The 227,848-nt window shown below is 40.8% G+C and overlaps 1 protein-coding gene across 2 annotated transcripts; it reads left to right on the top strand.

Annotated features, from left to right (window-relative positions):
- The first annotated feature begins 38,428 nt into the window (after positions 1 to 38,428).
- Positions 38,429 to 224,805, top strand: niban2a (niban apoptosis regulator 2a). 2 transcript variants are annotated; one of them, XM_048559120.2, is made up of 14 exons: positions 38,429 to 38,658; positions 114,046 to 114,176; positions 135,198 to 135,326; positions 143,325 to 143,430; positions 154,539 to 154,706; positions 181,215 to 181,330; positions 195,511 to 195,615; positions 205,767 to 205,929; positions 210,448 to 210,635; positions 213,813 to 213,974; positions 215,951 to 216,067; positions 218,507 to 218,614; positions 219,528 to 219,639; positions 221,770 to 224,805. In XM_048559120.2, the coding sequence occupies exons 1-14, from the start codon at positions 38,604 to 38,606 to the stop codon at positions 222,516 to 222,518; spliced, it is 2,409 nt and encodes an 802-aa protein (XP_048415077.2). In that variant the 5' UTR covers positions 38,429 to 38,603; the 3' UTR covers positions 222,519 to 224,805. The 2 variants fall into 2 exon arrangements, with proteins under 2 accessions (XP_048415077.2, XP_059494127.1); XM_059638144.1 differs by lacking the exons at positions 38,429 to 38,658; positions 114,046 to 114,176 and adding an exon at positions 133,594 to 133,671.
- Positions 224,806 to 227,848: the final 3,043 nt, after the last annotated feature.

The raw sequence follows: 227,848 nt of genomic DNA, 5'->3' as shown, positions 1-227,848 counted from the left end.
CATGGGGATTAGTTGGTGTTTGAAATAATGTTCTACTAATGTTACATAAGTATCCTTGACTAAGTAAACAAGCAAGGAGGTTGTATTAAAACAACAAAATGTTTAAATTAAAGAAATAAATATATTTAAACTCAGCATCAAAGCAGCCTTTACTATTAGGTTTAGAGACACTAAAGTGTACATTTATACCAAACACCGCTTTTCTGTTCTGATGCTGAAATTAAATATTTTGTTGTTTTATAACATCCCCCTCACTTGTTTACTTAATCAATGATACTTATGTAACATTGGAAGAACATTACTTTCAAACACCAACTACTCCCCATGGTCCTATAAAATAATAGATGTGGATCTACCGTTCACTTCACCACATGCAGCAAGAGATGTCCATGCTTGGGGATGCTAAGTGGCAAGCAACGTTCATCTTCCACAAGAGAATGTAACTGGCCCCTCTCCACCAATAATATTCAAAGGTATTACAATTGCAAAACTTCCATTATCACCCTAAAGGTCGCCATTGTTCAGGATGAGACATCAGAAGTAGCTAAGAAGCTGGATATTTTGCAGTGAGTGGCTCAAATCCTCATTTCCTAAAGCTAACCCACTCCCATCAGCAATAATAGCACTACTTGGCTGGATGGGTAAAACCACAGTAATATTGATTGAACTTGATCACGTCTCGGCAAAGCGTTCAGTTAGCTGCCCACCCAGCCTACCTACCTAACCAGTGCACCATAGGTGACATGTTTACTAGCAGAAGGAGTGCACTATAGCAATCTACCAAGAGCTCTTCAGCAGGATTTTCCAAATTCACAACATCCACCATTTGGAAATAATAAGGGGAGGTGATGGCCTAGTTGTATTATCACTGGACTGTTCATCCAGAGACTTAGGTAAAGTCCTGGGGCCTCGGGTGTGACTCTGCCGTGGCAGATGGTGAAATTTGAATTCAATAAATATCTCAAATTAAGAGTCTAATGATGACAATGAATCAACTGTCGATTGTTGGAAAACCCCACCTGGTTCACTAATGTCGCTTAGGGAATGAAATTGCCATCCTTACCTGGTCTGGCCTATATGTGATTCCAGATCCACAGCAATATAATTGATTCTTAACTGCCTTTTGGGCAAATAGGATTGGGTGTTAAATGCTGGCCTAGCCAGTGATGCCCTCATCCATGAATACATAATAAAAAATTAGCAGATGCTTGGAAACAAGGATACCCATAAGTTCTGCTTCAAGTCATACAATACACTTTGCTGCTGGCTGAGAGTAGACTGATGAGGTGTTAAGAATTGCGCTCCTCCATTTTATGGGTAGGGCATACCCAAACAATTTCTCCCATTGACTGTTAGATATCGATGTTATCACTCTACTGGAACAGCTTGGCACAGACACTGTTGGAGTGAGCTCAAGTCTTCAGCACTATAACCAAGCTGTAATTGGTGTCTTCTGCCATTTCTTGATATCATAGGGGATAAATTCAATTTCTTGAGTTATATATGTGACAATTGGGACCTCTATGGACCATTCTAGCAGTAGCATGCTGGAGCTGGTTCATCCTTATACTAATGTACTTGTCTTTGCCAACACAAAGATGAGGAATTTTGTTGAGTTTCCTTTTCCCGTTTGCTGTTTTTTTTTAAAAATGCCATTGAGAGGGCACTGATATGAGAATATCACTTAAACAATCTTTAAAAATGAAAAATAATAATACTCTATGGCAGCTTCAAGATGGAGTTCTCTGGTGCAAACTGTAGTAAATGTACAATCAATTCTTTTGAAATAGAAATAATTGCTTGAAAATGAACAATTTTGAAATGTGCGGGAGTGTGTTGGAGACTAAGAGATTAACCATGTGGCTCATGTGGGATAAAGAAACCAGTGCAGCTGAGTATCCTGTGTTGAGATAGTAACATTCCATGATTCTATTTAAGAAGGCATCTGGGGACTGATAGTATCTGAGGAAATTGTGCCGCACCATGGACCATTTTCATAGAGGGGTAAAGGCAGTAAGAAAATCCCAGTACATTGACATATTTAATTCAAATTAAACATTAAACAATATGAAAGGAAAAGGATTCCATTAATCATGCTTCATGTAAATACAATAATAGCGAATAGATAAGTTCTAAATGCAATAAAATTGATTAATATATTCAGTTCAAGCTTGCGTCATTTATTAAGCAAAGCATCTTTTTTCTCATAATATACCATGAAAGTAAAGAAGTGTTGGTATATTATGATAATAATACAATAAAACATATTAAATATTTATCATTGCAGCGTAATTCAATCCCTACTATACAAATATTAAAATCTTTACCATGAAATGTATTCTGTACAACCCATAAAACGTAAAATCAAGTGAGACTCCCAGTAACTGAGGTCTAGCAAAGATAGAATTTTGTAAGAAATCTTTTGAACCATGATCAAGTTGAATATTTTCCAAGATTTGCAAAAGTTGATAAGCTTTCCATGTTTGTCCTGTGCACAAATAAGCTTAGAAATTTAAAGCATTCAAGATATAACTATTAGGGTGGATTGACTCATTTTTAATTGTTTGTGTCAATATGCTAACTTTGTTGGCTAGAGGCAATACGAGAATGTATGCCAGTCATTGTTGTTAACACAATTGTTTCGCAGAAAGATGCTTTCATATTTAAATATTAGACTGTTAAATAATCTACTGCATTTATTTTTAAAGTTCTACCAAGTACAAACTGTTAGACTATGGCCAAAGCATTGTTTAGGACTTGTACCAAAGATGTCATTAAGTGAGTGAGTCTTATCAATGATTCTAAATTGATGTTTTCAAAGACAGGTAAGTCCATGTAAATGGTATTCAGCCCCTGGAAACTGACATCTAGGGTTGGAGTAGGGTTGGCAAATCTGGTTGGGTGTAATCCTAGAAATTTCATAGCATTACCTCCCATCACAAACCTCACCACCCCATGCTTCTGGCAGTTGTCCTACAAAACAGAATATAGAACAGTACAGCACGGAAAGAGGCCTATAGGCCCACCATGTCTGTACCGACTATGATGCCTTTCTAAACTAATCCTATTTGCCTATCATTGGTCTGTATCCCTCTGCTCCTTGCATGTTTAAGTGTCTGTCTAAACATCTATTAAACATTGTTATTATATCTGCTTCTAACACCTCCCTTGGCAGTGTGTTCCAGGCACCCTACCCCGCTCTGTGTAAAATCCTTGCCTCACACATCTCCTTTTAAACTTTCTGTTTCTCAACTTAAACCTAAACCCCCTAGTGTTTGGCATTTCCATTGTGGAAAAAAAGACTTGACTATCTTCCCTATCTATGCCATAATTTTATGTATTTTTAACAAGTCAATAATCAGCCTCTGACACTCTTGTGAAAACAATCCAAATTCATCATTATAGCTTATACATTCCAATCCAGGCAATATCCTCTTTTTTGCACCATCTCTAAACCTCCACATTCTTAGGATAGTATGGCAACTGGAACTGCACAGAGTACTTCAAATATGGCCTAATGGAAGGTTTATACAGCTGCAATATGATTTCTTAACTTTCATACTTAATGCTTTGATTGACGTAGGCAAGTTCATGTTGTATGCCTTCTTTACCATCTTATTTACTTGCCCATGCAGACAACATCCGCTGCCTTACCCTCATTAGTCATCGTCATCACTTCCTCCAAAAACTCAATCAAATTTGTGAGGCAACACCTTCCCTGCACAAAACCATGCTGACTATCCCTAATTAGTTCACTCTTTTCCAAAAGTGAGTAAATCCTGTCCCAAAGCATCTTCACTAATAATTTCCCGACAATTGCTGTGAGGCTCACTGGTCTATAATTTCTGATATTATCCTTTTTGACCTTTTTAAAGGAACAATATTGGCTATTCTCCAGTTTTCTGGGATCTTGCCTGAGGCTAAAGAGGATGCAAGAGCCTCTGTCAAGTCCCCAGCAATCTCCTTCCTTGCCTCCCTCAGTATCCCAGGATAGATCCCATCAGGCCCTGATGACTTACCAATTTAATACTTTTCCAGATAACCAACACGTCTCCTTCTTAATAATGACATGCCCTAGCATGTTAACGTACTCCTTAATCTTATCATCATCCATATCCTTCTCCTTGTTAAATACTGATGCAGAATACTCATTAAGGGCCTCACTACTCTCTTCTGGCTCCATGCATAAATTCCCACTTTTGTTTTTGAGAGGACCTCTTCTTTGCCCAGCTGTCCTCTTGCCCTTTAGATACGTTTAAAATTCTTTGGGATTCTTCTTAATCCTACTTGCCAAGGACATTTCATGGTTCCCTTTTTCCCTCCAAATCCCTTGTTTAAGTTCTTTTCCACTCCTTTTATATTTCTCAAGAGTCTTGTTAGATTTCAGGTTCTTAAAACCCACATACGCTTCCTTTTTCTTTCTGACGAAACGTTCAATATCTCTTGTCATCCAGGGTTTCCAAATCTTGCCATTGTTACCTTTCATCCTCACAGGGACATGTTGGTACTGAATGGTGACCTTGAAAGGATGTCCGCATGTCAGATGTGGATTTACCCTCAAACAGCCACCCTAAATATAATTTTTCCAGCTGCTAAAACTTACAGAATTATGATCACTGTTTTCAAAATGCTTCTCCACTGAAACTTTAATCACCTGCTAGGCTCATTCCTCAATACAAGGTCTAGTATGGCCCTTTCCCTAGTTGGGCTATTTACATATTGTTTCAAGTAACCCTCCTGGATGCACTTGCCAAAGTGTTCCCCATCTAAGTCCCTGGCACAAAGGGAACCCCAGTCAATATTGAGGAATTTAAAATCATCCACTACAACAATTCTGTTGTTTTTACATTTTTTCCATGATCTACTTACATAACCGTTCCTCTGTCTCCTGTTGGATATTGGAAGATCTATAGTATCAGCCCATCATATTGTTTGCCCTCTTCCTAGTCCTGGGCTTTATCCATGTCGCCTTGCTGGATGAGCCCTTCAAAGTGTCCTCTCTTAATGCAGCTGTGGCATTCTTCTAATTCAGTAATGCAACTGCCCCACCCTTTATTTCCCTGTCGATTGCATCTGAAGCATCTAGACTTTGGAATAATGCACTGCCAGTCCTGCCTTTCTCCCAACCAATTTTCTATAATGGCCACAATTTGTATTTCCACATACTAATCCAGGCTCTAAGATCATCTGGCTCAACTGTTATACTTCTAGCATTAAAATAGGATGTGGAGATTCTGATGTTGGACTTGGGTGAACAAAGTCAGAAGTCACATAACACCAGGTTACAGCCCAACAGGTTCATTTGAAATCACATCGTAACCCCTATGTCAGGATGGGTTTCGGTAGGTGGGGAGTTGACCAAATTCCGTCAAGGACTATGTTGCGTGTTCAATTAAATGTTGAAATTTTTCAGAATGCCTCAGATTTTATCACTATTTTAACTTTTAACGAGTACAGCATATCTGACACCCATATGGTGACAAAGGTATAATCCCTTCCCAACACCGCTGCTAGTGTTCGAAGAGACGCAGAAATATTTTTTCTGAGCATTCCCATCCACTTGTCCAACCAAATTCCCAGCTTCCCACCTACATTCGGATCTTAATTCCATGATTATTCACCTTTCACAAAAATTAGAAAATGGCCCTATTCTCAACTCTCTGTTTCTTATTTGTCAGACAATTCTCTATCCATGCCTTTATTGTGTGGCATCTTATCAAATGCCTTCTAAAAATCCAAACTACTGCTTCTCTTTTGTCCATCCTGCTTGCTACCTCCTCAAAGAACTCTAACAAATTTGTCAGTAATGATTTCCCCTTTGTGAAGCAATGCTGACTCCGCTTAATCATGTTTGTATAGCTAAAGACTCGACTATTACACCCTTTATAGTAGACTGCAATATTTTCCCAATACCAGACTTTAAGCTAACTGGCCCAGAGTTATCTGTTTTCTTTGGCTCTTTCCCTTTCAAAATAAAGGTGTTCCATTGCCAGTTTTCAAAAATAAAGGACTTTTCCAGAACCTAAGAATTCTTGAAAGATTACCAACAATGCATCCATTTTCTTTGTAGATACTTCTGTTAATATCCTCAGATGCATCCTTCAGGGCTTATCAGACTTTTGTTCCATTACTTTTCTGAGCAGTTTTTTTCTAGCAGTGATCACTGTTTTTACTTCCTCTCTTGGATTGCAATAGTCCTGGCATCGCTATTATGTTTGATTTCATTTATAAATTAATTAACTGATCTTTGCATTTTGTAAAATAAAAACAAACTCACCAGTATCAATCCCAAGCAGCTAATTTAAAAAAAGAGAAAAGAATAAAACCTGGAAAAATCAGCACAAAGTCAAGATCTTACTTTTTACATTAGAGGCTAAAATATTCTCCAACTCGACTCACCAATCAGCTTCTCCCATTGCACTTGAGTTATGATGTGATTTGTGAGGTCTTTGTGCCGCTGGTCTTACTGCATGTTAGCCTCTCGATCTACACCATTTCTCCTCTCTCACACGTTGCACTCTGGAAAGTTTACTTCTTGCGGTAAACCTTATTTTATGTCCCTTTGCACTGAATTCCACTTTGAACCAAATTCCCAACTCGACTTCCATCTGACTCAGCTGAAGTCTAGTATGCATTGACCGTGCCCCTTACTGTCCCTGTATTGTAGCGATACCGGTACATTACTTTTCACAAATACATTCTAATTTTATACAATATGTCCTTGGATGATAATCCATCCTTGATATTTATTGCTAGCATTTTGTAAAGTTATCATCAATCCTACATTCAACTATTATTGGATGTGTACAAGATGATGAGAGGCATAGATAGAGTGGATAGTCAGAGACCTTTTCCCAGGGTGGAAATGACTATTATGAGGAGACATAATTTTACGGTGATTGGAGGAAGGTGTAGGGGAGATGTCACAGGTAGGTTCTTCACACAAAGAGTGATGGGTGCGTGGAATGTGCTGCTGGCAGTGGTAGTGGAGTCAGATACTTTAGAGATTTTTAAGCAACTCTTGGATAGGCACATGGAGGATAATAAAACGTAGGGTATGCAGGGTAAATTGATCTTAGTAGGATAATAGATTGGCACAACATTGTGAGCCAAAGGGCCTGTACTGTGTTGTACTGTTCTATGTTCTATTATTTAACCCAAGTACAAATAAATCACAAAAAAGGTACATTTTGAGTAATCCTAACCCTAACCCTAACCTTGACCCTGACCCATCACAAGCTGAAAGCAGTTTTGTCTGATAATGAAAGAAAATGCAATGTAAGAGTCAGAGATCAAACAGGTAGCCAGGCAAAGCACTTTGAACAAAAGAAACGGAAATATTTTTTGTAATTTATAAATTGGCCCTCTCAGCAGTATCCTGGCCAAATGGGACTGCACAACCTTTTAAAATGACCCCACAGTGTCCTCATATATCTGCCAAAGAGGATAATATGAAGGACAAAATGACCAAAAGCTCTAGGGAGTCTAAAAAGGCCTCAGTTGTGTAAATGTATATTGCTCTGGCAAAGACACTCGTGTCAACATTTCCCAATGCCCTGTTCCATCAGCAGATGTGCAAAAGGTATGCTTTCCCAGCAGACTTCCCTTGGTTTGACTGGAAATGTTAAATGCCTATGGCAACATAAGCAGAGGACAAAGAGGGGAAAGACATTAACAAGACTTTCCAAAAACTGCTAAGTAAAGCTTGTTCTCAATGATATCTGACATTGTCACATTCTAGCTGCATTTAAGCCAATAATTCAATCAGTGAAGGCTGTAACAAAATATTGGTATGAAAGTGTTTACATTTTCTTAGTGATAAAGGCATATACCACATTAGATAATTGAAAGCAGCGACAGTGGGGTCAGTTAAAATGATGAAGTTGCACTTGATACCCTCCCATTAAGAAGAGTGAGGGGAGATCTTGTAGAAACATATAAGATTATGAAAGAAATAGATAAGGTGGAGGCACGGAGGTTGTTCCCGCTAGCAGGTAAAACTACAACCAGAGGGCATTGCCTCAAAATAAAGGGACGCAGATGTAGGACTGAGGTCAGGAGAAACTTCTTCACCCAAAGTGTTGTGAATCTGTGGAATTCCCTGCCCAGTGAAGTGGTTGAAGCTACCTCACTGAATGTTTTTAAGGCAAGTCTAGATAAGTTTTTGAACAGTAAAGGAATTAAGGGTTATGGTGAGTGGGCGGGTAAGTGGAGCTGAGTCTCAAAAAGATCAGCCAGGCTCGAGGGGCCGGGTGGCCTACTCCTGCTCCTAGGTCTTATGTTTTTATGTTCTTATTTTGTGTTAGTATCAGAGCACGCTCTGAGAACAAATCAAAGTGCAATGTCACAGGAGTGCAGAAAGACAATTCGTGGGTATTTCTCTCTTGACATCTGTAACTGGACATTGAAATGTCTGCACTGGGCCATCTCAGACTCAGAAAGGGGACTCCCTCTGAAGGGAGGAAGAAGCCCTCCCATTGAACACGGATGCCTAGGCACAGGTTACATATGAGGTCAGCACCAGTAAGACCCAGTGCAGGAAGCATCCTGCAAGGCTAAGTTCCAGTATCTTCTCAATACTGTCACACACACGTAGTCAAATTCTGCCTCTGTGTGGCCATGAAACACCATCACCTATATGATGTGTGCTGAAGGGCTCACCCCCACCATATACTAACAATACTCCTCGCAGAGTCTGCACTTCCCACGCATTGGGGATGGATGATTAACTGGCATAGCTGGAATAGCTTGTTTTCACCAGGAGGTAACTGCATAACCCTGATTGTGAGAACCATTTTCTTATATAGTTTACATTAAGCCACCTGGAAATGTTTTCAGGATAATAAAATGTGAGGCTGGATGAACACAGCAGGCCAAGCAGCATCTCAGGAGCACAAAAGCTGACGTTTCGGGCCTGGACCCTTCATCAGAGAGGGGGATGGGGTGAGGGTTCTGGAATAAATAGGGAGAGAGGGGGAGGCGGACTGAAGATGGAGAGAAAAGAAGATAGGTGGAGAGAGTATAGGTGGGGAGGTAGGGAGGGGATAGGTCAGTCCAGGGAAGGCGGACAGGTCAAGGAGGTGGGATGAGGCTAGTAGGTAGCTGGGGGTGCGGCTTGGGGTGGGAGGAAGGGATGGGTGAGAGGAAGAACAGGTTAGGGAGGCAGAGACAGGTTGGACTGGTTTTGGGATGCAGTGGGTGGAGGGGAAGAGCTGGGCTGGTTGTGTGATGCAGTAGGGGGAGGGGACGAACTGGGCTGGTTTAGGGATGCGGTGGGGGAAGGGGAGATTTTGAAACTGGTGAAGTCCACATTGATACCATTAGGCTGCAGAGTTCCCAGGCGGAATATGAGTTGCTGTTCCTGCAACCTTCGGGTGGCATCATTGTGGCACTGCAGGAGGCCCATGATGGACATGTCATCTAAAGAATGGGAGGGGGAGTGGAAATGGTTTGCGACTGGGAGGTGCAGTTGTTTGTTGCGAACTGAGCGGAGGTGTTCTGCAAAGCGGTCCCCAAGCCTTTGCTTGGTTTCCCCAATGTAGAGGGAGCCACACCGGGTACAGTGGATGCAGTATACCACATTGGCAGATGTGCAGGTGAACCTCTGCTTAATATGGAAAGTCATCTTGGGGCCTGGGATAGGGGTGTGGGAGGAGGTGTGGGGGCAAGTGTAGCATTTCCTGCGGTTGCAGGGGAAGGTGCCGGGTGTGGTGGGGTTGGAGGGCAGTGTGGAGCGAACAAGGGAGACCACTCTTTCCGTGACTCCCTTGTTCACTCCACACTGCCCTCCAACCCCACCACACCCGGCACCTTCCCCTGCAACTGCAGGAAATGCTACACTTGCCCCCACACCTCCTCCCACACCCCTATCCCAGGCCCCAAGATGACTTTCCATATTAAGCAGAGGTTCACCTGCACATCTGCCAATGTGGTATACTGTATCCATTGTATCCGGTGTGGCTTCGTCTACACTGGGGAAACCAAGCAGAGGCTTGGGGACCGCTTTGCAGAACACCTCCGCTCAGCTCGCAACAAACAACTGCACCTCCCAGTCGCAGACCATTTCCACTCCCCCTCCCATTCTCTAGATGACATGTCCATCATGGGCCTCCTGCAGTGCCACAATGATGCCACCCGAAGGTTGCAGGAACAGCAACTCATATTCCACCTGGGAACCCTGCAGCCTAATGGTATCAATGTGGACTTCACCAGTTTCAAAATCTCCCCTTCCCCCACCGCATCCCTAAACCAGCCCAGTTCGTCCCCTCCCCCCACTGCACCACACAACCAGCCCAGCTCTTCCCCTCCACCCACTGCATCCCAAAACCAGTCCAACCTGTCTCTGCCTCCCTAACCTGTTCTTCCTCTCACCCATCCCTTCCTCCCACCCCAAGCCACACCCCCATCTACCTACTAACCTCATCCCACCTCCTTGACCTGTCCGTCTTCCCTGGACTGACCTATCCCCTCCCTACCTCCCCACCTATACTCTCTCCACCTGTCTTCTTTTCTCTCCATCTTCGGTCCGCCTCCCCCCTCTCCCTATTTATTCCAGAACCCTCACCCCATCCCCCTCTCTGATGAAGGGTCCAGGCCCGAAACGTCAGCTTTTGTGCTCCTGAGATGCTGCTGGGCCTGCTGTGTTCATCCAGCCTCACATTTTATTATCTTGGATTCTCCAGCATCTGCAGTTCCCATTATCTCTGGAAATGTTTTCAGGTTGTTTTCTGCACAACTGAATGCCTAGAAGTTACTATGAAATGTTGATACGGCACATTACCAGAACAGTATTAACATCAGGGACTTGGTCCCCCACATTGGATTTCCCCATCAGACTGAGGTTCATGAGACTGGAGCTATGGAAACTGAGAGAGATCTCCAAGACCTCCATCTATCGGTTGTCCAATGACCCCAGCACGAAGACAAGGCAGTGAGACTTGTTAGCTTGCATAAGTACCAAGTTATTTTAGCTCATAAATTCCTTCATTTGTTTGGGTATATATATAAAGCAAGTTAAGAATCACAGAGTCATAGAGATGTACAGCATGGAAACAAATCCTTCAGTTCAACTCATCTATGCCAACCAGATGTCCTAAATAAATGTAGCCCAATTATCCAGCATTTGACCCATATCTCTCTAAACTCTTCCTATTCATAAATTCATCCAGATGCCTTTTAAACGTTGTAATTGTACCCACCTCCACCACTTCCTCTGGCAGCTCATTCCATACAGGCACCACCCTCTGCATGAAAAAGTTGCTCCTTAGGTCCCTTTCAAATCTTTACCCTAATAAACTAATAAACTCACCTTAACTGATAAATTATATATTGAAGCGCATGTCTTCTTGTGATCATTTTGATAAGACTTTAAAGAAACCATTGGTACTTTCAGCCTACTGTGCAGGGATTCACATTGTCTCCCATCAGCTCATCAACAGGAATTTGGAGCCACGGCCAGCCACACAACAGGCCCCACAAAGGCAAGTCATGCTGCCAGGTGTCCAGCATCCATGGCCGTGTGGGAAGCAAAGGTCTCCTCCAAGTCTGGTGTGTCCATAGCCAGGCTAGACACTGTCAGTGTATGAGCTAAGCTAAATACACCTTAGAGGTGACTGTCTCTGTTCCAAGCTGGGGACATATTGGGAAAATCTTTACCCCTAATTTTTTCAGTAAGGATTGAAGGACAGGGATCAGAAGCCACGGTTTGAAGGGATAGCCCTATTGTTGAGCAACCATGCCTGAATGCACCATGTGTCTTGAAAGATGCAGGCACCTTCAAGTGTTCCAGAATCTCGGCATTGTGACAGCTCCCAGGATAACACATGGATACTAGGTTTATTTGATTGGAGATGATCTACACATTCATTGAGTAGAAGTCTTTGCTGCTCATGAAGGCTGCTGTTGCTGCTAGACTGTTCTGATGGTTACATGAGTACAATCAATTGCATCATTTATAAACGGAAGTCCTGCTGTGGCAGCATTCAAGGGTAAATTAATAGATAAATGAACCTAAGCAAATAGAACATCTCTATTAAGTGAAATTAAAAGTCTTTCTCTCTCAGCTACAAATGTTTCCCTTAAGTCTAAAATAATAATTTCCAGGACTCTCCAACAAACCTCAAGACCCCATTGATGACCATGCATACAATTTAAAATAAACAAAAGTCCATTAGCACTGCATAATACTCATTTAAGCCAAAACTAGGACTCAAACTGTTCTGAAAATAAATCACCACGGCTACAGAAGTACTGACAAGTTTATTATCTTCAGAAACACAAAAATCCCAGTAGTTCTTAATTCCAACACCATAAACCCAAACACAAATCAAATAATATTAAAAGTTATACATATATGCCCCATAGTTTAAATCACGGTTGTCAGAGGCACAAAGATCTAGGCAGTTATTTTTCCGATATTATAATGGCATTTTTATTTCAGAAGTTACATCGTTAGCATCTTTCAAGACACATGGTGCATTCAATGGCTAAAAATGTTTGGAGATGGTTGATGAAAGGCATTGTTTATATGCAATAAAAAGGGAAGGTGATGGAGAAACTCAGCAGGTCTAGCAATATCTTTGGAGACAGAAAAGGATTTATGTTTTGAGTGTGATATGCCTATTCTTCAGAACTGAAACCACTTAATTCTGAAAAAGTCAAATCAGACGCAAATATGAACTCTGTTTCTCCATAGTTACTGACAGACTGCTGAGCTTCTCCAGCACTTTCTCACTTTATTTCAAATTTCCAGCATCCACATGACTTTGTTAGTTTTAAGTACATGAAATAAATTTCCATGTAGGATAGTCTGAGCAAACACCTTACAGCTATTTCAGGACAGAAGAGCACTATAGGTGTTTTTCCCTGAATTAGTGGAAGGCCTTCTTTCTTCATTTGTGGTCATGGAAATCATCTTGGTAAATCTGTTGTCACAAATTACTTAAGGTAATTACCATAAAAGTATGATCCAAACTTATGTAATTGTTTCTTGTTTATCTTGATGAGAACTGCATAACATTTACATTCAGTGAATTACATCTGCACTTGCATTTTGTTGGATCAGCTCGTCACAATTTAACACAGTGTTTTAGAAGTGCGGCACATTCAGTTGCTTTTGAATATGTGCTGTCAGCCTGGATAATGAATTAAGTTAGTTAGTTCCATAAGCTGGATTCCCAATTTGTGTTGTACCAACCAAGAGTCATTATTTCTGAGTAACCCTTTTAAATTATAGCATAATGACAGTGATAATCTGGTATAAAAATGGGAAGCAGGTGAGCTCTCCTGTTCCTCTGATGCTGCTTGGCCTGCTGTGTTCATCCAGCTCTACACCTTGTTATCTCAGATTCTCCAGCATCTGCAGTTCCGACTACCTCTGTAAAAATGGGAAGCATCAGAACCAGTCAACAGGTCTGGCAACATCTGTGGAGAACAAAACAAAGTTACTATTTGAGTTGAATAAGACGCACGCAGGATGTTTTAAAAGAATTTTTAAGCTTTTTCTCCCCAAATATGTACATTTGTCATAGAAATTGATAAAAATACATTTTTAAACATTACCTTAAATATTATAAAATTTGCAATCAAATTCAACTGGTTTCCACACAACATGTTTCAATCATAAATATCTCAATTCAATTGTAATAGTCTTAATATTTACAACACACATTTCATGTCAGACAAACAGCCCAAAGGCAAATATTTCAGGTTGGAAATTACAGAATTTTTGAATTAGAATTAGAATTAGATTTGTTGTCTCAAATAAGTGCAGGGAATAGTTTCTAAGTCATTGTGCAATAGAAATGAACTTTTCTCTGTACACCATGATCAACTCTGATGTACTTCACTGTCAATAGTTTTGATATTCACATATACGTCCCTTGTCATACAATTTAAATGACTCTGCAGAACTTGATTTTTACAGGTTCACACTGAGATGAGGTATCCATAAAATTGTATCCCATTATAGTCAATGGAGAAAATGATGTAAATGTTCAAAGTTGCTGCTCCAGCTTTGTTATGATTAGTAGTCATATAAAAATAAATTATTCTAATTAGATAGCAGGTTGTTTGAGGCATTGTGTACCTCATGCATAATCAGTGATTAAATTAGTTGCATTCCACCGGCTGTTAGACAGCTACACTTCAAAGTGCATTGCACTACACTGTCTAGGAATAAGTGACAGTCTCTCTAGTTGCTGAATTACAGGATGCAGGATATACTCCAGTGTGCAGATCATGGAGATCCATCCAAGCTGTAAGTGATTCTTCCTCAATTTATTTTGCCCCAAGCAGAATGACTACAGTCGAATCTCTCCTTACATTGCATGAATGGTGTGCAATAGGAATTTGAGGTAAAAAACAACAAAATCTTAATGATACCCATGACAGTACATTACAACACCCATAAAACTCTAGTGTAATATTATTCAATACTAATTAATAACAACAAGTAATGAGGGAACAAAGCCTGAAAATGTACAAGCTAGCCAACAGGTCAGGCAGCGTCTGCAGTGAGATGAGAAACAAAGTTTTACGTCTGCGCTGATTTATTAGAAATGCTAACAAAGAAATATAGTCTGCATTTTAGTATTGTTCTTCAATCTCTAAGGAATTAATTGCAATGTATGTTGGTCACAAAGTAAACAAATTGAAGATATTCTTTCAATGTTCCCATTCCAGCCTCACGCAATGACTCATTAAATGTTCCAATGATAACATGTCCTTTGCCCAATAATATTTCTTCAAGTTATATCACTATACAGAAAAACAACTAACAAATTCCATTAACTGTGGCAGTTGCCAAAGCAGAGGCAGTGGGTCATTTTTTGCGACTACACATGGCCTTCTGCCCAGAGCTTCTGATAGTACCGTATTCATTGGAGGTGCCAGGGACTCTTGATGCTATCTGAAATCTTAGCAAAGTAATACACACAGTTTTCACTGTGCCTAACTATCACTGAATTTTTATCTCATGCTAGTCCAATGAGGCAATTAATTACTTTAAGTGACTCCTGCTGCATGAAGCCATTTCTAATTTTAAGCCACTGCATTGTCAGTTTGAAACATAGCAGCTGGATTCCAATACTGATGTAGTAGTGCAGAATTCCAACTGACACTGTCAAATAAAGTACATATTTAACTAGATGTTTCATTCAAATATCCGCAGCACTAGGCCAATTACGCCCAAATGTGTTTGCCAAGTTTTGTATGCTCAGATGCTGTGCTGGGTTTTGAATGCATCATGTAGCTGATTTCAAGGGTATATTGCCAGCTTAGAACCAAACTGGCACTCAAGTCATGCTCTTTAATGTAATGGAAATAAATTCTTCCTCTGTGGGTCAGAGTTGGGTGGAATCAAGAGTCATATCAAAGTAAAAAGGGCTTGAGGGTAACCGTAGGCTCGATGCAAGAATTCTGCATTCCTGCGCAAATCAAGATTCCAACAGCATCAGTAAAGGATGAGATAACAAACACATTTGGGATTTCTATGTTTGTGTAACTGGGGCACAGGAAATTCACCAAGTCCACAGGCTTAAATTCCTCTAAGTGGAATCCAGTTTTTTTTTTAAAGTTTATAGGTTACATAGCAGTAATTCTGGGTACAGAACTTGGGTGCAGAAACTAAAATAGTTTTGTCCAATCACCAGAAATTTCATGGCTTATGATCTGTCTCTAAAATAGTAAGAGACTAAAACTTTGATTTTGCATTGTGCTTGCATGCATGTCATTGAAATACAACTGAAATACAAATTCATTCCTGGAACATGAATGTCATTGTTTGGACCAACACTTAAGCAATTCTGATTGTTGTGGGTCTGAAATCACATGTAGGCCAGAGCAGGTTAGAATGGCAGAGTTCCTTCTCCGAAGAACATTAGTGAACCAGGTGGACTTTAAGGCAATTGATGGTGGTTACATGGTTAACATTAGACCATTTTATTCCAGAACCAAATTTCACCAACAGATGTGGTGAGATTTACAAACACTGGGTAATAGGCTGGTAAAATGCTAATTTATGCTTACTGAGTGACTCATTTTTAGAAGTACATTTTCAATTTTTCCAGCTTGTGGAAAAGAAACTTGGTCCACTATAGGGCAAACAGTTTAAATATTTGTAAGACTTACAGCCCATAAACAAACCATATTCGTAATTTATGTCATATTTAAGTCAAAATCACTTGTGGTGATAGTCAAAATAAGGAAATTGGTTTAAGGGAAGAAAATCATATTTACCTCATATTTTCTCTGCAGCCCAATATTATCAGATCACAGAACACTCAGAGACAGACTGTTCCTGCAGTATGAAAGTATTACATAGTTGCCCAAACATGATTTTTAATTTGCATAACAATGTGCACTATTATAATCTGAATTCCCTGTAATTCCATTATTTAGATAATATTATCATGGTGAATGGGAAACACAATGCCTCTGATATTTCTCCAAACATCTCCAAACCTTCCTCGGTGTCCAAATCTTGAGTCTCTACCTCTGACAACGCTTTATACCAACACCTGCTTCCAGTAAAAATTGACAGTTCCAAGACCATAACTTGTTTTCTCTTTGGAAAGGACGTAACCTACACTAACATAGCCACTTAAATTCTCCCATCGATCATTAGGTTCAGCTTCATAGATCATGGGTAGACAATTACTTTACACTTGGTTTCTGTAAAGATACTAAATTACAAACTTTTGTCTGAAAAGGTCTCGTATAACTGAATCTTACCAGAAATTGGCTTGATGTCAATTTTGATGAGTTTCATGAAAGGTTTGTCTCTGTGAGGCCGAGTGAGATTTCTTGTGATGTTCTCCATAACTCATTTCCCTAGCTATGCACTAAGTTTCCTTGCAAACCTACTAACTTCCTTTTAACCAGAGGCAGAAGTACTTGCTACTATTGGGACCTCCTGGGGTTCCAGGCACCAGCGCCATTTTTAATGCCCAGCCATGCTCCAGCTCAAGCACTGGTAGGAAGTGCGGTCTCACCACGGCTAAGTACTTAAGAAAGACTGCAATGGTTGAACTTCTAGCTTTATTTCTTTATTTTTAGACTTGGTACTAAGAAGGACTGTAATGTCTAACTTTTAACTTTATTACATACTTCTGTCTGCCTTGTTCTTAAGTTTTTGTGCCTAGGTACTTGAACCTAAGATAGCACCATATGTGGTAACATTGAAAACTCCTCACTATACGCCTATATTTTTATACTTGATTACACATGAAAATAAAGTCTTAATCTAAATGTTTGAAGGATGTGTTGCTTCGCATACAACCTTGTCCTCAGTCAGGGGAGTTTGCATAACAGAGCCATCAGCCATGGTTGCAGGGGGTTGCCTTTGCCTCTCAATAGCTATGTATGTAAGGTATCCAGTCCTTGAAATGAAGCAGGTATATGAACATTCTCCAGGATATCTGCATCATGGCAGTTTCCAGCGTATCTGGTGCATTTTTTCCCAATGTGGTATTGATGATCACAGATGACTTGCACATTGACAGAATGGAACCCTTTTCTACTAATGAAGTTGGCTGTATCATGATAAGGGTCTGTCAATGTAATGTGTGTACAGTCTATAGTGACCTCCAGGTGGAGCAAGTCAATTATATTCCCAAAGCCTACTGCCCAGACTGCAGCACTCATCTTGTCACAGGGAAATCAGACAAGGTGATGTGATCTGGCACAAACTACAGTCTTAATGTATTTGTGGGGTTGAGGGTTATGGCATCTCACACAGATCCCCAGTGGATTCTCTGAAGCAGTCTTTCACATAAAAGTTGAGCGCAGTGGATTGGTTTCCAGTTAACTGAACAGCTTGACACTGGGATCAAAATGCAGAGAAGTGATCAGATCTCCACCAGCTCAGGAGCTGTTTTTCAGTTCAATGCAGTCAAAGTCCACTTTAACCTCAAAGAAAACCAGTATAGCTTTTCTTCAGCAGTTGCTGTAAGCTGTGACTTTTAATTGCAAAGAGAATCAGCCACCCTGTGCCTTTTGCCAGCCGGTTGGAGCATTCAGGAAAGAAAACCTTTTAATCAGCAAGAACCAATTTAACAGGTCATGTGAACAAAGAAAACTGAGTCGCTTTCCCAGTTTCACTCCATCTGTGCTTTTCTCCTGCATACATCTATTGTCTATCTACATGTAATAAATAGCAAGTTTTGTTAAGTACAGTAATATACTCAAAGCTTTCTATCAACCTGGGACTGAAACGTAGGTAAAGTATGAAATTTTGTGTGCTTTTTAAAATCTTTGACTTTTGTGACAATGACAGGAATTGATATACAGCACATTATCCCTGTGAGTCATGAAACTATAGACGGAAGTGATAGCCAAGTGGTATTATCACTGAACTGTTAAGCCAGAGACCCAGATAATGTTCTGGGGACCTGGGTTTGAATCCTGCCTCGGCAGATGGTGGAATTTGAATTCAATAAATATCTGGAATTAAAGAGTTTAATGATGACTATGAATCCATTGTTGATTATTGGGGAAAACCTAACTGGTTCACTAATGTCCTTTAGGGAAAGAAACTGCCATGATTACCTGGTCTGGCCTATATATGACTCCAGACCCACAGCAACGTGGTTGACTCTTAACTGTCCTCTGGGCAATTACAGTTGGGCAATAAATACTGCCTAGCCAGCGATGCCCTCATCCTGTAAATGAAATTTAAAAAGAACCATGTCATTGAAGGGCATGGAAGATTCTGCCCATAGTTTCCAATCTTCACCTTTACACAACCTTTATTTGCTGCTAATGTCATTCTAGATTCAAGCCAGTCAGTGGGACAGATACATGACACCTCCCATTGTGAACAGTTTACTGACTACTCAGTCTAACAGCTCCTTGCAGCCCAATGCTGCAGGTGTGTGCTCAGACAATTAATAGCCATCATGTATTTATTCGTAAATTTTAACAGTCATTACAAAACTAAACAATATGATTAACCAGACATTAACTCTGAAAACATAGCCATTACTGGTGGTAGTTAATAGATGAAAAAACTTCAGTTGTGCACAAGAGCACATTTGGATATAACAAGAAAAGAAAACACAGCCATGATCCAATTGAATGGCAAAGCAGGAGAAAATGTGGAACAGCCTACTCCTGTTCTTATTTCTTCCGCTCTTATGGTCTAACTGATTCAAAGATCACTTAAATATAGAATGGTAGCTTATGTTATAGTTCCACATGAAAGCTCCTACATCAGATGGATTTTTCAATTCATAGTCAATCAGTGACACTCACAAACATACAGATTAGGAGCAGCAGTACCCTCTGAGCATGCTCTACCATTCAAAAACAGAACTGATTGTAGAGTCAAATCTGCATTCCTACTTGCCCTTGAAAATCTTCCATCCCTTGTTTATTAAGAATCTGATTACCTCAACTTAAAAACATTCAAGAACTTGCACCTTTTTTCTGGAAAAAGAGTTCAAAAGACTGATGATACTCTTGAGAGAAGAAGTTTCACCCAATGTCTGCTTTAAATGGATGTCCCCTAATTCTAGAATTTAAATCTTGCCATAAGAGGAAACATTCACTCCATGTCTACCTGTCAAGACCCCTTGGGATCCTTTTGGCGTCAATTTAGTCAATTAAGAAGCATCTGGATGAGTACTTAAAATGCCAAGGCATAGAAGGCTATGGACCAAGTGCAGATATAAGGGATTAGTGTAGTTTGATGTTTGTTAGTTTATGTAGATATGGTGGGCCAAACAGTCTGTTTCTATGCTGTATGATTCTACAACTATGACTAAGATTATGCCAATAGTCTTCCAAATAAAACCTTGAAGTGTTTGTATCATTGCTTTAATGAGAGGAAGTACAGCAAATTCAAACTAATGAAGTGCCACCAGGCCATGAATGTTGCAGGGATAGGTCTTATGGCCATTACTGGGATCCTGTGTTAAATATTAATTTGATATGTAATTACCATCATAGAATCTCTAGAGTGTGGAAAAGGCCATTAGGCCCACTGGGTCCACACCAACTCTCCAAACAGCACCCAATCCATTCAACCTTGCATTTCCCATAGCTAATCCACCGAGTCTGCACACCCCTGGACAATTTAGCATGGCCAATCTGCTTAACTTACATATCTACAGTTCATGTGACGAAACCAAAACACCTGGAGGAAACCCATGCTGACATAGAGAGAACATGCCAACTCCACACAGACAACTGCCCGAGGGTGGAATTGAACTTGGGTCCCTACAGCTGTGAGGCAGCTGTGCTAACCACTGAACCACCATACCACACCAAAGTCATGGGGAGGGGCATGAAATACAACATTTGTGATTAATTTAGTGAGTTTAACAAAGGCTTTATATTAAGTCAATTTCACTGAAGGAAGCAAGGCAGAAATTGACCATGAGTGCTTTAAAATCATTTAACCCCACCTTACATTCAAATAGGTCATCTTTGCAGTGATCGAACTTGGTAAGTTTGGCATCATCTCAGGTAGTATTTGTTAATTTTGTCTGATAAATGTAACATTTATGTTAGAAAGTTAATTGAAGGATAATATTATTCCAAAATGTGGCAATAGTATCAAATAGAACCAAAACATAACTTTGATGTAAACTAGCAACAATGCCTTTAGAAAAGCCATTAGGAAAACTCAAAACTTGGATGCTGACAAACATTTGGACCATTCTGTCATTCAATCTACAAAAGTAAAATCATTTGGGAGCTTTGAAATTCTACAATAGGAACTTTGGCCTTCTGTTTCACTCCTCCCCTTTCAAACAGGAGTCCATCCCAGCTCTCGATGGCATACCTCCTGGTTCATTGCAAATATCATAATCACAACTTGGTAACTGACCTGACTGGTGAATTCCGAGGCTTCAAACTTCCATGGAAAATCAGGACCAACCTCAACCATTTTGGGGGATGGACCAGAGAAGATGTGGCCATTTACTTTCATGAGTGAAGCATGAGGAACAGCTGAAATTGTGACTGTGGCTATCGAAATCAGACCATCATCCTTGGAGCTCCCACTCTGAGAAATCCCAACCATTCACACAGCAACAGCTGACGCTTCAACCACAAGATGGAAACAAAGCTCTTCTCTCACTCTTTACCTGAAGTTTTTTCTTAATTCAGAGATGAATTCATCAGACAACACCTTACGACAATACAGCAGGCCAAGCAGCATCTCAGGAGCACAAAAGTTGATGTTTCGGGCCTAGACCCTTCATCAGAAGGGCCTCTCTGATGAAGGGTCTAGGCCCGAAACGTCAGCTTTTGTGCTCCTAAGATGCTACTTGGCCTGCTGTGTTCATCCAGCTCCATGCTTTGTTGTCTTGGATTTTCCAGCATCTGCAGTTCCCATCATCTCTGATCACCTTACGACAATAAATGGGATAGCAATCATACCAATCCAGTCACATCCCCCTTCGTGGGCGGCATGGTGATTCTGTGGTGCCAGGGACCTAAGTCCAAAACCAGCCTTGGTTAACTGTCCATGTGGTATTCGCCCATTCTCCACGTCTCTGTGTGGGGTTTCTTCTGTGTGCTCTGGTTTCGTCCAGCAGTCACAAAGATGTACAGGTTAGATGCATTGACCAGGGGAAATACAGGGATGGGGTGGGTCTGGCAAAGATGCTCTTTAGAGTGTTGGTATAGACTTAATGGGCCAAATGGCCTGCTTATACACTGTCAGGATTCTATGTCATGTACCATTCTGACTTAGAATTTAATAACTGGGTCAAAATCCCTGAACTCCCTTTGTAATAGCACTGTGGATGGACCCAAACCCTGTGGACTCTTGTGGTTCAAGAAAACAGTTCACCACCAAGTATCTTCAGGAGAACAAGGGATATTTTCAATCAACCAGCTCTGACACAGGAGTGGGACTTGATGCTGCCCTAGCCAGCTATGTCCAAGTCCCATGAGTGAATAGAAAAACATGCTGACTGCAGCTGCTGGGGCTGAAGGCTGTAAAACCTAAAGCAGCCACAAGATGTCAGAAATGATTACAGATTCACCCAGTGAGGAGCAATATTTCTGGAGAAGATGAACAGCGAACAAAGATTGCTTTGTCGTATTTCACAAAAACAAAGTTGAAAGCAATTTATTTGCAAATGGAGTACCTCTCCCCAATGTTACTCTGGATATACTGAGTGACTATTTTCTGAACATTAGGGTCCCACAGAGCGAGGGCTGGTACATGGAACATTGTCACTGTTTCTTGATCTCGCTTCCATTTGACTGACCAGGTAATCGGAGTTTAAAATCTGGTAGAAGGTCTGCGTACTTTCTAATTTGTGCACTGGAATTTTAGTCTCCCTCTAATGATCAAATTTTGGGTTCAGGTATTGAAATCATAACCTTCATATAGAAGCAGCGCAATGCTAGCACTAAATATGAAATTAGCATCCAGTATTTCTTTAAATTCCTCAAGGGTGTACTGACTGTTAACTAGGTAGATACAGACAAGGAGCAAGAACAGAAGGTCAGCAGGTCCGGCAGCATCTGTGAAGAAAATATCACGTTTCAGATCCGGTGACCCTTCCTCAGAACAGAAACAGACCCCTTTCGACTTGACCAAGTTTAAACCACGAAAAGCTTACAGCTCCTGGCTCTACAAGTGTAAAATCTGACTCAATTTTAAATGATCAAGGTTTTATGATCTGACTTAACAAGGTGTAGAGCTGGATGAAAACAGCAGGCAAGGCAGCATCTTAGGAGCACAAAAGCTGACATTTTGGACCTGGACCCTTCATCAGAAAAGGGGGATGGGGAGAGAGTTCTGAAATAGAGATAGAGGGGGAGGCGAACCGAAGGTGAATAGAGCAGAAGATAGGTGGAGAGGAGAGTACGGGTGGGGAGGTAGGGAGGGGATAAGTCAGTCTGGGGAGGACAGACAGTTCATGGGGGCGGGGTGAGGCTAGCAGGTAGGAAATGGAGGTGGGGCTTGAGGTGGGAGGAGGGGAGAAGGGAGAAGAAGAGCCGGTTAGGGAGGCGGGGACGAGCTGGGCTGGTTTTAGGATGCGGTGGGGGGAGGGGGAGATTTTTGAAGCTTGTGAAATCCACATTGATGCCATTGGGCTGCAGGGTTCCCAAGCGAAATATGAGGTGCTGTTCCTGCAACCTTCGGGTGGCATCTTTGTGGCACTCAGGAGGCCCAGGATGGACACGTTGTCTGAGGAACGAGAGGGGAGTTGAAATGGCTCGCGACTGGGAGGTGCAGTTGTCGAGTGCAAACCAAGCATAGGCATTCCGCAAAGCAGTCCCCAAGCCTCCACTTCATTTCCCCGATGTAGAGGAGGCCACAACGGGTACAGCGGATGCAGTATACCACATTGGCAGATATGCAGGTGAACATCTGCTTGATCTGGAAAGCCTTCTTGGGGCCTGGGATAGGGGTGAGGGAGGAGGTGTGGGGGCAGGTGTAGCACTTCCTGCAGTTGCAGGGGAAGGTGCCGGGTGTGGTGGGGTTGGAGGGGAGTGTGGAGCAGACAAGGGAGTCACAGAGAGTGTGGTCCCTCCGGAAAACAGATAAGGGTGGGGAAGGGAAAATGTCGTTGGGAGTGGGGTCAGATTGCAGATGGCGGAAGTGTCGGAGGATGATGCGTTAGATCCAGAGGTTGGTGGGGTGGTATGTGAAGACGATGAGGATTCTGTTTTGGTTGTTATTGTGGGGATTGGGTGTGAGCGATGAGTTGAGGAAACATGTGAGACATGGTTGAGGGCATTATCAACCACTCGGGGGGGCAGTGGGAGTTGCGGTCCTTGAAAAATGAGGACATCTGAGATGTACAGGAATGGAATGCCTCATCCTGGGAGCAGATGCAGCGGAGGCGAAGGAATTGGGAATAGGAGATGGCATTTTTGCAGGAAGGTGGGCGGGAGGAGGTGAATTTTCAGTTGCTGTGGGAGTCAGTGGGCTTAAAATTTATATCGGTTTCTAGGTGGTTGCCGGAGATGGAGACAGAGCGGTCCAGGAAGGAGAGAGAGGTGTTAGAGATGGTCCAGGTGAACTTGAGGTTGGGGTGGAAGGTGTTGGTGAAGTGAATGAACTATTCAAGCTCCTCGTGGGAACACAAGGCAGCGTTGATACAGTCATCAATGTAACGGAGGAAGTGGTGGGTTTTGGGGCCTGTGTAGGTGTGGAAGAGGGACTGTTCCACATAACCTACAAAGAAGCAGGCATAGCTTGGGCCCATGCAAGTACCCATGGCCACCCCCTTTGTCTGTAGGAAGTGGGAGGAATTGAAAGAGAAGTTGTTGAGGGTGAGGACGAGTCAATTACCTAGAAACTGATATCCATTTCAAGCCCACCAACTTCCACAGCTACCTAGAATACACCTCCTCCCCCCATCTTTCTGCAAAAATGCCATCCCCGATTCCCAATTCCTTTGCCTCCGCAGCATCTGCTCCCAGGATGAGGCATTCGACATCCGTACATCTCAGATGTCCTCATTTTTCAAGGACAGCAACTTCCCCCTTCATTGGTCGAGAACGCCCTCGACCATGTCTCCCACATTTCCCACAACTCATCCCTCACACCCCCTCCCCGCAATAACAACCAAACCAGAATCCTCCTCCCTCTGGACAAACCTCAGGGGATCTCTCTCCAACTGCAACTCTCTTGTAATCTCTTCGGCCTTGAAACAGCTTTTGTCCTCCTGAGATGCTGCTTGGCCTGCTGTGTTCATCCAGCTCCACACTTTGTTATCTCAGATTCTCCAGCATCTGCAGTTCACATTATCTCTCTCTCAAATCAGAAGAATCCCCCTGGTCTTCACAAACCACTCCACCAACCTCTGGATCCAACACATCATCCTCTGACACTTCCGCCATCTGCAATCCAACCCCACCACCAACGACATTTTACCCTCCCCACCCTTATTTGTTTTCCAGAGGGACCACTCTCTCAAGACTGCCTTGTCTGCTCAACATTTCTCTCCAGCCCCACCACACCTGGCACATTTCCCTGCAACCACAGAAAGTGCTACACCTGCCCCCACACCATCTCCCTCAGCCCCATCCCAGGCCCCAAGAAGACTTTCCACATCAAGCAGATGTTCACCATCACATCTGCCAATGTGGTATACTGTATCCACTGTACCCAGTGTGGCCTCCTCTACATCGGGGAAACCAAGCGGAGGTTGGGAACTGCTTTGTGGAACACCTCAGCTCGGTTTGCACTAAACAGCTGCACCTCCCAGTCGTAAACCATTTCAACTCCCCCTCCCATTCCTCAGACAACACGTCCATCCTGGGCCTCCTGCAGTGTCACAACGATGCCACCCGAAGGTTGCAGGAACAGCAACTCATATTCCGCTTGGGAACCCTGCAGCCCAATGGTATCAATGTGGATTTCACAAGCTTCAAAATCTCCCCTCCCCCTACTGCATCCCAAAACCAGCCCAGCTTATCCCCGCATCACTAACCTGTCCTTCCTCTCACCGATCCCCTCCTCCCACCTCAAGCCACACCCCCATCTCCTACCTACTAACCTCACTCCGCCCCCTTGACCTGTCCGTCCTCCCCGGACTGACCTGTGTGCTCCCTACTTCCCCACCTACACTCACCTTTACTGGCTCCATCCCCGCCTCTTTGACCTGTCAGTCTCCTCTCCACTTATCTTCTCCTCTATCCATCTTCTATCCACCTCCCCCTCTCTCTCAATTAATTTCAAAACCCCATTCCCCTCCCCTGTTTCTGAAGGAGAGTCTAGGCCCAAAACGTCAGCCTTCCTGCTTGGCCTGCTGTGTTCATCCAGCTCTATACCTTTTTATCTCAGATTCTCCAGCATCTGTAGTTCCTGTTATCTTTTTGTTCTGACTATCCTTCTCTGTTACTGCATCTGTTACTGATTGTGTGCAGAAATTCATTCTGACATCCACCCTGCATTTTCTTCGAGTGCAGTCATTTTGATATTGTGGCTCAAACTGTCACATAGCCTCTATGATAACAAGGTGTGGAGCTAGATGAACACAGCAGGCCAAGCAGCATCTTAGGAGCACAAAAGCTGGCATTTTGGGCCTCGACCCTTATGCCCAAAACATCAGGTTTTCTGCTCCTAAGATGCTGCTTGGCCTGCTGTGTTCATCCAGCTCCACACTTTGTTATCTCAGATTCTCAAGCATCTGCAGTTCCCATTATCTCTGGTACATAGCCTCCATGAATGGCCTTATAATCGAGTGAAATGTGCATTTACATAGGACACAGGAGTGGAGTCCTAAATTGCTTTTCAGTGTTTCTCACAAACCCAATCAGAAAGAAGTGAAGGTTTTATGTATTTATGGGCTCTGAGCTGAAAATGCTGTCTGATGCACTGTAGAAGTGAACAAAAATTTCTGTCATTTAGAATACTAGACCAAAACCTCTAGATTTTTAACACAACTCTCAAAGCCAAAAAAACGACAGCGGGGCTATGTTCTGGAATACACAGTCACGGGATAGTTGTCTGGAACCAAGGTTCAGTTAGAAATCCTATTCATGTCTCCACTCAAAAGGAACGATGTACCAGATCTATGACAACAACTTCAGACACCTTGGACTCTTCAGAGGTACCAAGGCATTCAATTTCAATTCATATTAATTCACAGAAATACTGGACATTCCACTTAATCAAAACACATTTGCACCTACTCTAAACGATGAGGAAGCCAATTCACCACAAAGGGGGCACATGAAACACGATGGACAACACAGATTTGTGTTATGACAATGGAGCACACAGTCTGTATAACCTGTGGCCCTGATCTGGGGGTGAGAGAGAGAGAGCCTTGCCGCTGTGAACAGAAGACGGATCCCAGTCTTGTATCTGCACAGCTATCTCCCTGACACCGACCCACACAGGACTGTCCCATACCAGGGGAACCAACAGCAACCAGCCAGATCTGACGACTGATCTCCAAAAACCACCAACACAACTCACAACGCCTCAGGAACATCCTCTGGTAAAAACCAGCTCATAAAACCTCCACAAAGTAAGAAAACCCAAGTTCTCAAACCAGACTGAAGGCCTACACAGTCAGAAGTCTTCAGTGAAGCACCGGCTACAGCAAGTGGGAATGACCAGCTGTGTTTCAAACTCATGTTTATCCCCAGTGGTGAGCCTATTTCCTCAAGACCCAAAGTATCCAAGCTAGCTAGAATGGAGTGGAAGGTGGGTTGGTGACAGTGGCAGAAACCCAAGGTCAAAAAGTCTGATTAAAATGTCTGTGTTTGAAACTACTGTTTAATTTCTCATCATAATTAGTCTGTGTTAAGTTAGGAACTGATAGTGTCAGTTTCACTGTTTTGCATTTGCCTTTTTACCTCTGGTATTTTATTCACCTTCGAATTATTTTCCTGTTCATTACTTTTGCCTTTTTATTTCTTGTGATATACTAACCTTTGAATTTAGTAAATGCAAAGATTCTTTGCCCTGAAACACCTGTCTACTGCCTTCTTCACTTCACATTTCTAAATTAAGTCCCGTGTCAGAATCAGGGAACTGGCTGTGATACGAACCACCTAAAAATCAGTAGATTACTGATCATAAACCAGACACCCTACAGCACTGATCTTCATGTCCAAGATCCCTAAAAGCAGTCTCAGCAGCAGCAATAGAGGGTTGGAGTTTAATGCCCCTGGAAGGCATAAAAACATGTGCCATGAAAGCAGCACCATGCCCATCACCTACTCACTGCAGAACTAACAAAACCAAAGCATCTCATTGTGCAGAGTTTGTGTCTCTACCTCTGGACCAAATCATCCCAGCTCAGGGTGTGGTTGTGACAGAGGTGTAACCTATAACACTCAGACAGCTTTTAGTTAAAAAGGAGAACAAGTAATCCAAACTGAGGCAAAAGGGATTCAACCACCACTGGGACTATCTAAGAATTTGGATTCAGCTCTCAAACATCCATAAGGAAAATAATAGTCACCACCAGTAAGAGTGACCATGGTAGGTCGGTAGTTGGATTGCTGTTAAAAACCCAGATGGTTCGTTGATGTTTTTCCTGGATGTGGAGGTGCTGGTGTTGGACTGGTTGGACAAGGTCAGAAATCATATGACACCAGGTTATAGTCCAACAGGTTTAGTTGAAAACACAAGCTTTTGGAGTGAGGCTCCAAAAGCTTGTGTTTTCAGATAAACCTGTTAGACTATAACCTGGTGTTGTGTGCTTTCTGGAAGAAAACATTTCTTCCCCTATGTGACCACACCAATATCCTTGACTCTAAACAGCTCTTTGAAGGAGCTCATGAGCCTTTCATTTTGTCCAAATAACATGGACAATTAGTGATAGACGATCAATATTAGCCTTGCGAGAAACAGCCATATCCCAAAGTTCAATATAATAGCAGATGTCTTGAAGAGAGATATCTGTGTCCAGTGCCACACGTAATGCTCCAGCTATGAAGAAAGTACTTTATGGTGAACTTCTCCCGTCTTCCAGCTTGACATCAGCCACAGTAAAACCATCATATGTGATTCACAACAGAAACATTACACACAGGATTTTGCTTCCAGCCCATTTCCAGTTACTCACTGAAGGTTGAAAAGATACATAACCATGATCTATGAACTTCCAAATCATTACCTATTTCTCACTAAGAATATTTACATCCACCTCTAGAATACTACCCATTGATGGCCAAATTTTTAATCACTCCAAGTTCTTCACCTCTGGATGGTGATCTTTTACAAAGTCCCTCTCATTCAAAACACCGAGACCCATACTCATCTATGAATTCTGTCATTGCTGTCTTCACTAGTTCTCCTTAGCAGTTCTCCATCACTGTACCACCCACCGCTCCCCCCCCTCTACATCACCACTCCCCCCACCACCCATTTCCTATGCTGCCACCATTACCAATCTAATCATTTTGGAATCACCGTTCATATTTACAAATACATTCCTGGCTTCACCTCATCTTCCCTGCGCAATCTCTTTTATAACTCATCTCCCGCTTTTACTCTTCCTAAACTGACTATGCATCCATTTCCCCCTTTTCAACAATCGGTGGCAAGATATTAAATCATCATGTTTCTACGTTCTGAAATTCACTTGCCAAACTTCATGACATTGGCGCATCTATCCTCATTGCACGTCAACTAGTATCAAAAGGATTGCAGCAGTTCAAGAGGTTCCTCACCATCACCTTCTCAAAGGAAACTAGAGATGGGTAATAAATGCAGTCACAGCCAGTGATGTCCATAGCCTGTGGGTGAATACAAAGAAAATCTCAAAAGCTACAGAAAATTTTTTCGCAGATATGTGTGTTTTGTTGATACCAAACTTGAATATGTAGAGAAACATTTAGGATGATAACGAACAACTACAACACAATATAGATAGGTCACCACAATAGGCAGACAAGTGGCAGTTGAAACGAAAATCAGAAAAATGTGAAGTAATGCATTTGGCTTAATCATGGAGTCCCTACAGTGTGGAAGCAGGCCATTTGGCCCAAACAGTCAACACTGCCCTCCAAAGAACATCTCACCACAACCCACATCCCCATACCCCATAATCCTATATTTCCCATGGCTAATCTACATAGCCTGCACACTCTTGGACACTGGGAGGAAACCAGATCACCCAAAGGGTCCCATGCAGACACAGGGAGAATGTGTAAACTCCACACAGACACACATCAGAGGGTGGAGTCAAACCCAGGCCCCTGGCATTATGAAACAGCGATGCTAATCACTGATCAATCATGCTGCCCAGAAGGGATAGGAAGAGTATGTATAAATTTAATGGCAAAGTTTCAAAGAGGGTGCAGAATCACAGGGATCCAGGTGATCATATACATCAATCTTTGAAGGTGGCAAGACATATTGAGTTGGCAAAGCTCATGGGATCCTAAACTTTACAAATAGAAGTAATGAGTATATAAGTAGCTATGTTATGCTGGATCTTTAAAAAGTTCTGGATAGATCATAGCTGGCATACTGTATCCAGTCCTAGCCATCACATTTTATGTAGGATATAAAGATCCTTTGAGAATGTGGAGAGAAGATTTACAGCACTGGTTCAGGTATGAGGGGTTTTAGTTACAAGATTAAATTGGTGATTTCAGTGAAGCAAAAGTGATAAAAAGTTTTTTTTTTGGTAGCAGTGCATAATGGTTGCATATAGTTCAACTGAGATGATCAGGGGACCCAGACTTAAGGTCCAAGGACACATTACGGGGGAAAGTGAAGACAGATACTGTTACGCATTGAGTGTTAATGACCTACAATTTGCTGCCCACACAACTAATGGAAATGAAAATGGAAATGGTCAATGATTTGTAAAGGAAGTTGGATGAACTTTTTAAGTAAATAAATAATGTAACAAATTAATTGGGCAATGGGGATACAGCAGGGAAAACGGGAATTACTGTATTGCTGTATAGGGCGTGGCATGGATGCAAAAAATGGGCTGAATGGCTTTCATTTGTGTTTCAATACTTTCTATGACTTAAAACCCTTCAAGAAAATCGTCATAAATAACAAGATGTGGAGCTGGATGAACACAGCAGGCCAAGCAGCATCAGAGGAGCAGGAAAGCTAATGTTTTGGGCCTAGACCCTTCTTCAGAAAATTCTCCAGCATCTGCAGTTCCTACTATCCAAGGAAATCATCAGTTGTGTCTCCTTACTTTAGCTCAATTATTTTGCCAGGGAATAAAAGTGAAATCAAGACTGAACATTTCTGCTCATACAGATTGCGGTTACAGTCTGGAGTGTAAATTATCAGAGCCAGTCATTGAATTATAATATCTTTGTCAAGGCTTTGAAGCATTTTCATACTTGCATTGTCACTGCATCCCTGTTTCGGGAATGTAATATGCTGCTCTCCCATTTTTCCACATGACCTTTTGGGAGCTTTTAACTCTATATGAATGTTTTGTGTTTTATATGGTGACCTACATAGGGAGAGCACATAATGCGAGCTTCCCAATGTTCCACCAACGAAACCAACCCTTTTAGTCTCTACTCAGAATTGTAGATTTCTATTGTGAGGGATCAAGGATGCAGTCAGTTCCTGCAGCCAAGGTGCAACTGGCAGAGACAACTCTGGATATCTTCAGCTAAATGCACTTCTCCAGGGTCAAACGTATTTAACATCCCATTGATCATATTCCTGCACGCCCTTCAGCTCAGAAATGCTAACAAAATGCCGGTTAGAATTAGCATTGAGTTCTAGGATTTGCATTACTTTTAGCAACAATATCAAAATCGTACCAATCCCTCCCATGCAATATGTAGCTGAGACATAGAAGTCAATCAAGGCTAAGATTCATTCGACCTTCAATTAGTGTGACATTATTCAATCTTAGGTCAGGTAAATTGGGAGTACGTTTGATATTTTCACTCTGGGACCCTGATTAAAACATTGAAGGATAATTTCAGACAGTTGAAACTTGGGACAGTGAAGAGGGGCCTGCAGTTTTGTGCGATGAATGAAGTAACATAATCATTGTTCTTGTTCATCTGTGTGTATAAGATTAACTCTATTATTCTCTTGTGATCTAACAGCATTTGTAATTTTATATGAACTTGCTAAAGTCTTGTAAATTCCCTGTTATGCCACACAGAGGCAGTAGCATCCCAGAAGTACTCATTGTGATTTTAGCCAATTTACCTTGAAAAGTTGCCAAAAAATCTGCTTTTAAAAGCCAATATTCTGAAAATGTAGTAAAAATTTTCTGTTTTGATCTAAACAAGAAATAAAGCCAAGGATAAACAAAACAAAACTGCAAAGTCGTTTCCTCTTACAATGTAAATCTGAATCAGTTACAGTTTAAAAAACTTGAATGATTTTAGAATTTGAACCTCAAGACTTTAATACCTTCTTCCAGTGAAGCAGTGATGTAGCAATAATGTCACTGGACTAGTATTTCAGAACATCAAGTTCATGTTTAGAGAACTCTGGTTTGAATGCAGATGGCAAAATTTGAATTCAATACAACTCTGGAATAAAAAGTTAGCTCAATAATGGGCACTGATGATTGTTGTAAAGAAAGGCACCTAAACTCCCCTTAGGGAAGAAGACCTGCCATCCTTATCCAGTCTGGCCTACATGTGATTCCAAAACCAACAGCAACGTTGACTCTTAACTGCCCTCAGGGCAATCAGAGATGGTCAGGAAATGCTGGCCTAGCCAATGATGTCTACATCCTCTCAACAATTTTTATTTTAAAATTAATGCTCAATAGAACCATGCTGTGGGTTTACAGTGGAGTGCACTAATTAACTTCACTGGCCATTTATAGGCTCAAAATCGTTCACTTGAGAAGTAACTTCTGTTTCTCCAGTCGTCATCATAAGAAGACAGCCCTAGCCACCAGCTGTTTGATGGGCAGCCAAGGAACAAAAATAAGACAAGGCATTACTTTCAGGAGAATACTTGCCTGAATGAGTGACAGCTCCAACAACACCCCGGAAGCTCACTGCCGTCCAGGGTAAAGCAGCCCAATTGGTCATCACCATCAGCAACATTCACTCTCTTCACCACCATTGTGTAGTGGCAACAGTATGAACCATGTACTAAGTGTATCTTCAAGTGTGGACTTGTTGAGCTGAACAGCCTGTTTCCATGCTGTAGAGATTCTATCAAAATGCACCATCATCCATCATCTTGTAGGACAGGGACGGCAGATGCATGAGAAGGTGACCATTTACAAGTCAGATTTCACCCTGATTTGGACTTGGAAAGCCATTCCTTCACTGTCCCCAGGACAATGTCCTGGAATTCCCTTCCACCAGTACAGTGCCGTACCTAAACCATTTATCCCCTGAAGACTGCTCTGCCATTTGTTAAGTTCATGCTAATCTGATTGTGGCTTCACTTCAATTTGAGACACCATTCAACAATTCTGAGGTTAATCACTCCCAGCAGGGCTCAGCACTGGCTCCTGCTGCACTCTGCCTCCACTTAAAAAGTGTGAGTTAGCTTTCAGTCATAACTTTTTCAAATATGATCTCTTCCCCCACCAACTACCCCCCAACCCCGACCTCACTCAAGTGCCCAGTTAATCAACAATGTTGTATGTACTGGCTCGATGCTGAAACCATTTAAAGCAGCAAGCAGCATGAAGTTGGCAGTTAGTGGGCACGGATTAATTGAACTTTATGATCTCCATGCTCATCTCGGAGGTTTTATCAAAGTTAACTCTCAGCACGTTTTGCAATGTGAATCTGAACAGGACTATGTCTACCCTGCTGTGAAATATTTGTGAAGCAACGTGGAGAGGAAAGGCAAGGTCAAGTAACCTGTTAGCAGAGATGGTGCTACCACACGAGTTCTAACAAAAAGAAGGGAGTATAAATAGATAAAGAACAACTTACATAATATTTTCATGGTTTAGACTCAATTAGCAGGACAATTAGTGAAGGACAATTTCATTGATTCAGAGAAAGTAGGAACTGCAGATGTTGGAGAATCTGAGATGACAAGGTGTAGAGCTGGATGAACACAACAGGCCAAGCAGCAACAGAGGAGCAGGAAGGCTGATGTTTTGGGCCTAGAAAAATTTTCTGAAGATGGGTCTAGGCCCGAAGCGCCCGATGCTTTATTCTTAGAACTACCTGAGTCAGACTGATCTACTCGTTAATGCCAATTCAGTTCAAGTTAGAATCCCTGGATTTGGGACCTGTAATTGGTTTCAGAACAGTGAGGAAATACTTCACTGCAGTATGCTCAAATAATCATAATGAGATAATTACAGGATATCAACCAGGGAATAGACTAGATAAAAGTAGCTTTCTCACATACATGGTGAAAACAGCTTGGACTTGACTGCACAAATTCTCTACTGCCGCCAGGAATTCTCTGCTGACATATTGACAACCCTAAGGAACTTAATGCTGCCCGAGTTGTTATTTCAGATGTTATACCGGCCACAGAGCAGCCCATTGAAATTCAGTTTGTGTTTTGTGTGAGGTTTGACATTCACATCCATAAAAGTTTTGCAGTGGGCACAGTAATGTGATCACTTTGCCAAATACATTCTTGTGCACATCCCTATTTACACATGTGTTGGAATGCCTAGAGGATCATAATCAAGATGTGAGGTTTCCTGGTCATTAAACAAAGGTCCTCAACATATAATCGTACAGCCAGAGCTTTAAACTGCTTTTCTTTCTTGTCTTTTCTTTCTTTCTTTCTTTCTTTCTTTCTTGTGACTGGGTCAGAATCCTTGAGGATTCCATAGGATCATGAGAGAATCACTATTGCTAGAAAGAATGTCAGAGTATACTATCCATTCAGAACAAATAAAGATAGGCAGTAAATGAAACTTTATTGGCATCAACCAGGCCTTGAAAACAAATGCAAAAGAAATCAGGAACCACTGAAATCCCACTGGTTATATCTATGCAATGCAAATGTCTCAATTAATATTTTTGCATAAGTTGTTGTTATGTTCCAAATCTGCCATAAGACCATAAAGACAGAAGAAATAGGAACAGTAACAGGTCTGTCAGTTCCTCAAGCCTGCTGTTCATTGGATCATTGCTGATCTAATATTCCTCATATCACTTTGCTGCCCTTTTTCCATAACCTTTGATTCTCCTGCTGATCATGAATCAATCTATCCCAGCCTTAAATTTATATAATGGCTCAGCCCCCACCGCTCTCTGTGGCAAGGAGTTCCAAAGACTTCTTTTCTACTAATCCCATTTTCAGCCTTTCTAATCAGCTTCCCATTAGTAGTTATCCTGCACCTAATGTAACTTCACTGTATCCAAACCACAGCTGCTCTAAATTTATCCTGTACAAACTCTGCTTGCTTATTGCCGCTCTACTTGCTGACTTAAATTGGATTACAGTCTCTCAATGGCTCAAGTTTAAAATTCTTATTGTTATGATCCCAGCTGATGGTAACAGTAGACAGGTCAGATCTCATTTGTAAGCCTGGCTTGATAGATCATAAGTTTGCAGTTTTGTTTCCATGATGGTCAGTCATTGAACATACTGAACATAAGATTGCCAATGTTCTTTTAACAAAATAACACAACTTTATTACACAAAAACATTGAGAAAAATCTTCACATGTGTCAAATTGAAAGATTCAAACTTATTCCCTGCAACACCCTTTGCAGTCACTCAATCCCAGTATTATTCCTATCTTAACTTTGTGATTTCTTAAGGCTCTTTCCAAGTCTTCTCCTTGGACTGCTGCAGCTGTTCAAGAGTTTCTTTAAGGATTAATAGCTTAAATACTTCTTTTCAACTCGAACAACTTGGATACTTATTTCTAAATCTGATGACCTAAAGATTCTACCAACTCCCAAAGCCTGCAGACTTGGACTCATAGAATTATAGGGTTATACAACACAGAAACAGACACTTCATTCCAACTCATCCATGCTGACCAGATATCTTGAACTGATCTAGTCCTATTTGCTAGCATTTGGTGCATGTCCCTCCAAACCGTTCCTATTCATGTACCCATCCAGATGGCTTTCAAATGTTGTAATTGCACCAGCCTCCACCACCTCCTCTGGCAGCTCGATTGATATACGTATAACCTTCTGCAACTCTACCAACTAAAAGTTCTGCTCTGCTGCTTGGATAACTTCTTTTTTTACGAACTCACCTGCGTAATGGCCCAAGACCAGCTGTTTATCTTCATAAAACTCAACTTTGTAAATATTCTTCAATTCACTACCTAAGTAGCTAATTGAGTTCTGTAGCTTAGGTTGCATGCATTCTTGGTAAAACCTATTTTTAGTTCATGGCTCAAAATTACTTTCAGGCCTTTGTCTATTAAAAAATGCTCTCATGGAATTAAAAACTAAAATTTATTTTCTTCCACTTGTCAATTCAAATTCCCAAATAATAACCATATACTGCATACTTACATCACATAGCTTCCACAAAGGTAGCAGGGCAGATAGATAAGGTGATTTTTAAAAAAAGGGAGGCTTGACTTTATTCGCTAAACCACAGAATAAAAGAGCTGGGAGCTTATGCCGGATTTGCGAAAGCCACTGGTTAGGTGCTTACCAGACTACCACGTGCAGTTCTAGTCATTAATTTATAGGAAGGGTGTGACTGCACTAAAACTAATGCAAAGGAAATTAACCAGGATTCTACCCAGTCTAAAGGGTCTGAGCCATGAGGTGGGGTGGATAGAGTGTATAGAAATGAATGTTTCCATTAGTAGAGTGGACAATAACCAGGGGCATAGATTTAAGGTTGAAGGTAGAAAACTAAGAGGAAAGGTGAAGAGAATTTATTTCACCCACAGGGTAGTGAGAGTGAGGAACTCACTACCTGAAGGATAGTTGAGTCACTTGCATTGCCATAACCTCCAGGACTGTGGGCAAAGAGCTGGAAAATGAGGTTAGTGTGGCTAGGTCTTTGTTGACCGGTCCAGGCATGATGGGCTGAATGGACTCCTTCTGTGCTGTAAGTGTCTATAATCAGTCAGCTTTAATTGCTTCATGTCATTAAATTCCCTATTAGTATATTGTTATCGAGTGCTATAAAGCTCCACACTTTTCTACGGTCTTTAAGCTTCTCTTTAAAACTTCTTTGGTTTTCCATTAATTTTTGTCTGAATATTGCTTAGCATGAGATATTGTATCAAAGTGTTATTAAATAATAGTGATAACATTAATAATAACTATCTGCAGATTAGTTGATATTGCAATTCTGATTTCAAATGTATGTGCAGAAGCAATGACCTTCATGTTAATGAGAGGTTTTGCCCTACTGTACTGAATTACAGGATTGAGACTCATTGCTTCTTGTCTGTTGTTCTAGATATAAAAATTATGGTAATTCAGTATTCACACCACACCCATCCCAGATTTCACTGTGATTACATTGATGTCATGGTAATGAAATTGTGCTGAAAAGTGAAACAGTTGACACGGCTTCTAATTTTACCTAATGCTATCAATTTAAATACAGACTGTGACAAGCACATGGTAGGAATGTCATCTTCCCATTCAGCCATTGGGTTAATTTCCTTCTGTGATCTCTGTGTTCAATTACAATGACGGCTCACCTAATAGAGGAGCAGATGTTGTTGAGCAAACGGGAGAACAGGTTAGGTATCCTTGTGCTTCACATAAAAACAAGAACAGATTGTGCTATGAATAATAGTTATACATGTCACATTTTGTCAATAGCATTCAGAGCATATATTGTCTCACTTTCAAGAGATATGAGTGTCACTGGTAAAGATTAGCAATTATTGTCCATCCCTTAAACTGACTAGCTTGTTAGGTCATCTTGATAAATTCACTCACAGAATGTGGATGTTGCTTACTGGGCCAGAATTTCTTGTCCATCCTTAGTTGCCTTTGAGAAGGTGGTGGCAAGTTGTCTTCTTGAACTGCTGTGATCCATTTGTTTTAGGGACACCCATACTGTAGTTAGGGAGGGAGTTCCAGGATTTTGACCCAGTGACAGTGAAGGAATGATGATATATTCCCAAGTCAGGAGGGTGAGTGGCTTGGAACAAACTTGCAGGTATGGATGTTCCCATGTAATTGCTCCCTTTGTTCTTCAAGGTGGCTATGGGTTTGGAAGATGCTGTCTAAGGAGCCTTAATGAATCTCTGCAGTATACTGCTGTTGCTGAACATCGGTGGTGTCGGCAGTGGGAGGTTGTGGATGTGCTGGATGGTGACAAGCCTTTGGCTGTTGCTAGAGCTGCATTCATCCAGGCATGTGAAGAGTATTCCATTCATCACATTCCTAACAGTGGACAGGCTTTACAGAGTCAGTGATTTGCTTGAGGCAGGATTCTTAGCCTATGACCTGCTCCTGGAGCCACAGAATTTGTATGGCTAGGCCAGTTTCTGGTCCATGTCAGCCCCCAGGATGATGATAGTGAGAGATTCAGTGATGGTAACGCCACCATGTCAAGGGGAGATGGATCTCTCTTATTGGAGATGACTATTGCCCAGCATGAATGTCACTTGTCTCTCGTTGGCTCAAGCCTGGATATTGTCTATATCTTGCTGCATTTGGACATGGAGTGTTTTCAGAGAGGGATTAAGAGTCAACCGGATTGTTGTGTGTCTAAGCTCAGATAACAGATCCCTTCTGGGGAAGGAATTAGGCTATTCTATCCATCGCATCCGATACTGCATGCTTCAACTAGTATCTACCCCAAACCATTTTTCCGTAATATTGCCACATCCCTTGCTATCCGATCTGGAAATCTATCAATTTCAGTCTAGAATATCCTAAATACTGAGGTTCCCCGGCCCTCTGGGGGAGAGAATTGCAAAGGATAAAAAATAGACTGGACTTCCTACCATTGAGTCTAATCCTTGTTTTTCTAAAGCTGTTTATTCGTTTTGCTTTCTTTTAAAAGCGACTGAAGGGCGTACGTCGTGCGACCGACATTGCAATTCAGTTCAAAAATAGGGTAATGAGCTGTAGTTTTAGCAAGTTTAAGGTAATAGCGCATGTGCCATTTTTAAACCCCACCCCTAGCAGAGGGGAGGGCTGTGGGGAGACCCAGATGAAAACTTGTTGAACCGGGAATAGGGAGGGGTGTGTCCACCGGGGAGTGAAGTGTTTGGAGAAGCTTTTCCCTGCGACTGAGCACAGACCTCTCAACCCACGCCTCTCTGGGAAACCTTTGTACCTGTGTTGGGTGGAGGGATTCAGTGTTGTGCGGAGAGTGGGGCGCAATGGGAGATGTGATTTCAACTCACCTTGATGAGAACCGGCGACAGTTTATCACAGGTACGGGGGAAACAAAGCGGCCCTTTCTGGCGTAGGGTCAGAGATTTGTCTGCCTCGCATTGGGCTTTTCCTTCCAGATTTGTCAAACTTCACGTAAAGATTTGCATCGAGTCGATCGCCTTGTCGCTGCGAAACTTTTGTGCGGAGAGAATTTTGTTCTTAAATGCTCTGTCAGTTTCTTGATGGTAACTGACTTGGAACAGGCAGCATTCTGAAGGGCTCAGTGCTGTTCTCTGGGGAAGCTCTGCTATAGGCTGCTGGCCCGAGAAGCTGAGCTGTGGTCTCTCTCCCTTCCCCTGATCCACAAGGTCTCTTCATGTTTCTACATGGACCACACAGGCGAGAAAGACCAGTAGCCGCAACCCGAGGCTGGGTTTCTGTTCTATCTTATCAGGGATGTTTTGTTATGGGCAGGGAGAGAGGTCCCTTTGTAACTTTTTTTTTTAACGTGTACAATGAAAGGGTGGGATGTGCTTTGTATACAGGGAATACATTTTGACGTTGCTTTATAGAGCCTGTGAGTTCGTATCTTTATAACTTCTATATTAGCAACTCCAGCCTATTACAGCTAGTGAACTACACGTGGGAGGAATCCGATAGCAACCGTTTCTAATTAAACAACAAATACATTCTGCAATAACAAGATGTAGAGTTGGGTGAACACAAGCTGGAAAGCTGACGTTTCGGGTCTGGACCCTTCAGAAAAAAAAATATACGTTCTGCATCTCCTTCTCTGCCTCCTGAGGCAGCTAGTTAGACTGGGTTCCACCCAAACGTTAACTTGTTTATTTGGGACTTCAGGATATCCTGAGACAGCAATGCAGACTGGTGAATTGAGTCAAAGGTGGTGTAGGCTTTACAGAAGTTTAGAAATGTTTCATCTCCAGCATGAGAAGAGGTTTCCAAGCACCCAGGTAATGTAGTTGAAGGTTTGTACTGTTGCTGGTAGACTGTTGGTGGGGGGGTGGGGTTTGGTTGTGGGTGAAGGTATTATGGAAACCAGCAGTAGCTCTTCCATGGACACAGACCTCAGGAGGTTGTAGTGTTAGCCTTTTGTGCGCAAGGCACTGGTAAAACCTCTCTGTATAGAGGAAATGGGAGTCCATGAGAATGATGAGCAGGAGTAGTCAAGAAATAAAATTTTTCAGCCGCACCCATGTCTTGCCCAAAGTTCTGTGTGTTAAGTTTTTTTTCATGCAGGGTGGAGTACGGGAGCACTGTTGGAGACTGAAGTTTAGAAAAACAAAAGCTTGAATGAGGGCATCGTGGTTTTAATGTTACTGTTAGTATTTCAGTAAAGTGAGCACCTGTTTGTGTTTTAAGCCTGAATGAAAGCTCCTTGATTACAGCAGACAGAAGTCCAGTCTGTCTTTCTGCTCATGAGTTTTCTTTTCATGAGAAATTGATGAGAAATGGTGGAGTGGCTGAGTGCTGACTTTCCATTCATTGTGACTTTCCTAGCTTGAGTCACTGGTATTTGAGTGACTAACTTGGCAGAAAGCCTTGGTTTAAATTAAAACAGTCCTCGTCTGTATCACTTAGGGCTAATGTTTCCCCACAACTTATAGTGGATTCTGTTTTGTGGCTCTCCAGTCTGAATTCAACCTATTCAACCAGCAGCATTGAACTTGGGCAAAAACAATATTGGCCTGTGTGGATGGGTGAGAGCTGGACTTGGCCGCTGACAAAACAAATGACAGCCTGTCTGTTTGCTGTTGACTGTTTTCTCTTCACTCATGCAGAAAGATGCTGCCAGCTTGTCAATGTTGCAGTGTGGCTTAGAGCATAAGAACTGCAACTGAGCTGCAGTAAGCATTGAGCTATCACTCGTCTGTGCATTTTCTCAGAAGTGGCAGTAACTGTTTTGGTTTAGGGAAGATTCATCTCTGATATGTTTGGCATCAGGAATATGTCAAAACATTACTTCAGGTGCAAAGACGGGGTTAGGAAATGATTAAATATCATCAATTGAAGAAGTAGTAGTGGTACTGAAGATCTCACATGAGTAATCTAAGATTTAGGCTTCAGAACCCACCCCTGCTTAAAATAGGCAGCTGACCATTTGTATGTAACTTAAGGAGTATAAGGTTTAGTAGGTTAGGTATGATGCATTACCTAAATAAGAGGGGGGGGAAAAAAAGTGCCACGACAGTTAAGGTTGGTTCACTTAGTCGGGGGAGCCACACCAGCGTTGTCATTGTGTGAATTGATCTCGGTTGTGAAGACATCCTGCTGCTTTTTAGCCAGTCTGTTAAGAAATTCTTCTGTGTTGCCTTCACATCGAAGATGGACAATTGTTAACAAGCACCACCACCTGAAGAAGCTCCTACCTCATACCATCAATTTGTTAATTTACTTGAATTCTAAAGGCTGGTAGTTTCTGTTGTGTTAATCATTTGTATGAATCTTTCTAACCGATGAGCACAAGACAGATCCCAAACAGTTGCCACAGTCACTTTCTCTGATCATCTCCCTTTTGGAGCAACTTTTGATTTTTTTTGGTTTCTCCAAATACTTCTATGGCAAAGAGGTTCTAGACAATTCCTTGACTTCCATTGGGGAATGTAGTACCTCTTGATACTGAATGTAATCTTTGTTAGCATTACCTCCAGCTTACATTGCAGAGAGGGGGGTGGGGAAAAAAATCAATGCAGTATGAGCTATATTTATGAAACAGTCACACTGGACAGAATATACTAGTTTGAGAGCTGTAATTTCTTACAATGCTATGCTTTCAGTTGGGTACTTGTTAATGCTAATGATATGAAGTAATAGATTGCTTTCAGCATAAATGGTGGCTGAGTAAAGATTGGGCATCTTAGTTAGTAACAGCCTTTTTATAATTTGACATCAGTGCCCCTGTACAGATTGCAATGATTCAAGGTGGCACCTCATCATGATGTCCACATCAGGTAACTAAGGCTTGATAATAAATAACTTTACCAGATATGCTGTGATAGTCCATGAATTAAGAATGAATGAATAACTGGGAAAAATCACATCTTCTGCACTACTGAAGCTTGATTCATAACTGATTTGAAAAAAGTTCTTAGTGCCTATATTAATAGCATGGGGAAACTGAGATAATGATAGCATCCACACAATTGTAGTGGCGGCCTTGACTGGATATTTTAAGTTGATACTTGACCTTGATATCGTGAATAATTACATTGGTTGAAAAGAACTCATTTAGATAAATGAACCTGGCTTGAAGTGCAATAATGTTTCTGTGAATTTGCTACATATCCTAATCTCTGGAACTTTTGGTTGTTCTTTAATGACAAGATTTTGCAGGTACAATGCATAATATTTGCAATGTATTCAATGAAAAGTGCATTTTGGGGTACAGTAGTTTGAAACAGGAACTGGGTTCTATTGCTTTAGTCTCTTTTTTAATTTAACTGCATAATTGTTAAAATAGTATTTAGCTTTATTTCACAGAATATATAGCCAATCTGCATAATTCACAATGGTACCTTTTTTCACCTAATGCATTAGGCTGTATTTGCAGTCTGTTATAGATTTTTTTAAAAGGTGAAAAGCACTTGTCTCTTATTGTTGTTATTTCCTGCTCTTGTGATGATCTCTTAGACAGTTTGGCTTAAGACCATAAGCCTATGAGGAACTCTTGTCGATGAAAGAAGAATGAGTGACCAACACCCTGTGCTCCACAGCCAGAGATACTTACTGAATGAAGTATTGTCTGGACTTGTACATTCCATCATGGATTTTTTGACGTTGAAATTCCATTGTGTTGTAACAAGAAATGGGTTCAATTTAAACAAGTTAGACCATGTATGCATCACACATTGCAATCATGTCACCTCTTGACCTCTTCAGGAAGCACAGCCACTGTACTTCAGTGGCTCTGGCTTTGATTTCTGTATGGGGTTTTATCCCAGCTACCATGCTGCTGGACTGACTGACTGCTGCTCTAAGTAACATGTTGTGCATTGCAAGTTATACAAAAAAAGCCTGTTGAATAGTTGGTACTTGAGCTGCCATCAAGAAAGAATGATTTACTTTTAGAACAGAAATGTTCTCAGGCTGGTAATACTCCTGTGCGCAGAATCTGTGTTTCTAAAAAAAATAGCATTCCACAGCTCTGACTGTGGTTTGTTTTCTTTGGACCCTTTCTTTGTGGTTTAATGAATTCTTGAACAGAAATTCAGGCCCATCTGGCATTGCAACGAGTCATCAGTTTAAATGTCTGATTCAAGACTAGGTCTTGTGTGTACCAACCAAGTTCTTTCAGTAAGATGTTATATGGCGATAAACGTGTGCCTTTTAGTCGGGTGACTAGGACTTTCAAAGGACTGCAGTCTGTTTCAAGCTGCTTCACGTTTTGAGTACAGAGACACAACATGAGACTGTTTTAAATGGTCAAACTGCAGATAAGCTGTTGAATAATTTCTGATTCTAAAAGATATTAACTGCAAACTGTGCTATTGAACCTTGATTTAAGTATTATGTTAGTCAGTACAAATGTGGGTGATGTATCCCTGAAACTGAATCAGGCTATGAACTGGTAGTTTTTCCTCTTTTTTTTTGAAGCAGTGAAACTATCCACCCAGTAATCTGTTGTGGTTTCTCAAAACATCTTGACTAGAAGCTGCATGATATGGCCTATGGTTAAAAATATTTCCATAGACTGGTCCTTTTAAAGATCAAATGAAAAGCTGGAATTCATGAAGATTTACATGCTGGATGATTTTTGAGGATTTAGAATCTGTGTGGGGAATAGGGCAGAGTAAACCTATATGATTTTAGCTGTGACTTGCACTGAATCTCCACCCTAGATTCTGTTATGATCCTATTACAGTAAGTGTGTCCAATTTTAAGTTCTATTTCGTAAGCTGTTTTTGTGACAGAACACACTTCTAGAGAATCCTTTATGCCTAATGAAAATTACTTCTGTGAAAATACCTAAAATTCTCAGGCAGGAGAGATTGGTAACTGACACTAATCTGAGTTTTATGTAGGGGCGTGGGAGAAGACAGGCACAATGGTTTGCTTTGGGAAAGTAAGCGATGAATAAAAATGTGCACATTTCTAAAACACATGTAAATCAATATTGGTGTTACATTAGTCAACCTTCCATAGTATTTAACATGTAGTTGATACTAAATGTGGTCTTCGGACAAAATGGAGGAAAATTGGACCAGGTGTGTTTGCAAAATGTAATGTTAAAGGGAAATTATGGTATTTAGACCTCTTTGTTAACAAAATCTATAATGTTAAAAATGTTGTTTCAAATGGAGCACTGCAGTTTTGCTAATGTAAGTTAAGAAACTAGGAGGTACTAAAGTTGAAATGCAAAGTGGCCACAATTGATGAGAGGATGGATTGACTGAATATTTGCATTCTCTAATTGTGAATTATTTTAGTGGTAACAATAATATATACAAAACGTGATCATAGATAACTCACTAAACTTGGGCACTTCCAGCATGTGACTTCTATTCTCCGAGATCATAGTGAAAATTCAGATGTGCTGCTCTCAGTAACATGTTGTGCATTGTGGCTTATACAAAAAAAAGCCCTTTGAAACAGTTGGTACTTGAACTGCCTTGATATTTTTTGCACTGTTCATAAGATTGAGCACTGCATAAATTTCTGACAGGAATGATCATCTGTAGTGAGCAGTTCTCACTATTTGAAGCATTGTTACAAGGCTGATTCTGAAAATGCCATTCTTAAAAAAAAAAAAAAATCTGCAGTTAATTTGTGGCTTTGCTGATAGTAAAGGGATCGATGTTCATTCACCATAAAGCATTATACCATGTAATGCATGATGTAATATGCATGACTTAAACCAAATCTGTTTTTAAGTTGGCCTCTGTCTTTGCCACTTGGTTGTTACCATTCCAAAAAAAAGTAACTTGGCAGATTGGAATGTGCTTGTTAGTTCATGTTGTAACTCAAACACCCAGCACCTAAGATTGATTTTTGTACCTGTAATACACTATGATGTTTGTGTGCATTGCTTATGTGTACTCTATAGAGGTACCTGTGGCTCAGTTGGTAGCCCTCCATCTGAGTAAGAAATGTGTGTGTTGAAGTCCTACTGAAAGTCTTTGGTATGAATCTAGGCTGGCTGTCCAGTGCAGCATTGAGGGGAAACAACATCCTGATAACCCTTTTCTGAACCCCCTCCAATTTAATAATATCCCTGCTATGACAGGGTGACTAGAACTGTGCGCAGTACTCCAGTAGTGGCCTCACCAAGGCCCTGTACAATTAAAATGTGATGACCCAGCTCCTACACTTGGTGGTCTGAGCATTTGAAGGCAAGTGTGCCAAATGCTGCCTTTACTGCCTTGTTTACCTGTGGTAGACATGTGTACCTGAACCTATAGGCCTCTCTGTTTGACATTGCCCAGAGTCCTACCACAAACTGTGTAAGTCCAGTGCTTGTTCATTTTATCAAAGTGCAACACCTGTAATTTATCCAAATACAACTCCATCTGCCACTCCTCAGCCCATTGCCCAGTTGATCAAGATCCCTTTCTAATCTTGGAGAACCTTCTTTAGAGACTGCCTTTTAGAAGAATGGGAATTGTTCACTCTTTGATTTAACGTGACATTGCAGTGCTCCCTGCCTATTGGTACTGTGTAGAGATGCTTTAAAATTTCAATGGAAGGAGACTGCAATGGCTAGTGCGTTGATCTTTTGAGCCATTTTGAACAGTAACCATGTCTGTTCGGACTTTCTTAGGTTGGCCAGACTATTAGCCTCCTGCAGTTGTGTTTTTACTCTAATTGCTTTTAATGTATGCCTCACTACTCAGTTGGATGTATGGATGTCTTGCCAGCTGTGACAGACTTGACTGTCCTTGAAATGTTTTGTCAGCAGACAGCTAGCTGAAGTCCCTTATCTCACTGACTTCACCATACTTGACCTGCCAAGGCTCTGTTAAATTAACTGTCTAAGCTTGCATTAGTGCTTGTTGTGAATCCCAAATCTGTCTTGGTGTAAAAATTAAGAGGCTATTTGTAATTGTCACGGTGCTCCATTTAACACTAGCCTATTTGCTTATTAGCTGGATTGTTATTACAAACAGTAAAAATAATATGCCTACAATGAGGAAAACTTTAAAGATTTAATGTCTAATGTTGAAAGCAAGGAAAAATGTATACCTATTTAATTTTTTCATTTGCTTGCAGTGAAATCTGTCATCTAACTGCCTTGGTCTGAGGGCTTACGCTTTTTGCTTAAACGTTTCGGCTCTCCGAAATCTAAATAAAAGAATATTTTAAGTACTTAAGCCTTTGCTAAAATAGCAGGGGGATTTCAACCAAATACACAAATGTAATGAATATACTCTCTTTTATCAAGTGCATCATTGTAATACATGGTATAAATGGAAAGTTGTGGAGGTGGTGATACATTCGACAACTGGCCTAGTAATGCACAACTGTAGGCTAATGTTAAAGTGACACTTGAGCAGTGGTAGCATCCCTACCTCTGGACCAGGAAGCCTAGATTCAAGTCGCACTGATTTCAGGTGTCATTAAATATCTGAACTGATTGATTAGAAATATCTATAAGGAAGTGTTTTGAGGAAAGAATCTTGCATGAAATTTAGGCCTTTTTTGTTTGCAGCAGTTCTTCTAGATGTTAGGCTTTCTAATGTTATGGTAACTAGATTTGAATCTTTTCCACTATATGCCTTTCTTTTCTAAAGCATAATGTATTTCATCATGCTTATATTGAAGTAATTGCTCTAGCTGAATTACTCCAGCTTTTAAAATTTTGAGCATGGTAGCCTGCTTTATCTTTTTAGGACCAACTTTTAACAATGTGCATTTTTAAATATTTTGTAATCAAACCAGTTAGCAAAGTTCCGTATACAATGGAAACCAGCATCTTAATTCAGTGCAGTTTTGATTTTTTTTCTAAAAATTTTTGTGTAGCTGTTCATTTGAGATATTGGTTGCAGGCAACAGTTCATACGTGAAAGATGTGGTATATCAGAGAGTGGAGAAAAGGCAAGAGGAAAATAGTAACGTGGAAATGAGGGTCTGAGAATACCAGGTGGAGACCAAGATCTAGGAATACAGCTACAATCAGGACTAGATGTTACATTTTGCTTTGTCTTTGTTATTTCTGTATCAGCGTGTAGCATTCGTAACAAAGTAAATCAATAAACAGGAGAACATTGATGTAAATAACAACCATCTACTGGCTATTAGTGTGATTTGTGTTCTGAATTGAGGACTACTTATCATTCACAACAAAACAGGAAGACAAGTAAAGGTGGAGGGATAGCAGTGTTAATAAAGGATATAATTTTTTTTGTAATTATTAGAAATAAACTTGATTCAGATGATGAGTATATAGAATGGGTTTGGGTGGAGATAAGGGAAGAATAGTTGGGGGGGGGGGGAGCGGTGGAGAAAGAGAAGATGGTCCATATCCTTATATTAGGGCAGCAGCAGCAGATTTTCTTTTTGGAACTGAGCCAGGTTATATTACAGTTGATATTGTGTGATGGGAATAATATAAGGACACGTCTTGTTAGACAATAATTTGACCTCTGATTTATGAGGGAAAAGATTGGTTCTAAGATTAATATTTTAAACTGAAATATGGGCAACTATGTGGGCATAAAAGCTGAGCTTGCTGAAGTGAAGTGGCATACCAGGCAAATGTATAGATCAGCAGAGATGCAGCAGCAACCATTTAAGGAAATAGTTCAGAATATTCAGATTCGAATTTTTCTTCAAATTTGAAATATATTAAAGGAGGGAGTTGCTGGGCATGTTTAATTAAAGAAGTTAGAAAAAGCATCAAAACTGTAGTAAAAACATTCTACTATAGAACGATGAGTGCCGGGTCAAATGTAAAGAATGGCAGAGAATGATTGGGGGAGGTGGTCAGTGGAAAGGAAGAAAGTTATAGTATGGGAGGTATCCAGCATGGCGTTTCAAGACAGAATTTCTACAAGTGTGCAAGAACAGTGAAAGAACAAGGAATGGGAAGTTATTAGTGGATAAAGAGTAAATGATGGATGAAAGCGATAATTATTTTGCTTCTATCTTCACCACACAGACATAAAAGAAGTTATAGTAATGTCTGTAAATTAGGAGGTGGAAAATAGAGAGAAAAATCTTGTGAAAGTGATCATGAGAGAAGCCACACAATGCACATGGATTGCACTGAGTGGACTCTGCTCTCAGTTCCTAAGAAGTGGCTAATGATGTTGGAGGCTGCAGACAAACATAGATAGGTTAAGTGACTAGGCAAAAATCTGACCGATGGAACACAAAGTGGAAAATGTGAGCTAATCCACTTTGGCAGGAAGGAAGATTAAAAACAGCATTTCTTAGAAATTGGAATCGTGAGCCTCAGGCATTCTAATGCATGGGATGCACAAAATTGGCATGGAGGTAGAACAAGTCAGCTGAAATTGTATCCTGGACAAAGTCTGGACTTGGGCTGATAAGTGGCAAGTAATTTTGTGCCACAAATGCCAGACAATCACCATCTCCAACAGCGGAATCTAACCATCACTCCTTGACTTTGATTGGTAATGCCATCACTGACGCACTCACACTCAATATCCTGTGGTTACCATTGACCAAAAATTGAACTGGACTTGCTGTTTAAAGGCACTGGCTACACGTGCAGGTCATAAACGAAGAATCCGGCAGCAAGTAAGTTAATTCTGTCTTCCCAAAACTTGTTCTGTGTATACAAAGCACGAGTCAGGTGCCTGGAAGAGTGTTGCTCCAACAACTCTCAAGAAGCTTGATACCACCTAGTACAATGCAGCTACTTGATTGTAGATATGATGCCGTTCAGTCCCTCCATTACTGTTGCTCAATAGCATCAATGTGTACTGTCTCCAAGATGCACTGCAGAATTTCATTCAAGCTCTTTTTTAGAAGGTGCCTTGCAAAACCATGACCACTACTCGCTTGAAGGAGAAGGGTGGCAATATGTGGAAACAGCGCCATTAAGTTCCGTTCCCCCACCCCACCCTCCAAGTTGCACAAAATCCTGACTTGGCATTTTTTTTGATTCATTGACATGATGAGGGGCATCACAGGCTAGCCAGCATTTATCGCCCATTACTAATACCCTAGAGGGCAGTTCAGAGTCAGCCCATTGCTGTGGGTCTGGAGTCACATATAAGCCACACAAGGTAAGGATGGCAGTTTCCTTCCCCAAAGGACACTAGTAAACCAAATGGATATTTCCAAGAATTGACAATGGATTCACGGCCATCGTTTAGATTTTTAATTCCAGATAAGTTATTGAATTCACATTCCACCATCTGCTGTGGCAGGATTCAAACCTTAGAACATCGAACATAGACAAGTACAGCACAGTCCAGGCCCTTCGGCCCACGATGTTGTGCCGTGGAATAATCCTAATCCTAAAATAAAATAACCTAACCTACATTCCCCTCAATTCACTGCTGTCCATGTGCATGCCCAGCAGTCGCTTAAATGTCACTAATGACTCTGCTTCCACGACTACCACTGGTAAACTATTCCATGCGCTCACAACTCTCTGGGTGAAGAACCTCCCTCTGACGTCTCCTCCATACCTTACTCCTAACACCTTAAAACTATGACCCCTCCTGGCAGTCAATCCTGCCCTGGGGAAAAGTCTCTGGCTATCGACTCTATCCATGCCTCTCATTACCTCGTACACCTCGATCAGGTCACCTCTCTTCCTCCGTCTCTCCAGAGAGAAAAGTTCAAGCTCAGCCAATCTCTCCTCGTGAGACAAGCCCTCCAGTCCAGGCAGCATCCTGGTAAACCTCCATTGCACCCTCTCCAAAGCCTCCACATCTTTCCTATAATAAGGCGACCAGAACTGGACACAATATTAGTGTGGTCTCACCAGGGTTTTGTAGAGCTGCAGCATAACCTCATGGCTCTTAAACTCGATCCCCCTGTTAATGAAAGCCAAAACACCATATGCTTTCTTAACAACCTTATCCACCTGGCAATAAGTACTGGACAAGCCAGTAATGCTCGCATCCTATGAATAGCAAGTGATCTACAATGTTAATTGGATGCTATCTTTTTACTGAAATGAAAATAAGGAAGCTATGCTTCAGTTACGTAAGACACCGGTGAGCCCCCATCTTGAATACATTGCATGGTTTTGGCCTCTAAGGGATGATGTAAACGCATTGAAGGAAATTCAGAGGATGTTAGACAGAATATGAACAAAAATCTTGGACCCATTTCTAAACTATGACAGAATTTTTTTTACTGAGAGCACAAGTTGACTTGGTTTAAACGGCAAGAACAAAATTACTTTATCTCCCTAATACCAGGAGCTGTTTGTTGTCTTTCAGTAAACTGACTCTAAAACAGTTTGTTTCTAATATGTTTGTCTTTTCCTCTTATTTCAAAGTTAAATATGCATTATAGAAAAAAGTCACTGACAAATGTGAACAGATTGTGAATAAACACAACCCTAAGAAAGCAAAATTTTGCTTTTAAAAAAGGGTTTGTTCGAATGGCCATGTGACAACTTGCCAGTGTTTGTGCTTTTTATGTCAAACACCTCAAATCGTTTTAATATAGATGTTGTCATTCAAGTTCTTGGTAGATTATAGCAGGGTTAATACAGGCGGTTTACCTTGTGATACAAAAACCACATCAACATAGGTTTTGCAAAGCATTTTCTCATCTGAAAGACATGTTTCAACAAGTATTTCTCCTAGCCCTTTCCATTGGACAGGCCACCTCCTCCATTTGGTGTGTGGGACGGACTCTGAGGCACACTCGGATAATTGCATATTTCAGGTGAAGCATGTTGACTTTTAATGATGGGTTACTGATGATTTCACTGACAGGATTCTTTTTAACACTGCATTCAAACACCAGCCCCCTCCAGTGTTGGAATTGAATCAGTTTGTGTTTTTTTTGGTGAGAGGCTGTTGCTTAACACTGTTTGCTTTTAGACCTTTTTGCGAAGCAAGTAAGGAATCTGACTGGGCAGAAAGTTGAAAAATGAGCTGTCCTGTGGCTATTATTCCATTGCAAAAGATGAACACTTGCAATTGAATGTAACCTCTCTCCTTTTTTTTAAAGGCACTTCAACAATAACTGTTTACTTTTCTCAGCTTGTACATGGTAGTGAAGTTCAGCCTTGCAATACTTGAACAGCAGGCTTCTGAATTGAAGTGACATGAGGTACAAGCAAACAATCAATAAGCAATTGAAACAGTACCACACTCTAAGGATGATGGACTCTCTTTAATTTGATTCTGATCAAAGGATTCCTATTCTCTTAATTTAGGCTGTTTTAATTTTACATAGAAGTTGACCCTTGAGCGCCATGTCAAGCTTGAGTATTACTATATGGGAGGTAAATGCAACTCGAGTGCTAGTGAGACTAAATCAATGGAAAATTATTCTGCACTTGAAGAAAAATACCAATTGTACTTTTTTTAAAAAAGAAGTTTTCCAAAGCAGTAAACTTTCAACTTAGGCCAGAAAACAGCACACATTTAGGTAGGAGAAAATCTTGGGAATAATTTAGAAAATATATGGGGGACGAATCAATGTTCAGAGTTAACTTGCAAAACCCAGGAGAAGTGAGCAAGATCTTTTCCTTGTACAATCTGATTCAAGTCATCTGACTGACAATGGCTTCAACATAATGACTATTTAGGCTGAGGGTTGGTCTCCTCGAGATTTTCATAATTACGGAAAGTATTAACATTCTGGCTGTAACCATGAGTTTTCTCCTTTTGGGGTGTTCCAGTGGCCAAAATATAGATCCAGTCAGAAATTTGGGGAGAAGTGTCTTCAGGCAGTAATTGCACCGAGGAGCATTTCATAAGAGAAATAATTGAAGTGATTATAGACCTAATGAGAAGATAGATAAACACGTGAGGAATGACAACAGTGAACCAAGACTGTGTGCAATTTTACACCATTGGTAATCCTCCTCGAGCTGCTGGGTCAAAACTCTCAAATGCTTCCCTTTTAAAATTACTGTTGATTGTATCTTCACACAGACTGCAGCGTGCAAGAAGGCAGTTCACCAAGCAAAGTAATAAATGCTGGTACTAAGTCATGTCCCATGAATGATTAAAAAGCCTTGTGTACCAAGCAAAATGCCTCCAACAGCAGCAAGTTGGATTACCAGTTGATGAATTTCAGATGATGTTGATGGAAGGTTTTGGCTTATCTTAGCCTATTTTAAATAGGATCTGCATACATCACTTCAAAAGGCAGATGTAATACCCCCTTCATACTGACAGAGTACTGGTCTGCTTTAAACACTCAATACTCAGAGTGGCAGTTCATTCATACCTTTCTGACACCCAAGGTGAGATTTTCATCAGTTGAACCATGCTGTGTATTTATGTTCAATTGTTCCTTATATCAAAGCAGCAGTTTGAATTTTATGCATTTACCATGTGGAACTAACTGTTGTATTTTCTACCTAAAACGCATTTGTTTTCCTCAGGGTGCAAGTTGGTAATGAAACTGTTTGTAAACAGACCATGTTCTTTTTGAGAGGAACTGTAGAATGCATGCAAGATTTAAGTGGGATACTGATGACAGTTCCAAGTTCAATTTCCTGTCTCTACTGAAACTCATCTGAAGGATTTAAATGTTTAAAAAATTAAACTTCCAATTAACTGTATTATGTTAAAATATCAATGATCTTTTGCATAAACAAAGCCATTACTATAAGCCATTATTGTATATTAGGAAAATTTGAGATTTAATTAACTCTGAGCATAGAGTCAAATGCTACCATTCAGCCAAAGTGGTAGAATCCAAACTGGAAATCTGATACATGATTAAGGTTGATGCTTCAGTGGATTACTGTGGAGTTGTTGTACTGTTAGAGGTGCTGTCTCTTAGGTAAAACAGTAGGCACCATATGTGCACTTGGGTGGGAATAACATTCTGGTTGTGCCTGTTGAAGAACATATCGGCATCCTACTGGTGTCTTGCACAGCATTTTATCCCTCAGCCACTACCCTCCAAACAAGCATAAACATGGACATTTTAATTTCATTTATGAGGCCTTAATGTATTAATTTGTTGCCAAGCTTCCAACATTGCAGAAGCACTTCATGATTTGTGAAGTGTTTTTTTTGTTTGAGAGGCCAAAAAAGTCTGATGTATCCTCAGATTTTATTGATTGTATTATCACAAAGGTTTCCTGTACTATTTCCAAAAGTCTGCCTAATGTGGCATGGCGTGTACCTCTATAACCTAGTGACTTCCATCTGCTTTATCTTTGGTATAACAAAGGTAGGTGCTCCCCCAGGAGTGGGTGGACTAGTACCACGGGACAGAGTCTCAGAATAAGGTGGTATGTCATTTTTCACTGAAATGAAGAATTTCTTCTTGGAGAGGATGATGAATCTTTGAAATTCTCTGTCCCAAGGTCTCTAGGTGTTCAGTCATTGAGACTGAGATCTTTAGATGGAAATGACATTCCAAGATGAGGGTTGTGTGGGAAAATGACATTGAGATAGACTATAGCCGTGGCTTAAGATTGGCAGAACTGACTCAATGGCCTGAATGGTTTACTCCTGTTCATATATTTTGTTTTCAAGCTGCTAAAAAATCACTGAATTGATCTCTCTCTCTCTCTCTCTCTTTCTGTGCTCCATTCAGTATACTATTATCAACAATGCATAATTTTTATAAGCATTGTATAAATCCTGAATATATCTGAATTTTAGATCTTTCTGCAGAGTCTCTCAAAATTGCGACATAAACAGACATCCTTTTTTCTTAGCGCCTGGAGGAAATCTGGTTTCAAATCTCACTTCCCATTATAGTTCCTTCTGATGCTAACTGAGGATAAACATCCTGACTAAAACAGTTGAAATAATTTGAACATAAAGCTTCATTGGTTTTATCAATCTTTTGTCTGTCTTTTTGGAGGAGAGAGTTACTATGGAACACTGTTGTAAATTGAAACATTGTACAGTAAGTAACTTTTCAAATTTTACTTTCTGAACCTGTTCGGAGCGTTAAAACAATATCTAAAACTTTAAAGGGTTTTTCTGCACCAAAACAAATGATTCCCACAAAGTCGATGCTATTATTCTTTACTTTCTCTATAAATGAGCTACCTGAAGACATGGAGTACAGTCTAATCTGTTTCTTGCTCACGTCATATACTTGATAAAGGGCAATGCAAAATTGAGAGGTAACGAGGTGTACAGCAGGCCAAGCAGCATCACTGGAGCAGGAAAGCTGATGTTTCGGGCCGAGACCCGAAATGTCAGCTTTCCTGCTGCTCTGCTACTGCTTGGCCTGCTGTGTTCATCCAGCTCTACACCTTGTTATCTCAGATTTCTCTGGCATCGGTAGTTTCTACTATCTCATGCTAAATGCAGATAGCTTTTAACTTCATTTGAAAATAAATAACTGGACCTTTTTTATTTCAACATTCTCTTGTGTAAGAAGAATTCCACATTAAGATTCTAGTACATGAAAAATTTTTCTTTGGAACAATCTTCATTTGTTATGATAAATTGGTGAGTTGTTTCCTTTATGAAAATTGCAAGAGAGCACTGTTCACCTAGATAACATTTTTTAAAAAAAGCTCTGATTAAACTTTTCACCTCATTGATTCCAGAATGAAAGCTTCCAAGGTCTCTCTTCATAACTAGAATTGTCATCCCTTGACAGTTAACTCTTGTCTTAAAAATAAGATATCGTGTAAACAAATGATTAGGCAGTAGACAACAATGGTTTAAAACACCTGAAGTGATGTTGAGCAGTAATTTCCTGACTTGATTTTCCACCCCCCAGCATGCTGATTTTTGCTGATCTTGGCCAAACTGGAATTCCTGAAACAATTACGTTTGCTGTTTGTAAACCGTTCAAGAAGCAAACAACAGCCTGACTTCCCTGTCCAGTTTTCTGATGAGAGCAACGAACTAATACTACTTTGGGGATATTTTGAGAGAAAGGCGGAAGAATTCTCCAACTTTGCCAGAATATCCAATGCAAACATGTCATGTGTGAGTGAATTTATGTAGAAACAAAAATTACATTTTGTTTGATGCCTGTAGGCTATAATTAAAGGAATACTTTCTAGTGGGTTGTAATCCAATTTGAACTCAACATAGAAATGGCCATTGTGTAAGTGGCCATCTGCAAGGAAAATATGACTCCTTCTATAACCCCATGCTCGTTGCCCATGTAGCTTGATTTAATTTCCCAGCAACATCAGATTGCTGGATAAGAGACTTGTCAATCTTGCCATACCTTGATTATTATATTCAACAGCAGTTCAGAAACAGTTGCCAGCTGCTAGCCTTGGGATGTTAGTAGAAATAATATTTAGTTTTCATGCCCACAGTTAACCATATTGGACCGGTTTTACCATAATCAATTTCAATATGCTTGCCACCTCAGTTTTAACTTGACGTTCCTCGATGATTGATTAGGTTTTGATTTTCTTCTGTTTCAAAGTACCTTGCATGGTTTCCCCTCCTCCACGTAATCCTGCCAAATCATTTTAGAGAAGACATAAAACGTTCTGAGCTGTCTCCTGGAAAAGCGGTTATAGATGAAGCTTTGTTATTCTTAATGGTTGAACAAGCCCTCAGTGGTGACTGGAATTTAAGAATGTTTCTGCAAACATTCCAGTGCTGCAGGATCAGATTTCCTGTCAGTGGAACTTTGTACAAATGGTCTGTTTGTGTTAGTGCTTGTAAAAGGACAATATACCATGATTTAACTCATGACTGCACTTTCACAATGTAACATGAATTTTCATGGTTTACCTGTAAATCTAATGGCGTGGAAATTCTTATACATTTGGAACTAAGATTACAGCTTTTGGTTTACAAGAACTAGCTCCAAATATATGCATTATATTTACAAGGGTCTCAAAACTAATCTTGGGTTCAAGTTGTACCCAGTGTGGGTGTCAGGATGAGCCCGATTTAATTGCAGACTAGTTAATTTAACTTCAGTATTTGAGGAACATATGCAAACAGTAATTCAAGGCAAAATGAATAGTTGTATGGATAAATGCAGGTTAATTAAGGAAAGCCAACATGGGTTTCTGAAGGCAAAGTTGTTATCTCCCATTAGTTAAACAAAGATTTGAAGAGTTTGTGGCACATACTGTCTTCCAGAAGGTACCTTCTCATCATAGAATCCAGTGGAAACAGGCCCTTCAGCCCAACAAATCTACACCGATCCACACGGCATCCCACCCCAACCCAGTCTCCTGCAACCCACCTAATCATCCCTGTACACTATATGGGCAATTTAGTATGGCTAATCCACGTAACTTGCACATCTTTGGACGGTGGGAGGAAACCAGAGGAAACCCATGCAGTCATGGGGAGAATGTGCAAACTCCACAGTCAGTCACCCGAGGGTGGAATCGAATCTGGGTCCCTGGGTCTGTGAGGCAGCACTGAGCTACTGTGCTGCATTTGATATGCTGAAGAATGGAACTGTGGGCAAAGCTATATTTTATTGCTGTTTGGGGCTGGGGGGAGCTGTGAGAGGACAGCAGCAATACGGATACAAAATTGACTGAGTAATGAAAAGAAAACTGTGGTTAGTAGATGTTTTTGGGCTGCAGGAAGGTTGGTAGTGCAGTTACCAAAGTTCAATCTTAGGATTCTTGTTTCTCCTCATGTATATTAATGAACTTGACCTCAGTTCACCAATGCATGATAAACGTTAGAAGCACTCTGAGCTATGAGGAGAATCTTGTAGAGCTTCTTCAATCAATAGAGCATTGTGGTGAAATGGACAGACAAGTGACATATAAAATGAAGCATGGAGTAATGTTTTTATATTGCGTCTCTACTTTCTTCCTAACCAAAAAGGTCCAACTCTAAAGTGGTTGCAGGAACAGAGGGAGCTGCATATGTTGTTGAAGGTGACAGGGCAGTTTGAGATTGTGGATAATATAGCAACTTCAGATATTAATAAAGGCTTGGAATACAGGAGCAAGGAGGTTATGTTGCTCAGCTTCAGATGGAGTACTTTGTTCCATTCTGGGCTTGACACTTTTAGGAAGGATGTAAATCCATTTGAAGAGTGTGCAGAAGATGTTTACAGGTTTGATTCCACAGGTGAGAAAATTCATTTTATGAAGAAAAATTTTAGTGCTGCTTTCATGTCAGATGCTGTAATTTTAGTGCTGTTGGAGAATTTTTAGTGCTGTTTTCCTTTTGGAGGAAAGGAACCTGAAATGAGATTTGATGACAGTTACTTGCAACCATGAGCAGTCTGGGCTGTGTAGATGGGGACAAACAGTTGCTCCTCATGATAGGGCCAAGAACAATGGCATGGGTTTAAATGGCTTTGCTTATTTTTTTGCAAACTAATGACGGAGCAAATCACACCACAATAAATCATGGCCTGAAATGCATTGCCTGTGTGAGGTGTAGGTAGTTCAATTGCAACATTTAATTAGTGCTGTCTGAATAGGAAGGATGGGCAGGGAATAGCACTAATTGAATTGTTCAGTCAGAGAGCCAGTTGTTGATATAATTTGTAAACTTAGTGCATGGTATTGCATCCCATATAAAATAGCTGATACAGATTTCCTTTGATTCACAATGACAAAATATTACATAATGAGCCCAGCAGAAGTTCATACAAAACAAGTCAGACCCCAGGCTGAAATCTGACAGATTTATTTTATTTCACAAGATGGTCTTTCACTAAGACAACTGACAGTTTTGCAGATTTGATTTTAATTAGAAAATTTTAGTATGAAAAAAAATAAACTGAAGTATGCACATATTAACTTGATTTGAATTCACAACACAACAAAATCCCATCTATCCCTTTACAGTACCTAAATACCTGAGAGCATTAGCTTCTCTATCATGTGTAGGTTGGACATGTGTTTCTTTTATTTCCCGGTCTTGAGTTTGCCTTTTTCTTGATTAGTCACACAATTGAGATTAGACGTTCTTAGTTTCAAATAACTCCAACAGGCTTATAAGTAAGAACTCTGGTCTAGAGTCAACTAAAACTCTCTCACTGAGGTAATCTATTTATTTCAGCATTTCTGAACCAACTCCTTTCCTAGGGTTGGGAAAGGGGGGTGGGGGGGAGTGCGGTGGTGTTTGTTGGGGAGAGAAACTGCATTCTTGCATCCAAATTCAGCTAGAACTTGTGTACTAACCCAGAAAGCTTTTGAAGGTATGGGTTTTGCCCCAGAACACAGGAAATCAATTCCTGAATATTCCACAAAAAGCAAGTTAACATCAGTTCAACATCCAAACTCTTAAAATAAATGGTATTTTCAGTGATGCAAGCTGTAGCAACACCCAGTTTTTACATTCATTTGGCAGTTTTGGGGCTCTTTATAAATTAGAATAATGTATATCCTTAGCATTAGTATGATAAAGGAAGATCATCCTTGTCTAATTCACTTTTTTTTGCATTTGAACTTGCTAGCCCTTATAGTTGGAAGGGGCAAGGTTTTCTTCGTCAAAGTGAAATTGCACAGGTGCTTAAGAATAAAAAGTATTTAGCTCCACCTATTATACAGAGCAGAATTTCCTGCAGTCTGGTATGAACCACTTGACAGCTGGCTTGATGCCTAGATTTGTGGTTGTGTATTGTATTTAAAAGCTGTGAAATACTTATGGGGCTCAGATGATGGAAAGCTGAAACAAAAGAACAGAATTGATTCACAGTGTAAATATTTGTGAATCCTAAAACTGTTGTGGGATCGAACATGTTCCTAAACACGAACTGTTTCATTCCTTCTCCATTTTTATATGTATCTTCCATTGCACACAGTTCTTACCCAGGTCATGTACGTGACTTCATTAAGAGGTAGCTTGCAATGTATTGTATTGAAATGGGTTTATTGAATCCTACAGGCCCAAGCTGATGCATGACCTCTGCGTAAGCCTCTTCTCAACATTTGTTTATCAAGTCCGTCAATATATCACTGTACAGTATTCCTTTCTGACTGGTGCTTATCTAGATTGGTGTAGATGCCTCTAATAGCAGTCTCCTTAATTATTTGAGTTTGCAAGTTTCACATTCTGAGTTTCTTCTTCTTCTGGAATATTTGTTAGCACCAATTCTGGTGTTGGTCACAATTTGGAATGAGTTTTCAGCTACTTTACTGAACTCTTTTAATAAAGACTTCAGTCATTAGATTGGGCCTTGAGAACATGAGAGCGAGCTACTGCCTTAGTGTGGGTTTGGTCTCCAGCAGGGTATTCATGCCTGATGCAGAAATGCTTATGTTATCACCTATAATAACAAAGGCAGACATGGGTAACATGATACCCAAGGAATTTCACAGGCATTTTTATTACAGCATCTGACATGTACGTATTACGGTCACAAGCATTTCAGTGTCTGGGCCTAATACTAAGCTATTGAGTTACAAATAGTAGCATGCTTTCATTAGTGCCATCTTCAGGAGGCGCGAATTAAGATGGAGTCCGAGGCCTGTGATCTCATGCTGCGCCAGTGACTCTGTCATGAGTGTGTATCTGAAAGGCATCCTGCTTATGAAAAGCGAAACTGGACATAGTGATCCGAATTGCTCACTCCTCCTAGATCTCACCCTAGACACTCAGTATAACTGAGAGGGTACCTCAATAATTATGTGCTGTGTGGGCCCTTGGCAAAGTAGCCTGGATCTGCAGCAAATCATGCCATCGTATAGTCTAGATTTTAATTTGTTTCATTGATTCCCTTTAGTTTTCCCTACATCACTATTGATAGCAGAAATTCTATATCTGATGTAAACAAAGAATTGAATGGCATGGTGAAAGGATGAGTTTGCTTTCCCTTGTGTTATTTTCTGTTAATGGTGCTACTGGGTACACTACAGGTTAGAGACTAAGCAAACATATTACTTCAAGTCATGGGATGAGAGGATGGGATGGAAAGCTTGTTTACCCAAGCCCAAGGCGCTGGCTCATCACCAACTTATCATCACTCATCCTGTCTCTGATCTCTATTGCTTTTTTTTGGAAGTCGGTTGTTCCCTGGGACTATTTCTTTCTGTAAAACAACTCTTTTACGCAGCATTATTTCCTTGAAGATCCCTCATGGATGGTAGATGATGTTCAAATGAGATTATTTAACACCGCCTTCAAAAAGAGTTTCCTTTTAATAGGGCCGGTTGTAATGAAGATGCAGGTTTCAGGAATGCAGTGCCATCCCTCCATTTATAGTGTGTTGTTTTTATTTGACTGTGGGTTCTCGTTGGTCAAGTTGATGACCTTTTCCCATTGTGGAAACTGTATGCATATTGCTCTTTTTGTGTCTGCTGTGTTCTTGTTCAAACAGCCATATTGAGTGACTGAAAATGAGTAAATCCTTTATGGGGATGAGGAGGGAAATAATGTCATCAACTAATTCTTTACGAATCAGTCTCAAAATGCAATAGAAATCATCCTGAATACCTTTTTGAGAATTCAGCTGAGGCTTAGCACCCATTTTTTCCCCCCTCTTTGATAAATGGTTATCTCTTCAAATCCTTTATCTTTCTGATTTTTGAAAACTTAACATGGCAAATTTTTATTTAAATCACTAAATCCACTTTTTTCTTGTAACCTCATCAGACAAGTTGTACCTTTTTGAGCATTCAGGGTAATTTACAAGTTGCTTTGAAATCTTCTTTTTGCTCGTGCTATGAAACTCCTGTTTATTTGGTGCCAGAATCATGGTCTCAAAAGTGGAAACTACAATTCTGCTACAAGAGCAAGGATGCGAGATTTAGGACTACATGCACACAAGGACACTTGAATTGAAAATAACACAATGATTGCTTTATTGTCTTCCTTCAGCCAGAAATACTGAACCTAGTTTGTGGCTGTTTCTCCACCCAAGCCAGACGATAATTGATTAAGGAATTCCCCAGGTCTTTGTTTCTGAAGCTTTATGGTGAGAGTCAAGTTAGTCATCAGGGTAACTAACTAATGTATTTGTGGATGCATAATACTTGTGTATCAGACCACTTTAGAATGTACTCATTCCCAAAATAAAATATTTTTTGTTTTGTTAAACATGTATTTCAAGCTGCTGGCCAGTTATCCACAGGATGTTTTTAGCCTGTCTGAACAGGAAAAGGTTGGAGGGCAGATAAAACAAACTCCCTTTTTGAAAGGCCTCTCAGTTTGGCACTTTGTCTGTGTGAAACTTGTTTGTGACATACAGTCAGGAAAAAAATTATATCAACTGTTGCAAAGCATAATTAGTTTTAAAACAGTAAGCTGAAACCTAAATGCAAATTTTGCATCTGTGGCTAATGTAATTACTTTGTATCAGAATTGTCACTTACAGATTGTGTTTTACATTATATTTCAATCATTTAGGATCACCTGAGAAGGTATGCAAGTACCTGCTTTTGTATTACATTGACAATCCACTCAGTTCTTAAAATCCTAGAATATTACGGTACCGAAGGTGGCCATTCAACCCCTCATGTCTGTACTGATCCACAAAAGAGCTACCCAAGTAGTCTCATTTTCCAGCCAAACTCTACAGCCCTCTCAGCTCATCACTTTCAAATACATATCTTGCTCTCATTTGAAATCTCTTGTGGAATTCACCTCCACCCCTCTCTCAGGTAGTGCATTCCAAATGTTATCAACTGAATAATGAAGTTTCTGCGCATCCCACTCCAAGCTGTCTTGCTGACAGTTTTGAAATTATGACCCCTAATTACTGACATGTCAACAATTGGAAACATAATATCCTTCGTTACCCTGTCAAAGTTGTTCATGATTTAAAATACCTCAATAAGGTGACCTCCTTAATTTTCTCTGTTCCGAGGAAAAATAAGCCTAATTTCTCTAATCTTTCCTTGTATCTAAATCCCTCATTCCTGGTATCATTCTAGTAAATATTCTTTGAACCTTCTCTAGGGCTTTAACGTTCTTGCATAAGGTGCCTAGAATTGAACACACTACTCCAATTATGATCTGACCAGTGATTTGCAGAGATGTAACACCACTTCCTTGCTCTTATACTCTGTCTGTCTATAAACCCAAGGATCCTGTAAGCCTTAACTTGCCTAGCTACCTTCAGAGAATCATCTATATCAACCCTGAGGTCCCTCTGCTCCTGGACTTCCCTTGTATCTGTACCATTGAACCTATATTGTCCCTGTGTTTCTTCTACCAAAAATGCACTGCCTCACATTTCTCTGCATTGAAATACATTCTTGTATACTATAATTGAGATGCAATTTTCTGTAGGTGTACTTTGATATATCAGAAAAAAAACGTTATAACTATTCGAAACGTTGGGTGCATTTTGCATGATTCTTCTGACTGAAGAGACATGGAGTTCAGGTATGTTCTCTCTGTGACCCCCTCCCTCCCACCTCCACTGTTGCCCATTTTAAAAGACCAAGCAGACAAGTCTAACTAATGCCCATATACTTATGCGTTGTGGTCTAATGTGCACTGTATTCACCCTGTTTATAACATGACCTTCACTCTGAAAGTTTTGACCTTCATTTGCAGTCTGCTCAGACTAAGAACTTTTATAGCCTTTTTTTAATTATTAATTGCAGTCCTTCACCAAGTGACATGTTTAAGCAATATAAACTTCATTTTAAAATGAAAATGTCTGCACTATTTCCACACTTGAATGAAACAATGTAGATTGGTATTGTTTGGACACAGAAAGCTCATTAGTCATCTCCATTTTAGAAGTGGGATACTATGGACCTGGTGGGATTTCCTTTTTATTTACTATAACTGATGACTGAGGGTATTCAGTGAAACGTCAACCATGAAGCTTTATTATAGCACAGTAGACTTATTCGAAACGGTATTAATACAGGTAAATATTTAATGGTGACCACTTCCAATGCTCTGAAAGGAAAATAATGATCACTTATTTGGGGTTAAGAATCATATCATAGAATCCCTACAGTGTGGAAACAAGCTGTTCAGCCCAATAGGTCCACACTGCTTCTCTGAAGAGCATCCCACCCAGACCCATTTCCCCCAACCCTGCAGTTCCCATGTCTAACCCACCTAACATAAACATCCCTGGGCCCTACAGGCAATTTAGCATGGCCAATCCACCTACCCTGCATACCTTTTGGACTGGGCAAGGAAACTGGAGCACCTGGAGAGTGCAGTCTCCACATGGTCACCCAAGGGGGAATTGAACCTGGCACCCTGGCACTGAGGTAGCAGTGCTAACCATTGAGCCACTGTGCCACTTTAGGGTTCAGGTTCAGACAGCTGAACAATACCCTCATTGCACACTGTTTTTCTTTTTGGTCAAGTATCCTCTGTTGAGGAGAACTTTCACAGCTGATATCGAATGGAGAATTCTTCCCATATGGAATAAATCCTCAAGAATCTTGTGTTCTATTCGCACAGATGTTGACTATGCGCTATGTCTTCCCTTGTGAAACTGTGCTATAATGTTTTTAAAGTCAATGTGATGTGCCGTTTCTATTTCTGAAATACAGGTTTAGTTTATAGATGTGGAAATTCCACTTGAGCAAGATACTAATTGTTGTACCATACTTGGCACTGTTTGCTTCTACAGCGCTCTGAGGCAGTTGGTACTTTTGGTCAGAGTTGGACCAATGCTTGAGCCTCAGAAAATTAGCTTTTTAACAAGTTTGCCAAGGGGGCTTCCAGTTTCTCCTCTTGCTTGACCCGGTACATCTAACATTCGCCCGTGGAATGAGATTGAATAGAAGTTTAAGACAATTTAATGTCGAGAAAATGAAATGATTTGGACCCATCAGGGAACTGCCAGTCAATTGAGTGAATTAAAGTTCACTTTTTTAAACTTACTGTTTAATTGAATTCAAGGGTTTTATGTTTGAAATGGATAGGCAGTAAAATGCTAACAGCTTTCTCCAAATGATTAGCTGATACCCCTCCCTGCCGAACAAGGTTTTTAACCATGCTCATTTACTGCTTCCCCAGATTGTGTAGTGGGTTTATTCAGTGAGTAATGTGCTAACTGGAAGAAAGAGAACATAGTTCAAGGATATGGTAGATTTCGGAAGTAAGGCAAGATGTAACAAATGAATCGTTCTGTTGGCACTGTGGCACGTAGTGGCATGGTGGAGCAGAAGTGGACACGGAATAAGTTATCTAGTAGAATAGGAGTAGGACGTGTGCAAGGTTCAGTGGCTGACATGTCCCAGATAGTTTGTGGTGAGACAGTGATGGGGTTAGGAGAGCAAAATGAGTTTGAGGTAACCTCATCTGAGGCAGGAGGAGTTAGAATGCTCGTTGTGGACACTAGTATTTTCAGAATTGGTCCTGCTTTTGACCAGGCTGTTCCTCATTCCTCATCTTTCGTAATGGCATTTTAATCACTTTTTAAAAAAAATTCAATGCTTTATCATTTTGTTATAGCATACTTTAATTTTGTTATCACCACCCACTCTGTACGTGGCTAAATATTGCTGTACAATCCAGAAAACTCTTCGAGTTTAAACCTTTAATTCACTGATGGCTGGCTCCTGCTTGTCGTTACAACTGGAAGAACAGTTGTTAAAAGCAGTAATTTTGCTTGTGGTTCTGGGGATTAACAGGAGACCTGAAGTAGGGTAGATACAGACTATTTGTTTGATTGGAAACTTCTGTGTAATGTCTATCACCGCACAAAATTGTAACTGGTGTTGTGACAAATTGTCAAAATGACAGTTATAATTGAACTAAATTAAAAATGAAATTTACAGCATCTTTAACATGTAGGAAGAGAAAATGTCAGAATGTTGCATCTCAAAGCTGTGTATTTTCAATTATTTCTGCCCTAAGTGCTCATTCACACTCTGAACTCCTTCTTCCTGCCCTTCATAGCACTTTTTAAGTCGCACCTCAAACCTGTCTTTGACTGAGATTCTGGTCTCTTTCTGTGTGACTCAATGTCCAATTTTTTTTTTCAATTCATCTACTTCAATGACTTTTCTATATTACAGGTGCAGTTATAGGAGTCATTTGCAATCTCTGGCATGGAAAGCTACTTTAAGTAGCTCTTGACCTTAAAATAATTTGTGGAATACCTTTTTAGCATTTTTGAGTCTTGTGCTTTTTGTGCAGTCGCTTTAATTTTAGGTTTTGTAAAGCTGTACATTTGTGTTGAATTAATGTAATCAATGTGCACACAAACTGTGGGACTTTGGATTGCTGAACAGCTAAATCAACTGTTGCTTGTCTTAAATTTTAGATTAAAAAGGTTTTGGATTTTCACTGAACCCAAATATTAGACAATGAGCCTTGCTTTTTCCTTAAATGTTGGGGTCGCCTGAGTATGAAGTGAATGAGATGAACTTGTTTTTTCTCCACACAGGTAATATGTAACAAAGCCCTGACAAGAAAAATCACTCTTGATTGTTGTTCAGAACCTAGGGTTAAAGGGCATATTTCAACAATGCAATAACAAATTTGAATCTTGCAAATGTGACTAGTTAAAGTTGATAAAGTGCATAAAAACAATGTCACTTGGCTTTATAAAGAGGCATTGAATGAAGAAGTAAAATGATCATGCTGAACTTTTTAAATCAATGATTATGCCTCAATCGGACTATTGTGGGAACTTCAGCAAAGAAGATTGACGTTTAGAAAAGTTCAGAGGAGGTTTGCCAGGAATAAGAGACTTCAATTCTGAGAGGTTGGAAAGGTTGGTTAGGACTGGTTCTCCTTGGTACTGAGGGTCTAAGTTCTCTGAAAGAGGTTTTCATGATGGGTTTAAAAAGCAGGAAAAGTTGCCTCCTCAGCTGAGCAAGTCAGTTACCCAAAATGATAGGTTCAAAATTGTTGACTAAAGTTTTAGGAGATGGGAAATATTTTTTGTCATTGGAAGACACTTGACCTGACTCCAACTTCCCTTTTTTATTGGAAAAAAAAACTCTTTATGGACAATTTGAGAGGACAGACAAAATGAGAGGATATGATACTAAATTGAAACACAAGATCCTGAAGGGGTCTTGACAAGGGAGATGAGGAAAGAATGTTTTCTCTTATGGGAGAAGTTATTTGCTAATCAGGGGTCACATCTTTAAAAAGAGAAAACTGGCAATTTTATATTTGAAGTTGAGTCTTTGGAAGCTCACTTTATGACAAAGTGGTGGAAGCAGAGTTTTTGAATATTTTGGAGGCAGAGGCAGATTCCAGAGAAGCAAAGGCATGAAAAGTGATTGGGTAGGTGGGAACATAGATTTGAGCTTACAATTGAGCCGTCTATGATCTTATTGAATGGCTAAGCAGACCAGAGGGGCTGAATGGCCCTTTTTCACATATGCACAAGAGAGATTGTATCTGTCAGTGTGGACACAATGGGCTGAATGTCTACTTTCAATGCTGTGGTAGGCTACGGCTCTGCAGTGTTATCTTGTAGGCCTTTCAAAACTTTTTAAATTACTGCACAATAGATGGTGCTGAAAACTAGCTCATAACAGCCTCTGGCTTTAATTCTCTTCTTACTTGTAGGGTATTGTAAATTCAGATTAACTAGTGAATAGCTTCTACATTGCTCACTGGAAAGGGCTGCCCCATGAGTGAGGTGTGCGTGAGAGGTAATTCTTGACTAAAGCAGCAGATTGAGTGTTCAGGAAATTGGCCCATTTTGGAGTCTTGTTCTTAAAGCTTTGCTTTGAAAATGTGAAGTCTGCAGCTCTTCTTATAAAGACACCTACCACCCAAAAGAGCAGTTGGGAAGAACATTTGTTTTGTTGCATAACTGCTGAGGAGTTTGTTTGCTGAAGAATACTCATTTGGAACAATATTCAAATATGCTAATTAACTGCAGTGAGTTTGTGCCCTTGCTGAGCAAAGTTGAAATTTTTTATTGTTTGTTGGATTATCCTTGGCCACAAAACAAAAGGGAAAAAAAGTGACACAAAAGTACTGCTTGAAATCACCAACATGGTTAACAGCAAATCCTGACAATAGAACTAATCTAACCCCACTGGTGAAGACTGTGTGCACATGAGAGAGGAAGGACCTAATGAAGTGAAATCTGTGACCCCGAAGCCTCTGCTTGTCATGTGTGGGGTAACATCAGTGCAAATCTTCAGTTGAAAGTTTGCTTTAAGTTGTTGAATAGATTTGTTGTCAAAGTTTAATGCAGCAATTCTGAAACATCGAGAGCTTTGAGTTTGGGGCCTTTTTGTTATGGGCGTTTAAAACAGATTAAATTCATTTCTCAATTAGATGTTTAATTTCAAAGTGGTGTTTTTACATCGGAAGTCTTGCAAATCAGACCTCGGGGCAAATTTTGCTTTCATGTTTCTTCTTACAATTACTGCATTCCCCTCCCACCTCTGCACCTGAGATCTGAAGGCAAAGTTTAGGAGCAGTATCAAATGTGCGCATTTCCAGAAGTTGTGTACGATGAGACCACATGCACAGTCACAAAGTGCACGGATACTGGGGTGTTCTGTCTTGCAAGTTAGACAGGGTGTATCCATAGGTTCAGAAAAAATAAAAGTAGCAGGAAGGCTTCCTGATCATCACTGTTTCTTATAGGATTTTCCACAAACAAAATTAAGTCCTTTCACTTTCAAGCTCAAAACCTTTTAATCTCTTGAATATCCATTTGAATTTGTAGTTGACTTTTGACAATGTTTTAAGAACACTAGGAAATTCTGTCAACAACAATGTAGCTTCTTGAATTCCAGCAATATCACATGTGGGGGCCTCTGTTTAATCTGCTCTTGACGTGAGGCATTCGGTATCGCCTTGTGTAAGGTCTGTAATGATTGCTGAATTGCCTAGAAATCTATTACTGATCATCATTAGAAAACCTATCAGGAGTAATGAACTGAGAGTAACTGTGCTGTTTTCTTGAATGGTACACCACATTTTTCTAACTACCTGTGCTAGGACACTGTGAGTGAGGATGACCCAGATCTCTCTCAGCTGAGAGCTGGGATAGCAGTCAAAGTGAGATAATGTTTCAAAAAGGGGCAGGTACTCCCCTCGGTGTATCCTCGCCAGCAACTTGATGGCAGGAAAGTATCAAATCATGTCCCACCACTGCCCTGCTCAGCTGTGTTGGAATTAAAGGCCTGGATTTGAGTTCAGAAACCTTTCACGTGTGTGGTTGTGTTGAGGGGACACTGTTATTTGTTTCTGAATCCCAGAATAATTGTCAGGCATGCCTTCTTGGGTAGTACTGCCTCCTCTTAGTCACAAGGTTCTAGGTACAAGTTCTGCTCCATGGTATACCATAGTGCTGCTCTGTCAGAGGCCCAGTCTTTCAGTTGAAACATTAAATTAAGGACCCTCCTTCATGTGGCTACTTGAGAAGAAGGATGTTCATTCTTGCTCTGCAGGCCAATATTTACTCGATCGAAAGAAGATTATCACTTTTTTGTTTTTTGATCATGCTGTGAGTGAACTAGTTACCATGTTATAACTGTAACTACACTTCAAAACTACTTGATTGGCTGTAAGAATTTTGGAGGAACTTGGCACTTGTGATAACGGCTACATAAATGCAACTCTTTCCTTTCAACCCTGAGGGGTTTTTGGCCACAGGCAATGTGTTGGACACCAGCATCAAGAGGGCTTGTCCTGTGACCTCGTGGAGAAGGGAATGGGGCTGGATGATTGAGTGGGGTCATGATTGGTGTGGGTTCAGCTGGTGATGTGGGTGGGGTAGCTGAGGGTGAAGAGCTTTTAATCAGTGGCTTGTGGGGCCTGGAGAAAATGCAGCTGCGTGAGCACTGTGGTAAGGCTGCTCACCTGGGTTTAACCATCTTCTTTCACCACCTTTTGACTCCAACTAAAATTTAGCATGAAAACAAGGGCAGACAGCCTCAAAGACACTAAGATTAACATGCATCCTGACAGCCAATCTTTCCCCTTTTGTTAGTCTCATTGCCCGTATGTCAGTGACAAATGACATGCTCATGATATCACTGCTCTATCGTAGCATGTGACTTGAAGCCAGAAAGATCTCTCACTCCACCTTCCTTGGGACATATGAAACATGACATTCTAGTAAAAAGCATATTGCTCTATTGTATTCTAATAGTTTAAAGTTAACCTGTAACAACAGTGTTTTTACATGATAGTTATAATAAATGGCTGTTGGATTCTTCAGTGCCATGATAGCTATGTCCAGTTTTTTTTTGTTACGGGAGTAAACACTAGCATTGCTGCATCAAGAAAAGCACTCTGTAATGTGAGCTTGTCACCTACCCCTCACCTTGCCTCCCTTATTACAGAGGAACAATTGGTTCAAGGTGAGCTGAGCTCCTGTTCCATTTTATTTTTGTATTATGCTCTGAATCAACTTCTAAATCAGTTGGAATAAATTTTAACCAAAACGGAAAGTTGTTGCACCTTGCACAAAGTTCTAGAGATGTACAACACAGAAATAGACCCCTCGGTTCAACTCTTCCATGCCAACAAGATATCCTAGATAAATCTAGTCTCATATACCAGCATTTCGTCCCAATTCCCCTCAACCCTTCCTATTCATGTATCCATCCAGAAGCCTTTTAAAGGCTTCTGGAGCAGCATACCAGAACTTCAAGAGTCGGGGGAAGAGAGAGCATAGTTACCATCTCTAAGGACATGGTGTACCAGTCTCTTCCACTTCCTCTCCTTGTCATTCTGCACACAGACCACCCTTTGTATGGAAATAGTTGTCCCTTAGGTCCCTCTCAAATAATTTCCATCTCACTGTAAACCTGTGCCCTCTAGTTTAGGCTAACTGGCTGACAGTTGCCTTCTACTGCTTCCCTCCCTAATTTCCATGATTCCTGAAAGATCACCACCATTACGTCTACAATCTCTTCAGCTATCTCGTTCAGAAATCTGGGGTGTATCCATCTGGTCTGTGTGATTTTTATCCGGCTTCAGACCTTTCTGCTTCCCCAACGCCTTCTCCTTAGCAAAAACCAAAAGAATTGCCGATACTCTAAATTAAAACAAAAACAGAAATTGCTAGAAAAGCTCAGCAGGTTTGGCAGCACCTGTGGAGAGAAACTAGAGCCACACCTCTGGTTGAGTGACTCCACCTCCAGAACTGACTCGGACAGGAACGATCGCCTAACTTGAAACGTCAACCGAGATCTCTTCCCCACAGCTGCCGCCAGACCTGAGCCTTTCCAGCAACTTCTGTCTTCATACCATGTCCTTAGAGATGGTAACTATGCTCTCTCTTCCCCCGACTCTTGAAGTTCTGGTATGCTGCTGTTGTCTTCCACCATGAAAACTGATGCAAAGTACCCATTCAGGTCCTCTGCCATTTCTGTTCCCCATTGCTACTTTGCCAACCTCACTTTTGTTCAGTCCAATGCCCACTGTATTTCTTCTGTTAGCTTTTGGATATTTGTAAAAATTCTTGCACTCTTCTTTTATATTACTAGCTAGCTTACTGTCATACTTCATGTTTTCTCCCGCTCTATTGCTTTTTTTTCCACTTGTCCTTTGGTGTTTAAAAGGGATTCCTCTGGTTTCCCACTAACTGCCACATTGTATGCTTTTCCTTTGGTTTTTATGCCATCCCTGACTTTCCTTTTGAGCCATGGTGGATTAATTCTCCCCTTACTGTGTTTTTCTTCCTTGAGATAAATTTCTTCTGTGCCTCCTGAGTTATCCCTGGAAACTCTTGTCATTGCTCAATCATCTTCGCTGCTTAACTCTCCTTCCAATCAACTCTGGCCAGCTCCCCTCTCATGTCTTTGCAGTTATCTTTACTCAATTGTAATACCATTACATCTGATGCCAGCTTCACCCTCTCAAGCTACAGGGTGAATTCTATTACGTTATGGTCGCTGTCCTTCAGATTTCATTCACCTTGAGCTCCTTGCATATCACTAAATTCAGAATTCCCCCTCGTGGACTCTACCACAAGCTGCTCCCAAAAAAAAATTGTAGACATTCCACAATTTTTTTTGTTTTCTTGATCTGCTACTAACCTGATTACCCCAGTCTACCTGCATATTGAAGTCCCCCATGAGTTATGCAGATGCATCCTGACTACTGCCAGGATGCATCTGCATAACTCCTGTCAGGGTCTTTTCTTTCCTTGTGGTTCCTCAACTCTTCACATTCTTTCTCTCTCACTATGCCCTTCCACCAACGTGGATATTCTTAGTAAATTCAAAATAATTGGAAAAAGAAGCAATGGGGACTTCTTCATGCAACAAGTGATTAGAATCTGGAAGCTGCTGCTTGTGTGTGTGGTGGAGGCAGGTGCTATCTAAATATTCAAGACCAGGTTGGATCCTTAACTCAAACGGAAGAATTTTAATGGAGAGTAGGAAGAGAAACAGCAGACGGTACAATGTTCCTTTGGACAGCCAACGCAGACATAATGGGCCAAATAGTCTCCTTTGGTGCTGTACCTGCTCTGTGGCTCCATGCATTTTCACTGTAAATTTCCTTCCCAGAAAGTCATCAAGCAGCACTCATCAATATTCTTCAGCTTCTAGGATCTGTAGAAATATCAGTGCTCAATAAACAATGACTCATTGTGTAACCAGTATCTCTAGTTAGATCATGTATTGTCTTTGTTCCAGGAGTGCAGAAGGGACCTATCTGCTCTCAACTTCAGCAGAATTAAGGTTTGCTTATGTAACAACAGTGAGTGTCCCACAAGAGATTCTTCCATTTTCTTTTCTTGTCTATGAGAAGCTTGTGTTATTGTCAAAACCAGTAAGGTGCTGGAGTGACTGTGTCCAAATTCAATTCCTACCAGACTTGAGGGTATGGGTGTAGAGTGGAGTGAGTTTTCATGCCTTCGTTGCAGCTGAGTTCCAAGTTCATGTCGTAAACAACGATGCATTGCTGTTCAAACCCCATAATTGATCTGTTTGGAAAAGCATGTCCATCCACAGTAAGTATATTGCTTAGTTAGTATCAAACATCTGGTATATGGAGAAATGTCTTGGATTGATATAGAACCAAGTTGAAGATTTTTTTCTTGTTTTTATTTCTTCATGCAGAGTATGAACTAGAGCAGTTCTTGCCTTCAAAAGTCAAATAATGGTAGCTTTTTTTAAAACAGTGTTAGGGATTGATTAAAAGTGCCTGTGTGTGTGTGTTGCTTTTGTTTTACAGCCGTCAGATGATTTGTAACTTTCAATTCATCAAATAGTAGGGTTTGCTCAACAGGCTGAGTGAACTATTCTGTGAGGCTGGATGAACACAGCAGGCCAAGCAGCATCTCAGGAGCACAAAAGCTGACGTTTCGGGCCTAGACCCTTCTGATGAAGGGTCTAGGCCCGAAACATCAGCTTTTGTGCTCCTGAGATGCTGCTTGGCCTTCTGTGTTCATCCAACCTCACATTTTATTATCTTGGAATTCTCCAGCATCTGCAGTTCCCATTATCTCCGAGTGAACTATTCTGCTGTTTATTTATAAATGTTCATACATGCCTTTACATTCAACCATGAGAAGTTGTGTAGTCACATTTGGTAACATTAGGGGTGCATGGAGGCAATTTATTCAAATGATTCAGTTTAGAGGGGATGTAAGAACTGAGATCTGGGCTTGTCTGTACACAAGCCTTTGAAGGTGGTAGAGCAAGTTGAGAAAGCTGTTATGGTAAATCGGATACTTGGTGTTTCAAATAAAGGACGAGTACAAAAAGCAAGGAAGTTATATAAAACCTCCTTTTAGAGACAATGGTTGAACACCAGCTGGAGTATTGTATGGCCAATTCTTGGCACTTTAGCAACAACATCAAGGCTTCGGACAGGGTGCAAAGTTAACTTAGCAAGCTGGTACTGAGCTTCTAAAGGATGAGTGACATCAATGGTAATAAGAGATTAGGAAAGCATGTGACACTCTGCTTGGACTGTGGGAGGTCACTGGAGGTGTTTAAGGTCCTGAAGTGTTTCGATAAATTAAACGGGGACAAACTTACTTCCTGTGTCAGAATGTTCTGTAACTAGAAGATCTGGAGAATGTATTTGATCTAAAAATGATTTGAAGCATGTGGGGGCAGAAACCAGTTCACTCCCAGACTTATTACTTGGAGTGCACTGACTGAAATAAAGTAGCTTCAAGGGTAACTCCCAAAAGAGGTATGACCAATGTTTAAATGAAATTTATTTGGGATAGAGGAACGAACATGAGGAATATAGGTAACTGTTTCTTTCAAAAAGCTGGTTTAGTTGCTATGGGCAAATAGCTTCCTTTTTAAGGCTGCACCACTAAACCAATCCAGAACAATCTCAATATGGTAAGGCATTTGGAGATTAAACCCAACAGTTTTATTTGGTTTTGATGGAATTCTACAGATGCATTAACACCGGTGATTACATTAGAAACATAGTTGCGAGGTCAAAGGTATAATTTGGCACACCCCACTCCTTTCTTTCACTTGCTCATTACAAGTGCCATCTTGACACAATTGCTGAGTCTGCACCCAAACTGCAGTCCAATTTAATCACCATCTGAGCTGTGCCTTCTCTACAGCATGGGAAACCTCAGCATCTCTGACAATGCAGTCCCTCAAATTAGGTTTCAATTCATGTACTGTTTGCTTGTCTGTCTCAGCGCAAATATAAGTGCTAACGGCATTATTTGAGTCCTGGTGGTTTTATCGCTTGACTGTTAATACAGAAATCCAGGTCATGTCCTCCAAACCCAGGTTCAAATCCTGCCATGGCAGATAGAATTTAAATTCTATGAAAATCTAGAATTAAGAGTGTAATGACCATGAAGCCATTGTTGATTCGTTGGAAAAACCCATCTCGTTGTTAATGCGCTATAAACAAGAAACTGCCACGATTACCTGGTCTGGCCTACATGTGACTCCAGGCCCACAGCAATGTGTTTGACTCTTAACTGCCCTCTGGGCCATGATTAATGGACAGTAAATGCTCGCCTAGTCAGTATTACCCACATCCCTGAGGTCAGTTAAAAACAAAACCACTTGTTTATTGGTTCAACCAATATTTGGCTTCAAACTGACAATCAAAACCAGATAATTTAGGTATTTGTTTACAATGCTACACAGATTTAGTGCTGTATCTAATAGGGTGTGGTTAGTATTATTGGTATGTAAGAGATGATTTCTTTCACTGAGTGACCCAATTTAAATAATTCCTGATATTTCTGAAATGGAAGGTACTGCAATTATCAAATAGCATATGACAAAGTGAATGAGAGTAGGAACTGCCGATGCTGGAGAATCTGCAATAACAAGGTGTGAAGCTGGATGAACACAGCAGGCCAAGCAGCATCAGAAGAGCAGGAAAGCTGATGTTTTGGGTCTGGACCCTTCTTTAGAAGTGAATGATTTTCTGGAAGTGTTGAATTTACAAACAGTTGGTTCTCTGAACTCTAGAGCAAGATCAAAAGCATTCATCGTATCCTGGAGCAGGGTAAATGTGTGATGTTTTCTGTGGGTGCTGTGTGAAAGTTTTCAGTAGTGTTTGCCAACTTCAGAAGTGATTATTTGATTTAAGTTTTGGAATTACCGAACGTCATGATGAGGCATTTGATTTAAACTTAATTAGATCTGACACTTTTCATTCTTTAATACTTAAATGATTTGATACGTTGTGATTTGAAGCCATTAGTAAATACATTTTTTCCTGCATTACTACGTCACAAGTGAAAATGGCAAGATGATTGCTTAAAATGGCTTTGTGAATGATCAGAGAATGTCTTAACTTTCCCGGGGAGGAAGTTTTAGGTGCAATTTTATTACTGTGTGTTGCTGAGTGGAAAGATACAACATGACTGGATCATTGAACATACGTAACGGTCTTCTGTTCTGATGTGTTGCGCTCTCGGCAAACCAGAACCTGTTTTAGCAGGAGTACCCTTTTGAGAATGTTTGGGTGAGCAAAGTCCGAAAGTAGAATTGATTCCTTTTTATATAGTGTAAATAGTATGTAAAATATCTCAACAATGAAAGAGGTTTCTTTCAGAGTGGCATGGTGGATCAGTGGCTAGCACTGCTGCCTCACAGGGCTAGGGACCTGGGTTCGATTCCAGCCTCTGGTTATTGTCTGTCTGTGCAGAGTCGGTATATTCTTGCTGCGCCTGTGTGCGTTACCTCTGGGTGTTCCATCCGCAGTCCATAGATGTGCAGGTTAGGTGGATTGGCCACGCTAAATTGCCCTCTGATAGCCATGGGAAATGCAGGGTTACCAGGGATAGGATAAGGGGGTGGGTTTGCTCTTTGGAGGGTTGTGTGGACTCAATGGGCCAAATGGCTTGCTTCTAGCTTCCACACCTGGAATTCTACAACTTGCAGAGTTGAAAGTCTGATATCAGAGCATCATGTAACATGGTGTATTTAAACATGAAATAAATTTTATTATGTCATGTTTTGACTTTTTTTTTGTATTAATATCTTAACATGGAACCAGGCTTTAACTCATTAGGAGAGCTCCATGACACAAGAGCTATTCATAATTTGGTATGACTATAAATAGTTTGATTTGTTGCAACTTTGTGGATAGTACAACACATTCCTTTCACGAAGAATGTGACATTATAATGCAGTAAATTTGATGGTCTGTAATCTGACAGATGGTAATGATATTAATAATGTTTCGTCTTTAAAAAAGGTTGGTTTCTTTTCATTCTAAGTGCTTCTAAAATGAATGTATTTCCCATTATGACCACAAAGTGCAGCAATCTGGTGCTTGCGTTCTAATTTATTGCAGATTTTTAAGTATAGGCTCTGGACAAGTGATCACCACAAATTCAAGGCAATTAGTACAGTTGGAGCAATAGGCTTTAGGTTTATTCACATTGGCATCTGCTTACTCTTGATTTATTTTCCTAAACTGTCTGTTTATATTGTGTGAAAAATAAAGGGCATCCTGTAACATGATATTGTTAAGCCAACAGTGCCAATGACTAAACGTCAATAAGGATGAGGACTGCTGACGAATGTGAATTGTTCAGACAATAGTAAACATGAGACTGGTTGCCCTAGGATGAGGATGTAGTGTTGGTTGACTAGGGTTAGCTTATGAAGATGGCTGTATAGATGGGGCTTGTATTCTCTTCAGAGTTGAAGATTATGGAGTGGTCAAATGGAAGTGTTTAAAATGACTAAACTCTTTCAGTATAGTAATTGCATTGAGGCTTTTCCAAGTTCCTGTTAGGAAGGAATGTTGCATGGAAAGAGTAGTGAGTCTAGAACACACCACCCTGTCAAATCTGAGTGTGCAAGGGTCAGTGCAGAAGGTTGAATTTCAGCCTGATATTAAGGGTTATGTAATAAATGCAGATTGTAGAATCCCTACAGTGTGAAAGCAGGCCATTCAGCCCATCAAATCCACACCAATCCTCTGAAGAGCATCCCACTCGGACTCCGACCCATTCCCTTAACCTATCCCTGGAATTCTGCATTTGCAAGGGCTAATCCACCTAGCCTGCACATCCCTGAACACTATGGACAATCCTCCTAAACTAATGGATGGACAGAGTCAAGGCACAGATTAGCCATAATCCATTCGAAGAGCCAGTATAAGAGTTTGAGTGACCTTTTCTAGAAATGAACTTTTTTTTTGAGAAGACGCTGGTGCCAAGTGTAATATTGCACTTTTATTTCTCAGGATCCTGAATCATTGCAAGCTTTTAGAATGCGGGCAATCCAAGAAAACAGCTAAAGTTCATGAGTTGGGTTGAAGGGTGGGACGAGCAGAGTCTAAGCACAAAAGATAAAGGTTTATACCCATTCTTTCAAGAAGTTTGTTAAACATTTACAGCTTGTGTATTGCTTTGAACACTTGAAACAATTTCAGTTAACTTTACTAATACTTGTTTTTTAGACCTGAAAATATTGTTCACAGCTGATTTGATTTTGTTATTGCAACTTGGTGAAAAATAGTTCAGTTAGTCTGGTTTCAGAGATAGTAGGAACTGCAGATGCTCAAGAATCTGAGATAAGAAGGTGTAGAACTGGATGAACACAGGCCAAGCAGCAGCATAGGAGCAGGAAGGCTGACGTTTTGGGCCTAGACCCTTCCAGGCCTGCAATGTCAGCTTGCCTGCTGTGTTCATCCAGCTCTACACCTTGTTAGTTTAGTTAATCTGTCAAGTTCAATAAGTGCAGCATTTGCGATTCGGTTGATAGTCATTCAGTGTGTATTGGATTGGAACATTTGACTGTTTCCCACTTACTGACAATTATAAAAGCACTTACTTCCATGTTAAAAAATAAACTATCTGAAATCCATACAGTCCTTTAGTGGACTGTGTACACTCATTAATACATTCTGTATGTGAAGAGATTTTTCTTGTGCTTAAAGTGTTTGAAGCATTATCCTTAGGCACATCTCTCATTTCTCCACTGAGTAACTGTTTTATTACCTGCCTGCTTGATTTCTGCGGTAATTATTGTGCTCAAAGTCCTTGCTGGGAGTCGGGGAGGGACACTGTTTAAGTAGCAGCACTCATTAATTGGGTTGCTGCTTAATAGCTAAACACGAGCGATTGAGAGAAAGGAAAAGGATTTTTAGGACTTGTTTTAAACTGGCTGATGAAGGCACTGCTTAGTGTAACTAAGCAGTATACACCCAAGTTTCCACATCCAATTACCTTTTTAAAGAAAAACGTGCAGTTGTCTAGCACCTTTTCAAGACTTCTGGACAGCCCAAAGCACTTTGCAGCGGTGATTTACGTCATGCTTGTATGAGCAACACAGCAGTTAGAGTACAGCAAGGGTCTGTAACAGTTACAAATGATCTGTTATTTAGTTCCCCCCCCTCTTTGAGTGCCAAGGAGTATTTTCTGTGCACAGATAAATGGGACTTGTTTGAAGTTTCTTGCCATGCTTCCCACAGGAACGATCTTGTTTTTAGCTTCTCAGATGGACACAACTGCTAAAATGGCTGTCAAGAGTGTGGTGACTCATTCAATCTCAAGCTTCTGGAATGTTCTAACTGAGTTGCACCATCTGGGGTCCTCCCCCTTGAATGGACATACCAGCGTGATTGTTAGCAGGTGGAAATTCCACAGATATATTTTCCAAGTCCACCTCAAAAATAGAATAATGTGGAGCTCTATGGTTTGTAATCTCAAAATCAATGTTTCACAAAAGACAGTGAAATACACCAGTTATGCGCAGACTATCACCAGCTCCTATTTAATGGTGTCATTGAACTCCCAAGCCATTCTAACTTGGCAGGCAGACAGACAGAGAGGCCATTATTGGTCATGTGACTGTGTAACCAGCTGGCAATGGCTAGTGTCAATCTAAAGACCAGGAAATGGCAGAACAGACATTCTGCTGCTGATGCTAAGTGGTATCATCATAGCCTTTACAGTATTTCAACTCGTAAAGCCTTAAAAATCCCCCAATCTGACTGCAAAGCTGAAATCCATCTGTAAAGCAATTTGACCTCCTCATGAATGTCTAACCATGACATCCTGAGCATGAGGAAGGCCGTCTGCAACAATCTGGATATTTGACTGACAGTACAGCCAGCTCTACATCCAGCTGTATACCTTGTTATCTCAGATTCTGCAGCATCTGCAGTTCCTACTATATCTGACTGACAGTGGCTATTTTGGATAAGTTATAACTAAGCTCAAAAGTGGTGGCATGGGTCAAGTGATCTCTGATAGCATGCTGAACATGGAAAACTTTAACTATATTCTTTTAGTTTTATCACTTGTGGAATTGCAATACTTTTTCAAAATTGTAACCTCCTTTGAACGTTGTGGATGTGATGTCTAAAATAAGACAATGTTGAGATCCTTGAAATTAAAAAAAAATCTCAATTTGTAAACCCAAGTGTCTCTGGCAGTTAAGAGATAACAAAGTGCAGAGCTGGATGAGCACAGCAGGTCAAGCAGCATCAGAGGAGCAGGAAGGCTGATGTTTCGGGCCTAGACTCTTTTTCGGAAAAAATTTTCCTGAAGCATTTTTCATTTTTCAGAAGAAGGGGTCTTGGCCTGAAACTTCAGCCTTCCTGCTGCTTGGCCTGCTGTATTCATCTAGCTCTGCACCTTGTTATCTCAGATTCTCCAGCATCTGCAGTTCCTGCTATCTCTGCCTCTGGTAGTTTTTCTTTTAATTGACTACATGCTAAGGAGAACTTGGAAATGCATATTCTAAAACAACGCCACTGACTGCAGACAGGAAGGGAAGAAAATTAGGAGTTTGTTTACGTCACCCTTTCCTTTCTGTCCCTGACACCACCACCCCCCCCCCCCCCCCACCACCCAAGCCATTTCTCACAATTAGAAATTTATAACATTCCTGTGGAAAATGGTAACTTTTGAATAGTGAGTGGTGCTGGAGTATCGTCTGTGCATAACCAAGTGTAGAGCTGGATGAACAGCAGGAGCAGGGAAGTTGATATTTTGGATCTGGACCCTTCATGGCTGTTACATTCAAGTCTTGAGTGAAGTCTGAAGATCGTTTGTGTTCACATTGTAAGCCGTGTGGTCTATCATGATCCATGGCTGAGTGTTTCCACTGTGCTAGCATCATATCAGCCAACACATGGGCAGAGCAGCACTGTCCCTCCTTAGAGTGAGCCACTTTTTGGGGTGCACTCAGGGTCCTCTGTGAGAAGGTAATATATCCAAATAAGGTGAGAATGGGGCACTTAACTAATGCTTGGGTTATAATTGAGCTGCTAGTTCAGAATACTGGAGGGACTGTGCGGCTGAGCAAGAGTTTGTATACCTTTGGGAGCAAAAAATTTTGGTTGGCATTTAGAATTGGAATTTAGGTTTATGGTCACATACTTACTCAAGTTACAAAAGAACAGGAGTACAGTGACAAATGTACAATGTCACCAACAGACGGTGCCATCTTGGATACAAAGTACCTAGGTACATTCTGAGATTCAAAAACTAACGAAAATAAACAAGCTCCACGACATTACAGATACACATAGTATAAGTTAGGAAAATAAATAAAGCTAAAAAGGTAGACATTTCTACAAAGGCTTCCATGTGGTCTCACTGGGCTCCACTGGTTCCCAACCATCAGTCATCTTTACTTTGGTAGCTTACTGACTCTATCCTGTTCAGAATGTCACATTCCTGACTTGCCCTGTTATAAAGGCTGATAATTTAGCCTCCCTTTGGAGTGTTTAGGGAGGAAATGATTCAATGACTTGAAACTGCATGAATTACTTGCTGTATCTTTTGGTTTTGTAGACTCTTCACAATTTTGCATGTGGTTCTCAGAAAACACAGCAAGAAAATTTATCTTTTGAGTAGCTTTGGAAGCTCATTACTAGGGAATTCATGGTCTTAGGTGTTCAGTGTCCCATCCCATTAACTACGTATAATATGTCCATTGTTGACTTTCAGCTTTTCAAACAAGAGAAATTTTCAATGGGCTCCTTCTCCTATGCACTTGAAACTTGATTTAAGGTGTGTGGCTCTGGATTCAAAGTTCTTAAAAACGGGGGCTTTTATTTTGGTTCTTGAATATAATTTTGCTCTACTTGAACTGACATCTGTGTTTATTGATGCCTGCTACAGTGTGAAGACAGTGATGCCCCTCTTTAATAGTACCAACCAATAGCCATAACCCGATCACAGGGTGTTTAGATTATACTGTGCATATTTTTGGAATCACAATTAGTAGAACTCCATCCAGTTTTACATTTTGTATGCACACCTGCAGGTAAATCGTTATGCTAAAGGAGTATTCATTGATGTGACTGTGCTAGTATTCAAAAAATATTGCTTGATTAAAGCTGTGGATTATGTGGAATGAATTTTCAAAAGAGGAGTTTTAATTGTCTTTTCTAATGGGCTTTTAGCAAATTTTCATTTGTTTCATCTGTAGAAAAACTAGTCCTTTGAAATGGAAGATTACACAAAGCTGATCTTTTGCACATCTCTTGCTTCAAGTGTCACAATTGCACACAGTCAACCCATTCATTATGTTTGTCTGCCCTATATGCTTGTTTGTAAATGTAGGTTAGCCCAGCACCATATTAAGTCATTATTGTCTGACATTGTGGCAGCGTGCTTGGACTTGTATCCAAGGGAAAGGCCTGAAAGTAAGGGGAGTGTATTGTTGAGGTGTGGGTGTGGCCAACAATATTGTGGCCTAGATTGAGGACAAACATGTCATTGTTGGCAGAAGCTGAAGTAAAACTTTTTTTTGTTCTTGCTCAGCTTTCGAGAGAATGTGCTGTGTTTTGGTTGTAAAGCAAATGTAATCTTTTTTAATTTTGTATTCACTAAAGGCCTGGCAGCTTTCAAATATAAATTTCCTCCTTTGCTGCAAGGTTTTGGATCATTCAAAACAATGCAGACCAGTGGGCTTGGTGACAACTATATTAGATTAATCTGACCATAAAACATTTTTATTTTATTCCAGGGCCAAAAGAGCTCTTGCACCAATAATATCAACAATAAGCATCAATCTAATGCATTGTTTTCTTGTAGGACTAAGATAATTTGAGATTGTGAAAGGCATAGATATTAATGAAATTTTTTTCAGCTTGACAGAAATGCTACCAGAATCAGCAACAGTGCTTGAGCAACAGTATAAGAAGTTCTCTATGAAAAAGAAGAGGCAGTATTTATAAAGAAAAGAAACAGTTAATGTTTCACATCTTCAGTGTCCTGCATGCCCACGGATGTTGCCTGACATGCTGAATTTGTCTAGCATTGTTTTCACTTCAGATTTCCAGCATCAGCAGTATTTTGTTTTTGTAATAACTTGACATTCCTACAGTGTCCCTCCTTCCCTGTGCTTCAAAGGAATATTAGTAAGCTGAACCTGAAATTACAGCTCAAATATCAGGACAGGCAGCTACAGGTTTGTTCAGAGGTGGTTTGAGACTATCTTGGCAGTAGAAGCATAGTGAAGTTTAGGCATGGTATTCTGAAGCTTAAGGTGTATGTAATTTGGGACATGGTTACTAATGGAAATAGGATGCGATAGAGACGAGAATCTGAGGGTAGGACATCGCTGGGTTGAGATTAAAGCTACAAAAGATGCAAAGACATGTAAAGCTAACTGTTTGCAGTTTGACACTTGGTTTGGGTCTGCCATCTTTACTTTAATTCATATAGTTAACAACGTTGTTAACTATCCCTGTGATAGCCCTTCCTTGACATGGTCTAACTGTAAATCCTCCTACTGAAACTACAGGTACAGGAACAGTGACTTTTTTTGCATTGTTAAAATCCTCCCATTGTGGAAACTCATTCAACAAAAGGAACTGCCATCTTAACAGACTTCAAAGTTGGATGGTGACCTGCTATCGCTGGCCCCATTATGCTAAGTTGATTAAGTCTGTTTTGACTCCTGTTTTAAGCCTGGCCGACAAAATAACATGGTCTGTGTGCGCAGAACTATGTATAGTTGATGGTTGTTTTTGTTGAGCTTGTGCGACAATTGTTACTGCATACAGAAACAACTCTTCCTTCCATAATGACAGGTGTTTTTGTTTAGCCACCCAGACTTAGAGGATTTGTGTGTTCATTGCAAATACAAACAACTGTTTTGTTGACCAATCTTAATCAGTAGTTTGAGTTTTTGTTGAAGGGTAACAGATTTACTTTTATGCAAGGTCTTACAGGATCTCAACACCTCCCAAAGTTTTTATAGTTCATGGAGTATTTTGGAACTGGAGACTCCATGGAGGATTGCAAACAGCAACCCCAGACTGATTCCAGGATTTCTAACAATACCTTTTTGGTTTTTCAGTTTTCAGGGTTACCTTAAGGATGTGAACTAGTTTTGGTCATATCCATTGTTAGTGCTTCTAAGCTCATTGTGAGGATGGGCACCTCCCTCTCATTGAACACTTTTTGTGGTGTTTTAGCAGCTTTTTCAAGAGTTGTGATTTGTGCCATACATCATAATCTGCATGAGGGAATCCTTTTGAATGCCAAGTTTGTCTGAGCTTACCCCACCCCACCCAATCCCATATTGGCTAGCTCAACTGCAGCCTGCACTTACTCCATGCAATTAACAATCCCACTTTCGCAGGAGGGTGAAGCCAGAACTTGTCCTGATGAGTCCTTCTACCTGCCTTCAGAATGGAAATTCAGCACAGAGCAGTGGCTCATGTGGCAAATATGGCAGTCTGTTTATACACAGAGCTCCCTCCGATTTGTTAGTGCTAGTCCAAGGGTAAAATTGGCCAGGACACTGGGGAGAATTCTTCTGTGTAAAATAAGGGATCGCTTCATTGACCTTTTGGAACGTGGGGCAACATTCAAAGCTTTCCTTCAGTGTCTTGTCTGAAAGTTTGTGCCTCTGACAAAGCAGCAATCCCTCAGTATTGTGTTATAGTGTCAGCATTGATTTTTGTGCTTGTGCTTCTGAACTGAAATTTGGTCGCACAATCTCTGACTCTCATATATTGCATTTAGCTGCAGATAGCACCTTTTACACTTGCAAAAAAAACCCTGCACAATCCAGCATGTTGAATCGACCCTACAAATTTGGATCACCATCTGATAATTGGCCACTTCATAATAGTTGAGCAAGCTAATGACTGTTTGTTAAATTTGGAATCGTTGGCCTCCATTGATGTAATTGTTTTCCAGGAAATGCAGTCCTGAACTCTTGAAGTACAAGAGCAACAGCATCCGTTGCACCACTTTATTCCTACTCGACCCACGTTGCCACGCTTTAGATACTTTCTAATCAACCTGTTCAAAGATGTTATCGCGCACCTCTGGAGCAGGTATGGACATGGACTTGAACCTGTACCTCCTGGCTCAGAAGTAAGGACACAACCACTACACGGGGTGGCACGGTGGCAGAGTGGTTGGCACTGATGCCTCACAGCACCCGTGACCTGGGTTTGATTCCAGCCTTGGGTGACTGTCTGTGTGGAGTTTGCACGTTCTCCCTGTGTCTGTGTGGGTTTCCTCCGGGTGCTCGGGTTTCCTCCCACAGTCCAGAGATGTGCTGGTTAGGCGGATTGGCCGTGCTAAATTGCCCATAGTGTTCAGGGATGTTTAGATTAGGTGGGTTATAGGGGGATGGGTCTGGGTGGGATGCTCTGAGGTTTGGTGTGGACTTGTTGGGCCAATGGGCCTGTTTCCACACTGTAGCATTCTATGACCTCAGTAGCCTTGTTTTACCACTAACTTGGTTGAATTTACAGGACACCATTTTAGCTGATGCAATCTTTGGGATTCTTGACATGCAGTTGGCAGTCAACGTATAATATCAGTTTACTTCAAGACTCCCTTCATATAAACTATGTTCCAATTCATTTTTGCTTTTGTCCCAAGTGTTCTTTTTTTATTGTTGAAAACCTTTCCCCTTTTCTCCCAAAAATCTTAAACAATGCTCCATTCTCCCCTTTCAATGCGTTAACTAGCAAAACCTGTTATTCTGCAGTGTCTCATACACTGAAATTAAAGGTGAAAATGAGATGTAACTCCATTGAGTTTCATCTGTATTACCAGCTTTCCACTTTACTGTCTCCATTAGCATTCTGCATAAGGAAGCTCCCATAATGTTTATCGCTTTATATGGAGTTTTATAACAAATTTTCATGATTTCTTCCTCACTGCCTCTGCCTCTGGCTTGCAAGCAATATCTTTCCACTAATCAGATACTCAGCCTTTCAACTTCCTGGTCCGACTGCCCAATGCTACCTAACATGGTACTTTTAGTCAGAGTTAGCCTGAAGGTTTTAAGTACCTTTTTCATTTTGAATGGTTGTCCTGAATTATTGTCACCTCTACCTCAGTGATGAAATTTGTTCTCAGATGTCTGAGAATAACCTAATTTTGTAGAACACCAGTTCGAGTCGTTGGGTAACAACATTCAGTTTGGCCTCTGGTAGTGGAGCTTCTTGCAAGTTTTCAACAAGATGTGAGGTGTATGATTAATTATTTGGTAGACTTACTTTAGTATTCAGATTTTGAACCAGTCACATCTATCCATTTGCTTGAGAAGGGAGCTCTCTCTGATGTTTATGTACTGTGAAGTGAAGCTATTGGTATAGGTAAAGCTGTGAAATTCAGAATCATTCAAATTGTTATATATAAATAGCATGATTTATTGTGGTGTATCTTAATTTTTTTTGCATAATAAAACCAAGTATACAGCATTGTGTGCTTGCATTTTCAGTGAAAGACCACTTTGTTAAGTTTCAAAAAATCTACCAAACTAGATTTCAGTCACTCCCCCCTCCAAGTCTACATTTTAGTTTGGAGGTGTGATCTGCCTGTTGCTCCCCTGAATGTTTCTTCAAGATCCTGCCATGAAAACTGCACTGCCTGAATAGCCAGTACTATAACAATCTGTGCCCTCTCTCCCAAATTCCCAACCTTGGGCACAACTGGACATCTGGAAATTTGGCTCCATTAGGGCCATCCCATTGTTATACTTTGAATGTAATGATGTGGGCTGCTGATGTGCAGAGGCATTTTTGCTTAAGGTTGCACTTCACCAGTGAGACAACATTCTCATGTTGTCACCATGCCCACTTACAGATGTGCAGCTGGCTTTTTTGATGGCCATTTTTATGACATCCTTATGGTTGCTTCAATTACTGCAGACTGAAATAGGCAGCCTCCTTGTTTGGCCTGCTGGTTTTATTTTTAATTTGTTGTATAAGCAAGTGTTGAGAAATTTGCTGGGCTTTTGTATTTGGAGCTAACATCCTGAGAAATAGGAAAGTGTGAGGATCACTAGCTCACTGTGAGGGGCTTGGAGAAGACCTTGTGAGCATTAATACTCCAGTGCAGGTGAGGGTGGGGAGGTGTAATGTTTGCTTCATACAACTGCATCAAGATTGGACCTCGGAAGGGACATACCTAGTTTTGTGAAATTACCGGTCTGAAAAATGCTGAACTTGGGTTGGTGAGTTCGTGTTGGAGTGTATTTTTGGAGTTAAGGGCAATGTGAACAGATGACTGGAAAGTGATCAATCAGAATAGGAGCAGTCCTTTTGGAGGTCAGTGATTGAATTGTCTCTTGGAAAGGAGCTTCAGGACCAGAGCAGCAAAAGTGGAAATCTTGTAATCATGCGTGAAGGTCAATGAGACTAGATGACTTGCTGCATTGTTAATGTCTGGCAGAGTTGCTGAGAAATCTGAAATCTGTCTTGATAACATTTTGCTATTTGTCTGTTATGGGATATGTATTACTTACACTTATGGCTTGTTAATTCTGGGTGCTAGTAAAATGTTATATACTTGATTTGTAGGTTGTATTACTGTTCTAACATATTATTGGTTCAAAACTGGAATCTTGCAGCTTCATTCTGTTGGTAAGTCACATGGAACTTGCCCTTTTGTCAACTTAACGATAAATATTGCTTGACCCTACCCAGATTGGGCACAGTGTGGTGAAATCCGGAGTCAGTGATCAACAGTCTGGACTGGGATCATAACTTTCATCATAGAATCAGAAAAATAAAAAGAATAGTCTCAACTATTTCAGTTAACTTTGTAAATGTAAATATAAGCAATCACAGTGAAGAATTCACACCTTTGGTGCTCCTTTTAGTCCAGTCCTGTTCTGTTACATAGGTGTAGAGCGGGATGAACACAGCAGGAAAGCTGACGTTTCGGACCTAGACCCTTCTGATGCTGCTTGGCCTGCTGTGTTCATCCAGCTCTACACCTTGTTATTCTCAGATTCCCCAGCATCTGCAGTTCCTTCTATCTGTTCTGTTACATACTGGGATGCAAATTAATTGTTAATGTATCAGGTCACTTTGACTCTGGGATACAAATCTGTTTCTTAAAATCTAGCCAAGCTACTGATTTTCTTCTTTCATCATTATACAACCATATCAGCGTAATGTTCTTGAATTATAACCAAGTCTGCCTTTTCACATTTTTGCAGTGAAATGTATATCATCTGTGGTTGTCGGTACAACAGACTGCTAATGGAATTACTTGGGCTATTGTCAGGGGCTGCTACTTTATCTTTGATTGAAAAATAGTGTAAAAATAAGTGGTCAGTTGAGGAAATTGTGTACATTCTATCAAAATGTGTTGTTTATAACAGATTGATATGTCTTTTTATTTCATTTTTGAAAAATTATAAAAACCTGAGTATGTGTTGATCAATTACCTTTCATAAAATACTGTGGCCCAGGAAGGAATTTGTCCTTTTTATACAGCAGCTGGTAAGGTTGCTTGGCTACTCCTCCCCTACTCTCCATTTATTTTAGTGATACATAATAATTTGCATCAGAGCTGAACCTCCTATTATAAACTCGTTGCACACATTCTGTTGTGCAAATACCTCTAGTATGGAGAAAGTTTGTAACAAATCTGGTCAACTGCAAAACTAACTTTTTTTTGTCTAAGTCTCAAACATTTTCTACAATGTTATTTTCTGACCTTAAAACTGGATAGATGTTTTGTAATTCAGTCCTGAAAATGTCAGAAAATATAGTACTTGAGTCATTGTGGTATTAAACTCTATCCTTAGAGCACACATGGTAACGTTTTTATAGATGAGTCACCCTGTGAGAAACCACTTCGCTGTGTGGAACATGAAATGGGATAATGCTGCTGATCTAAATTCTGAACATTGTGCAAGAGAACAGGAGTTGAGTGTGGGAGAGGTTTGGGATAAGATTAATATTACTGCCTCATGTAGGTCAATGATTACAATCTGAAGGATGGGTACATGTTGCAGTCTGGAAACTATCTGCTTGCTAGTTTTTGGGTTCAGGTCATTGAATCCAGTACATTCTGTACTTTTTTAATATTAGCTCAATTTATTCCTCTGCAAGTGTCCTGAGTGGCACAGTTCCTAAAGGGATGATGAACATGTTGAAAATCTACTAACTGGTTTGATAATGCATCATTCTGCAGCCAAAAGAATTAGTAAAATTTAGTTCTTTCAGGGTGGTTTGAGTGTTGTTTCTAAAGGTTGTCAATCTTTCCCACTGGTGTCTGAATTCTTCGCTCTTTTTGTCACACTTCTGTGCCCCATCCAACAAACTTTTGGGCAGGTATGATTAATATTTCCTGGAGACGCTGTAAATGTTACTACTAGCAGTCTCTCGGCAAATCATTGCATTTGCCTGTCCTGTTCCAGCTTTCGGTTCCCTATTTTTGCCTACAGTCAATCTGGGTGACGAGGTAAAACCCATCTTTCCCAGCAGATCCCAAGATTGAAACAGAGGGCATTATGTAACCAATGCAATCTGATTAAATTTGTTCAGGAGTGACTACAAGTTTGGATTTGTGTGATACTGAAGCATTTGGGGCCATCAAGGCAGAGATTCTAACACCAGCTGCAGTTTTCAAAAACAAATCAGTTATGGGATTGCTTGAGACTGATGGTTTGAAAAATTTTTTTGTTCCTATGCTAGACTTCTTCCTCGTTTAGCCAGCTTAATAACAAGAAGTAATACTTTCTACTATTGTCCAAACCAGCTGTGACAGATCTTAAAAAAAAATCTGCTTCCTAGGGAGCACCTTCTCATTTGCTGAGTTTTGAATCAGCCCTCTGCCAAAATGGCTAATCGAATGATTAGGTTTGTACTAAACAGTGAAAATAATGTTTTAGACCTGTCTTCCCTACTTTACCCACTCTTAAAACCGGATGTGAAACTTATTCGCTTCTTCCTCTGCGAGGTAGTGAACACGGGTGACTCCCATCTCAACCCTTTCTCTCAGGTTTCTAAGCTGAATGTTGCCAACACACCTACAGTTCCTCTTAAAGGTATTGAAAATATTCCCTCCCACATCTATCTCTCCTGCAGCACCGATTTTTTGTTTTAACCCATCCAAGTGAGTTTTCACCATGAGCTCTGTAATGGCCCAGCAAAATAATGGGCAGATTGATTCAATTATATACAACGCCTTGTCCGTGACTCATCCTTGATTCTGTAATCACTTGGCATGATTTGTCATGCTGTTACATTAAACTAGGAAATAGGAGCAGGGTATAAGCCCCTCCAACTTTCCCCAGTGTTCTCTCAGGTCATGGCCCAGGCCTCTCTCCCCCCCCCCTTGTTTTTTGTGCCGGTTCCTAGTTATCCTTACTCTATATTTTTTTTAAAAATCGGTTTACTTCCTGTTTAAACACTTCGTGATCTATCCTCCACAACTGTCTTGGATGGAGAATTCCAAACATTCACCCTTCTCTAGCAGGAAAAATGCCTTCGCATCTCTAGTTTTAAATGCTTGTCTGCTAGTTCAAGATGGATAAATACATGAATAAGAAAGGTCTGGAGGAACATGGACAAGAAGCAGGTAGGTGGGACTAGTTTTAGTTTGGTATTATGGTCAGTATGGGCTGATTTGGACCAAGGGTCTGTTTCCATGCTTTAGAACTCTATACAGCCACTAATGTAAACATCATCTCAACATCTCCTGTGTCAAGTCCCTTCAGAATCTTTTATGATATAACAAGATCATCCCTCTATCCTTTTAAAGTCTAATGAATTAAAGACCTACCCAGTTCTTGATAAGTTAACTGCTTTGTCCCAAGAATCAATCCTATGAGGCTCTTTTTGAACTGTCTCCAATGCCGATATGTCACATCTTAAATGCCGGGACCAAAACCGTGTGCAGTGCTACCAGGTGTGGCCTTACTAACACCCTGTACAGTTGAAACAGACTTGCGTACTTTTAAATTCTAACCTGTAGCTATAAAGGACTGAAGTTCTATTTTCCAGCTTAATTACTTGCTGTACCTGAATAATGACTTTGTATTTCATGCACAGGAACGTTGAAATCCCTTTGTGTTGCATTGTTATGGAGTCTCTTTCCATTTAACTAATGGTGTGCCATTTTTGCTCTTCCTACCAAAATGCATAATTCTAAACTTTCCTGCATTAAACTTCATCTGCCAAGTTTTTGCCTCCTTGCTCAATCTGTCTATTTCCCTTGTGACTTCTTTATGTCCACATAAACAGGTGATAGGGTATAATTTAGCAATTTTGGATACATTACTCTTAGCAACCTGCCCACCCCCCCCCCCCCACAAGTAATTTGATATCAACATTAAAGTATTGAAGTCTTACGAGTGATCCTTGCAGTACACCACTAGTTACGTCTTTCCAATCTTAAATCTGTTAATCTGGACTCTGGCTAACATGCAGACAATCATTAATGCATACTTATCCATGATCCTCAACAGCATGAGCTCCTTCCTTGAGCAGTAACCTTATGATGTGGCATCTTGTCAAATGCCTTCTGAAAATTGAAATGCACTGCATCTTCCAGTCCCCCTTTATCAATTCTGTTATATCCTCAAAATACTTTAGCAAATTTAATAAACATGATTTCAGGTTCTCCACTGCTGCTTTTTGATGATCTTTTAAGGATGCCTTCCCTTGTTTCATTTTGTTTTTGCCCAATAATATCCAGAGCATCTGTAGCAATGGCATAATTTCAATCTCTGTCCCCTTGCTTCCAAGTGTCTGTTAGGTTCTAGACCTAATTGCCTACCCCTGTCAATGCCATGGTATCTTTTGGGTGTTTTGTCTTTATGTTCACTCATGAATGTGTTAGCATTTCCAACAGTTAAATTTTTTTTTTTATGTATTGATGTTGGTTGAACCATGGACCATAGACTGACTTCATATTCTCTACTGGCCTAAGTGAGGCTGACCCTGGTTGTTTAACTCTGTCCATTTAAATCCCAAAATGTGCTTCTGAATGGAAGATGTAAGGTCAGCTAAACACATCTGCTTTCCCCATCTGAAAGGTTGCCTTCCTCCATGCGGCATTAGCAGCTTTGCTTCTACCTCATTTGTATCTGTTGCTGGATCAGTATTTTTTGTCTTTGTCTCTCTACGCTGTCTTTGAATCATGAACTTCTGTTAAGATTCAACTTATTGAAAACTCTGCTTGTATTCTCCATGTAACATGCCCTGTTCATCCGTCATAACTGCCTGTCTTTACATGGTTTGCATTGGCAAAATTAAAAGCCAAATTAGTACTCAATCAAGTTTCCTAAAATGAAAAAAATGAGGTGAATAATGAATGACTGGTTTGTTTTGGTTGTGGTGTTAGTTGAAGCAACATTATTCCGCTCAGCTCATTGGCTAAAATAGCTCCATGTCATAGTATCTTTTATGTAGGTGGAAGATTCCATTGCCTTGGGAAAGGGTCAAAATAGTTGGATTGTAAAGATAAATTGGGGAAGAAATTAATCATAAATAATGAGGAAAATGTAGCTGGAAATATACAAGGTAGCTTTTTTTAATGTGATGACATGTCTTGCCACTTGGCATATAATCAAACAATCTATTAATCCAGAGAGCTCAGCAATTCCCTATTGGAACCATGCTTGCTCACCATGGCCACTGGTGAAATTGGAATGGTATTAGTTATAAGTCCTGAAATTGAAAAGCTGTAATGACACCATGAAGTCATCATAGATTGCTATTTTAGAAACCCATCCAGTTCACTAATGCCTTTTGAGGAAAGGGATCTTGACATCTTTACCTTGTCTGCCCTATATGTGACTCCAAACCCACAGCAGTGAGGTTGACTCTTGATTACCTTTCTGAGATGGCTGAGTAAGCCACCTAGTACCAAGCCATGACCAGGAAGTGCTGTGGGAGTGGCCTTGACTAACCCATTGCAGGGCAGTTGAGAATGGCAGCAAATGTTGACTTTGCTGGTCAAACTAACATCATATGAAAGATTTGAAAAAAAGTGGTACCAAGCCACATGAAAGATTAGCACAGGATGAAGAGTATTTGTGACTGAGAAGTGCTTCTTGTTAAGGTGGTGGAGTCAGATTTATTTGTAGTTTTTAAAAAAAAAACTTTCTTATGGAGAAGAGAGCAGGTCCAGTTGGATCCCTTGCTGAAAGACTGAGCACAAATTGATGAGTTGAATAGCTGTTTCCCATGCTTTACGAATGGATGATTTGGTAAAGTTACCAAAAGACTTATCAAGCCTTGTCAAGCTCCTAGCAGCTGAAACCATGACTACCTGTGGGAGGGCAAAGGAGATTAATGGGCACGAGGTTACTGTTGGAGGCATGATGTGGTATTGTCATGTTTAAGGATGTTTGACAGAAAAGTGAAGCCAGGGAGGGATTTCAAATCAGGATGAGAATTTTAATGAATACTTTTTTTGTCTTGAAACTGCTGTAGGTCTGAGTAGAATTCAGGCCCAAACAACAGTTTGGATGAGCTAAAGTAGATGGGGACACTGAAGCATTGGGGTATGTCAGGAGTAAAGTGTGTGCAGTGGGCTGGCCCATTCTTTTTAGAAAAGAGAAATATGATGGAAGTGTTGGGACTACTTCAGTAGCATTTGTAAATTTTAAAATAGAGTGGGAATGCCAGAACTAGGGGAATATTTTTAAAAATGTGGATTAAATTGCACCCAAATGTTTTTGAAGATCAAAGCAACTAACAATGTCTGAACTTTCACCCCAGTGCCCTGAAGGAATTGGTTTCATTGGCCAACGCTGTTTAACTCGGGGACATACACAAATAAGATTTGACTGAGGGACGTTTGATATTAGTTGAGTATGAAAAGACAGTGTGCTTGAGAAAGGCCTTGTGAGCAGTAGATGCTGCTAAATAAAATGTTATTCAGGATAGTATATGCAGACTGAGCAAAGTGAGTAATTCAATAAACCCTGCCTGTTTTCCTAAACCACTCAACTGGAGAAATGTGAAACCGTTAACATCTCTGTGAACAATTGAATTAACGAAACTAGTTTGTTCAGCGCTCAGGTTACTGGGAATACACCCTGTTAACTGGAAGAGAGACACTATGGCCATTCTGGTGATTTGTCTTAAAGTTAAATTTGTCACAATCTGTTGCTGTTGTCTTACTTGTGTAAATGCCATTTTCTGGCAAGATTAGCCAGATGTTCCACAAGGAGAAAATTTCACATGGGCACCTTGCATGCAAGACTTGGTAGCATTGAAAGGTTATTAATCTATTACTTTTAGTACTGCAATGCTGACTGCATGAAGTAGCAAAGTTAATAAACAACTTTTTCCAATTGCACATGGTTCCAGCAGCATGTGCCAGTCTTACCAATGTCGCACATGTGCAATCAATTTGATGAATTTCAATCTGTTATACAAAGTAAACGTATATGAGAGGATCACCTTGGTTTCATCAGACTTGAAGTCCCCGGTTGCTGTGATCCACATCCTGTTGGTTTGGATGTGAAACAGTCTTGAGTATTTTAATCTAATTTCAAGAAGCATTTGGACTCCACCACTGTGATTATTTTAAAACAGTACTTAAGAGGGTTTGAAATGCTGAATTAGGAATGGTATCAACATTTTGGAATTTGTATTAATCAGTGCAATGTTAAACTAAAACTAGTATCATACTACATCCTACTATTTGTTTTGTAAACATGACCAGTGTATACTATGCTGCTATTTGTATTTTATAATGTTACGTTTATGCTGAGCATGCTAGGCTTGCGCTGTAGCAAGATTACAGTTGGTGTAAATGTATTCTTTAAAAGTTTATCTATTTGCTTCTTTCCTCTCCCATCACTCTTAGACAATTTGAAATATTATTCAACCTGACATCATCTATTCAATCTCATTACAAAGCGAAATAGAAGAAAAACATTGCTTGTTTTGTTCTTTCTAGCCCTTTATGTACCTCTTTGTAAAGACATGTCACAACATCTCTTACGCATTGAGAATCTAATTTACCCTAATAACTGCAACTTTGCAATGAAGTTTACTTGAAAGAAAATATTTTAATCCCACAAGTAGCAGAGCTATCTGCCAGTAATTCTGGCACAATAGTTGATGTGATTAGAACCAAGTCTGACACTGTGAATGGACAGAGTCTCATGCCATTTGGCCAAGGTGTTTTTTGCCTCATCAGCCTGCTTCTTTGGGATATGAAGCCCACTGGTCACAGGAGTTACAGATTATGTTGACATGTTGCCAGATAATCCAGAATTCCAAGTAAGGTGTAATGGCCCAAGGTGGACAAAGAATTTTGAAAATAATCACTAGCAATCTGTTTAATTTGTTTCATTAAACTCCAAGTCCTATTTTGCTCAGGTCAATCTGCTTTTATTTTTTTGTGGGTTTTGTTTGTACAGCCTGCATGTCATAAGATGGTTGGGAAGCTGGTTAGAGAAAGAAAAGGTGAACAAAAAGTGTTACAGATTCCTCATTTTATTAGTTTGGGGCTTGTTAAGTTTAGAGCTGTTTCTATGGATATCCTACATCTGGACAAAAGCAAATAAGGGGGAGGCCCCCAAAACTACTTTATTCCTTTTGTTTTTATTAAGTTATTGAAATTATCAGTGAGTCAATTGTACTTGTAAAGCTTTATTTCCACAAAAATATTATTGCCAAGAGAAGATGAGTGTTTATATTACAAAAGTTTTAGGACCCTTTTTTTTTGTCTTTTTGAAGACTTATCACTGTTGTACCGAAGGTACGATAGTCCAGTAGACAGCAAGATTCCGTAAATTACCTTGCAGAGACAGCTAATCTTGTTTAATGATCTTGATTGCACCAGTTTTTATCAACAAGAAAACCTGCCTGTCTTACTTTTTGAAAATGACCAGGGAGTGTTTTTAGATCCACTTTACAGGGTAGACTGTGCCCTTTCTCAACGTCTTGACACAGTCTCCTTCTGTCACTGCGGCACTCACTCAGCATAGTACAACACTGTTGTTTCGGCTAGGGTTTTTTTTAAATGTGTGAAAATCCCTGGAATGGGATTCAAGCCCTGAACTTTTTAACTGGAATAAGAAATCTCCTGCCTTAGTCATAAGTGACAAATAATGTTGGAGATTTGCAATCCTTCATACCAGTCTTGGGATTAGACCTCTGTGGCAGAATGAATTTCCTTTGGCTGATGGTTAAGTCAATTTCCTTGAAGGGTGCCAAGAATCAAACTTATTGCTGGAAATTTAAAGTAAGGCTTTTGAAATATTGAAGGGAGTGGCTTTCAAAGGGAAGGGAGTACTTGCTTGATTTTCACCGCATGGAAGAAAGTTTCTTATGCACAACTAGTTTGAAGTTGATCAGGTCAATGCAGTTTTGTTTTGAAAAAAATAAGTTCTGTCCTCATTTATCTGCTTCAAGTAATTTAACTGAATCCATGTACAAGCCCAAAAGACATTTTAAAGTACAAGTTGCCTGTGTGTTATTTTAAATTCTAAATGCTAATTGCTACTGAGTTTATAAAAATCAATGTGGTAGTATTTTGTAATAACCAGATATAACTGTAGAATATCAGTTCCACTTTGTCCTTTTCTGGAAAGCCCATTTTATGAAGGGTAGTACTGGAGCCAACTCCATACTCCATATTACATTTATTCACAGAGGATTAATGCCAACACGCACACTGCTGGAGGTTAAATTCATGTCAAAATAAACTGACCCTGAAAGTCAGAAACAAATGAAAATAGCTGAAACAACTCAATAGGTCTGTCACATCTTTGGAGAGAAATCAGAGTTCATGTTTTGGACCTTTCTTCAGAGAATGCCTTGGGTTTTTTTTTGTAACCGCGGAGAGTGCCATGTGAACTTTTGTTTTCCACATGCAAGGCTATATACAGAACTGCTTCGGTAACTGTGCATACATGAGATTTTTTCTATGAACAAAATATATTTTTGCAATTAAAGTAGTCCCCTTAATGGTTCCTGCTCTGAACTGTTGATGACCATCTTGGCTTGGCCTGGGGGCAGGCTAATTGGGGAAACTCTGTGTCTGTGCCCTGTTGCTCCCAGGTTGCTAAAGGTCAGTATGTTTGGTGTACGTCTGTGTCTGAGTCCATAATCCACCTTGTGCCCTATTGCAGGGTATTGCTATGGGCAGTATCACGCTAAATGTACCACCAATGTACCATAACTCCACTGTATCCTTTGTATACATGTTCAAATGACACCTGTAATAACATCCTCCACCTGCACGTAATTAGATTGATAAAAATGAACTTTTGGACGTTTTAATACTGGTGTGGTTGCAGGGCCTGTGAGAGCACATTGAATTCAGTGCTTGGTTATTTATGACCTTAACTGGTAAATGAGCTTCCAGCACATTGTGCAATTTCTGCAACATGCAATCCTTGCATATGCCAAATTCTTAACCTTGGTCAAGCTGTAGGGGTATTTTTGCGCGCTCAGGGAGGGTGAATTGGTTGCTAAGGCATCCTGTGATGTTTTCCAGCAGCTTGCTGGATGTCCACTTGTGTTTTTCTTTCCAGTTCGTTACTGGACTTTAGCCAGCATTTATTGCCATTCTCAATTGTCCTTGAGGTGCTGGTAAGCTGTCGCATTGAATCACTGTAGCCTTTGGAATATAAATGTTCAGGAGGGAGTTCTGGGATTTTGGCTCAAACATTGAAGAGAAAGCAAAATAGATCCAATTCAGGATGGTGCGTGATTTGGAGGATGATTGCAGCTGATGGTGTGCCATTATCCTTTGCCTTCGGCCTCATAGGTGATCGAGGTCACAGGTTTGAAAGCTGCTGTCCCGGCATATTAATGACCATCTTGTACAGGTTCAAGTCACTCCACGTGAAGTAAGGCTGAAGTCACTGGGCCCTGACAACGTTCAGGAATCTTAGTTAAAACTTGTGCTCCAGAACTAGCCAACCTCTAGTTAACATTGCAGCAGACACTTTTATTTGTTTCCTTGCATTCTTAGATCATTGCAGCGTTTTAGCTTTATGTTGATGTAACAGGTCACCATTTTTATTTATAATACTTGAAAGTATATCAGTCATTTCATGAACTTTACAGATTAACAGTGGACACGATTTTAATTGCATTATGGTTTGATCTTTCTAGTTAAGAGTCAGGCAAGAGATGAAGGGAATCTTAAAGTTAGCTGGAATTTTGATCATTTATTAAGGAAGCTGATTTATTTCTGGTGCTAGAATTCCTCAATTTATTTTAATTGAGCGAAATAGGAAGTTTTTATTCATTGACCATAGTAAGATTGTGAATTATCAATTGAAGTGTGTGGTTTTTTAATGAAACAGACCAAACCCCCTCAGCTCAGGTTCAGGAACAGGTTCTTTCTGGTTGTTATCAGACTATTGAACGTACACTAGCCTTAAATAATGTAACCTGTATGCCTCTAAGTCTTTTTGATCTGTACGCCCTGTGTTTGCTGTGATCTTCCTGCACTGCTTGTGAACAAAGCTTTTCACTGTACCCTGATACATGTGACAATAAAATCAGTCAGTCAATCAATCACAGGAGTTCTTCAGGCTGAGTGTCCCGCGCTCAACCAACTTTTGGCTGCTTTGGTAACTTTCCATCCATCTGTTCATGGTCAGAAGTGGCAGCATGGTGGCTCAGTGGTTAGCACTGCTGTCTTAAAGCACCAGGGACCAGGGTTCAATTCCACCCTTTGGCAACTGCCAGTGTAGAGTGTGTGTGTTCTCCGTGTCTGCATGGCTTTCCTCTGGGTCCTCCAGTCCAAAGATGTGCAGGTTAGGTGGATTAACCTTGGGAAATGCAGGGTTACAAGGATAAGGTAGGGAGCTTGGGTCTGGGTGGGATGCTGTCTGGATGGTCAATGTGGCATCAATGGGTCAAATGGCCTACTGCCACACTGTGGGGTTTCTATGAATTGGGAATTTTTGCTGATGACTGCACAATATTCAGCATAATTTATGACTCTCCCCCCACCCCAAGATGCTGAAGCAGTCCATGATCAAATGTAGTAAGAGCTGGACAGTATCCACGCTTGGGCTGGCACGTGACAAGTGATATTCAAGCCACACAAATGCCAGCCTATTTAACCACTGTCCTTTGATATTCAATGGTGTTGAAACACCCACAACCAACATCCTGGAGGTTAACATTGACCAGAAACTAAACTGGACTTGCCACATGAATAGTGGCTATAAGAGCAGGTCAGAGACAGGGAGTACTATGGAAAGTAGCTCACCTCTTGACTGCCCAAAGTCTATCCACGTCTACAAGACACAAGTTAGGGATGTAATGGAATACTCCCCACTTGCCTCGATGGGTGCAGCACCAACAACATTCCAAAAAGCTTTATACTATTCAGGACAAAGCAGCCCACCTGATTTGGCACCACAGCCACAAGCATACAGTCACTCCACCATTGGTGCTCAGTAGCCCCAGTGTGTAATATCTATAAAATGCATTAACAGAGATTCACCAAAGATCTTTAGATAGCACCTTCCAAACCTATGACCGCTTCATCTAGAAGGACAAGCGAAGTAAGTACATGGAAGTACTAGCACCTACAAATTCCCCTCCAAGCCACTCACCATCCTGAGTTGGAATTATACCATTGTTCCTTCACTGTTGCCAGGTCAAAATTATAGAATTTCTTCTCCAAGGGCACTGTGGGTCTGTTTACAGCACATGGACTGCAGCAGTTCAAGAAGACAGCTCACCGCCATCTACTCAAGGGCAACTAGGGATGGATAAGGCTGGCCCAGCCAGTGATGCCAACATCCTACAACCAAGTTTTGAAAAAAAAATTCTTGACTTCACATCTCAATCTGTGGATTAGGTGTTTTTTTAAAATCCATCAACTGCCTGCATCCCAAAACCAGCCCAGCTCATCCCCCTCACCACCCTCCCACCACCCTGTCCGTCCTTTCTCCCACCTATCCTCTTCTCCCACCTCAACCCCCACCCCCACCTCCTGCCTAGCAGCTGCATTCCCCCCCCCCCCCCCCACCCCCCACTTGACCTGACCAACCCTCACCCTAACTCCCCACCTACACTCCCCTTTACTGGCTCCATCCCTGCCTCCTTGATCTTTCCATCTCCTCTCCACCTATCTGCTCCTTTATCCATCTTCCATCCACCTCCCCCTCTCCCTATTTATTTCAGAATTCCCCTTTACCCATGTCTGAAGACTGGTCCAGAACATCAGCTTTCTTGCTCCTCTCCTTGGCTAACTGTGTTCATCCAGCTCTATACCTTGTTATCTTTGCAATCGATGTGTTCTGTTTTGGTTGTGTGCATCTTAGTTGTAATGAAATCTTGAGGTCTCGTTCATTGAATAGAAGGAGAAATAAATAAGAATTTTCGAACACGAGGAGGAAAAGTAGTTGGAAGCAAATTTGACAGCTTTCAAGAGACATTTGAATTCTAGGAATGACGTGTAGATGTGGCCAGAGAGTAGGAATGTAATGATTGGGTAATTCAATGAAGATTGAGGAGTACGTTGAATAGAAGAGCATCTTGGTGCAGGAATAATTGGGTGAAGGAAGATTTAAATGAGAGGGCGAGAGTATGACTCACGGGTACCACTTGGAACAGTGCAGTGTGGTGATTGTACACACGTGGAGGAGATGTGGATCTAAGTTCAAAGATTTTGAAAAACAGTAAACACAAGGGAGGGGAGGGAGGACAGCATTTTGAGACATCCATCTTTTCGATGTTACAAACTGTGTGGTTTAGTCTCTGGCTTCTAGGGATGGAAAGAAATGGGCATTTGCAAAGCTAAACAGAAGTGTCTCAGTGGAATGGTAAAACAAGATACACATTTCTCTGACAGGTTTTTCTTGCATGATCAATAGCCATGGAAGTTCCTCCTTGAATGCCTCGATTTTAAACTTCCCTCCAGCACTTCCAATAAAGGTAGAGTTACTGTATTCCCAGAGGTCCACCGCACTACACGCACTCTCCGATTGGAGAGCTGACTGGTTGCGGTTTAACCTGAGGGCCACCATGCCTCAGATGGAGAGCAAGTGTGAGGAGGTGAGGCCTGGAAGGTGACCTTGTGACAGGAGAATTGAACCTGTGCTGTTAATATCACTTAGCATTGCAAACCAGCCAACTGAGCTACCCATCTTCCAACATAACAGCAAGAAAGTTTGTACACTGCTGTTTTGAAAGATCTCATGATGGGATGACGAGAAAATCTTTTGTGATGCTAATTTAGGGACAAATTTTGACCTCGACAGTATGGATAATTTCCTTGCTGTGGTGTTCTTTTGAAATAGCGTCATTGGATCTCTGTTTACCTGGGCAAACAGATGATGTCTCGGTTTAATATTTCTTTCAGATGACACTACCAACAGCACAAAACTTCTTTTGGTGCTACACTGTAGGGCAAACTGCAGGTTTTGTTCTCAAAGCAAGAATGGGATGTTTTTACCCTGATTTTTCAGAGGCCAGTGCGCTACCAACAGAGCAACAACTACTTGACAATACGGAAGATGATTTCAGCCTTCTGCTTCTCCAGATTTAGCATGAGATTACAGTTCAAAGGGTTCACAAGTACAACCAGAAATCGAAGAGCATGGACTGTAGTTCTTGAAGTGAAATGTCCTTCATCTTGAGTTCAGCCAAATGAAGGCTGGTGCAGAGGAGGTGGAGATATAAAGCTGTATAATTGTGGCAAGTGAACGCTGTTCTTTCTGGACGTTATTCAAGTTCACCAAACACAAATGCACCATCCATTTCATTCCCATTAATGGAACAGACTGCTTCTGTTCATAACAGTCAGCAGGAGACTTTTGCAAATCCATTGTGTCTGCTGTGTAAATGAGCCCAAAAGTGAATATTGATGCACTTCTGCAGCTGGAGTCTTTCTGAATTGAGATGTTTACATCTTTCAACGTTTGTCCCCAAAAATATTCTTGTCAACATTGAAACAGGCAATCCTGAGAGAAATCATTATCTCATTGGGGGTTTACTGTACGTACTAGACTTCCACTTTGTCTGAAAAATCGGCAACTACATTTTTATTCTCAAAAGTACAATTAATTGAAATGAAATGCATATTCCCTGTGGATGAGGTGATGCATGAAATGTGTTCTTCCAGAACCAGCCAGGGAAGAAGAGATGGTTCTGCCACCACTGGGCCCATTGCATTGTCAGCTTTTCAACAAATGAAATGTTTTAAGTTCACTTTTAATTGGAGCATGTTTTGCCATTGGCACATGCTACCTGATTCGTAGGTGCTCCCTGTGTATGTGCTTGGCAAAGACTGAGTAGAGTCAGGTTCAGCTGGAGCAGGAAACCAAGCATACACATTTCGGTGAGTGAAGAACTGAAACTGGCCCATAAAAATTTATGGTAATTGGTTCAAGTAGTGGGCTTTGAAGCAATCAAGACTCGTAAGTTGATGCTAATGATTTTTTTATTCTGGTGCTTAAAGCAATCACGTTTTATTCATTCGTTGCTGTTAGCAGCACCTGTTGTTTGAGAGGAAGTAAATTGCTGATTCTATCCCTTTGCATTTTTTAATTCTGTTACAAAGGGAATATCAATTTTAAATTGGAGTCATAATTAGCTCTTTTAATAATACGAAAAATTCCACGTTGACTTCACAGTTGTTTTTTTTTCAAAATCAAGTGTTTTCTAAGGTCCAGCTATCGCAGGGGCTTTACTGTTAGTGAAAGCAGATGACTGTAATCAATTCCAGTTAATGGTATCCTGGGACCCCTTGTAAATGTTTGTTTCGAGAAATGTGAGCTTGTAATTACTTATTTTAACATGAACTGCGTGCAGAGGTGCACATGAAGAGGCTTTGTTGTTTCAAGAAGAGCTACTTATAAAATCCAATCCTGGAACTTTTTTAGAAGAGTTAATTTTCTTTTGAAAATTGTAGGTTACAAAAATCAGGCATCATCACTTTTTAAGTATTAATTCCAAATATTATTTGAATATTTGGAACCCCAAGCTTTAATAGTTTGTAAATCCATGCCTACCTGAGGATTAGCTGAGTTGTTGCTTCCTTCGTTGAAGTTTATTCTTAGGGTCTATATATTGTGAGAGCTACAAAATGATGTGTAAATCAATCTTGTGCAAGTTTGTGTGTCACTGTTGTAAAAACAAAATCTTGAAAAGAAATCCATTTTTAATCCACTGTGAATCTTCTCCCTGCTGACAGTTAGGGCCTGTTAGTTTATTAGAGCTGTCTGCAGATTAGTTAAATTGCAACTGATCTGTGCAGCATTACAACAATTAAAACTTGAGAGAGAGATTGCACCAAATGCAACAGAATGTTTGTATATTCTTGCACTTAGCCTCCGATTTTTCTCTAAGGAACCCATTGCCTTTTTATACCTACAACAATTTTATCTTGTTAAATGCAGTGAGCTTTCCAAAACAGAACCAGAAAATGCTACAATGACCCATAAATCTGCCCTCCTTTTGTGTATGTTCAATGTGCCCAAAGGTCAAAGTGCCTGAGTTGAAAAATTGATTTCATGCTGCAGTTCAGAATTGAAGTACTTAATCGTGCTTGACTGTTAACTGCAGTGCTGAGGAAGTGCTATATTGCCTGTGCCACCTTTCAGCTATGAAATCAACCTGGAGACCATCTGCTTTCTATGTAGACTAACAATTATACATTTCCTTTTGAAAGCTGGTATCCTATCACCACATCACCCTTTTATTTACGTGCGCTTAGTACATGACATTGATCCAGCTAGCTCACAGCCAGCTCTTAGAGTGAGCAGCACTCCTGACACTCCTGTTTATATCTGTCAGCCAAGACTCCCTGATAGGACCAGGTTTATAGCCCCAGTCAGGAAACACTTAATCTATTAGATCCACCTGCTGACCTTGTTCTAATCTTTTCAATTTACTTTGCTAGTCAGTTTGTGGACCTTGATGTATAGAATTGGTTGCTCTGGAAAAGGGTCAGCATTCATTTTAATTGTTCAGTGTTCTGAGTGGCGGATGGGGGTCTGGATATATGATTTGCTGCATAATCAATTAACTGAAGCCTAATTCAAGTTGTTCCAAGTTTGAAATTTTCAGGCACCTCTACATTCCAGTTTTTCTATTTGAGAAGCAGCCACCTCAAGATAAAAGAAGGTACTGTTTTAAACAAACACAGCCAGCTTGGGTTTTAAGGAAAAAGTATTAAGTTGTGGAATGCTTTTGACATTGGGTTGCAGCTGCTATTACTGCAAATAGTCCAGTGAATAAACCTGATATACGCTGACATGCTTTGGTTCATAAACATTGTCAATATTTTCTGAATGCTCTCCAATGCTGGCCATGATAAAATTTGCCTTCAGAACTGAGATAATCAGTCAAATTACATTGTAGCTTTGAAGTAGTTCAGAGGCTAAGTACTCTTTTTCAATGGCTTTCTTTGCAAACCTTTCAAGTTATAATTCTTTGAATTAATAGGCTGTAACCAGTAGGATTCTGTCTAACTCCAGAATTAGAGTTGGCTGCAAGTATATAGTAGCTGGGACTGAAAAAGTAACCAGTTTGCTTCCAGTCCTCGAATTTCCAATGTTACAATTCTACTTGCACAGCCCGGCCTTTGAGAAACCAAGACATTAAATTGAACAGTCAGCTTCTTCATGTGAACAAAGACAAGTTAGCTGGCTCTCAGTGCAATTCAGCTGAAATCTACCAGTCTTGAGAGAAGAGATTTTATTAATTACAATTGCTTTTATTTGATCGCTGGATGTGATGGCAAGATCAGCATTCATTATGTATCACTTTTTAGCATTCAGAATCCGGCTGCCACCTTGAGCCACTGCAGTCCGTGTGCTGTCAAGGAGGATATTCCACCATTTTATAACCAGTAATGTGGAAGGAGCGGAAATACTTCTAAGTCAGAATGCTGATGTGATTTGGATGGGAGCTTTCATTTAATGTTGACTGGGCCTGCTCCCCTTGTCCTTCATGGAGATAAAATTCTTTGGTGTAGTCAGAAGCACTTTTCAAACATTAATGTGTTTAAAAAGCATTCTATCTGTGTGTATGATGACTTGGTACAGCGACTGCTGTGCCCAGGACTGTAAGAAACTTCAAAGTTGTGAACACAGCTCAGAAGATCATCAAGCCAACATCCCATGGACTCCATCTGCACTTGTCATTTGCTGCAGAAAGGCAGCCGAAGTCAGACACTTGCCACCTGATTATATTTTCCAACCTTTTCCATCAGGCAGAAGATAGAAGCTTAAACACACATGCCAAGAGATTCGAGAACAGCTTCCCCTGTGTTGTTAGGCTGCTGAATGGAGCTCTCTGATGTCAAATCTAATGTTGCTCTTGTTTTGTGCACCTCCTGTGCAACTATAACCTTATACCTTGCTGTGTGTAAGCAGCCTATGTATGCCCTTGTTTGCTATGATCTGCTTAAACTGCACACAAAACAGAACTTCCCCTGTGCTTAAGTGCATACGACAGCAATAAATCAAATCAGATAACTGGAGGAACTAGAGTTAGTGGCGGTGTCCCTGCCTCTGAGCCAGGAATCTGTGGTTCAAGTCCCACCTGCTCCAGAGGTAGTAATAACATATCTGAAAAGGTTTATTATAGAAAATCGCCACAATCCTGGTTTATGATCAGTAGCTTGACTGACTGCTTGGAGCTATGCTGCTGCCTATGACAGGAAAACAGCCAGTTTTATTTCCTGCAGTGGTCAAAGTTATTTTTCAGGCTGGTAACTTCCTTTAAAGGAAGTTGGTAGCAGACACATAACATGCTGCAAAAAGTGGGACTCTGAAGATGAACAAAAATGCTAAAATATACGCTGATTTTAAATGCACTTCTTGACTCCTTTGACTGCTGCGAAACCTGTCAGTGTAGAATGACTGATTCGAGATGCTACTGCAATAGAGGGCAACAGAGATCCAGGATAAATCCTCGTTTCATCTGCCTAAGCATTTTATTTTGCTAGCATTTGTCAAAATGTTTACAAAAAACCTGTTAGTATTCAAAGGTATGATTTTCTTTCAGCTTCCTTCCTAGGCTGTGTAGCCCAGTTACCAATAGTACTGATATTTTTGATCTTTGTCCTAGAGAGAACTTACTTTGTTTTGACTCTTGATTAAAATGCAATGTGGCTAAATGCTTTCTGTCCAGTTAAATGGGCATGGCACAGTTTCTTCTGGCAGAGCTGAGGTCTAACATGATTTCTAATGAGGATATTTGGTCTCTCTTTCTTCAAAGAGCACTTACTTTCAAGTTAATGACTCCACCCACCATGTTAACATACAACATTCCAATGCTAGCTCTTGCAACATCTGTTTGAGTACAGGAAAGGGATGCTTGGTCCCTAATCTGGTTTCTCTGAAATCATGGGGGCATATTAAATCATCACTCACAAGTTAACTACACATGCTAAAATGACGAATTGAGGAAGACTAACTTAGTCACTGTTCACAGATGAGATCACTAATATATTTTTAGCAATGAACAATTCTTGGGATGTGCTTCACTCATACAGATGTCGCTGCTCAAGAATAAATGAGTTAAAATCTAGCTTGCAGCACTGGCAGAAAATTTGAGAAACTTTTGATCTGGCTGTGTAAACAACCAAAGGTAATTTTGAGGATTATGGTCCATTAAGTAAAAGCTATTATTGTACAGTGTTATACCATCATTAGTAAAGGCTTTCACATCATGTTACCTAATTTAAAAAAAATTCATTGTCTGTTTAAGTACACAATGGAGGACCATGAATAGGCCACTTGGCTAATCGAGCCTCTTCTGCCATTTAAATAGGATCCTGACTGATCTGATTTGCTATCTTGCTTGTCCCCCATAAACTTGTGCTCCTTTTGTCAATTAATAATCTGTACAGTTCTACCTTTAATACATTCAGTGATTTCAGCCCAAATTTCAGTGCTGAAGAGAATTCTGAAAGCTAAAGATCCTCCCAAAGGAAGAACTTTCTCATTTCCAAAGTAAACGGGAGACTCATTATTTGTAAATTCTGGCCCCTAGTTTTAAAATATCTATAAGGGTAAGCACTTACTTTGTGAAACCCTCTCAAGCTTGTATTTCAATAAGGTTGCCTCTCATTCTACATCTTTCCTAATCCCAATTGTCAATGAATGAAACAGTGTAAGCTAAGCGCTACGATCCTTGAAATGTGAAGTGAAATGCAGAACGTAGCAAAAAAGCACAGCAATTCATGCAGGTTATGTAGTGTTAATGCTTCAGTTCCATTACCTTTAAAGACCTGTTGCTGGCAAAACACTTTGACTCTTAGTTCTCCAAAGTTGCTTAGTAGTGGACTGCGGGATTTCTGATGGCCTCCTCTGGTCGGAGTGAGCACGAGTCTCACTGGCCTTCAATGTAGCCTGCACTCCCAGTGCAGTGGCTTTTGTTAACCTATGCTAAGGGAGGCATGCCTAATTTAGATTAATGGTGGAGTAAGGGATGGAGGTGCTTTCTTACATAATCAGTTAAAATATGCGGAAACAGTTTGAGATTATCTGATCAGCCTAAAATTAGCTGTGCACTAGATTGCAAACAACTTGATTTGGTTTTCAGTTAACTGAAGTAGGTGAAAACCAGATGACTGATCAAGCCTGCCTAGATCATCTTGGCTACAATTGGCTTAATGCTGCTTTTATTCCCTTTTTCCTCCACCATAACCAAGTTCCTGATTGGGGAAATTACAGAATCTTGACATTTGGAAGATTCCCCTTCTATCTACTGAAGTGCTCAAAGATTTTTTTTTACATTTTATTTAAAATATTGTTTAAAATCTGACTGTTTACCTGCTTGACTCATACTGCTGCAGAGCAGGAATTTGACTTTGGATAAAGTTTTCTTATATTTGAAAAGCGCATGATTTTTTTTTCCTTGCAGCCGTAAGATGCAAACAGTAAAAGCATTGATTCCAGTTAATGAGCTTGCTTTCAGAAAAATCAAGCAGGCAGACTGAGAAATGTTTGTTTGTAAATGTCCTTCTGTGTTTAAAATTCCATATATCAGAAAAGGATAAATAATTGTACAAAACGCAACACAAAATGTGAATTGTGACTGTGTTCTTCGACATAACGTACCTTGTGAAGAAGCTAGGAAGGAGGATTTTTTTTCCATCCTCAAGAAACGCCAATGTTTGTTTTGTTCTTATTCAGGTCAAGTTTGATGGCTTAGTACGTTTGGAAAATATCAAGTCATTGCTTCTCATTTTGAAGCTGATGCTGATTTTTGATTTTGATTGTACTGATTCAGAAATTTTAATAAATGGCTCAACAAAACCTTTTGGCAAGATTTCTCAAGCTCAATTTAAGTTCAATGAGAAGGAATAGACAATTTGTGGATCATTTGAACTTGGATGCCTAGCTGTCAGACACGAGCCGCTATAATGTAAGGCTTTGCACGTGCAAAGCAGTGTTATTGGCCTCAGCCTTGGAGCTGTGTTTGTGTACATTTGTATGACCAAGCTCGACAAAGAAAAGAGCTGAAGTAAGTTGCCATCTGTCTGTGTATTTATGTCACTATGAAGACAAGTGCCACGGTGATTGTTTCGTATTCTGTACTGTTGGTCAAGTTGAATCTACACTTCTCTCTTTTTGGCTAACTGAGTGGGAGATCTACATCATGTATGTCTTCTCTTGTTTAAAAATTATTATCCTAGAGGGAAACAAGATTGAACTTGGCTTGAGTTTGTTTTCGTGGTATGTACCGTCCTTCAATATTTCAACGTGACAGTTACTGAGGCTGGAGTGATCCCATCACCAAGCATCAAGATCTCACCAGCTTTGGTGAAACAATGGAAAGCTATACTTTAAACATGTGACATGTTATTGCACATGCAGCACACAAAAAAAACCTTATCCTCACCAAACATGTTCTGCTCACAGTGGCAGATCAAACAGATATATTGAATGAATGTGTGGCATTCGCATCTGAATCCCATTCTCCACCTCACTGTAAGATCTCTGGAAGGGCTCTGTTGTGGCACAGTGGTAATGTCCCTATCTATGGACAAGGAGGGTTAGTGTCAGGTCCCACCTTTAGCAGAGATGTCATAATATCTCTGAACGGTTTGATTTAGTAAAATAGGTTAATTTTTAAAAAAATTTAACTTTGCTTTCCTCTGGAGTGAGATGCTGTCAAGTCTTCAATTGTTACCCACTGTCGGTTGCCATGAAGAATTGGTGATGGTCTAAAATCTTTGCTGCGATGGTGCTCCCGTGGCAAATATAAAGGAAAACATTGTGTCCCTTTTTACTGTTCCCCTTGGTTTAACACTTCCATGCTTTCTTGACTAGCTTCCCATGTAATATATTCCATGAATATTGGGTCATCCAAAAATCTGCCATGTCACATCAAGTCCCAATCCTTATCTATGATCCTTGATTAAGCAAAGCATCTGTTTTTAAAAGAAAAGCTTGTCCTCATTTTCAGATTCCTCCATGATTTTCCCCTCCCTATTTCTTGAACGTTCTCTGGTACTAAACTCTGTCTCATCTGCAATCCTCCAATTATTTTCCCTTCAGCACCCTTTTTTTAAAATTTGCTCTGGTTCAATTGCATGCCTTTCAGCTGTCAAGTCCCCAGTATCTAGGATTCTCTCCCAAGTCATAACTACCTGTCTATCAAGTTTTGTTTCCACCTCCTAAAGCTCTTCTGAAAACCTACCTCTAGTTTATTCCTTCTATTTTCTGCCCATTTTAATTCTCAATCTGTGCTATATGCTGTCCCGCACTGGTGTTCCCCTTACCCATCCTGCTTTTTCCCATGCTCAAAAGAAACTTTTCAAGATTGTCAAGCGTCACTTCCCTTTCGTAGATCCATACTGACACTGTCAAATTTTACCACTTTGTATCTGTTTTCAGCTAACACCTCCTTCATAATAGTAGGGAAATGCTCGACACTGATGCCAGGCTGAGGGGTTTACAGTTACCCACTTTCTTTCTTGCTGCTTTCTTAGATAGTATGATGTTTGCTACCTTTTGTTCTGTGGAAGCCATTCCAGAACTTGTACACTTTTTGGAGTTGGGATTCATTGTCTCTATAGTTACTGCTTCCAGGATGTAAGTCATCAGGCTCAAATGATTTCTCAACATTCAGTCCCATTTAATTTCTTCAATATTATCTTTTCAATAATTACTCTTTCTTATTTTTGAGTTCCTTAGTTCTGTGGTATTCCTAGGCAATTTTTTTATTATCTCTGCTATTAAGACAAAATGTTTTAGTTTCTCTTCATTCTCTTATTCCTTATTACAAATGCAGACATAAGAATATATAATGGACCTACCTTTGTTAATCTCTATTTTTTCATAAGCTTTCACAGCTTGTTTTATGCTTTCTGCAGTTTACTTACATATTTGATTTCCTCCTTGTCAAATTGTTAGTCCTTTGAATTCAAAGATGCTCCCACTTGTCAAAATGCTATTACTTTGGGGCAACTTTACCTTAACAGTATTGGGCAGCAATAGTTGGACTGTTATTCCTGTTGAATGTTTATGGCTCAAAGCAATGTAAATTTATTTTGAACAGTGTATTAATTCTTTTAAATGCTAGGCATTATCTGTCTACTGTTGTTATTTTTAACATATTTGCCAATCTAGGACAGCCAATTTATCTCACCTTTTATAGTTTCTTTTGATTAGCTTTAAGACTGTGTAGTTTCGGATTGAGCTAGATCACTGTAGCTGAGCCATAAAGGAAGTCCAAGGTTGAGCCCTGGTCTGTGCTGACTTGTCTGATTTGTGACAGCAGAGGCTGCAAAACCCTAGAGTTGAGGAAGTTTCGATCAAGCAAGCAATTCCTAATGATTGTACAGTAATTTCTATTGGAAGTACATGTGTAACTTGAATATTGTAACTAAGCCCTGTTTTACCAATGTGCTAATGTTTGGGTAAATAGTAGCAGATTGGATTTACGAAGGCAGAACACTGAACAACTTGTATCAGAGTTGGGTGTTTTGTTCTCATTCATATACCTACTGTTGCTTGAGGAATCACGATAACTGGCAACATTTGCCGAATCATAGAAACCTCCTGGTTAGCCCCCTTTTTAAAAAAGGTCCTTGAGTCCATTCTAGTGCCATTATCTGCCTGTTTTCTGGAAGAATGTGAACATGTAGAGAATTCAGTCTTGGGAAGTATCCTTGTTTCCTGCCAAAATGCCCAGTCTTAGTTGCCGGTGTAGTTTTTTCCTGCACTTTGCAGTTGCTCCGGGGTTTGACCTCTGCATTTGTCGCAGCAGCGGACGGCTGGCCAGACGGATAGTTCGGTAGTCATCAAATCTGCAATTTGTTTCAAGCGGAGTGTTAGAATTCTCTAGGCTAATATTTTCTTAAACGAAGTGGGTAAGTACTTGGAATACAAAGGTATTCTAGACTTTACTCCTCTTGAGATTTGGCAGAGACTGTGAGAATTACTGCCTCGCTAACTAGGATCAGAAATCCTTTGCAGCTCCAATGTTTTTGGCAGTGCTTTCTAGGAAGAAAAAGCTTAATGAGCAAATAAATTATCAGACTGAATTAAATAAACAATCATCCTGGTTCAGATTTTTGGAATTCAAGGCCAGTCACTGCTATATTGGGGAAAAAGACAGTCTTTCCCCTCCATTTGTTTTTAAATCAGCCAATGATTTGGAAACAGTAATGCCAAATACAGTAATATGATTATATGCTAGTATTTGCAATTCTTTTTGTGTACGTAGAATTAAAAACACAATTTTTTTTTAGACTCCCACTTGTTCACAAGTACAAAAATGCAGACTTTTTGGTTCAGGACATCACAGAACTTTGAGGACGTTTTTGTATTTTTCACTTCAATTTGAAATGTGGAATGCCTAACGAAGCCAATGAAACATTCATTGTCATTTCTTCTGTGACTGCTGACATCCATATTAGTGACTGCTGAGGCAAAATTAGACTTGAAAATAAAGTCGGAAAAACTTACAAGACTGTATATTGATGGCTTGTTTTGAAAATGGGTGGTGACAGTCAAGGCTCAAATTCGTATGTTTATTTTTAAGTATAAACACACATTTGTAAACTATTCCACAGATTGCCTTGGATCGGTGCACTGAAATCAGCCCAGCATATCCGGCTGCGAATTTCTCCGGCAGTTTCTGTTTTTGTTTTAAGCATATCCTTTTGCATTGAGCACCCTCTGTCTTATAACTTGCTGTTGAAGAACACTGATACATGTCACTAATAATAGATTGTTAATTCTGCATTTAGTGTGGTCATGCATTAATAAGTTTTTTGAGCTTTGGTATATACATTGTAAGCTCTTAACTAAAGTTTGTTTTTTGTTTGCGCCAAGACTGAGGTGCGGATTGAAAACTGGCTGAACAGGAATGCCAGGTTCTAAAAATTAGGCGGCTAGCCAGAGAGGGCAGTTTCTTCTTTAGTTTAATGCATGCCATTGTCGAAAATATGCCACACAAAGGATGCAGTAAGGTCAGTGCACATCAGCTGGTTGATCTGCCAGACTGCTCAGTATACAGCACAAAAATGCTTATTGTGAGCAGTTTGAAAGAATAAAATGAACCGACTGGCTGGTGAAATTGTCAGAGCAGTGAATTGCAGCAGCATTGTTCTCTTCACATCATCTGTCTGTGGCAGTTGGGTATCTTCCTTTTCACTCTCTGGTCAAGTTTAACTTGTTCATTTCCCAGTATCAGCTCCCAAATATGTTTGTGCAACTGGAGGTGTATTTCAGGATTGCTTTCTCATGTATTGTCAATTTCATAATGCAGCTTGTGTATATTAAATTTGAATAAAAAATCTGGATGCTTGCAGTCATGTAATTTCATGGTTTTACTTTTAAAAGTAAGTTTGCAAGAATTTTAACAGACATTTAGCTATCTACATTTATGTTTCATTCCCCTTCAATCACTACCTTCTGATTTGTTTCAGTCAACAAGTTTGAAACAGGCTGCTGCATTGTCTCTGTCACAATTGGTCTGAGGTGACGTCAATTTCCACTGTAGTTTCTCAGCTAGTGTATCACCATAGGGAAAGGATAAGATGTTAAAATTGCCTCTCTGTAGCTGACCAACTAGGCCCTCAGTTAATGAGCTTTCTTTTTGGTGGAACTGAAAACCTAAGTTTTTTTTTAAAAAAAACATCTATAGCCACTCCTGTAATGTCATTTTTAAATGATTACAGTCTACATTACTTCCTCTTTCGTGAGTAAAGACTCGCCTCAAATTTTCAACACAATTCATTTGTCTTGTTGCCATGAAACTGACTATGCAAATTCAGAATTCATTAAAAGTTGGCAATGGATAAGTTTCAGTCTATACTAATATTCCTAACTTTTAGCCACAACCTGCCAAATGTGTTACAGGAAACTGCAGTGAAGAGCTCCAGGAGAAGAGTCAACAGATGACATTATAACAGTATTGCTTTATTAGTAACATTCCTAAGGGAATTGTAAATATTTGGAAATTAATGAATTGCAGGGTTATAGGAATCTTTGGATAGTTCTTTGTAATAGCCAGTGTTGTAAAATGAACTGAATGATCTCCTTTTGAGTTGTCAAATTGTACAAAAATTTCTAATGATCCACGTGACGGCATTAATCTCGACCATATTGCACTCCAGGGTAGCTACATTTTCTGTCCAGTTTTTTTTATATTATTTCACTCACCACCACCTGTTGTTCTGCTATACCTCACCATTTGGAAAAATCAAATTCCTTCTGAAAATTGAGCTATACAAGGTTGCAATCAGAACAAAGAAAATCTGGCTGTGATTTATTGCAGTAACTGAATTACTTGTTCATTTTTTTGGTTTGAATTTCTCACTTCTCAAGATCTGAATTAAAAGATAGGCTTGTAACTTAATCACCCAATATCCTATTATGCATATTGAATGGTAATCTTCAGATTTTGTTACAATATTTGACACTGGTTTGTTATTCAACCTCTTCCTTTCCTGGAGATAGCGACCTTTTAAGAGGATGGGAACTAGGAAGGTGTTCAAATTGCATTGGTACAGCATGACTGAACTTGTCAGATTGGTGTAACTAAACAGCATAATGCATATGACCAAGAAATAACAACAAAGGCTGCATTTGTGCTCCGTTACAGTTCTAAAACACTCCCATACAGATCCTAGGTAAGGAACACTGTGTATTCTGCCAACTTCAGTAAACGGCCAACACTTGGAAACAGCTAGTAGCGTGTAGAAGACTGCATCTAGAATTCTACTTGCACTTAACGTTTATATTGTTCTTGTGTTGATGAAACAAATTGAAGGATAAAGCTGAGGGAGTGCATTAGAAAAATGCTAATCGTTCATTCACCAACTTGATTACTCATCTCGTGGCATTGAAATTTGCTGGTTAGACTAAGTGGAAGTGCTATTCTGCATTAAAAATACACTGAGGAGGACTGGCTTGAAGATTGTGTCTTTTAAAAATAAAATTGGCCGTCTCGCTGACTGAGCTATTAAAAGGCTACAAATCATGTCCAGCTTGTTTTCTTTGAAAATAGTTCTTTTTAAACATTAGATTTGACTGGTATGAAGCCAAATCCAAACTTTCTTTCCAACTGTTTTAAAGTTTTTTTTTGTGTGGATCAAAAATGATGACCCAACAGTTCATCAGTGTCATTTCTCCAGTTTTCTGGTTGTGAGGAAAGTGGCATGGGATGTGCATGGTTGATCATATTCAGGCTTTCACTGGTGTGCAATATCTAATTAGACAGTGAAGTTGCTATAGGGCTGCTGCTCGTGTGTGTGTGTGAGAGAGAGAGAGAGAGAGAGAGAGAGAGAGAGAGAGAGACCGAGAGACTAGTCATTTAATCTGAGGCAAGGGGAGAGGCTGAGAAGCAGAGTCCTTCATGATAACCTGGTGATGGGAATTGAACCCATGCTGTTAGCATTGTACTGCTTCACAAACCAACTGCTCAGCCAACTGAGCTAAACTGATGTCCCAATAGAAGACAGTAGTCCTAAGGAACAGGCAATTTTCTTTGAGCATTGTCACACTGTAAAGGAACTAAGAACAATTCACTATCGAGCAAGAGTTTGGAGAAACTATTGCAATTCCACTTAGTTTGCAATTTGTTTGCAGTTTCACAACTCTATAGTTCCAAAATCATATCAGGGCAATTTTTATTCTGGCACCTGAACTCCAAGTAACTGTCAGCACCCTATGAAAGGTTTGGGCCCATTCTCACGTGCACCCTGCATGCTTCCAAGTCTGAATTTAGATCCGAATTAAAATAAAACAACAAATTGCAGAAGCTGGAAATGGAGTAAACTCTGCATTCTCTCCACTGATTTCTGTCCAACCTGCTGAATTTCTCCAGCAATGTTTTATTTTTGTTTTAGATTGGAATCCTTTGGTCTGTATATTTTCACTAATTATTAATTGCGCTCTGCATCATGCTGCAGACAGTTTTTCCTAGCTGTTTCTTAAAATCCACCCTCAATTGTATGATGCATTGGGCCTGAATGTTTGTTGTCCATATCAATAATATTCCTGAAATCTACAAGTTTTTTTTATTTTTGCTGAACTTGACTGGATTGCCATTCATTGTAATAATCACTGCAGAACACAATGATGGGCCATAATAATCCGGGTGATGACAAAGGGAAACAAAGAAATTCAGTTCTAACAATAGCCGTGTGCAACATCTGTGAGTTCCACTCATTTTTCTCTTCAAAAGAAAGTGAACTACTTTTTGTGTAAGAGAGATAATGGGAACTGCAGATGCTGGAGATTCCAAGATAATAAAATGTGAGGCTGGACGAACACAGCAAGCCAAGCAGCATCTCAGGAGCTCTCTGATGAGGGGTCTAGGCCCGAAACGTCAGCTTTTGTGCTCCTGAGATGCTGCTTGGCCTGCTGTGTTCGTCCAGCCTCACATTTTATTATACTTTTTGTGTAATTTTGTTTTAAAGAATAAGTTCCAAACATTTGAAGTTTTAGTTTGAACAATTTATTTGCATGTGTGGGTGAATTACATTGTTTCCAACTGGACTCAGTTTTGTATCACTTTTCCTTTTTAGAAAGAACTGGGAAGATTCTGGATGAGTTTTTCCAATTCTATGAGGAGCAATATCCATTAGCTCTCTTCAATAAGATCCGGTATGAGGTTGAAGAAAATGGTGGGCCGCAACCTCAACTTCTTCAAAGAAAGGCAAGTAAAATGAATCTTTTTCTTTGACCCCCTTCCTTAAGACTGAAATTTATAGGTGCCCAAGCGATAGGCAGGGGACAATGAGCTACATGCACTGATGTAGAGAAGATCTGGTCAGGGGTGAAGAACTAAAAGTGGACTTGGGGTTTCTAGATAATACAATTTTTGTAGCTGGGAGGACATGTTACGTTGTATTTATTCTGATCTTTGAAAGAGAAGGAACACCATAGTTACGTCCAGAACAATATTGAGAGTGGTGAAGGTTTAATGTCTCATGTTACACCTAATTGGCTGAAATGTGCAATTTGAATAATACAACGTTAATGCTGTAACACGATCACTGACCTTTTAAACATCCTATCGTCTGACAGAAGTCCAGTGGTACAGAATCCAAATCACTGCTCACACACAATCCAGTCAGATATCTGTGAGGAGACAGTAAACAAATAAGCAGGGAACAATATCCGTGAAACCTTATTTATTGTCACATGTTACCTCTCATCCTTTAATCCACAACTGCACATTTAGGTCTTTTGGTGCTAATGGCCTATTTCATGTACTGAGGAGGCTATTTTGAGTTTGTATACATGTGTAGAGTGTTGGGATGTAGTCATGTCCTGTAGTTATCCAGTTAATCAAAGGTGGTGATAAATATACAAAATAGGCCATAAACACGTTGAGCTTGCTTTACAATTCAATATCAGAGCATCCCATACACCTACCCATTGTTCCATGTTATAGTCCCACTTCATGTCTGAAAATCCAGGCACCAATGTTACTGGTGGATGGGTCGATATAACTTTTTTTTCAGGGAACTAATTCTCATTTATCCTTGGAAATTTAACTTTTCATATTGCTTCTTTCATAATTCTTCAGTTGCCGCGGTTACTTTGTGCTAGGAGATATTGAATTTTTAAATATTAAAAACTGATTAGTTGTTTGTTTTTAAAAGAATCTGGGATGTTAAATGGAACTCCCTGTATTCTAAGTACTGCAGAATTGACATGCTTGTTTGGTTACAGTGATCTGAATTGTTTTGAGACACAACAGAAGTGATTGTAATTGGGTTAACTTTGAAGTAAAATTCATCAGAATGGTAACATTGTGAGACTCGGCCACTGGGAAAGAAGGATCCTTTTATGTTTCGATGTCAACCTTCAGTCAGTTTAGTGTAAGTCAGAAGGTTGTGGTTTTGAGGCCCACTGTATGATTCTGACCTCTCAATCAGGAAGAGGTGTTGAATTCAGAGGCCCCTGTGCTTTTGATGAGTCAACATTGAAGTTGTTGTCTCCCCTTCCTTTTCAATCCAAGGATTTGAACATCTCACGGTACTGTGTTTAAAAAAAGTGTTTCTTTTGACTTTTATCTGGTACTTAACTTCGAACATCACCAACATGACTGCAACAGATAAATACTGTGGCTCTACCCCTACCCCTCAGACACCCGCACGGATATCAGCACGCATGATATAATCAGTAGAAGACAGAAACTCCTGCTTCTCGATAGCTTACAGATGTACAGCACCATCCAAGACTGCCTATTTGTGGCTTTGGGTGTAAGACAAAATGTTTGTCCAACTAACTGCCTTGCCACCAGAATGGCATCCATTTGGTAGCTGACGGAGTGTTTTCAAGAAGCACAGGACTGATGCTCTGTGTACTGCCTGAAAGAGCAGATTGTGTAGCAGTGATTTTTCATCAGAAATTTAGGTGACTAGCAAAGAACAACTTCCCTGGACTGACCTATCCCCTCCCTACCTCCCCACCTACACTCTCTCCACCTATCTTCTTTACTCTCCATCTTCGGTCCGCCTCCCCCCCTCTCCCTATTTATTCCAGTTCCCTCCCCCCATCCCCCTCTCTGATGAAGGCTCTAGGCCCGAAACGTCAGCTTTTGTGCTCCTGAGATGCTGCTTGGCCTGCTGTGTTCATCCAGCCTCACATTTTATTATCTTGGAATCTCCAGCATCTGCAGTTCCCATTATCTCTAACAGCTTGTAATAATCACACAACTGAAGTAAACCTTTGTCTGTATAATACTTTGCACTGAATACAGAATGAGTACTCCTCACCTTCCTGTCGTGAATATTCAGTTGTTTCACACTGTGTTGAACTGTCATTCAACCTGACTGTGTGGTTGCAGAAAGACTTTACTGGTTCCAGGCCACATCATTAGCAGGAGACGCTGGTGAAACATGATAGTGAGCTGGATTACAGGTGACATTTTTGCTCTATTATTGCAATCGGGGGACAGTTGGATTTGATGCAGTTTTGATTATAGAGGTTGTGAATCGGTCTTCTTTAAAAGCATTGTGCTTTTGTCAAATTTCAAAAAGCAAGACTTACATTTATATAGTGCCTTTCATGACCATGGGTCAACGTGGTGTATGTGAAGGTACTGAATGGAAGATTTGGTATTTCAAACAATTTCTTGGGGAGGTTTGCCGCAGTTGCTCAATGTGCACACATGAAAACTTGGAACAAAAATTTGCTCACGTAAACAAGCCCCTGCAAAATCATATTTCTTTAAAAAGTCCAGGCTTTTTTATTTTAAAAAACTGTGGAATGTTTTGCTTGTCAATATTTGACATCTGGAAATTGAATTAAGCTGCTGTTAATGTAATGTCAACAATATCTGGCACTTAAAAAGTTAAGTCCTTGAAGGAGTCACTGACTCCGCAGCATGCACTGGACTCCTGTGAGCAGCAGCAGGAAAGAGGTCACATGAGAGAGCACATCTTGACCCTGCTCATACCCAGTTAATTGAAAGTAACGGTTTCTTGCCTCTAACACTGTTCGTTTTTTTAGTCAACAATGTTGTGAACAGTTACAGCACTTTACACAAGCACGTCAGTAGATCTCTGACCTGGGTACCCCTATTAATCCCCTACTTGCTCACCATCCCAAACACTTGCTCCACAGACGAAACACTGCCCAATTAATGTGAAAAGGAGGTCAAGGTTCTTCTAATGTTATTTCAGTTAAATTTTTTTTTGGAAGCTCTAGTTCTCTGGGTATTTATGGAGACTCCCTGGGAATAGGCATTTGCCTATTGTTCAAACAAATTTTGGCTGAATTGGCCTATTAGGCTCCTCAAAGATGGAAGGCTAACCCCATTTTCAAACAAGTGAAAAGGAACTAAACTTCAGTTTCACATAACTGTTAGGATGCAGAAGGAGGCCCTTCAGCCCCACAAGCCTTTGCTAGTTCTATTATCTCATGCCAAAATCCTCCCTTTCTCTGTATCCCTGCACACTATTACTTCCATAAAACCATCCAATCTCCTCTTGAATGCTTCAATTAAACCTGCCTCCCCTACCAGGGCATCACATTCAATACCCTACCTATTGGCTGAGTGAGAGAGAGAGAGAGTTTTTTTTCCTGATCGCCTTTGCTTCATCACAAAGGATTCACCCTTTTTAACATTTTAAATCCATGTCCTCTTGCTGTTTAATTCTTCTCTATCTGCCTTGTCTAGCCCCTACGCTGTAGTTAGAAAACTACAGTCTGATCTTTCCTCAGCTGCTTTCTCTCCAGGGAAAACAGTCTCAATTCTTCAGAGAATCCTCATAACTGAAGTTTCCCCTTCCTGGAACCATTCTAATTATTTATCTTATGTACACTCTCTCTAATGTGTTCACGTTATTTCTGTTAATGTGGCACCTATAACCTGCCTTGCCATCTTCAGTTTGTTTGATCAATTTGCAGAGAGCCATTTGAAGGAATGGTGTGGCCACAAGGCTTTTATTTGTACTCCATCCTATTGTATTGGGCCATGTTTTTGAAGGGAGAAGACTGGTTTAATTCCTTGCTTCTCCTGGTTTCTGCTTCTTGTTTGTCCCCATCTATTGTTGCTGTCCATGGGTTGGTAAAGTGTAGGGTTGCCCTGTGTGGGGTTCTGCCGGAACTTTGCCAACAAACTGTAGGTTGGGATTTTTTCGCCCACATCAGTCAAGTCAACTTTCACACTCTTCAAGTTTTTTAATGGAGCAGAGTTTTTGGCATAGATTAATTTTTCTGATACAATTGCACAAATCGTAAAGATGCTGTGCTACATATTTGGCAATTCTCCTCGACTGGTCGTTATTTGTGCTTTTTTTTTGTTAAACTGTTCTTCTGTCTTCCGGCTCTATCTCCATCTATCGTTTACCTGCTCTCCTCATCTTATCTTCTGAATAAAAACAAAACACTGTTTTCCTAGCTTCAGTTCTGAAGAAGGGTCACTGCATCCAAAACGTTAACTCTGATTTTTCTCCTCAAATGCTGCCAGACCTGAGTTGTTCTAGTAAGTTCTGCTTTTGTTTCTGATTTCCAGCATTTGCAGGTCCTTTTGGTTTTTTTTTATTGAAATTTGATTTCTAGACTAAGTGGACACCTTAAAACAAGAACTGTGGATGTTGGAAATCAGAAACAAAACAGTGATGGGAAAACTGAGCAGGTATGGCAGCATCTGTGGAGAGAAAGCGGAGTTAACATTGAGTGAACCCCAGTTCTGAAGAAGGGTCATTTGACCTGAAACATCAACTCTGATTTCTCTCCACAGTTGCTGCCAAACCTGCTGAGCTTTTCTAGCAATTCCCCACCTTGTCAGAGATTAGACCTATTGCAAACTGCCACCTTGGCTATTTTGAATAAACATATGGTTCTGATCCAGTTGGATGATACTGTAGCCCTGAGTATTGTTCTCTCTGAACTGCAATAATATTTTTTCAAAAAGATTCAATGGTGTTGGAATGCAAGGCAGTTCTGGAATTTTTCATTGTTTGATTCATGTGACAAGATCTGATGGTTATGTCATTCGACAGCATTTGGCGGATTGATAAAATCTGGTAGGTTTTGTTTTGTTGTCATGCCATTTAAGAGTTTTGTTCACAAATATACAGTTATGTTGAAACCGTGTATAAACTATGCTGTGTTATTTAACTTGACTCAGTTTTTAAAATATTAAGTATTTTCTTTCTTACCATGTGGGTATTGCAAGCTAAGCTAGCAGATGCTATTACCTTTAATTGTCCTTGAAGCAACTGCCTTTTCAGTGCACAGGTCAGAATCTCACTGTTCGCGGCTCTGGGCTCTTGTTGGCCAGGCCAAGTAAGGATTCCCATTCCTAATGGACATCAACACCAAGATTAAGATGTCCTCAGTCAACCAAATGGGATTTTACAACAACAGGTGATGGTTGCCAATATTGAGATGCTGAAATATGCTTTACATTCCAGGATTAGTAACTAAATTTCATCAGCTGCCTTGCTTGGACCTGAGCACATCTGCCAGAACATTAGTTTGGTCCACTTACATTACCCCCATACCATTGTTTCCCACAAGAAAAGTCATGTCCAGAATACTTGCTTTTAAAAAACGGTCTTGCCTGATGTCAATTTTCTTTATAAATACAGAAGGTGTTTTTGGTTGTCCTTGTTGGAATTTCATTGCACTAGCAATCACTAAACATCAATCTCCTGATTTTTGAGATTTAAATTTGCGCACAATCATTTACTTGTTGGAATAAATTCAGGATCAGGGCCCCAAACACACGAATTATGTTCTGAACAAGAAAGTTGTTGAAATCTTTACCTCTCCATTCCCCTTCCTTTTAAACATTGTGCCACAATTTGTCCCAGCAAGGTTTAGCAATGCCTTTACTGTGTTTGGCTCGGAAGAAACTCAAATCATCTTGGATTTATCCACTTTCAGGATGTCATTTTGAGGACTTGGGAGCCAATTGCTGCTACACTTCCTTTTGACTGACTGAGTTGACCAGCTGATGACTCTCTTCCCTTGTAATTCCACACTTGTAACAGATGGTAAAAGGTTTACACTTCAGAAGCGATTTGCTTCAAGATTGCTGTGAGGCGGTACAACTTGCATTTAAACAGTGTACCTTTTTTATTGCATCTCAATGTTCATTTACTGATGCAGTTTATTACTGTCAATTGCAGTGAATGTGACCAAAAATGGCAGCTGTTTATGTATAGTAAGACCCTGCTCCTGACAAGGTGAATGATCAGTCACTGTCCTTGCTAAGTTGGATGTTGTATTTTTCCAGCTTTGATTAGATTAGATTCCCTACAGTGTGGAAACAGGCCCTTTGGCCCAACAAGTCCACATTGCCCCTTGAAGCATCCCACCCAGACCCATTCCCCTATAACCCACATACCCCGAACACTATCGGCAATTTAGCATGGCCAATCCACCTAGCCTGCACATCTTTGGACTGTGGGAGGAAACCCACGCAGACACTGAGAATGTGCAAGCTCCCCACACGCAGTTTCCCAAGGCCGGAATCGAACCCAGGTCCCTGGTGCTGAGAGGCTGCAGTGCCACTGTGCCGCCCCTAAAATTGAAATTCTGCAGTTTGTTTAACAGCTACTGTGCTGGCTTAATGTTTCTCTTCAGGTCAAGCCTCCTTTGATTTTTTTGTTGTGGGGTGGTATAGTGGCTCTGGTTAACACTGCTGCCTCACAGTGCCAAAGATCTGGGTTCAATTCCACCCTCAGGCGACTGTCTGTCTGTGTGAAGTTTGCACAGTCTCTGTCTGTGTGCATTTCCTACCACAGTCCAAAGCGTGAGCAGGTTAGTTGGATTCGCCAGGATAAATTGCCCAACCTGTCCAGGGATGTCCAGGTGAGGTGAATTAACAGTGGGAAATGCAGAGTTGCAGGCATAAGATACCAGGGTGGGATGCTCCTTGGTGGGTCAGTGTGGACTTGATGGGCCAAATGGCCTTTCTCACCTGGAGAATTTCAGGAAGCAGATTAGATTTAAGGCTTGTGTCAATTTTGTGGTGTTTGGTCAGGTGAAGGAGATAACAACATTTCTGTGAAACAAGTTTTTTTTGAAGTTATGTAGAATTGGCAGCTACTACAGCAGAGATTGTTGCAGATTCATTGTTTGTACCAAGCAGTTCTAGGAACTCTGAGCCCATCTGGGATCAGATGTCACTGTCTCCTTTTTTTATGAACAGATTATTATTTGCCTTTAAAACCTAATTCATCTGATGTTAGTGAGTAAGCAAACAGTATTAACAGTCACAGAGCCTGAAACCAGCAACCAGAATTTTTAACTCTTTGTTAACTCCACTTTATCTTGTGAACCTGTTGCTTTTGTTCCCCATTGTGAGACTAAGTGGATTCTTGATCTTTATGCTTAGAGTAAGAAAATGTCAAAGCAAGATATAGATGCAATTTCTGAACCTTCACATCACAGTTCTGACACTCAAACCAAAAGGTTAGATAATTGAACAAAATGTCTCTTTGACTCTTGTAGGAGGTATATATAACTGGCTTATGTTTTTGTATTTATTTGAAACAATTTGTGGGAAGACCCTAAATCTTGTTTGACTGGCATTCCACAGTTTGTTGGTTTCTTTGGTCGTGTGATGCATGGTTAACACTGCTGCCTCACAGTGCCAGAGATCTGGGTTCAATTCCACTTGAACAAAATGCTGCAATAGGGTTTTGTACTGTATAGCAAGCTACCTCTAATATATTGCTGACCCTCCACCCTCTTCGTACCCCTTCCCCCCACCCCAAAAAAAACCTCACCTTCGGTTTGGTGATGGTAATCTGCTGGAGATGGCTCAATGTTCCTTTTTGATTACAGAGATTGATGGGACAGGGAGTGAGGATAAGGAAAACCCTATTGTTCCAGGAGTGAGGGGGAAAAGGTGAAAGTTAAAATGTGGGAGATGGTTCAGACGGGCCTCCACGTGACCTGCCACTTTAACAACCCTGTCAGACAGTCTGCCTTATGGGTGAGATTTTTAACAAAGTTCAGTGTCTTGACATAAAAGTTCCCATGCATTATTTTTAGGAGCGCATGGGAATTCTTCAGTTCTGATCAATATTATTTCCTGACCAACAGTTGGAAACAAATGATAGTCATTATTTTCTTGGGATGTGTGATAACCTGCGGTAGGCAGACTGGCTGCTGTCTTTCCAACACACATGTTGGAGCCTCTGAGGCCAAAGATAGGAGCCTTTCAGCTCCTGATCTCCCTCCTTATTGGATGATCTGTTATTTCTCTACCCTTCGCAACCCGTTAGTTACTCTAGACTGAGATTGAGATTGTGTTGAACATTTCAGTCTTGAAATTAAACAAATATATGATCTTTCCTGTTCAATTTGTCTAAGATCACTAGCCTGTTGTCTTACTTTTAATAGAAGTCTTTATGCAATGCTGTGTCTTCAGCAGTAGCTTTATGAAATGGAACACATTTGCATCTCAAGTGTCAGAAACCAATCTGCCCAATTTAATCTGATTTGATACTGTAGTATCAGTCAGGCAAATGGAGCTCCCAGCTTGCATTTCATTCTCTTCCAATCCACATCTCTTCTCCTGACCCTTCATGTGGATTCATTTGTTACAGTGATCAAATATGAAGAATAATACTGGATTAACTTGAGTTTAAATACTGCTTGTCACTAATATTTAACTTGCATGCTGGTATTAACTTGTAATTGAGCTTGCATTTGACTACTACTTGGAATCTTATATCAGGTGTCAAATTTATCACAAGGTCATATTTATGAATCTTCTGAATACAGAAAGAAACATGGTTTGAATTGTCGAACTGAATTAAGTGATATATTTCCCTTCTAGTTCCAAATTGGCAGCTTCCACTTCCCTGCCTCTTGGTTCCTGTCATCTGAGAGAATTCTATAAGGATAATGGATATATGTGACAATCTAATAATCAGTGATATTACAATCTTGAGAGTCAGTTTCTATCAGCTGCAGTGTATGAAATATAGGCTTGTTTTCCAGAAGTTTCAGTACATTTGACTTTTCAAATTGACTGTCTTGTGGTGACTCTTGATTTCTCCTGCTCTGTAATTTTTGTTCAACCCAATGAATGTTTTACAGCAAAGCACATGATTTTATGACCAAACATGCTCTTGTCAATAGTTTTTCCAATGTCTCGATATAGAGTTTGTGGGAGGCCTTGGGATATCTCACTTAAGATGCTTAAGTATAGATACTCCTTATTATGGCTTCTTGGTGTTTGTGATTTATCTGATGAAACAGCAAATTCTTGGTGAGATGAATTTCAGTTATTAGACTAAAATGTTATCTGAAATCAAGTTAGTTGCAGTATAGTCAGTTCAAGGTTCCTATCATTTTAGTTTCATGTTTTAGTAATTCGCACTATATTTAAAACTGCGCAAGACTGGTTTTCCCAAGGGAAATTGATAGAAATGTACAGAAACATCATTCTGTTAAGTTAGGGGATTGACCAAGAGTTTGGTATCACATGATCTAAGTTCCTTGCGTAAATGTCCTCTTAGCATCCCTGACATGATTCACTACTGTATTTGATTTGACTTCTGAAGGACAAACTGAAGAGAGAGTCACCTGTCAGGCCTCAAGGTTAATTAAACTGAAACTGTAAATCTGAGATTTAGTTGGATATTTGCCAGGCAGAAAACTATTTGCCTTGCTTGGCTCCAGCCTGGCTGAAAGTTAAAACCTCCCTCTTTTTTTGTGCAGATCTGGATGTACATGTATGCAGAAATGAATTCCAAAAGCTGCGAATATAAATGTTGAGAGAAGGAACCAGAGAATCCCTACACTCAGAGAATCCTAGAATCCCTACAGTGTCGCAACACGCCATTCAGCCCAACAAATCCATCCCGGCCCTCAGAAGAACATCCCACCCAGACCCATTTCCGCAAGTCTTACCCACCTCACCTAAATATCCCTGAAAACTAGGCAATTTAGCACGGCCAATCCACATAGCCTGCACATCTTTGGACTGTGGGAGGAAACCAGAGCACCCAGAGGAAACCCGTGCAGACACAAGGAGAACGTGCAAACTCCACACAGACAGTTGCCCAAGCCTTGAATTGAACCTGGGTCCGTGGCACTGAGAGGCAGCAGTGCTAACCACTGAGCCACTGTGCGCCTTCACACTCTGGACGGATTTAACTGGAAAAAGGTCCTCCACTGGCTAAGGGTTCCAGCACGTCCTTTGGCAACCACGTAGAGCAGTTAGACTCTGGACTGGATCTTGTGCTGCAGATAGCCAGTTTTGTCCCTTGTGACATGTTCTGCTGTACTTCATGTCAGACACCCTATTATTCAATGTAAAATCCATTTTAAGATGTATGCATTCCCTGTCTTATTTGGAAGATAGCTTTTAAAAAGTCTTGTACAACCATCAACTTTGTTCAGCTTCAACTTGTGGGAATTTCTGCTTAGAGCAGCTTAAGTCTTGATAATGGTTTATATGGTGTGTATTTCATACATCTGCCTTTCACTGCTTTTGTTTTTAAAATCTGGGTTGTTTGCAAAGGCCCTTCAGAAAAGATGAAGGATTAAATGAACAGGTGTGAAACTTCAAAAAAAAACAGGTATTTGGGAATGAGATTTTGATTAAATTATTTTCACACTGATTTTCCATGAAAAGCAATAGTTTCCTCACGTTTGGATTCCCAGCAAAATCTTCTAAGTGCTGTTGCTAGGGTTGCAAACTCTCAGCTGGGTGTATTCCGGGAGATGTCATGACATAATACTTCATCTAATTGCCCTGCCCCTAAACATCTGTCATTGGCCATACAGTATCCCAATTATAGTGCCCTGCCTTACCACAGCCAATTGGATAGCAGATTTTTCTCCATTTGGATAGTTAATTAACTATTGATCAAAGTTTGATTTTGTTTCAAATACCCAGTATCCATTTAGCTAAACAAGCCAGAGCGTTGAAGGATTTTGTTAAGCAAAACATACCTCTCATATTTGTGTTCCTGGTAGCAATGACCTGGGACTCCAGGGTAGTCCTACAGGTTTACCAACTATAGTGTCTCAGGGCGTGAGTTTGTTTCTGAAAGTTGTCATTTCAGCCCTGTGTGTGTGCAAATAAAAATACTAGGATGTCGTAATTGGTTAGATTGAGGTTTGGTAAGTGATGGAGTATAGTATAGGTCCTTCAAGCCTGTTCTTGTATTAAGCAAGATGATGGCTGATTTTTCTACCAAATTTCCACATAATCTTATCTTCCTAACTACTACTACAATCTATTAACCATTTCCTTGGCTACATTCAATGACTGAGCAAATGATAACAGATGAACCAATATAATCCCCTTTTTCTGACAATTGAACCTCCAATGTGGTGAAATCTTAAATAGTGCTGTGTGCATTAACTCTTAACCTGGTAATACACGTTCCAGGATTTTGACACAACAACAATGAAGGAATTGCAGTATCGGTCCAAGTCCGAATGGCGTGTGGATTGGGGGTGGGGGGGAACATTGTGTTCCGTAGTAGGGTTTGCAGGTTCAAGAAGTGGCCTTAGCAAGCCGTTGGAATGTATCTTTCGGATGGTACGCTCTGCTACTGCATTAATGGAAAATGAAATGGATGAGATACTGATCATAAGTTGCTTTGATTTAAAACAGAACGTTTTGGAGAAATGCATTAGGTCTGTCAGCATATGTGGGGAGAGGAACTGCTAACATTGAGTCCTGTATGAATCCTATTCAGAAGTGAAGGGGCTAGAAAATGGTGGTCTTAATGCTGTAGACAGGGAGAGGGGAGGAACAGGAGTAAGTGGAGTGGATGGTACATGCTCTCAAGGCAAAAGCAGTGCTGACAGTGATAAGAGTGAAAGAGATGACAAATAGGTGTAAATTTTACAAAAAAAAGTTGCTGGAAAAGCACAGCGCATCTGACTGCATCTGTGAAGAAAAAATAAGTTGACGTTCTGGGTCTGGTGACCCTTCCTCAGAAAAGCTTTTCCAGCAACTTCTGTTTTTGTTCCCGATTTGCAGCATCCGCAGTTCTTTTGGTTTTTATTTAGGTGTGAATGTTAGTTGTGAAAGGGAGAAAGTGGGTTCGCTCTGCTGAGGGCAAAGCCGACCAGGTGCAAAGAAGATGCAGCTGGGAGAACAGGGTTGGGGGTGTAAGAGAAGTGGGCAATAGATCACATGCTGAAGTTGTGGAACTCGGTATTGAGTATTTGAGGTTTATCTCACACCATTGTTTGCAATGTTGTGTTCAGAAGTTGTGGAAATTTCTTTATCACATTCAACATTGGAACAACCCCCTTTCATTTCTGGGAAATAATCTGTTGGCGATCAACTTCAGTCTGATCTCCTTTGAAGCGAACCCAGAAGCTTTCAAACTAAACTTTTTTTGCTTAAAAAAAACTTGCTCTTACTAGATTTACATGCTTAACGATTTTTGTCCGTCCAGCCATAAGCCCCCACAATATAAACAAATTTCCCATAAGTGGTCCCTAACCCACTATCTGATGCAACCTGATTTTGCATCATGGTTCTGGAAAGACTGACCTAGTTAATTATAAAATTGTTTCAGAAAATTTGCCAATGCCCATATGCTGGTTTCTAATTTCAACTCACTTTTCAAAAAAGTAAAGTCAATCTTTCACACCTTTTATTCAAACACCTTTCACCCGTCAGTCCAAGCTGCATGGAGGTCTTGCTGTATATGAATACTGACTGCTTCAGCATCTGAGTTGCAAATGATGATAAGCATCACCACTTCTGACTTCCATGAGCAAGGGAAGATCATTTGAAGATGGTTCAATCTAGCAGTCTGCCTTGAGGAACTCCTACAATTGTCTTCCCATTGCAGATTCTATATTAGCAGAAACTTGTGAAACATGTTGCAGCAAAAATATTCATCTAACAGTGTGCTGTGGTGCACATGGAAGCAGAATAAATTTGAGTATACTAATCTTAGTCTACAGAGAAACCAGTAGATGAGGTAAGCATTTTAGAGATTGAAGACTGAACAATCATTGTCCCATTATGTAAATTGAGCCTGCTGTTTGAGACTAAGCTGTTGATCCATTATCTTGTCTATTACTTTGTTGCACAATGACCTTTCATTCATTGTAAATGATCTGAAAATGGGAAGCATTCATAATTTTGAAATTCTTTTTGAAACTGAACAAGAAAGGAATCCTAATCTTGAACCATCCGTTGTATTCTAGTTTAATTTTCTCCAGCAGACCTCTGCAACTCAGTAAATCTCTAATGCACTACAGTCCGTACAGTGGAAAATATTAAATAGGAACTGGCCAAATGTTGTACAGCTTCCAAATATGGTGCTGTTTGAAACCTTGGCTTGTCTTGGATGTCAAGATGCTGGGCCAAGGTCTGGATTTGGATCAGTAATTTGAGTGGCAAATCTTTTACTCGAATGCCAATCTGCCTAAAATAGGCAACCAGCTTTGCTCACCCCTACCATGACCACTGCTTTACTTTCAATAAAATGATTGTGAACACACAGAACTAATTCCATGTACTTTGTAAGATTAAACCTGTTTTCACCCGCCTTTTTCCCCTTGTTAAACTTTGAATGATATTAGAGCGGCCGTTCGGATTCTGTTTTCCAAATGCTGTACTGGGGTTTCTTGCCCCTCTCCCATGCCCACCAATCAGTAGTATGACAAGACATTGATTTAACGTTCAGAATTAGCTGGAAACAACAGCATTATAGTATCAGCCCCTGTGAAGTGATTAAAAGCAAGACTTTTGCTGGATTGGATCAGAACCAGGTTGTTGAAACGAACGTTCCTGCCTTGAGGGGATTTTACCCAGTTGTTTTTATGGATAGGAATTGGGAGGCATGGCTGCTGTTTAACTGTTTTCCTGAAGCTGAAGAATGATTTTAGATCTGTGGTAAACCAGATAGGAGCTAGGAGAGAAATACATATGTGTTCCCACTGTTCTTTCTTCAGTTGCAACTTAGAGGGATCTGTGGAAAAGCATCATTCAGATAGTTGGTTTGCACATGGAGAAGGAAAATCTTTTGATCTAATTGGTTATGAATGTACAGTTGTCGTGCCAGTACAAAACAACATTCGCTCCGAATGTGTCATTTTCAGTAGGGAGACCCAGTCAATGTCAGGAGTAAAAAACATGGCCATTTCCTTTATTCTTGCTCACTAAGGTCAATGCAAACTTCATTTTCTCCCCAACTGTTAGTTTGCGATTGTGTGCAGACCTGAATATCCACCTACAGTTCTCTACTTTGTATCTCTCAGCATTGCTTGCTGTGTTATACTTTAAAGTTGTCAAAATTTCTTTATCCAGCATGTTAGATTAATATGTTCAGTGAGATTCAGATAGCCCCTAATCCTTAAATAAAAATCAGAAATCACGTGACACCAGGTTATCGGACAAGTTTACTTGAAATCTCAAGCTTTCTGAGCGCTGCTTCTTTGGCAGGTGAAATCAGAAGGAGCAGCGCTCCGAAAGCTTGTGATTGCAAATAAACCTATTGTACTATAACCTGGCATCATGTGATTTCTGACCTTGTCCAGCCCACTCCAACACTGGCATCTCCGCATCATGGCTACCTTAAATGAAATGTAGAACTGCCAAAGCTGGAGGTTTGAAGCAACAAAGAAAGAAATTGGCATCATCTGTGGAGAAAGCGGAGTTAGGACTGAGAGTCCAATGACCCTTTTTGTTGTTTGGAACATCTCCCAATCCTTCCCTACCCTTTTCCATAATGTTTGAATGAAGACTGTTGCAAGTTGTTAAAGGAATGGCCATCAATAGCTGTTCAGAACCTTGGAGTGAGTGCTTGCTATTGACAGCTGTATTAAAGAACAGTACCTTTCCTTATGAACCTGCGTTAGCTGAACTAATGATGCTGCTAGCATGTGGCCTTGGGTGCAAAGTTTATTCAGTCATATTTTTGTACCTGAAACTCCCTGACTGTGAATTCCTGCACACTCAACAAGCACTTCAACTGTTGGAGTGCGTGACTGAGTCTTGGCTCACAGAGCTTCATTTTGGGGATGTTGCTGTCATCTGTCAAATGATGGAGATTTTGTCTTGAATTTTTCCACACTGGGGGGGAAAATGAAGCTTTGCCAAGGCACTGCTATGTTAGGGTCATGGACTGAGTTCTCAGAGACCTTGCCCCAGGAACCTGTATTAATCTGTAAAGTTCTGCAGTGAATGCAGCCAGGCTGTTTTATGAACAAGTGACATTGAAGTGTGCCCCTAACTGCAGACAAACCCAGGGACTGATGTACCTCTGGAACTTCTGCCTGCCCTTCCCTCCCCTTCTTCCCCTCCAACTCCATATCACCACCTGTTCCCCATCTTGTATATATCCTCCTTATTTGCTATACCCTTTAAATTTAGCCCCTCTGCTTTTCTCTTAACTTGTTTCAGTTTCTCTGTCAGTAAAGGTGTAGCTATGGGTATCTGCATTGGTCCCACTATTGCCTGTCTCTTTGTGGCGTGTATGGAACATTCCTTGTTCCTATCCTACCTGAGGCTTGCACCTACAATGTTTTCGCTAATACATGAATGATGTAATTGTTGCATCTTCCTGCTGCTTGGACTTGGAAATACTAATCCTATTTTCTTCCAATTTCAATCCTGCTCTCAGCTTCACCTGGTCCATCTGTGACTCTCTTCTCGATTTCCTTCACTTCACTATTGCCATTTCTGGGGCTAGGCTGTGAATCAATATTCTCTATAAAGCCATTGCTCATTGACTACCCATTCAGTTCCTGCTTCCTCCAAAGATTTCATTCCATTCTCCCAGTTTGTCTCCATTGCCTCTGTTATAATGCCACCCTACACCGAGCTGCTTTTGATATGATCTTTTTCATCAACAGAATACTCCAACCTGGCAGGAATTTCAAGTCTTCTCTCCCGGTACGCTTTGCTAGACACGCAACCATATCTAACCCATCCTCCACACTTCTACCTTACCCCTTCCCCCCCCTCCCTGTACAATGTTATGGTTCCCCTTTCTCTCATTCAAATAGTCATCCTCTGCCATTTCTGCAACCTCCAGTAGGATACTGCAACCAAACTCACATTCCCCTGCACTCTTCTGTCAGGATTCCACAAGGACCATTTACCCCAAGACCATGTGGTCCACTCATCCATCACTCCAAACTCCCCCAAACCCTAGAAGGTATAACATATGTTAATTCCCCTCCTTGCTGCTCACTGTCCAAGGCTGCAAACTCACCTTCCATGTGAAACAGCATTTTGCATGGTCTTCTGGTAGGAATGACCCTGCCTTCCAGTTCCCCTGTCACTTTTCTCCCACACTCATGTTTCCGTTCGGAGCCAGCTGCAGTATTCCAACTAAGCTCTAAGCACTAACTCAAGGAACACCATTCCGTTTTCTGTTAAGGCACTTAACAGCCTCTCACACTCAATATTTATTCCATAACTTCCGAGCATGACGTTTGTGCTCTGTTTGACTTGTACAACCTCCAGCCCCCATGGACATGAATAATTCATAATTTACTTGTCTTGTTGGATTTTCTCTCTGGCGAGTGGACCCATTTTTTTCTCTGTCCATTTTTATCCCCCATTTATGTCAATTGTACATTTGCCATTGTACATTTACTTTGCCTTTTGCAATCTGTTCTGCTCACTCACCCTCCCCTGTTCCCAGTGACGCTGTTGCTGTTGCCACTGTCACTACAACATAAAGCTCACAATTTACCAACCACTTTAGAATTGAAAAGAGCAGTCGTACCAAAACATTTTAACAGTTTTTCTCCTCCAGATAGCCAGGCCTGATGCGTTTCTCCAGCACTTTCTGGTTTCAGATTTCCAGTAGCACCTCATCTTCCAGTTTGAACAGATGCTCCCTCCCTCCACCCCAACATAGCATGGCAGCAGTCTGTACCACCTACTCGGTGCCCTGCAGCAATTCACCAAGTTATAACATGAGAGCATGAGTTCAGCAAACTCAACACAGACCAAGGAACTGGTACCTGATGATTGTTAGGCCAATTAGTGTAGCATTTACGAGCACACTTTTTTATTGTGAACCTTAAGATGGAATTCTGAAAAGCAACAGTCCAATCTGCTAAAATTAAATGATGTCCAAATGTCTTAATATTATAGACTGGTTAATAATAAAATAAGTGTAAATGGACTGAGTGAGTGAGATTTTTTTGAAGCTTGAGCCTGTGCTGCTATTTGTAGACAGCATTATAGTCGTCATCATAATCTTACTGGACTATTGGCCTGCTCCCTTATTAAAGATGGCTAATGATGGTTTAACCTGAGGGTCACTATGCCTTTGGTAGGGAGAGCCAGAGTTATACAGCATGCATGGAGAATCTTTGACTAGTGCAGGAGTTGAACCTGCGCTGTTGGCATCAATCCACATTGCAAATCAGCTGTCCAGCCAGCTGAGCTGACCACAGTAGCATTGAAACCTTATGAGCTTCTGAATTCCTCTGATCTATGATACATTCTCAAAAGACTGGATTTCTGTGTGGGTGATGAGATACTTTGTTTTAATTTGAAATCTGACTGAAGTGTTAACATTTTGAATTGTCACTAACGTGCCATAGGAACCTAATGTACAAAAGGAATGTGACTGTAATAATGGCTTGGCCAAGTTTGCAGCTTTGTGCAGATGCTAACACCTGGCCGCAATTTCGGGAAATGCAGAGCCCTCTGAACAGTTAACTTTGGAAAGCAAGAGGATGACTTGCAGACATGAGCTGTGAAGTAGATTGGCACACGGCAAGAAGGAGGTATTTGTTTTAGCATGAGTGTTTGCCTGCCTTCCTGTTAAGATGAGCTAATTTAATTGCTTGAGTTTTGGGTGGGGTTATTTAATAGAAGACAGTTCTTTTTATTCTTTGTGGGCGGGTAGATGGAAGAAGAGGAACTCGAGGATTAGTTTATTTGATAATTTCTTAAAAAATGTACAGTCAGATGTGAAATGATTTTAAAACAGGGTTGCAGGGAAGATTGTGGCCCAAACCAATCCCATTGGAAAGTTTGTGCTGTTGAGAAAAAGAATTCTGAGCAAAATAGTGTAGGGAGGTTGGGAGAAAGGGTTGAGAACGCGGAGGTAATAGTTGGTGGAAGTTTTAATGAGCATTTTATAAAAAGATCTTTATCACGTTTATGCCAACTCTAAATGTTATCCAAAGAGAAGTAAAACTAATTAAACTTACAACTCTTAAATAGGCTTGAACATAGGTCCATCACGTTATGGTAGATCAGTTGAGTTTTTTATGCTATCTGACTGTAGGAGGTTTTTGTGATGATATCTCATCTCATGATTCCAAGCCTTTATTTTCCTTTTTCTGAAAAAAAATCTCCGAGGCTTTGTCTTATGACTTGCAAAACAGTAGTTGTAGACAGAACAGCAACACTAAACTGTAAATTCAGCTACGGGCATGCCCAGAATATCCTCCATTTCATCTTGAAAGGGACAACGGCAATGACTTATCGTTATATTCTAAAAATGCACCATGAATAGAAGTTCCAAGGTGCTTCACAAGAGCACCATAAGTAGCTTCACTGAGCCGTCTAGGGACATCTTTGGTCAGGTGACTAAAGTCTTGGCCGAAGAGATTAAGCTATGCCTTAAAGGAGGGAAGTGAGATAGTCAAGTCCAAAAAAACTATAGCTTTTAAACTTTTATGCAAGAACGGGCCCAGAAATTTGTGAAAATTGGATGAATTTTCAAAGTTTATTTCCAGCAGCAGTGCGTTAGCTGTGCCTTGTGATGTTTTGCTTTTTGACATGTTGCATTTTCCTGCATTTTGAGGTTACTGTAATCCTGCCTTCTGAAGCTTATTCTAAAAGGGATTTATTTCTTTGAACTCTGAAAATAAGAGTGCATATGCCACATCAAATTTGTTTGAACTTTTCCATAGCCAGAAGATCCCACACTGCTTGTAGAACACAACAAGCAAACCTATAATTGTAACCAACAGCGAGAAGGAACTTTTTATCAGATTTATCATAGAATCCCTACAGTGTGGAACAGGCCGCACTGACCCTTGGAGCATCCCACCTAGACCCATCCCTGAGCACCTATGGGCAATTTAGCATGGCCAGTCCACCTAGCCCCCACGTCTTTGGACTGTGGGAGGGAACCCACGCAGATGCAGGGAGCATGTGAAAACTCCACACAATCACCCAAGGCTGGAATTGAACCTGAGGCTGTGAGGCAGCAGTGCTAGCTACTGACCTACCGTGCTTGAAATGGGATGAAGTTGTACTGTGAACAAATTTGAGTTGACAATTTGTCACTTCCTGTGAGAATCCAATAATCTTAAATTGCTATTCTGCCTAGTCACCTTTCACTGCCAAGAAGATTTTAGTAGTTTAGTGCTACTTTAACGAAGCTTATTTTTCCAATGATATTTTCAGAGTATTTACTTTTAACAGCTTGCAGCAATTGGCTATTTTGAGGCAAAATCCTGCCATGCACCTTTAAATAATATTTTCCCTCCTGTGTGAAATGCTACATCTCCTTAACTGTCTGCCACCAAATAGCGCTGAGCATGCGATCCGCGCCTACCCAACCACCTGGTGGTTTGTAACTTTACTGGGCTATTTAATGCACCACTGAAATTTGTTTTATTAGCAGGATGTGTGCATGTGTTTTACTGCAAGTCGTTGACATGTACACAGCTCTGAAATCCACGAGCACAATAAAATTCAGTGTTCGTTTGAGGTGTCTTTTAGTACAACTGCCCAGTCTGATTTTGGAAGCTAACTGCTGGTTTGTATGAATGTTGTTGATCTTTAACTTAGGATCTCATGGCAATTACAACTAACGTTTTAATTTTGCTTCTGCAAAGATTGATTTATGCAACCTGCATTCTAAACGTACTTACGTAGTTAGTATCTTGCTTTCCACCAGCACCATTGCAGAACTGGAAGCAAAGTTTGTTCAGATTTTACTGTAAGTAATCCAGAATACAACATTTCAGATGGTGACTCTGGTTTTCAGAAATGATATTCAAAAAGTCCAATTCTAAAATGCTCAATTTTCAATCTGGAATGTTTGCTTTTTACCATAAATTTCTATTTGAATTGAGCATATACAATCTTGTCATGAATATAGTCAATATCATGTAAGATAATGAAAACTATTACTGTAATATATGTAATTTGTAGAATTAGAGATTTCCACCATAACTGATCTTGGTACAGTCCATAAACTTATTCATCATTTCAATTCAGAGCCAATTCATTGTGTGGTTAAGCACAGCCTCCGATTTAAAGGGAAGACCCTTTCGAACAGAGATAAGGAGAAAACTCTTGAGCCAGGGTGTGGTGAATCTATGAAATTCACTGCCACAGAAGGCAATGGATGCCAAGTCATTGAGTATAATTAAGACAGATATAGGTTTTTGATTGTCAAGGGGATCAAGGTGTCCATGTACACAGTACACAGATCCTGGAAAGTTGCCAGCCAGGTTGACAGGGCTGTTAAGAAGGCATACAGTGTTTTAGCTTTTATTAATAGAGGGATGGAGTTCCGGAACCAAGACATTATGGTGAAGCTGTACAAAACTCTGGTGCGGCCGCACTTGGAGTATTGTGTGCGGTTCTGGTCACTGCATTATAAGAAGGATGTGGAAGCTTTGGAAAGGGTGCAGAGGGGATTTAGTAGGATGTTGCCTGGTATGGAGGGAAGGTCTTGGGAGGAAAGGCTGAGGGATTTGAGGCTGTTTTTCATTAGAGAGAAGAAGGTTGAGAGGTGACTTAATTGAAACATATAAAATAATCAGAGGGTTAGATAGGGTGGATAGGGAGGGCCTTTTTCCTATGATGGTGACGGCGAGCACAAGGGAGTGTAGCTTTAAATTGAGGGGTGAAAGATATAGGACAGATGTCAGAGGTAGTTTCTTTACTCAGTAGTAAGGGAATGGAATGCTTTGCCTGCAACGGTAGTAGACTTGCCAACTTTAGGTACATTTAAGTCGTCATTGGACAAGCATATGGACGTACATGGAATAGTATAGGTTAGATGGGCTTGAGATCAGTATGACAGGTCGGCACGACATCGAGGGCCGAAGGACCTGTACTGTGCTGTTATGTTCTATGTTCTAAGGGCTATGATGAGAAAGTGGGAGAATGGGGTTGAGAGAATGATCAGCCATGATTGAATGGTGGAGCCAACCCAATGGATCCTGTCTCCTAGTTTCTGCTCCTATGTCTTAGGGTCTTATTATGAAGAAGAATGTAGTTTACAGATGAATAATGAAGACTAATTTATCTGTCTTATTTAATTTCCTTTAGGCCCCATTAAAGGATCGAGTTATCTTCTCTGGCAACCTTTACCAGTATATGGAAGTAAACCGGAAGTGGAAAAATAGATACTTTGTTGTACGTGATGACTACGATGTGGCATTTTACGACGGCAAAATGGTATGTTTTTACGTTTATAAGGACCTGAGCCATCTCTACTTCAAGTAATGAAAAGAGGAAGATTGTATAATGTAATTTTCTACTTTTCAAAAAGCATTGCTTGGGATGGTGGAGGTCCAAAGAGATTTAGATTCCATGTAATTTGATCCTTTGAGTGTAATAGTAGAGTACAAAAACAGTCCATAAATGCTATTTGTGTGGTAGCACTATACTGAGCGAGCTAGGATATAAAAGGGAAGAAGGCTTGTTAAAGTTATGCAAAACCTTGGGTTGGCCACTTCTGGAGGACCATGTGGTTCTACACTTTGCACCTTGTTACAAATGGTTCACAGTTGTAGTCCCATCAGTCCACTGATCATAACAAATGTCAGATTTAACCAGATTTGTGCAACGGCCAGAGATATAGATCGCAGTCTCTCAGATAAAAACAAGTTGACCAGGGTTCTTTCGTCAACAGCATAAATTTGGATATATGCATAAGCCACTTGACTGACTAAGGATACAGTTTATCTTTGTGGGTTTAGTTGTACATTGGTACTAATGAGTCAGAAGTGCTCTGTTCAGGCCTGATCTAATCAGAGTTGTCAGGTTGATCAAAAATACTTCTAAATCACTTCATGAGTTGATTTCCCTAGTAGTAAAAACTGAACCCCATGTTCAGAGTTTGGTCACTCTAATTGTTTCTTATTATCAATTTCTCAACTGGTTGTGCTCTCTTGCCTCATTTTACACAGCAGACATGGCACAGGGCCATTGGTGAATTAGTGCCATAGAGCTGCACAGCACAGAAACAGACCTTTTGGTCCAACTCATCCATGCCGACTAGATATCCTAAATTAATCTAGTCCCGCTTGCCAGCGTTTGGCCCATAGCCCTCTTAAACCCTTCCTATTCGTGTAGCTATCCAGATGCCTTTTAAATGTTGTAATACAAACAAAGAACAAAGAAAATTTCAGCACAAAAACAGGCCCTTTGGCCTGCCAAGCCTGTGCCAATCCAAATCCTCTATGGCAACCTGTCACCTATTTTCCAAGGATCTGTATCCCTCTGCTCCCTGCCCATTGATGTATCTATCTAGATACATTATAAATGACACTATCGTGCCTGCCTCTACCATCTCTGGCCATATGTGCCAGGCACCCATGACCCTCTGTGTAAAGAACTTACCACGCATATCTCCCTTAAAGTTTTCCCCTCTCACCTTGAAATCGTGACCCCTAGTAACTGAGCCCCATTCTGGGGTAGAAAACTTCTTGCTATCCACCCTGTATGCCTCTCATGATTTTGTAGACCTCAATCAGGTCCCCCCCCCACCCCCCTCAACCTCCATCTTTCTAACGTAAATAATCCTAATCTACTCAACCTCTCTTCATAGCTAGTGCCCTCCATACCAGGCAACATCCTGGAGAACCTCCTCTGCACCCTCTCCAAAGCATCCACATCCTTTTGGTAATGTGGCAACCAGAACTGTACACAGTACTCCAATTGTAGTTGAACCAAAGTCCTATATAACTGCAACATGACCTGCCAACTCTTGTACTCAACCCTGACTGATGATTGAAAACATGCCGTATGCCTTCTTGACCACTCTATTGACCTGTGTTGCCACCTTCAGGGTACAATGGACCTGAACACCCACATCTCTCTGCATCAATTTTCCCTAGGACTTTTCCATTTACCGTGTAGTTCGCTCTTGAATTGGATCTTCCAAAATGCATCACTTTGCATTTGCCTGGATTGAACTCCATCTGTCATTTCTCTGCCCAGCTCTCCAATCTGTCTATATTCTGCTGCATTCTCTGACAGCCCCCTTCACTATCTGCTACTCCACCAACCTTAGTGTCATCTGCAAACTTGCTCATCAGACCATCTGTACCTTCCTCCAGATCGTTTATGTATATCACAAATGACAGTGGTCCCAACACAGCTCCCTGTGGAACACTATTGGTCACAGTTTTTCATTTTGAGAAACTCCCTTCCGCTATAACTCTGTCTCCTGTTGCCCAGCCAGTTCTCTATGCATCTAGCTAGTACACCGTGGACCCCATGCGACTTCACGTTCACCATCAGCCTACCATGGGGAGCCTTATCAAATGCCTGACTGAAGTCAATGTACGTGACATCTACCACCTTTCCCTCATCTATCAACTTTGTCACTTGCTCAAAGAATTTTAGCAAGTTGATACGACATGATCTTCCCTGAACAAAACCGTGCTTCCAAATGTAAATAGATCCTATCCCTCAGCATCTTGTCCAGCAGCTTCCTCACCACTGATGTCAGGCTCACCGGTCCATAATTACCTGGATCATCCTTACTACTCTCCTTAAACAAAGGGACAGTATTAGCAATTCTTCAGTCCTCTGAGACCTCACCCTTGCTCAAGGATGCTGCGAAGATATCTGTCAAGGTCCCACCTATTTGCTCTTTCGCTTTCCTCAGCAACCTGGGATAGATCCCATCTGCACCTGGGGACTTGTCCACCCTCGTGCTTTTTAGAATACTCAGCACTTGCCCCATCTTATGCTGACTTGACCTAGAGTAATCAAACATCTATCCCTAATCTCAACATCTGTCATGTCCCTCTCCACGGTGAATTCCGATGCAAAGTACTCATTAAGAATCGCACTCATTTTTTCTGACTCCTCACAGAACTTCTCTCCTTTTCACTTTGAGTGGGCCAACCCTTTCTCTAGTTAACCTGTTGCTCCTTATGTACAAATAAAAGGCTTTGGGATTTTCCTTGACCCTGTTGGCTAAAGATATTTCATGACACCTTTTAGTCCTCTTAATTCCTTGTTTCAGTTTGGTCCTACTTTCCCGCTATTCTTCCAAAGCTTTGACTCTTTTCAGTCACCTAGAACTTGGGTATGCTTCCTTTTTCCTCTTTGCTAGTCTCAATTTAACCTGTCATCTACAGTTCCCTAATCTTGCCCTTTCAATCCGTCACTTTCACAGCGACGTGTCTGTCTGTCCTGCACTCTAATCAACCCCTCTTTAAAACCTTCCCACACACCCAATGTGGATTTACCCCCAAACAGCTGCACCCAATCCACATTCCCCAGCTCCTGCTGAATTTTGTTATCGTTGTCCTTCCCCCAGTTTAGCACGCTCCCTTTAGGACCACTAGTCTTTGCCCATGAGAATTGTAAAACTTACGGAATTGTGATCACTATTCCCAAAGTAATCCCTGACTGAAACTTCAACCACCTGGCTGGGCTCATTCCCCAACGCCAGGTCCAGTATGGCCCCTTCCCGAGTTGGACTATTTACATACTGCTGTAGAAAATCCTCCTGAATGCTGCTCATAAGGGCTGAGATGGAGCAAAATTTAACACTAAGTGAATCCGAGCCAATGTCGGGAAAAATTAAAATCTCCCATCACACCACCCTGTTCCTCCTTCATCCTCCATAATCTGTCTACATATTTGTACCTCTATCTCATGCTTGCTGTTGGGAGGCCTGTAGTACAGCCCTGAAATTGTTACCGTACCCTTCCTATTTCTGACCTCTGCCCATTTTGCCTCACTGCTCAAGTTTTCCTTTGTGCCCTTCTTCAGCACAGCTGTGATATCCTCTTTGGCCAGTAATGCAACTCCCCCTCAACCCTGAGAAAAAGATCTTGGCTATTTACCCTATCCATGTCCTTCATTATCTCTTAAACCTTTAAGGTCACACCTCAGCCTCCGATACTGTAGGGAAATAACCCCAGCCTATTCAGCCTCTCCCTATGGCTCGAACCGTCCAACCCTGGCAACGTTCTTAAATCTTTGCACCCTTTCATGTTTCACAACATCCTTCCTACAGCAGGGAGACCAGAATAGAATACAATATTCCAAAAGTTGCCTAACCAATATCTTGTACTGCCGTGACGTGACCTCCCAACTCCTATACTCAATGCACTGACCAATAAAGATAGGCATATCAAATGCTGTCTTCACCTTCCTGTCTGCCTGAGTTTCCACTTTCAAGGAGCTATGAAACCTGCGCTGTAAGGTCTCCTTGTTCAGCAACACTCCCCAGGACCTTACCATTGAATGTATAAGTCCAGGCTTGATTTCCCTTTCCTAAATGCAACACCTCACGTTTATCTTCTGTGGAGTTGCAATGTACCTATAACACAAATGAAGAGGTGAGGGACCGCATCTTTTTGTCAAAAGACGATGCCAACAAACTATGGAAATAAAGCATCATGTTTAACAGGCTCTGTTGCCATCCTGTTTGATAATTGGGCTTTGCTGTTTGCCAATTTCTGGTTCTATATATTTTCCACCCAGCCTGTTCGAGGATATTATGACATACCTTTGGATCAGGTGGAACTTGAACTCCAGTTTTCCTTGCTCAGAGATAGGGTCACTATCACTACACCACAATAGTCCTTCCAAAGGTCTGCCTCCATCATTCAACTTCTCATTTGTTCTCGTTGTTGAAATGTGGCGACACTTTGGGGCATTTTGTAGATCCTTGAAGAGAGCACTTAAAAACCTCGATGTTGTAGCAAGCACACAAGTCAAATTAGCCTAAGCAGGTAATTACTTCACTAAAAATGGACAAACGTTACTGCCTATTCTTTGACTTTGCAGTTGTTTGCCTTAATTATTGGAGCACATTCTTCTTGACTTAACTATGTTTCACTCTGAGAAATAAGGCACAAAAGTACTTCATGTAATTTTTTGGGAGTGTCTATACTTGTGAAAAGTACATAGTAAATCCAATAATTTCAGATGACTAAATAGCTTGGATAAGTAGTTAAACTCCACCCTTGGCAAACCAGTTTTTTGTAAGCTTCATGTACTGAAAAATACCCATCATACGAGAAATTCTGAACCAAAGTTTGAAAGGCTCCCAAAGTATGGACCAAACAGGTGGCCTGAGAAATAATTGATTTGAAAGATGACCAGTGTCAAGTCTTACTAATACACAGAATGTGCAGCTGGCCAATAGACCTTCAGCTCACTGAACTGATGTGCAGTTGAACGTTGACAACAGTAAAAGTTGCAGAAAGTCAATGTTCCTTCCTACTTAGCAAAGTTGACTTGAGGAACTGAATGGTTTACACTAGTTCCTGACACTGCGTTGCTGAGTATTACAACTACTTTTTATATTTTGTGAACACTGACAGATGAGACATATAGGACTGCCTTAACGCTTACTCATTGGAAGCTGCAACAATGTGTAGGTATTGGTTTCACAGGTATTTAGTGGAGACACCTGGTGCCCAATCTCCAGTGACAGTCCTCTGCACGAGCGATTTTTACACGTGTGAAACATTGACTGTTTTCAATGCAGAACATTTGTCATCTTGAAATACTCAAAAGCAATATCACCCCAGCCACCTCTGCCCAGGTTGCCTTTTGCCAATCAGAATGGCCTCTTGTGGCTATCCATGGGGGGAAAAGAAATTCACTTCTTTCTGGGACAGCCTACATGAAGCATTGTTGGCACAACTTTGTTGTTTTTATGGTTTCCTACATCTCCAGAAGTGAGTGGGATGATAAGCTGAGGTTGAGTGATGCTCCTGGATTGTATGATGTGAAGTACTGTACAAATGCCTTTGTAAATATGGTACCCAGATGCTGGAAACCTGAAGGGTCTAGAGAGCTGCAGAACTTTCCGCTTGTACGTAATATTTGGCATTCTACACAGGCTCACATGTGTGCTGAACTGCAGAGAATATAATTGCACAGGAAAACACAACCCACTACCTAAAACTTCCTGCTTTTACACCCACCACCACACTCTATCTCTGAAGCAAAATTCCACCCACTTTGTTCCAGCTCCTGAAACTTTCTTTAGCTGTGTTTACTTAGCTGGCTCTTTTTTAATGTCTTCCCTTATCAATTTAGACTTTCTGCACCTCAGTTGCCTTTCCCTAAAAATATCCATCCAGATAGTTCCTGGTTCGTTTTGTTGTGCAGTATGCTGAGACTGTTACCACCACCTCTGTTATAGTGTTGTTTGTTTCTCCCCTTCCCTCCCATCCTCTCTGTCACTGTACAAGAGGACTTTTATTTTTTCTTTTACTTCTGTGGAAAGAACTTGTAGGAAAAGTTTTGTATCGTATTCATGCAGTGAATGAGCTTGTGTGTTTCCAAGATTATTTGCTGTTACATGGGATTCTTAATGCATGATTTTTTTTAAAGTCCGTACGTAATTCAGCTTGTTTAGGAGTCTCCAAGCTAGGCAATGTACCCTACACACTAATATTTGAAGATCATCCAAGTGCATGTAGATTTTATATTTTCAGTACCTTTTAACCATTCTTGTCATCCTTTCTCTTGCTGTTACTGGATGTTTATTAATGACACAAAATTCAAACTTTTGACTACCAAGGAAATGACAGCTAAACACACAACTCCTATCTGCAGGTGGGTAATTCTCCCCTACAAAAAATAGGACTGTCATAAGTCTTTCAGTCTTACAATATCCACTTGGTTGATGAATCTGGTTAGCATTGCAGCCTCACAGTGCCAAGGACCTGGGTTCGTCCAGCTTTGGGTGTGGAGTTTGCACGTTCTCCCTGTGCCTGTGTGGGTTTCCTTCGGGTGCTCCGGTTTCCTCCCACAGTCCAAAGATGTGCAGGCTAGGTGGATTGGCCATGCTAAATTGCCCGTCGTGTTGAGGGATGTGTGGGTTATAGGGGAATGGGTCTGGGAGGGATGCTGCAAGGAGCGGTGTGGACTTGTTGGGCCAAAGAGTCTGTTTCCACACTGTAGTGAATCAAATCTAATCTAATCTAATCTATTTGCATAAAGGCAAAGTGCAATTTTGATCATTTCATTAAATAACATGAAATTAAAGACTATTTGACACTGTCACAGTTTCTCAATTCATAGCCTTTGATATTTTTAGCAGGGTCAACTTTTTAACAGGAAAAATATTATTTTACATAGTGGTTTTCTTGCAAAATGGAATATGAACATAGCTATAATTCTTTTCATTGTTGAAGTATAATGGTATAGAACTGATCCATCTGAAAAGTAAGTAAAGCATTATATGCAACATAATCTATTTTGTTTATGAGCATTCCTCCCTCTGTTTTCAATGAGGTATTAAATTAGAAACATTGATGTTTTGGATATCCTTGCTTTCCTCCTGTGTACAATATGCGTTAATGGACAATCAATTTTTTTTTGAGATGCGTTCCAAACACACAGTTTGTGCCTCAAGGTTAGTATGTCAGTGTATCATTGATGTGCTCATGATATTGTTGCCTCATGGCATGTGACCAGAGTTACTGTGGTCTCAGCTCATTTTGCCTGAATCACTGAAAGCATGACGTGCTGTGACGAACACTGCTCAGTTGTAACCCAATGCTTTAATGCTAGCTCAGACCTGATGTAACCATACTGTTATCGAACAAGTGTTTGTTCTGTAGATGCACTGTTATGATGTATCCTGTACCACTAGATTGGTCAGAGACAAAGGATGAATAGTAGCAGTGAACTACTTTAACCTTTACTCAGTTGCACACACGAGTAGAGGTGGCAAATATCCCAAGTTACCAGGAATGGCCATCTGGGAAAACACCACACATCACCCACAGGTGTTTCTGCTATAACGCATGTTTTGTTAATGCAAATTGCCTGTAACACGATTGAATAATGGACGCTGAGATAACAAGTTGTAGACTTGGATGAACACAGTGGGCCGAGGAGCAGGAAGGCTGATGTTTTGGGCCCAATCCTGCTCTTCTGATGCTATTTGGCCTGCTGTGCTCATCCAGCTCTACAACTTGTTGTCGCAGATTCTCCAGCACCTGCAGGTCCTACTGTCTCTGAATGGTGGACACTGTTAGGGGAATGTGAACTTTCTTCTGTACAGTATAGCAATTTTCCTCTGATTTTCTGCAGTGTGAGGTAACGCAAGAATGCAACCAATCCCTGATAGGAATACCAGATTGAGTTTTTAATTGTTAGTTTTAAAGAATTAAAACTGCTCTGTATTTAGGTTTAAATGACACAGTCGTCATTAACATTTTGAATATCCTCTCTATGCAGGCCTATGACAGAGGAGCAAGCCCAAAGGGTGTAATTAATTGTGCAGGCTACAAGGTGCTGAAGTCGATGGATCAGTATCTGGAATTGATTAACAACAGTATGCCAGGTAAACACTGCTTTGGTGTAAATATTGGGCAGGGAAAGAGGAGCACGTAAGTGAAGGTAAAAAAGGAAATCGGCCTAGCATTATCAATTAGCTGCATGTCCTACGGTAGATGTTGGCCAAAGTGTTTTTCCGTTTGACAGTGTGTCCAACTCGTCTTTTCCTCACAATCCGTTTTGGAGAAGTGACTACCATGTTGTTTCAATGAAAATTGGCTATCAATGATATGTTTGTCAACATATTTTGACTTCAGAATTAAAGACCTGCATCTTTCAGATGTATAGAAGTGTGAAATAAATAACAACATTATCAAAATATGGCATTGTAATTGGACATGACTTTTTGCACATTGTTGTGGTTACTACCCATTAGAAACTGATAACTATTATGAAGAGTGATTGCTTTCAAAGGAATAGCATGACATAATTTAAATGTTTCAAAACTTTAACTGTAACAAATGAACTAAAATCAACACTGACTAAATGTCATTGGCAGACAACTTTCAAAACTAAAGGAAAGGAATTCCCCAGTTGACTTTTTAATACAACCAAAAACGTCCCATTACAGGCCATTCATCACCCACTGTCCAGAGAATTGTGGTTTTTACTGGAATCAAAGCAACACTTCCACTACTTGATAACAAAGTGTGGAGCTGGATGAACACAGCAGGCCAAGCAGCATCTCAGGAGCACAAAAGCTGACGTTTCGGGACTAGACCCTTCATCAGAGAGGGGGATGGGGAGAGGGTTCTGGAATAAATAGGGAGAGAGGGGGAGGCGGACCGAAGGTGGGGAGGGGATAGGTCAGTCCAGGGAAGACGGACAGGTCAAGGAGGTGGGATGAGGTTTTTCGGTAGGAAATGGAGGTACGGCTTGAGGTGGGAGGAAGGGATGGGTGAGAGGAACAACAGGTTAGGGAGGCAGAGACAGCCTGGACTGGCTTTGGGATGCTGTGGGGGGAGGGGACAAACTGGGTTGGTTTTGGGATGCAGTTGGGGAAGGGGAGATTTCGAAGCTTGTGAAGTCCACATTGATACCTTTGGGCCGCAGGGTTCCCAAGCGGAATATGAGTTGCTGTTCCTGCAACCTTCGGATGGCATCGTTGGGGCACTGCAGGAGGCCCATGATGGACATGTCGTCTGAAGAATGGGAGGGGGAGCTAAAATGGTTGGCGACTGGGAGGTGCAGTTGTTTATTGTGAACCGAGCAGAGGTGTTCTGCAAAGCAGTCCCCAAGCCTCCGCTTGGTTTTCCCAATGTAGAGGAAGCCACACCGGGTACAATGGATACAGTATGCCACATTGGCAGATGGGCAGGCGAACATCTTAATTTGGAAAGTCATCTTGGGGCCTGGGATAGGGGTGAGGGAGGAGGTGTGGGGGCAAGTGTAGCACTTCCTGCGGTTGCAGGGGAAGGTGCCAGGTGTGGGGTTGGAGGGCAGTGTGGAGCGAACAAGGGAGTCATGGAGAGAGTGGTCTCTCCGGAAGGCAGACAGGGGTGGGGATGGAAAAATGTCTTGGGTGGTGGGGTCGGATTGTAAATGGCAGAAGTGTCGGAAGATGATGCGTTGTATCCCCAGGTTGGTGGGGTGGTGTATGAGAATGAGGGGGATCCTCTTGGGGCGGTTGTGGCGGGGGCAGGGTGTGAGGGATGTGTTGCGGGAATTGTGGGAGACGCGGTCAAGAGCGTTCTTGACCACTGAGGTGGGGGGGGGGGGGGTGGGGGGGGGGGGGGAGTTGCGGTCCTTGAAGAACTTGGACATCTGGGATGTGCGGGAGTGGAATGCCTCATCCTGGGAGCAGATGCAGCGAGGCAGAGGAATTGGGAATAGGGGATGGAATTTTTGCAGGAGAGTGGGTGGGAGGAGGTGTATTCTCGGTAGCTGTGGGAGTTGGTGGGCTTGAAATGGACATCAGTTTCTAGCTGGCTACCTGAGATGGTGACTGAGAGGTCCAGGAAGGTGAGGGATGTGTTGGAGATGGCCCAGGTGAACTTGAGTTTGGGGTGGAAGGTGTTGGTAAAGTGGATGAACTGTGAGAGCCCCTCTGGGGAGCAAGAAGCGGCGTCAATACAGTCATCAATGTAACAGAGGAAGAGGTGGGGTTTGGGACCTGTGTAAGTGTGGAAGAGGGACTGTTGAACGTAACCTACAAAGAGGCAGGTATAGCTTGGGCCCATGCGGCTACCCATGGCCACCCTCTTTGTCTGGAGGAAGTGGGAGGAATTGAAAGAGAAGTTGTTGAGGGTGAGGATGAGTTCGGCTGGGCGTATGAGGATGTCGGTGGAGGGGGACTGGTCGGGCCTATGGGACAAGAAGAAGTGGAGGGCCTTGAGGCCATTTGCATGAGGAATACAGGTGTATAGGGACTGGACGTCCATGGTGAAAATGAGGTGTTGGGGGCCAGGGAATTGGAAGTTCTGGAGGAGGTGGAGGGCGTGGGTGGTATCACGGACGTAGGTAGGGAGTTCCTCGACCAAAGGGGAGAAAATGGAGTCCGGATAGTTGGAGATGAGTTCAGTGGGGCAGGAACAAGCTGAGACAATGGGTCGACCAGGGCAGGCAGGTTTGATTTCGGGAAGGAGATAGAAACTGGCTGTGCGGGGTTGGGGAACAATAAGGTTGGAGGCTGTAGGTGGGAGGTCCCCTGAGGTGATGAGGTTATGGATGGTATTGGAGATGATGGTTTGGTGCTCGGGGGGTGGGATCATGATCAAGGGGGTGGTAGGAGGTGGTGTCGGAGAGTTGGCGTTTGGTCTCGGCGATGTAGAGGTCGGTGCGCCATACTACCACTGCGCCTCCCTTGTCTGTGAGTTTGATGGTGAGGTTGGGGTGGGAGCGGAGGGCTGCCCATTCTGCAGGGGAGAGGTTGGAGTGGGTGAGAGAGGTGGAGAGGTTGAGGCGGTTAATGTCTCGACGGCAGTAGGAGATGAAGAGGTTGAGGGAGGGGAGGAGGCCTGGGGGTGGTGTCCAGGAAGAGGACTTGTGTTGGAGGCGGGTGAAGGGGTCAGTGGATGAGGGTTAGGCTCCCGGTTAAAGAAGTAGGCGTGGAGGCGAAGGTGGCGGAAAAACTGCTCAATGTCCAAACGTGACTGGTATTCGTTGGTGTGGGTGGAGCGGGACAAATGTGAGCCCCTTGCTTAGTACTGACCGTTCGTCCTCAGTCAGTGGGAGGTCTGGAGGGATGGTGAAGATGTGGCAGGGCTCACTGTGGCTATCTTCTCTGGGTTTGCTGGCTGTGGAGGTTGTGGGCGGAGCGATGAGGTCGTCGGCTGTGGGAGGGGTTCCGTCGGCGTCAGCTGTGGGCGGGGTTCCCCTCTTCCACACCTACACAGGCCCCAAACCCCACCTCCTCCTCCGTTACATTGATGACTGTATCAGCGCCGCGTCTTGCTCCCCACAGGAGCTCGAACAGTTCATCCACTTCAACACCTACCATCCCAACATCAAGTTCACCTGGGCTATCTCCAACACATCCCTCACCTTCCTGGGCCTCTCAGTCTCCATCTCAGGTAACCAGCTGGAAACGGATGTTCATTTCAAGCCCACCAACTCCCACAGCTACCTAGAATACACCTCCTCACTCCCACCCACCCTCCTGCAAAAATTCTATCCCCTATTCCCAATGCCTCCGCCACATCTGCTCCCAGGATGAGGCATTACACTCCCGCACATCCCAGATGTCCAAGATCTTCAAGGACCGCAACTTTCCCCCACAGTGGTTGACAACGCCCTTGACAGCATTTCCCGCAACACATCCCTCATACCCCGCCCCCGCCACAACCGCCCCAAGAGGATCCCCCTCGTTCTCTCACACCACCCTACCAACCTCCGGATACAACGCATCATCCTCCGACACTTCCGCCATCTACAATCCGACCCCAGCACCCAAGATATTTTTCCATCCCCACCCATGTCTGCCTTCCGGAGAGACCGCTCTCTCCGTGACTCCCTTGTTCACTCCACACTCCCCTCCAACCCCACCACACCCAGCACCTTCCACTGCAACCGCAGGAAATGCTACACTTGCACCCACACCACCTCTCTCACCCCTATCCCAGGCCCCAAGATGACTTTCGATATTAAGCAGATGTTCACCTGCACATCTGCCAATGTGGTATACTGTATCCATTGTACCTGGTGTGGCTACCTCTACATGGGGGGGAAACTAAGCGGAGGCTTGAGGACCGCTTTGCAGAACACCTCTGCTCGGTTCACAATAAACAACTGCACCTCCCAGTCGCCAACCATTTTAACTCCCCCCTCCCATTCCTCAGATGACATGTCCATCATGGGCCTCCTGCAGTGCCACAATGATGCCACCTGAAGGTTGCAGGAACATCAACTCATATTCCGCTTGGGAACCCTGCAGCCCAATGGTGTCTATGTGGACTTGACAAGCTTCAAAACTCCCCTTCCCCCACTGCATCCCAAAACCTGCCCAGTTTGTCCCCTCACCCCCACTGCATCACAAAACCAGCCCAGCTCTTCCCCTCCTGCCACTGCATCCCAAAACCAGTCCAGCCTGTCTCCGCCTCCCTAACCTGTTCTTCCTCTCACCCATCCCTTCCTCCCACTTCAAGCTGCACCTCCATCTCCTACCTACTAACCTCATCCCACCTCCTTGACCTGTCCGTCTTCCCTGGACTGACCCTATCCCCTCCCTACCTCCACCTATACTCTCCTCTCTACCTATCTTCTTTTCTCTCCATCTTCGGTCCGCCTCACCCTCTCTCCCTATTTATTCCAGAACCCTCTCCCCATCCCCCTCTCTGAAGGTTCTGTGCCCGAAACGTCAGCTTTTGTGCTCCTGAGATGCTGCTTGGCCTGCTGTGTTCATCCAGCCTCACATTTTATTATCTCGGATTCTCCAGCATCTGCAGTTCCCATTATCACTTTCACTACTTGCATTGTTACAGCTCTCCTCGATTTGCCACATTGCAGTACCAATGACTGTTGCTTTTACAAAAGACACAACTTGGTTTGCAGAGAAGCCCAAAACCGACTCAAGCCAATAAGGTTTAAGCAGATCATTAATTGACCTCCCCTCACCTCCACTTTATTCATGTCCCTGCCTGTCCTCCTCTCTCACAGTGGAAGGAATTGAACAGGCAATGACTTGATGTGCCAAAGAATGAATCTTCAGTATTGTGGTCTCATTTTCAGGCGTTTTCCTTTTATATTGACTTCTCTTCCTTCATCCCCATCTCAACTGCTTCTGTCCTTCCTCCCTACCACGTGAACGCTGTTTTTTGTTCAGGTTCATCCAGATATATCTACAGGTATTATTTGAAATATGTTCAGATTCTGTCCTTTTGTTTAAAAACCAGACACCATTTTTGCTTTCGGCATAAGCAGTCTTTGTATATAATTACTCACTGTTCTTCAATATTTGTTACCTCTGAAATTAACAATAGTTATCTTCATACTTCAGTGCAATTAGATTTGACCCAAATTATAAGCAATAACCTGTTCTCGAAGCAGATGCAAGAAAGTGTAATATTGTATGCTCCACATTGATGCTTCTGATTGCAGTGCCAAACTTTATAAATTATTTATAAAGAATTTTTGGTAACACATTTGACCTGGTGCTGACCCGAAAGATTGCCAATCTAATTGCTTCTTAATGTTCATTATGTTGACATCATACAGTCTGTGTTTTGTTGCAGGATTAATTTTGCACAGCAGCTACTTTTTAAGAAATTGCAATACTGGTAATAAAGTTGTTTCAAACATTGAAAAGGATTAAAGGAGATGCACTGTGATTCATGTCTAAATAACATGTTGCTCGTTCTCCTGTTTGAAAACTGAAGACCGATAATGAACAATGTTTTCTGCTTTTGGTTGTAGTCTGGTTCCTGATTAGGAGATTTATTCATTAATACCACTGTTTCTAAAAAACACAACTTTGTTTGCAGAGGGGCGCCAAACCGACCGACTAAAGGCAATAAGATTTAATCAGATCATTAATTGACCTCCCCTCACTTCCATTTTATTGATGTCCCTGCCTGGGCTCCTCATACACAGAGGAGGGAATTGAGCAGGCGCAGACTTGATGTGCCCAAGAATGAATCCTCAGCATTCTGTTCTCACTTCGGGCGTTTTCCTTTGTATTAACTTCTCTTTAGCTGCAGATCTGTGGCTTCGCGATCTTTTGGTACCACAGTAACTGCTTTGTCTTGGAGGATGTCATGTCTGTCACAGGATTAAAAAGTACCGGGGAATTTAGTGGGGCTGAAGACCAATCCATCCCCTGGATTTGACAGGACGTGGAAAAACCTAGCTACTGAGAGAGATGCTCTGGTGAAATTCTTCCAAGTATCCTTCGATTCGAGAAGAGTCTTAGAATTGGAAAACTGCCAATCTTGCTCTTTTTTTTAAAGTTTTTAAACAAAAGGGGAAGGTGAACGAAAAGAGCTAACTATAGCCAGTTAGCCTGATGTCTGTGATTAGAAAACTGTTAGTGTTGTTTATAAAGGATGTACCAACAGATCATTCAGAAATACATGCAGTAATATGATCGAGCAGAGTCTGCCTGGCTTCACGAAGGGGAAATCATGCTTGACAAATTTATTAGAATTTTTTGAGGAGATGCCAAGCAGGATAGGTAAAAGGGAAGCAGTGAATGTAATATGTTTGGATTTTCAGAAAACATTTGATAAGATGACACTTTGACTAAGTAAGATAACAGTGCATGTTGTTGGAGTAGAATGTTAGCATGAATAGGGAATTGGCTAAATAATCAGACAGAATTTAGATATTTTCAGGATGGAAGCCTGTGGGGCTGCAATTATATATTTATTACATATATTAATGACATGGATGAAGAAAGTGAATGTGGTTTCGCCAAGTTTGCAGATAACACAAAAATAAGCGGAAAGTCAAATGGTGAGGATAAGATAATCAGAAATAGAATTAGGATGAAGCCATTTGGCCCCTCAAACCTGCTTTGCTATTCAATAGGATCCACTCTCCTGTCCTTCACTCATACCTCACGATTTGCCTACTGCTCAAGAATCTCTCTACCTTAGACTTAAACATACACAAGGATCCTGTCCCAACAGCTCTCTGTGGCAAGGAATGCCAAAGACACTCAACCCTCTGAAGAACTTCGTCCTTATCTCAGTCTTAAATTGACATCGTTTTATTCTGAGACTATGCCCTCTCAAATTGGGGAAACATTCAGCATTTAAGGCTCTTGAGTAGATTTGTAGCTTGAGTTGTGGATGGTTTGTTCATTGAGCTGGTTCATTATTTCGCAGACATTTCATTACCCTGCTGGGTAACACCAGTGCAGCTTCCAATGAAACATTGTGTTTTCCTGCCTGGTATTTCAACTCTGGGGTCAGTTGGAGTTGATTACTTCATTTCTGTCTCTTTTTCATTGGTGTGCATATATAGGGTCTAGTTCTATGTGTTTATGGATGGACGACTTGGTGGAGAACCAAACCTCTAGAAACGACCATGCTTGTCTCTGTTTGGCCTGTCCTGGGATCCTAATGTTGTCCCAATCAAACTGGTGGCTCTCCTTATCCATGTGAATGGAGATGAGTGAATATTGGTCGTGACTTTTCGTTATGATACGACCAATACTCACTTGTCTCCATGCATAGGGCTAAGGAGAACCACCTATTCTATTCGGACAACGTCAGGAAACCCAGGACAGGCCAAACAGAGGCAAACCCGGGAATTTCTAGAGGCCTGATTCTCCACTAAGAAGGCCATCAACAAACATGTAGAACTAGACCCTATATATACACCACTGCGAAGAGAACTGAAATGAGGTAACCAATTCCAATGGACTCAACAGCATTTCATCAGAGGCTACGCTGATGTTACCCAGCGAGCAAACCAACCACAACATTCAGCATTTACCTTGTCAAACCCCTTAGGAATCCTACATGGTTCAATGAGATCACCCCTCAATCTTCTAAACTCCAGTGATTAAGGTCCCAACCTGTTTTAATCTTTGCTCATTAGACAATCCCTCCATGTCAGGGATTATCCTAGTGAACCTTCTCTGAACTTTCTCCAATGAAATTATCTTTCCCTTAAAAAAAACTGCTTACAGTATGCCAGATGTCATTGTACGGATGCAGCCAGACTTCCCGACCCTTGTGCTCTAAACTCCTTGAAATAAGAGCCAACACTCCATTAGCCTTCCTAATTATTTGCTGCACCTGTGTGCTAGCTGTGTTTTGTTCACAAGTACCTCCAAATCTGTGTGTATTGCAAATTGCTGCAGTTTTTTCTATTGAAATAATGCTCTTCTTTTGTCCCTTTTTGCCAACTTAATTAACCCCTCAGTATCTCTGTCTTACCTATATGGTATCCTTCTTGTGGTCTGCCTTTCCACCTTTGTTCGTTTTTTTTTGTTTCTGCCTGCAAATCCAGCTACCGTACTTTGGCTTCTTTTCCTCCAAGTCATTACAAAGGGTGATAGACTCTTCAGAGTGATACAGGTTTTTGACCACTTGTTAAATTTATCTATCAGAATATAATGTGAGATTATGCACGTGTGCAGGCACAATGGAGGAGGGGAATATGTTTAAATGGAAAAGACTTCAGGAGCTTATAGCACAGACATTTGCGAGTCCTCATATATAAATCTCAGAAAGCTAGAGCCTGTGTTCAGCAAATATTAGGGAAAGCAAATGAAGTTTTGGCCTTTCTTTCAAAGAGGATGGGATTCAAATATAAGGAAGTCTTGCTAAAATTGTACAATTCACCAGCGAGGCCATTGCTGAAAATGCTGTGTGAACAGTTTTGGTCTTGTCATCCAGGAAAAGATACATTGATGTTGGAGGCAGTCCAGAAAAAGTTGACTAAGCTGATCCTGGGTCAGGAACGAGAGCCTTCTGAGGAGAGATTGAGCGTGCTGGGCCTGTGCTCATTGGAATATAGAAGAATGAGAGGCAGCCCTATTTTAAACAGACAAGCTTCTTAGGGAGTTTGAGGGGGTTGTTTTCTGTTTGGAGAAGAGTCTACAACCAAAATGCATAATCTCAGAATAAGAGCTCACTACTTCAAGATGCCGATCAAGAATGTCTTCTTTCAGATGTGCATCTCTGGAATTCTTTACCGTAGAGGGCTGTTTGAGGCTCTGTTGCTAAGTAGATTCCAGGCCAAGATACCAGTTTTGAATTGGCAAGGAAATCAAGGTGTTTCTGCTGAAAAGAGCAGAAAGAGGCCAATGTCTTCAGCTCATCAAGGTTTATGATGGAACTTGAGAGCTTGATGCCATGCAACCATTATTGGCATTTTGGTCAAGCAGAGGACCTAGCTGGTGGCTTCCAACAACATTATGCTTCAAGGGAGAAGGCCGTGTTGTCTGAAGAGCAAGGGCTTTATTGCATGACTCTAACCATGATGTCTTCTGATCACTTTTTTTGATGAGAGGTGGAGTAGGCCATTCAACCCCTTCTGTAGATATAAAGACCAGCATTCCATTCGCTTTCTTGATTATTTTTTGCACTTGTTTGAACACATACTCTATTTAACTTCTTATCATCTAGAAAGCAGCCTGATCTATCCTTTTGTTTGTTTTGGCATATTTTTCAAAGAAACTGTTTTTCCAATTTTTAACAAAGCAAAAGTCTGTGATGTAGAACATCAAAGCTGAAACAAGTAGAAGTTGTTTTCACGACTTGGAAATTGTCAAAAGAAGGAGACTGAAGAAACAAACACAAATTGTTGGGAAAACTCTGCAGGTCTGGCAGCATCTGTGAAGAAAAAGTTGGTGTTTCAAGTCCGATCAGAGAACTTTTTCAGAACTCCTGAATTTACAGTATTTTGCTCTTATCAAGGTTGAAGGAAGTTGGGAGGCTCTTTGCTTATTCTTCTCCAAGTTCTCAATACTGTGTTTATTTCTTCCACATGTTAGAGGAGGATAAAAAATGAGCAATCACTTCTATGATTTTTGAAGGAAAAATGCAGCCAGTAAGTAAATGGGATGACGAGTGAAGTTACCTTCGAGAGGAAATAGAGAAATTCTGTTCTAAGACTCTATCAAATCTTCAAAGCCACCTCAGTGTAATGAATTTGTGTGTAAAGGATGTTTGAACATTGGATTATTTACCACTAAGTGACTGCATCTGTTTTTTCAGAATGTAACTCATCCTCCTAAATAAACTTCTTCCTTCCTACCTCTCTTCTGAAACCTGAAATACTTGATCTGTTTGTCAGTGGGGTTATTGTCTTATTGCGTACACTTACTCACGCTGACGCCTTTGTCAATGAACCAAGGTGAACTGCTAGCAATGTCACTTGCTTTACAAAGTCATTTGTGAGGATGGAAAGCAATAAAGGTGCAGGGGCCTGCAGTTAAAATTGGCAGGTCAACATTTTCCTCTTTTGATACTGAGATTTCAGGATTATTGCAGTTTTAATTGTCAATTGTAAAACTGAGGTTGACCGGCAATCATGTTTGGGCCTGTCAAATATAATTTTTAACCTCAGACAATTGATACTTGTTGCTCATTGAGGCTGATACTTTTAAGCAGATATGCTCTTCTCTGATCACTTGCAATAGCACTTAAACAAGGCAAATATTCTTGGGTGGTGTCTAATATAGGAATGAAATTGGAAAAGATATTTCGACTAACGCGCTCTGGTTTTGCTGAACACTTTTCTATCTTGCAGCTGAATATCACTGTCTCCCTACATGAGGAACAATGTCGCTTAACTGCTCTTAGAGTGATGCAGTTCAGACAAATGATTGACTTTCATGGTGAAGTTTTAGACCAGAAATAGAACCGCAACATGCACTGTGTTGTAGTAAAAGCTGAATAATGTTTGTATTAAGCTTTCATACAGGTGCAAAATTGGATGAAACTCAGCTTTGAATTTTCCAATAATACTGGAGGCTATGCAATTGCACTCATCATCCTTGTACATGTAATTTTCAACTCTGTTCCTGCCACTGGGAAGTTTAGTAGAAGCAAGGATTACAATAAGTTAATTCCCCAGTGTTCCTCTGCACCCTATGGCCATTTCAAAGCTAGGTTGCTTAACTATCTTTACATTATTGTGTTGAATATGGTGTGATAGCTAAAGAGGGGCATAAGAGAAGGAATCTCATGCCAGATAAACAGTGCCATGTTTCCTTTTCTTTAGGAATCAAAGGAAAAGCCAGCAACTCTCCATTTCTGAAGTGGCCAACTGAGTATCGCACCATCTTATGGCACCCATATGAGCAGCATTACTACTTCTGTGTTGTATCAGAGAAAGAACAGCAGAAGTGGCATGCTGTGTTTCAGGACTGTGTTCGCCACCTTAACAATGGTAAGTTGTCTCTCCACTTCATTTTTGTTTGCAATCACCACTTTATCTAGACTCTTAACAGAAGAGCACTGATTTACATGTAACTCTTAATTTAGTGTACCTCTTGCAGTTAATATTTGAACAGTACAAATATCAAGCTTTTAAGTAAAGCTCATTCAATAATGACTATTAATGGAAACCTGGTCTGGTTATTTCCAGTCGAAGATCAACTATATTGACCTGGCACATTATCTGGAGTAGTTGCCCATGCAAACATCTAGTCGCAGTCGTAAAGAATATAACGAAATAGGAGCAGGAGTAGGCCTTCTGGCCCCTCGAGCCTGCTCCACCATTCGATAAGATCATGGCTGATCTTTTCATGGACTTGGACTTGGCTTAATTTACCTGCCTGCTCACAATAACTCTTAATTCCTTGACTGTTCAAATATCTATTACTTTTTGAGATTCATGGACAAGGACACCCAGGTCCCTCTGCACAGCAGCATGTGGCAATTTTTCCCCATTTAAATAATAGTCCATTTAGCTGTTGTTCCTACCAAAATGGATGACCTCACATTTACCAACACTGTAGTCCATCTGCCAGACCCATGCCCAACTCCTTTGGACTTTAATAATATTTTTAGTTTGATACTGTGCCATGCCATGTGTTGATGATCTGTGTAATCAGGAGTTGCAAATTATTTTGCCTACAACGTTTAACCCTTATTTGTGTCTTAAATGTTTTGCCTGTTCGTAGTTTAGTCATAACATTTAGAAATTTGTATGAACCAGATATTTCTGCTGCCCATGCAGAGAATTGACAGCAATTACTAAATGCAACCTTGACTTCAGGCTGTTACTTTGCATATGAAGTGGCCAGTATCAACTTGTTTGGTTTTTATTTGTCACTTGGGGTTATTGTTGAAACTGGTTTATGCACTTTTCTGCAGTGATCGCAACACATGTGGATAAGTTGATAAAGAAGGTGTGTGGCATGCTTGCCATCTTTGGTCAGGGCATTGACTATAAAAATTGCAAGTCATGTTGCAGCTGTATAAAACTTTTTAGTTAAACCACATTTGGAGTATTACAGGCAGCTCTGGTCACCACACTATAGGAAGGATGTGGAGACTTTGGAGAGAGTGCAAAAGAGTTTTAGCGAGATGTTGTCTGGATTGGACTGTATTAGCTATAAGGAGAGGCTAGACAAAGTTGGATTGTTTTCAATACAGCATCAGTGGCTGAGGGGTGACCTGAAAGAAGTACATAAAATTGAGAGGCATGGAGTGGGTGGATAGTCAAATGTTAGGGGACATAGATTTAAGGTGAGGGGGAGAAAGTTTAAAAGATGTGCAAGGCAAGCTTTTGTTTTATACAGAGGGTCATAAGTGCCCGGAACACATGACCGGGGAGGTGGTAAAGCAGATACAGTAGCAAAGTTTCAGAGGCATTTAGACAGACATATGAACAGGCAGCGAATAGAGGGATGTGAGCCATGTGCAGGCAGGTAGGTCAGCACCAATATTGTGGGCAAAAAGATTTGTTCCTATGCTGTACTACTCTGTTTATGTTCTATCTGTTTGAACCTGTTGCATCTGTTTGAATTTGTACGATGAAATTTTACTTGAGCTTTAAATTGTAGCTGAATTGTTACTGTCTTTCAAAATATCAGCTGATCTCTTTAATATTGAACCGAATCAACATGGATAGATAAGACACTTTTTTAAAACAATGTTTATTGAAATTTTTGGCTGATGCTTCTATTTTTCAACACTAGTGTCCTCTGTCAAAATAGTATTCAGTAAAACAACAATAATAGTTATACTCTGGTAATAAATATTCAAATTGGAACATATTCTGTACAGCATGCAGTATTTTACTTATAGTCAATATTTATATTGGGACTAAAGGAAATTTTTTTTCTGAATAAGGGTCTAGGCCCGAAACATCAGCCTTCCTGCTCCTATGATGCTGCTTGGCCTGCCGTGTTCATCCAGCTCTACACCTTGTTATCTCAGGAAATTGTTATCTGCTTTTAGCAGGTGCAGGCCATTAATACAAAAGAAAACCCATATCAAAAATGCATGAAAATATTGAACTGCTGCAATGCTTATATTGTTGCATATGAAGGTTAGTAGTCAAGTGGTGATGGAGGAACGGTTGCCTTCACCTTGGCATTCAGTGAGGGCATTTTGTATCTTAATCAATCATTTAGTACTGGTTGTTAAAAATATCTTTTGATTAAATGAAATGAAATTAGGAATCATCAGTACACTCCATTTTGTTCATCAATGTTCATAACTATCCATCTGTTTCTAATCTTATGAGCTGCACAATGGCTGAGCCTGTCTCTCCGTGCCAGGGACCTGGGTTTGATTCTACCCTCAGGCAACTGTTTGTCTGGAGTTTGCATATTCTCCCCATGTCTGCATGGGTTTGCTCTGGGTGTTCCGGTTTCTTCCCCTTTTCAGGATAGATGGGTTAGCCGTGGTTTTAAAAAAAACTGCGGGGCTGTGGTCTGGGTGGGATTTTCATTGCAGGTTCAGTGCAGAGTTGGCCCGAATAGCCTGTTTATGCACTTTCGAGTTTCTATAGTTCTCTGATCTTAGCTCCAGTAGAAAGGATACTAGTTGAGGGGACTGGGACAATTTTGAATCTTTGACTTCTGGTGTCACCATCAAGCAAATGGCATATACACATTAAAATCCCTGCAGCAAACCAATCTGAACTCCTCTTTTGTCCTTCATACACCTACTGAAACAAGCATTGCACCATTATGCTTTAAATACAATAAAGCGTGCATCATGTTCAACCTCTTGTGCGACTGTGTCAAATTACTGTTGATCATGACTTCTTAAAATTTATTTGCTGTGGCTCTGGTAAAATTGCTCCACCTAATTTTAAAAGTCATTATGATGACGCAAGCTTGGCTCCCATGAATTTAGAATGCATTTAAACCAGAGAACACAGTATAATTGCTAGCTTGCTGCATCTATGCAATATTTCAGTGATCAGTAGCAAAATGATAGCACTGAATTTGAAGAAACCTAGCAAGATCATCTCCTTAGCTCCTGAACACGGATTTCACCTTTCTGGATCTTTTTGTTCTGGCTCCAGCAGCAGTGATCCCACTAAACAGGCCGAGGAACCAATCATATTGTTGCTAATTAGTTTTGAGAATTTTTCAAAAGGATTGTATTCACTTTTTATAGCTTTAACTGAAGATTGGGATCTACTCGTGAGATGAAGATCTTCAGGAAAAGTATTTCCAAATTCTTTGGTGTTTCTTCATGAAATAGTGAAATTTGTTTTTCAGGTGGGAGATACTTCAGCTGGAAATGTAAGTTGGATATGTGTCAAAGTTGTAAAATGCCATTTAATCAAAAAGCCATAAATTTATTAGGGTTTTTCACTTCCATAGAACCCCTAAAGCGTGGAAACAGGCCCTTCAGCCCAACAAGTCTCCACCAACCCTCGAGGATCCACCCAGACCTGTTCCCCAAACCCATCTAATCTACACATCCCTGAATACTATGGGCAATTTAGCATAGCCAATCCACCTAGCCCGCACATCTTTAGACTGCGGGAGGAAACCAGAGTACCTGGTGGAAACTCATGCAGACACCAGGAGAATGTGCAAACCCCACACAGTTTCCCAAGGGTGGAATTGAACCCGGGTCCCCTGGTACTGAGAGGCAGCAGTGCTAACTGCTGAGCCACTGTGCCCCCTGTTTCTCATGCATATGAAGTGGTCAGTATCAACTTGTTCGGTTTTTATTTAGCAGTTGGGGCAAACCAGATTCCACTGGCCAGCTTACTTAGAAACATGATAACTATATACCGTGTGGAGAAAACAGCGAGTTGAACATATCTTCAGTTTGTGCTTCCTGTTGAAATTGACCGGTTGCTCCATGATATGCTTCCTCAATCAGAAGCAAGATCACTTGTGGACAGACTAAACAGAATGTCTCCAGTGTATGAGTTTTATGTTGTTGATGTATAAACAAACTAAAATCCATGAAAGTCTTTAGTTTTATTTCAAGTTTGATTTTAAGTTAGCGGAGTTTTAAAAGGCAGAGTATTAGGAACTAATTTTGCCCATAGATATGGGCATTTAGAGTGCACCTACATTTTTTCTTTTTCTTCTGAGTCTGTGAAGGAAATTTTACTGATCGTTGGATCTGCATTGCATATTCCAAAGCAGTAATGGAAATCTGTAATAAAAAGCATCCAGTTCAAGAAAAATACACCCAGCCCATCTGGAAGGTTTGCTCTGTGCAGCACCCTTTTTTTTCTAATGGAGTGGGTTTGTTGTGTAGTATTCCCTCAACACTCCCATCCATGGGACTGAGTTCCTTCACCAGGTCCCCCTTTTTTTTGGCATTGTTCTCATCACTAAACACATTTCCCGAAGTTGTTTTTTGTTTGTTTGTTTTTTCACTCAAAATTCCTTACAGCAATCCAGCATGACCCAGACAATTTTGGCTCAAATGTCTATTATTAAGAATTATAGTGCTAATTGTGGGCGACTTGCCTTGTTGGAAGCTAGTAGCTCTGTTGCATCCATGGAAATTTTCCTACAGGAGTAAGGTATAATACTGGTAAGAATGTACTGTCTACATCTTAATTTAGGAACATGAGAGTAAATCATTTACCTCCTGAAGTCAGTTCTGTCATTCAGTGACTGACTTCAACTGAACTCCCTGTATATTTGCTTGTGACCTATGTTTCATAATACCTTAAGGTTATCAAGAAGCAATTAATCTCCGAGTCATAGAGATGTACAGGTCCCATTTGCCAGTGTTTGGCCCAAATCTCTCTCAAATCCTTCCTATTCATGTATCTAACCAGATGCCTTTTTAAATGTTGTAATTGTACCAGCCACCACCTCGTCCTCTGGCAGCTCATTCCATGCATGCACCACGCTTTGCACGAAAAATCTGCCACTTAAGTCCCTTTTACATCTTTCCCTTCTCCCCCTAAACCTATGCGCTCTTATTTTGAACCCCCTCTACCAGGTGGAAAAGACCTTGGTTTTTCACTGTATCCATGCCACTCATATATTATAAACCTCTCTAAGGTCATAACTCAACCTCCTACACTCCAGGGAAAATAGCCCCAGCCTATTCAGGCTCTCCCTATAGCGCCAACCCTCCAACCCTGGCAACATCCTTGTAAATCTTTTCTGATCTCTTTCAAGTTTCACCATATCCTGCAGCACTATGCATGCAGAATTCCAAAAGTGGCCTAGCCAGTACCCTGTACAGCTGCAACATGACCTCCCAGCTCCTATACTCCATGCACTGACCAATAAGGGCAAGCATATCAAACGCCACCCCCTCTATCTTGGATGTAAAATAAACAATTGCCCCAGCATCTATTGCTGTTTGTGGAACACATTCTGAATTTTTACCTGACTTTTTATGGACAATTTTCTGATTTTTTTTTCCCCTAAAAGGTTTGATTCTGATTGTTACGTTATGCTCCTCTAGTCTCAGAAACCTCAGACAAAAGCATTCCACTATACTTGTGTTGTCTGTTCGATTGTGACATCTTAAACCTGGATCAGTTGACGCTATATTATTCTATGTTGCAAGGTATACTAGCCTGGTTTGTCTAATCCCTCGTTTTAAGTCAAGGTATCATTCTATAAAGTGTGCTGTACTCCCTCCAAATTTTTCCCCAAAGGTGTGGCATCCAGAACTGAAAACAGTATTGCAGCTGTGATCTGACTGGGCTTTCTGTCACTGTAACATAATTTCCACTACTTTGTTCTCTTTCTCTCAATTTAAACTGTGCTGTTCTTTATAATGTTCGATTTTTTTTTTTGTCTATTGACCACCTAAATCTCTCCTGGACCTCAAATGTTTCTAGCTGTTTATCATAAAAAATCTCTGGCCCGTTCTGTGTCAGCTAAAAGTGCATGATCTCTTGATGACATTGAAATCCATTTATAGAGTCATAGAGATGTACAGGTGGAAACAGACCCTTCAGTCCAACTCGTCCATGCTGGCCAGGTGTCCTAATTTAATCCAGTCCCATTTGCCAACTTTTGGCCAATATCACTTTAAACCCTTCCTATTCATGTGCCTGACCAGGTGCCTTTTTAAATGTTGTAATTTGTACCAGCCTCCTCCACTTCCTCTGGCAGCTCGTTCCATAAATGCACCACGCTTTGCATGAAAAATCTACCATTTAGGGCCCTTTTTGAATCTTTCCCCTCTCATCTTAAACCTATTCCCTTTTGTTTTGGACTCTCCTACCCAGTGGAAAAGATCTTGGCTGTTCCCTCTATCCATGCTCCTCACTGTTTTATAAACTTCTTTAAGGTTTAAGGTCACTCAGCCTCTGATTCACCAGGGGAAAAAGCCCCAGCCCATTCAGCCTCTCTCTATAGCTCAAACCCTCCAACCCTTGTAAATCTTTTCTGAACCCTTTCAAGTTTCACAACATCCTTGCTATAGCAGGGAGACCAGAACTGGACGCAGTATTCTAAAAGTGGCCTAACCAATATCCTGTACAGTTGCACATGACCTCCCAAATCCGATACTTAATGCACTGACCAGTAAATGCGAGCATATCAAATGCTGCCTTCACTATCCTGACTGCCTGTAACTCCAATATCAAGGAGCTATGAACCTGCACTCCAGGGTCTCCTTGTTCAACAACACTCATCAGGACCTTATTAAGTATACAAGTCTCGCCCTGATTTTCCCTACCAATATGCAGCATCTCCCATTTATCTAAATTAAGCTCCCATCTGCTGCAACTCAGTCCATTGGCCCATCTGATCAAGATCTTATTGTACTCTGAGGTTTCACCCACCTTCACTCTGAACTACACCTCCAGTTTTAGTGTCATTTGAAAACTCACTAGCCACACCTATGTTCACATGCAAATCATTTATGTAAATGACAGAAAGCAGTGGACCCAGCACCGATCCTCGTGGCATGCTGTTGGTCACAGGCCTCCGGCCTGGAAGGCAACCCTCTACCATAACCCTGTGTTTCCTACCTTTGAGCCAGTGCCGTATCCAAATACCTCGTTCTGCCTGTATTCCATATGATCTAAGATCTAACATCTAACGTTGTTAACCAGTCTACCGTGCAGAACCTTGTCGAATGCCTTACTGAAGTCCATGTAGATCATGTCCATACATCTGCCCCCCTCAATCCTGTTCATCACTAGTTCAAAAAAACTCAAGTTAGTGAGACCAATTTCCCATGCACAAAGACATGTTGATTATCACTAATTTCCAAATACATTGTAAATCCTGTCCCTCAGGATTCCTTCCAACAACTTGCCCACTGCTGATGTCAAGTTTCAGTCTATAGTTCCCTGCCTTTTCATTACCACCTTTTGTTATTGTTTTGGCCATGTACTTAATATCTCTAATTTTAAGTCGTTATTTACATTTCTTATGTCATCTGTCTTTGCCTCTCAGCCAACTTGACAAAGTGGCTTTCTATCCTATTCTAAGCTATCAACAAATGTGGTCAAGAGTTGATTCCCTTAGGGTGCCTTAGGACTCCTCTTTCATCTGTTAATATGGTGTACTTCCATGTCACCATACCTTGTAAAATATATTTTTAGTGCATTTGGCTGCAAGTCCTGTGTTTCCATCAGCCGTTTGAAGCCAATGTTAAAAGATGCATAATCCTACAGCTGGCTGGCCTTGTACTTGAATGTCATCTCTTAGCTGTTAAAGTTTCCTAATGATTTCCTGCATTCCAATAGTTCATTGTGTGTCTGCCAAAGAAAGCAAAGGAAAAGGTCTAGTATAGCCAGTCTTAGCCATGTAGGAGTGGTTTAATTAAGTTGGTAATGGGAACATTGCTAAGGTGAACCTTCAGCTTTTTGGTAAATTATGTACAGTTAATCGAAACTAATTAGTTCCAGAGGAAATGTTCCCAATACAGTAGTGGCAGTACTTCAAAGGATTATGACACATGCTGTGCTTATGTAGCAAGGCAAGCACAGTGGCTTAAAAACATGACCAGCGAAGCGATGTCTTTGTCGTAGTTTAGACATCCAAATGGGACAGTTGGGTTTTTAATGTTTATCCCATCTATCACTTGTAGTTCAAGTATGAAAACTCTGGGGAACAAAGTTGTACTGAAGGAACTCTGGGCAGGCTCATGGCAATCGGGCACAGTCTATTGTAGCAGCTTCAGTAGTCAAATATAAAAGTTGTATTGGAAAGCTAGGGGGAACCAAGTCTACAGAGGACGATGTAACTAACTTTGTTTTTAAATTTAAAAACTACTTCCGGGCATCACCCACCATACTTGTTGTTTTGCTTACAAGTGGTTTTTCTTTTTTGCCATGTGGAAGCAATACCTTTGATGGAACCAATGACTTTGTACTGTCTTTCCAATTTATTTTAATTGTGAGATGAGGAGAGTCAGGCTTCCAATATGCAAATGTGACAGGAAGCACCAGTCGTATAGAGCTACGGTTCCCAAGGTTTAACATTGGAGATTGCATTAAGCTCCACCCAGTCTGATGATGCCATGCAGATTTGGGTGAGGGAAAAGGCAGGACATTTTTTAGGATCGTGCAGGGCGAAGACTTCCATCCATAGATCTCCCAATTGTCTTCCAGGTTTCCCAAATGCTGGCAAATGCGACTGGATTGATTTTAGGATATCTGGATGAGTTGGACTGAAATGTCTGTTTCCATGCTGTACAGTTCTATGACTCTGTTGTCTTAGTAAGAAGGCTAACTTACTAATAGAACTTATCAATTGTGCAACAAACTTGTTTTGAACAAGAGCTTCTTTCATTTAGACTCGGTCTTGGTTTTCCTCTGCCATTGTAAACAGAGTTGGCCCTTTGACCCAGGTGGCAGCAAACCTCAACAATGAGCTGATAATGGTTGGCATCACAACACATAGAACAATATTTGTTACTTCTCAATAAAATCCGAAAGAACTGCGGATGCTGTAAATCTGAGTTCTGAGTTAGGGTCACTGGACCCGAAACGCTAACTGATTTATTCTTCACAGATGCTGCCAGACCAGCTGAGCTTTTCCAGCAACTTGAGCATTTGTTACTTGTCAGTTGGTTTTCCTGACCAAGTTACCACTTGGGAGGTGATGCAATCTAAATAGCTTGAAATGTTAAACTGCTATCCCACTAAAGTTGTTGTTGCCTGAGGTAATTGAAGTTTCTTCCATGTTCCAGGTTTGGAATTCTGTTCCACAGCTAATCTTCTGCTTTTGACTGGGTTCTCTTTATTTTCAATACTGCATTTCACATTCAACTCTTCTCTAATTTTGCTAATGGGCACTTTTTTTGGCAAATATTGTGGAGTCTGCAGAAGAAGAGAGACCCAATCATCTGTCCATTGCAATGGAATGTGCTGTAAGGGGCACCCTGCAGAGTGAAGGTCTTGTAAACTTGGAGAAGCCATGTCTAATGTTGGTGTTCTGGCAGAGCTCTAGCACTGAAATTGGAACCAGCTACAGCATAAAACCACACTGCTGGGCAGCAGGACAGATGGAACAGGACAGATGTTAAAAGACCCTGCAGTTTGGTTGAGATTGCGGATCAATCCATAGAACAGAATGAGTAGCACAACATGAAGTCCAGGGCAGCACAATTTATGATCACAGCACAATTTATGATCACTGTTCTTTGATCTTGGCATTAATTGTCTACAATTAGCTAACAATACAAGGCTGTGAGATGCATGTCTTCTGCCAGAGTCAATAAAAGAAAACTATGGTTTATATACCGCAACCATTTATATGCTGCGGTGAGACTAAATTAAAGGAGAGGGCTGGGTACCGGATGACAATTAAATTGTATTTCAAAACAAGGGTTTTGCATAGTCAGTTTTGGGCCAAAACGCATTTAGTAACTAATTCAGGCACAAAACGTTTCAGACAAGAGCTCTTATCAACGTTCCACTGCTTTCCCACTGTAGTGATTGTAACAAGGGCAGCCAGCTGAACCTCATAGAATGAGTTCCCTAATTAGGCCTGTTAATCTGGTCCAATCAGGGAGTTGCTGGACCTAAAAACGGGAGTGTCACTTTGGTTGATTGAAGAAGCATATTAAAGTCAAGGACTGTTGATGTGCAAACAGGCAGTGATTTGTTGAGAGGATACCAGTCTCGAGTTATTTCATGTACTTCATACAATTAAGGAATGCGTAAGATGCATTTCCAATTTGCCAAAACCAGGGCTGTTTGAGAAACAATTGACCATCTTAAGGGCAAAGATACAATGAAGCTTACAAGGAGACTTTAGCTTGAAGGAAGTATTCTATCAACAAAGCGTGAGCAAAAGAACTGTGGACACTGTAAATCAGGAACAAAAACAAAGTTGCTGGAAAAGCTCAGCAGGTCTGGCAGCATCTGTGGAGGAGAAAACAGAGTTAATGTTTCGGGTCCAGTGACCGACCCTTAGAACAGTGTGAGCAATGTCTTTATAAACACATTTCTATAGCTTCCTTTGTGGAAGACAGTAAGAGTTTCGGAAGGCTATTCCAGTGCTTCAGGTCTAGGCAGCTGAAGTCTCTGTCTCCAATGAATCAATGAAACTCAGGATGCTCGAGAGGCCAGAAATTGAGGATTGCAGATGCGAGAACAGGACTGTTCACAGTCAGCCAAAGTAACACTCCCGTTTTTAGCTACAGCAACTCCCTGATTTGAGATTTGAAAACAAAGAATTTCAAAATCAAAGTGTTGTTCAACCAAGCATTAGTGCAGATCAGCAAACACAGGTGTGGTGGGTGAAGGCACTCAGTACAAGTTGGGACGTGGGCAGCAGAGTTTTGAATGATCTGACCTTGAGGGTGAACATGGGAGACCATCAGGAATGTGCTGGAGGAATAATCCAAATGCGGTAAAGGCATGTTGTTTGATGGTTTCAGCAGCTGCTAACCTGAGGCAGAGTCAGATGATACGGAGGTGAAAATTATTGGTGCAGTTGCATAGTTGGAAGTTCTTCTCAAATGTTTTCACGGGGCTCTTTTTGTTTTTAAAAAGAAGTGTGCAGGTGAGCATTCTCCTTGAATGAGCAATTCTTCTGAAACTGGAGCTGCAGTCTGTTCTTGAGGGGTGTTCATCCTCTATCACTTGTCCTGGATGGTGTTAACTTTGTTTTGGTGGGAGTTGCATTCATCCAGGTTTGTGGGGAGTATTCCCTCCCACTATGGGTCAGTCTTTGTCAATGGTGGGAAGGCTTGGGGAATCGAAGAGAGTGTTTGGGAGGTGTAGGATGTCTGTAATTCTTCTTAGGAACCCTAGCCTATGACCTTTTCCTTGCTGCAGCGTTTGGATGGACAGTCCAGTTCAGTTTCTGCTCGATGGTAGCCCCCACATTGTTAGTGCAGACTTTAGTGATCGTAATGCCATTCAATGTCAAGTAGGGGTGGTTAGATTACTGTGTTGGGCATGGTTATTAGCCAGCACCCCGGCATGAATGTGCTTGCCAATTATTAGCTGATGTGTATTGTATGGGTCTTGAGTATGTACATCTCCATAACACTTAGAACATTCTGAGCAATTTTTGTCTCCATTTTATAAAAGGAGTTATTAAAGGTGGGGGGGAAATTTAGTGGAATGTATCCGTCGGGGAAGATTAGAGGCCTGATTCAAAAGTTGTAGAGAGAAGACTGAGCAAATGCTGATTTAAAGGCCTTTAAGATTATACATGTCTTTGATTGGAAAAGATGAGGAAATTGGACTGGGGGCTGGTCAGAAGATACACACCCTTGCCCAGAGACCCAGGCCACCAGCTGCATTCCACCCTGGGGCCATGCCTCTGGAAATGTGAGAGGAGAAACCTGGAGCTGCAGAGCCTCGTGCCTGTAAATAAACAGCAGCCGTTAATCAAATGGTTAATTGCCAAGGTGACAGGGATTTTTCCTATCAGCCTCCAGGTCACCATAGATGGTCGGGGAGGTAGGGGGAGAAATGTGGATAGTGTTATTAGTTGCCTATCGGTAGATCTCTAGCAGCAGGCAGAAACAATTAGCGTGCAAAATGGGCTTAGAAATGGCGTATGGCTTCAGCAGCATCTGCATATTTCCCATTTTGAAGGGTAGCCCCACTGTAATAGTGGATCCACTGCAAAGGCCTTTGTGAATTACAGGTTTCCAAAATGTTGAGAGAGGATGATCTCAATCTTGGGGCGGCATCCTCTTCGCTCGTCCAGGAGAACATCCTGCTGCCATGTTTTGAGCTGGAAAGTCTCTTGTTATGGCCCCCTCCACCCTTGCCCCCCCTTACAGTTTTTAAAATGTACGGATCAAACATAATTAGGATGCCAAGCACTTAAGGATCACTATCAAAAATCCATTTCACATGGAAACTACAGATGTACCTGTTGGACATCTAGGTTCATTCATCTATCCACTGTCACTAATTGACCAGTTTGAGGGTAGTCACCAGTGAGTAATTGCTTTCCCCCTCCATGGTGCGGGTTTGAGTCTCCTTTTGATCGATTTAGAATTAGAGGGGGTAAATTTAAAACTGAAATGAGGAGACATTTCTTCAGCCAGACAATGGTGGGCTTGTGGAATTCATTGCCACGGAGTGCAGTGGAGGCCGGGACGTTGGATGCCTTCAAGGCAGAGATCGACAAATTCTTGATCTCAGAAGGAATCAAGGGCTGCAGGGAAGTGGAGTTGAAATGCCCATCAGCATGATTTAAATGGCAGAGTGGACTCGATGGGCCGAATGGCCTTACTTCCACTCCTATGTCTTATGGTCTGTGAAAACTCTGCTCATCATTTCCACTTAGAACTGGAGCCAGAGCTATGGCTTACATATTCATGATGGCCATTAATAAATATAGTGAGGGATTCAGAAGATATGCCTGTCCCCAAACGGTGCTTGGAGTTTGAAAGTACCTATCGCTGACAAAAATAGATGCTAACGTTATACACCCTTCCAAAAGAAGCTATTCAAAGCTGAGAGAGAGTAGAATAGGATATGTTCATGTGGTTAGATGGTGAAGGCATGTCTTCAACATTATGCCAGGCATGATCTGTGAGCTGAGCGGCATGTTTTTGAAGAAACTCTATAGTATATAACTAAAGAGAATGGGTGTCTCAGTGGACGTGTAATTGTGGAATTGGAGCAGAAGATCCTCCAACAATGTTAAGTCATCACAATGGAAGACATCAGCCTCTTGTTTTTATTGGTGGCACTTGATGTTTAAGCAGCTTTTTACTTCAAAGCACTGACAATAAGCTGCATAGAAAGTTTCAGTGCAAGCTTCAGTTGATTTGGTTAATGTAGGAATGAAACAGTCTGGCATAACTTCTGCAAGTGATTCAGGAAATTGACTGCCATATTGTTGATCTGAAAACATTCTGAACAGTAAAATGGAGAGGAGCACAGCTCACATTAAATGATTGAGATTGAAATACTTATCAAATAGTGTGGAATGTTGAAAATACTTTTGCCAATGTCAAAATAGGTTTAGTTGTTATCTAGGATAATAAAATGTGAGGCTGGATGAACACAGCAGGCCAAGCAGCATCTGATGAAGGGTCTAGGCCCGAAACGTCAGCTTTTGTGTTCCTGAGATGCTGCTTGGCCTGCTGTGTTCATCCAGCCTCACATTTTATTATCTTGGAATCTCCAGCATCTGCAGTTCCCATTATCTCTTTAGTTGTTATCTATCTGTGTCAGACATACCTTGAGGCTCCCTCACTGAGTGGGAGTTCATAGAGAAAGTAGGCTGCTTCAATTTTAAAACTGAATTTGAGGTGTTGAAACACAGATTTAAGGTACAGAGGGCAGCCATACAGCCTGCTGTCTCTGTATGGGGTGAAAGACGTTTCTGGCTTATTTGAACTTTCTAGTAATTGGTTCCTGGCCGTCTAGATTATGAGACATATCCAAAAGAGTAGTGGGATTATATTAAATTAGATTCCCTACTGTGTGGAAGCAGGTCCTTTGGCCCAACAAGTCCACACCGCCCCTCTGCCTTTTAGGCAGATTGTTCCAGACCCCTACCACCACCCAGTTAAAAATGAAATGTTATCCTCAAACCCCCTCTAATCTTTCTGCCAGTTAGTTTAAATGCCTGTCCCTGATTACTGACATCTTTGTTAATTGCAGTAAGGTCCTGCATATTCACACTATCTGGGCTTGTCATTTTCAGACTTCAATTACAATCTCCATTTGGCTGCCCCTGAACAAAATTCATTAACACTGCCTCCACATAGCTAAAATTCTCTTCTACTGGAAATATCCCAACAAACCTCTTCTATACTTCTGAAGAAGGCTCATTGAACCCACAAGATTAACTGTGTTTTTTGCTTCACCAGATGTTGCCAGACCTGCTGAGATTTTCCAGCACTTTGTTTTTGTTCTCTTCTCTGCTCACTCTGTGTTGTGCACTTCCTGCAATACTCAGATGTATGGGGACTTGATTTTCTTTAAACATAAATATTTTCTTTCCAGAAAGTAATCCTGCTGTAGATTAAAGTTCTGATCGGCTGTGTTTGCATATCTTGTACTTCATCCAACTCTAATATATTTAGTACTACTGCCTAAATTTAACAGACTTATGTCCCTAGACTGGGATAATTTCATTCAACCCAAAAGGTATCTGAAAGCCTCATGAGGTAAGGCTTGATCCAAGAGCTGGCCTATGATTGGAATAATTGTTAATCTGACTGGCCCACATATTTTTCAGGGACTGAAGTAAGTTTTACTTTGTTCAGAATGAGGTCAGTAGTGTCAGCTCATGGAATAGTGCCAAAGAGCCCAGACCTGGGCCCAGACTATAGAGAGCCTACAATAGCCTCCATTCTGTGGAAGGATCACTGAACCCGAAACATGAACTGATTTTTTTCCCCCTTCTCAAATGGTGCCAGACCTGCTGAGCTTTCCCAATAACTTGTGTTTTTGAATAGCCTCCATGGGTTCAAGGTCCAGTAGAGGAAGGGGCTAGATTCCTGCTGGGACTCTTGGAATGCTGGCTAACATAGCCTCGAAGACTGAGCAGCACTTCTAACAAATCAAAAATTTTTGAGGGATGGGGGAAGGAAAGGGCGATGTTTAGATTTTTCTTTTACCAATAATATAAATTTATAAACAACTGTATGTCTTCTCACAAGCAAGTAATGATTTGGAAATGACTTTCAGGTCCCTGGGGATCAGCTTACTAATTACTTTTGTGTGTAATTTGGTTCCAGTGCATGTTTTTGCTTTGATGTGGCCAAGCACCACGAGAAAAAATGTGAAATGGCTGACTTCAACAACTGCCCTTTCTCAGCCCTGTTTTCTGGCTGAGATTCATTTTTGGGAATTTTGCTAAGAAATGTCAAGTGATTATAATTCTAGGATTCTTTACTTTTTCAACTGTTTGGCCATGTCACCGAATTTGATAGCACGCGATGCAAAGTTTGTGGTGTCAGGCATTTAGTAAGCTATTAACCTTTCTGAAAAAAGCTTTCCCTTTTTGATTTAAGTAATTTTTCATGCAAATATTCTTTCATGCAGATTTAATTTAGAAGGGAAGCCTTTCATAAGGTCACTGCTCTGAAAGGAGCTGGCATGTATAATACACATGGTAATGGAATTTTAAATTGGTCTTTCTGTGTATTACAAACTACTGAAATGGGTCTTTTTTTAATTCATGGGAACAGAATGTAGAGCAATGTGAGGGGCAGGAGGTTGGTGCTAATCAGCCGATTTGTGTCTTGGCACTAGTTCCTCAACCTGTGTTGATTCTGATCTTTAATTTCTTGTTTTTATTTCCATCATACTGATTGTATTTCTTTTTTAGTATTTCACCAATTCCCTTTTTTCATTTATATTATTGTTTTCATGTAATTCCAAGTTCCAAAGCAAATTGTCATGAAATTTTGTTTTGTTCAGTGTAAGAGACATTATCCTCCAACTATCTTATTCCCTGATAGGAAAAGTTACAGGTTTGGAAGTAGAGATAACAAAGTGTGTCGCTGGATGAACACAGCAGGCCAAGCAGAGCATATCTAGCCATAGAACGCAAGATTCTTGGCCTCAAGAACATTGACACACAGTTCCACACAATGGGTTATCTTTTACATGTCTTCCAGCACAGACATGCTGTGCTAAATGCTCTTTCTCTGTTGTTTCATTTTGAAACTTCACTTTGACTGGTTTCCCACATTCTGCACTGCATCAACTTGAAGTCATCCAAAATGCTGCCCTGACTTAACTTAAGTTAAGTTTCCCTCTCAGCTCTGTACTTGTTGTTTTACATTGACTTGCACTAAGATATGTCTTGACTTGAAAATTTTCTTTACTTACACATCTCTCCAGGTCCTAATGCCTGCTTGTATCTGCACTTTCAGTTCCCCAATCCTGCAAGATATCCGTGCTCCACTGAATCGGGTTCCTTTTGCGTTCCCAGTTACAGTCACTCCATGATTGGTGCTATGTCTTCAGTTGTCCCAAGGTCTGGAATTCCGTCCCTATTTGCATCTACCTTGCTTTCTTCCTTTTTAAGGAATATTTTAAAAACTTACCACATTGACTATGCTTTTAGTCAACTGACCTAATGTCGTCCTTGGTTTAGTGTCATCATCTATTTTATAAAGTCATCTGAAGTGCTTTATCAGGATACTTCGTGATGTTAAAGTTGCGAAATAACTGCAGGTTGTTTAACTGTTGGGAATTATTGATGTATACCTTCAGATGCCTTTCAGACTAAAGTGTATTTGTGTGTGCACAATATATAGCATACAATGATCTGATCTGCCATCAAGTCAAAATGATGATCAATTTAACTCCCAAATCAGTCCTGTAATATTTCTGTGCTAGTGTGATATTGGGTAGATAAGTTGGATACCCCAAAGACAGATTGGGGGTGGGCGTGACCTTACAGAGGTTTATAAAGTTGTGAGAAGTGTGGATAGGGCGAATAGCCAAGATCTTTTTCTGAGGGTTGGGCAGCCCAAAACTAGAGGGCATAGCTTGAAGGCAAGAGGGGAAAATTTTAAAGGGACCTGAGGGACAACTGTTTCACGCAGAGGTTTGTGTGTGTATGGAATGAGTTGAATTAGGTGGTGGAGGCTTTTACAATTACAACCTTAAAAGGCATTTGGATGGGAACATGAATAGGAAGGGTTTAGAGAGATATCAGTCAAATGCTGACAATGGGACTAGATCAATTTAGAATATCTGGTCTGTGCAGATGAATTGGATGGAAAGGTCTTTCTGTATTGTATAACTCTGACTCTGAATTGTATCAAATGGCACAGCACTTGTGTTAACTCATAACAAGTTGAATTTGTTTGGCTTCATCACAAGCGAGGCACTGACTGCACCTAATGACTACATGCTTATGACACTCTAAATGGTGTATGATTTTGTGTGCTGGACAACATTTGCTAAACAATCATGTATGTTAGTGTTATGCTGACACCCAATTTAAGATTCAGTCTGGCCTGCAGTGTGGTATATTTGTGCTTAATGGAAGCCAATTATATGAATACGTAGGGCCCTGTTCTGTGCAGGCAGACAGAATGCATACACCATACTGCTCCTGTTTCAACTGATCAAAATAGGTGACAGCCATTCCGTGGTCAAGATATTACCCTAAAGAATGAACCAATCAGGCAGCGTGCTTGATTGAAATTTAACTGAAGCTACGTAGTGAACTGTCAATCTAGGTTTAGCAACTGGTGCATTCTCCATGGCCATTCCTCTACCAGAGACGACTTGTCAATCAGTCAACATGCAGTAAAAGAAGTCGTTCTGCGCTTCACTGTATTCTTGTGAATGATGAGTACAAGGTAAAAAGATTCAACAACTTTTTTCCCAAAAATGATCAAATGTCAAGTAACAGCAGTAATGCATGTTTATTGATTCATTTACAAAAGCCAGAGTGTTTATTACTTTTGTGCCTTCTCAAATTTCAAAGTTGCATTGAACATGGAAACCCAAAGGAGAGAGGATACTCTAAGGCACTGCCTACATTTGCATAGCAGTAAAGTTGCAATAGTATCTCCTTGGCATCTGCTGTCCTCTAGAAAAGCCTGACCATACAGGACATGAGTCATACTAGATGCTGTCTATCTGACTTCCCATGCAAGTATTTCCTAAGAATGACCGTGCATGGAGTTGTAGTTTGATCTGCACTTGCGTTGACACATAACTACTTCCATGTGTTTCATTTTCCTATGATTTATTGCTTGTGGGTAATGGTTTATATCTCCTGACTTAATTAAATTGCCCTATTTCCCTTCGTAATCCTCCTACTCAATTTATTCTTTCCAACTTGTATGCTGCCCTTTTTCTCGTCACATGAATAAAAGGCTTTCTCTCAGCTATTCATTGGTGGGGTGGGGCTCCAGCACACTCCTTTGAGAGTAGCTTGTTGACTTTCGGAGTGAGTTGGAAGGAGAGTGAGATGATGTGGGGAAGAGCCTGGCCTCTGTTGTACACCCCCCTCATGCCACTGTAGCTACCAACTGTAACATAGCTCACTTTCCTCATTTTCAGGTCCACAACAGGAGATGACCATGAGATTAGTTGTCTGTTGGTTCATCCTTCCTGTACCTTGAGCTGAAAATTCAGACAATCATTGAGTCATACAGCATAGAAACAGGCCCTTCAGCCTACTGTGTCTGTGCCAACCAACGAACACCAAACTACACTAATCCCATTTATCTGCACTTAGTCTGTAGCCTACTATTCCCTGGCACAGGTAGATGCTACTTAAATGTTGCTAAAGTACCTACCTCCACTACCCTTTTCAGGCACCACATTCTTTATTTCTTCTACTGTCTAAGTGAAGTAAATATTTTCCAATTTACTTTAAAACACTTTTACTCCTCACCTTTTAAACTTGTGCTCTCTGGCTTCTGGCACATCTGCCCTGTCAATGTCTCAGAATTTTGATTACCTCAGTCAGTTCACCACCTCCTCTCTCTTCTTCCCCCTCCCCCCCCCGCCCCTCCTCTGTTCCAAGGAAAACAAACTTACCTATCCAGTCCTCGTACGAAATTTTAAAAATTCCAGTATACTAGATGTGAAGATGTATGTGTAATCTCCACTTAGTGATAAAAAAATGTGTGGAATCTTGTACGTGACAGATAAGAACAGACATGTTGGGCGTGATTTAGACCTAATATTTCAGTAATGAATGCGCTATAACAAAAGCAATTTAATTCTAAAAATTAGGGAGTACTAGAAGGATGTACCTGGTATGGATTGTTATTTTTTCCTCTAGCAGAAGAGACCAAATGGAGTCACGCTATCAATTTGGAGATTGTAAACTAAATTTCTTTCATACAGTCCCCTCTGTCGGAAACTACACCAGCTTTCAAAGACAGGGGGAATTTCACAAAGTTGTGCTACTTAGCCAACAAGCAATGCAGAAAATGTATGTGCACAGTCTTAATTGCTCACAATTAAATTTTACGGCCTTGAAAATTTCATGTTATAAATGAAGAACCTCATTCATTTAAAATGTTGTGAAACTTGGTTAATTTTAACCTTTTAGCCTCATCTTTCCCCATGAATCCCATCTTTCTTTACTTCTGTTTTCCATTCTGGACATTGTTTTACCTTGAATGAAATGTTCAGACTCGTATGTTGTGGATTAGACTCTGCATCTTAATAACAGTACCTCAATCTGTCAGACACCCTGAAGCTTGCCGATTTTCACATAACAGATTTCCTCTAGGGAGCACCATGCTGATAAGATTCTCTTATAACCCAAAGTTGCTGCTCAAAAGCCCAGTCAAGTCAGCAGACAGCTGTTTCGTGCAATATTGTGTATCTTCACCGTTTAGGAGAAAATCCAAGCCATGAACTCCTCAGTTCCTCCTCCCTGCAATGCTGAAAACATAAAGTCATCACAGTTTTCACAGACCATAGGGCTGCGCTCTCATTAGAGGCAGATTGGCTCTTCCAAAGAGGGTCATTAATTTTTTTTTAGCTACCCACTGTCACCCCCTGCTGGTGGTTACATTACATAGGCCTGTATTGATGCAGGGTCATATATTTCACTGAAGGTTGAATTTGTATATTTTAGATATAACTCAATTCACCAACTGATTTTTCAGGTCCCCATGTAATCCCTAGGCAGGTTGCTGTATGGCTTGGTTGCTAATCAGATGAAGAAGTAAGTGGATAATATTGATGAACAGGAGTTATTGATGAGCATGTGCAGCAATGAAAATTGTTACTTCAAATTGAGACCCTCCCAATTTCAGAGGAGTTCTGCCTTGTGATAAGCTCATTCCGTTTTACTTGTTCCGAGTTGAATAGAGTAGGGCTGCAGTAGATTCTTTTAAAATTCAAGATCTAATTCACCAAAAAGTTGAGGGATGTATATTTTTTGATGGAGACAATTTGAGTATTGTATTCTGCAGCTCAATTTGGAGCTAACCTTTACAGATTTGGCTGAAAATAGTATGTATATTGCTGAGTTTGCAATTGGTACTCAACCTAATGAGACCATATGACTAAAACAGTCAATTATTTGATCATCTTGAATGTTTTGTCTTTCTGTGAGTAGAGTTCATATCTCAATTCTAGAAAAACGTAAACTCGTTCATGGGTGTACGCAGTACTGAGCAACAGATTAAAAATCAAGAGATAACGAGGTGTAGAGCTGGATGAACACAGCAGGCCAAGCAGCAGCGTAGGATCAGGAAAGCTGATGTTTTGGGCCTAGACCCTTCAGAAATTCATCTTTCCTGCTCCTATGATGCTGCTTGGCCTGCTGTGTTCATCCAGCTCTACACCTTGTTATCTCAGATTCTCCAGCATCTGCAGTTCCTACTATCCCAGACTAAAAATCAAGTTCTGTTTCAATTTGTAGTGTTAAGTAAAGAAATTTGGAGGATTTTACTTTTTGGAGTGATCTTTAGTTGTCTATGTACCTAATTACAGTGAAAAGCTTTTGTTTTTGCAAGCAGTACAGGCAGACTGTAGTAAAAAGGACGTACAGATAATGGGGTGCTTAAACAGGTCGAGGCATACAAGGTTACAGCAACATAGCAGGTGCTCAAAGCAGAATCAACATTAGTAAGATCAAATTATTTCAAATTAGACGTCCATTGAGCAGTCTAACAATAGCAGGGAAGAAGCTGTTCTTGAACCTGTTGGCACATGTTTTCAAGCTTCTGTATCTTCTGCCTGGTGGAAAAGGTTGGCAGAGAGCATTATGGCGTCAGATGGTCTTTGTTGGCAGCCTTTCTGTACCAACAAGATGTGTAGCTGGAGTCCATGGATGGGAGGTTGGCTTCCATGATGGCCTGGCCTACGCACATAACGTTCTGTAGTTTCTTACAGACCTGGGAAGAGCAGTTGTGTACCAGGCTGTTATGTATCTGAAAGAATGTTTTCTGTGGTTCACTGCATTTTCCTATATTAAGGACAAATTCAAAGAATTTTTTTGGGAAGTGAATCTCTGTTTCTTGAGCAGGAACTTCTCCTGTACCACTTCCTATTGAATCTGTTAATTAAGCAAAATATTTTTGCACTAATTTGTTGGTATGAGCTGGTAAGACTCAAATGAATGTGGATAATATCACTTTACTGGCTCCATTATGATGTGACACCTGGAGAAATGTGACAAAGTGCTATTGAAATAGAAGTGATTTCAATTGCACCATGATGTTGGTTCAGTATCTCCTCTCCTCTACCTGGATGGCCGGCTCGTGATGCAATGTGACACTAACAGCATGGGTTCATTTCTTGCACTGACTGAGGTTACTATGAAGGACCCTCCTCCTCAACTTCTCCCCTTCCCTAGGGCATGGTGAACTTCAGGATAAACAATCGCCAGAGTTCCCCCTCTGTGTCTATTCTCCTTTCTCATCTCCCACCTCCCACCTCCCCAACCCCTCCCAATCTGTCTCTGTCCTCTTCTCTCATCTCCCCACCCCCCCCCCACCAATCTGCCTCTAATGAGAGAGCAGCCCTATGGTCTGTGAAGACTGATGACTTTACGTTTTCAGCATTGTACATAAAACTTTGGAGCTTATTTTAAAACATGTTGCAATCACGTTCCTTTACTTGAATCGAACTGCAGGTTCCACGGATGGACTTGCAGCTCAGATGTGAAACTGAGGCTTGTATATGGCATTAAAAGGAGCTAACGTTGACCCTTTATATAGGGTTGCTTGGGATGTTCACCATACATTCCTGTTCCAGCTGGCCATTGAGTGAATCTACAAGCAACTTCATTCAGACTAATGCCAAAGTGCCAGTATTTTAATTGCAATTAAGATTGCAGAAATGTAAAAGGAATACACTTGCGCTACATTTTGGCTGTATTTTGGGGTGGGGTGTGTGAGGGAGAATAAAGGCAGCCTAAACGCATCAATAATCAGAGCTTTTATTTTGCAATTCGGTGAGCAATCCTTCTGGAGAATCCTGACTTTCGGAAACTTTACAATGCTGCACTTTTAAAATGGATGCTATTGACTTCCACAAAGATTTCTGACATCATTGTGATTATAACAAGAACCAAAGTATTAAAAACATGCTGTATATTTCTTCTGTTACCAAAGCATGCAGTTGTTGATCAAGTTTTAAAGTCATGATAGAACAAGTTCAGTAACTTCATTACAGTAAAAAATAACGGTTTCTATTCGGAATCAATTTGATATTAAATTTCACTCGTGGTTTATACTTGTGGATGGATTGGAATTTGGAAGTTATCATTAGGAGTATAAGTTTATTGCCTTTTTTCATGAGCAGCATTCAAAATTCCTCCCCCTCTTTGCAAATGCAAATTTAATATGTAGTCCCAAGCTAGCATCATTGGCACAGGATAATTACTGACCCACCAACCATCCCCCCACACCCACCTTGTCAGTACAAGAAAGGCAGAGTTACATTTATGTGGTGCCTTTTCATGACCTATGGCTGTAATGTTCTTTGAGTTTGCATGAGGTCTTTTATGTAAAAGTGTGTGAAATGGCAGTCAAATTGTGTGCAATGTGGTGACACTTAATTGTTTGATACTTGATTGAGGACCTAATGTTGGCCAGAACACAGAGGAGAATGTCCCTGCTGCTCTTTTTCTAAAAGAAAAGTACCATGGGATCTTTTATGCCCTTCTGAGGGGGCCAATGGAACTTTAGTTCAATGATTCACCCGAAAGATGTGACCTTGGTCTGTATTGTGTGCCAGTAATCTGTGGGTGTGTTTATGAAGATTGTGCCCAAGTCTCTGGAACAAAACCTCTCTGATGAAGGGTCTAGGCCCGAAACGTCAGCTTTTGTGCTCCTGAGATGCTGCTTGGCCTGCTGTGTTCATCCAGCCTCACATTTTATTATCTCTGGAACAAAACTTTGATTTAGCACTTTTGACCCAGCCAGAAGGTTCTGTCATGAAGCTGAGGTTTGTATGTTGCAGAGTTAATTTTGCTTTGACTAAACTAAATTGATTGTCCATATTCAGAAACTGTTTCAGCATCTCTCAAAGACAGGAAATATAGAAAAACAAATCTCTTTGCCATCCTTGGTTGTTTTTGTTGTTTCCTGAGTAACTTTGTTGCCTTAATTCTGCGTTGAATGAAAATTGCTTGATGGGCTATACATAGCAGTTGAACAGTGAGAGTTCAGACACTGGTTTTCTAAAATATGTTCAACCTCACCAGCTGATCTGTCTTTGCATTTTTTTGTGCCTTGGAGAAAAAGCTGTTTTTGTTTTTTTTAAAAATGGATATTATTGACAGTGTGACACAAATGCGCAATAAGTAGTGGCTCTCTACAATAGGCTTGAGAATGTCGGTAAAGAGTACTGAAATTCTTGTTTGATATCCATGGCCTTAAGCATAATATCATGAGTATCAATTGCTTTCAGGCAAAACTTTTCAAAGCTGAATGAACATCATAAATCTTTGTTTTTAATTGATTGGATTTGGTCACAAAATTCTAAATGATAACTGATTTTTAACAAATGTACCAGCTGTTATGCTTCTGTGAAATCCTGTTTGTATAAAGTTTTTGAGAGTCCACAAACTTAAAACGTTTGTCAACATGGTAAATACAGTAAGCCCTTATTACAATCTAAGCCCCTTTGCTAGCATTGGTTAATCTTTTTATAACTCCCTCCATGGTTATAAACATTGTGTTTAATGTGGTTTACACTGATCGCATGACTTTGAAAGACCTTGTGATTTTGTTTTCTTTGAGGGGGTGAGACAGCGTCGGGTGTCATTCCTTGGGGTGAAGGATGTTGTTTGAAAATTAAATATTTTGCTAAGTTGCCAACCAATGCTGTATTAAGCTGTACCTTTTCAAGGTGATTTTGAAGGTGCATTTCTACTCTGCACCAACAATGTGCTTTAAGCCAAAACTCTGAAGAGCAACATCTGCACTTCTTAGCTTGTGTTTCCTTTATCAGCTTCCCTATGATGGTAGGTTGTTTGGAATTATTTGAACTACTGTATTGTAAACCTACACCGCTACAACCCAGGTCAGGATAGCTTTTAAATCCTGCAACCAGCAGAAGGAACAAACTTTTATCTCTATTGACTGCTGTGTTCTAGTCTCAAAAGGTTGTCTTAACTACTTCCAGTACATTTACAACACTGGCATTTACCTACCAAATTGGAAAATTGCCCAAGGTTGTCCTGTACACACAAAGCAAAACAAATCCAAATCAGCCAATTACCACCCCATCAGTCTGCTCCTTATCAACAGGGCTATCAAGCAGCCTGATATAACCTGCTCAGTGATTCTCAGTTTGGGTTCCATTAGGGCCATTGAACTTCTGACCTCATTACAGCCTTGGGTCAAACATGGACAAAAGAGCTGAATGCCAGAGATGGATGAGAGTGACAAGGCTGCATTTGACTGAGTGTGGTGTTAAGGAGCCCGAGCAAAACTGGAATCAATGAGTGTCGATTCCTCAGGCTACTGACCTAGGCCCAAACATCTTCAGCTGCTTCGTCAATGACCTTCCCTCCGTCATAAGGCTAGAAGTGGGGATGTTCGCTGATTGCGCAATGTTCACCATTCGCAACTCCTCAGATACTGAAGCAGTCCATGTTCAAATGCAACAAGACCCGGACAATATCCAGGCTTGGTCTGACAAATGGCAAGTAACATTCACACCACATAAATGCTAGGCAATGACCATCACCAGTAAGAGACAATCTAACTACTGCCCCATGACATTCAATAGCATTACCATCACTGAATCCTCTACTATCAACATCCTTGGGGTTGCCAATGACCAGAAGGTCAACTGGACTCACCACATAAACATTTTCAGCAAGAGCAGGTCAGAGGCTAGGAATACTGCAGCCAGTAACTCTCCACCTGAACCTAAAAAAGAAGCCTGCCCACCTACAAGGCATAAGTCGGGATGATTCAAGGAGCTCGACACCATTCAGGACAAAGCATCCTGCTTGATTAGCACGTTATCCACTAAAATCCATTCCCTCCACCACTGGCGCTCAGCAGCAGTGTGTACTGTTTACCAAATGCACAACAGAAATTCACCAAAAATCCTCAGACAGCACTTTCTAAATCCATGACCACTTCCATCGATTAGGACAAGGGCAGCAAATACCTGGAACGCCCCCACCCACAAGTTTCCCTCCAAGTCTCACACCATCCTGAGCTGGAGAGGTGTTGCCATGCTTAACTGTTAATGGATCAAAATCCTGGAATTTCCTGCCTAAGGTGATTGTGGATCTACAGGCAGCATATGGACTACAGCTTAAAGAGAAAGTTCACCACTGCCACCTTAAGGGCAACCAGGGACAGGCAGTGAATTCTGTCTCAGCCAGTGATGCTCATGTCCCATGAGTAAACTGGGGGTGGGGGTCGGGAGGGGGGGAGGGTGTGGAATAGAAAACTTTAACTCTTAACCAAATTTCCTTTTCCTCTGAGCCCTCAAACTCTAGGCAAATGAAATCTCAGCACAAAATCTTCTGGTGGAGAAGGAGAAGGCTGAACAAGCAGTGAGGAAGACTGGAATGTTCTTTGGAAAGACACTATTAGAATGATCAGTTTTTTTTGTTCGCATTAAAATTATATTTGAAATGTTTTGGGAGGATAAACTAGGTTTAGGATCAGATGTTTGGCTGAAAAATACTGATGAACAGGGTCACCTAAATGCTCAAAGTATAAATTCTTGCAGAAGTGCAGCAACATTTTGAATTTAATGGAAAAGGCCTTTTTTCTGAGTCAATGAAGATATTTTGCTGAAAATTGTCTGAGAGTCAGGATTGTGCACAATCTAATTCGCAATCATTGGTGGATGTGATGCTAATAATTACTGAGTGAGAGGGACACAGGCATCTCATTGTTTAAGGGAAAATTGAGTAAACACTTGAAGCTGAGAAAGGTATGGAGAATGTGACGAGGGCAAACCAGCGGGGGGAGTTTTGGCAAGGAAAAGTAAAAGCTAAGCAGTACATGACAGCCTCTTATTGTAAACAGTTACTTTCCCGCATTGATGAGTCAATCAATTAGTCAGCAATGTATCAATCATGTGCGCTCTATTACTTGGGGCAATGTAAACCGTTTTAATGTTGTGTAGAGCATGAGTTGTTCAATGTAATATTTTATGTGTAAGCATTTTGTTGTATTGCAGGATTACCTGAAGATTGCAAAGTAGAGACTCCAGCCTTCACAGATGCTGTCCGATTGTACCGTCAGTCAAAAGATCAATATGGCACGTGGGACATGCTGTGTGGCAATCAAGCACAGGTAAGCTATCTCACTTAGAACACCATTGAAAGTCCTAGTTGTACTTGCATAGTCCAATGCATTAAACAGCGGCCCTCCTCTGCTAGCTAGTTTACTCGGGCTTTAACTTCTTTTCTAAGTTGTCACTGTGAATGTAAAGTACCAGCCACATCAATGTGGAAAAGATATTCCACTTACTCTCTTCCAAACTTCATTCCCACTGATTGATTGATTCATTCAGAAGGCTATGAAGAGGCTTATTTAATTTGACATTTGTGTTGCATGTTAATGTGGCAGCTAATTCAGAGCAATCCCAATAATAATAATCACAAAATTCAGTTATCTCAGTTTCTAGCCTGGAAACTACTTCTAAGTGTGACCCCAAACGAATACTGCCCCCTCCATTCCCTTTGTGGGTATAAAGTGCAGGCCTGTTGTTGATGCCAGATCTATGGTGTCTGTCAGTTACATCAATGCCTGCAGTATGTTTATGATAGAAATATTAAAACCCACACAATTTAAGGACTTGGTCTGTTTGACAAATGCATGTGAGATGGGCAGTCTGTGTCAGCAGAGTTAATGAGATAATGACTGAAAGATTTCCTTTTTTTATGGTGACCTGACAATAGGAAGTGTTTCCCAGGGGTTCACATGTCATGCAAATCTTCCAAAGCAGACCCCCTCCTCTGTTTCTAACATTTTAATGGATGCAAGAATTTAGGAACTGAAGGATGTGGCAACATGTTCTTTGGAATGGCATTTTGTGGTCACAGATGAAGGCACTTGTGTTGTGCTATATTGTAGATAATGGGAACTACAGATGCTGGAGAATTCCAAGATAATAAAATGTGAGGCTGGATGAACACAGCAGGCCAAGCAGCATCTCGGGAGCACAAAAGCTGATGTTTTGGGCCTAGACCCTTCTTCAGAGAGGGGGATGAGGTGAGGGTTCTGGAATAAATAGGGAGAGAAGGGGAGGCGGACCGAAGATGGAGAGTAAAGAAGATAGGTGGGGAGGTAGGGAGGGGATAGGTCAGTCCAGGGAAGACGGACAGGTCAAGGAGGTGGGATGAGGTTAGTAGGTAGATACCTCTCAGTCTCCATCTCAGACAACCAGCTTGTAACTGATGTCCATTTCAAGCCCACCGACTCCGACAGCTACCTAGAATACACCTCCTCCCACCCACCCTCCTGCAAAAATTCCATCCCCTATTCCCAATTCCTCTGCCTCTGCCGCATCTGCTCCCACGATAAGACATTCCACTCCTGCACATCCCAGATGTCCAAGTTCTTTAAGGACCGCAACTTCCCCCCACGGTGATCGAGAACGCCCTTGACCGCGTCTCCCGTATTTCCCGCAACACATCCCTCACACCCTGCCCCCGCCACAACCGCCCTAAGAGGATCCCCCTCGTTCTCACACACCACCCTACCAACCTCCGGATACAACGCATCATCCTCCGACACTTTCGCCATTTACAATCCGACCCCACCACCCAAGACATTTTTCCATCCCCACCCCTGTCTGCTTTCCGGAGAGACCACTCTCTCCGTGACTCCCTTGTTCGCTCCACACTGCCCTCCAACCCCACCACAGCCGGCACCTTTCCCTGCAACCGCAGGAAATGCTACACTTGCCCCCACACCACCTCCCTCACCCCTATTCCAGGCCCCAAGATGACATTCCACATTAAGCAGAGGTTCACCTGCACATCTGCCAATGTGGTATACTGCATCCACTGTACCCGGTGCGGCTTCCTCTACATTGGGGAAACCAAGCGGAGGCTTGGGGACCGCTTTGCCGAACACCTCCGCTCAGTTCGCAACAAACAACTGCACCTCCCAGTCGCAAACCATTTCCACTCCCCCTCCCATTCTCTAGATGACATGTCCATCATGGGCCTCCTGCACTGCCACAATGATGCCACCCAAAGGTTGCAGGAACAGTAACTCATATTCCGCCTGGGAACCCTGCAGCCTAATGGTATCAATGTGGACTTCACCAGTTTCAAAATCTCCCCTTCCCCTACTGCATCCCTAAACCAGCCCAGTTTGTCCCCTCCCCCCACTGCACCACACAACCAGCCCAGCTCTTCCCCCCCCCCCCCCCCCCCCCGCCTCCACCCACTGCATCCCAAAACCAGTCCAACCTGTCTCTGCCTCCCTAACCGGTTCTTCCTCTCACCCATCCCTTCCTCCCACCCCAAGCCGCACCCCCATCTACCTACTAACCTCATCCCACCTCCTTGACCTGTCCGTCTTCCCTGGACTGACCTATCCCCTCCCTATCTCCCCACCTATACTCTCTCCACCTATCTTCTTTTACTCTCCATCTTCAGTCTGCCTCCCCCTCTCTCCCTATTTATTCCAGTTCCCTCTCCCCATCCCCCTCTCTGAAGGGTCTAGGCCCGAAACGTCAGCTTTTGTGCTCCTGAGATGCTGCTTGGCCTGCTGTGTTCATCCAGCTTCACATTTTATTATCTTGTGCTATATTGTGCTGTGCAAAACAACAGAAGCAAGTGTTACCAGTGTCAATGGACTTGCACTATCAAAGCAAGATGGCATTGTAGTTTGTGGAGAAGGTATCAATCTTTATAGTGACCTTTGGAACAATGTGGGAGGAATATTACTGAGGAAGACAGTCATTTTGTATCCACTATTTGCACTCGTTTTACAAGACAAGACTGTTCTTGTATACATGTGGCACCGCTTCTCTCTCCTCCACATCGCTCATACCAACACTAATCCCAAAGGATGTGGGTGCAGTTATTTCCCTTGTCTTTCCCCACCTATTGAATTTATTGCTGCTGGCACAAATATATTAGCAAAAGCAAATTCAGGCTGTGGTTGTGGTTGAACAGGCTCATTGTGCTGTGGAGTGTGATAGTGATTACTGCTGTTCTACTTGAGCCAGTACCATGTTGCTCTGGAACAAAACCAACACTTTGCTAAATCAGAGTAGAGCTGATGCCTTGTTACTGTGCTGTTTGTTTGTTCCATACCAATTATTGTATTTGTCATGTAAATTGTTTGACAACATGGCTACGTATACTTGAGAGAATGGACACATTGGTTCACATGATATGAAATTAGTGATTCCCAAATTTATATGGTTAATTTTGGCTGCAGGATAGTTTTTCACCATTTTTAGAGGAAACCAGAAACTTGAAGGGAACATCTGGCTCATTGAAGACTTGCTTTCCCACAAAGTTTTATCAGCTTTGTGTGTAAATATTGTTTGGTGTATTATTTCACCCTCTGCATTAGCAAGCATTGGTAGCAACATTTGAAGGTGAATCAACATTAGTATTGACTTGCTTTAACCATTTTTAAACCTATCTGGTAGCTTTTACTTTAACCATTAGACTGTAATAAGTTCCCTGGGATATTAGAATTGTTCAGTTTCTGTGTTTTGACAGTGATACTGTCATTATTGCTCTTGGGTTGCACTTTTTGTAACAACTTTATATCACAGGAATAACAAGCTACCAGTTTGGCTCAACCTGTTTCAAGAGCAGCTTTTTGTATTCTTTAAATGATTGCCAGAACGAGCATAATCAAATTCATGTCTGTTTACTCCTGCTTCTGTGCTTTGTTGAAACATAGCCCCACTTTACTACTTGCAAATCCGTGTGTTTCCTTCCCATTACCACATTTGACTAACCCATGACCCTTCTGAGTAAGATCACCAGACACTCATTCAGTTAGAACTTATTTCTTCTGGTGTGTAGCACACAGTGAACTGAGAGTTTATCAAACAATCACATTTAAACCCAATGCCTCGAGATGAAACAAGTGTAATAATACAATCCACAACACAGTTCAAATCAACAGATATAACTTGGATTTTATTTTCTATCAAAAGCAGCTGTCCATGTCTTTTCAAGACCAGTTTGTCTAGAAAATAAAGCTAAAGTAAAAAAGTTGAATATCTAAGATTTATCTTTAGGGTAGCAAAGTGAAGTGAATTTCTTAGAAAAGAAGCTTATAATGAACGAATGTTGAAAATCTTACTGATGTGCTTGCAGTATGATTGTAGCTTAAGTCAATGAAGTTAAAACGCCATTTTTCCTCAAGCTGCCAACAGAGGATGATATAAATACAATGAATATGTTGGCATCAGTTAGTGGAGGTGAAGATATTTTGCCTTGGGTTGGGGGTGTGGGTGGAGAAAAGAACACTAAATCTCCTGTATGCTTGTTATTTAAAGTAATTGCTTTTAAGTATAAGATAATGTGCAGTTTTATGTGGGCTCCTATTGTCTCTAATAATGCTGAAGTTTTATTTTAATATCCTGATGTTGCTTCTGAGAAGGGATTGGGACTTTCTTGCCCGTGGGCCTTTGCATGGTTGTTAAAGGCGTTTCGTACTGGTGATCCTGTAGAGTCAAAAGTCCATGTATAAAAGATAGCTGTTCTGTTCTATCTCACCATCCTAAATACTGTAAGAAACAAGCTCATGAAATAATCACTGTTTCATAAATGTAACCTGAATGTATAAAGATCTCATACTCCATCTTAACTAGTCACTTTGAAGCATGACACACAAGTGAAAGCATACTGCTCTGTAGCTATTCACTTAATATCAGTTCAGACACTTAGATGTTGATAGTGACATGTTTTATATGATGGTCGGCTGCAATAAACATCTGTTGGATTCTTCAATATTCGCAACTTGAAGCCAGTTTCCTATGTTATAGGAGAAAATGTGAGCACTGTTGCATCTGATAAGAGGCTCCTGGGCCCCCTCGCCTGCCCCCGCATCATGGTAGCAGTGATGACGACTGACTCAGATGTTGTATCTTAGTGGTAGATATCAGGGAAACAAATTGAAGAGCATCCAGGCGGCAGGTTTGGATATTAAAGAATTGGGATAATGATCCGTTTCTGAAAGTGTAGACAACTTTCAAGTTTTTGAGAAGATTTGTAGCTTGTGTTACGGATGAGGTGGTATTGCTCGCCAAGCCATTGTTTGGTTGCAGACGTTTCATCACCCTGCTAGTAACATCAGTGCATCTCCAGTGAAATGTTGGTGTTCTTTCCTGCTTGTTATTTATAAAGCTCAGTTTGCTGGGGTGGTTCGCAGTACTTCTGGTTCAGTTCCTCAGTGGTTTGTATATCAGGGCCAATGCAATGTGTTTGGAGTTCAGTTCGAATGCCAGGATTTCCCTGTTGAGCTTGCGCTATTACGGATGTGTTGTCCCAATGGAATTTGTGTCCTTCTTTGCCCGTGTGTGTTGAGACTAGTAGAATTGGTCAAGTCTCTTGGCTAGTTGGTGTTCGTGTATCCTTATTGTCAGTTTCTTCCAGTTTGGCCAATGTAATGTTTCTCACAGTCCTTGCATGGTTTTTATATATTATGCTAGGTTAATTAGTAATATCCATAATAGCACAAACCAAACAGAGACATGCCAGGGAATTCTGGGAGGCCTGGCATTCCAACTGGAATTCTGTCAACAAACACACTGAACTGGACCCAATTTACAATCCACTGAGAAACGGAACTGGAAGTAATGTCAACCATCCCAGCAAACTGAGGCATGTAAATAACAAGCAGGACAGAACACCGATGCTTTACCAGAGGTGCACTGATAATGCCACCTAGCAGGGTGATGCAAAGTTTGCAACCAAACCTACCAGCTCTGCGAGCATGTATGGAAACTTAGTATCCAGATGTCAGTCTGTTCTGACGTTTTTGTTCTCTAAATTGTGCAAAGCAGTCAATAAATGCTGGAGATGTCATTGCAACCTATTTAGCACTTACACCACCTACGGGCAGAAACCTGCTATTACATGCCTGAAAAATCTGAGTTCTGCCGAAGAGTCAACCCTGCTTACTTTCCACAGACCTGACGGGATGCATCCTGTATGTTAATGGTAGTTGGTGGAGATAGCGGATGCACTGGTAGTCACTTAGCAAGAAGGCTCAGATTCTGGAGACGTGGCAGAGGACTGGAAAAGTGCGAATTGAATACTTGGTGTCAAAAAAATATGTAACTTAACAGCTTTTGTTCAGAAAATGTTAGAGTCTCTTGTAAAGGTCGTGATTGCAGAGCATTTAGTAGATATCCATAATATGATCAAGAAAAGTCAGTATGGTTTATTGGAGCGAAATCTCACCTGATATACTTTATTAGGATTCTTTAGGGAGGTAGGCTGAATGGCTGAAATCTTAGCAGATGGAATATAATGTGGGGGCGATGTAAGGTTACTTTAGTATAGAGGAGCTGACCGAAATGGAAGAAGACTGCCAAAAGCTGAAGCACAGTTGTATTTGGGAGTTCTTGTTTATAAATAACACTAAGTTAGCATGCATGTGCATGAGGAAAGTAAATGGAATGTTGGCTCTTTTTATCCCATTCCCTTTGAAATAAAAATAGAAAGGACACAATAAGCTATACAAGGAACTAATAACTTCACCATCTTGAACCATGTGAAGTTTTTGACCCCCTTGGCTAAGGAAGTATATACTGCACTGGAGGCAGACCAGAGAGGTTACACAAGGGTGAATAGTTTGGACCTGTACTCAGTAGTTGAAAAGAATAAAACAAGATCTTACTGAAACACACAAAAGTCTCAGGGGGCTGGTTGGAGTAGATGTGGCTAGGTTGTTTCCAGTTGTCAGAGAGACTAGGAGCAGAGGGCATAATCTGAGTAAAGTGTCATCTTGTTGGGATAGAGGAGAAGGAATTTCTTCTGAGGGCAGTGAATCTATGGTGTTCTTGAAGGCCGTTGAAGCAGGGCCATTAAGTATATTTAAGGCGAAGGTCAGAAGTTTTTAAAATCTATGTTGGAATCAAGGTTTATGGGGAGAAGGCAGGAAAATGGTCTCCCAGATTATCTATCATTCCTGATCTCATTGAATCGTGGAGCAGGTTTGATGTGCCTGATATCCTGCTTCTGCTCCATTGTCTTAATGGCCTTTGGCTTCAAAGAAATTAGGGTGTACAAGTGGTTAACAAAGCAGCTCACCGCTTTCTCAAAGGCAGCCTAGGGACTGGCCATTAATGCTGACCCAGCCAGGGATGCCTGTCCCTCATGGCTGAATATATTTATTTAAAAAAACGTGCAAACAGATCAGTGAAGTTCAGAGTGGATGAAGCAAAAGAAAAATTTCAGAAGATGACCAAACTTTTGACGTTTGTTAAACTCTCTCAGCAAATCAATGGTATATGGTGATCAGAAGCTTTTCTAACCTTTAGTATGTTATGACCTGAAAAGACAGGATGACCACTCAAAACTAAAGTCAACAGAGGACCTAATACTGTCATTAGTCAACGTAAAAACGTGTATCTCAGCAATTGATAGTGCCAAATACTACCTAGGCGAGCGTGTCTACGCATGCAATGGATCAACATTTTTGTGAATTGGCATTGCTGTGAGATTCTGCCAATGTACAAGCTTATCTTGGCTTCCTCAAATCTACTCCCTGATAGATACCAACAAAACCACACCAGCAGAACCACCCAATGTGCACCGATCTCGATATAGTCGCATTTCGTAAGATGCAAGCCACACCCACAAAGTATCACCATGATGTTTTTGCTGGGTTGTCTGAAATCTTTGGGTACAGGCCATCCAAAAGTAGTACGGAAGGTTGCAGACCTGAGTATGAATCATATCCAGAACAAATGGAGTTTACGATTTTTTTCGTTCATTTGTGGGATATGGCTGTCATTGGCTGGCCAGTGTTTCTTGCCCATCTTTAGTTGCCCTAGAGAAGGTAGTGGTGAGCTGCCGCCTTGAACTGCTGCAGCCCTCCTGCTATGGGTTGACCCACAATAGTGTTAGGGAGGGAATTCTGGGATTTTGACCTAGCGATAGTGAAGGAACAGCAATATACTTCCAAGTCAGGATGGTGAGTGATTTGGAGTGGAACTTGGAGGTGATGGTGTTCCATATATCTGCTACCCTTGTCCTTCTAGATGGAAGTGGTCATGGGTTTGGAAGATGCTGTCTAAGGGGTTGTATTTACCAAAGGCTCTCTGAAGGAGAAGGTAGAATTTTTTTTCTCATTTAACCCAATTCTATTATTCTGAAGGCCTTCTATCCAAGTTGATATTGTGCATAATCTTTATCTGTGGGTTTTATTCTCAAAGTTAGCTAGGTGATACAAAAAAGCATACCCATCTGTTGTAAAGAAGTTCAAAATTCCTAAAACTTTAGCAGTGCCAAACCGCTCGAGTGGTGAGTACTTAGATTAATTCAAGCAGCAAAAAAGTACTTGCCAAAACAAATGAGCTGTAAGGGAATGAAATTCAGTAAGTCAGGTTTAGGTCTAAACAAAAAGCATTTCTTCAGCCTGATCTCAGAATTGGAATTTTTCCATTTTTTGGTGTAAGGCACAGCTAAAGATTAGTGTGCCAACTCAGTTTGTAACAAGCTTTTGTGCAAAGCATGATTTGGTAACAAATGAAAAAGGATGGATGATTCCCGCTTTTTGGTACAAAATACTGTTTCATTGAGCAGCAAGGGGTGTGACGCATGCAGGTGATGTGCTGTGTCAGTGTGCCAGGTGTGTTAATGCCAGTCTTTTCACCCATGCAAGGCAGTAGACTTCTGCGCCATCTTTGCCAGGTACCAAATGGATGCCAGTGGTATCTCCCTAGGAGGTGGCAGTCATTTAGGCTGCACTGTACTCTTATTTGGGCTGGGTAGTTGTCAAGAATAATTGCTTCTTGAACAAATTTTCAAAACAAATTGACAGGTTCTGTGATGAAGTAGAGGCTGTTTTGACTTTATCTTCCTGTTTAAAAAGTTTACAGATCCTGGAGGTGCTAGCTCATTTTGTATGTCGGTATTGATTGCTGATTGAGACTGTTATTAATAATGGTAATATGTTTTATAGGGTATGGATGTAGTTGCCTGATCAAGAGTCTCACTACAAACCTTTGCCCATTGACATTATGGGAGATTAACCGGAAAACTCATTCCGGAAATTTAATGTGGTTAGTTGACTGTCAGTTGCCACATTTCCTCAAAAATGATCCTATGGCTACATGTTGCAATGGAACAAAACCAGAGCTTTTCCTGTAACCCTAAGGCTTTTAATGCTAATATATTTGGATCTAGACATGAGGATTAATGCTCCTCAAGAAATAGAGACTTGTTCTTTGACTTGGCCAGCAAGATGGCTCAGTGGTTAGCACTTCTGCCTCACAGCGCCAGGGACCCAGGATCACTTCCACCTTTGGGTGACTGTCTGTGTGGAGTTTGTAAGTCCTCCCCATGTCTGTATGGGTTTCCTCCAGGTGCTCCAGTTTCCTCCCACCATCCAAAGATGTGCAAGCTAGGTAGATTTTCCATGCCAAGTTGCCCATAGTATCCAGGTATGTGTAGGACAGATGTATTAGCCAAGGGAAATGTGGGGTTACAGGCATAGGTTGGATGGGGGGCGCTGGGCATGGGTGGGACGGTCTTTGGAGGTTTGGTGATTTGATTTTTGGAATGGCCTTGTATGCACTGTAGGGAGTCTATGAAGGTTTAGATGCCAGTTGGCTCTCTCTCTACCTTGCAAATTGGTAAGAATAGCATCTATGCATGCACTTGAATTCGGCATTAAGTTCAAATTGTTGATCAGACGTTCTCGTGCCCCCCCCCCCCACCCAAAAGAAAGTGGCGGCAATGTGTTTGGACGCAGTTGAACCATTTCTTATTGAGCGATGAGATGACCAGTCTGTCCTTAGTACAATCGGTAATTCGGGTTGCTTTGATAACTTGGTTTGGTAATTCAGAAAGCCGTGTGCATCTGTAATCCTTGCAGCATGTTCTAGGTCTCGATTTGCATAATGAATCAGCTCTCTAAACTTAGCCTGATTGCTATTTTTATAATGCAAAGAAAGAGATTAGCATGCAGTGGATGGGGTTATGAACTAAACATACAATGCTACGGCCGTTGGAAGTTCAGCTATTCTGCAATTTTTAACTGTTTTCAGACAAAGCCCCCTCCCTATTTTGGTGCAGTCTTGAAAGGGCAGACAGTATTTGGCTACTAATGCCTTTCTGTCTGAGCAGTGAAACTAGGTGACTGTTCACATGGCAGGGTTGTAGCTTCAGATATTTAATGGCTGTGCTCACAGGTCGTGTGAATTGATGCTTTTTTTTCTTGTTCCATTGCCTAAGGTGCTTTATCTTCAACAGCTGAAGAAATCCTGTGAATTTCCATTTCCATCCAATGAAGTTGTTCAATTTATGGTCCATACTTTACCACTAATGAACAAAGTTATAAGGTGTCTTTCCCTACTTTCCCTGCAAAAAGGTTGTCAAATGACAGATGCTGGAGTCAGAAAACAGTGTAGAGCTGGAGGAACACAGGTCAGGCAACACCAGGGGACCTGAAGGAGGGTCCTGACCTGTAACGTCAACTTTCCTGCTCCGATGCTTCCTGACCTGTGTTCCTCCAGCTCCACACTGTATTGTCACCTGACAGATTAGTTTGAGATGATGTAAAGTATCAAGTCCTCAGAAGTAATGTAAATGGAGGTCTCAAAATCTGTCTCCTTTATACAATGGTGGATTATCCCCATATGTTTCTTAATGTGCTGAGGTATAATAGAGTGTCTATTAAGTGTAATCATTTATTTTTCCCAGTAACCTGATACCCCTCAAAGCATAATCGGTGTGATTCTGAATGTTGAGAGGGTTATGGATCACATTCTTTAAACATTTTTTAAACTTTATTGGCTTTTGGTATCAAGCCAACTATTATCTTTCTGTTGCATTCAAATTGAATTAAGACTGGAAATTTTCCATATCCTCCTTCTGCCTTTCCCAAAGTTTCTATTCATGATTGCCTGTCATGCTTTCTCCGGAAAACTAAACCACAGCTGGATATTTGGGGAAAAACTTTACAAAGAAAGAAAAATTATACCATTGATTCCCCCAGTGTTTCCTGACCTTCTGATAACATGGCCCCTTTCCAGACCTCCCTGCCCATTCTCCTGAAACTTACAACAGTAAAGTAAGAACAAAACCAGAAATTGCTGGAGGTCTGGCAGCAACTGTGGAGGGAAGGAATTGAGTTACTGTTTCAAGTGCAATGTCCTCCCTTCAGAACTCATTGTTGCTAGGAAGAGGGAGAGAAAGAAAGAAAACAGCAGTTGAGCAGACAAAAGAATGGATAACAGTGAGCCTGAGAGAAAGAAACACTGCGAATAGGGCATGATGATTGAGTGAAAGCAGCCCATGTGATGACAGGACCTAGTGCATGGAAGAAGGTGCTCGGGCCTTGAATGTGGAGTCCTGAAGGTTGTGGGGTCCCCAAGCAGGAAATGAGATGCTGTTCTTCCAGCTTGCACTGAACTTCACTGGAAAACTGCAGCAAACCTAAGACACAAATGTTGTTCAGGGGACATGGTATGTTGAAGTGGCAGGCAACAGGAAATGTGGGATAATTTTTGCAGACAGAACATTGTTTGCCACTTTGGAATACCAAAGCCAAACACCTACATTCTGTCCACAAACATGACCCTGCACAGTGCAAGCTGGAAGAACTATATCTTGTTTTCCACTTGGGGACCCTGCAGCCTTCAGGATTCAATATCAGTTCAGTAATTTGAGGTCTGAGCATCCTGTCATCACAGTCTGTTTTCATCACAGCCAAACTATTATTGTCCATTAACAGTTCCCATCCGCAGCATTTCTTTCTCCCAAGCCCATTTTTTTTTTTCAGCCCCCTCATTACCCGCTCCCTTTATCTCTGACAATCTGTCTCATGCATACCCCGTCTGTCTCGCCCCCTTTCCTTGCTACAGGCAGTTCTGCACTTGGAAAGTATCGAGTTATGAATTCATTGATGCAATGAGCATTTAAACTCTTTTTAGTTTTTAATGTACACATCACAAACTACCTTTTTTAAATTAAGGCTGCCCTGTCTTCTGTGAATAAATTTTTATTGCCTATTGTCCGGAGCCGCCTTCTAACAGATCATATGTCAAATCATTAAGTATGTGCCTCAATGCCAAATTCTGGGGTGATGATTGGACGTGGTTGGAGAGAAACACACTTCTTCCTCAGCCTAGGGGAGAGGAAGAGGGAGAGTGCGTGTTCAGAATTGGTCTTGTCCAGTGCCATTTTTAGTTAATAACATGCATGGGGTTTCATAAAGGATTGACAAAGCTTTACAAAGGCACAAACCAATGCCCTCAGGAAAGGGAGAAGTTGGAAAACAAGTATTCATGCTTTTAAAAAAAGTTACTTTAATTATTTATGGATTTGCCGGCAACTTTGTGTTTCATGGCTAGCCAATGAAAAGAGAGCGTCTTATTGGCTGGTGCTCCATAAAATAATGGCAAATGATTCTCATCAGACCAGTCCCAGTTGTGTGTTCACAAGGACAAAGGCTAAACTTAGCCCAATGGAAAGAAGTCTGTTTTGTTCTAAGATAACAAAGTGTGGAGCTGGATGAACTCAGCAGGCCAAGCAGCATCTCCGGGGGCACAAAAGCTGACGTTTTGGGCCTAGACCTTCATCAGTGAGGGGGAATGGGGAGGGGGAAACTGGAATAAATAGGGAGAGGGGGAGGTGGACCGAAGATGGAGAGAAAAGAAGATAGGTAGAGAGAAGAGCATAGGTGAGGAGGTAGGGATGGGAGGTAGGTCAGTCCAGGGAAGACTGACAGGTCAAGGAGGCAGGATGAGGTGGTAGGTAGGAAATGGAGGTGCGGCTTGAGGTGGGAGGAAGGGATGGGTGAGAAGAAGAACAGGTTAGGGAAGCGGAGACAGGCTAGGCTGGTTTTGGGATGCAGTGGGGAGAGGGGATGGGTTGCAAGAACAGCCCTCCTGCAGTGCCACAATGATGCCACCCGAAGGTTGCAAGAACAGCAACTCATATTCCGCTTGGGAACCCTGCAACCCAATGGTATCAATGTGGACTTCACCAGCTTCAAAATCCCCCCCCACCACCGCATCCCAAAACCAGCCCAGTTCGTCCCCTCCCCCCACTGCATCCCAAAAAAGAGCCAGTGTATTTATTCAGAAACACCGTGACCTCGTTTGGCTTTGTTCCCAAACCTTCTGATCCAAAGGCTTACCAAGTTTTAATACTCAGTTAAAATCTGACATTCATGTACTTGTAAACTAAATAGTTTGCAAAAATTACCAGAAAATTCTGTTCCATTCATGAAACTTTTGGCAGAATTTTTGGAAATACTATAAGAAACTGCAATTTGTGTCCTTTCATTATTAATCTGAAGTGTTTTATTCCACAAACATGACTTAATAAAAAAAAGTATTCAACTCTTTTATTTTCTAAGTGTCCTATGCTGAACTATTCAAGTGTGAATGGGTGATGTGGAAAATTGTCATTTTTAGCAGATGCTTTGTATAAATTTATAAGCAAATTACTTTAGCAATATATGATCCATCATAATAACCAATGTACAAATGATCTTTCCTCTGTTTTTAACACAAACTATGTGCAATTCTTAAACCACTTATTACAAGAATCAAGTTTGTAATGTGAGCCAAGATCATCATGTATTTTATTCTTGTAAACCCAGCATTTTAGTGTAGTCATTTTCAAAATAAATTTTGATCAGCATTATTACGTGTGGTGTACTGAAAATGCCCATATTTGGTCAAGAGATAGTCGGAACTGCAGATGCTGGAGAATCTGGGATAACAAGGTGTAGAGCTGGATGAACACAGCAGGCCGAGCAGGAAAGCTGACATTTTGGGTGGAGATGCTTCTTGGGTCTCGACCTGAAACATCAGCTTTCCTGCTCCTCAGCTGCTTGGCCTGCTGTGTTCATCCAGCTCATATTTGGTCAAAGTGTCTTTCAGACTTCCACTTTCATGTCTCTCACTCTTCCTTGCTTCCCCCTTGCTCCAAGGGGAGTTGTGAAAGTATAGAGGGGTCCTGGAGTAAAAGAATCAATAATATAGACTTTCTTTGTTTGGCTTTACGGCATAGAGTGAAACCAAGATTGAAACAAAGTTCGTTTTATAGTTGAAGTTCTACAATGTCTTGAATTTGATTCATGTTGATGAGAAAACTAAAGTACAACAAATGATTTTTGGGGCCAGATTGATGTTGGAAGTGAATCCAGTTTCCTCTGGAAATGTTGGTTGGCCAGGTGAGCTTTAGTGATGTAAACCGATGAAACAAATATCTGACTGCACACTTGAAGCTGTGCAAAGTTATTGGATAAGATAATTACTGGGTTCTTTATTCTCTCTTTCTGTCGCTCTCTCTCTCCTCAAGATCATAAGTAATTTGGTAATGGAGGAGCTTCTACCGGAACTGGGAACTGCAATTCAACCAAAGCTAAAGGGCAAGTTTCATGACCGACAGAGGGCCTGGATCCTGGTGAGTATTTATTCATTGAATGTATGTATCTAAACAAATTGGTTATTGGTCCTTTTTATTAGCACAAGCACAGACACAGACACATTCATTTACATTCTCCTAGAACTGATAAATTATGGAAAGATTTGCGCGTTGTCATCTTTTGGAAGTTTTCACTATTTGAGGAAGACACTTACAGGCCACAAAGCGGAAATGACATCAGCCTGTATTTGGTATTTCATTTCTAGTCCCTTGTACAAATTAAACTGTGAAGGACTGGGGAAAGTAAATAGGGATTGACTGTTCTGTTGGCAGGAAGGTTGGCAACTATAACCTATTGAATATGGCTGGTTTCTTTAAACAAATCTGTGGATGCTGGAAGTCAAACAAGAGAAATTGCTGGAGAAACTCAGCAGGTCTGTTGAAGGTCTGAAGTAGGGTCACTGGACTTGAAGCATTAAATCTATTTTCTCTTCACATGCTGCCAGACCTGAGTTGCTCCAGCAGTTTGTGCTTGTATGACTGCCTAAAGTTTGGAGGAATATGGAGAAAAATGTGAACGTGCAGGGATTTGTTAAAACAGTAGGGCTATGGGGAAAACAAGCATATGTGGGATTAACTATAACAGCTTTTTCAAAGTGCCAGTTCAGGTGTGATGGATTGAATGTCTTCCAATGCTATATAATCTTCAGTCAGACCTGTTTTTCAATCTCTTCAGATGTGTTATGGCACCTACATGGGACGGGTGAGACTTGAACCATGCCTCCTAGACCAAAGTAGATGTCTGTGTCATAAGACCTTCATGGAATCAACCTGAATATCCAGTGGTAGATGCTGTTTGTCATCTAGTCTCTAGAAATCAGAAACACCTGGCAAATCCTTTTCTAGCCAGGAGTTTAATGAAGTTAGAATTTCGACCAGAATAGTCACTTCCTTTTTGAAACATAGAATCATTGTCCCTTGATTTCTGTTTTCTCTCACTGATTCTGTTTGGGGCTCAGACGAATGGTTATAGGACCAATGAAAATCCTTAGTGTGCTTGAAAAAAGTACTTTTCAGAATAAAAACAGTTCATTTGTAAACTATCCTCTCCAAACCAATGCATGCTGAAGATCTGTCCCAACAAGATCTTCAATAGAGTTCACATCTACTATTCAGAATAGAAACTGGCTTGTCAGAACTCTGATCCTTACAATCTCCTAAATTATAACATGCTGTCAGTGCAATGTAATTATGTTCTGTGATTATTGGCTGGGCGTGTGTCGTGCAAGAACAATGGAGAGACTTACGAACAGTGAAGCTGTGTTCTAATGGGTTTTAATGAGCTATAGTTGAATACGTTATATAACATTCCTTTATATTGCTCAATGATAAATGGAAGGTGAGTTGGTAGCTCCTTTAACATGTTGGGTAGGGAGTAACACTGAGTAAACAATTTTGCCAGTCCTATTTTGAAAAATGAGGTTGGCTGTAAAATGAAAATCCTATCAGTGAGAGAGAGCTGAAGTTGCATGTCGTTGATTGTTTTGAATTGAATATTAAACTTGATTTGAAGGTGCTTTTATAGATATTGATGTGTCTGTAATTCTTCCATACAAATTAATGAAGCACAAACTGTGACATTGCAGTACAACAGCAGTTAAGATATGCCACCAGTCATTAAGTGCCAGATAGAATGCTGATAATATAGTACAGAAATCTCAGGGGCAGTGTCATTCCTCGTTTTTAAAAAAAATCCTTAATTGGAAACAACTGACAATGACACATGGTATCAAAAACCTTGCGATGTGGTGATTTCTTCAAACAATATATTGACGTGGTCATATTGGACACAAAGCTGAATTGAATGCATTGTAAAGAGTGGGCATAGTTTAGATTGAGGGATATGTGCCTGGGACAGAGATTAGTGAAGAACTGGACCATGAAGTGACAGAGGGAAATATCATCTTTGTTTTTTGGTCAGCCTTATTGGTTGAATTTCTTTCTCTTTTCGGTTAGGGCAGTTTTCAAAGTGACTAATCCTGAGACAAATTTGTGAAGCTTACAGCAAGGGTAATGTTGGAAATACCACTGTATTAAGATATTGTAATGTTAAGATGAAAGTTGCAGTACTGGTGATGAATTTCTCGTTTGTATGGAGTTTAACTCCTGATTAGGAGGCTGAAATCAGTGATAATGGGAACTGCAGATGCTGGAGAATCCAAGATAATAAAGTGTGAAGCTGGATGAACACAGCAGGCCAAGCAGCATCTCAGGAGCACAAAAGCTGACGTTTCGGGCCTAGACCCTTCTAGGCCCGAAACGTCAGCTTTTGTGCTCCTGAGATGCTGCTGGGCCTGCTGTGTTCATCCAGCGCCTCATTTTATTATCTAGGAGGCTGAAATGTCCACTTTGACATGATGCCATCAAATTAGTTGCACTGTTCACTGTTTTAAAAATGATCATAGACTCTCTGTACCCCGTTCTGGCCTGCTCAGTTTAAATAATGATTACCTGGTAAAGTCATGTCACTGTTAACCTTCTTAACGTTAACCTAATATTTCTCCTGGCATATTTAATGCAACCAAATTTTATAACCATAAATTGTGGCCAGCTTAGTTGAAACTGCTTATTGAGGCCGTAAAGAACAGGTGAATGCTGTTTGGGCCCTCAAGCCTGCTCCACAATCCAAGAGGATCATGGCTGATCCAGCTTTCTTCATGTCTACTTTCCTGTATTTTCTCTGTAACCCTTGATTGTCCTCATAATCAAGGATCTTATCTATCTCAACCCTAAATATGCACAAGGCCTCTTTCCCCACAGCTCTCCGCAGCAAGGAGTTCCAAAGACACTCAACGCTTTGAGAAAAGAGGTTCGTCCTCATCTTCGTCTTAAATTGACATTGTTTTATTCTGAGTCTATGCCCTCTGACCCTAGACTCTCCCAAGAGGGGAATCATTTACCCCTCAGCATTTAACTTGTCAAGCCCCTTAAAAATCCTGTACGTTTCAATGAGATTAGCCCTTGTTCTTCTAAACTCCAGTGAGCAGAGTCCCAACTTGTATAGCCTTTGCTCAAAAGAAAATCCCTCTATACCAGGCATCATCCTACTAAGCCTTCTCTGAGCTGCCTTCAAGGAAATTATATCTTCCCTTAAATAGTATTCCAGACGTGGTCTCACCAGCACCTTTTTAAGTTGTAGTAAAACTTCTCTACTCTTATACTCCAAACGCCTTGAAATAAAGGCCAACATCCCACCAGCCTTTCTGAATACCTTCTGCACTATGTGCCAGCTTTGTGTCTTGTGTACAAGTGTCCCCAAGTCCCTGTGTGCTGCAGCTTTCTGCAATTTCTCTCCATTTAAAAAAATCCTTTACTTTGCTCACCCTTCCAAAATGAATAACTTCACGTTTTCCTGCATTTTACTCCATTTGTTAATTTATTTTTTTGCTCGCTTAGATAATCTCTCAACACATCTCTGTAAATTGTTGGCATGTCTTTTGCAACTTGCTGTTCCACCTGTTTTTGTCATCTGCAAAGTTGGCTATGGTGTGTTTACTTCCTTCCTCCAGGTCATTAAAGTTGCAATCCCAGCGCTGATCCTTGTGTAACTCCACTAATTACAGGTTGCCAACCTAAAAAAGAACTCTCTTTATCCCCACTCACTGTTTTCTACCCATTAGCCAATTCTCTATCCATGCCAGTAAACTAATTGCACTGCCATGGTCTCTTATCTTCTGACTGAGGTATCTTGTCAAACACCTGGAAGTGCAAATGCAACATTTGCTGGCTTTCCTCCATCCAGTTAAGAGCATATACTCATGCTTGATAAGAGAGATTCAGCAGCAAAACGTATTGGTACTGTTAGGTATTTGTTTTGAGCTATGATTTCTCAACCTGGTCATTTCCCAGTATTGGCAAGAAAATCTGGGTAATGCATGAGTGACTGCTTTGTGCCACCTTGCCCAGGATAAAATAGCTGAGACAAAGTTTGCCTTACCTTGTGAATACATACAACCAATCAGAACCATGAAATATTATGAGCATATTGAACTTTTGAATAAGATGTGTTTTCCTTTAAATAAGGATTGCGCGCCAAGCCTTGATGATAACGTAACTTGTAAAATTGAAATCCAAGGACTACTGGAAGATTCTCTTATGAACCTTTAGAACTTTGCATCTCCTTGGAACCAAGGAAGCTTCGAGGAGAAAGACTTCAAAAGGCACAGCTGCAAAGTAACCTAATTACCTTCACAACAAGAAAGCTGTAGGTTATGTTCCAGACTCTGGGCATGAGTTGAAAAACATGTTGTTTTACCCTTTGTCGGAGTGCAAAAATGGGATTTAAAAACCAATTGAAACCCACTAATTTGTGTGTTAGTGGGCTGAAGTGTTAGTGTGGACTAGGTGTGCTGTAATGGTCACAGCTTGACTGCAGCCATTAGACACCATTGTGCTGCAGGATTTTTTAATATGTTCCTATATTACGGCAAAGCAAATCAATAAAATGTTTAGGATTATTTTGTAGTTTGAGTACAACTGTGTGCTTCTGTGCCTTACAGTCAACTAAAATCAGTACTATGAAAGGAACATTTGAAACTTGATAATAAAATGTGAGGCTGGATGAACACAGCAGGCCAAGCAGCATCTCAGGAGCACAAAAGCTGACGTTTCGGGCCTAGACCCTCCTTCAGAGAGGGGGATGGGGAGAGGGAACTGGAATAAATAGGGAGAGAGGGGGAGGCGGACCGAAGATGGAGAGAAAAGAAGATAGGTGGGGAGGGGATAGGTCAGTCCAGGGAAGACGGACAGGTCAAGGAGGTGGGATGAGGTTAGTAGATAGATGGGGGTGTGGCTTGGGGTGGGAGGAAGGGATGGGTGAGAGGAAGAACCGGTTAGGGAGGCAGAGACAGGTTGGACTGGTATTGGGATGCAGTGGGTGGGGGGGGAAGAGCTGGGCTGGTTGTGTGGTGCAGTGGGGGGAGGGGACGAACTGGGCTGGTTTAGGGATGCAGTAGGGGAAGGGGAGATTTTGAAACTGGTGAAGTCCACATTGATACCATTAGGCTGCAGGGTTCCCAGGGAACTTGAGCCTAATCTGCAAAGTTCAGATAAATGTTTTGTTATATTAAAATAGGAAGCTCTCAATTTTCAACATACGTCATTTGGTTTTAAATACCATAAACCTTAAATGGACTAAACAGACTCGTAGATGGGGAAAATACTGACCTAAAATAGTTGCACAAATCATAGATAGAGGGAACTTGAGGAAACCAATGGGGAATAAGTGAAATCATCTGATCTGGAAAATATAATTCTGTCTACAGACACCAAAACCAGTCAACTAAGGTCAAGAAACTGGCATCTTCAGTTTCAGTTTCCATGTGCCTGGTAAGTGGCACATAAGACAAGAAGGGTTGTCTGTGTTTGTAGAAAACAATGAAGCTAGTTATGGAATACACAAGGGAACTTTATTTCAGTAGATGCTTTTGAGCAGTAGTCGAAGAAGAATGATGGCTAGATAATAGAAAGGATTCTATTGGCCTCTGTTCCCTCTTTATCCTAAACAGTACTTAGAGAAGCGGTCATTTCTGCTGATAAAGCTGCACATTTCACTACTGTTGAAGAATCTGAATCACTGTGGTCTCAGATTAAAATCTAACAGCTCCAACACTCTAAAGGTTATGCAATTGAAATAACTTATTTTGCATGTCTGCATCAGACATGTTCTTAAAATTTCATACCTGTGTGTGTTGTTTTGCCTCTTTCTCATATTTTGGAATAAAATGTGTCTTTCAATCAAGAAAAATCTACAATTGGCTCCTTTGTACCAGCTAGCACAATTTTCAAATGACTGAGATAGCTGTGTGTGAACAGAAATCAATTATTTTTTGTGACCGACCGAGTGGATGGCCTTTGAAAAAGTGAGACAGAATTATCTTCTCCCCAGGACTGAATTTTCTTTTCTCAAAAGCTGGTCATGACAAATTGAGTAAATGTTGAAGACCTGACCACTTCAACATTGTGCAAATGTCACTACTTACCTAAAGTGTGGAACTCACTAAGTACGTAGTGAATTATCAAGCTGGAGGGGGTTCAGAAATCTGGAAAGTTTGAGTTAAAGAGAAAGGCTGGACAGGCTGGGACTTTCTTTCACTGTAGCATAGGAGGTTGAGAAGTGACCTGGCAGAAGTTTATAAAATAATGAAAGGTATAGATAGAGTTGATGGTAATTGCCTTTTCCCTAAGACAGGGAATTTGAAGCCTAGGAGGTACATTGTTTTAAAGTGAGAGGAGATATTTAAAAAAGACATGAGGCAATTTTTTTTTTTACACAGAAGGTGGTTCACACGTGGAATGAATGTCCTGATGAAGTGGTGGATGTGGGTACAACTACAATGTTTAAAAGACATTCTGGATGGATATATGAATAGGAAAGTATTGCAGGAACATGGGCCAAGAGCAGTCAAGTGAGACTAGTTTAGTTTGGGATTATGTCTGGGATGGATTGGTTGGATGGAAGGGTCTATTTCCATGCTATATGACTCTAAAAGACAAATGTTTTTTTCCTGCCATTTCAAGTGATTTATATGCACCTTTAACTTTTAAACTTGCACCTATTTCTTAAAGTGCCAACAATAGGTGATTCTCTTTTTGCTATGAATTGAAATGTGTAAGATGTTTCTTGTTGGCTTCCTCCAAAGGGTTACTGTGCACAAGAATAAAAATCCTGGCATTTTGCCTGTTTCACAATGATGGAGTTTTTGTGTAGCCCAGAATCTGTTTACCTGTACTTGCCATGTTATATTCACAGCACTCACTGGATTCTGGAGGAGGGTAAATGAGTGGGGAGCTAAAAGATTAAAAGCACTGTTTCATTGCACATGTTCCATTGAACAGAGAAAAGATCATCAGCAAGATCCATAATATGAATAGTGATGTTTTGGCCTGTCAACTTGCCAACTAAAACTGTTTCCTAAAGTCTCTCCTCATATATATGTATTACAACACTGAGGTATAAATCTGTATTCCTAAAATAAGCATATTACACAGAGCTACATTGCCCCCAAGATCTTCATAGTCCATACCCAGGTCTCCCCTTATTTGTCAAGCTGTTTTAACAGATATGTTGAAGTAAATCAGTGCATTATCTTGTGCAGCAGCATTCCTGTGCCAATCTAATTAAGGCTTAGTATCAAGCAACAGCCAAGAATTCCGGAGAAGAAAAGATTTCCCTCGTTTCTCCTCAGACTGTGTCATTTGCCTCCCCTTTTTGATTTGAAGATACTTGAATTCAAATCTGCATTATTTGCATTCATTTTCATCTTGATGTTAGTTTGCTGCTTGCTCTGTTTTGAAACATTACAGCAATAAATGACAATGCATAGAGGGGGGTTTACCAGACAGCCACTGATTAAAGCCAAAAACATCAAACCTGCATTGTCATTAGTCTGCAATTATTTTGCTTACATTTAATTTTTGCTTCTACCAATAACTCATTCTTCAAGGAGTGAAAAGGTTAGCATGGTTTTAATGAAATGTTCAACTACTCAGGTTTCATGTCTCTTTTGTTGTTTGAAGATTCCTGTTTGTGCACAAGTTCAAGTTCCAAAATTAATTGTGGAGTAAGATGAATGGAAATATCATTTATTTACCACATGATAAAATACAAGTAATGTATCATATCACTCTTCTGTGTTAAGCCCCTCTGTGAGATGCTATCCATATCATAAATTTTACTGATGGGATGGAACTTGTGGCTGTGCATGCCCATCCCTTGAAACATGTCTGAGCTGTAAGTGTATGAGAAACTTCAGATTTGTGACGACGATAGTTGGATGAACCAGCCTTTGAAATTGGCTTCAGCCAACTATCTGTCAATTTTACTGATGCAGCTCACCAAATGGTCACTTGGACTCTGAAAGCAGTTGCCTCCAGGCAGCAGGTGCCAACAAATTCTGCTCTAATTTGTATTAGCAACAAATTATTACCATTTAAATAAGCAATCAAAAAGAAAACTGCTTTTATTTTTTGGCTTTTGACACTTTGTTTTGCTGTAGCATAACTATTCTCACATGGATTCTTTCTACAAGAGGTTTTGAGATGACAATCTTTCTCCTCCTTGGTGAGAAGAAAAGGATTAAATGCTTATTTTTCTTAGAATCTGGAATTTGAGCATCCGCCCTTACAGCAGGTTAAAGATTAAACTTGCTTAGACAACACTTTTTACATATAGTGTGTTTAAAAATTTGCGTCATACTATTTTTCATGAAGATATCGCCATTTCAAAAACATTTTGATGATTAATTCAGGAGAATGACAATGAAACTTGCTTTCCTCAAAATAAACTTGGACTCCCAAGAAGCATCTGGAAAAATTAGATGCCGCTAAAGACTAGTTCTGATCTAATTTTCTGGATGAGTTGCAGTCTTAAAGCTTGTTTCTGCTAACATTCCCATCATTTCTTCACCCTGATGGTTTCTCTTGAGACAGAGCTACCACCATATTTTCTGAGGTACACACCCCAGCCCATTAAAAGATATGTTCACAGCCAGCCTTAGAAACTAACCTTTAGTAGTTTTTTATTTAAACAGCTTTTTTCTAATAGCCAGTGTTGATGAATAATAATAGGTGTGTTCTACAATACCTGTTGCTGTCATACAACTTAATGAATTGATGGGCTCAGGAAACAATCAAGCCATTGTTTATTCTTGGTTAGAGACCAAAAATAACTGCAGGTGCTGGCATCCAAGGTAGACAAATAGGATGCTGGAAGAACACAGCAGGCCGGGCAGCATCTGATAGAAAGGAGCAGTCAACGTTTTGGGTATTACCCTTCTTCAGGACTGGACGTGGGTTTTGGAAGAGCTGCAGATAATGGGGTGGGGGGGGGGGGTGGAAGGGAGGTACTCAGAATGCAAACTTAAAGAACAACACCTTATCTTCCTCCTTGGCAACCTACACCCCGGAAAACTCGATATTGAGTTCTCCAATTTCAAATAACCTTCCCACCCATCTGCTGGCTCCCTTTTCCAGCCTCACCTCTTCCCTTCGACTCCACCTTCTGACTCTCCCTTCCAGCCACCATTGACCAATCAGGTTATACAGAGTACCAGTGTCCAGCAATCTCCACCATTCTCCTATCGTCCCTCTCCCTATACCCCCCACATCCAGTCCTGAAGATGGATGATACCCAATACATTGACTGCTCCTTTCCTCCAGATGCTGCTTGGCTTGCTGTGGTCTTCCAGCCTCCTGATGACTTATTCTAATGCACTTGCAAGGGGAGCTGTTGTATCACTATGAAGTGGAAAAATAAAAGTACAAATAATCGGCATCTGTTAATACTCGAGCATTATGAAATGTTGCAATTCTCACGTTTCTATTGTCTTCCCACTGTTTACAAGGCATGACCTTTACATCTCACAAAGCCAGCACTGTCTTGCTGATGGTGTGGCTCCTCCACTCCGAGCTACCTTTTGTATATTTGTGGTTCCCTCTTTTCTGCTTTTACAATTTTAAATTTAACCCTTAATAGCAAACTGATTCAACCCTTTCACCTATGACCCTGTTGCATTGACTTTCTCTGGATGAAAGCCTTTCTGGGTTTCCCAGATGCTTCGCTTTTCACTTTGTTCTTTTGTGAAATGCTCTGATTGGGACTCTCCCTTCCCGACTCACCTTGAGTGTCTTTATGCTGTGGCAGTTGAAGAAGGCAGCTCACCACGGCTGCCTTAAGAGCAGTTAGGGGCAGGCAATAAATGCTGGCCTAGTCAGCAAAGCCCAGATCTGCTGAATGAATTAAAAAACATTGAAATCCAATGACCAACATGAATTAAATCTGTAGTTATAACTTGGTTCACAATATCTGCCGAATGACGAATCACTGAGTCAGTTTGGTTGCTGTTAATTCTTATGAAATTGTTAAAATAAATTCATGGGCAAGCGTTCATGTCACCCTGAGATTGCAAATGCCTGATGATATCGTGAGTCATGTGACACGGTTACATTTATAAATGTTACCACTTCAGTTGGCAATTCTAAAATACACTTGGCCTCTAATATGGTTAAGTCTTCACTTTTAATTCTGCCCATGAGTGAGAAACAAAGTTGACTGGAAGCAAGAGAAAAGTACTTTAACATCGTGAAGCTGTTTATGTTTTAATTTTGCTGCCTTTATTTTCCCTAATTAGATCACAGAGGCTGTGCATAAAATGGTTCTGGCACAGACGAAAGCCCGATACGAAGCTGTTTTACAAAAGTGTGAGGAGGCCCGTCCTGGACTGGAAAGCAGGATTCGCCCAGATATGGACCAAATTATCAGTTCTAAGGAGCACGTGGGAAACAAAATCAGAGGTTAGGCATCAGCTTTGAGCAATGGGATTGGAGATATTTGAGAATTAATTGTCACGCTGACTTCATATAGCATCTTATTTCCACTGGATTCGATGACACCAGCTTCAGATGAGCATCTTCTGTTGAATAATGCAACTTGCAAATTGTCACTGCATATATCAGTTCTGTTTCACACAACGTTTTAAGTGTAAAAGCTTTAGCACAGAAGCTGAAGGGGGTGGACTGATTCCTTTCCTAGCCTCATTCCTCCACTGGTTGTAACAAAGTTTGAATATCAAAGTGGTGATAGTTGCACTTTACATAGCAATCAATCAAACTGTGTTTAGTTTAGTAACAAATATCCCTACTAGGTTTCTTTAGGTAACACAAGAAATTTTATTACAAATTACTCCGTAGTTAATCACGCAAGGATACAATGATTATTGTCAAAAGGTTTAGATTGTGCCAATAAATGTAACTTTTAGCCTAACAGCCAGAATCAGAATGAGGCAATTATGGGTCACAGGCAAACTGTGATTGCATATGAGGTGATGCACATCAAATAACAAGTTTGGTCATGATTGATGTAAGGGAATTTTCAGTAAATCCCGACCCCTGCCCTTCCACCTGAGACATTCATGACATTCTAGGCTATTACAAAGGATCACAATTTTGCTCTGTCAGGAAGGCCTAATTTTGAAGTTCTCTTGGAGCTAGTTCAATGACTGCTTATGCCCTGGCACTTTCCTGTCTCTGCACTCCCCTGGATTCTGGAAACTTGCACTCCAACACCTGCCTACAAGCATGTTTTCAGCTTATCCACCGCTATCTTCAGTAAACTGGCACTGTCCCTGGCTTTCTCTATACTGCAGTCTCGCTCAGATATTCCAAGTACTTCTTTCTTGCCTGTTCCTGGTTGTACTGAGCTATTAATGACTCAGGAGCCACTTTTGAGCTCTCTTAGGACTCAGGAGATGTTTTGGGAACTAACTGCTTGGAGTCTGCGAGCAGTGCTTCAGCGCTCCCACGTGCTCTGACTTGCTGAGTACTCAGTCAAACTTAAACTGATGCCACTGACCTATTTGAAAGCCTTGCCACAAATCCCACCTCTTTTACAAAGCAAGGGTGGAATACCCTATTCCCTGAATGCTACGATATTTACTGATTGGCTGACAGTGCAAATGGAAACAAAAGAAAAATGGATTTTGTCACAAGATCGATACCATTCATAGGCAAACTGGGACAATATAGACAAGATTTTGAGCCTTGACTTTGACATGTTTATTTATCTTCAACACTTTGCCCCACAGCTGGTAGAACTGGGTGAATAAATCTTTTCTTTGAAAAGAACCTTTTTGTGAAAGAAAAGGTCCACCCTGAATACAGCCTCATCTGTCATTTTCCCTTATCCGTCTACTAGCACCTTTTAGTTCTGTTCCTTCGATGAATGCATGACTCTTTTGGGACTTTCTATTCAGTTGTATATCATTTTGGTTTTGTCAATGTTCATTTTCAGTCAGAATTTTGACATTTAATTTCATTTTTGGGCAAACTGACTTATACATACCTAGACTGAGTATTGTAAGAATCAGCAGCCTATCCTTTGATTTGATAATTGAAGTATAAGCAGAGAAGTAGAATTTTTAACCTTGAATGCCATAAAATGGTATTCGAGGCTGTTGGTGTTTTGTACATGGTTTGTAAATACAAATGTTCAAAGAACAAAGAAAATTACAGCACAGGAACAGGCCCTTCGGCCCTCTCAGCCTGTGCTGATCAAGATCCTCCTGTCTAAACCTGTCATCTATTTTCTAAGGGTCTGTATCCCTTTGCTCCCTGCCCATCCATGTACCTGTCCAGATACATCTTAAAAGACACTATCGTGTCTGCGTCTACCACCTTCGCTGGTAACGCGTTCCAGGTACCCACCACCCTCTGCGTAAATAACTTTCCACGCATACCTCCCATCAACTTTCCTCCTCTCACTTTGAGCTCCATGACCCCTAGTAATTGAGTCCCCCACTCTGGGGGGAGAAAAGCTTCTTTCTATCCATCTTGTCTATACACCTCATGATTTTGAAGACCTCAATCAGGTACTCCCTCTTTCTAATGAAAATAATCTCCGTCTTTCTAATGAAAATAATCCTAATCTACTCAGTTTTTCTTCATAGCTAGCACCCTCCATACCAGGCAACATCCTGGTGAACCTCCTCTGCACCCTCTCCAAAGCATCCACATCCTTTTTGTAATGTGGCGACCAGAAGAGTGCGCAGTACTCTAAAAAGGCCGAACCAAAGTCTTATACAACTGCAACATGTTCACTATAAATTTGCTACTAATCTGAAAATGGGGATTTCTATTTGGACGCAAGTATTCATTTGTGACTTTGCCTTGTTTTTGATAGACTTGCTCCCTTGAAAGCAACAGGGGAAGCAGTACATACCAGGAATTATTAGGATTATTTCTTTTGAGTTACTATGTCCTTGAGTTGAAACTGCACATTTGGACTAATGGTCAGTTACTTGTGCTGCATTAAAGCCTGCTGTCTACTTTTCTGGCACTTTTTACAAAATTACGTTGTGGCTGTGATTTCTAAATCTCACCTTATTTACCATTGTCTATTCCTCGAACTTTTCTGTTTTCCATTCAATGTTCATAGCTAACCTGGCCACCTTTTTTGGAGGGGTCAAAAATGCTGACTACAAGCAACATAGATGTCAGGATATCATGATGCTTTGGTAAAATACACAAACTGTTCAACAGCTGACTTTCAGTTAATCTAAAGTCATATTCTCTGCTATCCTGCCGTCGTCTTGTTCTAAAGATGAGAAACATACGTATTTTCCTAGTAGTAAAATTTGAGCACATTTTTATGCCACTTACTGTTGGTTAAAATCAGAAATTATTCTTTTTGACTTTCTAAAATTGCCGCGTTCATCTCCAATCCTATCTCCCTTAATTTTGCTGGCTACGTCCAGTGGAACAAAACTGCCGAATGCTACCTGGACCAAGCTTGTTCCATATTGCATTGTCCTTGTGCCATTTTCACTTTTTTCCCCACAATGTCTTTCTACTTACAGGTACTCCAGTATTGCTATTCTTTTGCTTTCCTCTTGCTTTTCCTTGTTTAATCTTTCTCCCCCTACCCCACTTCCCTATCACTAATCAGTGATTAGGGCAAGAATGCACGAATTTGAAAAAGATGTGTCCTGTTTGGTCTCTGTCTTTTTCTAATTGCATGTAGCAAATTTCTTTATTCGTTGTCTATCCTCTGCACTTCATTTGTTACTTCTAATGCCTTGCTGATCCTTCCTGTTCTTTTCCAGCCCACATTTCCATGCTAATTAGCAAGTGGTTTCCTCCCTAGTCTGCAAAGTCTAAGTCCATCATCCATAGCGAGCAACGCTCCAAAACAAGCCCATTTTGATTTTGTTTCTTTAGTGTTTTATTTAGCATTTGTGTCATCTTTCTAAATACAGCCTCATCTGTCATTTTCCCTTATCCGTCTACTAGCACCTTTTAGTTCTGTTCCTTTGATGAATGCATGACTCTTTTGGGACTTTCTATTCAGTTGTATATTATTTTGGTTTTGTCAATGTTCATTTTCATTCAGAAGCTCATGCCTGCTGTTGATGGCCCATATACAAGTTCTTGTATCAAACACAGAAGGAAGTTTACATGTATTTTCATTTGAAAATCTAATTGATACTTAATTCCACCATCTTGTTTCAGTGTTTACAAACATCCCTTTCCTCAGAACCTATGATCAGACATTGAAGAGGACTGGTGATAAAACAACATGCTTGATGAACTTCTCTTCTAGTTCCATAGGGTGTTGACTCCATGTTGGCTGCTCTGTGTTCCTGTTTGTTCCCTGTGCAGCTTTCTTGAGCCTCTATCTCCCTGGTTCCCCCCAATGTCTTGTATTAGTTTCAACACCATTATCCAGTTAACACACATTGATGTTTTGTAGATTCTGAAAAACTAAGCGGCAGAGTGACTCGGTGGTTAGCACTGCCACCTCACAGCACCAGAGGCCCGAGTTCAATTCCACACTCGGGCGACTGTCTATGTGGAGATTGCACATTCTCCCTGTGTCTGTGTGGCTTTCCTCCTGGTGCTGCAGCTTCCTCCCACAGTCCAAAAATATTAGGGCTAGGTGGATTGGCCGTGCTAAATTGACACTAGTGTCCAGGGATAGTCAGGCTAAATGGATTAACCATGGGAAATGCAGAGTTACAGGGATAAGGTGAGGGAGTGGATCTGGGTGGGATGACACTTGGGAGGGTCAGTGCAGATGCAATGGGCCAAATGGCCTGCTTCTGCACTGTAAGAGCTCTAAATGTATAATTCTTTCCCAAATAGTAAACGGCATCAACTTATTCATTTTATGTTGGCTGTCACTGTTCCTCCCTGGAATCCAAACTGATACTTCTAATCTGTAGGAACTACTTGTGTTTTTTTTTGCTTCTTACATTTCTGTATTTTAACATCACTTGACCCAAGTTCATGCTAACTTGCTTTCTTTTCCTGGTTTAGTTTACGTAATGCCTAAAGCTGAAGCTTGTGTTCGAAATCACGTCCAGCCTTACATCTCGTCCATCCTTGATGCTTTGATGGGCCCGGTCAGCAGGGGCTTTGCTGAAGTCAGAGACCTGTTTTTCAAGGAGATTGTCGAAATGAATAAGAATGTTCTAAACGAAGGAGGCCAGCACAAGCTGGGAGAGGTAAGACATTCTAACACTGCACTGTGCACTGAAGCAGGATTTGCTGATTTGTTGCAAGTTAAAGCTTGAGGAAAAGGGGTTGGAAGAAAATGAAGTCCTAACACTGACCTCTGAGCTACTGTCAGGTTGTTGAATACTCCAGTTCCTTCAAGATGTTGACTTGAGTTAAGCAGTTAGTTTTGAATTTTGAAGATCACAATTACAAGTTTCAACCCTTAGTCTAACATTCACTCTTACCCTCTTAGATCTGAGTATTTTACCCTTGATAAGGTTTAAGAAAGAAGCTAGAGCAACTAATTGTTAGAGAACTTATTTTGCTGTAACATGACTTGCCTAATGGGACTGGCATGTGTGAACTAGATCTTGGATGTCACCATGTAGCCCAGAGTGCGGACACTGCCAAGCTCTCCATTGCTTGGCCTCTGTGACCACACGTCTCTAAATTCAATCTACAGATACATGTAACTCAGGATCCTTAATTTAAATGGCTTTTTGAAAATACATACAAACCACATCCACTGAATTCTTTGCTATCTTCTACTGGGGTTTGAGAGAATGCTATCAGAATTCTCAAGAGTGGCTTGGGATAATTAACTTCTTACTCCAAGCACCTCGTATTTTTTGTGTTGTCTGGTGCTATAAAAAATAATGGAACTTAGTTGCTGATGAGCTTCAAATGTGCATTTTAACGCACTTCATTTGTTTGACTAGGGAAGAAAGCAGGATCCCCACTGCCTGGCACTAGCACTTTTGGGGCCCCCTGTTTTCAAATTTGACATGTGAGATGAGAATAGATTGAACCCTCTAGCTTACCAAGACTGAAGAAACCTCACTGGCGAAAAAGTACTAGATTTATCCCTGTCTCCGAAAGGGAAACATCACTGAGCCCCCAACATAATTTTATTCGTCCCCAAAACTTTGAGGAGTTATATTCACAGATTCCGTTTTCTTTTCTCTTCTGGATTTTGCTTTCCACCTGAAGATGCTTGAGTTATTGAGTGCCCAGTGATTTTTTTTTTGTTTTTTTGCTTCCCTTTCTACAATAGAGCAACTTCTTTGACCTCCTTTCTCAGTAACAAACTGTAACAATTCTAGTGGTTCTATAAACCTGGTGTTCACCACCTTGATTGAAGCCAAGGCACTAAGTATACTGGGATTGCTCGCTCTTCACTTTTTGCTATAAAACCAGCTACCTGCTTGTTAGAAAAGTCTGTTCCTTGACTAAAGGCAAAATTCTGCAGTCTTGAGATTGAAATAAAGCGAGATGGTGTCTTGAATTGGCAAACTATCAGAAGGTCAGGGTAATACTTGCAATCTGAGAGAAGCCATCCTGTAAAGCCCTCATGCAGTGTCTCATGGTAGTGAAGACAGCATTATTAGCAGTAAACATTGTAGACCAGATTGGAAGAAAATTCAAATAGTGTGTGTTTGGGACCATGGACATTTGAGGTTTAAAAAAAGCAAGTCTTATACCTCCTATAAGTCCACAAGAAGATAGCATGAGAGGTTGGTGAGGTGTTGGAGGTAATCAGAGTGGATTAACATATCATAGAGAAATAGTCCCGATGGAATACTGACAGCAGAGATGATGTATTTGCCGATGGTGTCATAACTGGAGATGACAAAGGACATTTCTTGGAATGTGGAGACTAGTGGTGTGGAAAGTAAGTTCCCATGTTTATGGGAGAGAGGGGTGAGAAAGAAAAATTGATTTTATTTTCCCAGTTCCAAGTAAGAGCTGGGAGCAGCATCAACACAGGCATAATAGACCAAAAAGATGTGGGAACGGCCCCAAATGGGACTTCAGCAAGGAATTGCTGTTGCTCTACAGCAAAAAGAGCCATATGTAGAGCCCAAGATAATAAAATGTGAGGCTGGATGAACACAGCAGGCCAAGCAGCATCTCAGGAGCACAAAAGCTGACGTTTCGGGTCTAGGCCCAAAACGTCAGCTTTTGTGCTCCTGAGATGCTGCTTGGCCTGCTGTGTTCATCCAGCCTCATTTTATTATCTTGGATTCTCCAGCATCTGCAGTTCCCATTATCTCTGATACAATATGTAGAGCCCATTTGGGTACCTATAACTATAGCTTTACTTGAGTGGACACGAGATGAGTTCAAGGGCAGATTATTCACCTGAGAGTAAGCTCAGCCAATTGGAGGATGGTCTTTTCTGGAAATTGGGTGGATTTGTTGAAGGAGGAAGGGGAGGCACTGAGCTCACCCTGGTGAGCATGGAGGTGTAGAGGGATTGGGTGACCATCTTGAAGAGGAGATGGTTGAGACTTGGAAACTGAAATTTGTTACAATGAACTAGGGTGTTGTTTGTAGGTAGGGAGAGACTAGACAAGGAGAAAAATAAGTCGAGATACTTAGTAATTGAGACATAGCTTGTATTTACACTATACCTTCCACAGCCTTAGCATGCCTCAGTTCATTCAAATGGCTGCTTTTTGAATTGTATACAAACGAGTCTCAAACATCAGATAATGACTAGCTCAGTTGGTCTTGGCAATTTTGCTTGACAGTTTAATTTTTCATCTGAGAGACAGTACTGTTTCATACTAATCTATTATCGATTTTCTTTTTTCCCTTTTTTTGCTAACCTTTCCTCTGTTTCCTTTTCATTGTGAGAATGTTCCTTTAACTGTTTCCCTCTGCACTATATTATTCTGGTTTTCATGTGTCTTTTTCAATGGAGGCACAAATTGCAGTTTTATATATCAAATGTAGCCTTTCACAGAAATCCAGCCTTCACATTCCTGCTTTTCCTCACTGGCAAGTACTGAATTTGTACTTGGATTTTAACCTTGCTTACTGCTAATCTGATCTTGCAGCTGCCAAATTCTTTATTCCATTTACTCTGGGATTGGGTTTTAGCTTTTTATTTCTTCCCAGTTGTATGACCTTAAGCCAGGATTCCCAGACTGGGAGAAACAGGAGCTGAAACAGAGGGGTTGAACGACAATATGAGAAACGAGAGCACGAGAAACAGAGTGTATCTTCCACAGGATCAATATTTAGGTTTGCAAAGATGTAATTTGAAATAAAAACAAAATACTGCAATAGACTAAGCTTATTATTGGTAAAAGGCTGCATTTTCTGATAAGCAGCAGACAATAAGGCTAAAGTAACAAAACGGAAGGAGTATTTGACTGCAATTATGTTGTGATCTCTAGTACATGGAAAAACTGAGTGTGCTGCCATATCACCCAGTGAAGATGCAAAGCTGCTACGAGCATCTAGAGCAGCTGCAGCCACAGCTGCAGGGCCTTCAGCAACGCTTTGATCTCTCCAGCCCAGCAGTATTTGTCCAGCGTGGTCAGATCCTGATGAGAGAGGTAAGCTTTAGCAATCTGTTCGGTTAATTGTTAATGACTGTCAGCAAAGAGATGCAAAAGGGCGTGACATTTTCATGCAGAGGGTGAGCATGTATGAAACAAGCTGTCAGATAGTGGTGGACGCTGGTACAGTTACAACATTTAAAAGCCATCTGGACATGGACGTGAATACGAAGGGTTTAGAGGGATGTGGGCCAAATGCTGGCAAATGGCACTAGGTCAGATTGGGATGTTTGGTCGGTGTGGATAAGTTTCACTGAAGGGTCTGTTTCCATGCTATATGACTGTTTAATTGTGCTATCCAAATCTGAAATTTTGAAGTACAGGCATTGCATCCTGCATGACTATCTTTATCAAAGGAAATGTATTCTAGAACATAGAACAGTACAGCACCGAACAGGCCCTTCAGCCCACAATGTTGTGCCGACTACAAGACTTGTCTGATTCCCTTCCAAATTTGGTGGGCTAGCTTGTAATGGTTAATGAAAATAAAATAATCCAAGACAACAAACCTAAATGTTTACAGAAAATTTGAGTGACAAAATGATGTCCTTTCAAATATGCCTACTAAACATTCATAAGTGAGTTCACAAGTCATGATGTGGAAAGCAACGTGTGCCTTCGGCTGAAGGAACTGTACTTCAAGTTTCAGAGATAGTAGGAACTGCAGATGCTAGAGAATCTGAGATAACAAGGTGTAGAGCTGGATAAACACAGCAGGCCAAGTAGCATCAGAGGAGCAGGAAGGCTGATGTTTCCGGCCAAGACCCCCCTTCAGAAAATGAAAATTTTCTGAAGGGTCTAGGCCTGAAACGTCAGCCTTCCTGCTCCTCTGATGATGTTTGGCCTGCAGTGATCATCCAGCTCTACACCTTGTTATATTTGAAGTTTGATTGTTGAAGGTATGCTCATCACACTTTTCCTTTCATCCGTTCGGCTAATTCATCGGCCGATTAGTCTTTTATCAGATGAACTGGTGTCTCTATTTACGTTGTCTCTTTGGAATTCGTTCAGTGCATCCTACTTTCTGTTTGCGTTTACTACAACAACAACTACTTCCACCGGCACTGTACCACTATAAGAAATATCATGAGGTGAGTCAGGAAGGCATTATAAAACAAAATGTGGCAGGAAGTCATGTATGTGTACATTTGAGCCAGCCGAAAGATGTGGAAGGTTTTTCCATAGTGTCTGAAACAGGTGAGACAGACAGGCTGAAAGGTTTGGCAGGGAGTTCCAGAGCTTGGGGGCTGGGTCAAAGACATCAGAGATGAAGTGATTAAAGTCTAGGATATACAAAGATGACACTGGTGCAGATATCAGTGTTATCTGAGATGTTAGAGGTGGAGCAGGGGAAGGCCATGGAGTAATTGGAGAAGAAGGAAGAAATTTTTAAAATTAAGGGAACCAGGGTAGGTCAGCTAGCAAAGAAGTAATAGGTGAAGAGAATTTATTGCATGTTGGCTGAGTTTTGCATTACTTGTCCATGGAGAATGGGATGGAGTGTGTCAATATCGCCAAATCTGACTCAGCTTTGAAAGCAGAGCTACAATGAGGTTGAAGACTAGCAATGTTACAGAATTGGCAGTCTTAGTAACGGTGTGGTCATGATGCTGAAAACTCCATCTTGGGGTCAAATACAACCAGAGTTGCCAATATTCTGGTCTGCCGAGGGAGAGGAGCGGAGTTAGTGACAAAAGAGTAGACTTTGGAGCAAAGACAAAAGATGTTGGCTTCAGTCTTCTAAATATTTAATTTGTTGAACCTTCTGCTCAACCCCAGTCCTCAATGTCAGATGAGCAGTCTGACAATTCACACAGTGGAGAGGTTGTAGGAGATGCTGGTGAGAGAGTACTGGGGATGGTCTGAATACTTGTAGAAATGCATGTGTTTTTGGATGGTATCATTGTGGGCTGTCAATGAGTAATGGGTTGAAGATGTGGAAAATTGTTGTTATTAATATATTCTATTTTCAGCTTTTGGATAATGCAGTGTATACATTTGAGCAACTTCTCCACCAAGATCTTGGTCATTCCCCAGATAAGGAACAATTGTGCAAGACAATTCAACGCATCCAGGAGAGAGTTCTGAAGGTGAGGCTGAAAGCAAACAGGGTTGTTGTGTATATGGAAGTTGCTGATTATCGTTACATCGACACAATGTATGTAACCTGGTAGTGGGGACAAGTGAACACACTGACCCAGAAATTCTCATGCTGGAAATGGTAAAATATCAGGTTTCCATTGTACCTGCAGGAGTTTGTGACAAGATGCAGTTTCACTGAGATTTGAGCCTGTTTGCTCTGACTCCTAAATTTTAGCGAGTGTGGGAAATAGACAGAGTTTGCACCCACCTCACCCTCCTATCAATAGGAAGTTCCCAAGCTTCCCTTGTATTCCATCCTCTCTGTGACCTCAGACTCCCGTTGCAGCACCCCCAGTTGATTTACTACACCAAGGCATTCAGCCAGAAGAGCTTGCATTTGAATACTCCATCTAAATCAGTGAGATGACTCTGAAGTTTCACTTTCTTCATCTCGAAAGGCAGTGTCTCCAGAAGCTTGAGACTTTCACAGCCTTTAACTATGGTAGTGATACCTTAGATGATGTGGTTTTGAGTAACTGTGCCTGCTCCAACCTTTTTGGGCTAAATGCTGCTGGTGTCCTATGACTGCCCTAGTCATTTGTATTTGATTCCATCCCCGAGATTCGGGAAGAGATTCCGACCTCAGGCAGGTGCACAGGCATTCTGCTGAGTTCCATTCTACGTCAAAACTGCATCCCGGGAATTTGAGGGGAATCATCTTTACAAGATAAGAGGCTTTTGCTTTTGCTGTTTGCATCACCTCCATAAATGCAAAATTTATATATCTTAGATTCAGTAGCTAAAGGAAATGCTCAGTTTCCTACTATAATGACTTTCCAGTAAGAGCAGCATATCTCTGAAAGGTTGCTGAATTCATAATGCTGTTCCATGTTGTTACACATTGGTTTAGGTACATTATTTAATCCAATTGGGTTACCCAGTTTTTCATACAGAAGACTTGTTAAGATGATTGGGCTCTTAAGTACTAGCAAGACTTTTTTAAGCTAAAATGCCCAAACATCCACCAGCTAATGTGGTTCAATTGCGTCAAGATGCTTGTTGGTTTGATTCATGGCAAAAGGCCGACATTCAGGCATTCAAAGTGAGTTTGGTAAATGTGAGTGATAAGTCAAACTCCTGCAGTTTTAATTATGCTGACTTGGCTCAATGGAACTTTAGTCAGTTTGCATTAAATTGAACCAGTTATGCTAACTTGAACTCGTTCATGTATTTCTTAAAGTTCTCCTGCAGCTTCAATTATGTAAATTATGCACTTAAACTTTTTTTTGTCTTGTGGCACGTGATTTTTAGTTTTTGTCAATTTAGGACATAATTGTTATAAACAGATCCTAGTAGCTGAAAGGTAAATTTGTTTTTGAGCAACTTTATGTGGAGCTCTGCAGTATCTGTGTGGGAATCTCACTGCAAATTAATGGGACTTGATGAGAGAGACACTTTGCAAACTCTAGAAATTTAAAGCTGTCCGATAAAACTCTTCATTTGGATTTCAATAAAAAAAGTAAACTTCTTGTTAATGGCCAGCTTTGGGAGTGACTCCTGTTGTCTGGCACACGATCTCATTTCCTCCAATCAGCATAGCTTTTACTAATTAGCTGCAATCACACTTCTTGAAAAAGGATTGCATGAAAATGACTAATTTTTGATTTGTTCATAGGTGAACATTGGAATTACTTTCATGAAACTGACCATTGGTTTTATTTCATTGTGTACAATGTGCTGGAAGTACTTAAGAGGTCTGGCAGCAGCTTCTGAGGAGATAAATTCTGGTGACAAGCCATTGTCAACTTAAAACATTAACCGTATTTCTCACTCCTCAGATGCTGCCAAACTACAGTGCATTTTAATTTCAGATTTCCAGTACCTGCAGTAAATAGGTGTCATTTTTGTGTATACTGACTGATTATTTTTTTCTCAGCAAGATATCGTTGAAAATTTTGTTTGAAACAGGCAACTTGTTAGCCTGCTTTCTTCGTTCACTGACCACTTTGGCTAGCACTCGAGTCAAGTTTCATAGTTTGCAAGCTTAGACAACTTGTAAAGCAACCAATATTCTCCTGCTGAAGGATACGTTTATAGTCATGACACACTAAAATAAGCCTTGCGTTTCGATCCTGAATATTCGAGTGATAACCTTCTCACCATTGCTTTGAGATTACAAATTTTAATGTGAGGTGGTGACAGTGTTGGAGTGGGCAGACTTGATTAATGTTTAGTCGCATTATAGTCTCCTGACCACTAGAAATCTCAAGCAGAAATAAGTTGCAAGCTTGATTAATGGGCAATTCAGCACAGCATTATAGAAGTATTAAAAAAAATTCAGACTTCATGACCAGCACTCCTGCAGCTGTGTTTCAATCTTTTAAAGTATGAATGTGATTTTGCTGGCCTCAATAAAATCATTATTCAAACTTTATATTTTCATCCAGAAATATGATTACGACAGCAGCACTGTCAGGAAGAAGTTTTTCCGAGAAGCACTGCTCCAGATTACTATTCCATATATGTTAAAGAAGCTCTCATCATCTGTCAACACGGTGAGCTTTTGCGTTTTCTTTGTAAAACTACAATGTTCCATTGTTCCGAAGTGATGCATCAGACCCCAATAAAAGAGTAATATGTGAATCTGTTGAAACAATGATAGTGAGGGCCTCTTGCTCCCATCGAACTTTTGGCAAATTCACATTTTTTTCACTGCAGCAATATTCTTGTAATAACACATGTTACTCCTATCATTCTAGGGAAAACTTTACAATGTGCTGACAGGCCATGTTATAATGAAAGTTTATTTCCATTCAGATCAATCCTAAGCAAACTGCATCCAATAAGAAGTTAAATGTATCACATGGTTAAGTGCGATGCTTATTGCAATCTTTCCCTGTTTTTGAAACAAAAAAATCCAAGCTCTGCGTGGCATAATGGCATGGTGGCTCAGTGGTCAGCACTGTTGCCTCATGGCACGGGGACCCGAGTTCAATTCCAGCCTTGGGTGACTGTGCAAGCTCCACGCAGACATTCTCCCAGGTCTTCATTGGTTTTCCTCCCAGATGCTCAGGTTTCCTGCTACAGCCCAAAGATGTGCAGATAAGGTGGATTGGCCATGGGAAATGCAGAGTTACAGGGATAAGATAGGTCTGAGTCGGGTGGTCTTTGGAGGATCAGTGTGACTGAATGGGCCGAGTAGCTGCTTCCATGCTGTAGGGATTCTGATTCTAAATTCTCCTTGGATAATTTGCTTTGTTTCGTGAATGTTCAAACCCAGGAAGACTTCAAATTCATTTGCTTATAAACATAAGTTACCCTGAGAAGAATTTAATTTGTTTTAACAATAATTATGCATGTAAGTCTAAAGCAGACTGATGACTCTATGACAATCTTGCTTAAGGTCCAACTGAAAGTTTTTCCACCCTTAGCCTTAGAGAGTGACTGATTTTTAATCCCATTCCACAGGGTCTACCTAAATTTCAAGAATACATCTTCGAAGACTTCTCCAAGTTTATCCTGGTAGATAATATTTTTGAAGAAGTGGTTCTCCAATCTGTTTCAAAAGACATAATGTTAGGTAAGATTATTTTTGCAATGTGAAAAAAAATGTTGAGGTAATAGTTTTATTAGTTTGTATAAGATGATGCGCCTGAAAATTGAGATAATTTAAGAAAATAGAGCTTTAAAGTGTGGTGCACATTAATGTCAACTGACTCCAGAAATAAAAGTGTGGTTTTCTCATTTATTATGCTATCAAACAATATGGGGAAATGGCCACCAGCTGTAGGAGAAGTTACATCTTTCCTTGATTTATATTCGTAATATCCCCCTGTGGCTTTATTGCAGGTCAGAATATAAATATGCAGCTCATTCATTAGAATTTTCTAGTAGCGCAGATCTCCTGTGCTGCTTCCTTGCTGAAGGCATTTTTTGAGACCATGTGTCCCAAACTAACTAAAATAATATCACCAACTGTATGTGTACCAAAAGTTTGGAAAAGAGGAGAATTGGCTATGAAGAATTGTAGGTTAATTCCTCAAAAACACTGTTGTAATTGTGAAGCAGCTAACGTCAACAAAATAACTAGCAACCTTGCCTAACAATTTTCTATCTGGGTGTGTCAAATTTAGTATGGTTCCCTTAAATAATACACAAATGAGGATTCCTAGTTAGAATTCACTGGTAAATATGGATCTGAAAATAGGCTTGCATCATAATTTAGAAGAGTTTAAAAGGTAGTGCGCTTGAGAAGGTATAATGGGGAGTGGACTAGTTCACCCAGATTATGTCAACACACTTCATAAGAGTATTTAATCCTAATTATTTAGTTTTTTACTATTTTAGATTTTGTTAGTCTTTCAGAATGTACAATCTATTTGCTGGATGTGATGATTGTGTGCAAGGCAATTCAAATAATGTCTTATTCCATGCAATTTCATTGAGAAGACCTTGGATGGCTTTATTTCTACTCCTCCTACCACTATGCAATATGCCCTCTGAATGCAGGATGCTTCCATGTTGCACTTTTTAATGCATTTGGAATGGTCTGTTGCCTACTCATGAGACAAAGTAGCTGGCCTCTGTTTCCTCCAACAAGACAGAAACAAGATCAGATCTAGGAGCCCAATAACTACTAGTTCTCCACACAGAATAATCCAGTACCAATACCAAATCCAAATCCTCCCCACCCTCTCTCAATATGATTAATTGAAAGACCTTTGCCCAGCAAAGTACTTGGGACTTATTATCATTCGGATTATTTTGCATCACTGGTTTATTGATGCTCTGAACTTCAAAATTCAAGTTACTGCACGTATCAATCCGTATAAATTCAGTTTCACTGCTAAGGGAATTTGTCACACCAAGGTTTGATTACTGTTAGATGTTTTTCCTTTTTAAATTATAGGTGTAGTCGCTGTACCAAGGTGGTTGTGTCACTTAATTTGGAAAAACTGCTCAAATGTTTTGGAATCGGCCAGTTTAAAAAAGCATTGCAATAATGTTGACTTTTTTTATCAGAACTGCTTTTGTACAAAATGTTTCCACAGTGTTCAGTGTTATAACATTCTTCACAACCAGTGAGACACATTTTTGAAGTTCAGTTGGCATTGTGATGTAGTGAAAGACAATCAATTTTTGTGTAGCAAGGTCCCCCAAAAAGCCATGGGATAAGCGTCTGGCTTAGAATTAACCATTTGTGGTTTTACACTGCAATTCATGTTCTGACGCAGATGTGAAACTATTCAGTGAAGTATTCTTACTCCGTGCCCAATTTTATTTTGTAGATATAATTACATAAAGCATTGTTTATTTGAGTGCCGTCTGAGCTATAAACAAAACTGTAGCCTATATAGATCTGTATCACGGCAACAACTACGCTTTGGTGCAGAGCAGTCACCTATAAAGGTTTTAGCTACTGTAAGAATTAGATATTGAACATTAGCGATGAAACAGACTGTTTCGCTCGCAAGCATGGAATGTCTTAAATATCACACATCACAAGCGAATTGCACAAATCCTGTGTGAAAGTCCTATATTTATTGTCTTGCAACCAATAATCTCGGCAGGCTACAAAACAAAATTGTTTTTGCATACATCACTTTCTGCAGGAGAGTATTAAATTGTATGTTGCTTAATAAATTGATCAGCCTAAGACGGGTTCCTTTGATACTAGTGGTAAATGTTATAATGTTTATTTTGACTTCAGCTGTGAAAGAAGCAGCCGTTCAAAGAAAGCATAACCTCTTTAGAGACAGCATAGTGTTGTCCAACAGCGATCCCAACCTCTTCCTCCTTGAAGAGCAACCTATAAACTGGAACAATGAGTTTGGCAGCCAAGAAAGTGGCAGCCCTGCCGATGCTAATGATAAACGAAAAAGGATGAAGCAAGTAGTGTCAATGATTCAAGATGATGGCGTTTCCCATCTCGAGGAAGTTGAAGTTATGGATGACCTCAAGGAAGTATCTGACGAGGAACAAGTTGGAAATGATGACTCAGAATCTTGCAGCCCAGTCAAATCCCCTGATAGTGTGAAGGAGATTCGTGACCTGCTGACAATAACTAAAATCGAAACAACTGAAGCGCCTGCACCGGCAGATAGTTCATTGAGCAATGGAGCTGTTTGTAAGAATGCAAATGCAGTTGAGAGAAACCCTTCTGAAGAAACCCATGCAAAGTTGCTCCAAGAACAGCAACAGGCATCAATACCATCCACTGGTGGGGAGAGTGACCTCCAATCTTCCACTGAGAAAACAGAAGCCAGCTGCAGTTCTACAGTCAGCTGTCCAGAAAATGCCTTGCATGAAGAAAAGGAGTCGCACCCAGAGAAAGTGACTCTTTGCCAACAAGATTCTAACGACAAAGAAACAGGAGAGGAGATTTCTTCAAAGATCACTGAAACAGCAGAAGACTCACATGAGGCACATAAAGTACAAGAAACAGAATCTGAATCTTAATTGCTGGAGAATACGTTCGTCTGCGATCAGTACTGAGGCTCCAAAAGGACTTTTTGTGTGGCTTGTAGCCTTGAATGCAGTGGTGATACAATGGCCCTGAAATTCAATCAGAATTGAACTGGTCCCTCACCATAAAACGAGAGACCAGCAGAAGGCCTGCAGAATTTCAGGGCCACTGAGTTTTCTTCTGTTCATTCTAACATTTTAGAAATTCTTCAGTGAAATATCTAATTGGCATACAGTACATCTTGAATTGTTGTCTTTCTGTTCTGCATTGAACGTCACTATAATATGTCCTGCTTATTGTCTATTCTTTTTGTTATCCATGGTAGTTTCATTTTCTGGTGCTTGAAGCATGTTTAATAGATCTAATTGGTTTGAGCTGATTTATTCGCCTGTTTAATTCCCGTTTTGGTTTATTATATGTAAGCCTGCATTTTTGCATCAATATGGTTTGTCATCTTCTAGTTATGGTTAGTTGTCACACTCAAACGTGCAACAGGATCAGATGCCCCTTTTGTGCTCAGCCACTGTGGCAGAATTGTGGCTTGCTCACTTCATGATGACATCCTTAGAAAATAATTCCTTTTGATCGAATTGAGAATGTTACTTCACATCAGGATCACAGTTATTGCCAGTTAGTATGCCAAACTAAGGTATTACACTTTTCTACAATGCATGAAACGCAAGATATTTTGTTACTGGTAAATGTTCTTATTTGAATATTTTTGAGAATTGCTACTACTTTTGTTTGTTGTATTTAAATGGCACCATTAAATCACAAAGAATAAGTAACATCGACATTATGATCTCTAGTAGCTATTTAAGAGAAATGTTGTAAGCCCACATGCACCTTTCTGGAATATGATTCTGAAACCCTACCTATAATCGAGAATTAGGTGCGATTAATGGTGTTTTGTGCCATAGATTGTTCAGCAGTAACCTGTATAGAAATATTGGCTGCCATGTTGACAGTCAGTAGTTCTGACATACAACATTGACTGACTAATGATTAAATAAGCCTTGTTCATTGTTTTTGTTGACATATCTGCCTAAAGTACTGCTAAAGATTAATTATAATGGTTGCGATATTATAGAGCTATTGAATGATGAATGGAAAAGTGAATTATCATAAACGATGGCAAGAATCTCTCAGATGCATTTTTGTTTACAGGCAGAATCTCTAGTTGTATCTCTCCAGAGCAGATTGGCAGGTGTGTTCCAGCATTCTCAAACATCCTGGAGGCTAAATTTTGCTGGTTACAGGATTGTTTACTATTATTTAAAGCAAGATGGAGAATAGGATGCAAGTTCCTAATAATATTGTATGGTTGAAGGACAAATTGTCACAAACCTGCCAACACAGAGCGCTCAAGTATGCAGTCATATTTAATGAACTGTTAGACAGTTTGTTAATGTTAACATGGATAATTCCTTAACAGAACCTGTCGACTGCTGGAAAAAAAAGTGGCATACTGCGGAAGGCTCGTTTCTCCTGCATGTACCAAGGCTGAAGCAAGCATACCAAGTTTCAAGGGGGGGAAACAGTTTATTTCTCATGAAATATAAATTGATTTCCTTTTGAAATTTGATATTCCTGCATCTGCCCTGAAGGGTACAAGATGAAAAGCTTGACATTGTGTCACTTGTAGCAATATTTAGGCTAATATGGAGTTAATAATTATGGAGTATGGTTTCTGTTGGTGAAAGGAGTCCAAATTGTTTTTTTTAAAACACCATTCTGCTAATTCTTTGCCGTGATTTTAGGCCAAATATTCCATGACCTGCTCGTTAAGAAAAAACTTCCTTTTATTTAAGAGATTTTATTTCATATTATTAGCATAAATGCTTATTTAACTATTAAGTATTGCTGGAATATCCTTGGGATGAGCAGTTGAAGCTTCTTGGCATGACCTTTAGTTTGACACTAAATGGGCTTTTCCATTGTATCATAGTTATGATTAAATGCTTTTGCTGACTGAACAGGGAAGGAAAAAAAAATGAATTTAAACAATAAATGTTCTTTTTAATTTTATTAAAAAGCATAATATGTACAGGCTTGTGTACATCAGCACTGTTCTGTAAAGTCTCAGTTACAGGCAGTTTGCTATGTAACACCTTTTTTTGCTCTCTCTATTGCTGCTTAAAACTTGATGGTTTTACAATGCTACCAGTGATCATGTTACCTTCTTCCATTGAGTTGTGGGTTCCTATAAGTGCTCAAAATATTTTATTATGCTGCCTTTTTGCAAAATATACATTTAATAAAGTTTTCATCAGGATCAAACTACCTTTTTGTGTGTATGTTTTGTTAAACATCATATTTTTTTCCAGTCTCCATCTGCTATAAGCAGAGGAAAAAGGTTTGGAGTCCGCCAGTGCTTTAGACTACTTTGATTCATTTGGAGAAGGAGGAAGAAAACTCAATGGTATTCACCTCAGGACCTGGGATCCATGAAGATCATTCCTTAAAGAAAAAAACTTCAGTTATCACTGTACCTTACAACCATTGAGCAGTCCAAAATGTTTAACCATCTTGGAAATGCTTTTAGAAGTGTGTTCCCTAATGTAGACAATCTAGCAGCTAATTTGCACAAAGCAAGTTTTCCGCAAGTGACAATTTGATAATGACACAGTTGTATTTGTTTCATGATTGAAGAATAGATATTGGCCAGGACACCAGGAGTAATTCCTGTTCTCCACTTTGAAGTACTGCCATGAAATATTTTTTACATCACCTGAGCAGACAGATGGGACCTCCTATTTAATACCTCCTCTGAATGGTAGCACCTCTGCTAGTACTGAACTGGAATCTCAGCCTCCATTTTTGTGTGGATCTCTTGTAGCGGACTTGAATCCACAAAATGAGTTGACAGCACAAGTAAAAATTCATGAATATGTCCTGATAGCTACGATAGATGTGGTTGCTGTGGGACCAGGATTGGGAACTCAGCATTCAAGAACAGGCAAGAAGGAAAAGGAGGCGCAATAGTATTGTTAATAAAGTGCAGTGGTGAGTAACATTGTAAGTGCAATAGATTGTGATGTGGAATCAGTTTGAGTAGCAATGAGAAATTGCAAGAGGTAAAAAATCATGGGTGACCATTGTCTATAGTCCGCAGAAAGTTGCCTCACTGTCGGACAAAGAATCAATCAAGAAAAAATGGAGGCAAAAAAGGACACTACAATTCTAATGCGTGATTTAATAGTGCATATTAACTGCACAAATCGCGTGATAAAGGCAACATTAAAGACTGCATCAGGGGTTATTCCTTTAAATTGCACAACTTACCCAGAAATGAAATATTTGAGGTCGTGTTGGGAGGTGGAATTAATAAGAGATTTCAGAGTTAAGGATTCTCTAAGGGGCAGTGACACAACATGGTAGAAGTTCAAGTGATAACACAGCGTGAAGCTGGATGAACACAGCAGGCCAAGCAGCATCAGAGGAGCAGGAAAGTTTGATGTTTCGGGTGGAGAACCTTCTTCAGACTTTCCTGCTCCTCTGCTGCTTGGCCTGCTGTGTTCATCCAGCTTCACAGTGTTTTCTCAGATTCTCCAGCATCAGCAGTTCCTACTATCTCATGGTAGAAGTTCAAATTAAGTTTTTGTGACAGCAACTTGGATCTCAGTCCAGTGACCTCCACTTAAACAAAGGTAATTGCAGAGGTATAAGAAAGTTTTCTAAAATGGGCTAGGAAAATAAACTATGGGAAAGGTGAGTTGATGAGCAGTGGCAGATATTTCTTGCTCAGCAAGAATTTATTCCAGTTTAAAAAAGCGATCAAAGAGAGTATCTAATCAAAAACTAAGGCATGCAAAATGGTGAAAACTGATAGTATGCCAGAGGAAGTGTTTTTTTAAGGAACTAATAGATTATTAATATGCTAATGAAAATTGAGAAAATTGATTATGGAAGTAAATTAGCAAGAAACAAAATCAAGCTGCAAGAGCTTCTGCACCTATATAAAAAGAAAGCAAGCAATTGAAGTGGGTGAAGGACAATTTGGAGATGTGACTGGGGAATTGATAATAAAGAAATGGCATATAATTTATACTAAAACTTTTCAAAAGTCTTTGTCATGGAGACACTAAACATCCCAGAGATACCCAACTAACAAAATGGTGATTTCGGTGATTGCAATGCCAATAAATGCAATTTCTCATCATTTGTAAGCTGTCAACATTATTTGAGGATGATTGGATCTGGGTCACCACCCTGAGGAACTTTGCCAAAATATCATGGGATTGAACTAAATAACCTTTAACAGCAATAATCTTCTGTCATAGGTCCGAATGTAATTAATGAAGAGTTTTCCCCAGTTCTCATTGACTCTGGCTTTGCTGACTTGGTCATGTGCTGTTTTAATGTCAAGAGTAATTACTTTCCCCTCACCTCCAGAGGTCAGCTCTTTTGTCCATGTTAGTCCAAGTCTGACAGGTTCAGGAACTGAATGGCCTTGTCAAACCCAAACCGGATGTCAATTGAGACTGTAAAGATGAGGAAACGATTTGGGAAGAATTGGGAAAAATCACTGAAAGAATTAACTTTTGTTTGTTTTAGAATAAAATTAATTTAATTAAACTGTACACTTTCTTGGACCTCAACCAGTAAGTTGTTGAAAATGAAGCACTGATGCATTTTGGAAGGTCGAATTTGAAAGCTGAGTACAGGATTAAGGATAGGATTCTTGGCAGTGTGGAGGAACAGAGGGATCTTGGTGTGCAGATACATAGATCCCTTAAAATGGCCACCCAAATGGACAGGGTTGTTAAAGCATATGGTGTTTTGGCTTTCATTAGCTGGGGGATTGAGTTTAAGAGTCATGAGATCTTGTTGCAGCTCTATAAAACTTTGGTTACACCGCACTTGGAATACTGCGTCCACTTCTGGTCACCCTATTATAGGAAAGATGTGGATGCTTTGGAGAGGGTTCAGAGGAGGTTTACCAGGATGCTGCCTGGACTGGAGGGCTTATCTTATGGAGAGGTTGACTGAGCTCGGACTCTTTTCATTGGAGAAAAGGAGGAGGAGAGGGGACCTAATTGAGGTATACAAGATAATGAGGCATAGATAGAGTTGATAGTCGGAGACTATATTTCCCAGGGCAGAAATGGCTAACACGAGGGGTCACAGTTTTAAACTGGTTGGAGGAAAGTATAGATGGGATGTCAGAGGTGGGTTCTTTACACAGAGTTGTGAGAGCATGGAATGTGTTGCCAGCAGCAGTTGTGGAAGCAAGGTCATTGGGGACATTTAAGAGACTGGACATGCATATGGTCACAGAAATTTGAGGGTGCATAATGAGGATCAATGGTCGGCACAACAT

This window comes from Stegostoma tigrinum, chromosome 29 (assembly GCF_030684315.1).
Source record: "Stegostoma tigrinum isolate sSteTig4 chromosome 29, sSteTig4.hap1, whole genome shotgun sequence".
Classification (NCBI taxonomy): Eukaryota; Metazoa; Chordata; class Chondrichthyes; order Orectolobiformes; family Stegostomatidae; genus Stegostoma; species Stegostoma tigrinum.
This window is presented reverse-complemented; position numbering and strand designations above follow the sequence as displayed.

What these genes read in the sequence shown, in the direction of transcription:
- niban2a (XM_048559120.2), top strand. Translation starts at nt 38,604, where the DNA reads ATGGGAGATGTGATTTCAACTCACCTTGATGAGAACCGGCGACAGTTT. An exon ending in CTCAACTTCTTCAAAGAAAG is followed by an intron (nt 114,177 to 135,197) that starts GCAAGTAAAATG and finishes AATTTCCTTTAG; the next exon opens with GCCCCATTAAAGGATCGAGT. An exon ending in TCCAGGAGAGAGTTCTGAAG is followed by an intron (nt 216,068 to 218,506) that starts GTGAGGCTGAAA and finishes ATTTTCATCCAG; the next exon opens with AAATATGATTACGACAGCAG.